Genomic DNA, 275617 nt, shown 5'->3' with positions numbered 1-275617 from the left:
GGGAAGGGGCAGGGGAGAATGGCCCCCACTTCTAGAGGGAGACATTGCAAGTTCCCTAAGCAGTCAGGGGCCCAGTTGTCCCCTGGACCCCACATTAGGAGCCATTACCAGGTTAGTGGGCAGGTGGATTCCTGCCTGCCAATTAGTTGCGGCTTCACTTCCTCCCTAGCAGCACCTGCTGGCTGTGGGGGTGGGGGTATAGGGCAGAGCCAGACTCCCAGGGGGCCAGTTGGAGGCACTCAGCCTGGGGAGGGCTCCTTGGTAATAGAGCCCCATCCCAGGGGGGTCGGGGGGGTGGGTCTGAGAGCTGGAGCCACTCTGCCCAGGTTGAGGGAAGAGCAGACTAACCCAGATGTGCCTGGGGCTGGGAGGGTGCTGGGCTGAGTCCTCCCCCTGCTGCCTCCCCAGGTCCTTGAGTCTCCACTCCTCTGAGCCCCACCTGCACCGCAGTGCCTGCCATGGGGACCCCCACTGGGAGGAAGTCTCACCTGCTGCTGGTGGTCACAGTGGCACTGGTCTCCTCGCCAGGTAAGAGGGCGGTCTGGGCGCAGCGATGCTGGGCAGGGATGCCAGGCAGGGGTGCTGGGCAGGGATGCTGGGCAGGGATGCGCCTGGGTCCTCACACTGCTGTGTCTGTGTGATGCCTGCACAACAAAGGGCCTGGGGGTCTCAGTTTCTGAGACCACCTCCTGATGCATTGTTCCCACTGGGGACCCTCACCTGCCACCTGAGGTGAGCAGGAGCAAGGACGGACTTGCCATCCATAGTATAGATGGAAGAATAATGCTGAGAGGATGAGTAACTTGCCTGGGCCACACAGCAAGATCACAGCACAAGCAGGCCTCCCTAAGCGAGCCTCCCAGGCTACACTGTCCGCCATGTCGCCCACAGCCTCCTATGACTATGGAAACCAAGATGAAATTGAATTGGAAACCTCGTTCTTCCATGGCACTGGTCACGTCTCAGGGGCTGGCATCATTCTGGGTAGCACGGGCTGTGCCGCCCCGTCACCATGGCCAAAGTTCCGCTGGCTTGCACGCTCCAGAGAGAGCCCTGGCAGCAGGAGACAGGGGTCAAATAGCACAGAATTCTGGGAGGGCTCTTCAGGGTGACGCTGTGCCAGGCAGCAAACGGGCTGAGTACAGAACAGGATCTGAGGAGAGAGGAGGCAAGGTGGGCCGAGGTGGGAGGCGTGGAGGTCAGTGCCAGCCAAGAGGCCAGGTAGCCAGACTCTGGAGTGCACCAGGGGGCAGGTTGCAGGTTGCAGCCCCCAGCCTGTCAGGGGGCTGGAGCAAGGTCTCTAGCTCCTGCTACTGCTCGAGTGGCCTGCTGGGACGCCTACATGGCCTCTCTGCCCTGACCCCCAGCCCGGCCAATAGATGTGTCCTTTCTCCCTAAAGATTTCATGGTAGGGACTCCTGCCCTCCGGAGTTCTGGCCACTGGGAGTCAGCTCCCGCCCCACCCCAGCTTGGCCGCAGCCACAGCTCAGGTCTTGTCTCGCCAGGGACAGACTCCACTGGCACACTTTCAGCTGCTCCCATTATGTCCTGGCTGCCTCCCAACCCTGTCCCAAGTCAGCAAGGCTGCTGGGGAGTAGGGCTGACCCAGCTAGCTACCTGTGCCTGGGCCCCAGTTCAGGAGGAGCACTGAGGGGTGGGGGGGCAGGCTGCACGGAGCCAAAGACACCCCCAGAGGGAGCCGTGGAGAGTGCTGGGATCCTCAGCATCCCCCATCCTAAGGGAAGGGGACCGGTCATCCGAGGCCACGGGCATGGCAGCCTATAGCTTCCTGAGACAGGTGCGGGAAGGCCGAGGGAGAGGGGCCACCAGGTTGTCACGTCCCGGAGCAGACAGAGTCTCTCCATGCTTGCGGCCACTGGCCCATCTCGCACCCCAGACAGGAGCGAACCTACCCATCACTGCACCCAGCCCCCAGGGAGAGGCCTCGCACTTGCTTTCTCTGCTGCCATATCCCGGGAGCACAGCAGCGAGGGGGAAGGCAAGCAAGAGCCCATCCACGCCCTCGCCTCTCTAGTCCGCTCCTCCGCAGGCTCCCAGGCCTATGTTCGCCAAGATGGGGAACCAGGAGAGAATCAGAGAAGCTTCAGAACCAGAGAGCAAGGAGGGTATGGCTTTGCCCATGTGTGTGTGTGTATGTGGTGTGTGGTTTGTGTGTGGTGTGTGTAGTGTGTGTGGTATGTGTGGTGTGTGTGGTGGTGAGTGTGTGGTTTGTGCATGGTGTGTGTAGTATGTGTGGTGTGTGTGTGGTGTGTGTGTATGTGTGGTGTGTGTGTGGTATTTGTGGTGTGTGTGTGGTGTATGTGTATGTGTGGTGTATGTGTGGTATTTGTGGGGGTGTGTGGTGGTGAGTGTGTGGTTTGTGCATGGTGTGTATAGTATGTGTGGTGTGTGTATGGTGTGTGTGTATGTGTGGTGTGTGGTGGGTATGTCGTGGGTGTTTGGTGTGTGTGTGGTGGGTGTGTGGTGGGTGTGGTGGGTGTGGTGGGTGTGTGGTGTGTGTGTTATATGTGTGTGGTGTGTGGTATGTATGTGTGATGTGTGTGGTGTGTGGTTTCAGGGGGAGCTGTGGGGTGAGTGAGGGTGTGTCTGTGGGTGTTGGCCAGTGTGCAGAGGTGAGTGGTTGCATGATGGGGCGCTACATTTGGGGGGTTATGAAAGTGCAGGGAAGGCCTATAGCATGGTTTGGCAGCTCTACCTCAACTGCCAGATTTCAGAGCCTCATTCCCAGAAATTAGGGTTCAGTTACACAAGGATGGAACAAGGTGCCTGCTGGTTCTGATGGGAAGCTGAGGTCAAGGATCCTGGACACTGGTTAAAGACACTGGCCTCGGGATGAGGCTGGGGAGGCCCAAACCCCTAGATCCGCTCCTCCTTGCTGTGTAAATCGGGGCAGTTATTTAACCTTCCTAAGGCTCAGTTTCCACAGTAGTCAAATGAGAAAATGGCAATTCTGGTCTTATAAAGAGGTTACTAGAAAAAAACCATGGCGGGCACTGCTGTCTGACACAGGAAGCCCTCGATGGGCAGCGCCTATTTTTATTACTGTGGATGCCCGGATGTGTGTTAAGTTCACCTGTGTATATGTGCCAGGGGACAGATGTGTATATCTGATTCCTGGGGTAGTGTAGCTGGGCATGAGTGTGTGTGTGTAAGTTTGTGTGTGTCGGTTGGAGATGTGGCAATTTACTGAGGAGGGCTGGTGTGGATGTTGCAGGGGGGCATGTGTACAGCCGCAAGCAGCGGCGAAAATATCCTCAGGAAGAAGTCTAGTCCAGTCTTAGAGCGTCAGTGTCCCCAGGCCATTCGCCACCCCCACCCCTCATCCAGACAGATTTACTGGAAGCTGCTGTTTTGCAAGGTACTCCCAGCAGCCTAACTGCTTCCTCAGCCCCTCCTCCCCCACCTCCCGAAGGTCCCAGCTGGGGCAGGGGTCCCTACCCTCCATCACCATCATTAACTTGGGATTAAACTGGGAGCTCCAGCCAAGATGATGACCAGACAGTCTCCAAGGCCTGGGGAGCCAGTGAGGGATCATGGTGGGAGATGGTGGGAGGGGTAGAGGATGCCATTCCTGAGAGCCCTGCTCTTTGCTCATTCTGAGAGCTGCTAAATAGCTGCCCCCACTCCCAGGGGTCCAGGGCCGGGCCTCAGCTGTGATGGGGCCACCTCCTATCCCTGGAATAGGTCTGACAGCTGGTTGTGCTGGGAGAGGAGGCACTAATTGGCTAATGGGTCTACCCCCTACCAGGACCCAACGAGGAGGGCCTGAAATCAGCTGCATTGCAGAGTGGGAGCCAATTAGGGGTGGCCTGGCTCCTGCCTGACACCACAAAGGAGAGTCAAATGGGCAGGAAGAGCCCACCCTGCCCTGTGTCCCCATCCCAGTGACCCTAAACAATGGGCAGGAAAAGGGGCGTCAGCCCACGAGGAGGAGGGCAAGCAGGGAAACTCCTCTTACCTGTATGATACCCACTTGCTCAGCAAATTCAGGAGCGGTCTGGACCTGTGTGCCTTTTCTGGGACTTTCTGTCTTCTCTCACACTGGAATGTTATGAAAATGCCCCCAAAGTTGCCGCCATCCACCCATTGTAAGGCTCTCTTCCCCCAACCCCTGCCCCATCCCACGCCGGGTCTGACACCTCCCTGCTGGGCACACACCCTGCCCAGGCCTCCTCTGTGTCCTCTGGGGGTGAGTCCATAGTCCCTCTGCTTCTGCCAGAGGCTCTTCTGTTGGGGCACACAGCCCTGGAGGGGGCCTGGCTCAGGAACACTCTCTCCACGTTTGGGGCCAGTGATCTCGCACGTCTGTCCAGGCCCACTCACACCCACAGATGACTCTCCCGTGAGGAGAGTCGCCCTCGGCCCCCAGGCAGGGTCCACGGCTTCCGTGCTGAGGCCCAGGTGGAGTGTGAGCTGCTGCTATGGCTCCTACCCTGTGCTGTCCGTTCTGGCTCCTCCCTGGACTGCAAACTCCTCCCTGAAGAGCCACTGGCTCATTCACTGTTACAACACAGACTCGCTCAGGCCCAGGCATACAGCAGGCTCTCAGTATCAGAGTGTGTGGGGGTGACTGACTGAAATAACTGGACTAGTTGGAGCTTAAATACAAATTTTAATTAATAAAATGAAATGAAATTTAAAATGTGATTCCTCAGTCACAGCCCAAGAGCCTGATGGCTTAGTGGCCACCCCTGCACAGGGCAGGAAATTGAGATTTTCCCTCATCACACAGTCCTACTGGACAGCACCAGGCTGCAGCTGGCCCCAGGCCCTGAGGCCTCTGGTGCTGTTCCCCATTGCAGCTCAGAGCTTAGCCCGGGGAGCCCCGGCCACCTTTGGGCCTGTCTTTGAAGACCAGCCCCTCAGCCTGCTATTCCCAGAGGAGTCCACAGAGGAGAAGGTGACTCTGGTGTGCCGTGCGCGGGCCAGCCCTCCGGCCACCTATAGGTGAGACCCCTGGGGTGGGTGCCAGGAGGACAGCCCCGTGCAGTTTTTCCCTCACGTCAGCCCTGCCACCCGGCTGGACTCAGGCGAGGACCCCCCACTCCTCTGCGGCAGGTGGAAGATGAATGGCACCGAGATGAACCTGGAGCCGGGTTCTCGCCACCAGCTGGTCGGGGGTAACCTGGTCATCTTGAACCCCACCAAGGCTCAGGACGCCGGCGTCTACCAGTGCCTGGCCTCAAACCCAGTGGGCACTGTCATCAGCAGGGAAGCTGTCCTCCGCTTTGGCTGTGAGACCCAGGGGGTGCCAAGACTGTCAGGGGAAGAGGTGTGGGGGGAAGTGTCCTGAAGCAAACTGCTGGCCTCATGTGACATGATGTGCCCCAGAAACTTCTTTCCCAAGGAGGCTGAGTGGGGGAGGGCGCCAGGCTCAGAGGTCCAAGTCTGAGGGCCTGGTCTGTACCCCCAGTTCTGCAGGAATTCTCCAAGGAGGAACGAGACCCAGTGAAAACCCACGAAGGTTGGGGGGTGATGTTGCCCTGTAACCCACCCGCCCACTACCCAGGTGAGTGAGGACCAGGGCCTCATTAGACACAGGAGCACCGGAAGGGCATCTAGAAGGGAAGGAATGAGAAGCGGCATATCACGGGGGAAGCCCTGCTGCCGGAGCCCCCAACTCTAGAAGATTCTGTGTTTCCTTTGTTTGTGGGTCCGCCATTTTCTAGCTCTGCACCCTGCCTCCCCTTCAGACTGAAGGTCCCCCCAGGGCAGAGACAGCTTTGCTGGCAAAAGGTGGTCGCCCAGGGCAGGAATAAAGCTGCATCTTCCCTCAGGATCTCCCCTCCGTCCCCATGCAGAGGCAAGGGCCCACAGGACAGGGTCAACACACCCCTCCAAGTGTTGGGGTCCCATGCGGAGTCACCCTGTTAACCCAGCACCCCCTGGTGTCCTAGGCTTGTCCTACCGCTGGCTCCTTAATGAGTTCCCCAACTTCATCCCGACCGACGGCCGCCACTTCGTGTCCCAGACCACGGGCAACCTGTACATCGCCCGCACCAATGCCTCGGACCTGGGCAACTACTCCTGCCTGGCCACCAGCCACATGGACTTCTCCACCAAGAGCGTCTTCAGCAAGTTCGCGCAGCTCAACCTGGCTGCTGAGGGTCAGGGTCAGCGGGTGGGGAGGGGGCGGTGAGAGGATCCCTGGGAAAGGGCCCTTCCCTTCGAGGGTGAAAAGAGTGGCTGGCGGGTACTGGGCCCAGGGTGGACCCTGGTTCCTCTTGCAGCCAGGCCTCAACCCCTTGGCCCAGTATCCCCCCAGGAGAAAGGGGGTCCGTTGTGGGCTCAGAGTGGTGTCGAGATGGTGCGTGCAGGGGCGCCTGCCCGCCACCCTTTGCATCTGATCTGCACACCCCATCTCCCCAGACACCAGGCTCTTCGCGCCCAACATCAAGGCCCGGCTTCCAGCAGAGACCTACGCACTGGTGGGGCAGCAGGTCACCCTGGAGTGCTTCGCCTTCGGGAAGTAGGTGGAAGAGGAGAGGCACTGCCTCTCGGTGCCCCCCTGTGGCATGGGGCACCCCAGGGAGAGGGCAGGCAGGTTGGCCCTGCGTCCCCTGGGAGCTGCCACAGTGGCCCACGGGGCACTCTCGGGTGAAGCATCGCACACGCCAGCCGCCTGGCACGCGCTGGGCCCTCCCAGCAACACATGACAGGCTGGGACAGCTACGAGACACAGGTGGAGGCAGGTCCAGGGAGTCCAGACCCAGGCCCCCGCCCAACACCACTCAGCCTCCTCGCCTCCTCCCTTATCCACTCGCACATGGCTGTGCTGCTGACAGTGGGCGCTTCAGAGGGTTGTTATGAGGTTACCCGGGTTAATGCGTGGAAAGCCCCTGGCACCCTGGCACTAAGGAAGTGTTTTTTGGATACTAGCAATCATCTTTTTAAAAGTCACAATGGAAGTTTTGCTCTCCCAGATGAAGGTCCTGCTGGAATAGGGCTAGCAAACAGCAGGTGCTCAAAAATGTTTGTAGAATGAAGCAATATGATACGTACCTCGGTCCCCTCTTCCATCACTGTCTCCTGGGATTCCTCAGCATACCCTCTGCATTGTGGAGAGTAACTGGGCCTCCAGAAAGTCCATCTTAAAGGCCCACGGAAGTGCCTTAAAGACTTGTTGGCACCTCAGTTCCTTTTTTAAAATTTTTAAAAAAGATTTATTTATTTATGCATATGAGAACTGGGGCACAGAAGTGTGGGGAGTGAGAGGGTTCACAAGAGACAGAGTGGGGAGCAGAACGGGCAGACTGACTGAAATAACACAGCTGAGGGGAGCAGCAGGCGAGACAGGAGAGGTCTGCTGCGCCATGTGGGTAACTCCCTGGCCGGGGATCGAACTTGTGCTGCAGAAGCTGCAGATAGCTTCATAGTGCTGTTCTTAGCCCCTTGTGCCACCAGGGAGGCCACCCTCAGTCCATTTTTGCATACAGATTACTAATAACTGAGGCCCCTTTTAAAGCCTTGCTGGGGAGGGGGAAGGGGAGTCCTGAAGACCTAAGTCACAGGCCACTGCTGAGGAGGCAGCCCTAGAAGAGGTGAGTGGCCATTGCAGGGGCGGGGAGAGCAAGCAGGTACAGGGCACAGAGAACACAAGAAGTCAGTTTCGTTGGCATCTCAGCTGGTGCAGGTACGGGAGGGACGAAGCTGCTTCTGCACTGCACCTGCTGTGCTGAGCCCACCTGGTCTCTCTCCTTCCTGCTTCCCAGGCCCTGACTCCCTGCAGTCTTCCCCCTGCCCACTTGCCTGGCCTCTGGGGGGCACACGAGACTGGGAGTTGCAGGCACAGGGGAGCCTGCCCAGCTCAGTCCGCCCCCTTGGCATGTTCCCTGACAGCCCTGTCCCGAGAATCAAGTGGCGCAAAGTGGACGGCTCCTTGTCCCCCCAGTGGGCCATAGCCGAGCCCACCCTGCAGATCCCCAGCGTCAGCTTCGAGGACGAGGGCACCTACGAGTGTGAAGCCGAGAACTCCAAGGGCCGGGACACAGTCCAGGGACGCATCATCGTGCAGGGTATAGAGCCGGGGCCCCGCGCCCCCTGTTTTGGCCCTTGTCCCTGAGGTCATGGATCCAAAAGCCACAGAAGGGAGTGGGCGGGCCCCTTGTTGAAGCCTTCTTGCCCCAGGATCGTGCTGGGTGGGGTGTGGGGACAGGAGCCATCCCTGTGGCTCCTCAGTCCAAGTTGCAGGGAGTTGGCAGAAGGGCTTGGAATGATTTAAGTTGCTAAAACAGTCACTGGCAATGGTGTCAAGTGCCACCTGCTTCTCTCCCCCTCATGCTCCTCCCCACGCCACAGTGAGGACGCCCTCTGCGGATTTTGTCAGGAACTGCATCCCTACATCTCTCCTTTTAACTGCATCCCTACATCTCAGCTGGCGGCTGCCCCGCCTCATCCACGTTCCTTCTCTCCTTTGCTCTCCACAGCTCAGCCTGAGTGGCTCAAGGTGATCTCAGACACAGAGGCCGACATCGGTTCCAATCTGCGCTGGGGCTGTGCGGCGGCCGGCAAGCCCCGGCCCACAGTGCGCTGGCTGCGAAACGGGGAGCCCCTGGCCTCCCAGGTAGGAGACCTGGGACTTCCGTGCTCACATCACCTGGTTCCCTCACCACCCAGGCTGCCCTGCTCCGGTGATAGCCCCTCGGGGCCAATCAGGGTGCCATGGGGTGGCTCTAGGTCTTCTTTCATCCCAGAATCACATCGGACTGGTCAACCACTCCTGATGGGAGGCGCAGAGACCTGGTCCAGGCACAGATCAGGCCCAAACTCGGTGCAGTCTCTGGTGGTGTGTGGGGAGTCCCAGGCAATCTCAGAACCCTAGGATCCCGGGCTACCCTGTGCCGGGACTGGACAGATCCGGCCTCTCCTCAGGGAGGTCCCACAGTGCCCCCTCTGCCCATCTCCCCCTGCCCCCCGCCCTGCTGTGGTCCTGATGCCCCGGCCCGCCCTGGGCGACTCTTCTCAGACACGGGTGGAGGTGCTGGCTGGGGACCTACGCTTCTCCAAACTGAGCCTGGAGGACTCGGGCATGTACCAATGCGTGGCGGAGAACAAGCACGGCACCATCTATGCCAGCGCCGAGCTGGCCGTGCAAGGTAGAGGCCCCAGGAGGCAGGGGACACTCCCAAGGACACATGGCGGGGGCTACAATTCTGGGGGGCAGCATTTCTAAACACAGAAACATGCCCTGGCGGTTTTCCTTAGACAGTTTCCTCTCTCTTTTTTTTAAAGATTTATTTACTTATGCATACAAGAACTGGGGTACAGGCCAGAGGTGCGGGGGATGAGAGGATTAAGCAGAGAAAGTGGGGATAACAGGCAGATCTACTGAAATACACTGCCGAGGGGAGCAGCAGGCGAGACAGGAGAGATCTGCTGTGCCATGTGGTTTGCTCCCTGGCTGGCCGGGGATCGAACTCACGCTGCTGCAGTGGCTGGCAATAGTTTGATAGCGCTGTCTTTAACCCCTGCACCACCAGGGAGGCCGCATTCCTTAGAAAGCTTCTGAGCAGAACCTGGGTATTTAAGAAAGATGAGGCCCTAGGCTGAGCACTTCTGAGGGTGGGCTCTTGCTTGCTTCCCGCCTGCCATGGACCGAGTGAGTCAATGTTTGTGGGGTGACTTGTAGGGCACCTCGATCAGAAGGGAAAAAAAGGTGCACGTGTCAGTGGAGACCAAAGCAGTTAGCTTTGTCCTTAGCCCAGCCCCTTCGGCTAAGCTACTTGATCTTTTTGTATCTCTATCTTGGTTTGTAAGATGTGAACAATAACTTCTGCTCTCATTCAGCTGTGGTGAGGATGGCCAAGCATAAAGGACTGTCTGCCACATACAAGTGCTGGTCTTAGTTGCGTGACTTGGCTTGTGGAGCTCAGTTTCCCCATCTGTAAAACGGGCATAGTGATATCTACCCCATTAAGTTGTACAGAGGCTTAACTAAGACTCATTCGTCCATTAATACGAACTTTCATTCAACCCACCAAAATTCATTCATTAGATCCTAAAGAAAAACCTGAAAGATTGGGCCTCCCCTGGTGGTGCAGGTGGTTGAGCGTAGCACTGTAAAGCTGTCCACAGCCTCTGCAGCTCAGGTTCGATCCCTGCCGGCCGGCGAGAATCCCACATGGCACGGCAGACCTCTCCTGTCTCGCCCGCTGCTCCCCTCAGCAGTGTACTTCAGTCCTTCTGCCTGTTATGATCCCCGCTCTGTCTCTGGTGAATCCTCTCACCCTCCCGCACATCTGGCCTGTACCCCGGTTCTTGTATACATGAATAAATAAATCATTAAAAAAAAAGAAAAACCTGAAGATAAAAGACTTGCCTTCAAGTATTATATAATCCAGTGGAGAGCGGAGGATAAATAAACACAAAGCTGAATATAGTATTTAAAATTTCCAGCAGAGGGTGGGGCTAAGGCAGGATGATTAGATGGATGGTCAGAATGGAAGAGCAAGGAAGTCACATTCGGGATGTGACCTGAGTTTCGAGCTATTCACATGAAGATCTAGGAACTTCTAAGTAAACCCTGTGGCAAGTGCAAAGATCCTGAGGCAGGAAAAAACTTGGCCTCCTCAAAGGATAAAAATGGCCCGAGAGACTGGAGCACATGAGTGAGGGAAAGCAGAGCAGGAAGTGGTCAGAGAGGTGGGGACTCCTCTGTGAGCCCTTGGAAGGAGGTGGACTTCGTTCTGAGTCCCAGCTTATGGTTTTCAAGATATTCCTGACTGCTGGGTGGAACCAAGACATAGGAAGTCACTGCAGAACCTGGAAGACCGAGGAGGGGGCAAAGGGCTGGATCCTGGTGTGCTGTTAGGGGTCCCTCGTGGACTGACTACAGAGAGCCCCCAGTCGGGTGACATCTTGATCAAGAACAATGAGCACTGCTGTGACTGTGTGGGGCCCCTCTTTCCTTCCAGCACTGGCCCCTGACTTCAGGCTGAGTCCCGTAAGGCGTCTGATCCCCGCAGCCCGTGGAGGCGAGATCGCCATCCCCTGCCAGCCCCGGGCAGCGCCGAAGGCTGTGGTGCTCTGGAGCAAAGGCACTGAGATTCTGGTCAACAGCAGCAGGTACAGCGCCTCCCCCGCCCCGGGCAACTCTGGGTCCTCCTCACTGTCCACCAGGCGCAGCCCTGTCCTCTCCAGGGTTGACCGTCTGTTCTGTCCTTGCTGTAGAGTGACTGTGACTCCAGAGGGCACCTTGATTATAAGAAACATCAGTCGGTCAGATGAAGGCAAATACACCTGCTTTGCAGAGAATTTCATGGGCAAGGCCAACAGCACGGGCATCCTGTCCGTGCGAGGTATGCTTGTGGTTTGGCTGAGGTTGGTAGGCTCAGCCATCAAGGGGTGCCCTCCCTCCTCGCCATTCTGTTCTTGTGTTCCCACATTCCCCCTAGTGTGGCCTTGAGGTTACCCCCAGAGCCACCCCCTCACCCACCTTCCAGAATCTGCTCCTGCCTCCCTCCTGCCCCTGTGGGGCCGCTGAGAGGTCAGGCGCTCCTGGCCATGCTGCCTCTTCTCTTTCTCAGGGCTGGGGAGGTGGGTGGCGTGGCGGGAGGGGACAGACAAAACCCCTCTCCCTGCCCGGCACCCCTGCCCAGGCCTATTTCCTCCCCATCCACTAGGGGCCTTGTTTTTCTTGGCAGATGCAACCAAGATCACGCTGGCCCCCTCGAGCGCCGACATCAATCTGGGGGACAACCTGACCCTGCAGTGCCATGCCTCCCACGACCCCACCATGGACCTCACCTTCATCTGGACCCTGGACGACTTTCCCATAGACTTCGATAAGCCGGGAAGCCACTACCGGAGGGCCAGCATGGTAAGGCCTGGGCCAGAGAGCCCTGGCGCCTCCTTCCCCCTGAGGGAGCTGGGGACCCAAGATGTCCTTAACCCACACCATCCCAGAGCTATCCCCACCCCTCGGGAAGGCCATGCCCGGGAGGCTCATCCTGGAATTCGTAACCACCCTCCCATTGAGGGCCAGATCCCCGAGTCCATGCATGAGGAGAGGGAGCTCAGGCTCCCGGCCAGACTCGCTTCCCACTGCCCTTCTCGCTCTCCTGACCCCCCGGGCTCCCCTGACCCCCGGCACACGTTCCTTTGGCTATCTTTGCCTGGCCTGGGACAGACTTCATGGGGAGCCGCTGATTCCTCCCATTCAACAGCGAGGAACACGGAGGGCCAGAGGGTCCGTGCATGGGACAGAGTGGGGTCAGGCCCTCCTCTGGCCTTGTGGCCCTCTGGCTGCCCTCCAACCTGTCCCTTCCTGCCCTCTGAGTGCAGAAGGAGACTGTGGGGGACCTGACCATCCTGAATGCCCAGCTGCGCCATGGGGGCAAGTATGCGTGCATGGCCCAGACGGTGGTGGACAGCGCGACCAAGGAGGCCACAGTCCTGGTTCGAGGTGATGGGGCCTCCCGCCCACCCACACCCCTGCTCCCTGGTCGACTGTGACCTCCCCGCCCTGACTCTCCTCCCCTTGAAAGCTGTGGGGAGGGCTTCTGACAGAAGTCCCCTGGGTTGAACTTAACGCGCGGCTCCCCAGAGATCCTAGCTGAATCAGTATTCTCCCTCCAAACCCAAATCCCAAAAGTTCACTCCTAACACATCCTAAGAGTGGAGCACTAGAAGGTGTCAAAGTCAACAGCCCAGCACTGGAGAGCTACACAGGCCCCACGAGAACCTCCTCCCACCCTCCCCGGGTCCTGGACACAGTCTGCCTACCTCACAGCCCAGGTCCCATCCGCTGCCCCCACTCCTTGCCTCGCCCCTTCCCCCATGTGTTTTTGGCGCCCTCTGTTGCCCCATAGTGGTACTACACCAACCCAAGCTGGCTCCTGCTTGAAGCTGCCCGCTTGTGCCCAGCTCTGCTCTCACCTCTGGCTGCAGGTCCCCCGGGCCCTCCTGGAGGCGTGGTGGTAAGGGACATCGGAGACACCACTGTCCAGCTCAGCTGGAGCCGTGGCTTCGACAACCACAGCCCCATTGCCAAGTACACCCTGCAAGCTCGCACTCTACCCGCAGGGAAGTGGAAGCAGGTTCGCACCAGTAAGTGTGAGGCCCCACCCTGGTTAGTTCTGATTAGGCCTGGTAGGGGCCAGAGGGCCAAGAATGGGCCTGGAGCTTCAGCGAGGGACGGGCTTAGCTCTACCTGCAGGGGGTTCCCAACCATGGAGGACAGCAGGACAGCAGGAGGATGGGGGAGAGAATTGGAGGAGGCGGCGCTCCCCAGTGCCCTTGGAAGGTTATCAGGATTGACAGTGGAGCAATGAAAACACTCCTGGGGGTGGGGTGTGCACAGTCCATAAAGGCTGCTGACTTTCTGATGGTCTCTGAAAGAAGTCAAGACCACTTAGCATATGGCAGGGCCCACCAGGAGGGCTGGCACAAGAGGCCACCTACCAATCTCAACCACTGGTCTGATGTGAAGTAGAAAGAGGCAATTCAGACCAGTCCCTGCCCTCTCTGTCCAGCCAATAAATGAATACCAGCTGACTCACAGGTGCCTTGCAGATCCCGCCAACATCGAGGGCAACACCGAGACTGCCCAGGTGCTGGGCCTCACGCCCTGGATGGACTACGAGTTCCGGGTCTCGGCCAGCAACATCCTGGGCACTGGGGAGCCCAGTGGGCCCTCCAGCAGAATCCGAACCAAGGAAGCAGGTCAGAGTCCTAGGTGTCCCAAGGAGAAGCACAGAGGGGCACACACGAGCTAGCCTTAGAGGGGTCCCCACTGAGTAGCAGTTAGCCGAGTTCCCACCTGCTCCCCAGGCTCAGCCCCTAAAGAGCAGACGAGGGGGGAGCACATCAGGACCACGGCTGCTGCCCGGAACCACCACCCATTGGGGCTGGAAGGTCCATCCTGTCCGAACCCCTCATGTGAACAATGGGCCAACCCTACAGCAGCATTGAATTGACAAGTATGTCAAAAGGAAAAGTTTAATTAAAAAAGAAAAGAAAAAAATCAAAGTTTGGAGAAGGGAAGGGTCAGACGGGTGGAATCTGGACTGGACCTGGATTGTGAGGTGGTGGGCACATGAGCCGGAAGTTCACAAGCTGCAGAAATCAGCTAATGAGGAAGGGGTGCATGTGCATATGCATGTGTGTGCCTATGCGTGTGTGCACTCATGCACGCTCACATGTGAAGGCACTAGGGAAGCAGCGAGCGTCCTGCTTTATATGGTTTTCCTGGGAACAGGGGCAATGACCACCTGCTCACACCCTCCATGAAGGGTGTGTGGGAAGGAAGGGGCGGTGCCCGGAGACCGGGAAGCACAGGCCCCATGCACAGTTGCTGCCAGGCTCCTGCCCAGCCTTCCGCAGGTGAAAGCTCAGGAGACCCGGGATTGGAGGGGTGGCAGGATCAGGCCCTGCTGGGCCCCACCACCCAGCCTGTCCCACTGTCCGTGTGCCCTGGGCTGAGTCTCCAGGCTTGAGGGAATTAGTCAGCATTTTTAAGTGGTACCTCTCCCGGGTAAGGAATTACAGAAGAAGCACTTTTCCTGTTGAAAGTGGATATCAAATGTCAGGAAGGCCGGGGGTGGGGGAGGGTCTCCTTCATTCTCCTGTCCCTGGAGTGATGAACAGAGACAGCTATGACACAGAGTAGAGATGACGGGTTTTGAAACCAGGAGAGCTGTACGATGCACACGTGGTGTGACCTCAGGCACGTCACTTAACTGCTCTGGGCCCGGTCTTTCCACCCACGTCACAGGAACACATGGGCTCCTTATAATCACAAGGCCTTGACTGTGCCTGCTCAGAATCAAGCCATAAGTCTCTGATAGCTGGACTCTGCTGAAATATTTTGACCCTCAGCCAAGTTACCCCTGCCAAGATTCATGTGCTGATGAAATGCATTCTTGTTTTAATATCAGCCTTGTAAAATACTAGAGACAGTTAGGAAATTTAATCTGCCGTAAAAGTAAAAATAATAATAAAATACCCTGCAACTCCAAAGAAATGCTTTTCGCATTCACTGCAGTTCTGGATTATTTATTCCCCATAATTTAAAGACAAATGTAGCTGGTCTCTGTTGTTTAATTTAAACCATCATTTAAACAATGATCATTTGTGGAGCATCTATTTATTATATACATTTTTATGCCAGCCACTGTCTTATTTAATTTCATTTTCCTTATAGCCCTTTGAGAAACATTATCCTCAGGTTATGAAGAGGTGAGTGAGAGGTTCAGAGAGGTTAAGTGACTTGCTCAGGGAACCACAGCTAGTAAGTGGCAGAGGTGAGGTTTGAACTCAGGTCTGCCTGACTCCAGAGGACAAAACCAGGCCCCACATGAAGGGGTGTCCCCACCCCAGGATGCTCTACAGCTCAGGCTTGGGCTTTTGTTCCTCACTACCCAGTAACAAGCCAGGTGTGTGTCCCTTGGCCCTGACAGCGCCCTCAGTGGCCCCCTCGGGACTGAGCGGAGGTGGTGGCGCTCCCGGAGAGCTCATCGTCAACTGGACGGTAAGCTGTGGGGGCTTGAGCCGTGTGCAGAGGGGATCAGATGGGCTAGTGCCCAGTCCCACGCAAGAGCAGAGGACGTCCTCTCCCACTCCCTGCACCTGCTGCCCCTGGAGATGGGCTGCCCCTCCTGGTGTAGGCGGGTGGGAGAGGATGGGCAGGGAAACGCACGGCGGCCCTGCGCCCATGCCACACTCTCGCCCTCAGCCTGTGTCACGGGAGTACCAGAACGGAGACGGCTTTGGCTACCTGCTGTCCTTCCGCAGGCAGGGCAGCGCCAGCTGGCAGAGTGCGCGGGTGCCCGGTGCCGACACCCACTACTTCGTCTACAGCAACGACAGCATTCGGCCCTACACGCCCTTTGAGGTCAAGATCCGCAGCTACAACCACCGAGGAGATGGGCCCGAGAGCCTCACGGCGCTGGTGTACTCAGCTGAGGAAGGTGGGCCGCCCTGGGCCGACAGCCGGCCCCACCAGCCACCCGTCCTGGGGTGTAGGTGGGGCGAGCGCTGGCTCACCCCGAGCAACTCCATGAAGGGAGGTGGAGGGTCACCTGGGTTCTAAGCCACCAGCCACATTCCATGCCCTTGCCCAGGGAAACACAGCTCAGGCCTGGGGAGACCGAGAGTGGGGAGGAGGTTCTGGGGTGCTCCGGGAACCCTCATGTGGCCTTCACCTGGGCTGGGCAGTCCCAGTTGGCAACTGCTCTTGAGTATACAGGGAGACCCTGAGAACCCAAACCCATTCTGTGTTGGTCCCCAGAACCCAGGGTGGCCCCTGCTAAGGTCTGGGCCAGGGGGGTCTCATCCTCGGAGATGAACGTGAGCTGGGCGCCCGTGCAGCAGGACGCAAATGGCATCCTCCTGGGCTATGAGGTGAGTGTTGCGCCGGGCCTGGCAGAGGAAGGTGTGCTGAGGCCTCGAGGGCAGGGGCGGTACCTCCCAACCCGTCAGCCCAGGTCACGCACTCACGGACTTGGCAGACAGCACAGAGTCAGCACAGCGCTGTGGACGCGGCCTTTGCGGGGCCACATCGCTGCTGCCAGTTGGGGAGCGCAGCCCTGTAGACAGCCTGGAAGTCAGTGCTTAGCTGGAGCCAGCAGTGCGAGCTGTGGGTGCCCAGGGGAGGAGCCGGTGCTGTCGGGGTCCGGCCTGGCACCCCAGGACTGTAGAGGACAGCATGGCCCCTCTGTGCACCAGTTGAGTGTCCATTCCCTGGAGAGCCTGCACACTGGTGCCTGTGGAATAGATGGACAGCAAGAGGGAGCAAGAGGAGGGTGAGACAGAAAAGTAAGAAAGGTCATCACCCAAGAGAGAAGCCCGAGCAGGCCTGCGAGTGACACCCCAGGGAAGTGATACTTCCAAACTCACCCTTGACCTGCAAGGATATTTAGCAGGTCTTAGAATTAAGATGACTATTAAAATGGATTTTGCATTTATTGTTATTACTCTTATTAACTGCCATAGCTTGTGGGGGCAGGAGGCTACCCAGCAAGTCCAAGTACACATTTCATACCCTGTAGTGGAGTCCTTACGGATTCCCTGGGCTAAGTGGAGCTAGGTTCCTGCTGACCCCCCCACTCACCCCCCATCCCCTCAGGGGCCCGGGACACAGAAGGGCAGTGGGAATTTGGTGCTCTCGACACATCTGGAGTCAGGTGTTTGAGACCTGGACTGAGTCACAGGGAGAACCAGCTTGTAGGTGGCCAGGGCCAGGGTCACAGAAGCCCTGAGGCCCTGGGCTTGACCGACAGCCCTTGGGCACCACCACCCCCTTCAGATCCGCTACTGGAAAGCTGGGGACAAGGAAGCAGCCGCTGACAGGGTGAGGACAGCTGGGATGGACACCAGTGCCCGAGTCAGTGGCCTGCACCCCAACACCAAGTACCATGTGACCGTGCGGGCCTATAATCGGGCGGGCACTGGGCCTGCCAGTCCCTCCAGCAACGCCACCACCATGAAGCCCCGTGAGTGTGTCACGCTGGGGGAGCAGTGGGGTGTGTGGAAGGGGGTGCCTCCAGGACCACTTCTCCTCAGCAATAGGCAAATGCTGCAGTCCTCAGGCCCTCAGGGGCTGGACAGAAACAAGGCCGGAGCCTAATGAAAATGAGTGACTGGACTCCTCCGCCCTTCCTGCTCCCTGGGACTTGCTTCCTTTGTGGCCGTGGTGCAATATTCTGGGGTAGCTGCGTGGGCAGACATGTAGAGAAGGGGCTAAGGTGGGACATGAGTGGCGAGGAGGCACCTGGATTCTCCCCAGCCTCTCCCTCCTCTGCAGCTCCGCGGCGACCACCTGGCAACATCTCCTGGACCTTCTCGAGCTCCAGTCTTAGTATTAAGTGGGACCCTGTGGTCCCACTCCGAAATGAGTCTGCAGTCACTGGCTATAAGGTGAGGAATGGGCGACCAGGCATTGGGTGAGGGGCGGTGTCTGTAGCTGCGGTGAACACAAGGTTTCTAGCAAGATGGAGTGGAGTGCGCCTTTGGCAGCGAGCATGGGTGTGAGAGGCGCGAAATACGTGGCAGGCTCTCGGGATGGCTTGTCGTGAAGACTCTGAGAAGAGCAGCAGAAAAACAGGGTTCATGGGGCGGTGATGGGGGGGTCGAAGTCTGGGGGTCCCTCTGGCCTGGGGAGTCTGCACAAGCAGTCCCGCTTTTACAAGCTTCCTCCCAGAACTGAGGGGCTTGCTCAAGAGCCTTGCTCAAGGGAGACAGCAGTGAGGAGACAAAGCCTCGAGGGTTCGGAGCCACCTGGGCTCCTGGAAGTACCTGTAGGAGGGCAAGAAGATGGGCCCTGGCTGAGTAAACCCCAGCTGGCCAATCCCCGGCCCGCAGATGCTGTACCAGAATGACCTGCACCCAGCGCCCACACTGCACCTCACCAGCAAGAACTGGATAGAGATCGCAGTTCCTGAGGACATCGGCCATGCCCTGGTGCAGATTCGGACCACAGGGCCTGGAGGGGATGGGATCCCAGCGGAAGTCCACATCGTGAGGAATGGAGGTGCTGCCTCTTCCCCATCTGATCCGCCAGGAGTATCAGGGCCACCCAGATGCCTGGTGAAGGAGTCCTTGAAGGGGAAGGGGAAGCAGGCAGAAACCATGGGCAAAGTAGCCCTAGGCTGCCCACACTCCACCGCTTTACCCACACCCCCAGACACCCCCAGGGTTAGGGGCTGTGTGTGTCCCTTTCACAGGGAGACTGAGGAGCAGCAGCTGCAAAGGTGCTACAAAATGCTGTGGACGCAGGGCTGGGAATCTCTTTGGGTCTTAAAGCTGGCCTGGGGCCCCAAGGGCTGCATGCTGCTCCAAGGGTGGGACGGGCCTGCTGCTACCCGCCCAGCTAACTCAGCCCTTTTCTACCTGCGGTTCCAGGCACAAGCATGATGGTGGAGAACTCGGCGGTCTGCCCGGTCCTGCACCCTGGCACCATCCTCTCCCACTCGGTGGCCATGCTGCTCCTCATAGGCTACCTGGAGCTCTGATCTCAGCGCCCTCCCTCTCCGTCACAGCCAACACCCACCTCCGATGGACACAGCAGCCGGCCAATCCCTTCCTGACGCCAAGGAGCCCAGCACTGTGCCTGAGAATGGCTGGTTTTTAATCCCCACTGTAGACGGTGCCCTTCCATGGAAGGCGGGTATTTCATACAGGATAGAGCCCGAAAGGGCTGTTTTTCTTTAAATCGAGAGACACCAAGCAGAAACTTTCTGCTGACACTGACCCCCAGGCCTGGGTCCTCACTGCGCCCAGATGGAAGGACCAGGCCTGTGGGAGGAAGGGGTTCTGAACATGTGTCTGCACGTCAGCAGAGATGGCACTTGGGACCACTCGTGGACTCTGCTCCCTGAGAGCTGACATCTCTGCCCAGCAGGAATGCTGGACGTGACCAGCTGAACGGGGACCCCACAGTCTGAGGAGATGGTCAAAGCCTGGGACCGAGCATTCTCCTGCTTTCTCTGACATTGTCCTGATGACTCCCTAGCAAGCCCTGCCTCCTGCCATCTGGGAACCAGGGCCTGACATCTGAGGCAGCAGCCTGAGCCCCTCAGCATCGGGGCATGGTACCCCAGACTGCTGGGGACAGAACAGGAAGGAGCTGCTCTCAGGTGCCAGATGTGGCCTGAGGCACAGTGAGAATGCAGGTGATGTGCCCTCTTAACCAACACTGCCAACCTGACCCATCGCCCTCAGAGTGAGAGCCATGACAGGTGACTGGGTGACTAAAGGGCTTGTCTTGGGGAGGCCCCCACTCCACCAAGACCATCCTGCAGAGCCCTCCTGGCTTGTGCCCTCTCCTCCAGCTCAGCCTGCAGGCCCAGGCCCCACTGGGCTGGCACTGACTCACGCAGGCCTGGCGGCATTAATTCTCTGTGTGGGGGTCTTCTGAGAAGGGCAAAGGGGAAGTGGGGTACCACCCCAGGATCACTCTGCAACACCCTGCGCGGCCCACTCCCCAGGCCGCCTCGGACTGCTCTTGCCTTTCCCCGGAAGAAAAAGGGGTTAATAAATGGGACAGCCTATCTGGTGCTCTGGGTGTATGACCAGTCACAGCACGACAGACCTGGAAGAGGTTCTGGAGCTTGGCCTGTCCAAGGCCTTCACCTGACAGATGAGGAGCAGAGGGAGGGGTCAGGGGCTGCAGCCTGTTAGTGGGATGAGACCACGAGTCTCCTGCCTTCCTGGCCCAGGCTCTGTCTTTCCAGAGGAAGGGGGCGGTGCTGAGTGGCCTACCTGGCTAGGAAGGTGGTTAAAGAGAGTGGGGTATGAAAAGTCTGAGGTTCAGGTGGGTGATCATGGGGTGGCGGGCATAGCTGGGTCCCAGCCCAAGACCCTGGTGGATGCCGGAGACATCTTGTCCTTTCCTTCTGCCATGGCCTCGGCGGGCCTTGCTGGCTTGACTCTCCTGCTCCTCATCCTTACTCTGAGAGGCCGAAGCAAGGACAGAGTGTCCCCAACTCCAGGCAGCAGTGGACGCACAGGCAGGAGCCCCCCCGGAGCCTCACAGGCGGCCTCACGTTGGCAGCAGCAACGCAGGCACCTTCAGGGGACAGGCCTGAGGCCCCGAGCCTGGTTTCTGTAGTTTACAGTTAGATCTCTATTTTGTTATGTTTTTTAGACTTTGAAGTCCTGCTGTTTTCCTGGGCAGGTTTACGTTGATGTTTACCCACCAGAATTTTTAAAAATGTATGTTCACACCCCTTTCCTCCAAGCTACTGTTGTACCCCTCACCCTGTCAGGACTGCTTCTCTGGAGCCCACCGATCAAACCTCCTCACCTACCCTGTCCAGCCCCACCATGCAAGGGTTGGGGACCCCAAACTCGGCCTCACACCCACACTCACCCCCATAGAGGTGGCTATGGTTTGACCTGTGCCCAGCTCGGTCCAAAAAGGGGTGTTGAGCCCCAGAAGCCTCCCGCTGAGGCCCATCCTGTTCTTTTCTCACTGCCTTAAGCTGCCTGTAAGAGGGGACAGGGCCAGAGATGCTGGCCCAAGCAGGATGAGCCAGTTTGGCACTGGGCCTCTGAGTACAGCTGGAGGCCACAGCCCCAAGTTTGCTTGAGGCAAAAGGTACAACTAGGAATCTTAGGCCATTAGAAGTGGGGAGTAAGGCAGGCCTGCCGAGAAACCCAGGGTTTTTAACCAGGAAAACCTAAGCACCAGGCAGGGGAACTTGTTTGGAGATGTAGAACTACAGAAAATGCTGTTTCTGCAGCCTGAGGCTTCAGGCCCAAGCCTGACTGAGGCTTAGTGAGACGGTCGGAGACGCAAGGACGCCCCATAAGGGCATGCAGGTCTGTGAAATGCAATCTCCTTATGGGGCGGCTTGGGCAGGGGCGTTGGTGGAGGCAGAGGATGAGATCAGATGACTTTCCAGCCCTTTCCTGCCCAGGCCTCTGATCTTCATCTTCTCCGCCCAGACAGGCCAGGGGAGATGGGGCTGGGCTCACCCCCGGTGGTCGTGACTGCATCTTGGGTTCCTGTTCACACACCGAGTCCTTGCCACAAGCAAGCTGTCTGCAGCGTGGTGGCCAGGAAGTGCCTCGTGGACTAGGGCCGGCCAGACCTCAGGCACAGCTTCAGCACCCAGGGAGACACTCTCCACCCCACACACATTTGGGTTCAACTTTGGGGCCCTTTGTCCCTGGCCTTGGCTACTTGGCCTTTGTTGCTCTAACAGTCCCAGTGTGCACCTCACCCAGGTGGCATCTGGGCCCCACGAGATCAGGTGATTTACTTTCATTTAGGGTATCAAATGATACAGATGGTGCCAGGGAACAGGAAGCCATGGTTGGGGGAAAGGGGCCTTTTCCTTTTGATGAAATATCAGGAGAAACGGGTTTTAGACATCAGACAACCCGTCTGCAATGAGCTTGGAGGGAATAAGAGGTTTCTTCCTCTTTTAGGGAACTTTGAAGAATTTTGACAGCCATGGGCCTGAGGACTAGGTTAAGTGGAGTGGACAGGTGTGGAGGCGCTGTGTCTCTCCAGGACTGAGGTTCTTAGAATCCAAAGGTGCTCTGCACAGGAAGTCTGGGAGCACCTCTGCCAGCCAGGGATGGGGAGCAAGTCCAGCACCGTCCCTAGGGGTATGGTACCAGTGAGGCCTCTTGGCCATCCCACGAGCCCTAGTCTCTACTCCAGGCCAGAGCCTGCGCTGCTAAGGAGCCTTGCTCCCCAGTTACAGAGCTCTCCTGTCTTGGCTGGAAGCCCGCGGCAGCAAGGACAGCACTGGCTCACAGCGGCCTTGGAGGCACAGGGCCAGGCTATGGCCTGGGCCTCGTCGTGGGGCTGGAGGAGGCTCCGGGAGTGGTGTTAGGGATCCAGTGGGCATTTGGGGAAGAGGTGCCTGGAAGATGAGGGCACCCCATGGACTTGAGTTTATAGGGACAGGCCTTGGGAAGGCAGGCCCGTGGAGGGGAGTTGAAGAGGGGGAAAAAATGGATTTGGTAGCTTTGTCCAGAGTCCCAGGAAGCCTAGTGCCCTTAGAGGGGTGCACCCTGCCATGGCCCCCAAACTCCTCCAAGTTACCCACTCCCTCCAGGCTCTGCAGGGCAAGGCCTCACCAGACCAATGACTCTACTCAGTTTTGTTAAAGGAGAACCACGCCCATGGGCCTGTTGTCTGTCTCCCTTGTATTGTATGGTAGTTATTTATGGACTCCGGTAGCGGGCAGTTCTCAAATAAAGATGGTTTCTTGATCTGCTGAGGCAGCCGGCACCAGTGTGGGCGTTTTTATCCTCAGGCTGCGGCACCCCTCCTCGCCCCACCTCTAACTCAGGCTTTGCTCAGTACTTTCACCCTCACGCAGCTGGGAGTCAGCGGTGCTTGTGCTTCCTTCAGTCCTGGGGTGGAGATTGGCGGAGACTGTACGCAGCCTGAGCTGCGAGAGAACAGGCACTGCCGGAGGGGGTGGCCTCCCCGAAACCAGGCAGTTACAGTACTGGCACGAGGGTGCGGCTTCAAAGCCCCCAAGGGGGCCTCCCCTGAGACAGAATGACCTCCACAGTGGGAACACCCCTCTACTCTCTGCACACAGAGGAATTTGAATTCCTACTCAGATTTCCCAGCCACAACATGCTGGTGCGTTCAACTTCACCAAACTTCTACTACATCTGAGAGGTGCGCAGACACTCACGCGCTCCTGTTAGGTGCAAAGCAGGTAGGGCTCTTAGCTGACTGCCCCACAGCCCGACAGGAAAGAGACAGGCCTGGGGAGGCCATGGCCTGGTGCTTAGCCCTATGCCCAGGGCTGAGCAGCAGAAGCCAGGCTGCCGGCGCATCCCCGCAGGGAGCAGCACCACAGCAGCAGGAGACCACAACCGGCTCAGCCCTGGCCACTTTGCAAAGGGACTGGGAGGGACACTGGCCACTCTAGAACCCAAGTGTTATCCAGCCTGCATCTCCTTGACCCTCCAGAGGCCAGTTACATGCACAGAATTCAATAGATTTAATTGCTAACACACCTGAGGGTCTTTTGTTCTCTTCCCTCAGAGTCAAAATTTGAGAGCCTAATACACAGAGGGCTATGCAAGCTAGAGCTGACCAAACCGCTCCCCCCACTCCCTCCCACCCCACCCTTGCTGGCTTGCACCGGTGGCGCAGCGGTTGAGCGCTGGGCTGCGAAGCTGCCCACAGCCTCTGCAGCGCCACTTCGATCCCCGGCCGCCTGGTGAGGGTCCTACATGGCACACAGACCTCTCCTGCCGCCCGCTGCTCCCCTCAGCAGTGTACTTCATCGGTCTGCCTGTTCCACTCCCCGCTCTGGCTCTGGTGAATTCTCTCACGCTCCCGCGCTTCTGACTGTACCAAGTGCTTGTATAAATAAATAAAATTAATCTTTAAAAAAAACCCAGAATATTGGATAAGCTGCTTAGCAATTCTTGGGTCTCAGTCTCTCCATCTTTAGAATGGAAAACAGTGCCCCTCAACTTTCCCTCCTCAGCGACATACATTGTGTTCACTACATGTAATATACCCGTGATGTACGGTCTTCCAAAGAACCAGGCATACTGCTGACTGCTTCAGCCACTGTCTGGTACTGAACTGACACACTTCGTTATTAACATTCCCTGCGTCCGGTACTTGAGTTTGCAAACAGGGCCACAGGGTCTCATTTGTTCTTCACAATCACCTGTTTCGAAGATGAAGCCCCCAGGGGTCAGCTAGCTTGCTTCAGTATAGACAGCAGAACCAGGGCCCAGGCCTTCTGAAACCCACTCTCTCTGAGGAAGGCAGAACAGAAGGAATGGTGTAGGGGAAATTTAAGAGCTTTTCAAAATAAGCAGTAGTAATAGGGACTCCCTTTGCACAGGTCTAGGTCAACTTAGCTAAAGATCAGAATCACCCATAAGACTTCAGAAAAACAAAGATGCTTTCAGCTCCTGATATATGGATCTGGAATACCCAAAGGTCCTGGGAGCCATGACTCCCCAGCAGCAATGAGCAACTCTAGCACCCAGACCTTGGTTTCGAAACACTATTCCCCACACTAAAAGGAACTAGAGTTCCTTGGACACACAGCAAGGGCAGATTTGGGACAATAAAGTCCAAAGGTAGATCTGACATTTCTTGCCAACTAAAAAGCAAGGACGTACCCACAGCCAATGGGACCACATGAAAAGAAAAGCTGGCTTTAAAGAACCCCTACCAGCCAAAATTGGGGTCAGTTTGAACACCCAAAAAATAACAGTAATAGACTATATATAATTCACCAAACAGAAATTCAAGACCTCAAAAAAAGGGGGGTAAGCTCTTTACAGGAAAATGCAAGCTAATACAATAATGAATTTAAAGTATCGCCATCTTGCAAATCCCCCACATGTAATAAGACAACAATCATAAATGGATGTCAAAGTATTTGTGGTTTTTAGAAAACCAGATGAATGCAAAGTATCACCCTGCAGATTATTACAAAGGGAAAAAATATGCATAGCTTTGGAGAGATCTGGCGGTTACCATGTTCACCAAATGACTAGGGACAACATGTCGAAGGGGTGATAAGGACAGATTATTGTTCATGCAGGGCTTTTGTCAAAACGTTTAAGATCCATTCCTCAGGAATCTATTCATGAGGAAATGATGACAAATGCAGATCATGGGACACTATCCAAGACAACTGACCTAGCCAGACTCTTCAATATAATCAGTGTCGTCAAAAGCTCCAAAAATGCAAGGGAGCTGTTGTAAAACAAGACTCGAAAAATAATCAAAAATTAAATCTAGGGCCTCCCTGGTGGCACAGGGGTTAAGTCTCAGCACTGTGATGCTATCCGCAGCTACTGCAGCATGAGTTCGATCCCCACCAGAGAGCTGACCCACATGGCGCAGCAGACCTCTCCTGTCTCCCAGCTGCTCCCCTCAGCAGTGGATTTCAGTAGATCTGTTCTGTTCCCCACTCTGTCTCTGGCGTATCCTTTCACCACCACCCCCCCACACCTCTGTCCTATACCCCAGCTCTTGTATGCATAAATAAATCTTTTTTAAAAATTAAATCTAAAAGCTCTAAGAGTTTAGAAATTGGGGAAAATGAAATAGAACTATATGTAAAATTAGGGAATTGTTAATCTTAGGTGCATAATATTGTGGTCACACAGGAGAATGAAGATTGTCCTTTTACAAAGATGCATATATGATTTAGGAGCAAACGTATGTAGGAGTTACACATATGTAAATCAAATGTGACAAGTTTTCAAGTAGTTCAGTAAAACCAGTATATATTTAGAAAGAAAAGTCTAGTAAGTGTTCACAACTGGTGCACGCAGGTAGAGGGCTTATGCGTGGCCTTTTAATCTTTCAGTCTATGGGTTTGAATCTTTTTTTACTGGGAAAAAAAAAAGAGGAAGAGGAAATAATAGAGATCCTTAGGCCTCTATTTAAATTGAATTAGCATCCTGAGCCTTAGGGTTCAAGCATCTTTATCTCCTCCAGGTGATTCTGGCAGACTGAATCACTCCCCCAAGTCTTTGGTTTCTGCTTCTTTTTCTGTGACTAGAGAAAAGTGAGGGGGCCCAAATGCGATTGTGTCAAGTGAACTAGCTCAGCTGATGGGCCAAGGGCCCTTTGCTCATGGTTCTTCCAGGCAATCTCAGACACAGTCTGAATGGCCACTGAGGGGCTTACGACTGGATTTCCTAGGAGGCATGAATGGTCCCCTTAGGGAAGCCTTGGCTGCTACCAGAAACCAATACACTTGACCTTTCCTGAAACACAAAATTCAGGGCACTGAGAGAGCTAAAAAATAAGAAGCAGACGCAAGCCAAGGAACTGTCCAGGGGAAATGACCAGGCAGAGTCCAGTGTTTCGGCAGGAATTCAATTTACACTAAACACAGAGGGTTTACCTGAAGAGAGTGTGGGCAGGATTGAGGGGGATACTTTGTGCATTTTTAGTGACTGCCTATTACATGCCTGAGTCAGATGACATTACTAACCACTAGGCTCTGTAACCCTACAGAAAAATTCAATGTCTAGTCTAAGAAATTTTTTTGGGGGGTTGGGGTGCATAGTAGAACTGGGGTGTAGGCCAGAGGAGCAGGGGTTGAGAGGATTCACCAGAAACAGAGTGGGGAGCAGAACAGGTAGGTCTACTGAAATACACTGTTGAGGGGAGCAGCTGGCAAGACAGGAGAGGTCTGCTGCGCCATGTGGGTCACTCCCTGGCCGGGGATCCAACTCAGGCCGTAGCAGTGATAGGGTAAAGACTTAACCCCTAGACCACAAGGGAGGCCCTGAGCCTAAGAAACTTGAAATTTGAAGAAAATAAAAAATCAGATGGATTAGGGGGCAATTTAAACAACTACAAGAAAATTTAAGAAACAGTAAAGGATAGGTCTCTGCATAGCTACTGTGAATTATTTTTATTGATGAGGAAAAAAGTTTTTCACTAGAAAAGTTTACTAATATCTCCTACTACTCAGAAGGGAAATGGAGGTGGGGAGACAAGCTGTAAATGGATGCAAGCCTGGAAGACCAGTCTTCCCAGAGGCAGGACAGGGCAGGTGTCTCGTCAGGCTTCCCGGGCACCTAGTGAGCAGGGATGATCAGGATGAGACCCCCCCAGGTCGCCCTCTCTACTTCCCCCACTCTTTGGCGGTGGACGCCCTCCCTCTTAGCCAATTCAGTCAGGCAGCCAGAAAGCTCTGCTGAAAAGCTAGTGCGGCTTCCTGGGTCACCTGCCCTCCGCAGGCAAAGCTGGTAAGGCCGACTTCAGATGCTTGTAGCTGAGCTGCGCCACCCTCAGGCAACTGCAGAAGACAATGATGACCAGCATACCAGTCACACCAATGGCAATTCCTGTTCCCATGATTCCTGCCACCTTGTTTTTCGACGGCAGGTAGAAGGCCATGGAATGGTTGTCCAGGTTCACTTCCAGGCCCTCATCCATTAACTTCTGTTCCTCAGTAAGTGATTGGTTGAAATGCAGGCTCACCAAGTTGGGAGGAAGCACTCTTAGGCCAAAGTAGAGCCTCTTGACAAGTCTATAATTTTTCAGTATCAGCACATCACACCGGTAGGTCCCAGCGTGATCCTCCCGAACAGATCTAAACCTCAAGGAGTGGGAAGTGACTAAGAAGGGTTTAAAGAGCTCATCATCGATTGAGATGATGCCCCGAGCAAATCTCCAGATGAACCGGAAAGATTTGTGACCAATCCTCACGATGTCTGCACTCAGACAGCTCAGCTCAAATCTCTTCCCTCTGAGAGCGGTGAAATGGAGCATTCCACAGTACCAGCTGGTCATACATTCCAGGAACTGAGAACGGCACTTCCTCTTCACTCCATCAGGCCCCACCTCACAGACAATCTCCTCCTTATAGCCGAGGCCACAGGTGACACTGCAGGCAGTGGTGTTGACAATAACTTTCCCCACAGCTTCTTTCATTTCCTTTGGTAAGGTGAACCCTTCAGTTGAAGCCACTCCCAAAGACAAACAGGAGGCCAACACCAGGTTCCCAAGGATGAAACTGACGGCCAAAGACTTCATGCTTGCCGCCTCAGCTAGCGCCTCACAGTGTTCCCGGTGAATCCTCTGATGTCATGATTCAATTCCTTCAACCTGAGATATCCTTCAAAGTCAGAGGACAGGACACAGCAGTGTCAACAGTGCAACTTGATAAGCGTAAGTCTGGTTCTTTTCAAGAGGTGAGGTACAAGGCAGTCCCGATATTGCTGCTTCACCATCTCCGCTTGTGAATGACCACCTTATCTGCCTTCATTCTGCTCACTTCCTTTCAATGAAAAGACTTCTTAATTGAATTTCCAAGTTACCTCAGATGTAGAGAGTAGCTATGCTTTCCCTCACCCTATCTCCTCCCCTCCAAATCGTGGGATTACATTCAAGAGTTGCAAACCCTCAGTTAAATTTGACTCTAAACTACTAAAAAAAGAGAGGATTAACTTGAATTAGATTATTAACTTTAAAAGCTGCAAATCCTTCTATGAAAAGGATTAACAACTCTGGCCTGAGAAGCAAGTGACTTGTCCTTCCTGAATTCCTATTTGCTCCTCTGTAGACTAAGATCTGCTTGCCTACTTGAAGAAGGTCACTGAGCATCAAATGATAAACTGCACATGAAAACACTTTGAAAAGTGTGAAATACTGTTCATATATGTATAGGGAATATTAAATATGAATTAAAATTCACGAACACAGGGGTCAAGAGTTCCCAGAGAAGCCAAGTTATTATCAAGTTAGGATGATAACAAGTGCATCTCCTCTCCCCTTCCAGGCACTCTTCCTTCCCAAGGGTACCGAGGGTCATTTCTGAGACACAGAAATCCTCCCCATCTCTTGGCTGACTCTCCTCACCCAAGAGAAGTGAGGCGCTCACTGTTCACTTGGGTCAAGGTTGCTATGAGACAGTTGTGATGTCAAAGGCAGATTCTTAGTCACTTAAAAGATTAATAATTAGACACTCAGGTTAGAGTGGCAACAATTAGAATAAAAAACAGACTATGAAATGTTCTTTGGTAGGCAATGAGTATTCAGCGGACTTCAAAGCTTTTTATTCTAGCTATTTATGCTAGCAGGCGCCTCCTCACAAATGTTCTCCTAACTCCTGAGTGCCCCATTATGCTGCGACCCCTACAGAATCGTTCCTCACACTTAGATTCCTAGATAATCCTTCTGATTTAACACCGACTTCTTACTTTAATCTTTTATTCACAATATTGTCTAGACACAGAACTATGGACTACCAGACCACCCCACCTCTGGCTCTGTAACATCAACACAGGAAGAGGCATTTTCTAGACAAAGTAACATGGCTGGTGTTTCAGGAATCATCAGTGTCCAAAGACAAAGATCTACACTTGTTTTTTAATAAACATCCGATTTTATTTACAAAGCATTAAAGCTTCAGCAAGAAGTACCCAAGGCTAAGTCTTATCTTGTACAAAACTACAGAACATTAAAAAACAAAATGGTGGTGGTGGGAGGGCGCTGACAAGGGAGAAGAGAATATGCATATTGTATAAACTGAGAAATTCAAACTGAAATGGACAGGTTTTAGGAGCTGAAAAATGTTCCAAAGCATAAATAATTATCAAGAGCTGCTGCCAAAAGCAATCTCACAGGGCTGGGCTTTATGTTCTCAGTAGCCAGTTTAGGAGATGGCACAGACTCAACATCCAAATGCACAGAGGATACCCAGAGACTTCGCACATGGAGATAAGGCATAAACTGTGTGTCCCAGCTGGTACGCCACTGCTGTGTACAGTACAGAGAGAAATGGAATGAAAATTACACTTTCCAAACAAAAACAAGGCTCGTGGGCCACCTACCAATCTCAACCACTGGTCTGATGTGAAGTAGAAATGAAATTCACAAAATGAACATTTGAGGAAAAAGTAGTGACATCTAGAATAACAGACTTTTTGTAACTGACTCAGCAAAAGCTCTTCCACTACTGAGTATTTTGGTTCTCAGAGATGGAATGGAAGAAAAGGTCTTACTGAGATAACCTTCGATTTCCACCCTAAAATCCGCATGGTAGCCCGTGTGTTGGGCTATGCGTGGCGCACCCCCAGCTGACGCAGCTTCCCCAGAGGCTCAGTCTTGGCGTGCTCCTGGGAGAGCGACAGCCACGAGCATGTCCAGTTAGCCTGCCTCGCCCAGGGAGTCCAGGGCACTCCTCCCACCTGGTGTCTTTATTCTGGATTTTCAGAGAATTTCCAATACCTAATGTACATATCCATCCAATTTGCTACTTTTTATATAAAGAACAGTAAAAGCAAAAAGCAAAAATAATTTTTTAAAAGCTAAGCAACCTTTCACAGAAAGGAAGTGACTGGAAACACAGACTAGGGAAAGAAGCACAGGAACAAGAAGGGACGAGGTGAAGACTCATGTGATCCACAAGCAATGATACAATTTTCTTTCCTTGATCTTTGATTTCAACTGTGTTGTTGCTGCTTTGATTTTAGACAGTTTTACTTCAGTCCTTGCATAGATTTCCCCCATCCCAATAAAAAAAGAAGCTTGTTGAGAGACACCTTGGTTTGTTTCCATCTCTGGAAGTCAGCACAGGTAAAACAATAGAAACTATTGATGATTCTTTGCTGGAGACAGATGAAACTAGCTATTTTCAAAAACCATGATTAACAAGAAGAACCAATACTAGAGGGAAATATGTGATGAAAGGAAACACGGACAAGCCCTGAACCTCATATAGTCCAGCTTCTTGAGCAAAATACAGGATATCAGAAAAAGGGGGGGGGGGGGCCCTTTCGCATCTTTTTATCCTTTCTGAAAATTGGAAATCTTTCAAGCACTTTCTTTTCTGCCCACCATGGTACACAATATGGAAAAATAGGAAATGTCTGGTCAGAGGGTAAGTTGGAAGAATATGCAAGAGAAGTTTTCCTAGGATACAGGTAGCAAGATTTCAGATAAGAACCAGTCACCCAAGGACATGCACTGAAGATGGAAGGGCACACAGGAGACAGTGACAGGCTGAAATGATGCTGGGTACAATCAAGTTTGATGAGAAAAAAGGGATCTTTTCTCCAGCAATATAACTAAGCATTAAAGTTTAAATGAGTCAAAACTCCCATTTGATGTCTTCACAAATCCTCATTCCTGAGAGCCTATTTGGACTTATGCTTGAAAGGGAAGGGCCATAAACTCTTCTTCCATAATTCACTTCTTCATTCAAACATAAAATTCACTCCTTCCACCTCCTGGGTGGGAGGCAGAGGCCTTTGTTTTAAATTAAAGTCAATCTCAAATGACTGACCACAGTGTCCAGAGGCCACATGATGGCAACGCAGGGAAGAATGAAGAGACTTCGAGGGTCTTCATAACAGTTCTGAGATCGCTCCCCCTGCTGAACAGATCAGAAACAAAGAGGTTTCTTTTAGCATCAATTTAGACCAGTCACTCACAAGAACAAAAACGCCGATGGATGCTGATGACAAATCACAGATACACACGGACAATGAGATTCCCCACCTTTACGTTATGATCTCCCAGTTGCTCTTTGCTGAAGAAACAATCCAAATCCCCACCCCAAGACTGTTAAGTCCTGCCCCGAAGGGTGGGAAGGGGAGGTGCAAACTGATCAGAGTTCCCCACATTTTCTAGGCTGCTAACCATTCTCCAAGGCATAATAAATAACACCTTATAATCTGAAAAGCATGTTACGTAAAGGAAATTCTACATCTTCTAAGGGTTCTACATCTTCTAAGCTTTCAACTATTTGGCTAATTCAGTCACCAAATGTTTAGTAGTGAGCAACAAACCCTTTTCCAAGCATCCTGTTCCCTAAGTCATATTCTCATTACCTCAGAGTCCTAGATACAGTGAAATGTTAATGAAAACTACTGCCCACATTTCAATGCACTTAACTAATCTATAAATAAAATCCTAAATAGTAAAATCAAATGAAAACTTCCCTGATTATTCCATAGAAGCTGTTCAACCTCTGAGGGACATCCTTACATGGGCTTCTGTGAAAGATTAACTACAAAGTGTGAAACGGGTACAAGGTGAGGAAGACCCTCTCAGACGCCATGTGGAATAGGAGTATACACCACTTGAAGGCAAAGTGGTTAAAAAAATAATTGCCCAAGTTATGAAAGTAACCATTTATAAACTTTGTTTTGAACCTGATTTTTAAAGAAAAATCATAGCTGAAAACTGGCAATAAAATACACTATCATTTGCCAAAGAGGCTGTATCATTTGCCAAAGAGGCTTAAGTCACGAGACACAAACACTCCTGGATGCCATGTTGTGGAAAACGAATAAACCTCAGAGGGTCCAACAAGATAAAAGAGTATTCAGCACGTTTTTCAGCTCTCTCTCAACATAAACACCATGATGACTCCTGATTTAATTTTTTAAAAAAAATTCTGAGAAAAATCTACTCCAAGGTTCTCAACACCTCGACATCAACACTTTTAACTACTTCCTGATTGTCCCCTGTGGGAACAATTTTTAATCATTTAAAAATGAATACAGCTTGGCATTTTATTATTATTTTTATTTTTTTAAAGATTTATTTTATTTATTTATATAAGCACTGGGTACAGTCAGAAGCGTGGGAGGGTGAGAGAATTCACCAGAGCCAGAGGGGAGAGAAAATCAGGCAGACTGACGAAGTACACTGCTGAGGGGAGCAGCGGGCGGCAGAAGAGGTCTGCGCGCCATGTGGGACCCTCACCCAGTGGTCGGGGATCAAACTGGCGCTGCAGAGGCTGCGGGCAGCTTTGCAACCCAGCACTCAACTGCTGCGCCACCGGCGAGGCCCTAGCTTGGCATTTTAAAGTCAAAATCCTGATTGGAAGATAGTTTCATCACAGATTGGTGGCTTCAATAATGGGCACTCAGGATGACTAGCAAATCACAATATGCTGACTGGCTGCGGTCAGCTGGGATTTTTGTTTCTCACCCTATCCATGTGGACAGGCCAAAAAGAAAAAAAAGAAAAAGGAAAAAAACAGCTGTGAGGCACCAGGCAACAAACCAACACCAGAGCAAGCAATACCATGAGAAGGCTAAGACACACAACCACAGCCCAGGAGGAGCCCTCCAGGCTTATTAAAAACCCGCCCCAAGGACAGGTTGTTATTTTGTTACAACATGAAGAAAATTTCCAGTAATACAACATCAAGAAAACGAGCATCTCCCAATTGCAGCCCAAGCCAGGGTTTCTCAGCCCAGGCCTAAGAAAATGCTGAATGTTGATTTTCCATTATCTTAGTCAGCTAATATCACACAGAATGAAAAACAATCTATAATCAGTCAAGTGATTTTAGCAGGGATTCAGATATTAGTCTTTGAAAGACTGACTGTTAAGAAAAAGAAGACAGGGCCTCCCCAGTGGCGCAGCGGTTGAGCGCTGGGCTGCAAAGCTGCCCGCAGCCTCTGCACCACTGGTTCGATCCCAGCCGCTGGCAAGGGTCCCACATGACGCGGCAGACCTCTCCTGCCATGCCCGCTGCTCCCCTCAGCAGTGTATTTCATCGGTCTGCCTGTTCTGCTCCCCGCTCTGGCTCTGGTGAATTCTCTCACCCTCCTGTGCTTCTGACTGTACCCAGTGCTTATAGAAATAAATCTTAAAAAAAAAAAAAAAATTAAAAAAAGAAAAAGAAGACATGTGCTTACACAACACCAAGCATTCATAACAATCAAATTCAGGAGGCAAGTGAACACGAGCAGCAAGCAGGGCACCACCACAGAGAGGCAGTGTGCATCCGAATGAGGAAAATCTGCACCCCCAGGCCAGGCATCTCTGACTGCTCTGGACTTTGTCATCCCTATAGACCCAGGTGACCAGCAACCCCTTCACGTACATGAGAGGGCCCGGCTTTGTCACGCTGGCTACTGGTGTTTACGGCCAAGGACCCCCACTCCTGGGTAATCCTCAGCAATCACAGGGCAACCAGGACACGGGTGGTTCTGCCCATCTCTCAAGCTTCTGTCCCGCGGACTGCCCTCTGGAGAGGGCCTGATAACCAGGTAACTGAAGGACTCTGCTAGATGGTGCCGACTATGCTGACCTGGCCTTTCTGAAAAGTCTGAAGCTCAGCGTTACCCTCATTAAGCTGCACTGGTGGGTCTTCACTCATCAAAAAAAGGGTGTCTTCATAGATGTGAGCCCACTGCTGCTACCAATATCGATAAACTGTTTGACAGGGAAGAATGTTCTGGAGTCCCAGATCCCAGGTGAACAGATTATTTCTATAAAGGACTATACATGTTCCAATCTCCCCCTGAAATACATAATCTCCTACTGCAACATGCAAACAGACTTTAACAGCTTTGTCGGGACTAATCAGGGAACAGTAAACGGTTTTTATTAGTAAGCAGTCAACTGCAGATATTAACAGCTCTCTCTGACTTACTCAGTAACACAGCCAACACCTATAATCCTACCTTTACAAAATCTGGCTCTAATGCGGAAGTCTGGAGGCAGAGGGGGTAGTTTCACAAAGCCTTGAGTCTAACAAACAATCCTCACACTGAACTGATTTGAGAAGATGGTTCAGCCTCAGGATCAGGATTCATTTCTCAGCATCTGGAGGACATTCTACCATGACGGCATGCTGCTTTTTATCGACACTCTCCAAGGTGTGGAAGAACATAAGATTCAAATTCCACTGTGGCCTTGGACAGGGCATGGGAAAATCAGTGGCAGAAACCCACTAGTCCCTGCGTGCTCTGGGCCTGCCAAGCTGACCATGGTGATGAATGAAGCCCAAACCCCACCCAAGAATTCCACTCAAAAGGCTATAGCTTTTGATAGCCATTATCAGTGATATCTGGCTTCACCACTGCCACAAAGCAGCACACCACACTGTGCTCACTGACAGCTGGACGCAGCCCTTCTGAGAAGTTCTGGAAACAAGCCATCAGGCTTCACTGAAGTTTATCAGTGGTCCTGCTCCTCGACACACTCTGGAGTTTAATGTGGCCAGTTCAGTTTTGGAAGTTTCCATTCAGGAAGAGGCCAAGGAATCAAGGCCAATGAGAAAATGGGAAGGAGAAGTACAGACTGTATGGGAGGACGCAATGCTGGCGACACTGAAGGGCTGGTTGCAGGGATTTCTATGCAGCTTTTTGTCTGTACTTGTCAGAAAATACATCACCCTGGTCCTGTTATGTGAAAGTTTCCTCTAATTCATTTAAAGGGTGGAGCTGTTTTTTAAAATAGTTGCTTCTAAGGTCCACCAATTCAAGTGCCTAATAAAAACAGTATGGAAAGCAAAAACCCTGCTTGAAGCACCCTACTATTTCAAAATACAAATTCTAGCTTTTTTGAAAAAAGATTTATTTATTTATGCATGCAAAAACTGGGGTACAGGCCAGAGGTACAGGGGGGGTGAGAGGATTCCCCAGAGACAGAGCGGGGAGCAGAATAGGCAGATCAAATGAAATACACTGCTGAGGGGAGCAGAGGGCGAGACAGGAGAGGTCTGCTATGCCATATGGGTTAGCTCCCTGGCAGGGGATGGAACTCACTGCGGACAGCTTCACACTGCTGAGACTTAACCCTTTGCACCAGCAGGGGGCCCCCAAATTCTAGCTTTTAGTGAGGCCAGTACCTTATCCCCAAAGGGAGTGGGAATAAACTAATAGCACTTGATAATGGCATCCAGCCACTATTCCTGCAGAATTTCTGAAATGCTGGTATGTACAAATACTAAATAAAATATGTGTTCTACATAGAGTTCAAAATTTCACTGCAACCTGTATTCAGTATTTTGAGAATGTCATGGAGTTAACGTCCCAACATATTGATTTTGACTCTCATTTAGACATTTTTGAAGCTAAACTCAGAAACACCACCCTGTACACTCTGAGGTGTGAAATCTTACAGTGCTTTGTGGTGCCTTGGACAGAAACCCCATTTGGAAAACATCAGATATATTTAGTTACTATTAGTGGCCACATCAACATAATTAAAAGGTGAGATCATTGTATTATTGAAGGGAAAATGAGTTTTCAAAACAGTAAATGGTCTCTTTACTATACATTTACTATGATAGAGCAGATGATTAACTGCAGACAGGTTTTAAAGAAGCTGAGAAGCAGGGGCCTCCCTGGTGGCGCAGCGGTTGAGCGCTGGGTTGCGAAGCTGCCCGCAGCCTCTGCAGCACCAGTTCGATCCTCGGCTGCTCCCCGGCCACCGGAGGAGGGTCCCACATGGCGTGCAGACCTCTCCTGTCGCCCACTGCTCCCCTCAGCAGTGTACTTCGGTCCTTCTGCCTGCTCTGCTCCCTGCTCTGGCTCTGGTGAATTCTCTCACCCTCCCGCGCTTCTGACAGGACCCAGTGCTTGTATGTATGTATGTATGTATGTATGTATGTATGTATTTATGTATGTATAAATAAATAAATAAAATAACTCATTAAAAAAAAAAAAGCTGAGAAGCAATAAATTCAACATGCTTCACCACATTTTAAATGAGCCTGAAACATCGCAACTCTTTGGGCCAGAAAAATCCGTTTAAACTTTAAATCATGTTTCTTCTGTAGAGACATCAGCTTGAGCAAGAAGTGGGCTACAGAAGGATCATTTCTATTTTTAGACAATAGCTGACCTGCGACCTTTGTTGGCAATGTCCATATAACTATTTGAAACTATTTAAAAATAGACAAAGACCTAACCTCAGGGGGACTGCATGTGGAGGTGGTGACTGAGCTTCAGTGGAGCACCATAAATGTCGTCAGTGTGGAAAAATGAGGTAGGATATAAGGCTGTGAAAAACTAAAAGTCTAAATCTAGCAAACTTGAGGTGGAAGACTCAAAATGATGGGTCAGTGAGTCTGTTCAGCTTCTCTGTATAAGAAAACTCATATTCACAATGACTGAATTAAGGGCATGAACTTAAGGATTCTATTTAGCATTCAAGTTCATACCAGCGCATTTGGATTAACCCATTTAAATTAAAATTTTAAAGTGAGTGTAAAAAACCTGAATAGAAACACTGACATTTTATCAGTCCTACCTCTGAGTCTACTGGCCTAGTCACAGAAAACTTACAGCATTGTATTAACTAAAGCAGTGCTTACATCAACACAAAGTCTCCAAAACCCAAGAATAATTTAATAGAAATGAACTAATCTGATGAATATTTTCCAAACAAGAGACTGGTTAGCCTGGGTCACAATTATTTGACAGGAAAGTGAAACTGTTTTCCACCTCCTAATAAGAATCCCTGTATGGGGCCTCCCCGGTGGCGCAGTGGTTGAGCGCTGGGTTGCGAAGCTGCCGGCAGCCTCTGCAGCGCTGGTTTGATCCCCGGCTGCCGGGCGAGGGTCCCACATGGCGTGCAGACCTCTCCTGCCGCCCGCTGCTCCCCTCAGCAGTGTACTTTGTCACTCTGCTTGTTCTACTCTCTGCTCTGGCTCTGGTGAATTCTCTCACCCTCCCGCGCTTCTGACTGTACCCAGTGCTTGTATAAATAAAATAAATAAATCTTAAAAAAATAATAATAATAAAAATAAAAAAACTTAAAAAAATAAGTAAGTGAAAATTAAAAAAAAAAAAAAAGAATCCCTGTACTACGGAGAAGTGAGAAACTTACTTTGAAACAAATTCACTGTTTTTCAAAAGGATTAGATGTTAATAAGCTATCTAGATACAGCTAGTAGTTTTCCCTTTTTGGTAATCTCCTCCTATTTGGAAGAACAAACCCCACATCTCCCCTCACACGATGGTTCTACTCACAGCCTCACTATTGCTCCTAGACTGCGAGGAGGGAGAACCACCACCTCTGGGATTTGAACAACTGGGTAGAAAGAAAAGACACTAAAGCTAAACTGTTTCAGGCTGGATAAAGCAAGCTTACATCCCTGGTTATCAGCCTGGCTTTTCTGTTTGAAGCAAAACAAAACAAGCAACTTAGGAGCAAATACAAGCAAAGAAATGAATTAACTCAGGGGTTCTTACCCTTTCATGGGTCACGGGTTCCTACAGACATCTGATGAAGCCATGGCTATCTTCCCCACAAAAATATTCACCCAATACCCTGCATACAACACCAGGGGAATGCAGATCCCTTGAAATCTATTAACAGGCCCAGTGTGTGGAGCCACTGAATTAAGCCAAATCTGGCAAAGCCTGCCTTTGATGGCAGCTTAAAACACAGAGATTATCTGCCACTGGGGAAAAAAAGGAAGAAAAAAACACTAAATGGAGTCAGGAGCTGTACAAAGCAAGGCCACAAGCAAGCCACAGCGCTCCCAGTGTCCTTACCTGTCAAGGGCTGGCTGAGTTCCGCCTGCACTTTACCCTTCGCTGATCCTTCCAGAGGTAAACCTCTGTCCCCTTTGTAGAGTTTCGGTTTAAATGGAGAATCTTTCTCTTTACCTTTTGATCCTTTAGGCCGGCCTGCTTGCTTCTTCTTGGATTTGCCATCCCCCTTCACACCCAGTAGTGGATGGACTTCTGTAAAAAGACAGATAGGGATGGAAAGGAACCAACACAGCACCAGTCCCAGCGCCCACCCGAGCACACAGCACACCACTGTCCGGGAGCAAGGAATGCTGCTCTCACATCTCAGATCCACTAGCACAAGGGGAAAAGTTTGCTGTGTCATTCATTAAAAGGTATGGAGAAGTGGCTACTGAATGAGAAATAGCTGCTAAGCGAAAGAGCCCACAAGGCCAATAGTTCACACCAAGTCACAGCAGCTGAAAATTGAAAAGGAAGCTGAAAGAAATCCCCGATACCCTCTCACACAAGTCAGAGGAGAATTGCACGCATACACTGTCTGGCAAGAACAGAAAGGGAATGGGCTTTGGAATTAGACAGATCAGGATTAGAATCCTGATTCCATTACTTTCCGATACCCCAGGCAAGCGAAATAACCTCTCAAACCCTCAATTTAAGCAGGTATAGGGTAAGTAAATGATATAAGGCTTTTTTGCCTTCCCGCCATTAGCATTGGATGGATGTGCAGTCCTGAATGCATGCCTGATGGCGGGCACCTGGAGTAGGGTGTGGGCATATGTAAGTGGGTACACCTGGGCTGAGACTGGGCTTATAAGGGTAGCATCACGGGGATGCCAGCGTAAGAGCAGAGCAGCGAAGGCCATGAGAGAATGCCAGAGAGTCCAGAATGAGTTAAGACCTGCTGGGTGCTGGGAGGCCTGCCAGCCTCCCAGCACCCTGGCACCCCTGCCTACCGTGTACCTGGTAAATCCCAATAAAAGCCTGAAAAAGCCACTGAGGGCTCCAGAACTCCTCCTTTACCCCGTCTGCTCAGGTCACAGAGATCCTGCCCTGAGCCCTCCCACCGCTACAGCAGGGATAGTAAAACCACTTGCAGAGTTGATGGAAAAGTTAGCAATGGCCTATAACCCATACAGTGGTGCCTGAAAACAGAGTGGGCACACAACTGAAAGAACAGGGAAATGTGTAGCTGAATAACTGAGCTGTAATTAGCTAAAAGAGAAAGATGTCCAACAGCACGTGCGCATGCATGCACACACGCACATGCCCTCCTGATGCCAAGACATTATAATAAAGGCTTCCAGCACCAGATTGTAAAAGCAGGTAGGAAGAATAAAGATTGCCCATACATGACTAAACTTTATCATCTAATAAAAGTGCTCCACAGGGGAAAAGCAGGAAAAGGACGTTGCTGAAACAAACTCCCAGGCAGACGTTACAAAACTTATGTTATTTAAGTAATGTAAGGCAGGATTTCATTTTAAAAGAGAAGTAAAAGCAGATGCAGTTTTACAAAGGTGCAAAGCACTATAAGAAAAAACAACTTAGGGAAAACGTTTTTTATGGAGCTACAGGCCATGCTGGGGGGAGCCGTGGCGGGTGGCAACGCGAGCGGCGGCGGCGCTCACCGTCGTTGGGCACTCCTTGCAGTTCTATGTTGGTGGTTTTGGGTTTCTTCTTGGGTGGCTGGGCCCCGTCTGCTGAAGACTGCCTCTTCTTCTCTGAGCTAGCCCCTTCATCCAGCAGGGAGGTTTGCACTGCATCCGGTGGGGGGCCGTAGGGGTTTTCTTCGGGGTCCTCTACCTCAGGGGCAATGGGTAAATACAACAGAGCCTTTGAATCTTCCAGCTCTTCATCACTATTTGGAACAGGATCAGACAAGGGATCGGAAAAAAGAGGAGACAGTTGCTTAAACCGTGAACCCTTCCTCTGGGGCAGAACCACCTACAGTAACCATAAGCAGCAGTGTGGAGGGAGACTTTATGCAAGCCAAGAGGGGACACACGATTCATGAAATCAGTAGTAAAATCAATAGCATGAATGATTTCAGCTGCTGAAGACTGTTAGGGGGAGGGGGTGAAGTTCTTGTACACCAAAGGAGGTATCTCTTCACACTCGTAAGCAGAGGGGACTAAAAGAACAGTCGGGGGAATGAGCAGTGTGACAGCAGACACAGGCGGGGCAAGCAGCCAGGGGCCTGAGAGAGCGGGGCACAACAGCAGACAGGCGCAGCAGCCCGAGGCCTGCGCTCTAGGCCTCACCTGCTACAGAAGGCGGCGATAGGGTCCACACTGGTGACATCCACTTCTTCATCCTCTGCAGCATCAGCACCTGCAGGACAAACACAGCAAGGTGTGAGATGACAAGCAAAGCTGCCATTTACTAACAGTTTAAGGATTTCCACAAACTGAAACTCAGGAGAAACGAAGGAGGGAAACGAAACAGTTCGTTTTATCATTCAAAAAACATGTGCTGAATTTCCAACATGTGCCAGGTACTGGGAACAGAGCGCTGACCAAGAAAGTTAGGAGTGCTTCTTCAATAAAAGCTTCATTGACTAATTAAGGAGAGCAATACAAACAGATTATTTCAATCCATAGAGTAATTGCCACAGCAAGAGTGCATGCAATGTGCTAAAAGATGGGGAGGAGGGCCAATTTCTGTGGGAATGTGGGAAGGCATCACAGAACATAACAGTAATACCAACACAACCCAGAATCACCTGCACCCCTGAGGCTCTTGCTAAAACATAAGGAGTATGTAGCTGTATGATATTACACAGTGAGGACCGGCAATTTCAAGCTGGAGAGCGCTGACCTCAATCCAATTCCCTGATTCCTGGCACCATCAAGGGGTCCAGTAGATAATGATGTGGCACTCTTTACTCACTGGCAATGCCAACCAGGCACACTAAGCAATCATACACATGAACCCTTACTAGGTTGAAGACTCTGTGTCAGGTACCAGAGGATAAAAAGTCAGAGCTTTATTCGCAAGGAGCTTCCTATATAGAGTTCAGAAGAAATAAAAATAAAAACAAACATGATCGCAACCATGTGTTTTCATGAATTATCTATCCCCCACGAACCTAAGAGGCAGATACTACTATTTCCCCTATTCTGCAGAAAAGGAAATTCCAGTGTAAAGACTATTTTGCCAAAGGCAGCCTGACTTGAGAGCGCATGCGCTTGACCTTTGTCATGATACCGGCTGAGCACCTGGCATCTGTGGGTGAACTGCCAGGTGCTGCACGTAAACCCTCATTTTATCATCTGCAATTAATCAGCAAATACAGAGTAAAATGTTAAGAGAGCTGCTTGCACCCCTGTAATGCCATGTAAGCCCTCAGTGGATGCTCTACAAAAAAGATTCTCAAAACACTGTCAAAACTGTGTAAGCTTAAAGAAAAAAGTGACCCTTTAGACCAAGTGCAGAAGGAAATTTTCAACACAAATTAAGAAAGATTACTGAGTAAAGCAATCATTTTTCCTTTGGGAATTTCTATCTGCAATTGTGATCTGTTACCTGTCTGCTCAGGCTCACTCTTATCTTCATCTTCAATATCAAATTCTGATTCCCTCTCCTCGTATTCTACATTTTCATCCAACTCTTTGAAGTCTGGGGCAAATGCACTCCAATTTTCCTACACCAAAACAAAACAAAACTACTTACCCACATGAGAAAGCAAGTCTATAATCTAGTCTATAATCTAAACATTAATGATATAAACAAAAAGTTTGAGCATGAAGAGACTCAGAATTCTGGGAGCAAATTTGGCAAGTAATAAAAATCAGCTACACACAGGTCTTACTCTCTTAAGGTTATTTCCTATTTTAAACATTCCAAGTTATCAACTTCAATTCTTCCATAAATAACTGCCTTCTTTAATCTATTTAGGATATAATTATAAGGTAAAATGTCAAGTATTTTAATGATACACTCCAAATATAATTAAAGGTGCTTCAAAATGAAAACGAGATGTAAAACAGAAACTGAGCTGAATGAAAATCTCAGGTAAGAAACAGAAAAATTAACAAAGTACACTAGACTTTCTCCCTCACAACAGTAAATCAGCTTTGCACCAAGACCTTCCCATCAAAGGCAAAACTAAATGTACTGAACCTGTTAAGTTACACAAATGACATTCAAAATAAAAATAAAGTAACAGCTTGCTTACTATCTGTAAGACTCTCTGACAAAAAGAAAGGATATTTAGTTTCTTTTTTTTCTTTTTAAAGATTTATTTATTTATACAAGCACTGGGTACAGTCAGAAGTGCGGGAGGGTGAGAAAATTCACCAGAGACAGAGCAGGGAACAGAACAGGCAGAATGATGAAGTACACCGCTGAGGGAAGCAGCGGGCGGTAGGAGAGGTCTGCGCGCCATGTGGGACCCTCGCCCGGCGGCCGGGGATCGAACCGGCGCTGTAGAGGCTGCGGGCAGCTTCGCAAGCCAGCGCTCAACCGCTGCGCCACCAGGGGAGGCCCGGGTATTTAGTTTCAATGCAATTAAACCAGAAAAATACTTACCACTTGATTTTGTGCCCAGATGGACACCACTCCACTAGAAATGGATGCTATGATGGGCCGGACAGGATGCCACTAAATTTTAATGAAGGAAAGAAAAATCAGTTTTGAGGATGGATCCAAAATTTTCTGTATCACATAAGTAACAACAGCAACTTCTCATTCTTCTACTCACAGCTACATCCAAAAGGAGCTCGCCCCTTGTCCCATGGAGAATCTTCACCAGGTTGCCAATGCTCTTCTCCCAGATGTACAGGGCGTGCTGTCGGGCCGAGCCTGCCACTATGTACTCCCCGTCCCCAGAGAAGCAACACTTCTTCCACGGCGTCCTAAAGGACAAAGAAAGTGCCCGAGGGGAACCTGAACCCGAGCACAGCTCAGGAATTCTCACACATTAGTCGAGGTGCAACACATACCTATTTACCAAATCTTGCAATTTTTGCATAGGCTCCGGCTCTCCATCTCTTCCACAGGTTAAGATTTCTCTGCCGTCGTAAACCCTGATGATTCGATCCGCTGTGTTAATTAAAAAGCAACTACAGAAAAGATAAAAAAACCAACACCAGAGATCAAAATCTGTTCCCGTTAACATTTTCTATTACTATCAGTTACTTAGAACGGTACCTAATAAACGGGAAAGGCTCAGGATAATTCTAAGTAGTACAGTAGAATATTTCTGAATCTACTCGTCACCTCTGACTAAAATATAATCTCAAGTGAGAATATGATTTATACTTCCTGTGGATTCCTGAGCCCTTTACTCAAACTAATCAGTATTTGACTGAGATCCAAGACCTCTAAATTGAAACCAACACGCTCAATTCACTGGTTAGATATATATAAAGACTGCATCTCTCTGGCCTAATTTACATACAATATACCCTTCTTAGTGAGTTCACAATGTCATTTTAAAATGTTCGTTTTATTAATAACATTAGAAATATCTAAAATACATCATTTTACCACCTTCTTACAGACTTCACTGCATTATTACATCTCAGTTCAAGAAAATTTTGAACACGAATGTACATCCTTCAAGTATGTGTGTGAGTTCCTTATACAAAATAGGATAAATGTCATGTCTCTTACTATTTTTATTTCTGTTAACAGTTCTACTTCTAGCTGGGTAACCAAATTTAACAGAAAGACATCTGAAATTAAATGGTAAGTAGATTTTATGTGAGTAAAGTATATTTTTAGCTACTATGTGAATTCTGTAACATCAATTCTGACTGTAACAATAGCTCATCTTCCCACAGAACTGATCATGCCAGGCAGTCTGGTTCTAAGCGCAGGCCACCCAGATGTCTTCAAGGTAAAGGACCTGCCTGACAACTGCCACATTAAGAAGTCACTGCTGGTACAACACATTTCATTCTCAGAGAATGAGAATGTCTAGTAACTTTAAGTAAACTTTTAAAAATATTTAAGTAAAATATACACAAAAACTGAATCTCTTGGGGCCTCCCTGGTGGCGCAGCAGTTGAGTGCTGGGTTGCGAAGCTGCCCGCAGCCTCCGCGGCGCTGGTTTGATCCCCGGCTGCTCCCCGGCCACCAGAGGAGGGTCCCACATGGCTACCTCTCCTGCTGCCCGCTGCTCCCCTCAGCAGTGTACTTCGGTCCTTCTGCCTGCTCTGCTGCCCGCTCTGGCTCTGGTGAATTCTCTCACCCTCCCACGCTTCTGACTGTACCCAGTGCATGTATAAACAAAACAAACAAATAAATAAATAAATAAATGCCTCTATTAAAAAAAAAAAAGAAATAGACCTCTTTGGATCATAACAAGATATTTAAAAAAAAAAAAAAAAACTGAATCTCAATTCTACTGCATCTGCACTTTACTCACTTTTAAAGCTGCCCCTAACAATAGACACATGCTTCACTCACCTTCCTTTACGGGCAAACTCTATTGACTTAATGGCTGTGGTATTGCTTGTTCCAGTTGTTACTCTGAAGGAAGCAACAAGATCCTGAGAATCTGTTTTTAGGACCAAAATCTAAAGTTTAAAGGAGGGGAAAAAAGTAAGTATTGTGATAACTTACAATAATTAGATCTGGCTTTCTCTTTCTCTATTCCCATTTAACCTAATTAACTGGTATTGTCTTTCACCTCTTCAAATAAAGAACTATGCCTTAATGTATTTTTAAAACAATGTTTAGCATCACTCACAATCGTTTAATAGTGAAAGCAATCCAAGTATCCATCAATAGATGAATAATGAAAAAAAATGTAATATATACATACAGTGGAATATTATTCAGCCTTGAAAAGGAGAGAAATTCTGGCACATGCTTCAATATGGATGAATCTTGAGGACATTATGCTAAGTGAAATAAGCCAGTGTGCCCCCCGCATACATACACACACAAACACTGTATGAGTCCACTCATATGAGGTACTAGAATAACCAAACCCACAAAAACAGAAAGTGGAATGAATGAGAGTTGCTGTGAGCTGGAGCGAGCAGGACTAGGAAATTACTGTAGCTACTGTGAGCTGGAGCGAGCAGGACTAGGAAATTACTGTGACATGAGTACAGAGTTATAGCTGTGCGAGATGAAGAGAGCTCTAGAGACAGATGGTGATGGCTGTACAACAATGTGAATGTACTGAATGCCAGTGAACTGTATACATAAGAATGGCTAAGATGGTATATTTCTACATTTTTAAAAATTGCCACTCTAAAATAACCACGAAATTTTACAATCCACGTGCCCCACTCAAAAAAGAAAAAAAAGCAAGACACCTAATATAACTACAAATTCTCTTCAAAAATGACCCCAAAGGTTCATCTAACCTGACTTCTCACCCCACAAAACTATAGACTAAACTAAGCTGGCCTGAATTAAATGTTTACAGATCAAGATATCAGACATTTTCATGAGCAGAATTCTATTTGATGACATGATCTTTAAACTTTATAATTCAGTATTGACTCTTCATTACTAGCATCTAGTAAAGGTTCTTCCATCCTTTTCTAGGTCAAATAATCTCTGACCACTCTAAATCCAAAAATATAAATTATTATTAAGGCATAAGAGAAAAATAGGCTACATGAGCAGGGGCGGGAGGCAGGCTGAATCCAGGAATAGACATTTCCAAAGGAACAGAATGGGCAATATGCAGTGAAGGACTGCAGAGGATGACTCTGTTTCTTCACAGTTTCCAGGCTTACCTTGCCTTTCGCATTTCCTGTATAGATATATTCCCCTCGCCTATCAAAAGATGCAACCACATTCAAATCAGAGTCGTCATCGACCGGGAGAACAACATGTCTGGAATCTGAAAGGGTCAACATGACAGGAGCAGATTTCATGGGACACACGAGAACCTTGTTCCTGCATAAAGATAGGAATAGGACACTGGCTATTGCTTTGGTGTCAGAAGGCTAATTCTCTGTCCCTTCCCTGATTCCAATCCACTTATCCTCATCAACACTCCCGCTCCAGCAAACTTAAAATAGTGAAAAAGCCTAAAATATAATTCCCCCTAAATAATAGGGGAATGACTGAGGAAAGTTATGGGATCTTACCTTGACAAAGTAAAATATAATCATTAAAGATAAACCTGAAGACATAGCAAACTAGTAAATTATGTATGGAATTAAGTAAAAAATTAAAATACTGATTAACACTACAAAAAATACTTATCTATGAACATCTAATATGCATAAATGCTGTATGAGCTGTAAAGCACTATATAAGCTTTTTACTTAAGTAACTTAACCAAAAGAGAACCCAGAGGAATAAAATCAGCTGTGTCTAGGTGATGAAATGGTTGGTCGGTGCCTCTTTTTCTTTTTTTTTTTTTTTAAGATTTATTTGTATTTATTGATTTATACATACAAGACCTCAGGTGTAGGCCAGAGGTACAGGGGTGAGAGGATTCACCAGAGACAGAGTGGGGAGCAGGACAGGTGGATCTACTGAAATATACCACTGAGGGGTGCAGTGGGCAAGACAGGAGAGGTCTGCTGCACCATGTGGGTCAGCTCCCTGGTCGGAGATGGAACTCATACCACAGTGGCTGGTGATGGCTTGACAGCGCTGAGTCTTTAACCCCTGCATCACCAGGGAGGCCCCACCTTTTTTTTTTTTTTAAGATTTATTTATTTATACAAGCACTGGGTACAGTCAGAAGCGTGGGAGGGTGAGAGAATTCACCAGAGTCAGAGCAGGGAGCAGAACAGGCAGGCTGACGAAATACTCTGCTGATGGGAGCAGCGGGCGGCAGGAGAGGTCTGCGCGCCATGAGGGACCCTCAACCGGTGGCCAGGGATCGAACCGGGGCTGCAAAGGCTGTGGTCAGCTTTGCAACTTTGCAACCCAGCGCTCAACCACTGCACCACCAGGGAGGCCCCCCACCTCTTTTTTTAAAATACAGTTTTAAGAGTGAACTGTTTCCCCTGACTGAAGAAATTCAAATAACTGGGGGATGGGAGAGAAAGCACCCAGCCAAACAGCAGCTATTATACTTAATCCTATCTTCGCCATTTCCAAAGTCTCAATATACTTATTATACACAGTATACACTAATCCTATATAATAACACTCTTTAAAATCAATTCATAGGGGCCTCCCCAGTGGCGCAGTGGTTGAGCGCTGGGTTGCGAAGCTGCCCGCAGCCTCTGTGGCGCCGGTTCGATCCCCGGCTGCTCCCCGGCCACTGGAGGAGGGTCCCACGAGGCGCGCAGACCTCTCCTGCCGCCCGCTGCTCCCCTCAGCAGTGTACTTCGGTCCTTCTGCCTGCTCTGCTTCCCGCTCTGGCTCTGGTGAATTCTCTCACCCTCCCGCGCTTCTGACTGTACCCAGTGCATGTATAAACAAACAAACAAACAAGCAAACAAATAAATAAATAAACATGCCTCTATAAAAAAAAAAAAAATTAAAAAAAAAATAAAATAAATAAAATCAATTCATAGAGCTAACTTGGAAACATTATATAGAAGAGCTTTAGTTTTGTAAAACCTTCAGCTGAAATTGTTATGTGTCTGGAGATAATCTCTACAAAGTCAGACCCCACCCTGGGAAAGAACAGCTCAGATTAAACATACTGATCACGTGGGTGATACTGGACTTTTAAGATGGGTGAAGGAAATCGAAACCTCTGGTCACAGTCGCCTGAAAGGACGTCCCACTGAGACACTATATTGTCGGTGGAAGCACTCACGAGCTTATGACCATCTCGACTCCAGCTGAAGAAAGAAAAAGGGTAATGAAGTTCAAGTACATCTAAGTGAAAGTGTATCATACCACTGTTAGATAAAACTGCATGGGTCAACAATGTTTCTGGTTTTTACATGTACTCAAGTTCACAATAAGCTTGCCCAAATAAACAATAAATAAGAACGTTCTCATATTTTCCTATCTAGTAACAAAAGCTCTTGAGAATTCAAGATAACACTGCAAGTGGTTTTGAGAAACATAACAAACTCAAACTTCTTTGTTAAGATTTTTATTTATACAAAAACTGGGGTACAGGCCAGAGGCGTGGGAGCATGAGAGGATTCACCAGAGATAGAGCGGGGAGCAGAACAGGCAGACAACCGAAATACACTGCTGAGGGGAGCAGCGGGCAAGTCAGGAGAGGTCTGCCTCACCATGTGGGTATCTCCCCAGCCTGCCGGGATAGAATCCACACCGCAGAGGCTGCGGACAGCTTCACAGCACTGCGCTCAACCACCTGTGCCACCAGGGAGGCCCACAAAACTCAAACATTTTTGAAGAGTCTAAAATCAGCTAGCGGCTGCTCTCCTACGTGCCTGTAACTACTCAGGTACCTCTCTGTTTATTTTCCTTTTACTAATAAATGTGTCCATTTAAAATGTAAAAAATAAAATCAGCAAGCCCTTAAGTCTTGATAGAACAAAAAAGTTTATGCTCTGAAAGGTGCCTGAGCTTCTGGAAGATGTTCCAGAAGAAGCACCCTGGCTTCAAGATCTACGCGAACTATGAGCAACTGTGTTCCGAGTGGCTGAGTACTTAAAACAATAAGTACTGAAATATTCACAATGAGATTGGCAATTACATAGTCACCATTCAGCAACCCCCAACTTAACTCATGTTTAACATATTAAAATTTCTTACCATAAAGAACAGACTGGATGGATATGTGCACTAATTATTTTAGCAATGCCTCTTGTCAAGAAATCCCAGATCACAATTCGGCCATCATTACAGCCAACCGCAAGCAGCGTGCCCCACCTGTTAAAGGTGCAGGTCAAGGCCATGCTGATACAATCCAAAGTTCCATCAGCTTCCTAAAAATTAAATAAATAAAGAATGTATACAACAATACTCAGATATTCATATTACCTCTTAAAGGTTTGTTATTATTACACTTCTCTTGAATTTAAATTATATGTATACCACAATCTCTGCATGTATTGTTATACTTATTAAACTAGCCAAAATGAGGAAATTTATAAAAGCTAACAGAGCACATGTAATCAATCCCTTACATTAGCAATGTAACTTTGCACAAACACTCTGGAAGGCAATTAGACAAAATATAACAAAAGCCATTAAACAAATCATCCTACTAACCATGTAATCGTAGATTTTGAGACTAATGCCAAGAAAAATAATTTAAAACAAAAGTCCTAGAACAGCCTATGTGTAACATTAGGAGAGTCAAATGCATTTTTTTACATTAATATCAAGCCATTAAAAAAAAAAATCACAACTACAATGAAGCAAATTCCAGGCATTACAAAATACTTTTACATTTAAAAAAGTTAAGCATATTTACAGCATATACATTATTACTATGCAAAAACACTTAACTAAAACTAGAAAACACGTGGGGAAATCTATGTAAAGGTGAAAGTACTATTTGTAAAAAATCCTTCAGTCTTTGAATTTAAAAGGAAATGAACTATAAAACTTAGAACAATATGGTGAGATTTCCAGTCAATGTTCCCCTCCTCCTATCAAAATTAAATATGTAAGTCTTTATTATAGCAAAAGATGATCACCACACTTAATGCTGATTTTTTTTTTTTTTTTTAAAAAAGGGTAAAATGCATCCTTCACTCAAACATACCAGGGAGCAAGTTCCCATGTTTCAAAAATCACAATACTATACTCTTACCTCTGGATAATTCTGCCCAAAGGACTCTGCAACAAACCAAAGAGAGAGAGTTAACATCTGTGTGCAACAGCCCAGGGATCCCCACAAAGTGTGGCTGGAGGACGCCCTTCCGCGGTGCCATGTGGTCACACCGATTTTCAATACCATACCAAAATGGTATCTGTCTTTTTACTCTATCTCATCCAGTTTATAGATGAGTTTCCTGAAGCTACATGACTTGTGATATTCTCATAGAGAATGCAAAAGCAGATATGATAATAAAGTCAACTTTTATATTTAGGAAAATATTAAGAGATTTGTAAAAATGTAAAACAATACTCTCTTGTAAGTTTTTAGAAAACTTTTTAGAAAATAGTTTTTAGAAAATAGTTACTTTTCATAAAAATGTTACTTATGTAAAATACAATGGGTATATTATGTTTTTTGGTTTTTTTTAAGATTTATTTATACAAGCACTGGGTACAGTCAGAAGCGCGGGAGGGTGAGAGAATTCACCAGAGCCAGAGCGGGGAACAGAACAGACAGACTAGACAAAGTACACTGCTGAGGGGAGCAGCGGACGGCAGGAGAGGTCTGAGTGCCATGTGGGACCCTCACCAGGAGGCCGGGGATGGAACCAGCGCTGCAGAGGCTGCAGCAGCTTCGCAACCCAGCGCTCAACCGCTGCACCACCAGGGAGGCCCTATTATGGTTATTTTTAAATAACAACCTTTTAAAAATCAAATTATCTTCTGTCCCAACCACTCTCCAAATACTAGCAGCAGCCAACCATCAGTCATCATGCCCCTTCCTGACTAATAACAGTATTTATGTTGTAGCATAATTTGGTAGCTGGTCAAACACACAATTCTCTACATTAATTTCTTTTTTTTTTAAGATTTATTTATGCATATAAGAACTGGGGTACAGAAGTATGGGGGTGAGAGGATTCACCAGAGACAGAGTTGGGTACAGAACAGGCGGACTGACTGAAATACACTGCTGAGGGGAGCAGCGGGAGAGTCAGGAGAGATCTGCTGCACCATGTGGGTATCTCCCTGGCCGGGGATCGAACTCGCAATGCAGTGGCTGCGGAAAGCTTCATAGGTTGTGTCTTAACCCCTTGCACCAACAGGGAGACCCCTCTCTACATTAATTTCTTAGGGAAACAACTTTTGGTACAGACATCCCTCTATGTTCTTCCTGCAATAAATCTGGTATTCATATATCAGTAATGAACATTTCATGACAGTATGTTGGCAAGATACCACCCGCTTGTCAGAAGTTTAATTTCCATAGCAGCACCACCTTCATCAGTATTTATTTATACAATCACCTAAATGTTTTGTTACAATGGTTTTTAAATTATTCTCTGAGAACTACAAACCCAAAGTAGTTATTTCACATATAGGATATCCAAATAAAATTTTCTTTTAAAAAGGCTGAAAACTGGGTATTTTGGTCTTTGTAAAAAGAATCAAAGTATTAAAACTAATTAAAAAAAACAGACCCAATAGGTAAGAAAACTAAAAAGTTAAAGGTAAATAATTCCCAAAAGAGGTAAATTTGATTTATTTAATGTATACCAGATTTACAGTGGCTGATTACATTCAATTATGAAAGAATGAAATTAAATGCTGAAACCAGATCAAGATAGGATCACTTAAAAGAATCTTTTACAAGTTATTAAATACATGTCAGTAATAGTAACATAGAGATGTATAAAAATGAGTTTCCTCCCTGCAACTCACTAACCAAGGTAAAAGTTTCTGTATATTTCTTTTTTTTTAAGATTATTTATGCATACAAGAACTGGGGTACAGGCCAGAGGTGCAGCACATGAGAGGATTCACCAGAGACAGAGTGGGGAGCAGAACAGGCAGATCTACTGAAATACACAGCTGAGGGGAGCAGCGGGTGAGTCAGGAGAGGTCTGCTGCACCATGTGGGTCAGCTCCCTGGCCCGGGGATCAAACTCATGCTGAAGTGGCTGGGGATAGCTTCATAGTGCTGAAACTTAAGCCCTTGCACCACCAGGGAGGCCCCAAGTTTCTGTATATTTCTATATGCTACAAATATTCAAATAATTAAGGTTTTTTAAAATAAATTATTGGGTCATCGGAAGTCATGATGTAACGCGCCATGACTTTTCTGACAACCCAATACTACATATAAAATGCAACTTGCTTCCGTAACAATATATCCAATACAGCTTTTCAAATCAATTATATAGATCTACATTCACATAGCTGAATAAAAAGGGCACTTATTCAAAAATGTAAAACATGAAAACACAAAAACCAGAACCTAAAAATGTAAAGTTCTCAGGAAGCAGCAGAGTAAGACAGTCTGCGATGGGAGGTGGGAAAGCCTCACTAAGATTCTGAGAGAATCCTGAACCCAGGGGTCATTTTAATTTGTAATCATCCCAACTTTGTATTTTTGTTTTATTTTTTGGGGTAGATTTTTTTTCTTTTATCAAGGGCCACCCTAGTTAACGCTATTGCAATAAGGAGTTTTTAAAATCACAGGAGAAAGTGACACATAAAGAAAAAGCTAGTCTGGTCGAAGAGGCTGAGGAGGAACGCTGTCAAGCAGGGCTCTGGGACACAGTGCCAATTCCTCAGTTTTTTGTTTTTTTTTAATAGAGGCATGTTATTTATTTATTTGTTTGTTTGCTTGTTTGTTTTGTTTATACATGCACTGGGTACAGTCAGAAGCGCGGGAGGGTGAGAGAATTCACCAGAGCCAGAGCGGGAAGCAGAGCAGGCAGAAGGACTGAAGCACACTGCTGAGGGGAGCAGCGGGTGGCAGGGGAGGTCTGCTCGCCATGTGGGACCCTCCTCCGGTGGCCGGGGAGCAGCCGGGGATTGAACCGGCGCTGCAGAGGCCGCGGGCAGCTTCGCAACCCAGCGCTCAACCGCTGCGCCACCGGGGAGGCCCCAATTCCTCAGTTTTTTATATTCTCTACCACCCCCACCAGCTACCATTATATGTTACAGTTAGATTTCTTAAGTTTGGTTTTAAAGACAGTAAGAGGGAAAGAAAAATATGCCCAAAGATGGGATGCCAAAGGGAACTAAACCCTGGAGAGGTTTAGCTTCACATTCCACTTATAATTGAAAAAAACATGAATTTTATAGCAAAATACACAGGTATTACCAAATCCAAGCACTGAGGAAAAATCCTTGACTAGATCACTGAAAGTTTGTTAAAGACCGCCCATTAAAAAAAGGGGGCATGGGAGTGTAGCCGGCTCATATGGTTGTGTGAACAATTTCTCCTAAATCTCAAGGAGCAGATAATTACTGTTATTCAAACTATATTTGAGGAGGAAAAAAGGGATTCATCTTTTATAAGCCAAGAAAACTAATACCAAAACCTGTTATAGTACCATAAGAGTCCCTTTGGCTTTTTTTTTTTTTTATGATTTATTTATTTTATACAAGAACCAGGGTGTAAACCAGATGTACGGGAGGGTGAGAGGATTCACCAGAGACAGAGTGGGGAACAGAACAGGCAGACTGACTGAAATACACTGCTGAGGAGAGCAGCAGGCGAGACAGGAGAGGTCTGACCTGCCATAGAGTCCCTTTGGCTTTTAAGAACATAAATATGAGGTCTTCCTGGTGGTGCAAGGGGTTAAGTCTCAGCACTATGAAGCTATCAGCTGCCACTACAGCACCAGTTCGATCCCCAGCCAGGGAGCTGACCCACATGGCGCAGCAGCCCTCTCCTGTTTCACCCACTGCTCCCCCCAGCAGTGTATTTCAGTAGATCTGCTTGTTCTGCTCCCCACTTTGTCTCTGATGAATCCTCTCACACACACCCCCAGCACCTCTGGCCTACAAGCCAGCTCTTATATGCATAAATACATAAATAAATCTTAAAAAAAAAACATAAATGGTACATGGAACTTCACCACTATATATTCTGCAGATTTGAAAAGTAACTTCAGCAGTACTTAAATGTATAACCAAATTCTAAACACAAGTCTGGAGTCTGTTATCCTACCATGTAAGAAGGCACAGGTATAACTGGGATAAAAGGAATAGGATTATGGTAAGAACATTCCAAAACACCCTTACAGCACAATGCACCCTAACACATATTCTGGTTAAAAAAGTTTAAAAGTCATACAATCCAGTCAGTAGATGCTGAAGAATACATTTGCTAACTCAGCAGCCATTCCACCCCATTCTATGTTGGGGGATGCAATCTCAGCCTCAGAAGTCATTTCTAATAAAAAGAACAGAAGACTACAATAAATGATTAAAAACTAGTAAACAAAAACACAATTATAATTCCAAAAATGAAATATTAAGACCATTTTTAACTAATATTTGCAGCTAGAAAGGCACACATCACCATTATTAGTTAATATCTTGACAGAATAATAAAATTTTATAATTGGCTTAAATATTGACTCAAGAAGATTAAACTATTTCTCTTCTGCTATCACTGAATACCTGGAAAACACAAGAAATCCCAATGAAAAATTACCCAAATTAATAAGAAAAGAAGCTAAGGTGGCTTAAAACAAGAATAATATTAAAACATTAATAGTTTTCACTTACATTTGCAATCTTTACAATAGCAATTACCCAGAAACAGAAGAGGGAAAATCCCATTCACAACAGCTACAAACGTACAAAATGCTTAAGGGGAAGAACAGTAGTAAGACAGGCACCGGACATGCGTGAAGAGAATTGTAAAATCTTAGTTAAGATCATACATCTGAACAAAATGAAAACACGATTTATAATTCTGGGATAGCTGTCTCCAAAAATCAATCAATTCCAGTTGGAGTAAAGATAAAAACTGCTTTTTGCCAAATGCAGGGTGGCAGCTGCCCTGAGCCTCATTCTTGTTCCTAACTTGCCCTGTGGCCTCTCACGGAGGAACGAGTTGGTCAGGATGGCGCCCCGCAGCCATGGCTTCTGAAGATACTGAAAGACACCGGTGGAACCAGAGGCAACGATTCACTGGACTAGAATGACCCAACCAGCTGCAATAAGAAATCTTTGGAGAAAGTGTGTGGACACTTGATGAGAGGCGCAAAGGAAAGAGACCATTTCCAAGGCCTGCCGAGACTAAGAACAATGCTACAAGACAAAACCCACAAGGGAAGGTTCTAAGACTGGGAATCTGTCTCAGATGAGGCTCCTCAGGCCGCTCACTGGCTTGCACGGTCCTGCTTAGGGTGTTAAACAGGGGACTTCCACCAGCACTGGGCCAGGAGTTGAGGCTGCAGTCACCACTGCAGATGCTAAAATCAACCTCTTTAAGAAATTGATAATAACTCGTTATAAAAAAGACAAAAAAAGTATTCCAAATGTACTGTAAGTATAGTGGGGAATTCATTTTACACACAGGATGGACAATTATCCATTGGGAAGAACAAAAAAGTTACAATTCCTCTCTCATATCACATATAAAAATAAATTTCAGGTAAACTGTTGTAAAATATAAAAATCTCAGAAGAAAATCTAAGAGGCCACATGTATAATCTAAAGTGGGAAAGACCGTAACAAAGAAAGGAAAATGAAAAGAAAAGAGAAATATATTTGTTCATATAAAGCTGATAGCATTTTGCCTGGGGAGTTTCCATCGACAGTGAAAAGATTTCAAAAAAATCTGCAATGCAGATGACCAATAAAAGTTGATTATTGTAAAGCAAATTTATAAAAAGAAAAAACAGCCACACGGAAAAGACAAAGAATATGAATAAGCAAATCACAGAAGAACAAGATGGAAAGGAAAACATGATCAAATTCAGTTGTAATCAAAGAAATGTAACCAAATTAAAAATGAGATGCGATTTTCACCCATCAGACTGGAAAATTTAGAGAGAGCCTCTGTTGGTGGTGGTGGAGGGGGGCGTGGGTAAATACATATCCTCATTCACTACTTAAAAAAATAGGTAATTGTTGTAGCCTTTTGGGAAAAAAAGACAGCATCTATGCAGAATAGACAGCATCTACTGAGAGCTGTAGTTTTGATTGCAGTTATTCTTCAATTGGAAATCTAATCTCCATGGATGTAAATACAATGGACATAAGCACAAAGCTATTCAAAGTATTGTTCTTGGTGGCAAATAACAAAAGAAAGCCCCCAAATTGGAAATGATCAATAAAAGTTGATAACAATTATTATAATGCAAGTTTACAGAAAAGAAAAAACAAAAGGAAAAGGCAAAGAATATGAACACACACATCCATCAATAGGGAAATGGCTGAATAAATCATGCTGTATTTAAACTGGATAAATTACACTAATTCTTTTAGAGAAATTTCATTTGTGTTACTAAGTGGAGGAAAAAGCAAGACACAAAGTATTTATACCATAATCTCATTTTTTGTTATTGTGTATATTAATACATAGGCATAGACATGGAGAAAAATATGGAGAGACAGACACGGATTTATCAACAAAAATGGAGGAGGCAAAAGGAAAACAACATTATTTAAAAACAAGCACTTAAAATCCTAGATCATGAATATGCATCTACATGAATGCATTAAAAATCACAAGATCTATTATGTAATGTGTAGCAATAGCATCTTACAGTGCTAAGTGAAGAAAGCAAGTTGCAAATGTTTATAGAAAGGTTTGATTTTTGTAAAATGCAAAGCCCCTAACAAATTTGCTTAAATGTTTATATTCACAAGAAAAAAGTATAAAAGGATAAATTCTAGACAGTTAACTATTTGCAAAGGGGAGAAAGATAATTATTCCAAATGTTTATTTGTATAGTTGCCATTGTTATGATAAATAATGTACTGTACTTACTAATTTGAAAAGCATGAAATTAAAGAACTTCCATGAGTTTTCCACACTTAACTCTCACACCGGCTCTTCAATTCTTTGAAATACTCAAACCTGCATTGATCATGAATAGTCACCATTTATTGAATGCTTATTTATCAGAACATTTAATCCTCTGAATCCACTAGTATTACTACACTCCTATTCATAGATCAAGAAAGTTAGGCTTAAAGGTTAAGTCACTTCTTTTTTTTTTTTTTTTTTTCTGGTGGGACCCTCGCCAGGCGGCCGGGAAATAAACCGGTGCTGCAGAGGCTGCGGGCAGCCTCGCAGCCCAGAGCTCAACCGCTGTGCCACCAGGGGAGGCTCCAAAGGTTAAGTCACTTCTAAGTTCACACAGTGAAAACCTGACAACACTGGACCCAGAACCAGAAACCACACTCTTAATTATTAATGACATTAAATAGCTCCAGAACCTAGCCAGGCTCTCAAGGTTACCAGCTTAACACATCTGCCTTTAACTAAAAGTGAAAATCTGCTTATCTCCTTTCTCTCAGTTTGCCTGCTTTTGTCTCCCCAAATTTCAAAGATCACATACACTTTGTTTACTTGAAAGAATCCTCAGGTTGGGGCCTCCTTGGTGGCGTAAGGGGTTAAGATGCAACCTATGAAGCCATCTGCAGCCACTGCAGCACGAGTTCGATCCCCCACCGGGGAGCTACCCATATGGCGCAGCAGACCTCTCCTGTCTCACCTGCTGCACCCCTCAGCAATGTATTTCAGTCAATCCGCCTGTTCTGCTCCCCACTCTGTCTCTGGTGAATCTTCTCACCCCCCCCACACACACCTCTGGCCTATATCCCAGTCCTTGTATGTATAAATAAATAAATCTTTAAAAAAAAAAAAGAAGAAGAAGAACTCTCAGGCTAATGTTAATTCGACCAAGAGAAATAAGCTAGTGACCTTCCTAAATCTCTACCTTGAGGGTTTCACTTTATTTGTTCCCCCAAATCATCCTTTTTTCTCCTGGAGAAAGCAAAACAAAACATAAAGTTAAGCATTCCACTTTCCCTATAAAGCCTGTAGTAGATACACAAAAGATATGTTAAATGTTGAGTGAATAATTCTAGCATCACACACTCCGGCCCAAACAGGAAACTTCCTTGAGCTTCATACTCCACATAAGGATAAAAACTCTCACTTGTCTCAATTTTACAAGTGTGGCATTCAACCACAGTAGCTAACCTGACAATATTCTCAAAAGCCCAAGCACCTTCTTATGTTCATATGGAGCTGCGTGTTCTTAGTACATGCCTTTTTGGAATCTGAGCGCAGACACTTCAGTGCAATCATACTAGTTCTTCCCAGGTCTCCTTTTATTCCTATTAGAGTCCTTTCTCCAAACTGCCTTTCAGTTTCCAGGCCATTCAAGCCTTCCTCCCAGCCTCATGGCACAGGGAGACAACAGTCCCCTGAATAGTTTTACAAGCACCTCCTTAAAGAACTGATTATCAGGCCTCCCCGGTGGCGCAGCGGTTGAGCGCTGGGTTGCGAAGCTGCCTGCGGCCTCTGCAGCGCCGGTTCGATCCCCGGCTGCTCCCCGGCCACCGGAGGAGGGTCCCACATGGCCCGCAGACCTCTCCTGCGGCCCGTGCTCCCCTCAGCAGTGTACTTCGGTCCTTCTGCCTGCTCTGCTCCCTGCTCTGGCTCTGGTGAATTCTCTCACCCTCCCGCGCTTCTGACTGTACCCAGTGCTTGTATAAACAAACAAATAAATAAAAACATGCCTCTATTAAAAATAAATAAAATTAAAAAAAAAAAGAACTGATTATCATGACTTCTAAAATTTCATGGACCTTTTCTCTAGGTAGTGCCATTATTTTCTACTTGCCAAACCATTCTTCCCTATATTAAGAGTTAGGTCCAGAGTAGCAATTTCCATTCTGCTACTTCAAACAGGTGGTAATAGTGGACGGCATTTCTTTCCGAGAACGAGAACATGCCAATGTTCAGATAAATGATCCTGTCCCACCCAACCCACTGTCATTACTTCTGTAATCACCACACTGCTTTGGCTCCGCACATGCTTCCTTCAATTAGTCCCTCACAAAACTGCCATAGTTAACTTTTTAAACACCAAATTTCATGTCACCTGCTTAAAAATCTACCTTCCTATGGGCCTCTCTTGGTGGTGCAGTGGTTGAGTGCTGGGCTGCAAGGCTGCCCGCAGCCTCTGCAGCGCCGGTTCAATCCCTGGCCACCGGCGAGCAGACCTCTCCTGCCGCGCCCGCTGCTCCCCTCAGCAGTGTATTTCATCGGTCCGCCTGTTCTGTTCCCTGCTCTGGTGAATTCTCTCACTCTCCCATGCTTCTGATTGTACCCAGTGCTTCTATAAATAAATAAATAAATCTTTAAAAAAAAAAAAAAAACTACCTTCCTAAATAACATACTAGACTTTTTTCACATTTTAAAAGGACAAGATTTTTAGGAAAAGGAGGAAGAAAAAAGACACCTGCACAGACACAGGTGGGAGAGCTGCTGCTGCTGTGTAAAGGGAAAAGTTCTGTGAAAAGAAACACCTGCGCATCACAGGCAGGCAGGAGAGCTGCACAACCTCTATTCTCTTCTACCTCTTCATGACTGAATGCATGAAAAGCACCTGAAAATATGCCTACCTCATACTGAGTTCTATACAACTGCTAATTTATTATGGTTGTTAATTCCTCCTCTTATCCCCTCAACAGGGGTAATTGCCCTCTCCTCAGCAGTTTTCACATCTGCACCCCCACTTTCCGCCTTGGTTTTGTCATCTATTCACAAGGTTACAATTAGCCCAACTGTAAAAGATTTCAAATCTCCTAAGTCCAAGCCTATCTCCTAACCACACATCCACACACTCAACATGCTCTTTTCCCAATGTCCTTAAATGTTTATCAGTAACACTATCAGCTTCTATCACTTTCCATTTCACTCTTACCATCAGCACCAGATGCACTCAATTCTCAAATTCTGTCAACGCTACCTCTTCAATGCCTTTTCTTTCCATTTCCTAGATCATGCCTTCTTTATCATGCATCTATTTTCGTCCTTCAAACTTGTTTCACACCCTTCAAGAGCCAAGTACACACTGCTGTCCAATTAATCATTACTCTGCTTGAATTAAATACCAGGTAAAAACCCTTCAATGGGAGCCTCCATGGTGGTGCAAGGGGTTAAGTCTCAGCACCACGAAACTATCAGCAGCCACTGCAGCATGAGTTTGGTGCCCGGCCAGGGAGCTAACCCACTGTAGGGTAAGGTAAAAGTATCAGGCTTTTCTGCCCTCCCGCCATTAGGATATAGATGATGAATTTGCCATCCTGAATGCATGCCTGATGGCAGGCACCTGGAGTAGGGTGTGGGCATAAATAGATGGGATTCATCTGGGCTAAGACTGGGCTTTTAAGGGCGGCGTCACAGGGACGCCAGCAGAAGCCGAGAAAAGAGCAGAGAAGCTGAGAGAGAAGCAGAGCCATGAGAAGAGCAGAGAGAACATGAGAGAAGGCTGGAGAGCCCAGAGTGAAGACTTGCTGGGGTCTGGGAGGCCTGCCAGCCTCTCCGCCCCCCAGCGCCCCTGCCTGCCATGTACCTGTAAATCCCAGTAAAAGCCTGCAAAAGCCACTGAGGGCTCCAGGACTCCTCCATTACCCGGTCTGCTGGATCAGAAAACCTGCACTGTGGCCCATCCTGCCCCCTACACCCACATGGCACAGCAGACCTCTCCTGTGTCGCCCATTGCTCCCCTCAGCAGTGTATTTCAGTCAATCCGCCTGTTCTGCGTCCCACTCTGTCTCTGGTGAATCCTCACTCCCCTGCACCTCTGGCCTACATCCCAGTTCTTGTATGCATAAATAAAATAAATCTAAAAAAAAAAAACAAAAACCCCTTCAATGGATCTGCCCTACCTTTCCTAAAAAGCACAAACTTTTCAGCTGGGTGTTCAAGAAATGCCTTCCTGGTGTATTTCAATTAGGCTGTCCACATACATGCCTAACCAAAAAGAGATCAAACTCTCGCTGAATCATCAATTATGCTATTGTTTAAGAGTCAAGAAGCTCATCTCTTGGCATTATTCACAGTGCCACAAAAAAACTTTTTAAGCCTTCTCTTAGTTTAGTTCTAACAAATTTCTATTAAGACTGATACGATATCTGCATATTTCAGACTGTCAGTATCTTACCAAACTTAAATGTCCATGCAAAACTCCTTTCCAGAGGTGTTTGTTACTTTCTTTTCTTGTACTATAGGCATTCACTCCCTCTTCTAAGTGTTCTTAATGACTCTTAAAGGCTTAAGTTCCCCAGTAAGTTATGTCTATTTATATAATCCCCCTGTTTACTAAAAGCTCCTTAAAGGCAAAGACCATTTCCAAAATGTTTTTGTCGTCCTTAGGACAAACAATACATATTTAACTTTTTTTTTTTTAATTAAGAAAACAGTAACCACTGCAGATGGCGAGTCATTTAGGGAATTTTGAAAACCTGAGTGTGACAAATGGCAAATGCCTCTGTAGTACACACCTCAGTGTTATTACACACTACTCCTGATAGTCAAAGAACTTAAATGACAAGTTAACTGGATGCCAGTGCCAGCTATGCCATTTACTTGCTAAGTGCCTGTAAGTTACTATCTTCTAAGCCTTTTTTCATCTGTTCAATAAGGCACTTCTACAAAATCTCCAAGTCCCCTCTCCTTAGGCATTCCATATTTCTACAAAAAGATTTAACCTGTCCAGGCACCCAACCCCCTGACACGTCTTCAAAACTTCACCTCAAATCTCTGATTCTCCAATAACTCTGGTCCTGTCTGTTCTGAGCTACTTGTAACCAAAGCTAAGTTCACAAACTGTCTTTCCCTACCGCTCTACAGCTGATTTGAAAGCGGCCTCGGGAAAGGCAAATGCATTCTGCTAGGGCTGAAGCTGGACTCCTCCTGCTGCTGCTCTGTATGGGGAGCGCCCAATGATCCACCGCAGAACTACGTCCCCAGCACTGCAGCTGGGTCCCCTCCCGCACGGGTTCCCTCCTTTTCAGGACCAAAGGGTTCTCTAAAACGGCAGCCATAGTCCTCCTTACCCAGCAACTCGAGGTTCATCCCTGAGGAATCTGGTCGCCCGGCCTCAGCTCCAGCAACGACGCCTTCTCCCCAACCCGCTTCCAAGAGCTGCGTCTAAGTCAGGGAAAGCGGTACGCCGCAGATAGCAGGGCGAAAGCTCCGGAGATTTTCTGATTTAGAAGACCCCGGGGCCTGCGCTTTCTTCCCCCGCCTTCCTTGTTCGTTTCCAGTAGGCTGTCCACATTTGTGCCTAACCAAAAAGAAGAACAAACACTCACTAGATAATTTCATTATGATATTTTTTAAGGGATAAAAATGTTTCAGTTATTTATTCCTTTAAAAAGTGCAAAAAAATTAGGGTGTTTTCTCCTGGGCCATGTAAGTAAGCTAAAAGCTTCAGGCGTATCGTTAGACGACTAGGCCCGGCTGTGTTGTGTGTTCAGCGGTGTTTTCCGGGCGGGCTGCTTAGGAGTACGCAGGAAAGGTTCCGGGCTAGCCGACCGACGTAGGAAAGCGGGAAAGGTTGTCCCCCCCAGTGGTCGTGGGTGGAGCCGAGCGGTTGTCGTCGAGGCGCGTACTCACCTGTGTGTCCTTGTCAGTCTCGTGAAAATTATTTCACGTTTGTAAAGATGTGCCATTGATCCCACAGAAACGTACAATGGCATTGGTTAGGACTCTCAGACTGTACCCAGCACTGATGAGGACACTGGAAAACTGGAGTGGGAGGCGGCGTTCCCTAGAGCTCAAGCAGACGGACTGTGACGACCTCCGCAGAGCAATCAGACGGCCAGCTCCGGTAACGAACGAAAGAGCGAAAACTATATAAACAGGTTTCTGGTGGATGCTGTGGACTATCACTAAAAGGAAAGAAGGCGTAGGCTCTGTGCAGAAAAATAGGACGCAAACTAGAGCCCCTTGTGCAGATTTAATGCCTGTCGCCGCAGCCCCCCATCTTACTAATTCCACCCCTTGGGTTATATTTTATTCTCTCTGCCTCCGTTTTCTTATATGTAAAATGGGGATGATAACAGTAGTTACAGGATTGTTGTGAAGATTAAAGTACTTAGAATAGCAGACTCCCGGTAAATGTTAGCTGTTCTTTACAGATCACTTTCCCCTAAATTATCTCACTTCTTTTAAGGCAATAGGGTAAATATACAGAATATAGTTATTGAGACTGAAAGATATGGGGCAGTTTTCCTTCCTCTGCATATCTGAAACATTGCCAAAATGTCACTGCAAATTCTATCAACGGCATAAAGGATTCTTTTTTTTTTTTAAAAGTCTTTAGTTTTTTTGTTTTTTTATAGAGGCATGCTTTATTTGTTTGCTGGTTTGTTTGTTTGTTTTTGTTTATACATGCACTGGGTACAGTCAGAAGCGCGGGAGGGTGAGAGAATTCGCCAGAGCCAGAGCGGGGAGCAGAGCAGGCAGAAGGACCGAAGCACACTGCTGAGGGGAGCAGTGGGCGGCAGGAGAGGTCTGCACGCCATGCGGCAGCCCAGCGCTCAACCGCTGCGCCACCGGGGAGGCCCGGCATAAAGGATTCTTTCTGCACCTTCTTATCAGTTCTGACGACTATGTCAATTGGATAGATGAAAAACCATCTTTACATTTATTTGGTAATTAGGATGAGCAACTTTTCACATGTATAAATGTGCATTTTTCTTGTCTGTGCGGTGGTCTGTTTGTGCTCATTTTTTGGCTGGAGTATTCACCTTGTAGGCTCAGATTGATGTTTACCATAATTATTTAGCAGTGATTTTTTTTCTTAGTGCAAAGGATAAGATAACTGTGTCTTGTAAAAATTATACTATCTTTGATTTGATGAAAAACAGTATAGTTGGTAGTCTTTAAAAATGTTAGTTGGAGGCCCTCCCTCTTGGCGCAAGGAGTTAAGACGCAACCTATGAAGCTCTCCGCAGCCTCTGCAGCATGAGTTCAGTCCCCGGCCAGAGAGCTACCCACATGGTGCAGCAGACCTCTCCTGACTTGCCCACTGCTCCCCTCAGCAGTGTACTTTGGTCAATCTGCCTGTTCTGTTCCCCACTCTGTCTCTGGTGAATCCTCTCACCCCCCACACCTCTGACCTGTACCCTGGTTCTTGTATGCATAAATAAAAAAATCTTTTAAAAAAAATGTTAGTTGGAGCTTATTAATACTACCAAATGATAAAGGAGGATATCCAGATTTGTGTATTGCAGGGGGGAAAGGTGAATTTAATAATCTTCCTTCTTGGTCTGAAGCAACTTATATCTGTCATTCAAACTCCACGTGAGGGCCTCCCCGGTGGCGCAGTGGTTGAGCGCTGGGTTGCGAAGCTGCCGGCAACCTCTGTGGTGCCGGTTCGATCCCCGGCTGCTCCCCGGCCACCTGAGGAGGGTCCCACATGGCGAGCAGACCTCTCCTGCTGCCCGCTGCTCCCCTCAGCAGTGTGCTTCGGTCTTTCTGCTTGTTCTGCTCCCTGCTCTGGCTCTGGTGAATTCTCTCGCCCTCCCGCGCTTCTGACTGTACCCAGTGCATGTATAAACAAAACAAACAAACAAATAAATAAATAAAACATGCCTCTATAAAAAAAAAAAAAAACTCCACGTGAGAAAGAAAAACCTATGTCCAGCTAGACTGCACAATATTCTCATGGTAGAGCTCTAAGTGAACACCTCAGTCAGCCAGGATCTACTTGGCTCAAATCACAGGGAATATGGTGGGGCCAGGAGATTAACATTTCAAGAATTTAGCAGTTCTCAATCTTAGCTGCATGTTGAAATTTCTGGGCCACTTCAAAATAATACAGATGCCTGAGTCCCACACCTGGAATTAATGCAGAATCTCCTTAGAGCATTGTTATACTTGAAAGCTCCTAGGGTGATTTTAATATTTGAAAAGCTTGAGAACTGCTACTATAGTAGCTGAGGATCCCACACATATTATTGGCTGAGAAAGGGGGTGATGGCTCTGTCAGAAAATAGACAATTGTCCTTTAGTATCCTCAGGGGATTCATTTCAAGACCCCCCCATCCCCCAAGAATAGCAAAATCTGTGGGAGCTTAAGTGCCTTACATAAAATGGCAGAGTGGTACCTCCCTGGTGGCCTAGGGGTTAAGTCTCAGCACTACCACTGCAACGGTCCATCGCCACAATGGCCTGAGTTCGATCCCTGGCCAAGGAGCTAAACTCTCCTCTCCTCTCTTACCTGCTGCTCTCCTCAGCAGTGTATTTCAGTAGATCTGCCCATTACGCTCCCCACTCGGTCTCTGGTGAATCCTCTTACCCCACTGCACCTCTCGCCTACACCCCAGGTCTTCTATGCAAAAATAAATAAAAACTTAAAATGGCAGAGTGTTGCATGTCACCTGCAGTTCTCTTAAATCTTCTCTATATTACTTATAATACCTAATACAATGTACATAATAGTTATACTGTGTTATTTAGGGAATAATGACAAGGACAAAGTCTGTACGCGGTCAGTGCGGATGCAACCGTGGTAGGCATAACTAACCTAGTACCATTTTTTTGACCCAAAATGGTTTGACTATGAGGATGTGGAACCCATAGATATGGAGAGCCAACAGATTGACCACAGTCTGTGCTTATTGTCAGAGATTAGACTTCAAAGGTAGAGCTAAGAAAGAAAGCATTACATAGACAGTAATATCAATACTGCTCTTAGCTCCCCGAAAAGAATATTAGAAGGGAAAATAGAGAGAGATGGATGGATGGATGGACAGATAGACGGATGGATGGACAGTACATACATGCATGCATAAATATAGTTATTTATGACATTCACTTAAATGTATACAATCAATGAAAAATATATACACAGAGCTATGTCTTACAGTATTATTTTAACTGCAAAATACTGGAAATGACCTAAGTGTTCATACATTTATGGTACACTACACAATGGTATACTCAGCATCTATTTTAAAAATTGAGGAAGAACCTGTGAACTGATAGTTTCCCAGACACACACTCTAAGTGAAAAATGCACAGAACAGATATGCTGCCCTAAGAAAGAAGAGACTTCAAGCATACTGCACTGCCCATCTGTGAAAAATAAGTACAGGAAGGATATTTAGGAAACTAAGGATATTGGGTATCTCCAGGGGGTAGGTGGGAAAGGGGGGGGGTGAATGAAAATAGGGTAGCAGGGGTGAGAAGATAGTGGTACTCAGTGTATTTTTTTATAGCTCTGACTCCTAGAACCTTGGGAGTGCTTCACATGCCTGGAAAATAAACAACTAAAACCAACTGGGATGTAGAGAACCCACGTGGAATAAAAATACTAACAAATGAACCTGTTATAAATCAGCAACAACGACATCAGAAAGGATGGGAAGAAAAAACACAGGAACCCTGGGAAACATCATCTTGACTGGGTAGCATAAACCTAAAGAAAAGGACTGGAGAAAACACTGCCACTAGGTAAACACTAGTCACCGTTAGAGACATGTTTCTTTGATGAGTCCTAAAACGAGTGGGCAGATATTTGAGGGAAAACAGAATTTGCATAGTTTCAACATATCTCCCCCAGGGTATTTAATAACTACAAAGGGGAACAGTAATTTTATAGTGGGAAATCCAGCAGAAAGGGTCTTAATTCAATTATAGAGTTCAACGTCACCAGTAGTAACAAGACACAGCAGCATTGTGAACATGTGACATAATGCACTGAGGGTCCGTCACATAACATCCTACCTGTAATATCCAGTCTAATCATGAGAAACTATCAGAAAAACCCAAATTGTGTGACACTGGACAAAACAATGGACTAGTCATCCTCAGGAAAGACTACAAATTGCATGAAACTAAAAAGTAATAACTAAATGCAACATGGGGTCCTGGACAGAATCCTAGAACAGACATCTAGAAAAAGATGTTTATGGAAAAACTGGTGAAATTCAAAAGAGGTCCTTAGTCAATAATTTTGCAGCAGTGGTAATTTTTTGGTTCTGATAATTGTACTGTAATTATGTAAGATATTAACAGTAGGGAAGCTGGAGAGGAATCCATGGGAACTCTCAAGAGTTTCTGCAGTTTTTCTGTACATCTCAAATTATTTCAGGATAAAAAGTTTTTTAAAAGGGTATCAACTCCTCCATCAATTCTTCCCATGGCGATGACTCACCCAAATCAAATGCACACTTTGCACAACCTCCCAGAGGATCATTGCCTAATAATAGAAATGAAGAGACAAAAGATTTTTTCAAAGCCAGCTGATTCACATTCAAACAATTCCACATAAAGTTACAGGCTCTGAAGAGGGGACAAAGAAGTGGAAAAAATGGTAGAAACACCAGAATTTTTGAGTTCCAAAAACAAGAACCACTGGTTCCAGTTTCACGTTGGGGAGTCTAGAAACACCTTTTGGATGCTCTTCCTGCAGACCCAGAGCATGGAGCAGTTTCATGGCGTGAGATCTGCGCGGTCAGGGCCCCACACTTAGAAGAACCCCATGCTTGGATTAATGTTGTGTCACTGCCATCTTGAAATTATTAATGTTTTTTGTTTTTTTCTTTTCTTTTTTTACTATTCTTATTTTATATATTTTTTACATCGTTCTTCATTTTTGGACAATGTATGCTTTCTTGTCTCGGTTATAGTCCCCGTGAAATTCCCATTTTTGAACGAGGTGGTCCTGTGTTTTCACTTTGCGCAGGACCCCGTCAGCCTGCCGCCACTGGTCCACCTCAAGTTTTCAGAAGAAAAGCCCCATTCACACAGTGCCCCTGTTCCTGGCTACAGTGGACTGTTCCAGGGGTGAGTCCCTGACACAAGCTAAACCAAATGAGACCCCTTTCCCAAGAATTTGGAATGGGAGTTAAGTGACCCTCATCGTCTACTATGTGTTGATGAAAGTAGATATAAAATAGAGAACTGTTGACTCCTAATATATAGAAAGCAGTTGACCAAAGATTGAGCAATACATCAGAGCTTTTTTTTTTTTAAGTACAAATGCATTTATTTACTAACGAAAGGAATAAGCCTAATGAAACCAACACTTTGAAATGGTTGCATGTAAAGTATTTGTGATAAAGATAATTGGATTACAGTAATGGGGGGAGGGGAAGCTGATGGAGATTTGCTCATTGAATTAAGTTTGTTCAACCTTGCTGCTAATTCCTGCCCAAAGCGATGATGGGAGTTTTTATTCTACTATTTCACAGACCTGAGTATCTATGACCTTGTTCATGTCACAGCCCACCCCTCATTTCTCTCTTCCAGTTTCCCTCTCACTGTGCTTTCCTGCCCATCCCCTTCCTGATGTTGAACCAATGCGCCATTTGTAAAGTGGTCGACAGTTTTTCGGCCATCAGCTGTAGTTTCTTCAAATCTCTTCTAGATTACATGGAAACTGTTGTTTTCAAAGTGCTTTTGAAACAGGGGGATCCCCAGGAAAAGGGGAAGTTTCAGGTTCCCTACCCCACCCAAGTGAGGGTGGAGCTGAGCAGGGAGGAGGAGTAGCTGGAGAGGAGACTGAGGAAGGAAGGAAGCAGGATGGGGAGTCAGAAGGAGACCTGGAGGAGGCACATGTTGCAGAGACATGTGAAGAAACAGTGCTTGCCTTTTAGTCGTAAACTGGGTGAAACAGACGTGGGTGAGAGACCCGTGGGGAGGTGACAATGGCAGGTTTGAACTTGATTTTGATTTTGCTCTTTTCCTCCCAGACTTGTCTGGTTGTTTCTGAACCTTTTCTGTGGGTCCCTGCTGGAAGATGCTTTAGACTTGTGGCAGGTTTTCGGGCCTTTCTCTGAGCCAATCCTGTTTGGCTGGACTTTAACCCACGAGGGGATGGGTAACTTTGGGTGCTTGATTTAGAAACTATGTTCTTTGTCTTTTCTGTATCGTTTACTAATTATATTAAAAGTTCCTTTCCATTAAAGTCTTTCTTTTAAAGATTTATTTATTTATGCATACAAGAACGAGAGTACAGGCCAGAGTTGGGGGGTAAGAGGATTTACCAGAGACAGAGTGGGGAACAGAACAGGCAGATTGAAATACACTACTGAGGGGAGCAGCGGGCAAGTCAGGAGAGGTCTGCTGCGCCATGTGGGTAGCTCCCTGGCCAGGGATTGAACTTGTGCTGCAGTGGCTGTGGATAGCTTCATAGGTTACATCTTAACCCCTTGCGCCACCAGGGAGGCCCTCCATTAAAGTCTTAATGTTTTGTGTTGAAGCAGCGGATGGCAGAACCTATTTAGAGCAGGACAATCAGGTTTGGGAGTTCTAAGGTGCCCCTCTCGCTGCCCTGTAACACTTTCAGCTTTTATGGTGAGGTTATTGCCATCAACGGTGATGACACTGGTTCGTTTTGTTAGGGGGAAAGGATGTTCTAAGCTAATCCCATACAGGCTTTGTGGACCCCACCCCCACTACAGACCAAAGTCATCAAGACATTGGGAAAGACAAATCCCGTCACCACCAAAGGGAAGGTGGCTGGGACCTGAGGGTGGAGTTAAGCAGCCAGGTTGGGTATAAAAACCAAACACGTGGGCCTTGGGGTCTCTCGCTCTGTAGCTCGCCTCCTGGCTTCACGGCTCCTGGCTTGCAGCCAGCTCTCAGAGTGCCGTTTGGGATTCCAGATCCGTGGATCGGGTAGGACGCATTTAAAACTTTGTCTCCCATTTTTCTCCCTGAGATGTACATTTCCTCATTTCCCCTTCCCTTGTAAATAAACCTTTTATTAACCTTTCGCGTGTGCCTGCAGTAGAGCATTGATAAGTCCTTTTAAGCGCGCGGGTGAGGACCCATAGTCAGGCACCCCGTTTTGTATTGGGGCTGCCCTATAACAGTTCAGCCATTGCACCCATTTTTCTTAGAGCTATTTCCATTTCCACACCTGGTTCCTTCATGTATCCATCGAAGCCATTGCTGTCGGTCAGGCGCCATCTTCCGAGGCATCATGGCCCTGGCAGGTATGGGAGGACAGGTGCGGGGTGGGGGGGGGGGAGGTGAGGGGGAAGGAAGGGCACATGTGGGGAGCAGGGGTGGGAGGCATGCTCAAGAGCAGGGCAGAGTCCTTCTTGTATAAAGCAGAGCTTTAGAAATAAGTCAAACACTTTCTGCATCCAATTTCTCCCCAAGCACATACTGCGTCAACATTTCTGTTAACTATCATTGGACTTGTGTAAAAGATGGCCTTTTGCTTGCACTACCCTCCCCCCCATTTTTGTTGATTACAAGAGTCCTAACTAATTCCATTCCTCGACAATGAAAAATGCTCAAATTCCGCTTGTGTTAGAAGGGAGCATCATCACAAACTAAAAAGACTATCAAAACCATTTCTAAAACCAACTCCAACCATTCAAAATCACTTTAAGGAAAACTCACAGTTGCACCCATTCAAAAACAAAGGTGGGTAACCACTGTGATGCTCTTTATTGGACTGGATGCTGATAAACTTGATGAAATTCAAATTAAGCCCTTTCAAAACAGCAGTGTTTTGAAACCCCCCTAGTGAGGTTTTTGATGTAAACTTCCTCCCATTTACCTATTTATTCCTCTCTACCCTGTGTGGGAAAATTTCCTCTACCCCTGTCAGTTCTTCTCAGAGTGGTTGAGTGATTAAAATAATCTCAGACAGCTTCACAGGAGAAAAATGAAAGGTCGATGCAGGGGCCAGGAATGAGGAAGCCCACACAGAAAAGGACAAGATGACCCTGACACCAGGACCACTGATACCACCAAGCCTAAACTGAAGCCATAAACAGGAGAAAACAACTCGGCTCCACCCAAAACAACTTTGTTCCGCCTAAACCTGTTTGCCCCTGCCAACCCAGTTTTCCTGCCTGACCTCTCCTCTCCCTATAAAAGAGACATCTCTCCTCACAATGGGTGCGGCTTCACGGACCCCCACCTTGGGTCCGTGAGGTCTGCCCGGGGCGCAATAAATTTTCCCTGCCTTTGAGAAATTTAGCCTGGCTCTCCTTTTCTTTACCCTGCCAAACCTTTCAAAAAAGAACAAATTTAATTACATACATTTGGAGAATTTACATGACTATAAATTCTAGAGTAAATAGGACAGACTGAGGGTCTTTCTTCTTAAGCTAGTGAACTGGTACAAACGCACAGGAAAGCTGCTTGACACTGTGTGCTGACAATGAAGAGTTGTATATGTTGTGACCAGGAAATCCTACTTTTAGGTGTGTATTGTCAAAAAACTCTTGCACAAGTGCAAGAATGTTCAGAGTAGTATTTTTCATAATAGCAAAAAACTGGAAGCAACCCAAATATCTACGACTAGAATGGACACACTGCTATGTATTGCAATGAAATTGTAAGGGAGGGTGGAGCTGAGCCCCTCTCCCTGTCCTATAACAAAATCAGCGATAAAAAAAAAATACCAGCAATGAAGAGTTTATTTGTGCTGCTCATCTCCCCCTACCTCTCACTTCCTCTCAACTCCTGAAAGGCAGCTGTCTCCTGCCACAGGGGCATCTTCCCGGTGGCTGGTGTGTGTGAGTGAAGGAGAGAACTGGAACCTCACATGATGAGGGGGTCTATGAACATGCTCAGCACTTTTTTGGATCAGGAATTTTGCACTTTTATTCTCTTTGCCTGAATCTCTCTTCCCACCTCCGTGGCTTGTTCCCTTGCTCCCTCCCTCGTCTCTGCTGAAATTACTCTTCAGAGAAATCAAAGGAGCCTCCCCCACCTCCCTCAAGTCCCCTTATCCAGCTTCCTCCTCCTTTAGGGTCCTTGCCCTCCCCCATTACTCTTTAACTTGTTTGTTGCGGGCTACCTCCTTAGAAAAGTATAAGCTCCTTAAAAGCAAGTATTTTTTTTTCCATTTTCTTCACAGCTATACCTTGTGCCTAGCAATGGAAGGACATACAGGCATAGTAAATATCTAAAATACTTGTAAATATTTGCAAAATAAATGACTCAGTCAGTATAATTGATATGATTTTCAGAACATCTTAAAAGACTCAGATTATTTTTAAAATGTTAAAATAGTCCTTTGTGGTCTGCAAAAAACATACTTAGGACAAAATGCCAAAATAACAAGACAAAAATAACAGAATGAGTAAACGGGAAACAAAATAAAAACTGGAGGTGGGGAAACAAGTGTTAAAGTATAACTAATATGTGGAGGTTCCATATGGTCTGAAGTTCTCATTTTTATTCATTCTGCAGAGATAAACGATGAATTGAGATGGCTAACTCAAACCCTGAAAGCTGTTCTAACTTTTTATAGTTATTTGGAAATAAAAGCTAAATTCTTGGCACACCTCCTTGGCCCCTTCTCTCCCCGCCCCCCACATTTTGTTGTAATCTTAGATGATGTCAGAAGCACTCAACGCTAACGCTGTGTGCGCCCTCATTCTCTTTTGCACTCATTACACACTAAGACCTAAGACCTCACATGGTTTTTAAAATTATTTTATGATTCTTGTATGAAAGGCATATAATTTAGATGGAGATTAAAACCATGTGCCAGTAAAAAACCCCTGTACCTTACATTAAAGGCAGGCAAATGGGGCAGAGAAATCTGCTACTTGAAGCAAGCAGAGAGATGAAAACAGTTGGAAAAGATCACTCTGCACAGCTTCATGACAGGAAATGAAAAAATCTAAAGGAAATTGATGATTTCCTGGGAATATTTATATATTTTTAAATCGGACCCCAAAGGAAGCAGAAAAAAGAGACAAGTAACTATGTGCAAAATTGAAAAAAGGTTTTCAGGACACCCCACCTGGGGTATCCGGGCTCTCAGATGTTTCCACAAACTTCAGGGACATGGAAGGTGTCCGAGATTGTGTTACAAACTCTGAGAATCTCTTTGTGGTCGTATTTGTCAGTCTTTTTCCTCGTCAAGGTCACCAACTCAGCTGGCTGGAAGGAGATGATGGCAAAGGAGGAAGAGTAAAGGACTCAGTGTTCTGGGCAGAGACTAGCATGAGCTGGAGGGGAAAAAACAGCCCATGTGATGAAAAGGGGCAGGGGCGGCTCTGAAGCAGCTCTGAACAGCTTCAGCTACTTGTGATGTCAGGGTGGGGCTATTGCTGCAGCTTCCCAATTTTCAAGAGAAGCTGGAAATTCAGACACTTATGTGAAGTCTCTCAATTTTTAAAACTTGGTGATTAATTATTTTTAAAGATTTATTTATTTATGAATATAAGAACTGGAGTACAGGCCAGAGGTGTGGGGGTTGGTGAGAGGATTCACCAGAGACAGAGTGGGGAACAGAACAGGTGAATCTACTGAAATACACTGCTGAGGGGAGCAGCGGGGAGACAGGAGAGGTCTGCTGTGCCGTGTGGGTCAGCTCCTTGGCCGGATCGAACTGTTGGTGCAGTGGCTGCGGATAGTTTCATAGTGCTGCACTTAACCCCTTGTGCCACCAGGAGGCCCAAAACTTGGTGATTAATTTAAAAGGTGTATGTGGCCCAAACAGTAGGCTGTTAGGAATTCTCTGAACTGTGGGCCAACAGGCTGGTCCTTGTATTCTGTCTTTTCAGTTGTCATTGTTTTAAGAAAAGCCTTCCATACTGCAAGATTCCTTCTGTTGAGGGCCTCTTTGGTGGTTTAGGGGTTAAGAAGTCATATGTGCCCATTGGGGGATGAGGGTAAGCTTTTATAGGGCAAGATCTGGCCTTGGCAGGAGATGGAGAATGCAAGTTGAAGTTGCTTTCCAAAGAAGTTTTTTTTCTCTCAGTTTCTTTTCAAAGAAGTTTTTTTTTCTCGGAACTGGTTGTTCTTTCATCGCTGCTTATCAGGCCTGGCTCTAGCCAGTCTCCGGGATGCAGGTGGCAGCAGTTTTAAGTTCTCCTTTTTCGGGCCTCCCCGGTGGCACAGCGGTTGAGCGCTGGGTTGCAAAGCTGCCCGCGGCCTCTGCGGCCTCTGCGGCCCCTGCGGCCCCTGCGGCCCCTGCGGCCCCGGTTCAATCCCCGGCTGTTCCCCGGCCACTGGAGGAGGGTCCCACATGGCGCGGGGACCTTTCCTGCCACCCGCTGCTCCCCTCAGCAGTGTACTTCGGTCCTTCTGCCTGCTCTGCTCCCCGCTCTGGCTCTGGTGAATTCTCTCACCCTCCCAAGTTCCTGACTGTACCCAGTGCTTGTATAAATAAAAATAAATAAATATTAAAAAAAAACTCTTAAAAAATAAGTTCTATCCTTTCTTCCTCACCTTTAGTGTTTTGTTGTTGTCTCATATTATTCTTATACTTCCATTCACATGTTACTATTACCACCTTGCTCAAGGCTTTGTATCCTTTTAATTTTTCTTTTCTTGTAGAACTCCTTTCAACATTTCTAGTAGGCTGGTCTGGTGATGGTAAGTGCCATTTGCTTTTGTTAGTCTTCATGATATTTTAGTGATAATTTTGCACGATAAAGTATTTTTGGCTGGAAGTTTTTGTCTTTTAGGATTGCAAATACATCATTCCACTCTTTTTGTGCGAAAATATAGTGAACATCTGGCTAAGGAGATTTGTATGTTATATTCCTTTTTTCTCTAGCAGCCTTTAATACTTTTTCTTTGACTCTTGCTAATTTAACAGTGATGTGTATTGTGAAGATCATTTTTTTATTTTTAGAAAGCCGGTGTACTTTCTGCCTCCTGGACATCCATGTTTAATTCCAACCTTAGAAATGGGAAGTTCTCACCTACTGTTCCTTTGAATGGGGTCTCTGTTCCCTTCTCTGTCTCTCGACCTTCTGGAACACCCATTGTCTTTGTGTCTGTTTCCTTTTCTAATTGAATCTGATATTTCTTTGGAGTTTCTTGATTTTCCTAACTCTGTTTCTCCCTCTTCTTCCACTTGGGTCACTTGCACATTTGTGCCTTCAATTTCTGAAATGTTCTTCTTAAGCTTAAGTCTATGTAATAAACTTTCCACCTTTGTTCTAATCTCATTCACCATTTCTTTTTGTATTCTTTCAAGCTTTTTAGGAAGAAGACTATCTGTTCCTGGGTATCTTTTCTAAGACCCTGTACCCCTTTCCGTGCTTGATTGTCCTTCCGGTACTTTTTGTTGAGGTTTGTGGTTGTTACTGTTATAAAATCCTTGTCCGTTAGCTCCTTTATTTTTGTGTCTTGTATATGTCTCTAGACTTCGATTTCTTTCCTTTAGCTTTTCCATCCTTTTTTTATATAAAGATTTATTTATTTATGCATACAAGAGCTGGGGTACAAGCCAGAGGTGCGGGGGGTGAGAAGATTCACCAGAGACAGAGTGGGGAGCAGAACAGGCAGATTGACTGAAATACAGTGCAGAGGGGAGCAGCAGGGAGACCTGAGAGGTCTTCTGTTCTTTGTGGGTCACCTCCCTGGCCAGGAATCAAACTCCTGCTGCAGCTGTTGCAGACAACTTCATAGGTTGTGTCTTAACCACTTGCGCCACCAGGGAGGCCCTAGCTTTTCCATCTTAGGTTCAGATGTTCCTTCTTTCCCAAGTTTGCGTCTTGTCTTATTTTCTTTTACTGGTTAAAGCACTATGCATTTAGTTTTGTTTGTTTTTCTTCTTTATTTAAGTTGGAGGCAGGTGTGGAGCCCAAGGACTTGATCTCAGTGAGAGCTGCTCCAGGTGAAAAGATTACTACTCTCCTCTCTGGAGTAAACTCTGGTCACTGCTTTAAAGCCCAAATTCCAGGGCCCCACCTCCTTTTACCTGCTCCTCTCTGCAGTGTGGGGGGCATAGTGCAGGGAGCGGGGGGTTGGGGGGGTGCCAGGCACAAGCCACCAGCAAGGGATGTTGGGCAAGGAGAGTGGGGCCCGCACTGCAGGTCAGTCTTCTTGATTTCCTAGCTGGCAAGGGGGGCGGGGCTCCACCACCCCTACTGCTGGCAGACAGAATCGAAAGTCCACACACATATGTGCACACCTGTCTGCACTACCCCTTGCTGGAAAGCTTCTCTGGAAAGACTTACCACAGTCAGTCCATGTGCCACTGTCCACACATGGACAGGTCCCCAACCTGTTTCACTGACTAGAGTGACCACTGCCCTGGCCTCGATTCCCCTCACCGCTCCCTGCTCTGTCCCCACAGCAACCACAGGCTTCAGCATAAAATCTCCATGAGAAAGTGCCTGCCCCTCCTCTGGCAATGAACTTTTGAAATTTCCTGGGAGCCAGCTTTAGGTTTTTTTAAACAGCTCCACTTTTTGTTCATAACATTATTAATCAAAACAGCAAAAGTAGACTTACAGAGCCACACATCAGTAACAAAACAGGAAGAAAATGAAACATTTCCAAGATATCTTGAAATGTTTCAGAGGACACACACTAGGCTAAAAATCCACAGTGAAACCGGGGTTGCACAATACGTTCCTGCATTTCCTCAGCAAGTTCTTTCTTGTATTTACTTTTCTCTTTTCTAACTTGTTGAGATTTGGCTTTGTGTTCAAGAATTTTCTGATCTTTATCCAGTTTAGCATGGCGACACCACCTTGCTCAGGTGAATGCCACATGGACAGCCATGTTATTATCCTCTCACACTGCACCCTCTGTCATCTGCAGGTAGCATCCTTCTTCCTGCAGAGCTGGACCACCGTGCCAACCTGCTGACTTCTGTATTGTCCCCATACCACCTGGACCGCATCGTCCTTGGGGATGGGCATGGAGTGAATGTTTGTGCCACAGCTCCTTGGGGAATGGAGATGACATGATCTTCCTGCACCTGTATGTAAGACACCATGAAATGTGCTCGTAGCTTTTGTGGTAGTCCAAGGTCACGAAGAGGTTGAACTTCATGATGACCATCTACCTAGTGGTGGACTAGCTCTAGATTTTTTTTTTTTTGGTGTTTGGGGGAAAGGTTCATCCAAGCCTCCCTATTTCACCATGTTGTGGTGGAATCCAGTTTGCTTATTATTGAATTTTAAGAGTTCTTTGTATCTTTTGGATGCCAGTTCTTTATTAGATATGTCTTTTGCAAATAGTTTGCTCCCAGTCTGTGGCTTGTCTTTTGATTCTCAATAGTGTCTTTTATAGAGCAAAAAAATGTTCATTTTAATGGAGTCCAGCTTATCAATTCTTACCTTCATGGATCATCCCTTTAGTGCTGAGTTGAAATGTCATCACCAAACTTGAGATAATCTAGATTTTCTCCTGTTATCTTTTGGGAATTTTATAGTTTTGCATTTTATATTGAATTCTGTGATTCACATTTGAGTCCATTTTTATGAGGGTACAAGGTCTGTGTTAAGATTCATTGTTTTTCATAAGGATGCCCAGATTGTTCTAACACCAATTCTTTTTTTTCTTTTTTAAGATTTATTTATTTATTTACACAAGCACTGGGCACAGTCAGAAGTGCAGGAGGGTGAGAGAATTCACCAGAGCCAGAGCTGGGAGCAGAACATGCAGACTGACGAAGTACACTGCTGAGGAGAGCAGCGGGCGGCAGGAGAGGTCTGCATGCCATGTGGGACCCTCGCCCAGTGGCCGGGGATCAGACCGGTGCTGCAGAGGCTATGGGCAGCTTCGCAGCCCAGCGCTCAACCGCTGTGCCACCAGGGGAGGCCCTAACACCAATTCTTGAAAGACTATCTTTTCTCCACTAATGATGCTCCTTTGTCAGAGATCAGTTGACTATATTTACATGCATCCTTTTTCAGTTCTTTCACCAATATCACATGGTCTTGATTAATAATTTTTTTTAAGATTTATTTATTTATTTATACAAGCACTGGGTACAGTCAGAAGCGCGGGGAGGGTGAGAGAATTCACCAGAGCCAGAGTAGGGAGCAGAGCAGGCAGAAGGACCGAAGTAGACTGCTGAGGGGAGCAGCGGGCGGCAGGAGAGGGCTGCGCGCCATGTGGGACCCTCCTTCCGTGGCCGGGACGCAGCTGGGGTTCGAACCGGCGCTGCAGAGGCTGCGGGCAGCTTCACAACCCAGTGCTCAACTGCTGCGCCACCAGGGAGGCCCTTGATTAGTAACTTTTAAGTAAGTGTTGAAGTTGGGTAGTCAATCCTCTGACTTTGTTGTGTTGGCTATTAAATATTAACTTTAGAATCATTATGTCACTAACCACAAACTAACTTTCTGGCATTTTTGACTGGGAATGCATTGACTCTATAGAGCGAATTGGAAAGAATTGACTTTAAGTTTTATTTTTATTTATGGGGTCTCCCTGGTGGCGCAAGGGGTTAAGCACCGCACTCTGTAGCAATCCGCAGCCTCTGCAGCATGAGTTCAATCCCTAGCCGGCCAGGGACCAAACCACACAGAACAGCAGACCTCTCTTGTCATGCCCGCTGCTCCCCTCAACAGTGTCTTCGGTCCGCCTGCCTGTTCTATTTCCCACTCTGTCTCTAGTGAATTCTCTCACCACCCCCCGCATCGCTGGCCTGTGCCCCAGCTCTTGTATGCATACATAAACCTTTAAAAAAATTATTTTTATTTATGTATGCATACAAGAATTGGGGTACTGGGGCCTCCCCTGATGGCTCAGCGGTTAAGCACTGGGCTGCGAAGCTGCCCGCAGCCTCTGCAGCGCCGGTTCGATCCCCGGCCACCAGGCGAGGGTCCCACATGGCATGCAGACCTCTCCTGCAACGCCCGCTGTTCCCCTCAGCAGTGTACTTCGTCAGTCTGCATGTTCTGCTCCCCGCTCTGGCTCTGGTGAATTCTCTAACCCTCCTGCACTTCTGACTGTGCCCAGTGCTTGTATAAATAAATCTTAAAAAAAAAAAAACTTAAAAAAAAAAATTGGGGTACTGGCCAAAGGAGCTACCCACATGTGGCACCCCAGACCTCTCCTGTCTCCCCTGCTGTTCCCCTTAGAGTGTATTTCAGTAAATCTGCCTGCACTGCTCCCCATTCTGTCTCTTGTGAATCCTTTCACCAGCCCCCCAAACCCCTTTAGAATATACTAAGGAACTGGCCATCCCTAGAAACTGGACTTCAACTAGTGCATGGACACCTGTGTTAGCTGCAGTTGAATGGGGGAGCTATTCAGTCAGTACTTCCTGGACTCCCTGGGATCATGCCCAAAGGTAGAAAATGTGCAGCTGTATTTAATAATATTCAGAAACCTGGCAGCTTATCTTTGGGAGCCCCACCCAAAGAGAACCAGGAAAGCCACCTCAGCTTCCCCTCTCAAGGGACAATCCTGCAAAGCAACATTCTTGAAAAAGCATGCCCAATCTAAAACTGTATACCACAAGGTATTTTTTCCAAATATGGTAAGAAAGGAGGTTAAGAGAATGCAGTCACACTGAAATTCATTCTAGAATGAAGGGCACATTATGTTTCAGTCAGAATATATTTAATTGTGAAGGGTTGGAGTCAGTGGAGAGTTTCACAGGTGTAAGAGGCCTGTCAGTTCTGTGTAGGAGCAGGCTGAGAACCACGGAGATTCAGCTTGAGCTTTTTAAGATGTAAACACAAACATACCAAGTCTTTGTGCACTGCCATCTTATGCCCAAATCTGTGTAGTAGTCACATCACGGCACTTTTTTATAACAAAAAGTGACATCCAGACAGCATGATATGGTAACCTCCTCTCCTCCCAAATAAGACCTGATGGAGAAAAGGTGCAGGTTAAATGCTGGCATCGTGACCACACGGTGCCATTGTGCAGGCAGTGGCTGCGGGGGTGCCTGTGAGGCACTGCTGAGCAAGTGTTCTGAACTGTGGGATGAGCCCAAGTCAACAATGTACATGTTCCACGTGAACAGACTTACCGGTCACAGCCCCAATGCTCTCAAAGGGCAATGGAGAATAGTGAGGCTGGTGCATGAGCTCAGTGGGCTGCAAGCTCACACTGAGGAGCTGGAGAAAGGGTGTGAACCCAGGAAAGGCTCTGAAAATCAAATGGGAATCACCCCACTTGGCCCCACACTTCCCTGCCGTCCTAGCGCCTGTTGCCCTGTCCCACCCTCTGTGGTTCTAACGTCAAGAACCAGAGACCAAGAGCAACTCTGGCTGGGGAAGCCCCACAGGAGGGTTCTACGTTCCATCAACTTTTCCTCAGGCAAACTGAAAGTCATCTGCCCGCAGAGGCCCCAGTGGAAAAGGGTTGGAAGGAGCGTCCTGTTAACACCGGAAGTGAGGTCAGGAAAAAGAAAAGCCAAGCAGATTTAAGCCTAAAACGTCAACGGAATCTTTATTATACAGCATGTCTGGTATTTGTGCATCCCAACAAGTATACAGAATACCCTTACAAAACCAAATCCAAGCATTCAAAATTATGCTAAATGGAGATTTAACCCATAGCTGTATCTATTAAAAATACACACAATTGACAGGGGCCTGCTGTAACAATATTATGGGGAAAGCCAGAAAGCACAAGAAGGAGGAGTGTAAGGACCTAAGTTTGTGCCAACGTAATTTTCTCGTGTTATTGCACTTTTATTCTACACACTTAGTATGTTAACTGTGATTTAACACTGTAATAAACATTAGTTCCTTAAAACAAACAAAAGAACATTACATAAAGACAAAAGACAATGAGTGGATCAAACCAATTTTCCTTTCGATCATCTGAGTAAGTCGCCTCGCCACACAGGGCGCACACGGTCTCTGCAGTCACCTCAGTTGGACTGGACGTTAACAAAGTGGATGAAGTGAGAAATAAAGCCCTTTTAAGAACAGTAGTGCTAGTTAACCCCCAAGGGAGGTTGCCATACAGTAAATCCTCACTCAGCGCCATCACGGCTCCTGGAGACTGTGACTAGTGAGTGAAAGGACTTAAGAGGGCAGGTGGGCCCGTGAATAACACTGGCACGGCTGCAACGAAGTGACTACCCACTATACTAGTTTCTCAAGGTTTCTCTTCTTACCCACTTTAACATCACACTAGCCCTATCCAGGTTTTTAAAACTCTAATTTAAATAACATCTCATATTTAGAAGGATACTCTGGTTTTTTTTCCTTTTAAAGAAAAGGTTGGTTATTTGATCCAGCAAACCCCAAAAATCAAGTTTTGAAAACTCAATGAAAACAGCTACTCTTCTGGCAACAGGCTCTTGCCACTCTGTCCTGCTTACCCTGCTCTGACAGAGTGAGGACAAAGGGTCCCCGATCAGCCAGTCGGGACACCAAGCACACCACCTCGTCCAGGCAAGGGCAGAAGGGGCCTCTATTCCTCAAAGTGCTACTACAATCACCACGTCCCCTCAGCTTCTCAGTGCTAAATCCGAGATATAAAGTGTCACTCAGTGCAGCTCACACTCCGAGGTCCTGCCACCCCATTCCCCAAGCCACTTCTCTCCTCAGGGAACTTGCCCAGCCTCCCTTTGGTAGCTCTAGCAGAGACACAAAAATGCATCTGAGCTGACTGCCAATGGTGGGAGCCCAACCATCCCCCCAATTCTGTAGCAGGAATGTATCCTTTCCTCCTCTCTTTCCTTGAAATGTAGTGTTAAAAATGAGGAGGCTGCAGTCTGGCGTCTGCCCCCTTGAAATAGATGGAGCCGCTGACTCTCTTTGGTCTGGGGAAGACGAGTACAGTCTCCTTCCAGTCAGCCCCTGAACCCCTCTGCAGAGGATGAAGGGAACTAGGGCATCTGTGGAGACCCCACCCACGCTGACCTGCTGCTAGCTGCCTGGCCACAGGGTCAGCCACTGTGCCAGGCCCCCAGCATTTCTCCTCACTGCCCGGCAGAAAGATTCGTCACCATTCAGTTCTGAAGTAAAGTAAGTGACTTGACTTTGAGAACATTAAAAATGGCCAGGTGCTCGTGTTCAGGGTGGGGCTAAGCGGTACTAAGTAAGTAGCTGAGAAGGATAGAGCACAGCAAGGCTAATTCTTTCATTCGTTCCTTCTTCCTCCCCCAGCCACAGTCACCTCACAGGTTGGGAGCTACCACCAAAGCTAGACCTGCAGGCCTTTGGCCATGCCAAGTCCTCTGCAGCCCAAGTGCTACCTGACTTCTCTGAATACCCAGTGTATTCCCAAGTAAGGTACAATACAGTACGTCTCCTGGCATTCCATCTCTTTACTGATAATGGGTGCCGAGGAACAAAGATTCCAAATTAGCTGACGCTATAAAACAAAAGCAGAGTATACGCACACTATACAGACATTCCTGCACTCAGCCCGCTGAGTGTTTAAATAACACCTCCAAATACCAGTTTGTAGACTTTGGCTGGCCCGTAGACCTTCAGGGATATTTTGCACCTTTTCTCAGAATACTTTTTTTAAAACGAACTGGAATATGACTACTTCTCTTTTCTTAGAATGGGTCCCTCTCTTCTACCCTACCGACAGGCAAAAAAATGTAGGTAATCTGCTAGGAAACTGGTGTCTGAGAGCAGAAGCAGCTACAGGGATGAACGGAAAAAGAACTCTGAAAACCTCCCAGTGGAGTGAGTACAGAAGTTAGCACTTTGCAAAATGGTAAGAATATGGTCTCCATGATGAGCACGCAGGCTCCTGTGCATGGTGAGGTTAGAAGACATCTGGAAAAGGACACTACATAAGACCTTTTTCTAAATTTCATACAGAACAGACTTACACTACTCATCTCTCCTTTTTTGTCTTCAAGTTTGGCCTTCTGGAAGCTCCATCAGGGTCCCCAAAAGGACAATGAGCTAATGCTGACAAGAACAGAGTGACTCAAGGTATAGCTAAGTAGGTTTTCAAACTTCTAAGAGATACTGAACATTCCACCAAAATAGGGCTGGAGCCTGTAGAACCCAAACAAACGGGGTCACTTTATCATGTGCAGGAGAAAGGTTGTTGGCACTGTGTGGAGCTGCAAGTGCTGAGGGGGGCAACTGTGTTCAAATGTATCATATCAGACCCCAGGATAGTCAAAGAGTTGAAATGAAACTTGGAAAGTCACATGCAAATGTTCTTATAGACTCCAATTATACCCTGGTAATAGCTAAGAATGGCGATTCTGTCACAAACAGCCCTAGAAAATTTCAGCAGCAAATCTGCCCATCAGCGCATGCCTACTCAGGGACCTGCTTCACACACGAAGGGCCAGGCCACAGGCGGTGGACAGAGGCCGCTCACTTCCACTGTCTGTTCGTTCCCCACTTGTGTCTGTTCCTTCCCCACTTGTTTTTCTAAATCTAATAGACCATTTTGATTGAGGGAAGTTTGAAGCCAAGATCTGAGAAGTACCAATGTTCGTTTCCCTTCTTTTGTCTGCAATCAGTTTTTCTTCTAATAGACATTTCATGACAAACTCTCCTGATGACCACAATCCCCCTTCCTAGGTGCCAGGAAGAGAAACCTCCCCACTCACACACAGTGAGAGTACACACACAACTACAAAGAGTGTTCTCATCTGGTTCTGTTTTTTCCTCCCTAATAAGATACTTTAGATAAGATAAAAAGATGGGACAAATTGCAGGAGAAATCTTGGTTAAAAATCTCATTGATAAGTTTTAAAAATATCAGTGTTGTTAGAACACAGAAAGAAGTTTCTGATACCTTTTAGGTTTAAAAAACAAACTAGTGTCCTCCTAGTGGGTTTTGTCTGGAGGCTCCAAACAAATACTTCACACTGGGTCAGTTTTATCTGACACTCCTAAGTACCATGTTATTTGGTGCTTACCCATCTTGAGATTAAAAAATTTTTTTTTCAAAACCCCAGGGGAGAAGAACACCCTAGTCCAAGGGTTAGTAGTAACTCAAAATCCACTAGTGTGCTCACACACTTGCAGAGTTCATTTTTTTCCTTGTGGCATCTAGGAAATTTAACTGTGAAATCCTCCCCCCAAAATCGGGTTTTGTGGTTCTATATATGTAAACTCACTGGCACGTACAGAGCACATGCTTTGTTTCTGGCTCCCTCATGGGGACCTCTGACCTTTGCAACCTGAGATCTGGGTGTAGGTGGCTGGAACAAGGCATCCGCAAGTTTTTTTTTTGTTCCTATGTCCCAACAATCCCAGAACCAAGCTCAAATTTTCTAAGGGTGCTGACGATTCGGTAGAACCAAACTATACCTAACTAGAGTCAAAATTATGAAAATGATAGCTTTTAATACTATTGCATTGCGGTGTCCCACTCGGCCGTGAGCAGAGTGGACCATGGTAGCGTGGACCCTCTTTTCAGTTCCGAAGCCAGAGCACTGCGTTCTCCAGCTGTTACATGTGCCCTCGACAATGTGCTGCAGGGACAGCTGGGGAGGTGGGGGTAGTGAACTGCTGAATATGCTCAAACAGCCATCCCAAGACAGCTCTGCCTGGGAAAGTCTCACGCTGCCCAGCCAACAGCTCCCTTGAGAGCTCACTGTAATGAATAATGTCAAGTTCTCCTCACAGCCAAAAGGTGAGGGAAAGGAAAGAAATAAGAGTATGAAATTAAAAGGTATTGGCTTTCAAGTAGAGTCATCTAGTCCTCTGTTTGGCTGCTCAAATTTTGACTTGCATAGCCGGTCCATGATGCCTTGGAGCATGGGCTGGACAATGCCCAAAAGAGGTCTCTGAGAAGGGTCACCATCCCAACAGGCTTCCATCAACTGCCAGCATTCCTCATCAAACACAGGAAGACGTTCTGGACGGGCCCCTTAGAAGAAAGGAGCATGGAAATCAGACCAGAGTCAGTGAGAGGGGAACTAACACAACAAAGAGGCGTGGTCAGCTCAAAGCTGCTATCCAGCTGGGGCTTGGGCTGCTAGGGAATGCAATTAAGTTTTGGCTTCCACTGCAACAATTAGCTAGGTGAGAACCTAATCATGATGAAAACCTGAAACATGCTAGCAAGTTGAAGGAAGCTGAAGAATTGGAAAATTTAAAGGGAAAAACTTCTTTAAGGCAGTTCAGAAAAATGCTACCTAAGCAAAGGTTTGACTTAAATGTCTTCTTTGGATTCCTTAACAGTTTATAAATGTGCATGCAGTCAGGCTGTGGAGTGGCTGGAGAGGGTGGCAGGAGGTACCTACGGGGTGTCTGTTCTCACCAGGGGAGTTAGGACAAAGAGAGACTTGAAGCTCTTACCTCTCCGCACATTGTTCCAGAGATGGTCTTTGCTGGCACACCTCTCAAATGCCTCAGGGAGCTTGACGGAGCCTGAGCAGATATACCAGAAAAGAATGCCGAAAGCGTAGACATCCACGGAGTTATCATACTTCCCTATAACAGCAAAGGAGGACAAAGTCGGGAGCCAGGAAGAGAAAACAGCAGCATCATCACTGTCTCGCAGTCTTGACACGTTTTTTGGTAAAGCCTTTAAAGTTCATCATCTTTCATAACAACTCTGTCAGGCGACCCCATTTATAACATGCATTTTAAAGTATGAAAAATGATGACGCTGGAAGGTATTAGATATTAAGAGAGCCAAGACTAGAAATTGACCAAAGGAAAGGAAAAGAGGCCTTTCATTTTAATGGGAAGGCAAAATGATTAATCCTGAAAGGTCGTATTTGGAATATACAAGTAGGTAGGTAAGTCGGAACCAGAATGTAAGGATTTTTAAAGTCAGAAGAATCTGGACTCTGGGCAGAAGTCAATCATGCTTTAGAGTAGGCGGCAATATGAAGAAAACATGTTAACTGAGCTAGGCTCACTAAGAAGAGAGAACTCAAATGAAAACAATCACAAATAAGAGGCAAAATTATGACACCAGAGAAATAAAAAGGATCATGTAGGAACCTGTAACATCATCTCTATGCAAACAAACTGGATAATCTAGAAGAAATGGACATATTTTCAGACTCCTACAACTTTCTAAGACTGAACCAGGATGAGGTAAACAGCTTAAACAGGTCAATCACAAGCAAAGATCAAAAAGAGCAGTCAAGTCTTCCTAAAAGCAAAAAACCCAGGACCAGGTAGTTTCTCTAGTGAATTCTATCAAATCTTCAAAAAAATGAGATGGTGGGAAAGCTCCTTAAATACTCTATGAAGCCAAAATTACCCTTATTCCCAAACCAAACAAGAACAGCACACAAGGAGAAAACTACTAGCCAGTATCTCTGATAAACCTAGATGCAAAAATCCTCAATAAAATTTTAGCAAATCAAACTCAGTAATATATTAAGAAAATCATCCATCATGATCAAGTAGGTTTCATTCCAGGGATGCAAGATTGGCTCAACATACACTAATCTATCAATGTCATTCACCAATCAACAAAAAGATAAAACTCACGATCATTTCAATAAGTACTGAAAAAAACGTGACAAAATTCAACATCCATTTATGATAAAAACTCAATAAAATGGGAATAAATGGAATTTATCTCAATAATCTTAAAAAAGGCCATATATGACAAATCCACAGTCAACATTACACTCAATGGTGAAAAACTGAAAGCATTTCCCCAAGGACGTCCACTTTTACCACTGGTGTTTACCATAATGTTTGAAGTCCTAACCAGAGTGATTAGGAAAGAAAAAGACAAAAAAATGAATCCAAATTGGAAAAGAATAGCACTATTCACAGATGACATAAAGTACACACAGACAATCAAAAAGACTACTAAAAGATAAAATTCACACGATTATTTCAATAGGTACTGAAAAGCATTTGGGCAAAAGACTTAAATAGACACTGCTTCAAAGATGACATTCAGATGTCCCACCAGCACAAGAAGAAATTTCAACATCACTTAATATAGGAAATAAAAGTCAAAGTCACAATGATTTTAATCATGTTAATTTTATAATATAAATAAATGAATACAGGTAAGTGGCAGGATACAAAAATCAGCTGTATTGTCTATACATACATATATGTGTGTGTGTATATATGTATTTACACACACACACACACACTGAAGTAGAAGAAAGAAATTAAATGCCATACCTGGGAGTAAACTTAATGAAGGAAGTGAAAGACATATACACTGGAAACTATAAGATATTGTTAAAGAAAATAAAATAAGACACAAAGAAGTGGAAAGTTATCCTATATTCATGGATTAGAAGAATAAACATTGTTAAAGTAACCATATTACTTTTAGAATTTACAGGTTTAACACAATACCTATCAAAATTCCAATGACTTTTTTCAAGGAAGTTGTAAAACAATTATAAAATCTCTATGAAACCATAAAAAGCCCCAAATACTCAAAGCAATCCTGAGAGAAATGAAGAAAAATGGAGGATCCCACACCCTGACTTCAAACTAGACTACACAGCATTGTGATCAAAACAGTATGGTGTCAGCACAAAAATAAAACACAAACAGAAACCAATGGAACAAAATAGTCCAGACAACCACAGTTGGTCTGTGACAAAGGAGCCATGATGCACAGTGGAGAGAGGAAGCCTCTTTAATAGTGGTGTTGGGGAGCATGGGCGGCCACATGCAAAAAAAGGCAACTAGATCATTTAACTCCATATGCAAAAATCAACTCCAAAGGGATTAAAGGCTTAGCTCTAAGACCTGAAATCACAAAATATTTGAAAGAAAACATAGGTAATACACTATGAACATCAACCACAGAGATGTATTTGGTGCCACAATTCCAACAGCAAGGGAAATGAAAGCAAAAATAAATACATAGGACTACATCAAACTAAAAAGTTTTTGTACCTTGCAAGAGACCACCACCAAAACAAAAAGGCAACCTAGGGACTGGGAGAAGATATTTGCATTTCACACATTTGACAAGGAGCTAATTTCCAAAATACATAAAAAACTAATACATAACTCAACAACAACAAAAACAACCCAATAAAAAATGGACAAAAGACCTAAACAGAGAGTTCTTCAAAGAAGGCATTTCAGAAGACCTACAGGAATGTGAAGAAATGGTCAATATCTCTTAATATAAGGAAATGCAAATCAAAATGACATTAAGATACCACTGTACCCCTGTAAGAATGGCCCATATGTATTTTTTTAAAAAGGAAAAAGATTAAACGCTGGCAAGGGTGTGGAGAAAAGGGAACACTCATCCACTATTGATGGGAATGTGACTTGGGGCAGCCTCTATGGAGAGCAGCAGGGTAATACCTTAAAAAAATAAAAATGGAGAGACCCTATGATCTAGCAATACCACTGCCAGGTACTTACTCTAAGCACATGAACACTCTAATATGAAAAGACTTACACACTCCACATTCACATCAGCGTTATTCTTTTCTGTTCGTCACTCATATCAAGAACATCGTGCACCCTTCAACCTCTGAATTGATCTCAAATCTGTTACTTTTTTTGGTTTCAGCACCACCACCAATGTAATCTTGGAGACAACCACCACTGATACCCTTACCTTGGTTCTTGCCATTCATAACCCCTTTACGTACTGTTGCTGTTAATTTTCCATAAATATTTTCTTTTTTTAAAAAAAGATTTATATATTTATGCATACAAGAACTGGGGTATAAGCCAGAGATGTGGTGGTGAGAGGATTCACCAGAGACAGAGTGGGGAACAAAACAGGCAGAATGACTGAAATATGCTGCTGAGGGGAGCAGCGTGTGAGGCAGGAGGTCTGCTGCCCCATGTGGGTCAGCTCCCTGGCTGGCAATAGCTTGATAGCGCTGTTTTTAACCCCTGCACCACCAGGGAGGCCCCCATAAATATTTTCTTTCCTCCCTCACCTCCAAAAGCTCAATAGCCCCTTACTTTTTCCATATCAAGCCCCATGAATTTCAAGTTCAATGCAGTTTATCTCCAACTTTGTCTGCTACTACTCCCCAAATAGATTTCACCTTGTCATGCTTATTTCTACTCTGATTTTCTTCATGTTTCTCCTTCATGATCCATGATTGACTTCTAAAGACAGAGGACCTAGATTCCAATCCCACCGCTTTCTAGTTCAATGTTCTGGGGTAGCTTTTTAAATCAATCTTGGCTAGACTTAACTTTATCCATGATATCGACATAAAAATGCATTAACATCACCACAGAATTATTGTGAGGATCAAATGGATTAAATATATGAAGGGAAAAAACCACTAACTCAAAGGATTTATTTAATATGTTCTCTCCCTGCCTACCGGTTTTTCCAGATTTGACTCAAATTCTAGCTGAAATCATACCTCTACCACAAAACCAAACATTTCAACCTTCATTGATCACTTCTTGGACACCAATGTTACATTAAGTAGCACTTAATTTAGCACTTAATCATATGCTGTCTGATACTGCTACCTAATTATTTTGCCTCTGTACAATATATCTGACAACTATAAGGTGTTTAATGATAGGCGACAACTATTATATATAAAGTTAATCAATCAATACTTTAATTGGTTGATTATGGCAATAATGGCATTAATAACCCAGAGACATCTAAAAGAATAGCTAGTGACTCCCATTTGCACTTATCCTTGTCCTTTATGTCTTCATTTTCCCCCTCACCTGTCTTAGGTTTCCCTTCCTCTGGTTTCTCCCTTGCTTGTACCACAAAGGGTAGCACTCAGGATTAAAGTACAGAGCATTGCCCAAACCCCCTCCCTGCCCTTCAGCTCACCTGTGAAAAGTTCAGGGGCCATGTGGATTGGCGTCCCCACGATGCTGCCTGATATCATGGCCTCCGGCTTGCAGAATCCCAAGTCAGTGATCTTGGCCCGGTTCTGCTTGTCCAGCTGTCAGCAAGCAGAGCGAGAGTCACCCTGGGGCTGACCCTGCACCCACACTCAGTTGCCTACCCATTCTCTCTAAGATTTATTTATTTATGCACACAAGAACTGGGGTGTAGCCAGAGGTGGGAGGAGGGGGTGAGAGGATTCACCAGAGACAGAGTACGGAGCAGAATAGGTGGATCTACTGAAATACACTGCTGAAGGAAGCAGAGGGTGAGACAGGATAGGTCTGCTGCATCATGTGGGTCAGTTTCCTGGCTGGGGATGCCACTGTGGCTGTTGACAGCTTGATAGCACTGAGACTTTAACCCCTGCACCACTAGGGAGGCCCTGTACACCCAATCTCAAAAGTAGGTAAATACTACTTCAAAGTAGTATTTATTTAATCAGGCCTTTTCTAATCTCCCCGTCACCAGATTCAGTCTTGTTACTGTCTTCTCCCCAGATCGTAAGCAACCTGATGGCAGGGACTATCTCTTCCATCCTTGTAGTCCCAGCACATAGCACATGGAGCTGACCAGGAGCTTAACAAACTTGGAAGAATGAATAAACAAGGACACTGAGGAAAGTAGTTTTTTTTTTTTTTTTTTAAATAGAGGCATGTTTTATTTATTTATTTGTTTGTTTGTTTGTTTTGTTTATACATGCACTGGGTACAGTCAGAAGCGCGGGAGGGTGAGAGAATTCACCAGAGCCAGAGCAGAGAGCAGAGCAGGCAGAAGGACTGAAGTACACTGCTGAGGGGAGCAGCGGGGGGCAGGAGAGGTCTGCGCGCCATGTGGGACCCTCCTCCGGTGGCAGGGGAGCAGCCAGGGATCGAACCGGTGCCGCAGAGGCCACGGGCAGCTTCGCAACCCAACGCTCAACCACTGCGCCACCGGGGAGGCCCAGGAAAGTAATTCTTATCTGACTGCCACACTCTAAGGCAGAATGTAGATGAGTCAGAAGGTTGACAGCCTCTGCTCAGCTGAGAAGAACTTCTTGAATTCCCTGTCATTTTCTCTCCTAAAGTTCCAAGAAAATAAACCCTACGTATCATTTAGCTATTGATAAGCCTCCTACATTTCAGGTTATAATTTTAGTAAGATCTTTCCCTAAACTGCTGTCATCTTCATACATTATTTAAATATTGTCAGAAAACACTTCAATGATAATCCAATACACTTTCCGGAGAAGTATTTCAAAAAATACTTTATAATTTAGATAAGAGGACTAGTGGGTTCATGACTGTCTTACCTTTTAAGGTGCATTTACCCATCTCAGCCCTCATCTAGCATGATCATACTCAAGATCTGGAATCCTCAAAAATATCGGTCATAAAAGTGAAAAAAAAAAAATGGCAGAAAGACTAGTCTAGATTACAGGAGGCTAAAGAAACTGACAACAAAATACACTCTAAGATCCCTGGAGAAGAACCCGGATCAAACAAACCAATCATATTTGGGATAACTGGGTATATCTGGAACAAATGCAAAATATTAACTAATAGTATTATATGAACATTAAATTTCTTGGGTGCGATAATGGCATTTTCATTATATAGAAGAACGTCCTTTTTTTCATTACATAGAAGAATGTCAGGTGATACAACCTGAAGTATTCAGGAACAAAGTGTTATCTGAAACTACTTCTATATGGTTCAAAAAAAAAAAGTGAGAGTAGAGGGCGAAGAAAGAGAGACACAAAGAGACTAAGGCCACTGGAGAAAGAGGCGAGAATACAAACCAAGTTAAGGGCATGATGATCTTCACTGTACTACTCTTTTACCTTTTCTGTTAGTTTATGTTGCTGGGGTTTAAAAAAAAAAATCCCTGAGCAATGCACGTTATTATACTTATGGAGCAGCTCCTCCTAAGGTCTGAGTCCAAGGTCCCACCCACCACCTGCTGTCAAGCTCCTACGCTCCTCCAGCCCTCTGGGGACCATTTAAATGACACCAACCCTCCAAAGGGGCTGCTTCCTGAACAGTGGCAGGGTGTTATTCTGGGCAAGCAGCTCTTACTTACCAGCACATTCTTCAGTTTGATATCACGATGGACAAGCCCCTGGCTGTGCAGGAAACGGACTCCTTCCACCACATCTAGGGCTATTTGTAAACGTTTCTCCAGGGTCAGGCCAGCCTTGGGGATACAAAAGAGCTTACATGTCACTAACTTGCTTGAATCAACTGAGTTCCCTCTGTGGGGTACACAAGGATAGTAAAGTGGATTGAAAAAAAAAGGAAGAGGAAAGCAGTTAAGAGGGACAAGGAGGAAAAGCAAGGCAGGGTAAAACCTCTTAGAGACAACCCCCAAATGTGACCAGGAGAGGCACTAATGACTGAAGGCACGAGCTCATTTCTAAGCCCCCCACACACTAGGGGGCTGAGAAGTACTTCCAGGACCCTCAGACATTTATGTCCATTGCTTTGTAGGCCTGGTTAGCCTAGGTTTCATTTTATGGATTCAAATACCAAAGTCACTCATTCTGCTTCTTGATCTTGAAATCAAGCCTCTGATTTAGGGTCTCTTGAATTCTGGAGAGCACTACATCACTCAGCAAAAAGCTCAAATATGGTTCTCTAGAAAAGCTGTGGCCCATGCTGAGCCTCAATCCTCTGAAACGAAGAGGGCAAGCTACTTGTAGAGTCCTCCTCCTGACACTGATTTCTCATGGTTCCTGAAGACAGTTCCCAGGTTCCTTCTGCTTTACTTCTGAAAGTTTCCACATGACCAGAAACCTACCCAGGTTGTCTGGGGTTACATTTGCCAATGCAGGGAACAGACAAAAGAAACCCCTCTAAACCCCTCTACTTCCCTGTTGATGGCTGTTTCAGGTGAGGGAAATTCATCAGCAACTGAGATACTTCATTTCAATCAACTAAAATCTTTCTTCTTCTTCTTTTTTTTTTTTTTTAAAGATTTATCGATCTATGCATACAAGAGCTGGGGTACAGGCCAGAGATGGGGGTGGTGAGAGGATTCACCAGAGACAGTGGGAAACAGAACAGGCAGATTGACCAAAGTACACTGCTGAGGGGAGCAGCGGGCGAGCCAGGAGAGGTCTGCTGTGCCATGTGGGTTGCTCCCTGGCAGGCCGGGAATTGAACTCGTGCTACAGAGCCTGTGGATTGCTCCACAGTGCAGTGCTCAACCCCCTGTGCCACCAGGAAGGCCAACTAAAATCTTTCAATAGCTTCTCAGAATATGAAATCTTTGGGAATTCTAAGCATGTCTAGTTTCTGTCTAATTTGTTTCTGATGTTGCTTTGCACATTACCTCCCTGTGCTTCTAAAAGGAACCAGCTGCTCCACATGGCCCAGTCTTCATGGGCCTTCAGCTGCCCGGTGGCATGCGAGGCCTCCCCTGACATGGCCACTCCTTTCTAATGCCCCCATCTATACATCAAGCTGTGCTTATCAGACACAGATGCCACACCTCTATGAAGTCTTTATTGACTATGATTATCCGAAAAGGTCCTGGCAATGGACACTTTTTGCTATTCCCTGATGCTGAACACAGAGGCTTGCACAAAACAGTCATTAATAAATTTGCTATATAACCAAAATTGGCTTTATCTGCTGAGAACGAAAAAAGGACAGAATGCAGAAGTACAAGAAGCAAAATTTTCTGCTCTTCTAAGTAGTCTAGACTTTTACCACCACAGGACGTAAATTGGTGAATTATAGTATTCTGGTATAGACTGGGTCTAAAATAGATTCTGAGTTTTTTTTTAAACACACATTTCACTTTTACTCTATTGATTTAATTCTGCCTTAAGATTCTGAGAAATTTTTAAAGTTTTTTAGAAAAGAGGGTAGTGAAGCTTGATTATGCCCACAGTGTTTTATGAGCGTGAAGGCACTGAATAAACAGGGAAGATGACAGTCCCCGGGAGCCTGGCTCTGCCTGCGGCTGGCCCTGCGGGCCCCTCACCTTCAGCCCCGTGTAGAGGTCCCGGTGCAGCCGCTCCATGATGAGCAGCACGGCCACACTGGAGCCCCCACCATAGCTGTAGTCGATGACGGATCCATGCAAGTCCACCAGGCGCTCATGCTTCGGCAGAGACCTGCGGAAGGAGACAGGGCTGGGCTCCAGGCCGACTGTGGCCTGCATAGTGCACCACCTGGGGAAGGAACAAGCTGGAGGCCACTCTGGGCCCAGGTCTTCAGTGCAGAGGGCCGAGAGGATGACCTCTCTAACAAGGACAAAGAATTATGGAATCTGAAAGTCGATAGGCCTTCACAACTAAGGAAGAAAAGGAAAGGAAGGAGTAACCTGAGAAAGCAGGGTGGTGAAGGAAGGAACAGCAGAGATAGCAGAAACAAAAACTAGCCTCTAACATTCTGAGACCTGGCCTGGGGGAGACATGGCATGCTAGAACTCTTGGTACAAAACTTATACCAGGTTTCTGGCTTCTTCTTTCGGGAATTTTTCCCATAAAGAATAGACCACAATCTACCTCATATAGTGAAACTCCAATGCCAGGTCATTCCAGTGCTTCTCATCTGAAGGGACAACAGATTTAAGGGCACAAGGGAAGTGTCCTGCCCAGTTGTCACATAGATACACCACACCGTACTGGCCTCGGCCCAGTTCCTGTCCCAGCTTGGGTTTACCTATAAGAAACAGAAACAGAGGTAAAGCAGGAGGGCAGGAGGATTGCTGGGCAACGCCCAAGACTCTTAGATGTGGAACTGCCTAAAAGCAGGAAGCTGTAATCATGCCAGTGGAAGAAATTCTGGTGTCATCCCAAAGCCAGTAGAAAGTAACAGAACTGGTTTGATTTAAATAAACTTTGGTCATGTTTTTGAACTATATAAATGGGAGGGTCAAACAGGCTTCAGGAATTAAAAAACATCAGTGGCTGCTTATGCAGCTTCACAAGAAAGCAGCTTTAGACAATGGGATTCTCCCAGTCTGACATGAGAATGTGAGGTATGCAGAACCCTCCAGTTTACTTAGGAATAAAAAAGGACTAACGATGCAGCAAGACGTCCTGTAAAGAACGACTTTCCAGAGACAGGCGGGCCAGGCGCGGGGCGTGATCTTTCCGAACCTTCAGCCACAGATCTTCAGTTTTCTCCAGCCGGCCCGAGTGACCAGCTTCCAACTGGAAGGAAATCATAAAAGAAAAAAATGACTTACCAAGTCCCTAGTGTTGGTTCCCTTACCTGTTATATAGGAGGAAAAATACTTACCTCATAAGGATAGTCATGAGGGTTAAATAAGGTATACTTAACATTTAGCTCTGAGAATGACATGCACCAGGTTCTCAGCAGGTAATAATTTTTCCGTCTGGATGCATAATCACATTTACCTACCATCCCTGCCCCCAACACATATACACACCCCCAAAGTGACAAGCAGATATTACTTGCTTGTGAACTAGCATAAAACTGGAAAGTCATCTCTTTCTGTCATTCATTGCTAAAATGCTATATAAACTTATATAAAATCTCTACCCCTCAATATTTATTCCTTATTCAGTGAAATGGGAAATTAACTGAGCTCCCTCCCTTTGCTCCAGTTAGAAAAAGATCCATGTGAAAAATTTATTGATGAAACTTCTTGTAACATATTATCATTCAACAGAATAGAAATTACTGATGATTTAAAAACAATTATACAGCAAGCAGACGCAACCTATTCCCTGGTTGCTGAGTTTCATCTCTGCTGGGTCCAACCCACCTCCTTTCCTACAAACTCACCTGCCTCAAGGAGGCTGCAAAAGCCTCATGGGAACTATTGAGCCGAGTCCGGAACTGGCTGCAAATGCTCTTCGCCAGCTTGGAGGCACTGAGGCTCTCAATGGCTTCCTGGGCCACCCTCCTCTTCCACTCTGTAGTAATGGCGGGTGGGCTCACCCATGTGATGCGCTGGATGATCTGTCAGGATGAGGACAGTTGAGAGCACTGAGGGATGGGCAACGTCCTTCTCTTTCTGGGTAACCCAATCATGAGGAGCAGGCTCTTAAGGCAGGAGCTCCATCAAGACAAGACCCCTTTCTTCTATTACGTCAAAATCAGGGCTTGGCTCAAAGGAAAGCATCAAAAAATACCAGCCCCAGTCTATGTGCTCACAAACACTCAGAACATTAAATTCAGTATCAAGGAGTGCTTGAGAAATTCTTTTCTGAAGTCAGTAAATAACTCTACATAAGAGCCACATCACATTCACATCCTCCAGCAACAAAGTCTGGTTCTAACGTAACATTTAGGTTGGGAGGGGTGAAAATGAAAAAGCTGGTGAAGTGGAGTCTTATGGCTCTGTAAAGTCATTTAAACCCACCACTTTAAGAACCAATGGGAGCAATGTCAATATATACATATTTAAAGATTTTATTTATTTATGCACACAAGAGCTGGGGTGTAGGGCCAGAGGTGCGGAGGGTGAGAAGATTCACCAGAGACAGAGTGGGGAGCAGAACAGGTGGATCCACTGAAATATACTGTTGACCCCTCAGCAGTGTACCTCGGTCCTTCTGCCTGCTCTGCTCCCCGCTCTGGCTCTGGTGAATTCTCTCACCCTCCCGCGCTTCTGACTGTACCCAGTGCTTGTATAAATAAATAAATAAATAAATCTTTAAAAAAAAAATATATATATATACTGTTGAGGGGAGTAGCAGGTGAGATAGGAGAGGTCTGCTGCGCCATGTGGGTCAACTCCCTGGATGGGAACTGAACTCGTGCTGCAGTGGTTGTGGATAGCTTCACAGTGCTGAAACTCAATCCCTTGTACCACCAGGGAGGCAGTTATAAACCAGAATCATTTCAGGTAGGCAAACAGCCTCCCTGAACTAACAGAATACCGTTGGTGTCAGTTCTCTGTGAGCGACTAAGATTCATTTGCGCCAGCTAGGAGCTGAAACTTTTTCTCTAAGCAATCTCTACCTGTTTGATTTGCTCCCACAGCATCCTAGTGACCGAGGACCCTGAGTGAAATGTCACTTCAACATGGTAAGCAGCATTTAAGATCTGAAAGAAAAGAAACACACAAAAGACGATCAATAAGCCCTGAATGACTTATTTTAAAAATGCAGTAAATGATATTTATTTCAAGAACCCAATCCAAAGGGGAGAAGTGGGTAAACTAGGACAATGAAGACAACTGCATGGTAAAGGACAGAACTGGACTTCTCGTGGTGACCTTAATGTAGGGTAGGCAGAGGCACACCTGAAACTTATATAATGTTTCCTCAACTAAAAGTGAATGGAAAAGGACTAAAGTCCAATCTGAAGGTTCCCAAGTATCTAGGTGCAGAGTCAGCACAGGCTGATTATCTAGTTTGTGACTGTTTGGCTCCTTCATCTTCATCATCTTCCTCACAACTTAACTGCAACTTCATAAGCAGCTCCCACCCACAATGGTCATGATGCAGGGGGAAACAAAATTTCAAACTCATATCAGTCAAAAGCCTACAGGGAAACTCTTGGCTAGCCTGGCGTCAGGCTTGTGTGTGGGCTGTGCTTCATGTGTGATTTGTGACACGGTATTTGAATACCTGTTTGAGATAATTACTGGTAATGTGAACCGAGACATCCTGAGATTTTTCCAGGCTCTGCAGACACCGTTCCAGGGTACCAACGAAGCTCTCACGCAGGTAATCCACTGAGCTGATCAGCTTGTTGGCCACAGCCTGATTAAGCTGAGAGATGATGAGTTCCTGGATCTGTCTGATGCAGCATTTGATCTCTCTGGTGCATACTGGTTCTCCATTCTCAGGCACGATGACATCTACAGAGGCACAGAAATTAGCTAAGTAGTGCCCAAGTCAGAGGCAAGGAGCTGATGGTGATAAAAGACACATTTGCTTGATGGATTCCGAGTATGAGCAGGGCCATGTGGCCTCAGGGAGCTAAAGCAGCTACCCTGAGAGGATGCTTAGAAGGGCCCTGTTGATTTACAGCTTTCAGGTCACTCGTACAGAAGAGGAGGAAAAACAATGTAAAAGGCACTGTAACATGTAATTTACATACGTAATCTAACTTAATCCCCACAGTAACTTCATCAGGTGGTGCTAATGTTCATAATTTATATGTCAGGAAATGATCTCAAAGAGAAGACAAAATGGGCATCGGGAAGGGGATGATAGCACAGTAGGAAGACAACTAACATTTGAGCCACAGCTCACCTACCCTAAAACCTCTCATCTTTGTAATATTTCACACTTTTCTAATGAGAAAAATCCAAGAGTTAGGGATTCAATTCTAATCCATTACTAGACAAATAAAAAGTAAAACTTATCATTGTCCCACATGCAATTACCTGCGAGGATTAGAAAGTCTGTTTTTGCAACACAGGAGGACAAATCACCTGTAAAAAGCTCTGCTCTCTAACAGGCACTCTCCTGTCTACTGGTGGAAGTATTAATCGGTGGTATGTCTTTCGAGGAAATTTGGCAATATCAAAATTTTTAACTGACCAGCAGAACAAACAAAATCAGCCATACATACCCTTTAACCTATCTATTCTGCTGCTAGGGATTATTTTCCTAGAAATACACCCTTACAAGTCCTGGAGACGTATCTGCACAAAAGTGGCCAATGTATAGTCTGTAATAGCTGGCGGTGGGGGGATGGGATGGGGAGGGTGTTGGGGGTAGAAGAACAAATTTAATGCCCATGAGTAGGGGAATGTCCAGAAGACAAATGTATATGCACATTTATGGAACGATCCTAAGATATGAAGTTAAGTGAAAAAGCAAGGGGCAGAGGAACACATGGAGGGGGACTAGATAACAGTGGGACAGTCCCTTTAACCCCGGGTAAGTATTATATGTAGATGTTATCTTTTCAAACAATAAATAATTATGGATGTCATGATACCTAGCATGAATATATTACCTTTATTTAAAAACAAACAAAAACCAGCCATAGAAATTTGGCTCCATAGCACATGTGGGAGCTTTCTTCTAAATCTTATCACTGCCTTAAGGACACCCAGTAAGGCCTTAGAACAAGACAAGCAGCAGACATTAAGTCACGTTTAATATAAAGCCAACTAGGTAAGCAGATCCATAAATCTACTATGTAATTAACAGCCAGACATCTGACCCACTTGCTCCCAGTTACTCCCACGTCTGTTGAACTAACCACTCTATCCCAGGCATCAACGTGGTACACCTGGCACATAACAATCAAATATTTTGTCACCTGCCAACCTGCCTGCGGCTCACCCTTTATCATGGGTATCAGGACACTGCACTCATGATCCCGTGCTTCTAATGTTCTGAGGATGCCCACTGCCAGAAAGTATTTTTCAGCAACTCCTTTCTATAGTGGGAATGTACCAAAACGGTATCTTTGCTCATCTTTAGAAATACCTGTAAGAAATCAGGCATCCTTATGCTTGCTAAAGTCAACTATATTTCCTTTGTATTTGTAAGTGTGACATATATACCACTCATCATTCTCCAAAGATGTATTGTACATAAGACTCAGTGTTGTTTGCTACAAAGGATATGATGAAGAGTGAGACCCAGATCCTATTCTCCTTTAACACTAGGATTTTAGAAAATAATCAGAACATAAATAAGATAGACAGTGAAATATACCAGAAATTTCAGTTACAGATTAAATCACTGGAAATTTTAGAAGAATTGAATTGTTAGTTAAGAAAATAAAAAACAGGGCCTCCCCTGTGGTGCAGCAGTTGAGCGCTGGGCTGCAAAGTTGCCCGCAGCCTCTGCAGTGCTGGTTCGATCCCCGGCCGCCAGCGAGGGTCCCACATGGCGCACAGACCTCTCCTGCTGCGCCCACTGCTCCCCTCAGCAGTGTATTTCGTCTGCCTGTTCTGTTCCCTACTCTGGCTCTGGTGAATTCTCTCACCCTCCCGTGCTTCTGACTGTACCCAGTGCTTGCATAAATAAATAAAATAAATCTTAAAAAAAGAAAAGAAAAAACAATTTCATGAACAATATCATTTGGAAGAGAAAGATTTGGAAATTTGCAGACAAGTAAAAGATATTTCAGATTTAAGGCAGGACATGAGCAATGGAAAAGTACAGGAAATTTGCAGAGGACAGTGAATGCTGAGACCAACCCAAACAGAAATTAGAGGAAGGTGCACATAAGTAGGAAACATGGTAAAGGCTGGGCTTTGGGAGATCTTTACTACTAGGCCATGGAGTTTAAACTTAATAGGTAATAACAGAGCCAATAAAGAAGAAATGGAGAAAGAACAGAAATATGTCAGGGAGCTCAAAGAAGAGGGGCTAGAAAAGCAGAGGTGGACATGTGATATGGCAGGATATGGGACAAGAGGACGAAAACAGTTAAAGACCATGGTGAGGTTTGAAGCTGGTTTCAGGAAGATGGTGGCAGCAGTAATTAAGCAGCAGCAAAGCAAGGAGATTAGGAGTATGGCCTCAGGAATCAGACTGTCTAGATTCAAGTTCTGCCTCCACGTTTACTAGCTGTGTGTGACCTTGAGCAAATATTTCACCTGCTGAAGTCTTAGTTTTCTCATCTAGCAAATAGCAGTAAACAGAATCTACCTAAGAAATCTGGGGGTGGGAGCACTAGTGGCGACTGATGCTAGGTCCCACTGACACAGTGAGTAGGTTATCATGGTCTTTAGCATCCATATTTCAAAAGGTGACTTGGATGTATAGTCATGATTGAGAACCTAAATCGTAACCTGTAAACCATGTCACTTTAATTACTAGATAGTAGAGTAACGCTCAAGCACAGGGGCTTACACAGTAATCAGTATGCAAAGTCAGCAGCATGTACACCTCAGGTACCAAAAAGTCCGAATGATCACTTTGGTCCAACTTTGTTAAGAGCCCTTTGTGAAGGACAGCCCATAAAATAAGCTAAAAACACTGTGGAAATCCTCCTGATTCGGGTTTCAGAAGCAGACTTAAAAGAAAATGAGATTATAACACAAAAAAAGAGTAAATAAAGCAGGTGAAGAGTCAAGGTTAAAGCATGACCTAAAGCAGCTCTTCTCCCGTGCCACTAGCGTCAAGGACACAGATTTAACCTGGAGAGTAAAGAAGGCTATTTGGATGATTTACCAGAGTTGGGCTAAGTCCTAGGAAGGAATGGCAGTGGGATCATTCAGGAAGCTCTCTGAAAATGAGAGTGGCCATCTTGGCTAAATGATTTCAGGTAGTTCCTGGTGGGACAGTAAGGTTCCTCTAGGCCCTGCAGTCCTGGCACCCCACTAGCTCACAGGGACCTACCTTTATTTATTTATTTCAAAAAAAAAAAAAATTATTTATTTATTTATTTATTTATACAAGCACTGGGTACAGTCAGAAGCGCGGGAGGGTGAGAGAATTCACCAGAGTCAGAGCAGAGAGCAGAGCAGGCAGACTGATGAAGTACACTGCTGAGGGGAGCAGCGGGCAGCAGGAGAGGTCTGCACGCCATGTGGGACCTTCACCCAGTGGCCGGGGATTGAACCGGTGCTGCAGAGGCTGTGGGCAGCTTCCACAGCCCAGCACTCAACTGCTGCGCCACTGGGGAGGCCCCCCAGGCACCTACCTTTAAACTCCATGTTGGCAGCTTCATCCAGAAGTTCCTCCTTCATAGTGTTAAGTGTCTCAACGATCATGTCTTTCATTTCCTCTTGCTTTCGGTTGGCAATATTCATCAGGGATTCATACAACTCATTCTCCTTTTTTCGTGTATATTCCAAACGTTTGGGGGTAATTTGCAGGTCCCGCTGCATGTCAAAGGCCTGGTTGATAAAGATGTCCAGGCAGCAGCAGTGCACCAGGTTCAAGGCCTCAGCTGCCTCCACCAGGCGAGTCTGTAGCACCTGGTGAGAAAATGTGCTCAGGTGTCTCAGCTTCTCAGTCTGCTCCACCAGCATGCTCTGAGCTTTTGCGTCCTGGCTGGGGGTCCCACAGTTACAGTGACCACTGCTCAGATAGCCCAGGTCAATGAGTTGGTGATGAAGTGGTGACCGTTCATTCTCCGTTCTTCTGGGGGAGGAGTCAATTATCTCTGAGCCCAGCTTTGGCACTTTGAAAAAGAACACGGGAAAGGAGAAATACTTTCGAATTTCCTGAAGCTCCTGCTCATCCCTCTCAGAGAGTTCATCTTTGTGGAGTGCATAGGTTATCACAGGCAAGAAATCATTCACCAAGTCACTCAGAACATCCACTGTGGGCCGGAGGCCTTGGCACGGCGCCACCACAATGTCCACTTCCTGGAGGGGAGAGGGTTGATATCAGCAGTTCAAAGTCAGAACCAATCCCTACCTCCCCAAAACCCCACAATGAGACCAAAATCCAGGTCTATGATGGGTAGCTGGACTCAGAGAGCCCACTCATCTGTCCACTTCCTTTTTCAGTTACCCACACTCCCGGGGGCAGCCCTTGAGGGCAGGCACTCATCTAGAGAGTGAAAAAACAAGTAAGCAGAAGGGATGGCAGTCCCTTTAACCATTTCAGATAAAATAATATTTAGTCCCTGCCATCCTCTGTTGTTCAGAAACTCCCACTGATCCCCACTGATAAGACAAATAATACAAGAAGAAAGAACCATTACAGAAGAAAACAATTGGGTGAGTGTGCCTCGGATAGACAGTCCCCCCTGCACTCCTCTCACACCCACCCCCACCTTTCTAATTCAGCTAACTCCCCTGCACCCTTAAATCTCAAGTGTATGTGGTGTCACACATACCCTTATGGAGTATGTGTTTCTTTCTTATTATGTTCCATACATCTCCTTTTTCTTAATGTTCAGTACATTAATTATTTATTTATATCCTATTTTGTCTTACTAGTCTGCAAACTCTTTGAAGGTAGAAACCTGTATCTGGTTTACTACTGTAAGCAGTGCCCATGCATAGTCCTGAATACTGCTGAACCCATCAAGTAGGACAGTATTACTGTCCAACTCTAAGAGTTTGCAGGTATCCCAAAGTGTCGGCAAGAAAGTCCTGGTAACACCTCTAGTCTCATGATCATCTGGTCTGGCACTCTTGGGAAGGTCATTTCCTGTCCAGACAGGTGTGGCCAATAAATAGGGAGGTTTTCTAGGAACACTCTTTGAGGGGGCTGTATTCTATGCCCTTTGGCCTTGTGCTTCTTGTTTGGAGCACAGTCACAACTGCTTGATCTGAAGCGGACACCCGGCGGCCACAAGGCGAAGCTGAGGGTAGAAACCACCACGAAGGGCGATGGCGGGAGCCTGATCCCTGACTATCATGAAACTACCACACCAGGCCTCAGCTGCCTGGCTTCAGACTTCTTCTATGTAAGGGGGGAAAAATTAATCTCTGTCTTGTTTAATTAAGCAAGCCCCATTACTCTGATTGCTGCTTATGCCTGAAACCAATGCTAACTAATATACCCAAATTCCTAAAGTGAGATTCAAGAATGATGGTTGGGGCCCTTCTCCCAGGTAGCCTCTGCTGTGTGTGCTCTTTTCCCGAAGACATCAAGGCTGAATAGGCTGACCCTGCGCACATGGCCTGGCATTCCCAGCCCAAGGCTGACTGACTGGGGGGACTCCTGCCCGTCAGCAGCCCTGGGTGTCGTCGGGTGTCTGCAAGCTCAAACTCAGTCCTCCACAGAATTCTGGCATATTTTATAGGATTATAAAAGAACGCCATACAAATTTGTTCAAGTTTGTGTCCTTAAGAGTTGTCAGAGGTTGAAACATTTTTGTAAATCGAAAAGCTATACCATTTATTTATTTTCTTTCAGACTAATTCTGGAAACTAATTGTTTTGACCCCTTATCTTATTTGAGTAACAGGTATTTCTATGGAGAGGTTTTTAAAAACCAAAACCTGGGATCTTTTTCCCTTTTGAGCTTCTCTAGACAAGAAAAGCCTTGGAAGTGTTAGTCCATCACTCTATTGTTTATTGTATGCTCTGTGTGTGTGTTTGTGAGTGTGTGCACGCGGGTGCGCAACCGCTAGCATTAACACTCCCATTCCCAGCAAAGCACAAAGGTCTCATTTTCCCCCACAAAGAACTAAAGCGTTCTTCCCAGGTAGATCAGATAACTGCACTTGGCTGGCCACTCTGAGACCCCTAAAGCAAAAAGTGCGTTTAGCATCTCACCATTTGAGCAAACACTGCATAAATCTACCTACTCCCTAGACCAAGAAAAAATATGCTGTTTTATCCAGGTCTCAAATTGCAAGGAATGTTTTCTGGTTGGAAGACTAATCTGACACTCCCATTGCTGTTCACAACAACCCCCCTTTCACTACCCTGAGTCACACTGCTGAGTAAGAATCATTTCAATGAGGCACATTCAAAAAGCGGGTAAGGACTTTTAAGGCTTAAAGTAGTAAATACAATTGCATAAAAGCCAACATTATAACTATATATAATGATTAGAAGAGAATCCCAGGAAAAGAAAAGTTATAACAAAGTGGAGAATTAAAGGTGAGAATGGTTTTTCAAAACATTCATTTTAAAACTGCAAAGATGCCCTAGATTTTGTCCAAATATAAATTTTTATAGATACAAATAACTTTTAAGGATATAAAGTTTTAGAATATGTAAATCAACCAAAATTACTTTCATGGGGAAAAAAGCCTAAGTACTCAAAACCAAAGTAAGTTGTTTAGAACGCAGACTTACTATAGGACTTTAATGAGAAGAAAGCCTAAAAACTCAAAATCAAACTTGTTTAAACTTTTTTCAGGAAGAATTCTGTTTGCTATTTGATGAATTTTCTTAAATTCTAATATAAATTCCAGGGTTTCCATTTTGTGTCTACAACAGCACCACCAGCTAAGCTGCCAAGACCATCTGTGGGACCAATATTCTTTTTTTTTTGGTTTTAATTATATTATTTTTTATTGAGGTGAGGGTGTTTTACACTATCCTTCCTAAGAGATAGTTGACTTGTATGTATAAATTCACGGTTTTTTAAAAAAGGGATTTGGGGCTTTCTAGTGGTAGGTATGCCAGTCCTGGCATCGAGAACATGCTGCTCCTAAAAGCATCTTGTACTCCACAAAAACAGACTGGAAGCAAGTGCCATGGTCACCAGTAAGTCCTTCTGCACCACTGGCCAGTGTTCTGGCCACTCCGCTGCTAGGGATGTGGCTGAGACCTGGCTGGAGCACAGCCAGACCGGAACATGATGTGTGATTCTGCAACGCTTGCTGTGAAGGGATGACTCAGGCCTGACAGTTACAAACAAAAGGGAAGCCAGCACTGTCTCCTGGAGACAGGGAGTGAGAAAATAATTATACAGAGAAAATGAACCAGGGCTGTTCTGGACCCTGTTATGGCCACCGCAGAGGGAAGTCTCACTTTAGACTGTCTCATGGAGGGCTGTGCTCCTTCCTAGTGCTTCAAGAGGGCCTGGTACTTGGTGAGCATCTAATGAATAAAGGATGCCTCTACACTTTCAACCACCATGTATAAGATTTTCTACCTTTTAATCCATATCCTACATGTCTGGAATTGCTATTCACCTCTACTCCAAGAATGAAGCCGTCATTCTGCTCCTAATTCAATCAAAGAAAAAGACTCTCAAGGATTCCTGAGAGTACCCCATAATTCCCATTTTGAAACTGAATTCCAATTGAGATTTCTCTTCCAGAGTGCATTTTGCACACATCTATGGACTCCACTGTTACCATCAATTTTCTTGGCAAGATTAAGAGAATAGGAAGGAGACTCTGAAACATCAGAATTCACCTCTTTGGGTTTGTCTTTGATGTGAATGACACTAATTCAAATGCCAAGAAGCAATCACTCAATCAGTGAAGAACCTTGACCTAAGAACACCAGTGTGGACAGGTGAGATCACCTTACTCTATAGTTCCTGGCACATTCCCAGCACTCAGTTAATGCTAAGTATTATTATACTAACTGCTGGGTCACCAGAGGACAGTCACGTACTCACACTCAAAGATGGCAGGTAGCAGCGTCTTTGGTTTCTCTACAATTCTGAAGTCTCACATGTATATCACACAGAAAAGTACCCGATTATATAATAATCCTGCCCTTGCTCAGCAGGTGGCACAGCCTGGACCTTGATCCCAGTTCCATATTCCACTCATCTTTACTGCCAATTCTCCTCCCAGGCCAGCCTCACAGGACAGTTGAGAGGTTTTATCTGTTTGCTTTTATATAGGTTTGGTTCTTCTTAGTTTGAGTCTTCTAGTTTCCTGAACTCATTACCATTCTTAAATGCTAATTAAGAAATAGATTTAAGGAAAAATACCTCTATTCTTGTTACATCGTAGACAACACCTGGACTCTTGTTCTGACAAACACTCTTGAAGGGGGGGGAGTTGCAACTTAGGTTTCTAAGTTATTAACAGCCTCATAAGGAACCAGGGCTGACACACAGCTTGCTCAGAGCTTTTCTCTGAGCAGTCAACACACAATAGACACAAGCTCTCATCATGTGTCAGTATAGTAGCGCAGAGACCAGAAACAAGACTTGAGATAAAAACCATAATCCAGGGGCTTCCCTGGTGGTGCAAGTGGTTAAGTTGCAGCACTATGTAGCTATCTGCAGCAACCACGGGTCAGGAAGCTGACCACATGGTGTGGCAGACCTCTCCTGACGCGCCCGCTGCTCCCCTCGGCAGTGTATTTCAGTCAATCGACCTGTTCTGCTTCCCACTCTGTCTCTGGTGAATCCTCTCACCCCCCTCCCCCCTCCCCCACCTCTGGCCTGTACCTGAGTTCCTGTATGCATAAATAAATAAATGTTTAAAATAAAAACCATAATTCCTACAAAAGTCCTAAAATAGCCACAGAAACCATGAGATCATGTTAAAAGTCTTTGTACAACTCCAAACACCCCAAACCAAAAACTTTAGCTGTGTCTCATTCCGTAAGCAAGAAACCTTAAAAGTCAGAATTATCTTTCCTGTACTTCATACTGCAATCAACCAGGTAACAGAAAGGTTGACAAAAATGTACTCAGTAGCCTCTATCAATCTACCTTGTGGACAAACACCCAGGTACCCATAGATGTAGACAAAATTGGGTAACTGAAACTCTCCTCATACCTTAGATTCAACAAAAGATAAAAGTAGAGTGGAGAAGAGGGAGGAAAGAAGGGAAGATTCTATCTGCTGACCTTACACAGTTTTACCTTCTGTGTTATTCATAACATCTTTCATTTCATTACAAAGTAAGTCATAATGAACATGAAGAACTTAGTCTCTACTAAAAGCAAAATAATAACTGTAAGGAAGTTAAAACCAGAAGATTTAAATTTGACAAAAGAAAGAAGCCCCAACATGGATGGCTGTCTGGGATGGGAATACTGATTTATTCCTTCAGAGGGAAGAAGAAATTAACTGACTTACTATGTGCCAGACACTGTGCTAAGTGTCTTATTTCAGCTCCACACCGTTCCTAAAAAAACATAATTACTATCTGCATCATACAGATATGGGGATCTAGCACCTGAGTCACAGAGTTAAGTAACAGGATGTAATTCCATGACTATGCAGACCATGGTTTTGTTTTTTTTGTTTGTTTGTCTGTTTTTGCGTAGAAGAACTGGGGTGTAGGCCAGAGGTACAGAGGGGTGAAAGGATTCACCAGAGATAGAGTGGGAAGCAGAACAGGCAGATTTACTGGAGTACACTGCTAAGGCTTAATCCCCCCCCAGGCCATCAGGGAGGCCCCTATATAAGACCATGTTTAAACAGTAACCAAAAACCCACCATATGTCAGGAAATATCTGGGCTGGTGTCAGGGAAGCTCTGAAAGGAGAATAAAGGATGGACAAGATTATTCAGGGGTCCCCACAATCTATGTCAAAAGGTTTGTGCTAGTTATAAAGTAAACACCCTCCTGTGAAACAATCCCGCAAGGACTGGCTGAGATGCCACATAAGAAATCCTAAGGAAAATATTTTTAATAGCCCCAGCAACAGAATTTCTGCCTTCTGATAGTGCTTGCAACCACTGAGTCTCTGAATCAGGGGATATTCCTTACTCCCCTACCATCCTCCACTTTAAAGGATCTTTGAGATAGTAAGAAGAGGCCAGTCACTTTCTGCAGAAAGAGGAAGATCCTATAAAAGGGAAAAGACAAAAGAGGAAGATTATGAAGATTATGGTCATAATCCCTGCCAGATTTTCTCCCCAAAAGCTAACCTTGGAAGGCCAAAAATGAATCACTGGTGGTGATTTGAGAAAAAAGACTCAGGTAAACTGTTCTTTTTAAGAGAGATCAAGACTACTATAGTGAGCTGTGGGGATTTTAAAAAAATCTTTCCCCTAAAGCACACATATTCTTAATAGGTAAATTAATCTATAACAGGAATTTCCAGGTTTCTTGGCAAACAGCAATATATGTAGGACAGTGACGTTTCCCAATGTATTGCAGTGTGTGTTAGGGAGAAAGAGTATCAAAATCAAATACAGGATTACTGCTTAGAGAAGAATTTATGATTTATCAATTGCCTGAATTTCCCATATCTTTTAACACAGCTTAGGTGTGTTCTAGTTCCCTTTCCTTTTTGCTCCATAAAAATCAAGCTTTCTATATTTTAATTAAATCTCCAGAATAATTCTTTAGTTTTCTGTTTTAAACATTTTTACATATTGCCCTCAACTTTGTTTCTTATCCCCTGGAATGGCCATTTTTTGCCTAGAGCCTTATACTTTTTCCTCCCAAAGTTATTCCTTGTCCTGAGGACCCTCACTCCCTATTCTTTCCTACTTTTAATTTTTTTTTTAAGGATTTATTAAGATACACAAGAACTGGGGTGCAGGCCAGAGGTGTGGAGGAGGGGGATGAGAGGATTCACCAGAGACAGAGCGGGGAGCAGAACAGGTAGATTGATTGAAATACACTGCTGAGGGGAGCAGCGGGTGAGTCAGGAGAGGTCTGCTGCGCCATGTGGGTAGCTCCCTGGCCGGGGATCAAACTCATGCTACAGTGGCGCGGACAGCTTCACAGGTTGCGCCTTAACCCCTTGGGCCACCAGGGAGGCCCTCCTTCCTACTTTTTAGCAATCTTTCAACCTAGATGCTTCCAAAAGAAGACAGAATATCTAACTAAGGCAAAACATAGAAAATTTAATTTTACATGGCATAATAAATGCCAATAACTAAGCAAAAATTGAGAGAAGCTAGTTTCTAAAAACAAATATTGTTAAGTCAATTTTGGGGTTACAACTTTACATAAGTTTTTGTCATTTGAAGTAAGATCCTTTATAATGATTATGGTTTGAGAAAGTATCTCTCTACTGAGAAGTTAAAAATATCACTGTCCAGGGCCTCCCCTGGTGGTGCAGCGGTTGAGTGCTGGGCTGCGAAGCTGCCCGCAGCCTCTGCAGCACCGGTTCAATAGCCAGCCACTAGCGATGGTCCCACATGGTGTGCAGACCTCTCCTGCTGCGCCCGCTGCTCCCCTCAGCAGTGTATTTCGTCAATCTGCCTGTTCTGTTCCCTGCTCTGGCTCTGGTGAATTCTCTCACCCTCCCGCGCTTCTGACTGTACCCAGTGCTTGTATAAATAAATAAATAAATCTTTAAAAAAAAATCACTGTCCATAGATCATTAAAAATATATTATTTTCATTGATAGCTACTGAATTATAAAGGAAAAAAAATATTACTCTAACTGCTTAGGGATAAAAATAGTAAAAAAAAAAAAAAAAGTGTTTATTTTAGTTTTCTGAAATATACCGCCCAGACCATGAGCCAATGCCCGTGTCACTGCAAGGCCGTCTACTGCCAGGGGAGGTGTACATTTGTCCAAGGAGCCAGAAAACCTCCAGGGGGATAAACATGCTATTGATAAGGTTAGAACAGGTAAGGGGGCGTGACTGCTGGTCAGTGGACACTGGTGCTGGGCTGCAGGAACCCCATTTCAGGCTAAGGAGTTTAATTATCTCTGCACACACACACCGGGCTGAGGCCACTCTGAGGAGACAGCTATATTCCATTGGACTTGTGAAAGAGGGAGAGGGTAACACGTGCCAGAGAGCAGGGGCAGGGGCGGGAAGACAGAACCAGTGAGTATGGGGGACAGCGAAACATGTGGCCAACTGGAAAATGACTCTTTTAACACTACACCGGGTTTCAGAAACTGACAGCTTAACAGTTTTCCTCTATTGTTGAATTATGAACTGAGAATCTGAGAGGGCCCAGAGCTAAAAAGGCTGGGAATACCAAGCACTGAGCGCCCATGTGAGTAGGCTGTTTTGGAACAAACCGAAAATGGCAAATTTATGAGGACTTTAAAGCAACATATTCAAAGAAAGACCATTGTATAAGGGAGGAGGGGAAATTCTGCTTTGATAATTTGACAGTTGAAAAGGAACATCTCATTTCCCCTAATTCAATCTTGGTTTCCTTTAGCTAAATGTTTCCTTTCTTTACTACTCCCTTCACAACAAATGGAGGGACTGTTTAGGGTTAAATCACTGGCCCTAAATATAACTGGAGCTAGAAAAAAGAGCATTTTCACAGGCATGAAAAGTCTTCAAGGTAGCTGTGAAGCGCTTCCAGCAGAGAGCTGAGCATCAATGATGCATTTAACTGAGGCGGGAGCCTGACTATGTGGGAGCGGAGCCCGGGCTCCAGGAGGGCAGCTAAGGCCCCTGGGAGCTCGGCATCAAGGGCTCCAGGCTTAGAGCCGTTGGGGTCTGTTACTATTTCTACATCAAAACCATCGGAGAATAAAGCAGATCCGGAGAAATACTGGCAAAGGAAGTCTTACAAACCACATGAAACAACACAAGAGACTAGAGAACTCCTCAAGAGACGAGAATATTCTTCCAGAAAGAACAGATAGATTTCAACTGTGCTGAGAAAGCTGATCTGGCATCTCAACTCCCCGCCAAGAACCTCCACAGCTGTTACCTCAGAGTCTGAGTGCGCAGCTCGCGCCCTGGAAGACCGGGGCTCAGATATGCACCTGGGGGTGGCTCTCATCCCCCAACTTTCTTTTATCACCTCAACTCATGGAACAAAAGTAAATATGCATTAGAAATTAAAACTAATAAAATGAAGGGTCACAGGGAAATCAATCCAATAATCTGCGTCTCCAAGATGGCTTTGTTCACATTCCAAGAGTGTTTCTAAAAGGCAAGAACAGGAAAAAGCGCCACCCAGCAGCAGTCATTTCAGCTGCTTCAATGTTTTTTAAGCTGCAACTCACAAAGTGTTAGGTCATGGGATCAATTTAGTGGGTTGCCACCATTATTTTTAAAAAGATGAAGTCAAACACAATAGAGAATATCACTGTGTTTTACAAGATGTAAAATTACTATTTCATGAAACTTTTATTTTAAATGTCCGCGTGTCCCTATGGGGAGGGTCCTGATGTAAAGCTGTGAAAATCATGAGCAACTGGGGCACGCAGGGACGAGCCCAGGGCGCTGTACTGCAGAGACTACATGGGGCGAAGCCGTGTATCGACTAAGCAGCCGCAGTCAATAACCACGAACGCCTGGGAGAGCTGTGTCAGAATATCCAAGAACTCCCCCATCATCTCGGAGGGAAAAGCACAAGCTCTCAGTAGGAACAGAGGACAGCTGAAACTCAGCTGAGACAAATACTGGCTTGCACAACTCGCACCCTCCAGCATTTATCAAGATGAAAGAAATCTGGATTTTGGAAGGAAATGATAGTTTCTACTTTGAGAGTGGCACAGGCCATGGCCACAACCAAAGGACTCAATCACTGACTGACCGGGAGACGAAGGCTTTTAAAAGAACTGGGGCATGTGGAGAGGTTACAAGAATGAAACCCCCGCCCCCATTCCTGCCAAACTCCTTCCTGGCACAGCTAGTGAAGGTGATGTGTTCTCTGTTCTGAGCAATTCTGTGTCCTTTTATTCCTACCCATTCCTGACCCTTGACACAGTCACATCCTTGGTCTAACCAAACAGCCCAGTCCTAGCTCCACAGCAGGAAAGGAAGTCTATGACAAGAGCCGAGGGCCTAAGTGGAGACACGAACACCATAGACAGTATCATCTCTTAGGACCCCCACAAGTCCTACACTTTCTTCAGAAATGTACCTCGAGAGAGAAACAAAGACATTCTTCAGATGACAGGATCTCCATGTCTCTTTACATCAAACCAGATCTTTCCTCACATTCCAAGTTCCTTTAAAAGTGGAGACATGATCTGTCCCACTTAGTAAATAATGGTGAGGTCTTAGAAAAACCCCACAAAATCCTTCACTTGTTCTCAATTCTAATGAGGAAATTAAATACCCATCATCTTAGCGTTCCTTGTAGAAAGGGATGGCTAGAGACATTTCCAGTAACACCTTCCTGCTGAGAAATGAAAAAGGATTTCTAACTCTGACCACAATTATTCTGTGAAAGCATGTCGATATGCAAACATCACGTCTCTTTCAGAGAGAGACAAAAGGCAGGGAAACACATGCTGCCCGGGGCTCTGCGGCACTGCTACGGTCTCATCTGTTTTTTCAACATTCTCTAGTATATTCCTGACTCCATCACAGCTGATGATGCTCACAGCCCAGAGCATATACTGCCAAATTACTTTCTGAGAAAGCACAAATACAAGGAAAACTGACATGGACGTGCAATTGTTATATGAGCATGAGCCGGTACCTGTAAGAGGGCGTGGTGCATCGTCACCTCCAGTTCGGCTAAGACATGGGCCGCATCCTCACTGTCCTCCTGGACCTCCAGGTCCTCCTCAGGTATGGTCTCCCAGTTGCCCTGGTGAGCAACCAACGTGTGCACTAGTTCATACTGGCCAGGGAGTGCCAGGCTGACACGAGTCTGAGTCCCATAGGTGAAGCGGAGGCGGCGGAGCTTACAGCTCTCCTCAATGGCCAACTTGTTGGTAGGAAGCACCTGCACCCCCAAGAGCAGGTTCAACATCTGGCACTTGACATTACAGTCCTGGCCGAGGATTAAGATGCAGGGGAGGCAGTCCACCATCTGCTGGAGGTACTTCTCTTCCTTAGGTGGGAAGGAAATGCAGCTCAGCAGGCCTGGTTGGGAGAGGGGAGGGTGGAGAAGGCGAGAGGAGTACAGAGAGACAAGTGAGGAGGGTAGAGAGACTCACACAGAGACCTCATTAGGCTATCAGATCCCAGAAAAAAACTTTCTAGAAATTTCTAGAGCTCTTGGTTGACAGAATTATTAGGAAAATATTCCAGTCAGAAAAAGTTCCTCAACAATCAAACAGAATTCCCCTCCCCAGCTCATCCCAGCAGTATTTTCTGCCCTTCCTGGGTGGCAGTGACCTGACCTATTCTCCCCACCCTTTCTCACCCAGTGGAGGGTGAGCCTAAGGAGTTTACAAGGATGCTATCACAAACACGAGATCATCACACTGACAAAGCCAGAAGAGTCTATACTAACTGATGTTACTCCAAGGAGAAGCTATGCCTGAATATATAAAGGCACAGAACACACCTTGCTGTAGAAGACATAATAACTTGGACATATAGAGCCCTTTTATTTTTTTTAAAACTTTTTTATTATTTATTTATTTTTAAAGAGGCATGTATTTTTATTTATTTGTTTGTTTGTTTGTTTGTTTGTACATGCACTGGGTACAGTCAGAAGTGCAAGAGGGTGAGAGAATTCACCAGACCCGGGGAGCAGAGCAGGCAGAGCGGGGAGCAGAGCAGGCAGAAGGACCGAAGTACACTGCTGAGGGGAGCAGCGGGCGGCAGGAGAGGTCTGCGCGCCATGTGGGACCCTCCTCCGGTGGCTGGGGAGCAGCCGGGGATCGAACCGGTGCCGCAGAGGCTGCGGGCAGCTTCGCAACCCAGCGCTCAACCGCTGCGCACCACTGCGCCACCGGGGAGGCCCTATAGAGCCCTTTTAAATGTCCCTACCATATGCATTTTCACCTTGACATTTTTCTCATCTATAACATTTCATAACTAAATGATGAGCTAATCTTTAAGTACACATATATTGAAGTAAATTGCACAAGCTCTAGAATCTATTCCAGTTGATCTCTCTGATAAGTGCATTCCAGCAGGCAAGTCACCTGTTTTCTTAAAACACTGGCTGTTCAATTATAATGACATTCCTTCAGCTTATAGATGACAAGACCCTGAGTAAGATGTGGGAAAAGAACTGCTTTTAGGGGCCTCCCCGGTGGCGCAGTGGTTGAGCGCTGGTTGTGAGGCTGCCTGCAGCCTCTGCGGCGCTGGTTCGATCCCCGGCCGCTGGGCAAGGGTCCCACATGGCGTGCAGACCTCTCCTGCCACCTGCTGCTCCCCTCAGCAGTGTACCTCAATCTCAGTCAATCTGCCTGCTCTACTCTCCCCTCTGGCTCTGGTGAATTCTCTCACCCTCCCACGCTTCTGACTGTACCCAGTGCTTGTATGAATAAATAAATAAATCTTTAATAAAAAAAATAAAAAAGAACTGCTTTTAGGATAAAATCCAGGCAAATCCAGGCAGAGATGTGATCTATCTCACAAAGATCTATCTCATTCTCTCAGGACAACCACCACTCATTTAAATGGCTAACTGCCATGAACAGATCAAAATGTATTTATGAGAGAATAAAAACCTTCTGAAATTATGAGACCCTCTGGGAGAACAAACCAGAAATTAGTTGACGGTTCAGATTCAGAACCTGATCACCCCCACTGTTTGGCACCAGTGCCTGCCATGTCTGTGATTCAGACCATTATGTGTGTTCAGAAAGGCACAGGCACGGGTACATGTACTCCTTAGACTATAAGAAGGCTAATTTCTGGGTCAAATACATACACCCTAATTGAATGGATGGTACCAACTGAAACAGTATTGGCTTTAGTCACTAACCATGAGCTTCATAAATTGCTTATTTTTGTTAGTGTAACTGAAGCAAGAGAGGCCTGATTATATTAAAGAGATTGTTCTACTTCAGACAGTACCTATCCTGCTACAAAACCTATTTCAAATCCTCAAGCCTCCTTTTCTTCTACAAATAGCAACAGCAAAGGATGTTCACAAGACCCCTCTGCATTTTGACAGCCCTTCCTTTCCTGTTGGCCTGTAAGTACACCACCTGATCTACACACACATACCTCACAACATCTCACAGCGGTACAGAGCGCAGTCTCCTGGGAAAGCGATGAATTCCATTGGAAAAGCAAAGTGTTCACTGAGTGTCTGATTCTGTGCAAGGTATTAACTAATAAGCACAATAACAGACCACTGGGCCAGAGCCAGGGCTTGTGCGACCACTTTACAGTGACAGGCTAGTCCTGAGACCCTTCGTATCTGGTTCAAGACATAAATACTACTACAGTCTATTCTAATCATCTGTTTATAGTTATCAAAAGCAAGAAGATCCAAAACATCTTTCTCTGCACCCTCAACTCACAATGACTGAACACAGTTACACACCTGTTCTATTTAAAAATGCATTTATTGTGGAGAATTGTCTATCGAAAGTTGTAAGTGGTTCCACTAAGTACAAAAGTCTAGAACTAAATAGTTCAGGAGCAACTTGTCATCCCTAAAAACTCCTTTACCTCAACCTGGAGCGTGACTCCAGGGGACGAGAACAAGGACCTCCTTACTCATGGCAGCATCACCCACCCTGGTCTCAGCCTGAGTGGGGACATCCAGCTGGGGGGCTTCACGCTCCACTTTGATCTTTTCCCAGATAGGTGCCTAGTGTAAGTTCACACTGCCTCTTCACAATATTTATTGCAAAAGTTATTACATAACAACAACAACAACAACAACAAAACCCTAAAGGTCACTGCTGCTGCTAGGAGAGTTGATAATAGAGCCAAGACCAACTAACTGTTTGGAGGGAAAGCCCTCAACACTTCTGAGCTGAAGTACTGACTACAGGAAAGCCAGGGAACATGCTGCCATCAGTCAAAACCAGAGCAGACACATCCCAACGCTTATCACCACCACCCCCATCTCTCGCAAAACAGTCATTACAAATAAAACTGACGAGTGTCCCAACAACCACAGGCCAGTGCACTGGGGAAGCAGCCTAGGTGACAGACACTGCGGCCAGCGGGGTGAGCTGTCCCAAGCTCTGTTTGCACAGGTGGACGACCTCACAGATGGGCATGCCCTGTCCAAACACTGTGGCCAGGTGCCACGACGGACAAAGGGCGGTAGATCCTGACGAACCCTCAGGTTCCCAGAGGGCGAAGACCGAGAGCTGCATGCATAGCTGCAAGTAGCCAAGCAGGACAAGCCAAGATGTGGCACTTCTCCTTGTGCCTCGCAGACCTACCTTTCAGACCTCCTCCCAACTCCTTCTGCAGAGCAGGCTCAGTTCTCCTTTCCAGGCCTGGTTTCCTCATGCAACAGTCTTCCTACTGAGGCCTTGTGTGGTTCAACTACACCTAGTGCTCATCAGTGAATTCTTCCCTAGAGGGCAAAGCACCCTCTCCTTTGGGTAGGGGCGGGAGGCTTGTAACAATGGGAATGGGAGATAGAGCCCTGCTCTAAACTGTCTTTCCACACACTCCATCAGGTTCTATCTGCCACCTATTGGACTTGTTAAAAAAGAAAAACAGGCCCCAGATGGAGCCCTTTATACCAGGCCCCATCAAGACCTAGAACCTGACCTGACTGCAGCTTCCCTCTCTCCCCAAGTGGACTTTTAAGACGATCCACCTGGAATTCCTGGTCAGCGACAGTGAACTAGTGTGCACAGGGTTTTGTCTAAGATAATATTTTCCTTTGTCAATAACCTCTTCCCCTGCTCTAACTATAAAAACCTTCATTTTGTACAACTCCTGTGTCTTCCAACTTGGTACACGGGATGTTGCTTAACTCTAACTCCTTAAATAAGGTCAACTACATCTTCTAATTGTTCAGATGAGTTCTGTTGTTGTTTTTTTTTTTAAAGATTTATTTATTTATACAAGCATTGGGTACAGTCAGAAGCGCAGGAGGGTGAGAGAATTCACCAGAGCCAGAGCGGGGAGCAGAGAAGGCAGAAGGACCGAAGTACACTGCTGAGGGGAGCAGCGGGCAGCAGGAGAAGTCTGCGCGCCATGTGGGACCCTCCTCCGGTGGCCAGGGAGCAGCTGGGGATCGAACAGGTGCTGCAGAAGCTGCTGGCAGCTTTGCAACCCAGCGCTCAACCGCTGCGCCACCGGGGAGGCCTGAGTTCTGTTTTTTTTAAGATTGAAGAAAGGTCTTCGCTATGGATAGCACCGCCCATTTTATACATCTTTATCCAAGTCCTTTATTCTCCACTACTCTTTAGTTTTTTCATTGATCAACAAAAGATAAGATCAACAATAAGATTTGAACAAAGGCCAGGAAGAAATGAAGTAGAAACTAGACAGCTTCATTCCTTGCATCTCTCAGCGCACTTGAGAGAGGGAGGAATGGCTTGTGAAAGTGGTTAAGGGCACTGGAGCCAAAGGCCTACATTCTGACCTGAGACCTCGCCAGTGACCTGCTCTGTGACTTTGACAATTTCACGCGACTTTTTTCAGCCATGGATTTCACATCTGATCTTTAACATCCTTTCCAGTTCTAAAATTCCAGGCTTTAACTACTGAAAGAAAAATAATGGGGGGAGGAGTAGTAGCCAGTCGGTCTGGTTTTTAAATTATGTGAGAATTTAATTATGCAAGTTTCCCTGAATACTGTAACTGCAGATGAAAAGGCTGACTGAACTAGCCAGGGGTTCTGGAGGACCCACAGTGCAGTTTGGGCAGTTCTCTAAGGAAGAGATTAAAAATTGCAGACTGACAGTAGGAGGGAGGAAGAAAACCTGTTCCAGTGCTGGAGCAGCTGCCTCAGTGACAGTTAAAGGACTTTCTAGTTAATCAGGTTTTCTTTTGTAATTAATATAACAGCATCTGCACATGGGCCTGCCAGAAGGTAACAGCAAGGCTCCACAGTTGGCACACATTAACCCCAACAGCGCTGGCTGCAGGAAAATTCCTATCAAATTGTCTGAGATGTAACCAAGACGTTTTTCCTTTTATGGTTGTTCTTAAAATCAATTCATCCTGATTGGGGTTACTTCTAAACAAAGGTTTCAAAGTATAAGGAGGAGAAGAGTAAAGTAGCAAACACTGTTGTAGATTTGTGGTAGTTAACATTTACTGAACCCTTTCTAAGTTGATCACTTTATTTGCTTCATTTCATTTAATGCTCACAATTTTATTAGACAGACTGCTACTAAGCCTACTAACAGATTAGCTTAAATAAAACAAAAACAAAAATGAGCCCAAGTTTCTCTGATTAGGGAGGAGGTAAAAGGTGAAACAGGGACTATGCAGGAGCTGTATCTAAGGTCTCAGGACTGTGCTGTTAACACGAGGCAATGCTGAAAGGCAACAAAACATGCCACCCCCAAGTATGCCAACTTTGGCAGAAGAATTATTTTGCGCAAAATGAGGTGAAAAACAACAGATACAAGAAGGGTACTCTGACTCCCCCCTCTTCTCCTAAAAGCAGAAGATAAACTCCCTACCTGGAAATGTCCTCCCTACACCATTATGAAAGCAGCATTCTTATCAAGAGACTAGTTGAGGCCAAGAAAAATCTCTGCAAACAAACCTTTTTAAATTAACTCTCGTACTTACTTTTTTCACCACTAACTCCCCTAGCTCAAGCTCCTTTATCTTAACGTGTTATAATTTACTACTCTGTTCTATTCAGTAAATAAATGTTCAACTCTTTCTCTGGCTCTTTATTCTGTAGAAACAGAGAAAGGGAGTCACTAAAGTCAAGAACAAAATGGAGATGGTCAACACAGGTGCACAAAGAAACCTACCTAACCTTGCAGGAGTTTACAACTCTTCTCAGAAATCAGCCCAAGACAACATTTAGTCTCCAAAAGCCAAGTCTGTTCATATCATTTCTGGACTTCTTTTTCACTTAACTCAGCTAACCTGATCCAAAGCCAAGTCTGTTCATTTCATTTCTGGACTTCTTTTTCACTTAACTCAGCTAACCTGATCCAAAGAAATAAAGAAGGCCACTAGGTAACCAATCAGCTGAAAAAGACAAATAACTTCATATTGATCCCATTAAAAACCCTTTAGTCTGTGAGCAACCAGAACTCAACTACTCCTGTAGCCTTGAGTTGCTACATTTGCAGGTAGAAAGCCTTGCAATAAACTTTTCTTTCTCCTGTTTTATTCAGTGTATGTTGGAGACCCCTAAGGCATGCAGTGCTGAGACAAGGAAGACCTCAAGGTCATGGCTAAAAAACTGATCAGCCCGGGTCCGAGGACTGGCCCGTGTACAGATCGGATGTTCTTTCTTGTGTCTGCGAAGCTATGTCTAGGGGACAAACTAGATTAGAAAAAGAAACAGAATGACCTGATGGCACAGAACCTTGGGGGTGAGTGTGTGCCTGGACAAGGCCAAATGCTAAGAGAATACTTCATTGTCTAGAAACTAACCTGAGGTGGGGGAGGAGGGTGCTACTTGTTGCAATAAAAATGAGTTCATTGCACTGGGCACTAGGGAAGCTTGAGCACGCATGAGAGGCCTTGCGTCCCTGGCTCCCGCTTAAACTCTATTTTGTGTCTATCATTTCTTAGTAATTTCTACGGCTCAACTGGATTCCTCTCTCAATCCTGTTCACCAGAGCTGGACTCCGGCAAGTATGCCTAGTTTGTTTTCTATTCTTTGGTGTTGGAAGTGGGGTCCGGCGGCGCATCCAATGTGACCTCCCTCTGGACATGGACACATATACATACTAAGCCTTGTGGGATCCCAGTCTCCAAAGCAGCCCCGGAGTCACCAGAGGGAAGATGCTGCGCTGAGATTCCAGGCGCCCCTTCCCTGCACTCACAGCCCTCCTGAGTCTTACTGCGAGCTTACTAATGTCCAGTACCATCTGCTGCCATGGGTCTAACAAATTTAAAGAGCATGAAGTGCCCTCCATAAATCTCCTTCATTTCTCCTTTTTGTCTAGTGGCATGATCTAACAAAAGTTTGTTAAAACAATAGTAATTTTGAGGGAGTTTTAACTGTGGTATATTAGTTTTTCTGTACAGTAAATTAGAATCAAAAGGATGAATGTTAACTTTAGAAACTGCGTACCTAATGCCTTCTTTTGGCCAGTCTGCAATTTCATGGCTTTGGTTACTGCTGGTATCCCCAGTTTCATTTCCTCAGTTATTGCTAGTTTCTATTAATATGCACTAAAGTAAATGTAATTGAAATGGGAATCTATTAAGCCAAAGCCCCAAAATTGGTGGGCATGAATTAAGTAGTTAAAAACTGCTTGAGCACTAAACCCAAGACTTCCATGTTAGAACTTGGTCAGAAAAACAGGTCACCCACAAATCACAAGAAAATTTCTGTGCAGTAAGGTACACTATAAAACACCACACGATTATTTCCAATCCGGTGGCACATCCTTTTTAAGTGTATCTTGGCCTAGAGAGACTCCCGGTTTAGCAAAGAAATGAGATCCTCAAAGAATTGAGTGCACCAACTTTCTGCACAACTCATTATTTTATGTCAAAACAGATATCCCAGAAGATGTTATCAATAGATATCTACCATTGCCATTATGAGGAACCTTTCAATGAGATGAGATCATTTAAGACATGCACTTGAAGCAAAAGCTTCCAAATCAAACAGAATGGAATTCCTAATTAATTGGCACACCCAATTAATTGGCACACAGAAGCCTCCAAGTTTTCAAATTTACATAGCTTCATTAAAATATTTACTACAAAAAGCAAATGAAAAATTAGACATACATGGTACCTAAAACAAGAGACTATAGCAGTGATGCAAACCCTCTAGCCTCCCTTGAGTATTCATTCTACTAATCCCCTGAATGGCCTTTACATTCTGAAGACAGGACCATAAGCAAAGTCATAGTGACACCTCCATATTTACTCTCAGAAGAGAGGCCCCTGTGGGTTCATGGAACTGAGGATTTTGTCATAAACTACTCCCAGTTATTTCCTCAAATAGCCATGAAAAACTAAAACTAAAATCAATGCAATATATTAATTGCCTTGCCAGACTCTAATGATGTCAGAACTACCCTCTACTTAAAATCCACTCTGGAAACTGCAGATGGGATCCTGGTGTAATGGGCTAGGGGTGAGAACTGTTAGCAGAGACAGCTGAGCTGTCACAGGAACCTTCTGGTCATTGAGCCCCCAGACTAACAGGAATTCCACAAAAACCCCACCAAGCCAAACACCAGTGAGAAACAGACTTTCCACCCTACCGAGACTTTCAGCTTTCAGCAATAGCTCCAGAAACAGCTGGACCCTGATGGCCACACAGACAAGTGGCAGAGAACCTGACCTAAAAATGACCTAGGTATAATTAGCAGACTAAAATGGACACTCCTGCGTGAGATTTAAGATGCTAATGAGTCATGTGCTCTATGAAGAAGCATGGACCCCCAGTGCAGCCCAGACTAAAATACTCAATGACACTGTGCTACACTTCTCCCTCAACTCCCAACCAACCCCATAAAACCAGAATATCGCCCCCACCCCTGAGAGTGGCTTAGGGCAGTTGCTGCCCCTCTCCCATTGTGTGATCCAAAACAAAAGTTCCTCCCTTGAAAGCTAATTTGTGAGGGATTAATTAATAAAAGACAATGACCCTTTGGAATCTGTAGCAGAGTAAGTCAAGAGAGGAAAATAAAAATTCACGTTTTCCTTTCACTTCCAAATCCAGACCTGTTAGTTACAGCTCCATTTCCCACCACATAGCAGCAATTGCCCTTGTTTGTCTTGTTTTGGGGCCTGAGAAGTTGGCTTGACAACTGTAAGTTTGGATGCCCCAAAATATAGCTGGACAGAAAAGTGGGTTAAACCCCACTTACAACTCGATATATGTACATAGAAATGTGGGGTACATTGATGGTTAGGGTCCTGCCAACTACTGCCAGATCTCAGGGTAATTCTCTGTCTTTAGGAATAGCTCTGGACCTTGGAAGAATCTGGGTCTTTTGTGCCCTCTTTGGAGTAATACTTGCAAGAGGGGAGTTGTTCAATGGTGCCAGGAAGACGTCTTGTTTGTCCTACCTCAAACATGAAAAGGATTTTTTAAGTAATTATACTCAAAGCCTGACAAACCTTTTCGGCCTTTCCCCCAAAGCAACTGTCCTTTTTTTAAAAAATTAAATATTTATTTATGCATACAAGAACTGGGGTACAGGCCAGAGGGTGGGGGGGAGGGTTTGAGAGGATTCACCAGAGACAGAGTGGGGAACAGAAAAGGCAGATTGACCCAAGTACACTGCTGAGGGGAGCAGCGGGCGAGACAGGAGAGGTCTGCCGTGCCATGTGGGTAGCTTCCTGGCTGGGAATCGAACTTGTGCTGCAGAGGCTGCGGATTGCTTCATAGGTTGCATCTTAACCACCTGTGCCACCAAGGAGGCCCAGCAACTGTCCTTATTTTACAACTTTTGCAAAACCACAAATGCAACTCTAGAAACAATTCAAAGTCCACCTACCCTTTTGACAAACCCCAAACCTCACCTTTCCATTTCAGAAGGCTTGTAGGAAGCTTAAGTCTTTCTGAGAGGACAGGGAGTCCACTTTGAGGCATTCCCCTCCAACTCTTCGCTAGGTCATCTCTTAGAAATGTAAATCTCAAGTGGGTAATTCATATTCAAAGGGAAAAAGGGGAGGAGAGGGCTGGTATTTGGAAACCAGGCCTGAAAAATCTTAGGTGTCATCTCCATTACTTAAGATGTTTAGCCATATGAGCTGGTAACCTTAACATCTGTGAGAAATTCAATCTGGGTCCAACTCTGCATTATCATACTGGTATCATGGTTATGAAATTTTAAATAAAAGCTGTAAGATCTTTACTTGCATCTGTCTGTATGTTTACGTATGTATGTTATACATGTGATTTTTCTTTCTATTGAACTTTTGGTTCCTTAATTTTTTGGGTGGTATTACTAAAAATATTTTGTAAAAAGCTCTACCTGTTAGAGGTAAAGCTCTATATAAATTAAGCATACTCTCAAAAACATGGAAATTAGCTTAAATATTTTCTAATTTCTGTAGTGTAGGATAATCCTTGGCTTAAAAAAAAAAGCTAAGTTTGTTGGTTTAATTAAAACAGACATGTCTTTAGAGCTAGCAACTCTATTCTACATACAACTTTTATTCTACCCAAGTTTACTAAGTCCAATAAGATCATTTTATCTGTTATAGAACTTGACAGAAAGATAACTCAAGATGATAGCTGTTTAATGGCTCATGAAATTTTCATGAGTAATCTGATGGAGGTTTAAAAGTAGAAAATTTGGGAGAGAGGCTTCACAAGGCCAGGAACCAGAAGTGTGGGAGTAGAAATGCTTACCATAGTCATTAAACTGTCTATAGAAATGAAAAATTCCTAGGTCCCCTGACTACCATAGAAAATATCCCTAGGAAGGGACCAGAGGTGATGATGTGGAGATGGAGGGCCATTAGAGAATCACCAGTCCTTACAAATTAACCCAATCACACCCTAGAAGTAATTACTCTAACAATAGATAATAATTCCATAAAGGAATGAACCCCTCCCCAAAAGACCACCACCAGATCAGAGCAATTTCTCTGAAAGAAGCACAATGCAGTGCTGGTCTTCCCAGACTGCCCGCCTGGGGCCATGTGGGTCCAGGTGTCTGTCTCTCCCAGCAAACCTGTCCCTTTCAGAGGCGGCTCTTTCTGCCCACTCGCGTCTGATCAAGAGTTCTAGTTTCTTTTCCTAATAAATCTATCCTTTCAAAATGTAGCCTTCCCCTGCCTATGTCTGTGTAAGAGTCTTCATCTCCTGGATAAACTTGCCGCATGCTGCCAAAAGGGGAACTCTGCCAAAACTTTTCTCACAGGCAACCCAAGGAGCCCATTGCTGACTGATCCCCAACATCTCATCAAAACAACATCTCAGGGCCTCCCCGGTGGCGCAGCGGTTGAGCGCTGGGTTGCGAAGCTGCCCGCAGCCTCTGCAGCGCCGGTTCTATCCCCGGCCACCAGCGAGGGTCCCACATGGGACGCAGACTTCTGCAGCCTGCTGCTCCCCTCAGCAGTGTATGTACTTTGGTCCTTCTGCCTGTTCTGCTCCCCGCTATGGCTCTGTACCCAGTGCTTGTATAAATAAATAAATATATCTTTAAAAAAAAAAAAAAAAAAAAAACAACATCTCATCAAAACAACATCATAATCTAAACATAACCGGTAAGAACAAATGAATCAAGTAGATATAAAACAAAAGTTTATAAATGAACTTTTCAATAAAAAGTAAGCTCTATGGTATGTCTACATTAAATAATTTCCAAAATCTTTCTGGTAACCTGAAACCTTAAAAGTTATCCTGAGGTAAGTTAAATGAATGATATTCACTTAATAAAACTTAGTTACTGAACTTAGGCTTATCTACTTTTGGTTTCTTATAGATATTTGAGTCTATTAATAAACAAGTTTTGTGCCACAATGAAAACTTTACTATAAGAAATTATGATGTGCATTATAAATTTGTTATCCATAGAGTGCAAATCCATAATTGCTTACTTTTTAGTTTTTACTAGGAGTTAAGGATTCTAAAGTTAAGATTAAAACTACTAGAAATGATAAGGGTTAAAAAAAAAAAAAAAACACTGTGCATTAAGAGTGGATAAGGAAAGTAAAATGACTGCTTGTTCCAAAATGAGAAAGAGGGGCCTCCCAGGTGGCGCAGCGGTTGAGCACTGGGCTGTGAAGCTGCCCGCAGCCTCTGCAGCACCGGTTTGATCCCCAGCTACTGGTGAGGGTCCCACATGGTGCGCAGACCTCTCCTGCTGCACCTGCTGCTCCCCTCAGCAATGTACTTCATCAGTCTGCCTGTTCTGCTCCACTCTTTGGCTCTGGTGAATTCTCTCACCCTCCCACGCTTCTGACTGTACCCAGTGCTTGTATAAATAAATAAATCTTTAAAAAAAAAATGAGAAAGAGGAAAAAACATAGGACAATACTATAGAAGGTTTGTGGAAAAAGGAACCTTAAGAAAGGTAAGTAGTCAGACTGGCTAAGATTGGTATTGAGTCTGTAACAGAGTGGTCCCCTGGGAAAGGGGAGTTCCAGGTTCCCTGCCCCACCCAAGGGAAGGTGGAGCTGAGCAGGGAGGAGGAGAAGCTGGAGAGGACACTGGGGAAGGAAGGAAAGAGGATGCGAAGCCAGATGGAAACCTGGAGGAAGTACATGGAGCTGAGACATGTGAAGAAGCTGCTCTTGCTTCTTGGTCCTGGACTGGGTGAAACAGACTTGCGTCAGAGACCCGCGGGGAGGTGACAATGGCAGCTTTGATCTTGGTTTTGATCCTTCTGTACCACACATGCTAGGCTCCTTCTGCCCCTTTTCTCTGGGGTCCCCACCAGGAGGTGCCTTAGACTGGGGCAGGCTTTCGGGCCTCAGTGGCCCTGCTTCAGGCCAAGCCTGTTTGGCTGGACATTTACCCATGAGGGGACGGGTGATTTCGGGTGCTTGATTTGGAAACTATTCTGTCTACTCTTTCCCTTCTCTTTATTGCATACTAATTATATTAAAACTCCTTTCCATTAAAGGTCTTATGCACTAGAGTATGTTTTGTCTTGATGTGGCAGCTATCAGAACCTATTTAGAGAAGAGGGCAGATTTGGAGTTCTGGGGTGCCTAACCTTACCCTGCCCTGTAGCAAGTTTAAATTTTAAAAAATGAAATTTCAATATCAAAAGGACATGGGTATGAAATTAGAACTTGGTTTTCTGATAAAGGGACAAAATTTTCTTAGACTTTTGATCTGATTTTGATAACAGGTTAAAGTTTCTTTTAAGATTACTTTTAAGTAATCTGCTTAGAGAACAAGTTTTGTGTTTTACCAAAATAATGTACTATATGCCTCACATCTTTTTCAGGCCTGATTATTTAAGAAAACCCAGTCTATTCAATATTAAAAACCATAAATTTGTTTACAAAAGATAAAACCTTCTGTATTTCCCTTTAACCTAATGCTGTGTCAGACTCCCAAACAAGGATCTATTTCCTTGTCTCTGATTAGTCCCTAACCTGAGAACCTTGTGTCCAGAGTACAAAGAAAGAGACATAAAGTAAGGGGAAACAAATAAAACCACTTGTGCAGCTCACAGACCCTTGGATTTTACTAGCCTTTATGACTGTTATCTTTCCAATCTTGAGTCACAGACTCAAACTGGATTGTCCAGGAGGTGTCCATGATTCAAAATTTGCTTTCTTTCATAGATCACTGCTGCATTAGCAGTGGAGGAATAAGAATCAGAATCATTCCTAGCAGTTATTATTGCGAGAAATAAGTGCAAATGAGGCTATGATCAAAAATCTGTTCTCAACTCTGGAAAAACTGCAAAAACCTGCCACTAAAGGAACTGCTGCCTAACAAATATCCCTAAACTCCTGATAACTGAACAGCCCTGATCCAGGGCTTTTAATTGAGCAAAGAGGTGTGTGTACCGTTTGCTTCATTTGAACAAACATTTATGGGGATGTTGAAATTCAGTTACATAAATGGAACAAGTCCATTAATTACAACAAATTCAATCTAACTCGTTTTGTATTCTGACTTACTCAGCTGGTTACCAATAGAGCTGGACTCACGGGTTCACGCTTTCTAGTCTATTTGTCATTTTATTTCGTGATTATGATTTTTATTTTTTTTTTTAAAGGCATGTTTTATTTATTTATTTGTTTGTTTATACATGCACTGGGTACAGTCAGAAGTGCGGGAGGGTGAGAGAATTCACCAGAGCCAGAGCGGGGAGCAGAGCAGGCAGAAGGACCGAAGCACATTGCTGAGGGGAGCAGCGGGCGGCAGGAGAGGTCTGCGCTCCATGTGGGACCCTCCTCCGGTGGCCGGGGAGCAGCCGGGGATCGAACCGGCGCGGCAGAGGCTGCGGGCAGCTTCGCAACCCAGCGCTCAACCGCTGCGCCACCGGGGAAGCCCTCGTGATTATGATTTTTAAAACTCAGTTGTTGTCTACCCAGTGTTTGTAAAAATAACAAACCTGACAGACTGATGCTTGCCAGTCCTTCACAATATCAGACACCTGATGCCACTCCATACCACGCCAGACTCTGCCCTGCTCCTGCACCTGCCCTCCTGCCCTCCTGCCCGACCAGGGCCACGATGCCAAGCTTGGTAGGAAGATGGCGCCTGATCAGCAGCGATGGCTTTGATTGATACATGATGGAACCAGGTAAGGAAGTGGAAATGGCTCTAAGAAAAATGGGCGCAATGGTCAAAGGAGCCTGTGTCATCACCGTTGATGGCAATGACCTCACCATAAAAACGGAAAGCACTTTGAAAACAACAGTTTCCATGTAATCCGGGAGAGAAGTGTAAATAAACCACAGGTGATGGCAGAAAAACTCAAACTGTCTACAACTTGACAAATGGCACATTGGTTCAACATCACAAAGGGGATGGGCAGGAAAGCGCAGCAATAGGAAACTGGAAGAGAGAACTGAGTAGTGGGCTGCAGCATGAACAAGGTCCTTGTACTCGGATATGTGAAACAGAATAAAAACTCCAACATTTTGGACAGGAATTAGTCGCAAGGATGAACAAACAGTCCAATGTGCAAATCTCCATACTGCCTTTAAAAAAAAAAAAAAAATTACGGGCCTCCCCGGTGGCGCAGCGGTTGAGCGCTGGGTTGCGAAACTGCGCGCGGCCTCTGCGGCGCCGGTTCGATCCCCGGCTGCTCCCCGGCCACCAGAGGAGGGTCCCACATGGCGCGCAGACCTCTCCTGCCGCCCTCTGCTCCCCTCAGCAGTGTACCTCGGTCCTTCTGCCTGCTCTGCTCCCCGCTCTGGCTCTGGTGAATTCTCTCACCCTCCCTCCCGCACTTCTGACTGTACCCAGTGCATGTATAAACAAAAAACAAACAAACAAACCAGCAAACAAATAAATAAAAAAAGCATGCCTCTATAAAAAAAAAAAAAATAAAATAAAAAAAAATAAATAAAAAAAAAATAAATAAAAAATAAATAAAAAAAAAATTACTATAATCCAATTATCTTTATCACAAATATTTTATATGAAACTATGTCAAAATGTTAGTGACATTAGGCTCACAGTGTTGATTAGCTTTTAAAAAATACCTCTAGGGCCTCACTGGTGGCGCAGGGGTTGAGCGCTGGGTTGCGAAGCTGCCCGCGGCCTCTGAGGCGCCGGTTTGATCCCCAGCTGCTCCCCGGCCACCGGAGGAGGGTCCTACATGGCGCGCAGACCTCTCCTGCCGCCCGCTGCTCCCCTCAGCAATGTACTTTGGTCCTTCTGACTGCTCTGCTCCCTGCTCTGGCTCTGGTGAATTCTCTCACCCTCCCGTGCTTCTGACTGTACCCAGTACATGTATAAACAAAAACAAACAAACAAACAAACAAACAAATAAATAAATAAATAAAACATGCCTCTATTAAAAAAAAAAGTATAAACATCATTCAAAAAAATAATAATAAAAAAATAAAAAATACCTCTAACACACCCTTTAGAGTCTCCCTGCTTGACCTGATCCAAGGAGATATTCAAATGTGGCCTTTGGTTGTTGCTACCTCTGAAAGCTTTTCTCATCCTGACAAAGATGTATAATCATAGCATAGTAATGACAACTAAAATGAATAATCAGAGAAAAGGCAAAGTTCATGAAGAAGAAACATCTGCCAAAATATTAAATAAGCAACACCCTCAATGTGGACTTGGACAAAAGGGGGAAAGCAAGAACCAAACTAAAGTGGAGTCATTTAAGCCAAGGACAAATGGTGATAGTCAACACAGGTGTGTAAGGAAAAAACCTCACCTAACCTTGCAGGAACCAGCAACTCTTCTCAGAAATCAGGAGAAACCGCAGCTGATCCCTAAAAGTTAAGTCTATTCATATAATACCTGGACTTCCTTGTTGACCTGATTCAACTAACCTGATCCAAAGAAATAAAGAAGCCCACTGGACAATCAGTGGAAAAAGCCAAATAACTTCTATATCTATCCCATAAAAATTCCTTTGGGGGGTGAGTGAGAAAAAAACAATCCTTTAGTCTGTGAGCAACTGGGAACTCATTGTTCCCATAGTCTTGAGTTTCCTGGCTTGCAAGTAGAAAGCTATGCAATAAACTCCTTTCTGCTTTGTCCTATTTAGTAAGCAGGGTTTGCTTTTCTTTTACAATTCTTCTACGGGTACGCTCATGTACATGTTGAATTTAATAAAATGCAGTGCTTTTCTCCGGTTAATCTGCCTCATGCCAATTTAATTCTTAGACCCAGCAAGAAACCCTAAAAGGAATTTTTCTTCGCCTTCAATCTCTAGCACACTTTCCAATTTGGAGTCAAACCCAACTTTAGTCCCACAATTGCATGCAGGGCCCCAATTTAAAGCAGACTGATAGAGCTCCTATTACCTAAAAACATGAGTAATGAAGGCTGGAGGAAACAGTATTACCACTGGTTGCTGCAGGCTTTTAAAAATATATATGATTGGGCCTCCCCGGTGGCGCAACGGTTGAGCGCTGGGTTGCAAAGCTGCCTGCAGCCTCTGCAGCGCTGGTTCGATCCCCGGCTGCTCCCGGCCACCTGAGGAGGGTCCCACAGGGCGCGCAGACCTCTCCTGCCGCCCACTGCTCCCCTCAACAGTGTACTTCGGTCCTTCTGCCTGCTCTGCTCCCCGCTCTGGCTCTGGTGAATTCTCTCACCCTCCCACGCTTCTGACTGTACCCAGTGCTTGCATAAATAAATAAAAATAAATAAATCTTTTTAAAAAATTAAAAAATATATATGATTATTCTATTTATGGTCTAGAGAGAGTCCCTTTTCTAAAAGAAATGGGAGGTGCTTTTCAGAGAAATTCTTATGCTCTTAATGCTTAGTGTGTATTATCCTTTGGGTTTAAGATTACTAAGCTATTCCAGGAGGGGAGAACTAAAAGGAAGGAAGGCTAATGGCTTTTTGTCTCTAGTGATGCGCTAGGAAAGATATTTTATTTAAACTGTATTTGGAGTAATGACAACAGGTTTGTATCAATACCGTGTCATTCTTACCTGTTCCCCACACCAAGCAATAATCCATACTGGAGAGGTGAGTGAAAGGAAGGGTAAAGTACAACCGATGGCTAAGGCAGGAAGCGAAAGCGAACTGGAGGTGAAGCAGAACCCTGTGTCTCTCCTGATCTTCTCACTGTAACTCCACACGGTTGGCAGGGGCTTCAGAGTAACTTGGGTATCAACAGAATTTCTACTGCAATTTTTCCTGGTTCCTGGTACCTCCTCGGGTAGTGTCTCACCTTATTTTTAACACTGAACTTGTAGCCTTCTTGAAAAGTAAATAAAATACCAAGAATTTTCTAAATCACTAAAGTAATCGGTAACACAAACATATTATTTCCACAAATAAGTAGTGATATTTTATGTGCCAAGAGTAGGAAAAATCCTAAATTGAGAAATGAATGTTAATAGTCTACTGCAATCAATTCTACTCCAAACTTCAAAGTACTAAACTAAAACATCCCATGAATTGAGAAACATGTATCATTCCCAAATAAGCTCTCTGACCTGCAGTACATTCAACAGATTCTGATTACAGACCTAGCACTTCCGTTTAAGGAAAACAAAGGCTCAGGTAGTCTGAGTCTCAGAATCCTCAGGACCTAGTGGTACGGGTATTTTGGTTGAAGGGGATGATTTACTTATTTATTTTGAGATTAGAGATTAAAATGTATTGAAGTATCCAAAGAGCTTTAAGAAGTCAAGCTAGCAGAAATGTCACTAGTACCATGTTAAGATCTCTATCAGTTTTTAAGAAGTGGATTGCTCAGGCACCTGGAAAGAGGTAGATAACCTCCTTCAAGGTTTCTACTCCAAAGGAGTCATGTGAAATGAGATTCACTCAGAAGCTCTGACAAGTTCCTTTTCCAGGAAACCTTTCCTGAGGATGCTCACGCTACAGAGAACAGACGGGCAGCTGGCAGCTGAGGCTGTAATTTATGGGATGCAGGGATGGAGGCAGTTCCTCCCTCGAAGGAAGCCAACCCCATGCTTCACAGGGGATGTAATTTCAACAAAGGGCAACATTTCACAGCTATATAGTAACCATTAAGAAGATTCCATTAATATGTCAAAAAGACACAGGACTGGCTCAATGACTAAATCAGAAATACTTTAAGATTTTTTTAAATGATAGAGATTATAAGCCATTGAAAAGATTCACAAATCCATACTGATATAGATAAATGAAAGAAAAGTAAAGCTTTTCCTTGCAGAACACCAGCAAAGAAATGCAAAAGGGATCAAGGACATGGGGCATATATACACCACGACCACCACTGGAGTAAGCAAAGGTTGCCTCAGAATGCTGGGTCTTACAAAGTGAGATATTTGCAGGAACTGGCTTATCAGTGAAATCTTAAAACACCTCCCCACAAATGACTAATCAATTGCAAAGAAAAAAAATGGTGACTTTAGGCTAGGAAAACCTAGAGAACACCAACATGATCAGTGATCAAGCTTAGCCTCTCCAGAGGGGATGGGTGGGGGAGGAGGGAGGAGGGGGTGGGGGTGTGCACTCTGGAGCCCCAATGAGGTGCATGTCACTTCTCTGTGCCTCATCCTGCTAAGAGAACTTGACCTGAAGGCCAGTGCTGGGAAGACAGCAGAGATGCAGGTTGAGGGATATTCTACAGAACACAAGGACTATTCTCTAAACCTATAATGCCAGTGAAAGGCCAAGGAGCTGTGCCGGATTAAGGGGCTCTGGGGAGACTTGATTACCAAACGCAATGCATGTTCCTAAAAAGGACCCTGAATCAAAAGAGACATTTGGGACACTCGGCAAAACTTAATGAGGTGGACAGACTGGATGGTAATACTTAGTGTTAATTTCCTGATCTGGGGAGCTGCATACCGCTATGAAGAAGCACGTCCTGGTTTGTAAGAAATGTGCACTGGAGATTAGAAGAGGGGAGGTGGGCCTCCCTGGTGGTACAAGGGGTTAAGTGTCAGCACTATGAAGCTATCACCAGCCACTGCAGCAATGGTTTGATCCCAGGGCAGGGAGCTACCCACATGGCACAGCAGACCTCTCCTGTCTTGCCCGCTGCTCCCCTCAGCAATGGATTTCAATACATCTGTCTGTTCTGCTCCCCACTCTGTCTCTGGTGAATCCTCTCACCCCCACCCCAGCTCCTGTATGCATAAGTAAAATAAACCTTAAAAAAAAAAAAAAAAAAAAGCAGAGACCACCTTTACAGAACTTGCTCTCAAAATGTTCAGAAAGAATAGACATAACAGAGAGAGAAAAAGAGAGAGGAAGAGATTGGGTGATGGAACAAATGGAGGAAAATGCCAACAACTGAGTACCAATGCAGTGCACAAGTGGGCCTGAGAGCTCTTTGTGTGGAGATGGCAAAATTTATGTAAATTTGAAATTGCAAAATAATTTTTAAAAATTGAGTCAAAAGGATACTAGCAAAATGTATCCAATTCTACATTTTGCAGCAGCGACCTTTCTTGCTGGAGACTGTGTGAACCCAGCAGAAGGCTCACCAAGGAGACAGAGGTTAAGCTGGGAGGCTTGCCCATGCCGGGCGCCTTCTAGCCTGCAGTTCCAGCCCAGAGGGGAGCAGCACCGACCGCTAGGGCAGACCTGGCGTGCAGGGGAGCGCGTTCCTGCATCGCCATTTTGCAGCAGCGACCTTTCTTGCTGGAGACTGTGTGAACCCAGCAGAAGGCCCACCGAGGAGACAGAGGTAAGCTGGGAGGCTTGCCCATGCCGGGCGCCTTCTAGCCTGCAGTTCCAGCCCAGAGGGGAGCAGCACCCACCGCTGGGGCAGACCGGGCGTGCAGGGGAACGCGTCCCCTGCACCGGCATTTTGCAACCGCGACCTTTCTTGCTGGAGACTGTGTGAACCCAGCAGAAGGCTCACCAAGGAGACAGAGGTTAAGCTGGGAGGCTTGCCCATGCCGGGCGCCTTCTAGCCTGCAGTTCCAGCCCAGAGGGGAGCAGCACCCACCGCTAGGGCAGACCGGGCGTGCAGGGGAGCGCGTTCCTGCATCGCCATTTTGCAGCAGCGACCTTTCTTGCTGGAGACTGTGTGAACCCAGCAGAAGGCTCACCGAGGAGACAGAGGTAAGCTGGGAGGCTTGCCCATGCCGGGCGCCTTCTAGCCTGCAGTTCCAGCCCAGAGGGGAGCAGCACCCACCGCTGGGGCAGACCGGGCGTGCAGCGGAACGCGTCCCCTGCACCGGCATTTTGCAACCGCGACCTTTCTTGCTGGAGACTGTGTGAACCCAGCAGAAGGCTCACCAAGGAGACAGAGGTTAAGCTGGGAGGCTTGCCCATGCCGGGCGCCTTCTAGCCTGCAGTTCCAGCCCAGAGGGGAGCAGCACCCACCGCTAGGGCAGACCGGGCGTGCAGGGGAGCGCGTTCCTGCATCGCCATTTTGCAGCAGCGACCTTTCTTGCTGGAGACTGTGTGAACCCATCAGAAGGCTCACCGAGGAGACAGAGGTAAGCTGGGAGGCTTGCCCATGCCGGGCGCCTTCTAGCCTGCAGTTCCAGCCCAGAGGAGAGCAGCACCCACCGCTGGGGCAGACCGGGTGTGCAGGGGAGCGCGTCCCCTGCACCGGCATTTTGCAGCAGCGACCTTTCTTGCTGGAGACTGTGTGAACCCAGCAGAAGGCTCACCGAGGAGACAGAGGTAAGCTGGGAGGCTTGCCCATGCCGGGCGCCTTCTAGCCTGCAGTTCCAGCCCAGAGGGGAGCAGCACCCACCGCTGGGCAGACCGGGCGTTTGCAGCAGCGACCTTTCTTTGCTGGAGACTGTGTGAACCCAGCAGAAGTTCCCCAGAGGAGCCAGTGGTGAGCTGGGAAAGTCACCCAAGATGCCGGCCAGTACCAGCAACACAGTGTCACAAGGAATACGGCAAATTAGAAAACAGGCAGTAGGGAGTAGAAAAGCCACATGCAACCCAGCAACTCCTCAGCAAAATAGCACACCGCAAAAAGAAAACCATCTACCAGATTGCAACGACAGTAACTTGGAAGAACTTCTGAACCTTACAGATAGAGAATTTAAAATTGCTGTGATTAAAAAATTGACTGAAGTCATAAAGGAAAACAATGATAAGGGGAAAATAATTAATGACCAAAAGAATGAAATTGAGTCCCTAAAGAGGGAAGTAAAAGAAATGCAGGAGATCAAAGAATTAATGGAGACGCTAAAGAACTCTGGGAAAAGCAATGAAAGCAGAATAGATGAAATGGAAGAACGAATAAGTACTCTTGAAGACACAGAAATAAAAAGAACTAAAACAGAAAAGGAAGGAGAAGTACGAAGGAAAAAGACCGAAGAAAGACTTCGGGAACTATCTGACTCCATGAGGAAAGGAAATATAAGAGTTATAGGAATCCCAGAAGGAGAGGAGAGAGATGTAGGAACAGAGAAAATATTCAAGGATATAATTGAAGAGAACTTCCCAAACGCGAAGAAGGAGCTGAAAATTGATATACAAGAAGCAAGAAGAACACCAAACTTCCATGACGAAAGGAAAAATACAGCAAGACACATAATAGTAAAGCTCCCAAGAATCCAAGACAAGGAAAAAATAATGAAGCTGGCAAGAGAGAAGAAACAGATAACATTCAAAGGGAAACCAATCAGACTGACATCAGACTTCTCTGAAGAAACACTACGGGCAAGGAGAGAGTGGAGGGACATAGTCAACAGACTCCAAGAAAACAGATGCCAACCAAGAATACTCTACCCTGCAAAGCTCTCCTTCCTCTTTGAAGAAAGAATATGGACCTTCCCAGACAAACAGAAACTCCGGAATTTCATTAAAACTAAACCCCCACTCCAAAAAATACTACAAGGAGTCCTAAAGCCAGAACCTCAGAGGGACGAATAACAACAAAAGAAGGCCAAAGAAAGTTATTAAAAGAATAAATAAATAAAATCAAAGGAAAGACAAACACAATGGCAAATACAGATGCTAACATATCAATACTAACTCTAAATGTAAATGGACTAAACTCTCCAATAAAAAGACACAGAGTTGCAGGCTGGATTAAGAAACAAAACCCAACCTTCTGCTGTCTCCAGGAAACACATTTAGCTGCAAAAGATAAAAATAGACTCAAAGTTAAAGGATGGAAAACAATTCTACAAGCAAATGGACCAAAAAAGAAGGCAGGAACAGCTATACTCATATCAGATAAAACAGATTTCAAACTTAAAAAGATAAAAAGAGATCCCAGTGGTCATTACATTATGATCAAGGGAACAATACTTCAAGAAGAAATAACACTCATTAACATATATTCACCAAACGAAGGAGCACCAAAATATATCAGACAACTATTGGCATCTCTGAAAACAGACATCAGAGAAAACACATACGTAGTGGGAGATTTCAACACACCACTATCAACAATGGATAGATCAACAAGACAAAAAATAAGTAAAGACACTAAAGCTCTAAATAAGGATCTAGAGTGCTTGGGCTTAACAGACATATATAGAACAATAAACCCAAAAAAATCTGAGTATACATTTTTCTCAAGCGCACACGGATCTTTCTCTAGGATCGATCATATACTGGGGCACAAGACAAACATCAACAGATACACCAAGATTGAAATCATACCAACCTTCTTTTCTGACCATGAAGGCATCAAACTAGAAATAAACCATAAAAAGAAGGCAACGTACTCTCCTACCTCATGGAGATTGAAACCCACACTACTGGAAGTCCACTGGACTAACGAGGAGATAAAAGAAGAAATTAAAAAATTCTTCGAATTGAATGACAAGGAGGACACCAATTTCCTAAATGTATGGGATGCAGCAAAAGCAGTAATAAGAGGAAAATATATAGCAATAGATGCTCACATCAACAAACAAGAAAGAACTCAAAGAAACAACCTAATCTCGAAGCTCAAAGATCTAGAAAAAGAACAACAAAAAAACCCCAAAACCAGTAGAAGAAAAGAAATAATAAAAACCAAAGCAGAAATAAATGAAATCGAAACTAAAAAAACAATCCAAAAGATCAATGAAACCAAGAGCTGGTTCTTTGAAAAAATAAATAAAATAGATAAACCCCTAGCCAGGCTCACAAGGGCAAAAAGGGAGAAAGCACAAATAAATAGGATAATAAATGAAAGAGGAAAAATCACAACGGACACAGCAGAAATCAAAAGAATAATTAATAACTACTATGAAAAGTTATATGGAAACAAGTACAACAATCTAGAGGAGATGGACAAATTCCTACAACTCTACAATCACCCAAAGCTAGATAAAGAAGAAATAGAACACCTAAACAGACCAATTACAATTAGCGAAATTGAAATGGTAATCAAAAACCTCCCCAAAAACAAAAGCCCAGGACCTGATGGATTTACAAATGAATTCTACCAAACATTCAGAGACGAATTAGTGCCTATCCTTCACAAACTCTTCCAAAAAATTGAGAAGGAAGGGACAATACCAAACACGTTCTATGAAGCCAACATTACACTAATACCAAAACCGAACAAGGACAACACAAAAAAGGAAAACTACAGGCCAATCTCCCTAATGAACACTGATGCAAAAATCCTCAATAAAATTTTAGCCATCAGAATCCAACAATGTATCCATAAGATAATTCACCACGACCAAGTAGGATTCATTCCAGGGGCACAAGGATGGTTTAACATCCGAAAATCAATCAACGTTATCCAACACATCAACAAAAAGAAATATAAAAACCATATGATAATATCAATAGATGCTGAGAAAGCTTTCGACAAAGTGCAACACCCATTCATGATAAAAGCCCTTGAAATTCTTGGGATACAAGGAACATACCTCAACATCATAAAGGCCATCTATGACAAGCCAACAGCCATTATTATTCTCAATGGTGAAAAGCTGAAAGCAATTCCATTAAGATCTGGAACAAGACAAGGATGTCCACTCTCACCACTGCTTTTCAATATAATACTGGAAGTCCTAGCCAGGGCAATAAGACAAGAGAAAGACATCCAAGGAATCCAAATAGGAAAAGAAGAAGTCAAACTATCACTATTTGCAGACGATATGATATTATACATAGAGAACCCCAAAAACTCCACAGAAAAGCTAATTCAACTTATCAATCAGTTCAGTAAAGTGGCAGGATACAAAATCAACATGCAAAAGTCAGTAGCCTTCCTATACACAAACAATAAATCTGAAGAAGAAGAAATCAAAAAAACCATCCCTTTTGTTATTGAAACAAAAAAAATCAAATATTTGGGAATAAATCTAACAAAAGAGGTAAAGGACCTATACAAAGAAAACTATAAAACACTGTTAAAAGAAATAGAAAAAGACACAAAGAAATGGAGAGACATCCCCTGCTCATGGATTGGAAGAATAAACATTATTAAAATGGCCATCCTTCCAAAAGCAATATACAGATTCAATGCTATTCCAATCAAAATTTCAATGTCATTCTTCAAAGAAATAGAACAATTATTGATGAAATTCATATGGAATCACAAAAAACCCCGAATAGCCAAAGCTCTTCTGAAAAAAAAAGAAGGGAATGGAGGCATCACACTCCCAGACTTCAAACTATACTACAAAGCCATAATCATCAAAACTGCATGGTATTGGAACAAGAACAGACATACAGACCAATGGAATCGAATAGAAAATCCAGAAATAAACCCACAGATTTATGGTCAACTAATCTTTGACAAAGGAGCAAAGACTATGCATTGGAGCAAAGAAAGTTTGTTCAATAAATGGTGCTGGGAAAACTGGGTCGCTACATGCAAAAGAATGAAGCTTGACCACTACCTCACACCATACACAAAAATCAACTCAAAATGGATTAAAGAACTAGACATAAGACCTGAAACCATAAAATATATAGAAGGAAATATAGGAAAAACACTACGTGATCTGCACATCAAAGACATCTTTACAGACACATCACCCAAAGCAGTGATAGTGAAGGCAAAGATAAACAGCTGGGACTACATCAAATTAAAGAGCTTCTGCACAGCAAAAGAGACAATAACAAAAACAAAGAGAAACCCCACCAACTGGGAGAACATTTTTGCACCCAACACTAATGATAAAGGACTGATCACAAAAATCTGCAAAGAGCTGATGAGACTCAACAACAACAAAGAAAATAATCCAGTCAAAAAATGGGCAGAAGAGCTAAAAAGAAACTTCTCTGAAGAGGAAATGCAAATGGCCAACAGGCATATGAAAAAATGTTCAACATCACTTGCCATCAGGGAAATGCAAATCAAAACTACCATGAGATACCATCTTACACCAGTGAGAATGGCACATATTAAAAAAACTAGCAACAACAAATGTTGGCGAGGGTGTGGAGAAAAAGGAACTCTTCTGCACTGTTGGTGGGAGTGCAAACTGGTCCAACCACTGTGGAGAGCTGTGTGGAGATTTCTGGACCTACTAAACATAGAGCTTCCATATGATCCAGCAATTCCACTCCTAGCTATTTACCCAAAGGACACAGAAACATCAATTCCAAAGAACACCTGCACCCCTATGTTTATAGCAGCACTGTTTACAATAGCTAAGCTTTGGAAACAACCCAAATGCCCAAAAATAGATGACTGGATCAAGAAGATGTGGTACATATATACCATGGAATATTACTCAGCATTCAAAAAAGATAAACACATGCAATTTGCAGCAACATGGATGGCGCTGGAAGGGATCATGCTCAGCGAAATAAGCCAAAAAGAAAAAGAAAAATACCGGATGGTCTCACTCATAGCAGGAATCTAGAAAACTTAAATAAGGGACCAGGAAAATGAATAACTATAAGAAAGTGAAAATCAAAATCAACAGAAAACTATGAACCAGAGACACTTTTAGGGGGGCGGGGGCGGGAGGGGAGGGATTGGGGTCAGAATGGGGGGGCTGCAACTGTATGGGGAATATAACAATAAAATTTATTAAAAAAAAAAAAAAAAAAAGAAAAGAGAATAAACTTTAAAGATGTAATAGAAAAAAAAAAAAATAAAAAAAAATAAACCCCTTACAAAAAAAAAAAAAAAAAAAAAAAAAAAAAATGTATCCAATTCTAGATTGCAGAGAAGAGATTTCTGGAGACAAAATTTGACTTAACCAAAACAACAACAACATAACAAACCAGCAGGGGGAAAAAACACAACAAATATAGCAATAATAGGATTTTAAAAATAACAGCTTCTTCACTGTCCCCACTGTCCCCACTTCAGCCCTGCACATTACCTCTGTCTCCTCGATCTTCTTGTGATAGTTTACTTTTGCCAATTCAGAGACTGGGAGTTCAAAGCACTGATTTGGTAAGTAACCGAGGGTCAAATTCAAAACCCAAACCCTCAAGGCTAAGCCATAGAGACCAGCATGACTGGACACTGACAAAAGTTACCTCAAACTATCCCATTTATCAAACAAGGACCCACCAGAAGCCTGACCTGGCACTTCCTGCAATGGCCCCTCCGAGGACATGGAACAGGGAACACATTCTCTCTCTGCTGGGGCTCATGTACTGATAACCAGTTTTACCCTTTATTAACAAACCACTTTTCCAAGTTGAACACCATACCTTCCACTTTGTTCCATGGAACAAGAGCTGGCAAAGCAGGTCACCTGTTCAACCAGGAAAAACTAAAACCCTGGCGGGGTTCTTGTGTGCCAAAAGAATGATTTCTCACGGGATGGTTTCACTTATAAGTGAGAAAGAGAGAAACCAGAGGGTCAGAAAAAGGACAAAACTTGCAAGCTGCTCATAGATCTGAGAGGGGCAGGGAGAGGCCAAAATAGTGGAGGGAAGAGCACAAGGGACTGAGGTGATGGGTCATGGGTGCTATGGTGGTGGGAGAACTACAGAGACTACACCTGAGGGGAGAAATCAAATAATGTCCAAAAATTATCAATGATATAAGAAAATAAACCAAAATTAAAAAAAAGTTATATATATAAAAAAAAAATATTTCCCTCCTACTGGACATTTTCCCCACATTGCTCCTTGCTTGCACTTACGTATGAAGAGGTAAGACCGGAGCATAGTTTAAAGAAGATTCCTAAACAATAATCGCCATAATGGTTGGGTCACTGCCGCTCTGGTTTTTAGTCCTTTCTCTGGAAAGTTTAATTTGATTAAGAAAATCCTGGGGGGCCTCTCCGGTGGCGCAGCGGTTGAGCGCTGGGTTGCGAGGCTGCCCGCAGCCTCTGCAGCACTGGTTCAATCCCCGGCTGCTCCCTGATCACCGGAGGAGGGTCCCACGTGGCGCGCAGACCTCTCCTGCCGCCTGCTGCTCCCCTCAGCGGTGTACTTCGGTCCTTCTGACTGCTCTGCTCCCCTCTCTGGCTCTGGTGAATTCTCTCACCCTCCCGCGCTTCTGACTGTACCCAGTGCTTGTATAAATAAATAAATCTTTAAAAAAAAAAAAAAAAGAAAATCCTGAGGAGGGCCTCCCTGGAGGTGCAAGGGGTTAAGCACCGCACTATGAAGCAATCCACAGCCTCTGCAGCACGAGTTCGATCCCTGGCTGGCCAGGGAGAAATCCACTTGGCGAGGCAGACCTCTCCTGTCCTGCCCACTGCTCCCCTCAGCAGTGTATTTCAATCAGTCTGCCTGTTCTGTTCCCCGATCTGTCTCTGGTGGATCCTCTCACCCCCGGCATCTCTGGCCTGTACCCCAGCTCTTGTATGCATAAATAAATAAATGTTTATTCTTTCTTTTTTTTTCTTTGTTTTAAAAGATTTATTTATACACACAAGAACTGGGGTACAAGCCAGAGCTGTGGGTGGGGGGGGGTGAGAGGACTCACCAGAAACAAAGTGAGGGACAGAACAGGCTGATCAACTGAAATACGCTGCTGAGGGGAGCAGCGGGTGAGTCAGAAGAGGTCTGCTGCGCCATGTGGCTAACTCCCTGGCGGGGGATCGAACTCATGCTGCAGCGCCTGCAGACAGCTCCACAGGTTACATACTAACCCCTTGTGCCACCAGGGAGGCCAAATAAATAAATCTTTAAAAAGAAAAAAAGAAAGAAAGAAAATCCCGGGGAAAGTAATTCTCTCCCCATTATAAAAACTGGAAGGAGTAAAATCCCACAAGCTAAAATATGTCTGGCATACAGTTCTTAATCTGGTGACAAAAAATTAGATCTTTTTCACATCGGAGGAAAAGAAAAGGTATGAAAGTATTTTTAAAAGGAAGTACAAGGGTTTTTTTAATCAAGGCCCTTATGACTACATCACCTATCATTCTTTGGGGCAGTTCTGATGATTAGTAAGACAAGTGAAAAGAAAAACAATCCTCAAGTCCTACTTACCACCTTCCTGCCCAGAAAACACAACCCCTGAGGATGGAAGCATATTATAAAGCCCAACTCCAAAGAGAGTTGTGGTCAAAGGTTCCCACAGCCACATGCACAAGGCCAGGGAGTCGTCCAAGCATTCACAGCACCTGCTAAGACAGGACAGGCCCAGCTTTCAACCAGCACGTCACCCAGTGCCCTCCCTACGCCCTGACCAACCTCCCTGCAGAGTCTGGTTTGGATTTCAGAGAAATTTATATACGGGGACTTCCTCAAGGCGGCCGATTTGCCTCTAAGCAAAGGGGCACCTATCTCAACTACTGCTATGTCCATTCTCCTCTGTGGAGGTGTCAAGTTCTAAGATCCCCATGACTGCCAAACTGCCAGTTTAGCAAAGAAAAAAAAAATCAACCCTCAAGCAAGGGGATGGCCTGCACTTAGACTGGAAATTTACAGGGGACTCCAGTCAGACTTGAGAAGGAAGGAAGAAAAATGGCACCATCCATATGGATTCACTCTCTGCTCTTGTTATGAAGGACGCCCTCAGATTCCCTGGACCACAGGAGGAAGCAAGTCCATCATCCCTAGAAGAGAACTAGTTTCCCACAAGAAGTAAGAAGCAATTGACCTTGGGCCTTATATTCATTAGGGGGAAACCACGAGCAGTCACACACCTTAGACTCTTCTCACTGGCTTCTCAGTGAGTAACCTCTGAGAAAGACTCGCGGATGAGACACGCTCTAACAATATCTTCACGGGGAACCCTGTGCTTTTGAACCAGACAAACAAAACAATTATAATTACTTCATCAAAGACAGATTGGGACTAGTTTGCCTGTCCTGTCAGAGGCTAGTAAAGCATCTCCACTCTATTTTTATCAATGCCACTTAATCCTACAACTTCCCTCAAGGAACCTAATGGCTACGTGGGGAACCAATTTGTAGAAAATCCTCTCCAGGGAACATGATGATACACAAATCCTTCTTTCTTTTGTTATATCAACTTGGACTTGGCATCAGCCAGATGTACAGTGGTCTGTCACTGTGTGTCCTGTGTCCAGCACAGAATCGAGCACTGATAAAGATGTGCTGAATGAAAGGATAGGAGGGGCTTATCCCAAGTCACTGACAACGAGGCTCTGGGAGCTGGTGTGGCAGGGAGCAGCCTTTGCACATAATGACCATGCCTTGGAATACTGGCGCAGAATGCAACTCCAGTCCAACCCATCATGTATCCAAGCATATCACTGTTATTTATTTTTTTTAATAAGGTTTTTTTTTAATAGAGGCATGTTTTATTTTATTTTATTTATTTGTTTGTTTGTTTGTTTATACATGCACTGGGTACAGTCAGAAGCGCGGGAGGGCGAGAGAATTCACCAGAGCCAGAGCGGGGAGCAGAGCAGGCAGAAGGACCGAAGTACACCGCTGAGGGGAGCAGCGGGCAGCAGGAGAGGTCTGCGTGCCATGTGGGACCCTCCTCTGGTGGCCGGGGAGCAGCCGGGGATCGAACCGGCGCCGCAGAGGCTGCGGGCAGCTTCGCAACCCAGCGCTCAACCGCTGTGCCACCGGGGAGGCCCATCACTGTTATTTTTTAGGGGTTCAGACAATAAAATGTGAGTAAATTTACAAAAATCTGCAGAAGCACAAGAATATGCTTCTGAAGTAGAAATTAAATGCACTTCATTTCAAGACATCATCCCAATGTTTACCAGGCTTGGAAATAATTTAACAGACATTTGCCTAGTACATACAAAGCACTATGAGAGGCACTGCAGGGGATACAAAGATGAGTAAAACAGTCTTTACCCTCAGGGACTGACTCTACGAAAGGAAGAAGACAAATACATCAATGGCGATCATACACAAACATGAATGCACTTACCATGCACACACACTAAGCACGACCTACAGAGCCAGAACTTGCAGAAATTGAGCAATAGCATAAGGTGAAATTCATATTCCCTTTTACTTCAATAGCGTATTTTTGAGGTTTTATTTTCAAAACTTTTTTTCTGAAAAGTTTATTACAGAAAGATTGTTTCCTTAATGTAGTGAGACAAGAGAACAGAAGCACAAAGGAAAAAAAAAAGTGACGCTGGGAAAGTGGAGCAAAACAAAATTTCAAGGCCAGGCTGGATTTTCATTTAAATCCTTGCTTTCTTCAAAAACTACTTCAAGGCTGAAGAATTAACCATGTTGCAGTCAGTAAGGACTTTTAAAACTAAACATATTGCAAATGATACTAAGTTAAAGGTGATGTTTTTCTTTTTTAAAAACAGGCAGAATTGGGCCTCCCTATTGGCACAAGGGGTTAAACATAGCACTAGAAGCTATACGCAGAGTGTGCAGCAAGAATCTCTGGCTGGCCAGGGAGCTACCCACATGGTGCAGCAGACCTCTCCTGACTCACCCGCTGCTCCCCTCAGCAGTGTATTTCAGTCAGTCTGCCTGTTCTGTTCCCCACTCTGTTTCTGGTGAATCCTCTCACCTGCCCTCCCCCACTGCCCCGCACCTCTGGCCTACATCTCAGTTCTTGTATGCATAAATAAATAAATCTTTAAAAAAAAAAAAAAGGCAGAATTATCTAAGCCTTTTAAATAGCGGCTGCCTGAGCGCCATGGGAAATAGATTATCCTAAGAAGGAAGATCAGGAAAGGGAAAAACTGCGACAGGAGCCAGGGCCAAGTCAGTGTTTGGAGAAGCCATTCACTCCCTGAGTTCTCGCCAAGGAGTGGGAGGTAGCAAGATCTGCAAAGAGAGGTCCGTCTGATGCCCTAAATGTCAGGAACTGGGAAGGGAGAGAGGCTGGAGAAGGTAGGCATACATTCTCCTCCTATAGGACAGTCTCCCGCTAAAGTAAATTATGGTGCCCCGGTAAGCTATGGAGCCCAGTCATGACTCATTTGTAACAAAATCTCTCACATCCAGGGTACATTTCACATTCCTATCTCAGGTCAGAAAAGAAAGAGGGAGGAGTCACAGAAGCAGAATTGCTGAGCCTAGAGACCTGAGCCGAAATCTGGCTCCAGCTCAAAAGTGCTGTCCCACATTCTATCTTTCTGCTCCTCTTATACTTCCCCTAGCCCACATCATTCCCAGTTCCTAATCTAATGTGCCCCAGAACTAACTATGTAGCAGGGTGGTCACCAGGGAAAGCTGAGGTTCCCGCTTCCCTGTCCCATCCAGGGAAGGGTAGGGCTGAGCAGGCAGGGGAAGCTGGAGAGGAGACTAAGGAAGGAGACGAGCAAGGAGACCATGAGGAGGCACATGGAGCTTTGGCTTTGTACTGGGGCTTGGGGGACATGGAAGGAGAAACTTGAAGCAGACATGGATGACAGACCCATGGGGAGGATGACAAGGATAGCCTTCATCTTGATTTTGCTCCTTTTGTCCCAGATCACCTGGTCCTTTCTGCCCCTTTTCTATGGGTCCCCACCAGAAGGTACCTTAGACTTGTGGCAGGCTTTTGAGATTCAGCAGTCCTGCTTTGGGTCCACCCTGTTTGTCTGGGCATTTACCCATGAGGGGATGGGTAACTTTGGGTACTTAATTTGGAACCTAAATTCTTTCCCTTCTTTTCTCTTTATTGCACACTAATTGTAGTAAAGTTCCTTTCCAGGGGCCTTCCTGGTGGCACAAGGGGTTAAGTCTCAGCACTATGAAGCTATCCACAGCCACTGCAGCACTACTGCACGAGTTCAATCTGCAGTCAGGGAGCTGACCCACATGGCTCAGCAGACCTCTCCTGTCTCGCCCACTGCTCCCCTCAGCAGTGTATTCCAGTGGATCTGCCTGTTCTGCTCCCCACTCTGTCTCTGGTGAATCCTCTCACCTCTCCATACCTCTCGCCTACACCCCAGTTCTTGTATGCATAAATAAATAAATCTTTAAAAAAACAAGTTCGTTTCCATTAAAAGTCTTATGCACTAGAGTATGTTTTGTCTTGATGCTGTGTATGGCAGAAATTATTTAGAGCAGGCAGGTTTGGGGGTTCCTGGGATGCCCCTCACCCTGCCCTGTAACAACTACATGCCTGCTGAGTGCTTTAATGTATGGTATCTCTATACGTCACAACTTTGCGGGGTAGATATTATCACTCCCATTTTATTATTTATAGATAGAATCCACATATCATAAAATTCACTTGTTGTATACTTTTTTTTTTTAATTTTTTTTTTTTTATAGAGGCATGCTTTATTTGTTTGCTGGTTTGTTTGTTTGTTTTGTTTATACATGCACTGGGTACAGTCAGAAGCGTGGGAGGGTGAGAGAACTCACCAGAGCCAGAGCGGGGAGCAGAGCAGACAGAAGGACCGAAGTACACTGCTGAGGGGAGCAGCGGGCGGCAGGAGAGGTCTGCGCACCATGTGGGACCCTCCTCCAGTGGCCTGGGAGCAGCCGGGGATCGAACCGGCGCCGCAGAGGCCGCGGGCAGCTTCGCAACCCAGCGCTCAACCGCTGCGCCACCGGGGAGGCCCTTGTTGTATACTTTTAAAGTACATAACTTAGTAGTTTTTAGTATACTCACAAAGTTGAAGAGTCACTACTAACCTACTATCTAATTCCAGAACATTTTCATTCCCCAGAAAAAGAAAGCCCATACCCATTAGCACATCATTTTCCTCTTTCCGGTCCCTGGTAACCACTAATCTACTTCTATTTATTATCTATTCTTGACATTTTATACAGATGGAATCATACAACATATAGCATTTTGCATCATTCCTATTTTAGATATGAAGAAATCAAGACTCAAATAGGGTAAGTAAGTTGCCCCAAGTCACAGCTTAAACAAGAGTCTGAACAAGAACAGGCGCCCCCATGTAATTCAAATGCTTCTGCTTTTGACCACTATAGGCTTCCATGCAGGAAGAAAATAAAGAAAAATTAAAAGTTTTACACATATTTTGAAAAAAAATGGGGTTTTGTTCATCTAAAGTAATTAAATAAGAACCATGATTAGAGCACCATCTCTGCTGGGCTTATGCTGAAATGCAGATGATGGCAAACTGCTAGATGCAAACAGGGCCAGTCTCAGCTCCGCTGTCTGTCTCACCCTGCAACTTCACATCCTCCCCACCCCTCAGTGTCACGAAGATGACTGTGTGTGAAACCAGGCTGTAAAGAACCACCTCTCCTCCACGCGAATGTCATTCTGACACTTAACTTTATATCCATACCAATTTCCATTGGAAAAGTCCAAGAAAAATGTCTGTTTTAAATAAATGTACTAGTGCTTTTCCTCTTCTTTTTAATTCTGGCCACCAGTTTATACCTACTAGAGGTGACAAAAAAAGAGGATGAATACTGGAGGAACTAATTTGTCAGCCAACAACAGCCAAGGAGCTATAAAAACCAAAGAAATATAGCTCACATAAAATGCCTATAATCTAACCACATCTTTGCTTTCTGCATTTTTCTATTTTATACATTGCATATGTAGATGCTGGAAATTATACTTTTTGAGAGGACCAAATTCAGAACTTCCTAGTGCTTCTCATGCCTTGTCTAACAAACAGGTGCACTGCAATGATGAAAATTATAATATTCTTCTTTCTCAAGAGAAAAGTGTGGATAAGATGATCTCAACTGATCCAAGGCCAATATCTTTATTCACTCTTTATCCCTCAGACATGCAAATGACTGATGAACAGTAACAACTAACAACTGATGAACAGTAACAACTAACACACAGCACCTAACCGCTATTCTAAACACATACATATATTAACTCCCACAACCGTAAAAGAAAGGACTACTATTATAACCCTCATTTCCAGATGAGGACACTGAGGCACCCACAGCTGTGGGTGGTTCCCCTAGTCTCTGCTAGCAAGGGCTGGACCAGGACTGAAGGACTGAAGGAAGGCAGTAGACCAGGAGCATTCCACGTAGACACATCTGAGTCTGCCCAATTTCTTAAATTTGAGAGGTTTATGATACACAGCTAGAAACTCAAATGGATCATAAAACGAGAAAAATACTTTTCCTCTGTGTTGTAATAGCCTATTTTTCAGAAATGCTGAGAGTCTTTTAGCTCATTACTTCTGATCCCTCTGATGAGGAAAATCCACAGAGAGGAGGATTCTCATCCCCAACAGTTAAATGAAAAGAAAGCCACTGATCTGGATAGCTGAGAAATTGAATCCAAAAAGTTTCACTTTATAATTCACTTTTTCTTTTTTTTTAAAGATTTTATTTATTTATACATATAAGAACTGAAATGAAGTCCAGAAATGGGGGGGGGGAGAGGATTCACCAGAGACAGAGTGAGAAACAAAACAGGTGGATTGCTGAAATACACTGCTGAGGGGAGCAGTGGGAGAAACAGGAGAGGTCTGCTATGCCATGTGGGTCAGCTCCCTGGTCGGGATAGAACCCGTGCTGCAGTGGCTGCTGACAGCTTCATAGTGCTGAGTCTCAACCCTCTGCCCCTCCAGGGAGGCCCAATAATTCACTTTTCTTTGTACAGGCCAAGCTACTCTCATTTAAGCCTTCTAGTCCACCTACTTTCTAACTTCTGAAACATCATATACAGCATGTAGCCTGTACACTGGCCCCAGGGAATAGTTAGCTATCAACAATAAGAAGGAAACATTATTTGTGGGTCCCTCCCATCTTCTCTGCAGTTAAAAGTGAAATAATATAAAAATTTAGAGTTGATGCCTGATCTTCAATTGCTCAAATACCGCACTACATCCAACCTAGAAGTACACTTCTGACCTGAAATGGTAATTAAACCCTTCTAGACATTTGTCAGGAAGAACTGAGTGTTCATTCTCTTCACATTCCAAGTTCCTATTAATCAGAAACCAGCATTCATTAAAAAAAAAAAAAAAAAGCTGAAACACTCACGAAAGATCTTGACCTTGTAAAGATATCCTGTAAAGGAGAAAACAAGAGCTAGCTGTCTTTGAAGGAGTGGTTTAACTTTCCAGAACGAAGACCTAAATGGCTGGGAAAAAAACAGTATCCCCCAAAATACACATAGTAAATGTCACCTCATTTTCCTTGTTATTTTCCCCTCCAAAGATAAAACTTCCTACACTGAGAAGAATGGCAGCATTTTACCCAACAAAATCAAGCTGCTCGAAAACTATCATCTGGGCTCTCTCCCTGGTTTTCACTTAGGCGAGCAGACCTGGAGGGTGAAGAGAGTTAACTCTGAAAAGATGAGTTCCTGCTGCAGAGAGCTCAGCAGGCACAGCACAAAGGTGCAATTGTATTTAAGTTGGCTTCCAGAGAATACAAACAAAAGCCAAGCAAGGTTTCATCTCTCAGAGGTGAATCCACCTCCCCCCCCCCCCCAGTAACCTAACTAGTTGTTTTAAAATAAGAGCAACAAAAGGCTTTTCTAGATAAGCTATGAGGAAAAACTCCTGAGCAGGGAAGCCACTGGAAAGCACCGCTGAAGAAAAGGGGGAGAGGTACACTGCCAACCGTCTCGCCACTTGTTCTCTGAGAACCTCAGAGAAGTGAATTCCCATATAGGTCCATTTTCAGAACAGCAATCTCTGGACAGAAGATTTCAAAACCACAACTTCAGAAAAGCTAGTCATGGCAGCCCTCCTGCCCGCCTGTGACCCGAAAGGCCTCTCTTCGCACACCTGTCCCCTTCAGGGGCAGCTCTTTCAGCTGCTTTCGTCTGTCAGGGGGTTTTCCCTTCGCTCATATAATAAACATGCCCTTTAGAATATTAAAAAAAAAAAAAAAGGCTAGTCATCCCCTCCTCCCAGCTACTTTATGAAATAAAATATAACTTTTTTATTTACATGCAGGACAACTAAATAGTATCACTTAAGACTATGTCAGAATCTTACTACCTTATTTCTACCACAATTTGTGGAGTCGGAGACATTTAGGTGATTAGAAAAGCAACTTTGGAAATACTGGGCCCAACACAAAGTCAGAGTTGAACAATTCATTCCATTCCCAGTCCTCTCAGCAGCTCTCCGCGTCTAAATTTGTAATTCTGGAAATATGTTTGCAGCAGAATCCCCTGGGGCCCTTTATGTTTAGATTCTTCGGACCCACCCATTAGACCGACTCAATCAATGTGTGGGCTAGATCCTGAGATATTCTAAGTTTAAATTGGATTTTACGACGCACTGAAGTTTGAGGAGCACTAAAATAAACCCACTGAAGTTTCTGCTCTGTCGTTCCCAGAAGAATCGTGGGATACCCGCCCTTCTTCCCTCCAACCTAAGTAACTTCCCAATGTGATTGGCCAGTTAAACGCTCCAGTTCCCCACCAAGAGCAGTTTAAGAAGAAAGACCATGCTCGACCTGAAGTGCTCTAGGGCCTCCAGCACATCCCGGAGACAATCCCATCAGGACGTCAAGACCCCTCAGGACCAGAACCCATTCCCTCCCGATCTTCACGTAACCGAGCCCCTGGCTCCCACCGGGGCTGGCCCCCTGGCGCCCCGGAGCCTCGGAAGAGGACACCCCTCTCCACGGAGCTGCCCGAGTGTGCAAGCATTTCACACACAACATCAAACACGCACACAGGCGCGCGCCCCACGACAGCTCCCGGGCCTGCTCCGGCTCCCGGGGCAGCCAGCGCACGGCCTCTCCTCCATCCCTAAAGCTAGGGGTCTGCCCCACCGCCGCTCCCAGCCTCCCTGCGGCCCCTCGCCCCGGTCCTCGGCCCGCGCCGCCCTCTGCAGGCCCGCGTCCCCCTCCCGTCCTCCCCCAGGTCCAGTCCGCGACCCACTCCGGCCGCGGGGCGCCCCTTGCCCGCCCCCCGCTCCTCGCCCCGGGGCGCCCTCCCCCACCCTCCGCGAGAGATGCCCGCCCCCGGCATTCCGGGTCCCGCCGGGGCGGCCCCGGCCCGGCCCGCACTTCCCGCCCTCCTGCGGCGGGCGCGGTCCGCCTGCACCGAGCCGGCCCGGCCCGGCCCGCGCTGCTCACCCGCCTCCGCGACGTCGCCGGCAGGGCCCGGCTCGGCCCCGCTGCCGCCCGCGGGGGCGGGGGGGCTGCCGCGGCCGTGGGAGCACTTGATGTCGCGGAAGAACTTCTGGGTCTCACGCAGGTTCTGCCGCAGCCGGGCCAGGTAGCGGCGGTAGCGGCCGAAGCCCCGGCACAGCTCCCGGATCATTCCGCCGCCTCCCGGGCCGGGGCCCGACACGGGCTCGCTGGCCCACGGCACCCCCTCGCCCTCCATCTCCTCCTCCTGCTCGGTCTCCACCGCTCGGTTCCCGACCCGCGGGCCGGGCTTCCCTACTCCCCGCCCCCCGGTGCTTGAAGGGAGGAGGAATCCGCCTCCCGACGCCCCCGCCAGTTGTCGCGGGCTTCCAACCTGCCTGACCGCGTTTAACAACAAACTAAGCCGCAGCGCTCCGCGGGCGGAACCTTTATCTCCACTACCTATAAAAGTGAGGGAAGGATTACTGGAGTGCTCCTTCACTGCGGTGTCTTCTGGGACTTGTAGTCTGGGTTAGGGCTAGGAGCCAAAGCCCGAGTTCTGGTTGGAACTGATGAAGTGCTTTTGGTAAAAATCGCATTCATCCCTTCCTGTGCTTAAATGCTCTCATTTTAAAACGTGTTCCTCCTGGAACACTGAAGGTGGAAATAGAAACTGGTGCGGCATCCATGAAAACAGTGTGAAGATTCCTTAAGCAGTTAAGAATAGAAATACCATATGAACTGGTTCCACTTCTGGGTGTTTATCCAAGAATACAAAAACACAAATTCAAAAAGACATATGCACCTCTAATTCCATTGCAGTATTATTTTCAACAGCCACGATTTGGAAACGGCCCAAGCGCCTTTCAAATGGATAAACGAATGAAAATAATACAGGGTATGGACTTGTGGAATACTACTCAGTTATAGAAAAAAAATATGAAATCTTGACACTTGGGACAACATGGATAGACCTACAGGGTAATATGCTAAACGAAATAAGTCAGAGAACGACAAATAAGGTATGAGTTCATTTGTATGTGGAAGACAACAAATGAATTAACAAAATCAAACTCAAGATTATTTTTTAAAAGATTTATTTATTTATGCATACAAGAACTGGTGTACAGGCCAGAGGTGTGGATAGTGAGAGGATTGAGAGACAGAGTGGGGAACAGAACAGGTGGATCTACTGAAATACACTGCTGAGGGGAGCAGCAGGTGAGACAGGAGGGGTCTGCTGCACCATTTAGGTAGCTCCCTGGCTGGCTGGGGGATCAAACTTGTGCTGCAGTGGCTGCGGATAGCTTCATAGGTTGCGTTTTAACCCCTTGCGCCACCAGGGAAGCCCCCAAACTCAAGATTATTAATAATAAAATGGTAGTTACCAGAGGGGAGGGGGAAGGAGGTGGGCAAAATAGGTAAAGGGGGTCTGTTGTATAATGAGGGATGGAAGCTAGACTTTTGGTTGTGATCACAATGGAGTACATAAAGGTGTCAAAATATAATGTTGTGCTCCTAAAACTTACATAATGTTATAAATCAATGTTACTTCAATAAAAAAAAGTTATTTCTTAAAAATTAGGGGGAAAATTCCCACTCCCTATGCAAGTGTCCCTGAGGGGAGAGAGGAGCTTCAGAATCTTGATACCAGCAGAAGTGGGGTGCCTTATAGAAATCTGAGCAGAATATTTTAATAGCAAAGAAAAGGAAGGAAACAAGAAGACCAGTAATATCTCCATGGTTACCCCAAATGGCTCACACTTTCCGGATACAGTAGATACTGCAGAACCGAGCGAAAATACCCTAGAAAAGAGAAACCCCTCGGGTTTGTAGCGTGTCTTCCTCTTCTGTGAGTGTGTATAGTTGGCGGGGGGGAAAGGAGGAGAGGGAGGACAAATGGGTTGTTAAGAACTTTAAACTGAAGTTCAAATGGTTTCTCAATGTAGAGAGACCCAACCAGGGATGGGGAAGTTGAGGTTTGCAGTGTTCTGAACTATTTCTGATTATCTTAACTTGGTTTCTGCCAGTATAGAAGACTTTCATTGACAGGGACTGAAGAGCAGACTTGGACACAATTATGGAGGAGAAAAAACTTGACAACCATCTCTTTCCTCCCCTTTCTCCCACCCTTTTCCTCTTCTTTTCTTCTGGTACAGTCTTTCTTTCTTGCTATGGAAAGATCTTATCTTTTACCCAGGCCAGACCATTTCACAGGCTGGATGGTATAGTTCCTCAAGTGAAGTTAAAAGGAAACTTGAGTTTGAACTCCCCCAATACCTTGCATTGTTACACAATAATTTCTTTTTAAAAAAGATTTATTTATTTATGCACAGGCTGGATGGTGTAGTTCCTCAAGTGAACTCCATGCGTATGCCCGTGGAGTTCTTACTTATCTTCTATAAATCTTAGTTCCTCATCTGAAAAATGGAGAAAATAGTACTTTCTTCACAGAGCTATTCTCAGCATTAAAAGGTCAATGTCAATTGTAAATCTCAAATTATGTCCAAATAAAAGTTTTGTTTTAGATTATTTTATTTAATTATGCATACAAGAGCTGGGGTGTAGGCAAGAGGTATGGGGGGATGAGAGGATTCACCAGAGACAGAGTGGGGAGCAGAACAGGCAGACTGACTGAAATACACTGCAGAGGGGAGCAGTAGGCGAGACAGGAAAGGTCTGCTGTGCCATGTAGGTAGCTCTCTGGCCTGAACTCATGCTGCAGTAATACCTTCATAGTGCTGAGACTTAACCCCTTGCACCACCAGGGAGGCCCTTGTTTTATTTGTGCTTGTTTGTTTGTTTTAAAATCAGTATCTAGGACACCAGACAATATCAATAAGGAAACATTGGTTTTAAATGACACATTAGATCACATGGACTTAACATATACGTTCCTTTGAAAAGCAACAGAATATACACTCTTCTCAAGAACACATGGGCATTACTCAGAATAAATCATGTTAGACCACAAAATGAGACTTAATAAATTTAAGAGGTTTGAAATCAGATCAAGCATCTTTTCTGACCACAGTGGTATGAAACTAAAAGAAAAACTGGAAAATTCACAAGCATGTGGAAATTAAACACTCAGTGGATTAAAGAAGAAATGAAAAGAGAAATAAATATGTGACTTGAGACAAGTAGAAATGGAAATGTGAATTACCAAATGTTATAGAATGCAGCAAAAGTAGTTCTAAGAGGGAAGTTCATAGCAATAAATACCAAGCTCAAATAGAAATCTGGCTTTATACCTCAAGGAACTAGAAAAAGGTAACAATATAAACAGAAATAACAAATGAAGCCCAACTTAGCAGAATAAAGGAAATAACAAAGATCAGAGCAGAAATAAATGAAATGGAGATTTTTTTATAAAGATAAACAAGATTGACAAACCAACATTTACTTAACTAGACTTATCACGAAAAAAAGAGGCCGTGGGGGGGGGGGGGCTGGTGGCACAAGGGTTAAAGTCTCAGTGCTTTCAAGCTATCACCAGCTACTGCTGCATGAGTTTGATCTGCTGTTCCCCTCAGCAGTGGATTTCAGTAGAACCACCTGTTCTGCTCCCCACTCTGTCTCTGGTGAATCCTCTCACCCGCTGCACTTCTGGCCTAAACCCCAGTTCTTGTATGCATAAATAAATAAAAATAAATCTTTAAAAAATTAAAAGAAAAAACAGAAAAAGAAAAGGGACAGGCAGGCAGGGCGGTGGCGGGGTGGGGTGGGGGAATACAAGAAAACAAAAGGGAATTAATACTAATCCTTCTCAAACTCTTTCAAAAAAATAGAAGAGGTGATGCGTTTTTGGATTTGACACCAAAAACAAAGGTACCAATAGAAAAAACAAACAGCTGGTACTGCATTAAACCCAGAACTTCTGCACAGGAAAGGAAGCCGCGCACAAAATGAAAAGGCAATTACCTAATCGGAGAAAACATTTGCAAATCACATTATCTAGTAAGGGTTTAGTATCCAAAATATATAAAGAACTCAGCAATTGCAATTCTGGGTATTTATCCAAAGAAAATTAAAACACTAACTTGAAAAGATATACACAGCCCCATTTTCATTGCAGGATTACTTACAATAGCAAGTACATGGAAGCAAACTAAGTGATCAGCGATGAACAAGTCTATATTTAGATTCTTGTCCATGAGTGGATAAGTATATATATATTTGTAAAGTTTGGATGAGACTGTACATGGAAAGGGAGGAAATCTTGCCATTACAACAACGTGAATGGATCTTGAAGGCATACACTAAGTGAATTAAGTCAGGCAGCAAAAGACAAATACCGTAAGATTGCATTCACATGTGAAATCTGAAGGAAAAAATCATACACAAAAAAATAAGCTCATGAATACAGACATCGGCTTGGTGATTAACAGAGGAGCCGGGGTTGTGGGGGTGGGGAGAAAGAGGAATTGAAAAAAGGGGTTAAAATGTACAAACTTGGGCCTCTCCGGTGGTACAGGGGTTAAAATCTCAGTGCTATCAAGCTATCACAAGCCTCTGTTGGTTGAGTTCTATCCCAGGCCAGGGAGCTGAACCACATGGCACCACAGACCTTTCCTGTTTCCCCTGCTGCTCCCCTTAGCTGGGTATTTCAGTAGATCCACTTGTTCTGCTCCCCACTCTGTCTCTGGTGAATCCTCTCACCACCCCCAACCGGCACCTCAGTTGGGGGCCTACACCCCAGTCCTTGTATACATAAATAAAAATTTTTTTAAATCTTTTTTTTTAAAAAAAAAAGATAACTGAGATGAGGCTGACTACTATTAGCCTGGATTCTAATCCCAGATCTGTGTGCCCCCTTAAAAAAGAGAGTCCTGGGCCTCCCCTGGTGGCACAGCGGTTGAACCCTGGGCTGAGAAGTTGCCAGCAGCCTCTGCAGTGCGGGTTTTGGATCCCCGGCCTCCAGCAAGGGTCCCACAAGGACGCAGACCTCTCCTGCCACACTCACTGCTCCCCTCAGCTGTGTATTTCGTCAGTCTGCCTGTTCTGTTCCCCCGCTCTGGCTCTGGTGTATTCTCTCACCCTCCTGAGCTTTTCACTGTACCCAGTGCTTGTATAAATAAATAAATAAATAAATAAATAAATAAATAAATAAATAAATAAATAAATAAATCTTTTTAAAAAAAAAAAAGAGACAGAGAGAGTCCTGAGCCTCCCTTGTGGCGCAAAGGGTTAAGACAGCACTGTGAAGCTATCCACAGTGACTGCAGCATGAAATCTATCCTCGGCCAAGGAGTTACCCACATGGGGCAGCAGTCCTCTCCTGTCTTGCCCGCTGCTCCCCTCAGCAGTGTATTTCAGTCAGTCTGCCTGTACCGTTTCCCATTCTGTCTCTGGTGAATCCTCTCACCCTCCATACCTCTGGCCGGTACCCCAGTTCTTGTATGCATAAATAAATCTTTAAAAAGAGAGAGAGAGAGAGAGAGAGAGAGAGAGAGAGAGAGAATCCTGTGACTGTTCTTGTTCTCACAGTCATGGAGGATGGAATGAGCCACACTAAGTGAAAGTGTTTTGGAGATAAAATCCTGTAAAATTTTAGGGGAAAGCATGGGAGTCAGAAATAATGAGATGGGAGTTCTGTGCTGGCCTACCTACGATGTGATTTTAAGCAAGTGACTTAACTTCTTAGGGCCTCAGTTACTATGTCTGTGTAGTGGAGCTAGTAATATATACCTACTGCACACTGTGATTTACAGGCAAGGTAAATGACAGTACCTTGCCTAACACATAGAAGTGCTTAATGTTTTCATTGCTATCTATAGTAATTACATTCAGGATTATGTATTTTTCCAATAAGGGTAGTATTTCAAAGAATATTTGTTTTTTGAGATGTTCTACATGAAGGTTTATTAATTTGAAAATAAAAAGGTCTATAAAACTCTACTGCTAAATGGATTCTATTTAATTATACATCAAGTATCATTCCAAAGTCGAATATTTCATCAATGGCTTCCCCAGCTGTAAGGATGCAGATCCTCAGTGGGAAAAAAAAAAAAAAAAATCAATTCAAAGGAATTTGCTATAATCCCAAACAGAGATAATCTTTGTAGCAAAATAAAATTTCCAGAAATTTTTTAGAGTAATGGACTAAAAAATTTCCTGAAGAACAGCTTTGTCACAATTAATTTTTTATCATAAGATTAGAAGATTGGTGATATTTTTCCAGGTCTACGTGGTTTTGAACATTTCTCCTCTTCATTGATGACAGTGGAACTCATTTTTAGCTAATTTGTTGTCTCAACAAAAAACATTGCAATAGGTTATGCTGCTATCTTTATGGGATGGAGGAAATGGATAGAAAAAAAAACTACCAATGCCCTTTTCTATGTCAACATCAGTTTGATAGAGGTTTTCTGGAAGATTCGGAAGTCTGAATTCTAAAACATAGTCCAGCTGGTTTTGTCTGTGAGTCTGTGTCTATTTAACTTTCTTGTGACTCTTTTTCTGTAAGAAGGTGATTTAATGGAGGTGAGGATTCCAAAACAAAGGTGCATTGAAGGCATCCTGGTCAGAGGATACTCTCTACCCCTAACAGTGGAGGAGAGTCAAATCTCCCTCACAGGTTTCACAGAAAATGTCTAAGTGGTTGGAACCTCTCACCTCCCCCACACCTCTGACCTGTACCCCAGGTCTTATATGCATAAATAAATAAATCTTTAAAAAAAAATAGGGCTTAGTGATCCATTTAGGGAAGTTTCCAGATGAAACATGCACACATCTCCTGCATAGGGAAAATGACATGTTTTCAGGGTATGGAGGAATGAAGGGAAAAATGGCATTAAGTTTAAAACCTCATAAATTCATTTCAAATAAAATGTTCAATAGCTACACATCCTAGTATAAAACCAGTGAGTATTTATCAGCATTCCCTTCTCATTCTCATCCATGGCTTATCCAAATTTTTCCATAGAGTTGATATCATCTTTATTTTTTTTAAGATTTATTTATTTATGCATAAAAGACCTGGGGTACAGGCCAGAGGTGTGGGGGGTGAGAGGATTTACCAGCGACAGAGGGGGGAGCAGAACAGACAGATCTACTGAAAATACACTGCTGAGAGGAGCAGCATGCCAGTCAGGAGAGGTCTGCTGCACCACGTGGGTATCTCCCTGGCTGAGGATCAAACTCGTGCTGCAGTGGCTGTGGATATCTTCATAGGTTGCATCTTAACCCCTTGCACCCACAGCGAGGCATTGATAGCATCTTTAATTCTTTTTTTTAAAAGATCTATTTATTTATTTATACAAGCACTGGGTACAGTAAGAAGCGCGGGAGGGTGAGAGAATTCACCAGAGCCAGAGCGGAGAACAGAACAGACAGACTGACAAGACACACTGCTGAGGGGAGCAGCGGGCGTGGCAGGAGAGGTCTGCGTGCCATGTGGGACCCTTGCCGGCAGCCAGGGATTGAACTGGCGCTGCAGAGGCTGCAGGCAGCTTCGCAGCACAGCGCTCAACCACTGTGCCACAGGGGAGGCTCAGCATCTTTAATTCTTACAACAGCCCTGGAGAGATGGTTGTTTCCACACTTATTTTATACATGAAGAAATGGAGGCTCAGATTAAGGAAGTTGTCTACATCCATTCGGTTAATTACAGAGGTCTGACTGTAAATCTCTTATTCTAGCATAACACAATTTTACATTCATACTTTCATTTTAATTTAATTAAAGGCTTCCCATGCTCCTCTACACTTATTATACATGTCTCCTTTAACAGTAACACCACATTTCACTATATTGTTGTGACTTTGTTACTCATCCACTCTCTATTCTTGGACATTCGGGTTGTTTTAGGTTTTTCATTGTCATAAACAATGCTGATATAAATACTTTTTGCAGTGTTTTCACTGATATTTTTTCTTTTGAGTTATTTCTTTAGAATACCAGGAAGGCATTACTGGGTGAAAGGGTGCAAACGTTTACATGGCTCTCAGTTATATATTACTAAATTGAATGCCATGTCATTGCTTCTTGAAATAGAATAGTATCCTCTTTCACCAGCACCCTGGGAGAGGTATTAGCCAAGCCTGGGTGGACTGGCTAATGAAAACAACCCTTTGTCCTTATATCTGCTTGGGTATGCCCCAAGGCCACATGCTATCCCTGAAAATGATTTATGACATAGTATGCACAATCCAGAAAAAGATTTTACATGGGAGAGTGTGAGTCCTCCTTCCAGGAGAGGTTTCCTTGATTAAGTTGTCTTTTTCTCTTGCAGTCACAAGATCAGCAGAAGGTTTTTCTTTTTTCTTTTTTTTTTAAAGATTTATTTATGTATGCATACAAGAACTGGGGTATAGGCCAGAGGTTCAGGGGGCGAGAGGATTCACCAGAGACAGAATAGGGAGCAAAACAGGCAGATTGACTGAAATACACTGCTGAGGGGAGCAGTGGGCAAGTCTGGAGAGGTCAGTTGCACCCTGTGGATCACCTCCCCAGCCGGGGATTGAACTCATGCTGCAGTGGCTGGTGATAGCTTGATAGCATTCTGTCTTTAACGCCTGCACCACCAGGGAGGCCCAGCAGAAGGTTTTTCAAGCAACTGACACTTCCCCTTTGATTCAGACTGCAGCTTTCAATTCTTGTGTTAGAAAAGAAGAGGTGTGGTAGCCATTAGAAACAAAGCTTAAACTTGAACTCATAGTTTGCCATTCCAAACTAGGTGCAAAGGTCAGGGTAAATTACATCATGAAGGGAAGTCCGCAAAGTTAGAGCTAAAAAAGGTTTAGGAACTCAGGAGGAAAGAAAATTTGTCAACAAATAAGAAAGCTCTGTTCAAACTGATGGAAGGTCATTTTGAGATATATATTAATATCTCTGCATCTCAGCGATCTTACATAGCAAGAGTGCCATTTGCAGTTATTAAAAGGTTTAGACTGAAATTATATGGCACATAAAACAGGCACTCAAATTATAGCTGGTGTGAATGTGTGGTAGCCATAAGATAGCCCAGGCTACAGTGCAGTAGGCAAACTGTAGACACCGAGGGCAAGCGGAACTAGTTTGACTAACTCTTTCTAGCCAAGTGACCTCACTGTTTTAATCCTCGTTGAGCTTCAGTTTCCTCATCTGTAAAATGGAGGTTATAACACTTATCTGCAGAGCTCCTTTTAGCTAGCAGATGGGGTGTGTGCACCATTAGCAGGGGTGTGACTAAGCTAGACAAGACTAAAGCAGGTACTCAAGGCCTCGGTGCTGGTCCTATAAGTCATGTGCCTCACAACAATGTGGTCTCCAGGTCCCCCTAAATCAGAGGTTCTCACACTTTGTTGATCCTGACTCACCTAGCAAACTTGTTTACAGTGCGGATCCCCAGAAATTGTTTCCATCGGTTTGGGAATGTGTGTGTATGGCCAAATTCAAAGGGGACTTATGTTGCTCGTAGTCCATAAACCATACTTAGAGAGGCATAGCTGGTCTTAGAAGAAAAATAAATGTCTTCCCCATCACTGATCTGCCATTAAAAGCTATAATATGCAGATGTAATAGCAGATCCAGTATTGGGTGATTCTATTTTCAAGATGATTTATAGAGTTCTTAGCTACTTATGTGCTTCAGAGTCATCCTCAAGCAACATTTTATCCTTTTAACACTCATGATATGGATAAATGTGTGTAAGCGCTCCTTGGAGTCATCTTAATCCCTTACAGACCTCGCTCTCTTTCTTGTGGACGATGGTACTTAATTACTTGGAGCACTGACAGACATCATTTCATTCTTGTGGTGCTGCTTTAGATTTCAGTTATGACTCATTTTCTCAACAGGCCTTTTAGTCCAAAGGCAAGGACCAAAGTCGTTCATTCTTCTTTGTCTTCCATAAGTGCCTTGTACCTGATGGGTTTCATAAACATATATTTGAATTACTGTAGCTATATTTAAGGTAGCTAACGCTCACTGGTACATTCTTTACCACAAGAGTACTTCAGAATTACACTAGTGAAAGCAAGCTTGGGCTATTAGGCTTTTAAGTTTGGAGTCAGAACACAGTGAAGCTTTCAGGTTTTTTGAAAATGCTACAATCTCTCCGAACCCATTTTCTTTTTCGCTGAGTGGGAATAGTACCTTGAAGAGTTGTGGGGATTAAGAGAGTCAAGGTACTTAGCAAAATGCCTAACACCTGCGGTTCTCTCTCTTTTTATTTAAGATTTATTTATTTATGCATACAAGAACTGGGGTGTAAGCCAGAGGTGGGGGGAGAATGAGGGGATTCACCAGAGACAGAGTGGGGAACAGAACAGGCAGAGTTTCTGAAATGCACTGCTAGGGGAACAGTGGGTAAGACAGGAGAGGTCTGCTGTGCCATGTGGGTCAGCTCCCTGGCCAGGGATTGAACTCAGGCAGCGGAAGTGATAGCACTGAGACTTAATCCCTAGGCCACCAGCAAGGCCCACCTGTGGGGCCTTGACCTTATAATTACATCTAAAGCTACCCCAAAGAATAATGGACCAGCCACAGACATTTATTTCAGATGTAAATACTAAATAACTGATTGTCTCTGAGCAAAATTGATATTCTCTCTCTCTCTTTCTTTTTCTTTATTTTTTTAAAGATTTATTTTATTTATTTATGCAAACAAGAGCTAAGGTGTAGGCTAGAGGTGTGGGGAGGATGGTGAGAGGATTCACCGGAGACAGAATGGGGAGCAGAACAAGTGGATCTACTGAAATACACTGCTGAGGGGAGCAGCGGGAGAGTCAGGAGAGTCAGGAGAGGTCTTCTGCGCCATGTCTTCTGCTCCAGGTCTTTAGCTCCCTGGCTGGGGATGGAACTCATGCTGCAAAGGCTGAGGATAGCTTCATAGTGCTGAGACTTAACCCTTTGCCCCACCAGGGAGGCCCTCCCCTCTTTTCTTTCTTTCTTTCTTTTTTTTTTTTTTTTTAGGGCTTCGCATTTTCTGCTTTAGTAACAGCTTGTCAGGAGGTTTGCACAGGTTCTCTGTGGAGACGGGCAAGGACACAAAGCAGTCACTTTACCAGTCCCAGGCTCTGCAGCCCAGAAGGGATACACAACACTCAGAGCAGCACAATCAGGGTTTAAGTTTAAGCTTCACAAACCTCTTCTGTTCAAGCCATGAGTACTGCAACTTTTCTGCCAGGACTAAAGAGCAGCAAGCCCCAGAATGAAGGCTACACATCCTTCTGAAATGAGAAGTGGGAATCACAGCTTTTTGTACTACGATAGGAGTCGCCAGCCCCAAGTAGGAGACCAATACCAGAATCTACAATGCAGGTTTTAGGGCTGCAGTGAGAGTCTCAAAATGAAGATGAGGTTTGTTTATGCCCTTAAAACCTTGTCAGTTGGGTATCAGAGATTCCATGGAGAAATACCATGGAGAAAATAATATATGCACTTTCTAAATATAGTAATTATTTCTGAGGGCAAAAAGGGGAAACAATTAAGTATCTAAAAATAAAGTGATTAAATAAGCCATGATAGAGTTGCTTCATAGAATGGCAAGCACTTACAATGCTTACTGAGACATAAAGAAAAATGTCTAAGTAATAGCATATGGTGTTATTATGACATGGAAAAATGTCATAATATATGGAAAATGTTTCTGGTAAATAACAGGACAAAATTTAGTTTAGACAGAGCTTTCTCCAACCCAGGAGTGATGCAGTCTTCCCAGCCCTGCCTGCCTCTTTCAATAGCCAATAAAAAGCCTGCATTTAGGTGGTGGGATTGTGACATCATCAACACTCCAGCCAATCTGTTTGCTGCTTATTTACATAGTTTACTCCTTCTAATTCAATGGAACCCGATTTCTTTTCAGGAGAACATTGAAGCTGTAAAAGAAAGGGGAAGAAGAGAAAATTCCATTAACACAAGAATATTTGTAATGATGCTGATTTAAAAAATACAGAGATTGAAATTATTATATTCAGTGGCTCTAGAAATTCCTTTGCCTCCTAGGCAAAGCACTGTACATAGTATGTTAGATTTTAAAACAGCTCTGACAATTATCTACCATTTGATGTTTAAGGTATTTATTTGCTTTGAGAAATCACATAGCATAGGAAATAGAACATTCTTGGCTAATCTACAAGCCTCTTCATTGTGGCAAAGAGAAGTCTTTTATTTCTTAGATTTCATTGCTTTCCCAAAAGGAAAAAACCCTCTTTGCTTACCTGTTGATTGTGGTGCCTTTTCTCTATGATCAAAACTTCGTCAGTTTATCGAGTTAAATGAACTGGCTGTTGACAAGGGAACAGGACTCATAAGCCTGGTCTTTCTCCTTCTTGTTTATACACGTACTGATAAAGTAAATGTGATTGTACCAGAAAATGCCCCTTTTCATTAGTGTAACTGGGATTTACTTCCTTTTACAAAGAGCATGAGGCTTAGTGGGATGTTTGCCTTTGTCAGTGGCAGACAGAACTTTGACAAGTTTGTTAATTAATTTGCTTCATTCAGGTTTACTAAGCACATACTATATAATGAGTATTTTCATATGCATTACCTAGTTTAACCTTTTCACTAACCATGTGGAACCCCTGTTTAGTGATGAGAAAACCAAGAATGAAAAGGGGTAAGTGATTTAGTTGCCCAAGAACACACAAGGATAAACGAATCCAAATTCTTTTTTTTTTTTAAAGATTTATTTATCCTGGGCCTCCCCGGTGGCGCAGCGGTTGAGCGCTGGGCTGCGAAGCTGCCCGCAGCCTCTGCGGCGCTGGTTCGATCCCCGGCTGCTCCCCGGCCACCGGAGCAGGGTCCCACATGGCGCGCAGACCTCTCCTGCCGCCCGCTGCTCCCCTCAGCAGTGTACTTCGGTCCTTCTGCCTGCTCTGCTCCCTGCTCTGGCTCTGGTGAATTCTCTCACCCTCCCGCGCTTCTGACTGTGCCCAGTGCATGTATAAACAAACAAACAAATAAATAAAACATGCCTCTATTAAAAAAGAAAAAAGAAAAAAAAATTAAAAAAAAAAAGATTTATTTATCCTTATGCATATAAGAACTGGTGTACGGGCCAGAGGTATGGGGGGTAATAGGATTCACCAGAGACAGAGTGGGGAACAGAACAGGCAGATCGATAGAAACACACTGCTGAGGGGAGCAGCGAGCAAGACAAGAGTCAGAGAGGTCTGCTGCACCATGTGGGTCAGCTCCGTGGCCAGGGATCGAACTTGTGCTGCTCCCCTGGCTTCGGGTAGCTTCATCATGCTGTGCACAACCCCTGTGCCACCAGTGAGACCCCAAGAATCCAAATTCTTACATGGATTTTCTAACACCAAGAAAGTCTAGTGTTGTTCCCACTATATGTGTTATTTGCAGTTAACTAGGTGTGCCAACACAGAAAGGAAAATGCTAATGCTATATACCACCTATCACCTCTTGTGTTGTCAATCTGCAACTTTCTATCCTAAACATCAAAACATAGACCTAGGACAACAGAATGATCCAATCCTTCAAATAAATTTCAGTTAAAATACTTTCAAGTCCAACTTGAGTATTGAAGAATTTACTATCGCTAATGAAAATGCCAGCAGCTTTACACTGGCAACTGTGGCTCACACAGGTCACAAATAAGAAATTCTGACCCTCATGCCATCTTTAAATGAAAATATAAAAATGGCAAACTTAAGGTCAACATCAGAACAGACACAAGTCATTTTTCGAAGTAATAATGGTCTCTGCTTCCTTATAGTGTCACACGGACTTCCTCCACTTCAGCTTAGAGTCAGATCATGAAAATGTGTCCACGGGGTCACACTGTTTGCAGGTCATCTCTTGCTGCTTCTTGCCCAGGTTTCTATGGGGACCCTGCACTTCTCTGGGGACAGGTTAGGTAGGAGACATCTCTGCCTTTCCTTTCCCATTAGAAATGCTAAAGACTGGGGCCTCCCTGGTAGCGGAAGGGGTTAAGTGTCAGGACCATGAAGCTATCAGCAGCCACTGCATCACTAGTTCTATCCCTGGCCAGGGAGCTACCCACATGGTGCAGCAGACCTCTCCTGACTCGTGTCTTGCCTGTTGCTCCCCTCAGCAGTGTATTTCAGTTGATCCACCTGTTCTGCTCCCCACTCTGTCTCTGGTGAATCCTCTCACCCCCCACACCGCTGCCTATACCCAGCTCTTGTATGCATAAATAAATAAATCTTTAAAAAAAAAAACAAAAACGCTAAAGGCTTGTAGCTTTGTGTTTTCACTTTGTGCCTGATCCTGCGTAGTAGATGTGGGGGTGGTTCTACATTCTCAGCCCATCCAAAATTTCCATCTTCTAAAAATGGAGCTGCCTGCTTTACAAAGTAGCTGCTTGACTGAAGTAAATTCTTAGCAACTTAGGTTGTTCTAGGATACACATTAAAATGAGTGGTTGGAATGCTGTCGGGAACTCACAGACTACGAGGACTGATGAGGCTAACACACAGGACGGTGTGAAAGAGAAGGGTAAACTGTAAAAGCCTAGAGATCATCGAGTGACTTGAAGACTGAGCGGTCCCTTCATGCAAGCGTTGCCAATGGCTCTTAAGTAGTAGGTTGTATCAGAATTGCCTGGAGGGCTTATTAAAACAGATTTCTGGGCCTACTAGTTTTGATTCAGTAGGTCTGATTGGTGTCTAAGAACTTGCATTTCTATCAAGCTTCAGGGTGCTGTTGCTGGTCCCCAAGCCACCAATTTGAGGCTGCTGGGTGGGCCGACACCACTGTGCTTTTAGAAAACCAAGTTCAACTGTGTAAATGTCAACTTTTTATTGGCTTTATTCAACCATGCATGAGTTGGGCAGCATCCCATTTATAGGCAGAAAGGACCTCCAAGCAAAATGAACATTTGAGGGACGGAATTTGACAAAAGGAAGGTGAAACCCCCACCCTGCAGAGCGGGCTGCAGGACGTGACCAGCTCCTTCTGGTTGCTGCCTCAGCCAGAAGCGGTGGCGAGTTCTCCCCAGCTGCCTGGTGCATGCCGCCTGTGGGCAGCTCCTCCCTGGCACCCGCCCCAGAAACTGTGGGCAGTGCAAGCGGCAGTGGGTGGTGGGCATTTTACTCAGGCTGCAGGCAGAGGCCAGCAGTGATGGTGGTTTCCCTACCACGCTGCCCCAAGGCAGGCAGCCCCTGGTCAGAGCCGCAGGAGGAGCAGGAGAATTGGCCCCATGGGGCCAGGCCCAGCGCTGCGGCTCTTCCAGTGGTAGGCAGTAGGGAGGCCCGTGGATTTGGTTCCTGGATTGTAGAATGGACCACCAGGGTCAGGTTCAAGGCATGAGCTGGTTGATGCTATGGTCCAATCAGACTTGTGGGTGGGGAGCCCTGAAAGAGGCCCAGGGCAGGAGCCAGCTTGGAACTCTCAGACTCTTGCAGAGACCTCCAAAGAAGGCCCAGCAGCTGAACTCCGACGGGAGAAGAGAAGCCGAGAAGCTTCACAGATAAGCCAAAGAGCTTCACAAAGGCCAGGCTGGCCACAACTGTCTCTGTCCTGCCAAAGGCTAAGGACCTGGTATCTCAAAGAGCTGTTTACTGCTGGTGCAGGCACCTGATTGACCGACACCACCTCCCACTGCAGCTACCTCCGTTGTTGCTGTCCAGCATACGTTACTGTCCATCCCGACCTTCAGACTGTGGCCCTGGGCTGCTGAGGTATGATCGCAGTGGCCCTACCTGTTAGCACCTCCAGCTGTGATGAGTTGGATCCTGGCTCCTGAACCCAAGTGGTCTGACAGTTGTGTGTGCAGGTGAGAACCCACGGACAAGGATCTTTCCTCTAACTGGCCACTGTCCTTGACCTACTATAGCACTCTTTCAAAGGGAGCAAGGACAAAGAAGTTATACTGGCAAAGAGTGATGTGTGCCAAGACCACTTTCATCGAGGGGATGGCAGAGGCTATCAGGCAGATGACCTCGTTACTGCTGACCAGGTGATTCTTCCTTGAGTGGTTTCAGATTCCATTTCCGGGAAAGCTGAGACTGCAATTAAGTCTACATTTGTTGACCTGGGTTAGCCTAAGTGACTCCATTTTGGGTCTGTTGTCTAGTTTTAACAGTATGCACAGTGAGTAGGCACTCACCTGGGTTGTTATACTCTGAGACATATTTTGGTGACCCCGACCATTTGTACGCCCTGCCTCTGCGTTATGCAGCAGTTTGGCTGAGATTTATGAGAAAAACACCGTGTTCCTTCCCTCCATGTGTATCAACCTCCCGCCACTAGTACCCAGTCTCACGTAGAGGTGGCTCCACAGATTGCAAGAACTCACACACATTATTGTATTCAGACATGAAATACTTTCAAATTTCTGCATAACGCCAAGCCTCATGAGATAGTTACTTAAAGTAGGAGCGGGGGCGAGGGGTCAAGAGCCATCCCACTCGGGAATGTAGGTACAGGTTTGTGTTTGGGTCAAGCATCCTGGAGGCTCGGTGTCTTATATAAGAAAACCTGCAAAGTTAAAGTAAAAAAAATCAGTGAGGACAAACATCCCTACTGCGGCCCCTCCCAGCTAAATAAAACGAGTGGGTGGGGTGCTCCGAGAGAGCCTTCCTGGGGCAGGCGTCTCACGCGTCCGCTAACCCGCGCCTCGGCTCCGCAGCCCGCTCTCCGCAATGCTAAGACGCAGCAGCAGAGCCCTCCGGACCGCTCCTGGGGGAGCGCACGGTGCAACCAACCCTAAAAACGTGGCCGCGCGACGCCCCCTCAGCCCTCCGGGCTTCCCATTGGCCCGCTGCCGTTGTCACTCCCTCCTTGCCTCGCCTTCCCCTCCCGGGCGGAGGCGCCGGGCGGGGTAGGTTGCGCGCTCGCTGCTGGCTCGGGCCGCGGCCGCGGCTTTGCAGCAGGCTGGGCGGCGGGCCGGGAGCTGGGCGCGCGGGCCGGGAGGGGGCCGGGCGCGCTGCGGGCTCCGCGGCCAGCCCATGCGGGCCTGGGCCGGCGGCAGGGCCCGGGGCCGCAGCTGGCGACTCGGGCGGCCGACGAGGACCTGCCCCGCCGGCTGCCCGGTGCCCAGCCGCGCCCAGCAGCCCGGCTAGCCGGGAGGGATGCGCGGTGCCGCCCAGCTCCCCTCCGCCCTGCCCATGCCCTGAAGCAGAAAGTTTGGGGTGCGGGGGCGAGCTTCCTCCTCCCGCTGCAATGACTGCCCAAGGATTCCCGCTGCCCAGCGTCGACTGTGACCCGTCTTCGCGCCCCAGGTCGTAACGAACTATTCCAAGCTGTAACCAAGGCTCTCTCCTCGCCCCTCCCTTTCCCACCTTTAAAAGGCTTATTTTTTAATTCAAGCGATCGTGGTCCGCCGACTCCCCTCCAAGTTAATAATTTAGACCCCGGGCCTCGATTCTCAGTGTAAGAGGGTGTGCGGTCGCCCCCAAGACGGCGCGCTGGAAGGACAGATTCCCCTTGTCGACCCACATACACCATGAAGAGGTGCAAATCCGACGAGCTGCAGCAGCAGCAGGGCGAGGAGGATGGAGCTGGGCTGGAAGATGCCGTTTGCCACCTGCCGGGCGCGGACCTCCGGCCTGGGGAGGCCGCGGGTGCTAACTCTGCTGGCGGGCCAACTTCAGACGCGGGCGCCACGGCGGCGCCCAACCCGGGGCCCCGAAGCAAGCCTCCTGATTTAAAGGTGAGCGCAGACCCTCCCCTGGCAAGCCAGCCAGCGACTTAGCTTTCCCCGCCCCGCGCAAAAGTGCTTTCCCCGGATAAAAGCGATGAGGAAGCCAGGCAAAGGTCAGAGAGGATGAGCGAATGTTCCGCCAGCACCCTGGGCAGGACGTCAGGTACCATTTGTACCTCTGTCTTTCAGCTCCATTTCAGGCCTCTTGTTTGTTCCTCATTATTCAGCAGACGTTCTAGTGACTCACCCATCCGAGATTGTTTGAATAATGTGTGTGAAGTGCTATTCGCAGACAAAGGGCTGAGAAAAATCCAAGATGCTAACTAAAAAGTTGACATCACTCTCCCTCCTGTAGGATGGTAGGGGAAGAAAATTACAGCGTGGGAGGCCAAGCAGAGGACCATGCGTTGCCTTTGCTGAATTTGTTTGCTCCTTTTGGGACCCTTCTGGATGAAGCTCAGTTTGTCCATCTGTGAAAAGGGAGTGCGGATTTCTTGCCATTAGGTGGAGCCAGAGGTTCAGCAAGTGCTTGGAGATCGCTGCCTGCCTGCTGAACCAGCCCCCAGGGTGGAGGACTGACAGGTGGCCGAGTGTGCTTGGGCTGGTTGGGGCGGCGGTTCAAGTTGCACACACGCTGAGCCGGCAGTTAGAACCAGAATCTGAAAGAGCCGAGCACATGCAGCTGGGAGCCGTTTATTTTCCAGCCCGAGATTGCCGAGACAGTGGTCGAGCATGTTGAATGTGTCTCTCTATTAATTAAAACAGCAGCTGGGATAAATAATGCACCTTTGCTGGAGCTGCCACAGGGACTGCAGGCTCAGACCTCTAAAGCCAGCTAACCACGGGGCTGAGCGAGATGTCAGCCCACGGAAGGAACGTAGATACCTTGGAGATTGATGCCTTGGGGAGAAATCTCTGGAAGGGGTGCATGGTCTGGGCTAGGGAAGTGAAAGGACTCGTTATGTTAAATAAAGCCTGTATCCTATGGCAGCGGCCACCAAGGAGCTCACCAGAATGAGCCAATGACATTCCTCATTTGGCCTGAGAGGCGCAGAGTCAGGAAGTCAGAGTGCAGGTGAGTGTGCTCTTACCTGTGTGTGTGTGTGCGCGTGTGTGTGTGTGTGTGTGTGTGTGTGTGTGTGTTACCTGCCTGTGTCCTTGGGGATGGGTGAGGAGGGCGACTGCCATCCCCTGTGCGTACTTTAAAAAAATTCTGATAGTTATTCCAGGGTGACCTCTGGTTCTGCCGCTGCCCTTTTCTGGGGTTCGGGGCCAGCCTGGTGTCTAAGGTCGAGCCCCACTGGACAGGCCCCCCCAGGCAGCTGGTGTTTTCATTGGGTCAGGCCCAGGGAGCCCTTGCTGCCTGCCCCAGCTGCAGCCCTGAACCCACCCTGTGTAGTCAGGAGGTGTGGTTCCTGGTCTAACGGAGAGGGGGAAGGTTCAGGGACACCCTTAATCTGGAGGAGAGGGCCAGCCTCCTTTCAGACTTCAGCTTCATTTGGGGCTGATTCAGACGAGTCTGTCCAGTGAACCCTGACCAGGTGGGACCCTCACTCTGAATCTGAGAAGTGCCTTGGGGACTCCTCAATCTCCAGCCCAGCAGCCTGGGCTCTCCATTCACTTGCTTCACGAGGGAAGGTGGGCTGGTCGTGGTGTGGGGGCTGCCGTGTCTTTGTCTCTGTAGATAAAGCTGCCTTCAGAAGCTCGCTTATCTACGCCTTCCTGTATCATCTCTCTCTTTTTTTGGTGACACCCTCATTCTGGCCAGGGCCGATAGGGGAACAACTCTACACATAATGAAAAATGTTGAACTGAATCAGAATTGAGGTCAGGTAGGAGAAAAGAAACCCCTCATGTCCCCAGCCCCCAAACATACCACCGAGGTCGATCACAGTTGGCAGGAGAAACAGCGAGGAGGAGCAGACATAGCTGCTGCTTCTCAGCGGAGCAGGGGGAGACGAGCAGGGCCTTTCCTGTTTATCTCTTGTCTGTTTGCTATCACAACATGTTTACAGGATGGGGCCTTCAGAACCAGACATGAACTTGGGGGCCACTGCGATTTGATGTGCTGTGTGATCTCAGGCAGAGCACTCATCTTTTCTCACCTTTTCTTGGGGGAAAGGGATTGTAAATGTCGGAGTGTATCCAAACTTGTTTTCCAATGCTGGAAAAGTGGTGTTCTGCTGCTGGCACAGTTTTCTAATCATGGAAAAATTCCGCAATTGGCCCTGGAAGTGGATAGAAGTAGACTTGTTTTGGAATTGGTGGTGGCACCAAAGAGGGAAAATTTCAACTTTTAACACCTCCTACCACACACCTGTGTGTGATTTCGGGAGACAGCAGTTCTGGTCTACGTTTGTTTTCATGTTAAACTTTGGAGAAGAGGAACCTTTAGTCTCTTAGTCCCCACTCCTATTTTTCAAGACGCTCTAGGCTTTGTGATAGATGAAGTGCATTGGAGGAAATCATCGTCATTTAAAAAAAAAAAAAAAAGAGGCACTGTCTGAGGCATCTTTTGGAGATGGGGGTGAGATGGGGAGAGAACTTCAGTCTCCACCAAAGACGCCCTAATTAGTGGCAGAGGTCTTAGGGAGGCCTGTGGTCTCACTCTGTGGTCCTGCAGCGTTGAGCTTACTTTGGTCTGGGATTTGTGGTTTGGGATGGGGAGGGCCAGGGGAAAGAAAAAAAAAAATAGTTAAGCAACAATCTTAAAGGAGCAACTGAAAGTAGAATTGCCCCTCACCCCAAGGGGACTCATGAAGGTACTTTGGGGACCCTCTCAGCTGCTCCGTACACGGGTGTCACTTTTGGGGGAGGTCACGGCAGACTCTCCTGCGACAGGAGCCCAACAATCCAATCACATTCCCAGCCGCTGTGGCATGGATTCCTGTGATAGTCTCTTGAGTTCATGTCTTGATTCATTTGTCATCATTATAAGTCCTTTGCTGCTTTGCTTCTAGATCCCCTGCTGGCTGGAGGGGAGATGCCAGGATTACTGGCTGTGGAGAGTTTGGTCAACCAAAAGTACGTTGGAATTCTAGCAAGAAGGCTCAGATCCGGTGTGCATGGAAACTGGGGGAAGGGAGCTGGGGAGGGGGAAATGCAAAGAGGGACAGGAGCACATGTCCCTGTGAGAAAGGCAGCATGTGGTGGATGTTGCTGAGGCCTGTGGTGAGTGGTTGAGCATAAGAGTCAGCTGGGTCTGCCTGTTGCCTTTTAGAAGCCAGAGGGCAGGGGAGGGACCCGGCTCCCACCCCTGTGTGACTAGAGGAATGGAGCCTTTCCTGAAAGGAAGGGCCTGGATGTACTGGCCAGGGGCCTCCCCTGAGGTTTTCTTTCTCCTCACAAAAGCCCCTGTGAATAATTCCCCAGGGATTTCTGAGCAGTATTAATATTTTTCCCAGAAGAAAAAGGGGGAGAGCTCCAAAATCCATTATTTCAGTCCAGTTTGAAAAGCTTTTGACTCATTTGCCTTCCAGCTTATGTTCTTCCATTCACACCATGTGTCGACCTGCCTGCTCAGAGCTGAGATCAGGAAAAGCAATTAGAAGGCAGATACCGAGAGAAAGTCGCAGCTGAATCCTCTATGATTCTGGCTGCTGGTGGGGCAGGACCTCCTCCCCACTTGCAGAAAGCCCACCAGAGAAGGAATCATGGGGGAGTACATTCCAGACAGCTTCATCCAGAAAGGCAATTTTCGGTCGTGAATCCTGGCATGTGTATAAGTGTCTGAAAACAGTATGTATAGTTTACATGACAGCAGCAAAGCAGACCCCACCTCCATCCCTAAGTCAAGAAGGACAATGCTGACATTCCCAAGAAGCTCCAACTTGTTTTCTGTCCTTGTGTTGGTTTTGCTTTAAGGGACAGGTTTTGAGAAAATGAATAGGTCTCAGTTTCTGCACTTTGCGCGCGCGCGTGTGCGTGTGCGTGTGCGTGTGCGTGTGTGTGTGTGTGTGTGTATAGAACTGGCGTGTAGGCCAGAGGTGGTGGTGGGGCAGCGGTGGTGGTGAGAGGATACAGCAGAGACAGAGTGGGGAGCAGAACAGGCAGTTCTACTAAAATACACTGCTGAGGGGAGCAACGGGTGAGACAGGAGAGGTCTGCTGCGGCATATGTGGGTCAGCTCCCTGGATAGCGATCGAACTCAGGCCATAGCAGCGACAGTGCTGAGTCTTAACCCCTGGTCCACCAGAGTAGCCCCAGTTTCTCCACTTTTGTGATGGAGAAATAAGTCACCTGGTAGGAGCTCTGGTGGGGTGGTGGAGAGCCTGGCCTCTAGCGGAGGGCCCTGCCAGTGGTGTGTGGCTCTGTGGGGGGCCTGGCTGCAGTGTCGGGGCCCCTGGTTCTGCTTTGGAAGGGATATGTTCAGGCTTGAAGATTCCTGCAGTCTCCAGCGGGGGCTGGGATAGGCCCGGGGCGGGGGGGGGGGGGGGGGGGGAGCATTGAGGATGACCCAAGAATGGAAACGCCAGGTCAACCATGCCCCAAGGCCGCAGGTGCTGGCTGAGCCTTCAGGTGAGCTCCCAGTCAAACTGGATGAAATACTTGTAAACAAATCTTGTAAGGATGCTGGCATGAGAGCTTCCAATGCTGAGTGCTGCAATCAGAAACTGCTGTCTAGGGGGAGGTGGACCAAAGAATGGGTCGGAAGTTAATTACCAAACAAGAGGAGAAGGCTTTGGGTCAGGTGGGAGAGATACAGGCAATTCTTGGAATTAGGAATGATAATGGAAATCAGTACATGTGAATTCTGTTTTTCTGTATTTTTTAAAAAGATTTATTTATTTATGCATATAAGAGCTGGGGTACAGGCCAGAGATGGGGGGGTGAGAGGATTCACCAGAGACAGAGTGGGGAACAGAACAGGCAGACTGACTCAAATACTGCTGAGGGGAGCAGCGGGCGAGACAGGAGAGGTCTGCTGTGCCATGTGGGTTTCTCTCTGGCTGGCTGGGGATTGAACTCGTGCTGCAGAGGCTGCTGCGGATTGCTTCATAGTACAGTGCTTAACCCCTTGAGCCACCAGGGAGACCCCACTTTCTGTATTCTTAAATACTTATTAATGATTAATTTAAAATGGCTGTTAACTTTTTTACTTTATAACTTATAGAGAACTCTCCCATATTTTTCATTTCTTCACTATGGGAGGTAGGTAGGGTAAGCATTAGCAGAACATCCTTATTTCTTTTTTCTTTTTTCTTTTTTTTAAGATTTATTTATTTATTTATACAAGCACTGGGTACATCAGAAGCATGGGAGGGAGAGAGAATTCACCAGAGCCAAAGCAGGGAACAGAACAGGCAGACTGACGAAATACACTGCTGAGGGGAGCAGTGGGTGCGGCAGGAGAGGTCTGTGTGCCATGTGGGGACCCTCGCAGGTGGCTGGGGATCGAACCAGTGCTACAGAGGCTGTGGGCAGCTTTGCAGCCCAGTGCTCAACCGCTGCGCCACCAGGGGAGGCCCATTTCTTTTTTCTTTTTGAGGTAACATTGACTAAAGGGGATAGGTTCACCTCTCAGATGGTCATCACCATACCACATGCCCCCCACCAAAGCACCCATAGTTATTTACCATAAACCATTGGGCCCCTTCCCCTCTTTGTCCCACCTTTACCTTCTCGCCTATTCTAGAAGCCTCAATTCTGCAGTCATATTTCTAGAGTTTGTTTTGGTTTCATTTTATCACTTTGTCTTGTTTCTCTGTAGTCCACACATGAGTGAAGTCATCTGGGATTTGTCTTTCTCCTTCTGACTTATTTCTCTTAGCTCCATCCCCTCCAGTCCCATCCATGTTGATGCAAGCAGCAAAAGTTTTTTTTTTACAACTGAGAAGTATTCCATTGTGTATATACCACATCTTCTTGAGCCACTGGTCTACCGCTGGTATTTAGGTTTCTATAACTTAGCTACTGTAATTAGTGCTGTAGTGAAATAGGAGTGCATTTATCCCTTCAAATTAGTGATTTTGTATTCTTTCAGTAGATAGATAGGAGTGGAATTGCTAGATCGCGTGGTAGATGGAATTGCTGGATCATGTGGTAGATCCACTTTTAATATTTTTTTAAATTTATTTATTTATGCATACAAGAACTGGGGTACAGGCCAGAAGTGTGGAGGGTGAAAGGATTCACCAGAGACAGAGTAGGGAACAGAACAGGCAGACTGACTGAAATACACTGTTGAGAGGAGCAGCGGGTGAGACAGGAGAGGTCTGCTGTGCCATGTGGATAGCTCCCTGGCTGGGGATCGTGCTTGTGCTGCAGTGGCTGCGGATAGCTTCATAAGTTGTGTCGTAACCCTTTGCGCCACCGGGAGGCCCCTACTTTTAATATTTTTGAAGACCCACCATATGCTGCTTTCCAAAGGGGCCAGTCTACATCCCCACCAACAGGTCTCCTTTTTCTCCACATCCTCGCCAGCATTTGTTTCTGGTCTTTTTGAGCTGGGCCACTCCTACAGGTGTGAGTGGTAGCTCATCATGGCGCTGGTTTGCATTCCCTAGTGTAAGAGATGGTGAGACTTTCTCCTGTGCCCGTTGGCCATCTGTATGGGAGAAGGACTTTACAGATGGGGTGTGAGATGACAAATGCCACCCCCTTATCAGGCCTGTGCATTGTGGATGGGGATTTGGTGTCTTGCCAGCCCCGTGCATAGTCCTAATGGAAGCAGTGGGGGCAGTGGAGCAAGCACGGGTTGCCTCCTCTGTCTTCCCTGCCCAGTGTGAGGAGGGCAGAGGGTCCAAGGCCAGCATGGCCTGCTCCCACCTCCTCTCTAAACTTTAGGACTGTGCCGAGCAACCCTGTTGTGGGTTTGTGAAGAACTGGTTACCAAGGGCCTCCCTGGTGGCACAGGGGTTAAAGTCTCAGCACTGTCAAGCTATCGCCAGCTACTGCAGCCTGAGTTGGATCCCCCAGCCAGGGAGCTGACCCACATGGCACAGCAGGCCTATCTTGCCCACTGCTCCCCTCAGCAGTGTATTTCAGCAGATCCGCCTGTTCTGCTCCCCACTCTCTCTGGTGAGTCTTTTCACCCCCTGCACCCCTGGCCTGCACCCCAGCTCTTGTATGCATAATTAATAAAAATAAATCTTAAAAAAGAGAATTGGTGACTGATGATGGGAAAGCATGTGGCAAACGAAGCTCTCAGTTCTCTTAACACATATTGGGTTCTAGATGGAGTCCCAGCTGTTGTGGGAGAGGTCTCTCAGGCTTAGTGCTTAGAGTGCTTTTGTGTGTATCTCAACTGCTAGTCCCATTAACAAGAATCTCTCCCCCAACAAGGAATTGAAACATCCCATAGCACCTGCATTATTTGTGGCTGAAGTTTAAAAGAAGTGTGGATGTCAGGGGCTGGGGAAAAAGACTCAGGTTACTTAGTGGTGGGTGTAGAGGCCAACTCAAAACTCATCTTTCCTCCAAGAAATGGCCTCTCCCTTTGAAATCCTCATAGACTAGGTTGTTCTTGGCTGAGAGCCAGACTGCACTGGGACTACCCGCATCAACCAGACACAAGCTTCTCTCCCTGTTAGGAAGTTAGAACAAAGCTGTTGAGGGTCAGCGGATATTTGTGATTGTGTTCGAAAAACATTGACTTTTTAAACTAAATGGCTAAGGCCTTTCTCACTGCAGCCAACTTAACTGTGTGATATCTACTCTGGAAAACAAAGCTGCCGTAAGGGCACGAGCCCCCACTTAAGCCATTCATAAAGACAGGAAGTCCATTTGGGCTTCTGGGTCTGTGCTTCTCTCCTTCCAAGTCAGCGGAGTCTTGGCATCACAAAGATGATAGACTGAGAGGAGGGTTTAAACTGCAGCAGGAGGGAGCTGAGTTAGACACAAGAAAAAGCTGCCTGACTGAGCATTTGAAATCTTTGCAAAACATTAAGGCTTTGGAAAGGGGAATTGTCTGTGGATTAAGCCATCGGTTTGGAGGTGGTTCTGTAGACTCGTACCGTTTCCACGTAGCACAGTGTTGGTGGTCGTGGGGTCGCTGCCAGGTGATGTAGGAGATGCAAAGAAAGAAGCCACGCAGCTCCCGCCCTCCACTTCCTCGTGTTCCCTGCAGGGCTTGTCCATAAGCAGGTGAAAAGTTGGATAAGTTTGAGCGTGTTCTGAAGCTATGGCACCTGGAGGTGCATGCGAGGTGGGGGTATAGAGGACAAGGTCTGGAGCTCAGAGGGAGGGGCACATGCTGCCGTGATTGGAGGTGGTGAGAGTAGCAGAAGGAGAGCAGGCCAGAGGGCAGCCTGCAGGGGACTTTAATAAAGATCGTCTCTGCTGGTGTGTTGAGTTGGTTCTGTCTAAAGATTGGATGCACTGGGTCACCTTTCCTGACTTGCATTGGCTCCAGACAGAATTCTCGAAGCAATAAAGGAACAAGGAGTTAAAATTGGGAATAGGAAAATCTTTTGGCCCTGAGTTGAGTTTTGAGATCTGTTTCAATGTCAACTGTGATACTGAGGAAGCAGAAGATGATTCCGAAGACCTTTCATCACTGTTTGCAATAGAAACCCCAACAGGCCTGCAAGTTGCAGCTGGTCCCCCTTCTCCATCACTGTGGTTTCAGGGTCAAACCTGGGGTGATGGTTCCTTTCCTGCTCCTCCCCCAGGTCCTCCACCCAAGGCTTCTGAAGGGCAACTGGAGACTTCCACATCCATTTTGTGTCCCAGAGTAGGACTCTGTGGGTTTCGACAGTGATTAGCGCTCTGATGCTGGCCCTGTTTCCATAGAGACCCTATAAATAGAGGAACGTTGGCGACCTAGGCTTGCTAAGGCTCACTGTGACCCAGTCACCCCCCTGAACCCTCCCAGCCGAACTGTTGGTGGGGCAAAGGGAGTTCCAGACCCTGGTGGGAGGAAGGGGTCTGCGGTCAGCTGCCAAGTGGGATAATTAGCCATAGGTTAGTGTGACTTTTTAAAATCCTTTCAGCTTTTCTGGGAGTTGTTAAGAACATAGGGACCTGGAGGAATTAGCTGCTTTTGGCTATTTTTAACCAGATGGTGCCAAAGACGCTGTACCCTGAAGCATTTTACTTTTGACCTCATGAAGCTGTGTCTGCAAATTTGGGAGCAAACTTCCCCTTTGGGGGGCCCACACCCAGGGAAGAAAATGGATGAAGCCTGCTCTTTGGAGACCGCAGCTTTCTCAGGAAGCCTTTCGGAGCCATATAGTCCACCCTTTCTTCCTGAGAGGATGATGGCACCCACTCAGCTGCCCTTAAAGATAGTTGTGGGGGAGGAAGTGGCCACCTTCCCCTGTTTAACTGGCCAGGTAGTGGCACCTGAGCCCAGAAGCCCAGACCGTTACTCTCCCAGCTCTTGCTCATTCTCATGCATCAATGAGAGCTGTTGGTGTCCCAGCTCTAACTCTGAACATCTCAGCTCTCTTTTCCTAATATGTGGCTTCATTTGGCCACCAAAATGGTTTCTAGCAGCTGGGGGAAAGCAAAAGTCACATTTAGTGAGAGGCAAGTGACATTTAGTAGCTGGAACCTGTTAGTCAGAGCAGGTGGTGCTTTCTGCTGCGTTGGTGGCTAAGTTCCCTCCAGCTAGTCACCATGGTTTTCCTCATTTCCAAAACTTGTGGCTGGTTATGTGTGTGTGTGCTGGGGTTCTTTTTTTTTTTTTTTTTTTTTTACACTTACCATGTTATGTTAAAACTCCCTAGTCAGCTCCTCCTGGACACCCACTCGGGCCCTGCAGCTCCTGTGCCCCCCTGCTGTCTTGCCTTGTGTCTTGTTAAGTGAGGAAAACCCTTCTTCAGAGCACCCCCCACTCCATTATTCTTTGACTTTATTCTTTTCCCTTGTGACTCCTCGATCTGCTGGAGCAAAGGTCCTGTAGTCACCCTTTGCTTTCTTTCAACTGCAGAAGAGAAAGGGAGGTAGGAAATGAAGGCGACAGTGGTGAAAGTCCTGTCATGTGACATGGGCAGACCCATCACGCCTCAGAGACCTAATTCCCCGGGCTCTGGCTTCTTTGTTTTGATCCCGTCCTTGACACTCCTCAGACACATGGGAATACTGTTATCTGCGTTAGTTTTGGAGCACCACTCAGCTGTGCTCAGCCTCAGTTTGTTCATCTGCAAAGTGACCCTGTGTCCGTCATGCCCTCCCTCCTGAGGCTAGGCTGATGTCAGGCTAGAATGAAGGCATGGAAAGCACCTTGGAAAACGCTCTTGTGCAATATCAGACATGAACTGATCAGGGATTTTAGGGTCCATAACTATACAGCAAAGTGGGGTCACTGATGTCTCCAGCACCTCCCAGCCCTGCAGGTTTCCTGGGGGCTGAGGGGCACGAAATGCCTCAGGGCTGCAGGACCTCAGGGGTAGTCTTTTGAAGGGTGCCTCTACCTGAGTTGATAGAGAAAAGGACCACCTGTGTTGGAGAAGCCAGGTAAGGAGTGCTGGGGGGGAGGAAAAAGAAACCTGGAATCAAATGCTAGAAAGACAATTTATAATCTATAATGTGACCATTTGGCAGACGCAGCTGGGTAAGTTCTGGAGCCAGCTGGCCCCATCCAAAGTGCCTGGAGGGAGGTCTGGATTAGCTTGGGCCTCAAGAGGAGGAAGGCGTCCCGGCTGGTCCCCAGACTGGAGGGGACATCTTGGTTCTGGCCTGAGCAGATTTGATGGGCCTCCTGGCCACCTCAGGCCAGCCTCCAGGGACAGGTAACTCCCAGGGGGATACCCAACCCTATGTGACCTTGCATCTCCAGGGATGCCCCAGAATTTAGTTCTTGAGAAGGCATGCTGGTAGGCCTAACTTCCTCATCTAAAGATGGAGATGTTGCTGTGAGAGCTGGGAAAATCAAGTGAGGTAACACGGAAGAAACAAGCACCTTGAGGCCTCTAGTTCATGGTGAGTGGTGGTGATGTACCTTCTCTGATGTCAGGGCCCCGCTTCTTTTGAGGACTGTGGGGAGGTGCAAATAGGGTGACAAATGAAAATCCTAAGTTTTTACACAATACACAGTAGCGTGGTTATTGACAAACAGACATTAATGCAGCTGACAGATCACGGAGGGGAGGAGCAGGGCGAGAGCGGGGTTGGCTAATTCAGAAGAGCTGAAGATGGTTTTTTCCTGGTTTCTGCACTAAATTTTCTGCTCTCTAGGTTTGTTTCTAGAAAAAAGGAAAATCCAATATGTGCAATTCTTTGGAAAGTCTTAAAAAAATGACTGAGCTGCTGTATGAAATTACCAGTTGTTTCTCACAGGTGAGGATCAACAGTGGCTCCTAGAGCCCCAAATGGCTGATTCTGAATTTCCCTCTTTTTAAAGTGTGGGTTCTCACCTGGTCTCCACGCCCCATTGGCTCCTGCTGGCTCTGCCCTCTGCCAGGGTTCAGCCTGGCCTGATAAGCCTGACAGGCAGCTGCTGGGATCACCACCAGCATCCCTCTGCCAGGCAGCCCGGCCACCTCTGTGAGTGCTCCTGACTGGGGAGCAGGGGACAATCTCAGCAGAGAGCCAAGAGGGAATCCTGGGGCCAGGGTAGCACTGGGCTCCGGGGCCTCTTTGATTCATTTCCACCTGAGGGGAAGCTCTCATTTGGATAGCGATCATGACATGCCAAACAAGTGGTCACATTACTGACTGGATTGTAAGATCTGCCCATAGAAGCATGTTTATTTGTTTTGCATCTATCAGTTTATTGTAAAGGCTCTTGGAAGGAACACCGATGAACAGCCGATGAAGAGGTTTATGGGACAAGGTCCAGAAGGGTCTCCAGTGCAGGAGCTTCTGTCCCCATGAAACTGGGCTGGGCCAGCCTCTGGCCTGTGGATGTGTTTACCAACCCAGAAATGCCAGTTCAGTTTATTTTATTATGAGCTGTATCAGGAAGAGATTAGTACAAATAACGGAAAATGTACTAGCATTGTATAGACAAAGAGGTTTACTTATCTCATGCAGCAAGAATTCCAGGGTTGGCATTTACAGTTCGGTGGCTCCATGGGACCATCAGGTCCCCAGCTTGTCCCTTGAGGGTCCACCAGCTGTGTGTCATCCTCGCCGCTGCAACGTGGCTGCTGCAGCTCCAGGCGTTACCTTCACATTCCAGAAGAGAAGAAGTAGGCAGGGCCTGTACCTTTATCAGGAAAGCAAAAATGTTCTTAAAAGCTCTCACCTGCATTTTCACTGGCCAAAGTGTGTCACGTGTCTACTACTAGCTGCACAGGAGTCTGAAGAAGCAGAAATTTTTAGCAAGCAAGTTAAGACCTGGCGGTTTGGTTGGTAAGAAAGGGGAGTCGACCTCAGATAGGCAGTTAACAGTGTGGGCTACAACAGGATAAGCTGACGGTACGGGGAGTATGGCAGGGAGGCAGCTTTGAACGTGGATGCTGGGTCATCGACAGGAGCCCATGAGGCCTGCAGGAGGGCCTAACAGAGACAGAGGAATGACTAGGCTAAATCAGTCCAGGAGGCACAGCCCTGTGGCTGGTTCTACCTGTGTAAGATGATGAGCCCCAGGCCAGAGCTACAGGGATGTCATGATGGGTGACCCCGAACCCACATGCTGTAGGGAACCATGTGGCTGCATTTCTTTGGGGATGAAAGTGGGTCTGAGTGGCCCCCTTTCTGCAGGGTGACCTTTCAGTGTGAGTGGCCATTGCTGGGGTCTTCCAAATTCTGAGGACTGGACTCCTTGCACTGGTCTCAGGCACAGACTGCTCACCTCTGCCCCCAACCAACTCATCCTTCCAGAACCGTCCGCTGACCAGGGCTCTTTTTCTTTCCCCTTTAAGAAAATTCAGCAGCTGTCAGAGGGCTCCATGTTTGGCCACGGCCTGAAGCACCTGTTCCACAGCCGCCGCCGGTCTCGGGAGCGGGAGCACCAGGCGACTCAGGATTCCCAGCAGCCCCATCAGCAGGGCATGTCAGACCATGACTCTGCGGACGAGAAGGAGCGCTCCCCGGAGATGCACCGCGTCTCCTACGCCGTGTCCCTGCACGACCTGCCGGCAAGGCCCACTGCCTTCAACCGTGTGCTGCAGCAGATCCGCTCCCGGCCCTCCATCAAGCGGGGTGCCAGCCTGCACAGCAGCGGGGGCGGCAGCAGCGGGGGCAGCAGCCGGCGCACCAAGAGCAGCTCCCTGGAGCCCCAGCGTGGCAGCCCCCACCTACTCCGCAAGGCCCCCCAGGACAGCAGCCTGGCCGCCATTCTGCACCAGCACCAGTGCCGCCCGCGGTCCTCTTCCACCACCGACACAGCCCTGCTGCTGGCTGACGGCGGCAACGTGTACCTGTTGGCAGAGGAAGCCGAGGGCATTGGTGACAAGGTAAGGGGGCCAGGAGGACAGCTCTGGGGTTGGGGCTTGTCGAGTCAAGGGCCATCTGTTGAGGGGCCTCTTCGCCTGGGGACCTAGGCTGGGGCCCTGCCTAGTGGGTTTCAATGCCCTGGCACCCGCCTGGTTGAGGGAGTCAGAGGTAGACCCAATCAAGAGGTGGTGCCCATGAGCCTGGCTTCTATTTGTCTAGGGATCTGCTTTTTAAAATCGTGTTTTGCTCAGGTTGGTGTTAATCTTGGCTTGTTTTCCTGAAATGTGCTATCAGGGCAGTGAGTACACTGGTTAAAGGCACAGACTGGTCAGACCCTGGTTCTGCCTCTGTCTGGCCTTATCTGTCATTATCCTCTTTGTCCTCACTTTCCCCACTTGATAATGGGGACTGCAGTACTAGAGTCATTTAGGAGTAAATGAGTTCATGGAATGGAGTCGGGCAGTGTCCTCTGGCATCATCACCCACCAAAGGCAACCGGGAGGTACCTGATGGGTGTTTGGTGAAGGGGAACATCTGGTTTGGTGCTTTCTGGCTTTCTGCACTCAGCCCTTAGTCATGGCACAGGCACAGTCCATCTTGAATTCTCAGGTGCCATCAGGATGAGCAAGTGGAGGGGCTGTCCTCACAGAGGGAGACAGACAGTGAATAGGGCTGCAAGGCCATGGCAGAGCTTCCAGGGAGACAGGAGCTGAGTCTTGAGGATGGAGTGTAGTTTAGCCAGGGGAGGGGTGAGGAGGGGCAGGCGGAGGGAGGGTGTAGGGGCTACAAGGGGCTCATTGCAGATGAAGTGTCCAGCACTTTTGGGGACTGACAGGTCGGCCCAGGACAGCCACAGGGTAGTGTGAAGCCATTAAACAGTGTTAGGAAACTGGCGAGAGGTCTCTTTGGGCCTCCGTGTAGACAATAGATTGGGAAGGGGCTAGGAAGCCATTTCTGGAGATAATACAGGAGTTAAGTGGCAGCAGTGAGGATGGTTAGGGAGAGACGGGTGCAGAGGACACTGGGAAGTTGCTGGGTGAGAGTGTGGATGAGGAGCAGGGACAACAGGTTCCTGGCTTAGCAACAGTAGGGTAGGGTGCTCTCTACTCGAGAGGGAGTAGAGAGGTGAACGGAGGTGGACAGAGCATGTTTGAGGAGAAAAGTGAAGTGTCCAGTCTGGGACATGAGAACCGCAAGTGCCTCTGGGAGCTGTCCAGCTTGAGGGGCTCATCCTGGGGAGAGGTCTGGGCAGGGGCCAGCGCTCAGGGAGTCACATTGAGTTTGAAGCCACATGTGCCAGTGAGACCCTCAAAGGACATGTGTGGAGTGAGGAGGCCAAGGACAGATGGACATGCGATGGACAGAGCAGCCCGCTATGCAGGAGTAAGAACCTGCAGAGAGAGGTGGTCTCAACAGTGGGGGCACAGACTGCACCTGGATTGGGGTGTGCATGCCAGCAAGAAACCAGTCCCAGTGGAGTGAGAACAGGGGCGACCGGGGCAGTGGTGGTATGAGTTTGTGTGAGGAAGGGGACCATGAATTTTGGGTTTGGGGACCATGAATTTTGGGTTTGGGGTTGAGGTATTCTGGTTTTTGTTGTTCTTTTAAACATGGGTCTAGGGCCTCTCTGGTGGTTAAGTCTCAGTACTATGAAACTCTCGCCAGCCACTGTGGCATGAGTTCAATGTCCGGCCAACGAGCTGACCCACGTGGCACAGCAAACCTCTCCTGTCTCACCCGCTGCTCCCCTCAGCAGTGGATTTCAATGGATCTGGCTATTCTGCTCCCCACTCTGTCTCTGGTGAATCCTCTCCCCGCACTGCACCTCTGGTCTACACACCAGCTCTTGTATGTATAAATAAATCTCTTTTAAAAAAAAAAACGGGGGCCTCCCCGGTGATGCAGCGGTTGAGCGCTGGGTTGCGAAGATGCCTGCGGCCTCTGCAGCGCCGGTTCGATCCCCGACTGCTCCCCGGCTACCGGAGGCGGGTCCCACATGGCGCGCAGACCTCTCCTGCCGCCCGCTGCTCCCCTCAGCGGTGTACTTTGGTCCTTCTGCCTGCTCTGCTCCCCGCTCTGGCTCTGGTGAATTCTCTCACCCTCCTGCGCTTCTGACTGTACCCAGTGCTTGTATAAACAAACAAAAAACAAACAAACAAATAAATAAATAAAATAAAACAAAACATGCCTCTATTTAAAAAAAAAAGGGTCTAATAGGTCCGGAGAAGGGCTCTTGATTTTCTTTTCAAGTGAGGTGAAAAGTCATTGGCAGATTTGTACAGATGAGTGAAGCTTTTTATATAGATCCCCCTGGCTTCTGGGTGGGGAAGAGGCTGTGAGCCGAGTGTGAGCAGGGCCAGGAGGGAGCTGTTGGGAGAGCCAGGGTGGGGGCTGGTGACCTGCAGCCCCATGGAGGTGGGGAGTGTTGAGAAGAGACCAGATTCTGGATTTGCCTCAGCTATCAAGCTACAAAGGTTTCTGTTGGATGTGGGAGCAGGCAGAATGGCCCCAGATTTTTGACCTGGCAGCTGGAAAACAGAAATTGGCATTAACTGGGCTAGGGAAGACGGCCAATGGAACAGACATCGGGAGGGGGGGGGCTGTGAACTAGGCTAGGACTGTGGCCTGGACACTCATATCTGAGATGGCCATTTAACACCCACGTGGAGATGCCACAGCAGCACTCAGATGCTGAGTCTGGAGTCCCATGGGAGAGCCACACATTTATTCGGGAGTTGTCAGCGTGTGGATAGTACTTGGGACGCTGGCGATGGGCTGCTTGCCAGCATAGCCCCAGCTGGGGAGAGGACAGTTCTGAGAGGAAGTTCTGGATGTATTGGCTAAAAAGGCAGCGTGGACTCTGAATCTCAACCCAGAGGTCCTTTGGAATGAACATCTTAAATGAGCAAGCACCCAGGCCCAGCTCTATGCAAAATTCAAATCAGAACAGTCCTGTCAAGGAAGGGGCTCTGACACGACAGCTATTTTAGGAAGAGGGAGACGTGAGCCTTCTCTCCTGCTGCCTGAGAGAAGGTCAGTTGACCCCCAGAAACAGGGAAAGCATTGCTGATGTTTGCTAAGTGGGACAAGGGGCCTGGGGGACAGGGGCAGGCACAACGGGTGGAGCCTGTCAGGGCTTCTCCATGTGGCTTGTGTCTGGCCTTCACAGTGCCTCCACGATGTCCAGGGGGCAGGGAGGTTCTCTCCTTGCTGCTGGTAGAAGACTAGACCTGAGACCCTTGGGTGAACTGACTGTGGGGCTGGTTCCCCAGGTTCAGGACCTAATAGAAGAAATGATTGTTCTACGACTGCTTTAGAGCTTGCAGCTTCCCCAAGCCTGTCATACATGTTACCTGTCCACCTTCATAACATCTCTGTGAAGTTGCCAAAGCAGATGTTACCTACAGTTCACAGATGAATAGACTGAGGTCTGGAGCAATCTAGAGGCGACTTGCCCAAGAGCACCCAGCAAGTTGGTGGTAGAGAGAAGACTAGATCCTGTTTCCACCATGTCTGCAAGGCCTAGCTGAGATCTGGAGGCACGGAGCCTGCTAGGGCCCTTTATATGCTGGGCCCATAGGGAGCAGGCTTGCCTCGGCCATTATGGCCGGATACTGGCTTTATCTTTTACCATTTCTCCTTCAGCTAAACAGTTTTCTGAACTTGGAGCTGTCCCTCTGGGGATGGGTGTGGCTTCAGGGATCCTGAGGAGAGGGAGTCCTTCAGTGTCCTATGGAAGGGGGCCTTGTAGCCATCTGGAGCCCTGGGTCAGCTGACTGCCGGCAGGCCCAGACGCCATTGGTTGGTGGAGAAGCTGCCATGGTTCCACCCAAGTCTCAGGGCATGAATAGAAGGTATTCTTCTCTCTCTAGTAAACACAGCCCCACATGCTCTCAGCAAACTCCCTGGCGATTACTAGCATCTATTTTTAATTCATAAGCCTCCCCCTCTACCCACACCCCTTGCCATTGTTTAAAATTCTCCAGCTGGCTTTCAGACCAGAGTGGTCCTACTGGGGGCTGAGTTGCTGAAACACCCTAACGGTCCTCAGCTGTCATGGAGGTGCCCACCCAGCCTCTGTCCTAGGAAAGGGGGTGACTGGAGGACAGTAGGGGTGCAACAGAGGGCCAGGTGGGCTCACAGCTCTGCCTTGGTGACCACTTGGCCACATCTGTCCCTTCCAGATCCAGTCATCCATCTTTGAGGCTCTGCTTAAGTGATTTCCCTTTAAAAACAAAAACAGTTGTCACTTCAGTCCCACCATCCTGCTTTCTATTGTTTGTGTGACACTGAACGAGACTCAGATCTCTGTCTCACACCTATATGTGGGAAATAGCAGCGCTCTGAGGCGTCGGCAGTGAATAGAGATGGGTCTGGTCTGTGCATGGCCTTCACCCCTGGAGACCGGCCCTGAGGCTGGTCAGGAGCTGCTGGCAGCACACACCCGTGTCAGCAGGGATGTGGCCCTGGCTCCTCAGCAGAGCCCCCATCCCCTGGTTCACAGAGCAGCCATTTTTCTCCATAGCTCTTCCCTCTGGCCCTCGCTGCTGCCAGGACTTCAGGGAGTGGATCGGCCCCTGGAGGGGTCAGAGGCTTGTCCTCCCTTTCTCTCATCCCTGCCGTGTCCAGCTTGGTCATTGCTTCCTCATGGCCTTGTTCATGACCCCTCCCTAGGTGTCTACATTCCTCTGGCCCTTTAGGGCTTGTGTGGGTGACCCAGTTGGAGGGTTCCTGGGAAGGGGATAGGGCTGGAGAGCTGACTTTGTGGCCAGCTCTGGCAGGCTGGCCCCTGGCCTAGCCTGGCCGCCCCTTCCCTTCCGTGTCATGTGACTGGTCTTCTTCCAGGACGGGAAGTGGCAGGGAGCCCTGGCTTGGAGGCCAGGCAGGTCCAGAGAGAGGGCCCAGGTGTCCCGGCTGTGTGGGAAGGTGAGGTGAGGGGTGGGGGGAAGGGTGGGGTCACGACTGACATTCCCCGGTGACCTGCGGTGGCATTATCTGCAGCCCCAGATGGTGGCCGCCAGTTCATCACCTAAACCAGAGCTGACTGCACTCCTCCACCAGATTTATCCAACAACAAGATTTCTTCTTCTCTGCCTGGCATAAACAAACACTCCTGTTTACTTGAGGGATGGCAATGAGGGGCCACCCTCAGTCCTAGGTTTTTGCCAAGAAGACGATCTTGGCAGGCGCCAAGGGGCTCTGGTTTATTTATGTCTGGAGCCTGCTGGTTCAGAGGTGGGTGGGGCTGACTCTGCTGAGAGAGGTTTTCAAACATGTCCCCCTCGGTTGCTGGCAGAGACCAGGCAATTCATCGGTGGGGCCTCTGGGTGTGCCTCAACATCTATGCCAGCTTACACGGGAAGCTGAAGGGCCCTGGTTCTAGGAGTCCAGCTGGGTCCCTGGGCCCGTCCTCACAAATGCATCCACTTCAGGGCCACATGATGCTCCACATGTCCACAGTCCCTCTGTACATGCTTGGCTCTGTGCCAACCTGAGCTCACTCCCAGCTGCTGGGAAAGACAGCTGGCTTTTCTGCTCCCTTCCCCCACCCTGCTACATCCCCTCCTCTGTCTCTGCCTCTGGGTGGAAAGCTTCCTTAGCCTGGAGGAGAGCCAGAGGCAGCCAGCCTGGGCCTCAGAGAGCTTCCCCAGTCTGTGTTGCTGCCAGCCACTTGGCAGGCTGGGCAGACTGCTCTGTGATTGCTGTCACCCCTGCTTCCTATCCTGTGGTAAGAAGCCCTATCTTCCAGGGGCCTTTGGGTGCCACCCAGCAGTCCCTCTTGTGGTACCTGGTGAGTCAAGAAGTTCTTCCTTTAGTCTGGTTTGAGTTCCTCATGTCCAGGCAAAGTCCCTGGCTTTTAGGGGTCCTGTCCACTGGAGAGGGACCAAAACCCAAGGACACTGCCCCTTCCCAAAAACTGTTTTACTTCCTGAGACCCTGAGCAGCAGTGATCCCAGAGACCCTGAGCGGCAGCTTCTTCTTGACTTTCATGGGGTATAGGCTGTTAGTTGTCACAGTAGCATGCCACCTCTGGGATTAGCCTTTATTCATCTTTCCCCCACTGACATCCATGACTTTATTCCCAGATAGAAAGTACCCAGGGCCTCCCTGGTGGTGCAGGGGTTAAAGTCTCAGCGCTATCAAGCTATGGCTGCTGCACTAGCTACTGCAGGGAGCTGACCCACAAAGGGCAGTAGACCTCTCCTATCTCGCCCACTAGTCCCCTCAGCAGGATATTTCAGTAAATCTGCCCATTCTGCCCTCACTCTGTCGCTGGTGAGCTTCTCACCCCCCACACCTCTGGCCTAGACCCCAGTTCTTCTATGTATAAATAAATAAAAATTAATCCTTTTTTCCTTTTTTTTAGATTTATTTATTTTGCATAAAAGAGCTGGTGTATAGGTCAGAGGTGTAGGAGGGTGAGAGGATTCACCAGAGACAGAGTGGGGAGCAGAACAGGCAGATCTGTGCCATGTGGGTCAGCTCCCTGGCCAGGGATCAAACCTGTGCTACAGTGGCTGGCAATAGCCTGACAGTGCTGAGACTTTAACCCCTGCGCCACCAGGGTGGCCCCTAAAAATAAATCTTTAAAAAAAATACCCAGTGCTCCCTAGATTAACTCTGGTTTCTGGGAGCACAGAATCCCTCAGGTGCTGGGGGTAAAGTTAGGTCACTTTCAGGTTACCTAACCAAGTTCAGGCCAGGCCCTTGTGGGAGACCCTGTGACTCTACAGCGCCCCCCGGGGCCGAGATGATGCTGGTCCAGACACTGATGGGAGACACCAGCCGGGCCCCCGTCCTCCCTCTGGACCAGCAGGCTCAGCCTGGACCTCAACATGCCCCCGAGCTGCCAAGAGGAAGCAGGGCTCGCACTTCGGGGTCAGCCCCCATGCCAGAGCCCATAACAGTCAGCAGCAGGTGCTATCGGGCTCCAGGGGTGAGAAGTGGTGCTGGTGATATGGGCTGGGAACATGGACCCAGCAGGTCTCCACAGACACTGGGCACATTCCTCCCTGGATCCACCACATCCCTGAGATGTGAAACGTGACCCTGCCCTGCCAGTGTCAGATGAGGCAATGGAAACACGGTGCCATTAACCTGATCCCAGCCCCTGGCTCTTCTTGCTTTTCATAGGCCAAGCTTAGGCTTCAGTTATACCCCATGGGGCAGAGGGCTTGAAACAGAAGCTGTGAGGAAAGCACATACCCTGTTGCATTCCTTCTAGACTCCAGGGAACCAAGGGCTCCCCTGAGCTGCAGCGGGGCTGAAGGCACTGAGCAAAATTTCTGGGAACTGTGGCCTTCTCTGCCCTCCTTCTATCTCCAGTGGCAGGCACTGGGGCATAGCAAGCAGCTGGTCTGACTGTTTTGGGCCGCCTGGCCCTGCTCCTCATACCCTCCAGGGCTGCAATCACCTCTGCTGCTTTTTTTTTTTTTTAAGATTTATTTATTTATGCATATGAGAGCTGGGGTACAGGCCAGAGATGCGGGGGGGTTGGGGGGTGAGAGGATTCACCAGAGACAGAGGGGGGGAATAGAACAGGCAGACTGACTTAAATACACTGCTGAGGGGAGAGGCGGGCGAGACAGGAGAGGTCTGCTTCGCCATGTGGGTTTCTCTCTGGCCAGCCAGGGATCGAACTCATGCTACAGAGGCTGCGGACTGCTGCATAGTGCGGTACTTAACCCCTTGCGCCACCACAGAGGCCCAACTCTGCTTCTTTTTGTCCTCTTTAACCTTCCTCAAGTCTGGATTTAGGGAGATCTCATTGCATTCTTTTCTACCGCTCCAGATACCCCACCACTGAGACCCCGTAGCTAGGCTGGAATCCACAGCTCCTGAATAATTCAGCAGGCTCAGCAAAAGCTCAGTCAGATCCAAGGTGATACTCTCACCAGGAGGCCTCCCTTGGGTGCTGGAAAGGCGAGCCTGCCCTGGAGAGACAGCGCCTGTAACATTAACTTCCTTATATAAGGTTTCTTCACTGCCAAGGAGACAGCATCAGGTGTACCCCCTACCCCTCAGGGCCTGGGCATTCGGTCTTGTCTCTGGTCCTGGCATCAGGGCCAGTGGAATCGCACACCGTAGTTTGCACTTGCACTTGAAGTTCTCGTTTAATCGCATCAGGTCAGCAGGGTGCCCAGAGCCTGTTTCCATCCTCTGCTCTTAGAAAGAGATCATTCTGAATTATTCTTGGCAAATAGGGTGGAGCAAAGGACTCTGGTTCCTAAAAATTGCCCAAAAGGAGATGCTTCTTCCTTGCTGGGTCACCTTCTCCCCAGTCCGCTCCAGTGTTCCTTTCCCCAGGGCCGCGGTGAGAGCCATGAAACTAAGAGTGACCTAAGGGAGGGGTTCGCACCACTGCCCAGCATCTGCCTGGTGCCGGAGCCCCAGCAGGTCTCCCTAAAGAGGACTATCTGGGGGAGATCCCCAGGCTGGCGGGTGGAAGCAATGGCCTCCCCCCTCCCGGAAGCCCCAGGGAGGTGGCGCGCTGATGTATGTCCAGCAGCTTCCGCTGTCTTCTTCCCTGCCCATGGCCTTGACTCTCCATGAGCCCCTGGGAAACGTGCCCGTCTTGGCTGTGCTGGTTCACCCTAATGAATAAGCATCTTCCTTCTGCTTTTCCTGGGGAAAGCAGGGCTCTTTGGCAGGGTCTTAAAGTGAGAGAGGAGGATCTCTGAATGCTGACCGCTTCCCAATACCCCCTTTCTGAGAGGTGAGCTGCAGCCTTTCATAGACAAACCTGAACTGGGAGATTTTCACAGCACATTCAGAGCCTGAGAATTTTAAGGCCTCACCTTGTATCTAAGCACTAAATTTAGCTGCTTCTCAGCATCAGTCTTTGCTGCTAAAGCCTTTGACTTCTCAGGTTTCCCACTGTTCAGAGTGTGTGTGTGGTTTGTGCTTTTTTTTTCCCTCCAAGAGAAAGAAAATTAAGTGGGAAGATTAAAAGAAGGTGGTGAGTGGGTGGGACTTAAGAGTAATAGCAAGGGCCAGGAAGCAGGAAAAATATTTAATATTTGAAGAATATTAAAGAAGGGACCTGACGTGAAAATTAAGCTTAGAGAAAGACAAATCTAAATTTGAAGAAGAAGCCAGTGAGGGCCGAGGCCAGCCGGATGAGCAGAGGGGAGGGCCTGGGCGTCCTGCCAGCGCCCCCTTCCAGGGTGATGGGAGTCCATCTGTCACCCCTGAACCTGGGCACTTGCAGCTCCACCGCCTGAGCCTGCAAGTGACGGGGGCCCTGCCTTGCTGAGGTGGCCACAGAGGAGCAGAGACCACCAGGGCTTTTCAGGAAGAACTCGCAGTATTGTTTTCTTTTTTTTTTTTTTTTAAGATTGATTTATTTATTTACACAAGAACCGGGGTACAGGCCAGATGTGCAGGAGGGTGAGAGGATTCACCAGAGACAGAGTGGGGAACAGAACAGGCAGACTGACAAAATACACTGTGGAGGGGAGAAGCGGGCACAACAGGAGAGGTCTGCTGTGCCATGTGGGACCCTCACTGGTCAGCTGGGATCGAACCAGCGCTGCAGAGGCTGCGGACAGCTTCACAGCGCTGTGCTCAACTGCCTGTGCCACCAGGGGAGGCCCAGTGGTGCTTTCTTGCTGCAAAACCATAGATGCTTGTGAGCATGTCTGTTCAGAGCCCACAGTTTTGGTGCCCAGGCAGTTCTCCCCACCATGGTGCCCAGGCAGGTCCGCCCACCATGCTCCCAAAGTTGCTTCATCTGGCAGCTCCTTGTTGTCTTTTTCTGTCTAAGGCCTGACCGCCCAGGTACTAGTGTGACCTGGGGTTAGGATGTGTGAGTGTATGTACTCACGTAATGAGGGAGCCTGAGGACCAGTCATCTATTGATGTGTAACAAAACTTCCATGTCAGGCATTTCCACTCATGTTCCAGTTTTATCATTACAACAGCCCCAGGAGATAAAGATCGTTTGTTCATTTTGCAGCTAGGAAACCGACATATGGCCAAGGGAGAGTCCCCAGGGCTCAGCTCGCACATCCTCTGCATCCCCTGCATCCCCTGATGCCTCTGGCCTCACCCCGAGTCTTCCTTCTCCAGCTGCTGCTTCCCCCCATGCAGTTGTAAAGAAGTGTGTCTAGGACCTGTCCAAGCCACAGAGCTGGCAGGTGATCCCTGAGTCCAGGTGTCTCCTGCGCCCCGGAAAGGGTCAGCCAGGGCCCAGGGCCCAGTCCTCGCACCCACTCCCCAGGGCAGGGTGGACACTGGACTGAGACTCCCACCTCAGATCCTGCTCCCCACACCCCAAGCAGGAGCTCTGTGTCCTTGCAAGTTTAGGAACATTCTCACATGTAGAGATGAGAACAGACCCAGAGGAAACAGCATCGCTCCTGCTGGCTTGCCTGGCAGACATCCGCGGCCTGTTTGTTCCTTTTCTCTTAGCAGACTTTTAGCCCACCCCTGAGCTCCCTCCCCACCCCCTATCCCTGCTGTCCAGTCATTGCACTGATGGGTCCTTGTGCCTGGAGTGGGATGGAGCTGCCCTGGGGGGTTGTAAAGGCCTGTGTCAGGGTGACTTGGCAGAGGCCACTTGGCAGGAGCCCCCTCCTGCTGCTGCTGCTTCTGCTGCTTTTAATCCAGTGCTTTCTGAGCCTTTGGGACCCCAGGCAGCTTGCAGAGTGAGACCCCTGCAGAAAGCCCCAGACCTCAGTTTACTCAGCCCCTTCCTGCTGCCACTGCCCTCTTGCATGAATCTTAGCTTCATTCATGGGACCTGGAGAGGCGGGCAGGGGTGAGGTGTCTGGAGCGTGAGAAGACCACGCATCCTCCATCTGTTGCTTCCCAAGATGAACCTGCAGTGGCTGAATTGTCTTCCTTTGCAGCTAAATGAGAGCGATCATCCAATCATTCTGAGATGTAAATACTGAGGGAGGGTTGGCTACACTTGGGATGGGCTCAGATGTGCTTCAGATCCGACCTGCCTTCCGAGGGCCAGGAAAGCCTGGAACCTCTTGACACATAGCCGTTGTGCAGAAAAATGGATGCCACATTGCTGACAGACTGGGGGCTGCTGGAAGGGTACCCTGACCCCATGTGTCCTTGACCACATCCATCAAAGCTGGCCCCAGATATTGGGACCTGTGTAACATGCTTTTCTAGGCTCCCATCCTCAAACCCCAAGTCATCAGCCTCCACAAATGTTTGTGAAGTCCCACAGCTGGGGATTGGGGACTCCTGCTCTTGGTGTTTTTGATTGCAGGCCCTGGCATGGGCACCAAAGATAGTGCTGTGCCTTTCTTATCTCTCCGTAGCGTCTTGAACTTGGGACCGCCCCCCTCAGCGTGAGTCATGATGACCCTCAGTATTTAAACCCTGTGGGGTCCAGAATCACCTTCACTTTGCCTTCCAAGGCTGGGGATTCTACCCTGGGAGATTGCCCTTACAGAGACCCCACTGGCCCTGCCACTGCTTGCCACCCTGCCACTGCTCAGTGTACCCCTCAACGTAGACCTCGGGCCCCCTCTGCTGGCCACGCGCAGGATTCCCGCTGAGGCTGTCATGATGAAGTCCAAGGGAGAGGAGACTGCTGTGAGTTTGCCATCCACGTTTTGTCTGGGGTGATTTTGCCTGGACAGTGCAGGGGGATGAGGGGAGAGGAGCTGGGGGTGTCCTGAGTGGAGAGTGGACTTCTAGGGAGGGGCTCAGAGCAAAGGGAGTCCCTAGCGAGGCTGACTGCTCTCCGAGCCCTCTGGTGGTTACTGGAGTAGGAGGGATGCCTTGGGTGTGATGGCACCTTAAGCCAGCGGGCAGTGTAGCAGGGAGAGAGGCAGAGGTCTCCAGGCTGGGCTGCCTGTGTTATGCTCTGCCATGGAGCCCCCTGCAGCTTTGGGGAGCTTTGGAGATTGCCTTTGCCTGGAAGTATGAAGAGAAGGCCCACTTTCATTCTGAGGCTGAAGACTAGGCTCCACGGATGGGCTTCTGATGGGAGAGATGGCTCTGGGCATGCACTGTGGAGGGGAGGAGTCAAGTGTCTCTCTGGTGGGGGGGGGGCAGTTTAGCCATGCACAGCTCTGAGAGCTCCCCAGCGCCCCATCTCCTATGCTGGAGCTGCTGCCTGCCGTGTCTGGGTGTCCCCATGCACACTGAACTCACAGTGGCAATAGCTGCATTTGGGGATGGCCAGGAAGGGGGCTTCATCAGAGCTTGTTGATCCCCGTGGAGATGGGAAGGAGCAGCCCATGGCCCGGGGGAGGGGAAATCTCCAGAGCAATCCAAGCCTAATCCCCAGCTGGGCTTCAAACTGGAGATGGCAGCTGCAGAGCCTGGGGCTTGGGCACACCTGCACGCAGGCCCCAGCTCTCATTGGCAAGCCCAGGGCTCCCCCAGGACTGTGACCTCGGGGCCCTGGCACAGCCTGCAGATAGCTGGGGCCCCTGAAGCCCTGGAACCCCGTTGCCAGCATGGCTTGGGGAAATGGTACCCACACAGGTGAGGTCTCTGTTGGGGGCAAAGAGATTTCTGGGGAAATCTTGGTGGATGGGAGAAGGGAAGAGGAGTGAACACCAGGCCCCAGGCAGATGAGCACTGAAAGGGCCCTGAGGGTGGGTAAAGAGCCTTGGCCGGGATGGGGGAGGGCCCAGGGTGGGGGTATAGGGGGCATGCTTAATCCCCGGCATAGATGCCTCTGGAAGCCTGTAGCCCAGTGTCACTCCACTTGGGACCAGAGGAGTGAAACTCTGTGGAGGAGTGTTCCAGGCTATGTCTCCTCTGATGAGGGAGAAATGAATGGTGCTAGGGAGAGGGGAGTCTGAAGGTGCAGTGAGCACTGACTCCAGGAGCACTGTGGGAAGTCCCAGAAAGAGCCCCATGGTAGATGCTTGTAGCTGTTGGACAAAATGGAGGATGGACAATGGAGGAGACCGTAGGGTGAGAGGGAAGCTTGGGGGCCTCTAGGGGCCTGAGAGTGTGAGGAGAGTACAGGACAAAGGACATTGTTCTCAGCACGGCAAGGAATGAGATGACAGGAAAGGTGTGGATTTGGCCAGAACCAAGGGGTAGACCTAATGGGAAGGGAAGGCTGTGGACTAGAGGAGAGGAGTGCTGGGCCTTGGGAGGTGCGGGGCCTCGGGGTGCCAGGGCAGGAGGAGGCAGGGGGGAGGGGTGCTGCAGCAGGGGCTGGCAGAGGCCCCAACTGGTGTCTGCTCCCTGCAGTCTGAAATATCTTTTCTTTTTTTTTAAAGATTCATTTATTTATGCATACAAGAGCAGGGGTACAGGCCAGAGGTGTGGGGGGGTGAGAGACTCCACCAGAGACAGAGTGGAGAGCAGAAAAGGCAGATGTACCAAAACACACTGCTGAGGGGAGCAGCGGGCAAGATAGGAGAGGTCTGCTGCGCCATCTGGGTAGCTCCCTGGCCTGGGGATTGAACCCGTGCTGCAGTGGCTATGGACGGCTTCATATTGCTGAGACTTAACTCCTTGCACCACCAGGGAGGCCCTCTGAAATATCTTTAAGCCCCAAGGGCATGGCAGGCCACAGGGGAAGGGACATTGCAGGGAGAGCCAGCTCCCAAGGGCAGCTGCCCCTTGAATCCCCTAGGTGTTGACTGGGGCCTCCCTGCAGCACTTGAGCCCCCCTCCCGACCCTGGTAAACAGACCCGGGGTACCCCATTACATATTAATCATTGCTTCCCTACCTGCTGGAGAAAAGCAGCTTAGGCTCCCAGGCACAAAGAGGGGGGTGCCCCACCTTGGAGCACTTGGCTCCAGAGGGTTCATTTGGAGGCAGGGAGCCCCTGCAGGCAGCTGTGAGAGTTGGAATGACTTTTCCAGTCTGCTCTGGCAGGGACTCCAGGTTGGTGTGGCTGATGTCAGATTCCCCACTCCCAGCTTCACCCACAGGTCAAACGCATCTGTGGGTGGGATTTGGAAGGACTTTAGCCAGCCATGGATTTCCTTTCCCATCCTGGTCAGCCTCACCTCCCTTTCCCTCTAGGAACTTGTGCAAAAGGGCACCTGTGAGCAAGCAATTGGCCCCAGGAAAGGCCCTCACTTGGTCAAGAGGCCAGAGGGAGCAGCTTCTCTACTGAGTCATCCGGTCCCCAATGGCGGGCACCTGCCGGGACATGGCTGCCTGCACCCAAAGGGACAGGCACAGTTGCCTGGAAATCCCTTTTCTCTCCTGCTTTTGTTCTGAGCGACCTCAGTGTTGGCTCTCAACACCTGAACACTTGTGGGGCAGGAGCCCCGTCCGAGCCACCTGCTCTGCGACGGGCACAGGTGCACTCTGTAGCTCTGTGGAGGAGCCTCTGGAGGAGGGAGCACAGGTGGGGAGGCCCAAGTCTCCTGGGAGCCGCTGTGGCACGCACAGACCTTGCCAGTGGCGGCTGCTGACGGCCCACCTTGAGGTGGCATGTGGGCCCACCTTGAGGTGGCATGTGGACCCACAACACTCGCATCACAGCTTACTCGGCCACTGCCCTTCTCTTCCCGGAAGCCTGGCCCCCCATCCCGGTGCCCGCTGTATGCCCCCGCCTGGCGCCCAGGCCCAGGCTGGTGCTGCAAAGGGGCAGCGGGCCTAGCCAGGAGGAGAGCTCAGCCCTGAGAAGGTGGGTGCTGGGGAGGGCTTCAGGAGCCAGGGCTGGGGAGCCTGAACCAGGCCCAGTGCCTAATTCAGCTCAGTCTGAGTGGTTGTGAGGGCCAGGGAGGAGTCTGTAGTGCTGAGAGGACAAATGGTGGGGGCCTCCACCCCAATGTGGGCCTCCTGGAGCAGGAGCACATACAGGAGTGTGAGCACCGCTGAGACCTCAGTCTCGGTTAGCCCTGGCCACTGGGTACTGCTTTGCTCCAGACTACCTGGAGCAGGGAATCTCCTGTACCCCCCAGTTTCCCTGGGCTGGATGAGGGTGATGAGAGAAGCGAGGCTCCCCCCACAGCTCTCCCTTTCGAGCTTGCCTCGCCTGGGCTCAGTGTCTGAAGTTTTCAGCCTGTGTGGACAGGAGAGTGGGGTGGCCAGACAGTCTCAGCTGTGTGGCTGGCAGCTGGCTGTGGACACAGGGTTTGGGGGCACGGCCCTGTGAGGCTCTGTGGCAGCTTTGTGAGAACAGAGGGGCATGTGTAGCGGCCCTCACCATGCTGGGGGCTGGGGGGCTAGCCTGCTAGTGACAGGGAAGGTGTGGATTTGGCCAGAACCAAGGGGTAGACCTAATGGGAAGGGAAGGCTGTGGACTAGAGGAGAGGAGTGCTGGTCCTTGGGGGGTGCAGGGCCTTGGGGGCCAGGGCAGGAGGAGGCAGGGGGGAGGGGGATCTGTGTGGCTCATCTTTTTAGTCCCCAGCCGCAGGACAGTGGGTGGGTGTGAGGGAGGAAGAGCTTCTGCTCTGTTGAAAATGAGACTGTGAGGGCCTCCCCTGGTGGTGCAGCAGTTGAGCGCTGGGCTGCAAAGCTACCCGCTGCCTCTGCAGCACCGGTTCGATCCCCAGCCACTGGCAAGGGTCCCACATGGCGCGCAGACCTCTCCTGCCTCGCCCACTGCTCCCCTCAGCAGTGTATTTCATCGATCTGCCTGTTCTGTTCCCCACTCTGGCTCTGGTGAATTTTTTTTTTAAAGATTTATTAATTTATTTATATAAGCACTGGGTACAGTCAGAAGCGCGGGAGGGTGAGAGAATTCACCAGAGCCAGAGCGGGGAGCAGAGCAGGCAGAAGGACCGAAGTACACTGCTGAGGGGAGCAGCGGGCGGCAGGAGAGGTCTGCGCGCCATGTGGGACCCTCACCCGGTGGCCGGGGATCGAACTGGTGCTGTAGAGGCTGCGGGCAACTTCACAACCGCTGCACCACCAGGGAGGCCCAAGGCTAGGCCCAAGGCTCTGGTGAATTCTCTCATCCTCCCGTGCTTCTGACTATAGCCATTTATTTATAAATAAATAAATAAATCTTTAAAGAAAAGAAAATGAGACTGTGAGGTGCAGGGCCCAGATGCCCTCCCACGGGCCACTGGAACAGGATGCTGGCTGGAGCTGCAGCCCAGGCCAGCGGGTTAGAGGACCTGGCCTTGCACAGCTGACTTTGCCACCATCACCTCTGTCTAGTTCCGGAACGTTTTCATTGCCCCCAAAGGAAACCCATGCCATTAAGCCACTCCTCCTTCTCTTCTCCCAGTCCCCAACAACCACTAATCATTCTCTCTATGTGGTGTAACTATTCTGGATGTTTCTTGTGAGTGAGGCCCTTCACCGGTGGCCCTTTGTGTCGACTTCAAGGTTCATCCATGGAGCATGTATCAGTGTCCGGTTCCTGTACGGCCAAGTGGTCCTCCCCTGGGTGGACACAACCATTTTCCTGGTGCACGGCGGGCATCTGCCTCATGCCAGTCCCTTGCTGTTGTGGACAGCGCTGTCTGTGTTTCCAGGCATTTGTCTGAACACCCATTGTCACGGCTTTTGGGTTTGTACCTTGGAGTGGAATTGACAGATCACGTGGTAAATCTGCTTTTTTGGAGGAACCCCTAAACTGCTCTCCAGATGGCTCTATTTTTCTTTCTCACTAGCAAGGTACCAGGGTCAATCCCTTCCCATCCTTGGTGACCCCAATGTCTTCCTTTTTTCAACTGCAGCCTCCCTAGTGGCTTTGGACCAGCTGCTGTCTGCCCTGAGACTGGGTCTCCTTTCAGAATTACTCCCCTTCTCCAGATAAGGAAACTGAGTCAGGGGAAGTTTAAAAACAACAGCAGCAAAGAGCAAAGTGAGAATTTGGAGGCAAGTGCTGCTTTCAAGCCGGCTATGTCTCACCAGCTGTGTGCCCGTGGAAATGCCACTGGGTCCCCAACGCCGCGCCCTGCCCTTTGCCCCTCGGACCCTCTGGCCTGTCTCTATCTTGTTGCTACTCTTTTTCTTTTGGCAAATCTCTTTCTTGTCTCTCACACCTTCTCTCCCTCTTACCAGCTTTCTCATCTTTCTCTTCTCATGCTTTCACTTTCCTTCTTCATATCTCAGCCTGTTTGCCTGCCACCTCCTGGGCTCTGTCCTTTTGTCACCCCATGTCTCTCCACTCTTGAAAGGGCTCTGCAGCTGTGCATGTGGGGGTGTCCCTGGGGCGCGCTGCCTCCTCCTGACAGGAAGAACACGGTGGGGTGTTCTGTGAAAGAGAGGCAGAAGCAGACATTGAACCTTGGTGGAGGCAAGAAGGAGCTGTGGCTGCCATGAGACCCCTGGGCCTGGGAAGAGGGGCTCCCAGCCCCCACGGTGGGCCTACTCATGGGGATTTCACAGCCAGCGCCAACTGCTTTTCCATTTGCAAGCTACGCAGGTGTCAGGTCGAGGGAGGAAAGACAGCAAACAGGTTGCCAGAGCGGAGCCCGGACAGCGGAGAACTGGCTGTTTCATGCATGTCCTGGTCCATCAGTCCTTCATTCACTCCTCCCACACACCTCCAGGTGTGAGGCGGGCGCTGTCCTCTGCATGGAGATGCACAATTGGAGATGCACAGTGGCATCTAAGTCCAGACAGCACTTAGTAAGTGCCTTCTGTGTGCATTGAGCCAGGACATCATCTTGTACGACCCTCACAAAAGAACTGTGGGGACATATGATGACCCACATTTGCAGGTGGGGACACCAAAGATCTGGGAATTTGAGTGATGGCCCATTTGCCGTCCCTGCAGGGAATGGTGTGGGAGGAGGGGTTCCTTGCAGGATGGGGTTTTGAGGGAGATTTCAGAATTGGCTCCTCTGGTATATGAGGTCAGACATTTAGAGGAGCAGGGTGCTGAAGGTCTGAGCACTAGGTGGGAGGGTGAGGGGGCCCCTAAGGAAACCCAAAGCAAATGTAAAGTGAAAGTCAACTTTGGGAGAGATCAGGAAGGGGCTGGCACTGTCCCCAGCACCCTCGGTGAAGCTGTGACCTGAAAAGTCCCCAGAGGAAGCCCATGGAGGAGCCACCCTCCCTGGCTCCGGAGCTGGCAGGGCTATTGTTTTCAATAGTGTTTTCCAATCACTTTGTACAGAAACAGAGCCCAGTGACTTCTGCCTGTTATTGGCACGTGCCGCTTCCCGTTCTGGTGTTTGTGACTCGGCCACTTTCTTTGTGTTTAACCTCTTCCCCTACACATACCTCACCCGCCCTTCTCCCTCCCCCCCCCCCCCCCACATAGAAAGAGCAAAGACCTGACCCGGGCTGACTCGGGGTGTGCTGTGTGTAAAAATACATGGGGTTGAGCCATTTCCTGCTACTTCCGTTGTTGCATGATGATAAGACACTGGGGACTCGCTGTGGACAGAGCTGTCTTCCCAGGCCCAGGGGCACGGCCCACCGTGCTCTAGACCTGCCACTGCCATCTGACCCCACAGCTCCCTTCTTGCCTGTTGCCCGTGACCTTTCCTTCCCTGCTCACCCTCCCCTCCCCCTTCCTAGTCCCTGGGCTCCTTTCTTTGTGTCACCCTGATGCGCTCGGAAGCCACCCTGCCTGCCAGCAAGGAAAAGGGACTGTCACCGCCTTCCTGCGCATTCACCCCCTTTCAAGCTGGGTGGCTGGGGCCCCAGATTGGTCCCTGCCTCTCTTGGCTGGTTGCTGCTGGGACCTGAGGCTTTGGGGACCTGGCCAGAGGGGTGGGTGCTCATGTGTGTGACCTCCTCTGTTCTGGGAGACAGGAGGGGCCGGAGCTCCCACTCTGATGAAGCGGAAGAGGCTGCTGACAACTCCAGGGAAGGTAATGCGGAGGCTGGGGTGGGGGTGCATCAGCAGAGGCGGAGTGACCCACAGAACTGTGTAAGGAAAGTGGGGCTAGGAGGATGGAGAGGCTCCTGGTGGGGGGTACAGGCTCCATCAGCTCTGAGGGGAGGCTGCCCAAGTGGCTGAGCTCAGAGGCCTCTCCCTGGGGAAGTCTCTGGGAAGCCTCAGACCTGCTTGGTCTGTGTGATGGAGCAATGAGCGTGCTGGGCTGGAGGTTCTGTCTGTTTGTAGTTGTGTCCCTAAGCCCCTCCTGTAGCTCTCGGTCCTGCCCAGGCTGCGTTTGGGGTGTTACAGGGGCTGGGAAGCCAGGAGGAGTGAGGGCCCTTCCTAAATGGCAGTGGCCAGGGAACTCTCTTGTGGTTACTCTTTTCTGCTCTTTCCATGAAGTTTCTTACTCATCCCATTCTTACTGGCACCCATTTTCCAGGCCAGTAAACCAAGTCCAGAGATGCCCAGAGGCACACAAGAGGGTCCCTCCAAGCCCCCTCCCTCAGTTTCATGGGGTACTCACACGTCTTCCCCTTGCCTCTACCCCAGGTTGACAAGGGAGACCTCGTGGCCCTGAATCTCTCCGGCAGCTCTGGCCATGGTGACTCCGATGGCCCGGTCAGCCTGGATGTGCCGGAGGGTGCCCCAGACCCCCAGCGGACCAAGGCTGCCATCGACCACCTGCACCAGAAGATCCTGAAGATCACGGAGCAGATCAAGATCGAGCAGGAGGCGCGGGACGACAACGTGGCGGAGTACCTGAAGCTGGCCAACAATGCGGACAAGCAGCAGGTGTCACGCATCAAGCAGGTGTTCGAGAAGAAGAACCAGAAGTCGGCCCAGACCATTGCCCAGCTGCACAAGAAGCTGGAGCACTACCGCCGGCGGCTGAAGGAGATAGAGCAGAATGGGCCCTCGCGGCAGCCCAAGGACGTGCTGCGGGACATGCAGCAGGGACTGAAGGACGTGGGCGCCAACGTCCGGGCTGGCATCAGTGGCTTCGGGGGCGGCGTGGTGGAGGGCGTCAAGGGCAGCCTCTCGGGCCTCTCGCAGGCCACCCACACCGCCGTGGTATCCAAGCCTCGTGAGTTCGCCAGCCTCATCCGCAACAAGTTTGGCAGCGCCGACAACATTGCCCACCTGAAGGACCCGCTGGAGGATGGGCCCCCTGAGGAGGCAGCCCGGGCGCTGAGCGGCAGCGCCACACTCGTGTCCAGCCCCAAGTACGGCAGTGACGATGAGTGCTCCAGTGCCAGCGCCAGCTCAGCTGGGGCTGGCAGCAACTCCGGGGCAGGGCCTGCTGGGGCACTGGGGAGCCCCAAGTCGAACACACTGTATGGGGCCCCTGGAAACCTGGACACTCTGCTGGAGGAGCTGCGGGAGATCAAGGAGGGCCAGTCCCACCTGGAGGACTCCATGGAGGACCTGAAGGCGCAGCTGCAGCGGGACTACACCTACATGACCCAGTGCCTGCAAGAAGAGCGCTACAGGTGCGTGCCCCCGCCCGCCCTGAGGCTGGACAGCCACTGGTGTTGGCCCAGGTGCCCTGTTTCGGGCTCCGGCTTGTAGAGGCAGAAAAAAGAATGTCTGGAAGGGCCCTGAGCTGGCGGAGGCTGGGAAGGGGTCCGGGCTGCTGGCGGAGGCCGGGAAGGGGTCTGGGCTACTTCGTGCAACTCCCAGGGCAGCCAGGAGCGATGATTATAGGACCCATGGAAAGAAAGTCCTGCTCCTCTCAGGGGCTTTGAGTTTTCTTGTTTGATGACTGTGTGATCAGTCTGAAGGGGAAACTGAGGCAGGGACCAGCTGTTGTCCTCATCCAGAGAGGCACTGGTTGAGAGCACTGACCTTGCATCTGGATTACCTGGGTTCAGATCCCAGCTACCTGAGCAAAATGCTAGGACCCCACACCTATCTCCTCGCCTGGGGAGCGGGCACAGTGAGAAGGCCTGCCTCCTCAGCTGGAGGAGATGCCGAGTCCAGGCCTGTGAGGTCAGGATGCAAACACTGGCACCCAGGCCCTGGAACACCCCCACGGCACCCAAGACTGCTGGGTCTGGGGCCTCTGGTCCCGCATGCCCTCCCCACCGCCCCACTGCTCAGTGCCCCTCAAGTAGCCTTTGCCACCTGCTCCTCAGGATTCTTGGGGATCTTGCCTTAGCACGTTTTCTTCATATATATGAAGGTTTGGGAAGTTGAGGGGTAACTGGGTCTGAGGCTGAACCACCCCACCCAGTTGTCACCTTGGCACCTTTCATGCCCTCAGAGCTGGGCCAGCTCCGGGGATGGCACTGGGCTGGGGCCTTGGCGCCAGGCAGCAGCCAATCTGCTCTGGCTCCTCCCTCATGAATGTGTGTTCTTAGGCACATTCCTCAGTCCCCCCATGCCTGTCATCTGTAAGATGGAGTGACGCTGGTGATCCCCTCCGGGTTGAGAGACTCCCTGAGGGAGCATGGCACGGTGCCTGCCCATAGAACGCTCTGTAAATAGTAGCTTTCGCTGTTGTCGCTGTTAAAATTGGAACAGGGCTGAAGGCGTGGGGAGGGTTGACTCACTGTGGAACATGAATGAAATGGATTCCGGGAGAAGGGAGACTGGGGATCTGGCTCAGTAACACCTCCTTACTCTGCCAGGTACGAGCGGCTGGAGGAGCAGCTCAACGACCTGACCGAGCTCCACCAGAACGAGATGACCAACCTGAAGCAGGAACTGGCCAGCATGGAGGAGAAGGTGGCCTACCAGTCCTATGAGAGGGCCCGGGACATCCAGGTAGAGTGGGGCCCGACCCCGGGGAGGCAGAAAGAGGGGGTCTTGGTCTTGCAAGGTGGGGGCTTTGGGCCCAGGCTGTTCACTGGCCAAGGCTGCTGGGAAATGGGTGAAGATGCAGGTGGGGTGGGGTAGAGAAGAGGCTAGGCTGAGGCAGGCATGCTGGCGGGAGTCACCTGGCCCCACCTCATTGATGGCAGCCTTGCCGATGAATTGGCATTTTGAACTTGGCATTTCGAGACTCTCAGCTGCCTCCAGCAGAAGCCAGGATGAGGCTGGCTCCTCCCTTCCCATGTGAACCAGCCTCCTCCCCAACAACCATAGACAAAAGGCCCTGCCCCCTGCCTCAGCCCATCCGCCCTCCCCTGCTCCCCTGCCTGGCATCTGGAGGGCACACTGCGTGGTCACCTCTTCAATGGGGAGGTGGGGCTCCACCCGGGCTCCTGCCCACCTAAGCCTCCCTTCCCCACCCTTGTAGGAGGCCGTGGAGTCCTGCCTGACTCGGGTCACCAAGTTGGAGCTGCAGCAGCAGCAGCAACAGGTGGTGCAGCTGGAGGGCGTGGAGAATGCCAACGCTAGGGCACTGCTGGGCAAGTTCATCAACGTGATCCTGGCACTCATGGCCGTGCTGCTGGTGTTCGTGTCCACCATTGCCAACTTCATCACGCCCCTCATGAAGACCCGCCTGCGCATCACCAGCACCGCCCTCCTGGTCCTTGTCCTCTTCCTCCTCTGGAAGCACTGGGACTCCCTCACCTACCTCCTGGAGCATGTGCTGCTGCCCAGCTGAGTGGCCAGCTCCCCCCTTCCCCGTGCTCACCAGGCCCCCGGCTGGCCAGGCTTCTCCCAAGCCCCTCAGACTTCTTCATGTGTCCAGTTTGGCCTCCTGCCCAGTGTCTGTCCAGCAGCACCTGCCCCTTCTCTGTTCTTCCTTCTGTCAGATGCCGTCTTCCTGTTGGCCTGCAGGGAGCCTTGGAGGTGGCCCCGCTGGAGACTGTAGGGACACCTGTGAGCACATGGAGCAGAGGAGGACCCGGAGACGGACTGTTCTGATAATTTGCTGTTGCACGAGGACTTCTTCCCGCTGACTCTAGCTGCGAGGGTCAGCATGGCCAGTGGGCGTGGGAGCAGGAGAGAGCCATGCCTCAGACCACCAGGGAAGAGCCGCCCTGGAGGCGACTCTGGTTCCCTCCTGGACATGGTCAGGGTGAAGGCAAGAGTGAAGGCAGAGACTGAGGGCCCCAGACAGTGCAGGGAAAAGAGGGGAATGGTCCCCCAGTCCCTAGGTATCTTCCAGGCCAAAGCTAGCCTCTTCCCACCAGAGCTGTCCGAAGCTGGGTTCTGGGCCAGGACCTCCTGAGATCTGAAGGATGCAGGCCCGGGGGTCAGGAGGCTGTGGCTTTGGACTTGCATTTCCCCCTTTTATTTTTTCCGCCTGTCACTGAATCTGCTACTTTCAGGGAAACAGGCCCCAGGGGCCCTGAGCCTCAACCTAAGTCCTTAGGTCTCTGGGAGCACGTTGGGTTCTATTTATTTATTTATTTATTTGTTTGTTCTTTCGTACCTGACCCCATATCTTCCCTGCCCAGCTCTGGAGAGCTGTAGCCCTTCCTCTTTCTGAAGCCAGGGCTTCTTGGCTGTGGGGCACTTCCGTACCAGTTAGCCTCTGCATAATCCAGACTGGGAGGGTGGGGCCCAGCTGCCCAACCCATCCCGCAGAGCAGCCCAGCCAGAGTGGGAGGAGCAAAGCCTCTCTTTTCTACGTCTCTTGATTTTGTACATGTGCGTTTGTGTGAGGAGGCTGTTTGTTGCTTTATTCTTTAAGGCTCTGGGGTGTTGTGTATGGTTTCTCTTAACATCCCAGCCTTCCCACCGGCACTACCCGAAGAGAGGGGATTTCTCCAGAAAGGAGAGAGAGGTCCGCTCCTTAGAGCAGGGGAGGGCAGTGCCTGCCAGCTGTTGTGGAACTTCCCGAGAAATAAATATTCTCTAAATTTTCAAATCATCCTTTCTAGTGTTTGGTTGATTAATTTGTCCCATGGAAACTGAGTTTCTCCCCACACTCCACATTCTGGGAAACACAGACTGGGCCTTACTTGGCCCAGGCATCATCCCCACTTCCCATCCTGCTCTGGGCATCTACAGCAGTTATGGCTCTAGGCCAGAGGGCGGTGAAGTGATGCCCGCTCCATCCAGCCCTTTAAGAGCACTTTCCAGGAAAAGGGTATTTGGGAGAGTTCATAGCTTCTAGAGAGAAGCTACCAGAGGCTCAGATGACAGCGGTCATGTCTAGATTTGGCCACAAGAGGGCAGCAGCCTCCTTACCAACCCTTTCAGGATTCAATCACAAAGGGTGACTTAGAAATTCTCTTTCCATCAGAGCACAGGTCACCTGCTGGCCAGGGGCTGGGTGGCCTTGGGCACAAAGGCAAGGAGCCACCCCAGAGCCCTGGCACAAAATCAGTGCATCTATGGCCTCTCTGGGCCTCAGTTCTCACACCTGTAATACAGAACAGATGCGGTAACTGCTCATTTCCAAGGTCTCAGACGTTCCGGTTCCGTGGTTCTGTGGGTCTGAGATGTCAAGGGTGAGAGGTCCGCTGGGCTGCCTCAGTCTGGAGGAGGTGGCGGAGTCAGGTATCTGCCCTGTGGGATCAGACCAGGCGAGGCTGGTGTCTGGAGGAGGCAGCCATGAGAGCTCAGCTTCACCGCCTGTAAGCGTGTGGGCATTTCACTGGGTGACCTTCTGGGGCCTTGGGGGGGGGGGGTCTCTCTCTCTCTCTCTCTCTCTCTCTCTCTCTCTCTCTCTCTCTCACACACACACACACACACACACACACCCCTCCCTTGGGGGCCAGAGCCTACATTCCTGCACACCAGGTGGGGGGTGACTGCTTCAGGCTGCAGACATTTCCCGCATTCCTCCCCAAGGTCAGGTGCCTTCCCTGCCTGGCTCTTAAATGTCACAGCTAACCACAGTCCACACGGAAGGGGGGAGGGCAGGGTGGGAGGACCTGGGCCTTCTCAGCTGATCCTGAGGTTGCAAGCAAACAACCTGGAAAGGGGAAAGATGAGCCCTGCCAAATCCAAGAAAGGACAGCACTGGCCCTGCCTGTGAGGGCAGACGTCCAGCAAAACCCTGTCCCCTTCCAGCAAGGCCTGCCCCACTGTGCTGGGTCCTGGGACCAGTTGGGTTCAATTCTTCTGATGGTCAATGGCACTTCCTTGTTTGTGTCTGAGCCTCTTCCCTCTGTAAAAAGGGGGTGAATTGCCACACTTTGGACCTGCCTCCCTCTCCCACCAAGATTCATGAAGTGAGACACAGCCAGGGTAGTCTCCTCTGCGGGGGCCATCTTGAGGCTGCAGGGCTGACAGGCAGGTCCCCCCAGAGCCTCTGTCCTGAGGACTCAGCTGATGATTCTTCTGCCTGGACTCAGGGTTTGACGGCTGCGGCAGCACTTGGCGGGCAGGCAGCTGGCCTGAGAGAAGTAGGCACGTGCCCAAGCATGCTGGCACATCCAGCCCTGTAGCGGGGGGGCCCCCAGGCTGCAGCAGGTACAGCTGGACAAATGTGGAGGACTCAGGCTGCACTCCCCAGCCCCCACTCCAGGTTCCATGGGGGAGGGAAGGGGATGGGGAGAGGCCTAGGCAGGAGGGGAGAGCTGCGGCAGGGCACCTGTAGGGACTTTGGGTAGGGGTGGGGGGTCACTTCCCTTTAGTGGTGGCTCCTTAAGTGAAGTCTAGACCCCAATATTAAGAGCCTGGGTTTTGGATTGCCAGCCCTGGGCTCAAACCTTTTTCCCTCAGACAAGGTTCTGGTTGCCCTCAGACCAGTCTCCTCACTGTCCAGTAGGAGGGGAAACAATGCAGGTTGGAGTGCAGAACATCCTGCACCCCAAAATCTCAATGCAGGGTCTAGAGTGTAAGAAGGGTTCACCCAAGGCGGGTACACCTGCTCCTCATTCCTCAGCCCAGGGGGAGGTCAAGGGCAGGAGGCCTGCTCTTGGCACAACTGGGAGAAAGTTGCCAGGCTGTGGTGACTGCAGCAGTCTAGGCCCAGTCGAGGCCTCCAGGCCTCCTCTTTCCCCGGTTCAGTCCAGAGGCCTCACCCTTAAGCCTCTGGGACAGGACACAGACAAAGTGGTCCTGTCCCAAAGTGCTGTGGCTCCAGAGAGGCCTGGGTGAGCCTGGCTAAGCTGAGTCCCAGCCACTTGCTGGCTCTGAGGTCCTGGGCCCTGTCCCCTTATTGGAAACGTGATAATGATGCCTGTGCTCCCCTAGTGCTAGGGTGCCCCTGAGGCCCAGAGGACACATGGGGTGTGGGTGCCTGCCCCATGACACCCCCAGGGCTTCCCCTGGGGGACATGCCATGCAGGCCCCAGGGAGGCCCTGGCCTGCTTAAGGGCAGAGCTGAAGACAGGGCCGGCATAACCTCCAGAGGGAAGAGGGAGGAAGCATGGCCTCCACCAGGCATGCTGGGAAGGCTGGGACTTGCCCCGGCACATCCGAGGTGCTGGCAGGACCTGAATCACCCAACCAGTCAGAGGACACCCAGGCGGGTGCTGCATCATTGCCTCCCACCCCCTGGCCAGCCCAGTGGAGCTCCCTCTGCTCCTGGGTGCCAGGCCCTCCCGAGGCAGTACAGATGAGGGAGTAAGGCCCATCGGTAATGGACAGGCCACCTCTGCTGGGGCCCTGTCTCCAGGCAGCCACCCACCAAGCTGGCTCTGGTTCCTAAAGCACCCAGGGGAGACTCCGGGGACTCTAGTTTCCTGCACCTTGCTGCTGTCAGCGCCCCCAGCCCAAAGATTTTCTTGGGTTGACTTACTCTGGTTGCTCTTGCTGCTGTGTCAGCTCATTGGAGACTAACCACTTTAGAAAGATCTAGGTCTCTGGTTGATTTGGGGGCTCTGTTCCCTGTCTCCTATCAGAGGGCTGGGTTCTCAGCTCTATCCTCCTGGGCCCTCAGTTCTAGGTAAGAAACGACCCACTGTTCCCTGGAGTTTGGTGCCCTGGATCTTTCTCTAGTCAAGGTCTAGCTTGGAGTAGCCAGACCCAGGCTCAAACCTCAAACATCATTCCCAAGCACCCAGAATTGAGGAAGAGATGATTTTCCATGAAATTAGGCATTAAATTAACTTATGTAAGAGGCGAGTCGCCCATACTGACCCTTGCGTCTCAGATTGGCTGCCTCTGCTCACCCAGACGGGCCGACCCCCAATGGCAGGAACTCCAGAGATGGCAATGTGGCTGCCGACTGCCCTCAGCAGAGGGGGACTTCCTGGGAGCTGGCAGCGTTGCTGGGTGGGTGTCCCCCAAACCATCAGGTACAATTAAATTCAAGAAACGTGGTTTTGAGTACCTGCTCTGTGCCAGGCATTGGGGCTGCAAAAGCAAGACATGGTCCTTGCTTTCTGGGCATGCAAACTGCAGCCCCAGGCACGTGCGGGCACATGACTCCAAGCAGGCACAGAGATGAGACTGGGAGCTTTGGGAATTTTCTCGAATGTGGAGGATGGGCATGAGGTGAGTAGGGAGAGTGGCCTGAAGTGGGAAGTCTTGGGTGGGTCCCTGGCTGGCAGGTGGAAAGGGGGCAGCGTTCTGAGGCCCCCAATGTGCTGTCCTGCTGGCATCAGTGCTGTGCCCCTGCACCCTGGCAGTCAGGGAGTCTGGAGAAGGCCTGTCAGAGAGGGAAGGAACCGGGCCCCAGAAGTTGTAGAATTGGGGGCTTGAAGAGAGAGTGAGGGGAGCTTTGGGTGAAAAGGGCAAGGAAAAACAGTCCCCTCTGGAGAGGCCAGGATGACCTGGAATTCTCAGATGTGCGAGGCAGTTCAGTGTCCCCAGCTCCACGGGAATGGAGAATTGAGGATGGAGACATGGCTGGGCTAGCGAGAATTTGGGTTGCTCCTAGATATTTCGGCAGAAGCTACCTGGAGAACATGCTCCCAATAAGGAGGGAAGCCTGGCCAGGGTGCGTTCTGAGAGCGGGATGTGTGTGCTCTGACCTCTGAAGGGGTCCTTGCCACCATGGCAGGGGGCCTTATCAAAGACTGTCTGAGGTGAGTGAGACTAGGAAGGTTGGCTGGGGCTCTCCCTCCTCCAGGAGGTGGGGTGAAAGATGAAAGAAATAGCAGGGTGCCCTTCTCTGCTTGGCAGCTCTAAGATGAAAGAGGAGGTTGCTTCCATGCGGGGCCACCAGCCACTCAGGTCTGACTTGGAGAGTGAGGAGGCCCCACTCTGCCCCAAAGTCCCGGCAGTATCAATCCCTTTTTCCCTCTAGGACATTTCAATGAGCAAACGCGCTTTGTGTTCACGGATTCATTTTATCTTCACACAAGCCTGGATCGTGACTAGGGAGGTGTCATTCAGGCTTCAGCAAAAGGAGTCGCAGCAAGATGAGTGAACTTACTCATGGGCACAGCTGGTGAAAGTAGACCGGGGGCAAACCCAGCCTTGCTGAGGATGCCACTGCCACGACACCAACAACCAGCTAGGATAAGGGGTGGCTGCTTCCTGTGCAAATGCATGTGCCCCTAGAGCCATTCACATGTTAGTACGAATTAGTTTATTCCACTGACCACTTTCTTTACTTTGCTAAAGAAAGAAGTTTAGGGTTTGGGGAACTGTGGGGGGAAAAAAGCCTCTACAAATTCCACTTACTTTCTCTCTTTTCTTTTCTTTTTTTTTTTTTAAAGATTTATTTATTTATGCATACAAGAACTGGGGTACAGGCCAGAGATGCGGGGGGTGAGAGAATTCATCAGAGAACATGGGTAGCAGAATTGGCAGATCTATTGAAATACACTGCTGAGGGGAGCAGCGAGTGAGACAGGAGAGGTCTGCTGCGCCACGTGGGTAGCTCCCTGGCCCAGGATTGAACTCATACTATGGTGGCTGGTGATACCTTAATAGTGCTGTCTTTAACCCCTGTGCCACCAGGGAGGCCCCTCTCTCTTTTCTTAAGGCATCTTTAAGCCAGAGCCTAGTGCCAACTCCAGAGCAGACAGCCTGGGGCCCTAAGGAACCTCTTCTTCATCTGTTCATCAAATCTACCTGAACATTTGCTTTGGGCAAGAGATGGAGGATACTAAGTTGAGACAAATTCCCTTTCTTTGAATATCTTGAAATCTACCCTGAAAGACAGACATAGATAAAAATAGGTAAATGCAGCAGAGCTTGGAGACCACTAAAATGGAGGCAGGCTCTGAGGAAGCACAGAGCACAGGTGCCGAGGGTGACCGGGTGGGTGGCGTCTCATCTCGTGACAACACAGCCTTTGACACACATTTCTCACCCATCCCACTGCCTTGTGAGTTTTCCAGCCAGACGGTCCTTTCTGTTACCTCATCTTGTCCCTCTTGCACAGCAGGGCCCAGTGCCCTGACCACACCCAGTGATCACAGCAGCTGGATGATGGGCTGTGGGGCCTTTGACATCAGGGGTCAATACTCCCATGACACAGGTGAGGAAACTGAGGCCCAGGAAGGGAGGCACTTGGCCAAGACCACCCTGCGGTGGGCTGTGCTTGGGTCTCCCCTGCAGGAGGTGTTCCCACTACAACCCCCCCCCCAAAGGCTTTGATTGGGGAGCCCTGTTCTCTGCACACGTGAGAGAAGGGAAATGTGGTGTGGTGCAGGGTGCTGGAGGGGGCCCTAATAAGTGAAGGAATAGATGAAGCTCTGAAGCCTGTGACAACTGATGGGGGAGAAACCAGCCCGAAGGGCTCCGATGGTGACAGGGCAGGAGACCTATTTCTGAGAACTGGTGTCGCCTCCACCGTTGCCTTATTGGACTTTCTCAAGCAAGGGTCATTTAGAACTAAATTAGTAGAAATTAAGTAACATTAAACATTCATTTCCTCAGTGCACTAGCCCCTTTTCAATTGCTCTAAGCCACATGGGGCTGGTGTGACGACACAGGACAGAGAACATTCCCACCAGGGAAGAAGGTTCTGTGTGGATGGTGCTGCCGCAGGCATGTTGCAGATTGAATCTCACTAAAAAAAACATTTTCCTGAGTGTCATTAATGCTTTTTTGCTGTAGAAAATTCAACAAGGAAACAAGCACAGGTGGTCCCTCTGAGTTAGTCTTTGACATGTGCTTTAAGTCTTTATTATTTTTGTTGTTGTTTTTAAAGATTTATTTTATTTATGCATACAGGAGCTGGGTGTAGGCCAGAGATGTGGGGTGGGGGTGGGGGGTTGAGAGGATTCATCAGAGACAGAGTGGGGAACAGAACAGGCACACTGAGGGGAGCAGTGGGCGAGACAGGAGAGGTCTGCTGCGCCATGTCGGTCAGCTCCCTGGACAGGGATTGAACTGCTGGACAGTGCTGTAGATAGCTTGATAGCACTGAGACTTAACCCCTTGTGCCACCAGGGAGGCCACTTCTGTGACTTCTAATCCCAGGAGACACCAGGGATGCAGACTTAGGCCTGACTGGGGGCAGGAGGCCCATCTTGCCCCTCAGCTCAGACCCGGGTGACAGCCAGGGCTGGCATCTTTGGGTAGCGACCTGGAGTTACCCTGGCTGTCCTCGGGCTGCTGGGGCCCTGAGGTAGGTGGGGTGCTGGACAGGCCTGCTAGGTGAGAGCAGGTTTGGAAGGAGGTTTAGGAAGGGTGGGGAGGGAGGGTGTGCCTCTTAGGTTGAGGTGTGAGCCCCAGAACGGGGCACGCCTCCAGTTTCCTCTGCCCTGCCAGACAGGGCAGGGCAGCTTCTCTCACAAGCTAGACCTCAGCAGGGCTCCGCTGTGTGACCACCTCAAGCCCTAAGCAGGGAGTGAGAGGAGCCAGACACTCTCCCTCTCAATATCCATCCAGTGCCAACTCACTAGCCCTGCTCTGCTGGGTGGTGGGCGAGAAGGGACAGGGAGCCAAATCCCAATTGCCCTAAGAGCTGAGAGGACAGGGGTGGGGAACATGTCTTCACATGTCCAGCTGGCCAGAGGCCTGATCTCCCCTAGTCGCCTTCCCCAGAGGGAGCAGGAGCAGACAATGCCCATGAGTGACTCACCAGTGAGCCATCTTCCCATCCCCACCCCTCTGGACCAACCCAGGACAGCCCAGCTTGTCCTCAAAGTGGGCTGGAGACCAGCCTTCCTCAGCCACCAGCTTCCGCTCTCCTCACCAGCTCTGCTCCTTGCTCCCGCAGCGCCACATCAGGGTCCCTGGAGGAAGGGGCTTGAGGACAGAGTGTCTTGGGTACAGAGGCCACTGGGGCCCCAGTCTGGCTCACTCTCACCTGTTCTGCCCCTGCTCCCCTCCACAAAGCACCACCCCCACTTCCAGAGTCCCGGGGGAGATGTGCTCATTGTCATTTCTTCATCTCCTTCTGGAACAGAACTTGGACTGTGTAATTTATTTCCTTCTGCAAGACCAAATATTCGCTCCATATGGGACAGAACTCACTACTAGAAAGTATCTCCTTTGACTGAATTACTTCCTACTTCCCTGCAAATCTACTAGGCTACACTTCAAGAATTTAAGGCTCACTCCCAATCCCCATCGACTCTATAATTCTTTGCTCTGAGCCAAACACCCTCAGTTCTTCTAGTTGTTCTTCCTAAGATAAGGTTTCAAGACTTTTTGACAGTTTGGCTTGTATCCTCTGAAAACATTTCCACTTGTCCAAGTTCTTTTCAGAACATGGTGTCTCGGGAGGGCCTTGTGCTTCCGCCAAGGTTGAGCGTGCATAGAGTGACAGTAACTGCACTCCTGCACTGGGCACCCCAGCTGTGCTGTTTTGCTCACTGCTCAGTACTTGGGGTCAGCAAGTCCCTCCTGAAGGTATGCGGCTTAGGCACAGGTGCCAGACTTGGCTATTCGAGGTCAGTATTTAAGTTTCTAAGAACTTCTTGCTCCCTAAAAACCCAGAATTGGGCCTCCCCTGGTGGCAAGGGTTAAGACGCAATCTATGAAGCTGTCCACAGCCTCTGCTGTGCCGGTTCCATCCTGGCCGGCCGGCGAGGGTCCCACATGGCACGGCAGACCTCTCCTGTCTCGCCCGCTGCTCCCCTCAGCAGTGTACTTCGATCAGTCTGCCTGTTCTGCACCCCACTCTGCCTCTGGTGAATCCTCTTATCCCTGAATCTCTGGCTTGTACCTCAGCTCTTGAATGCATAAATAAATAAATCTTTTTTAAAAAAAAAAAAAAAGACTGATTTCAGACCCTGCTCATATACCATGAGTCACTCTCTGAACCCTCTAAGGCTGGCCCCAGAGGCTGGAGCTCTGGGCTCAACTTCATATCTCACCAGGCCCAGGCAATTGGGGCCCATCCGCGTTTGCGTGATAAATTCTAGATACCAGGAAGGATGAACTGTCTCCTCCACTTGTTCTGTGACTTCCAGCAAGCCCCCAAACCAGCTCCCACCCCTAAAACCCCAGTCCCTTCCCCCACTCATTAACTAGAGCCAAAAATGGCCTTAGGGAACCCTCTGGAGAAGCATCTGACAGCTTCCCAGTTTGCCATGGTTGAGCAAGGTAACTCAGGAAAGCAAACACTTGTTTTTATGTCTTTGTCTTTCCCTAAGCCAGTTACTTCCCTTTGCGCCTAACAGTTGACAAAGAGTTCTGTGCAGAGAAAGGGTCCCAAGCGTGAGTCTGGCTCTGTCTGCAGCAGTGGGCTGAGTCTGTCCTCCCGGTCGGCAGCCCCATCGGGGTTGGGGCCAGCCGGACAGGAGGCTCAGGCTGATAGTGAGTTGCCGCTCAGGTCTTCAATTAGGAAATCTCATGACAATGGATTCATGCATTCTTTTTTTTTTAATTTTAAATTTTATTTATGCATACAAGAACTGGAGTGTAGGCCAGAGGTGGGGGGTTGGGGGGTGAGAGGATTCACCAGAGACAGAGTGGGGAGCAGAACAGGTGGATCTACTGAAACACACTGCTGAGAGGAGCAGCAGGTGAGACAGGAGAGGTCTGCTGTGCCATGTGGGTCAGCTCCCTGGCCGGGCGGGGATCAAACTCATGCCCTAGTGGCTGGTGACAGCTTGATAGTGCTGAGACCTAGCCCCTGAGTCGCCAGGGAGGCCCAATTCATGACTTCTTATTGGTTTTATGCTTCTGTCTCCTCCATTGGACTCCCAGCCTCTGGAGGGCAGAACCACATTTTATTCAACTTAGGATTCACAGGCTTGGTACAAGGCAAGTTCATAATACATGTTCCATCCGTTCTAAAGAAAAATAAAGGCAGCCTCCCGCTAGTCTTATTTCTGAGGCACCGCTAACTTTCTTGATGGAAAGAGCTTCTTGGGGTCCCCCGGATGGCTGGGAGGAGGCCCTGTTGTGAGCCCTTTCTCCTTCAACGCTCTTAGCTGGTGGGAAGGGCTTCTCCTTGGGCTGGTCCAAAGGCCTGTTCTTTGTTTCTGTTTATTCCAGCCCCAAATAGAATCTTAGGTTTTCCTGCCACCTGGCCTGAAGGCCCACCCAGACTCGAGACTTACCTCGAGGCTCTGACAGCCCAGGCCCTGGTGCAACCACAGCTATTATTAGCAGTGTTGCTATTAAAAAGGGGGAAGTGCTTGCAGGGGAGCCAGTGACTTCACTGCCATGTGGTTTTGACATCCTGCAGAGACGTCAGTCCTCCCGGACCCCCATCTACCCGTCACCCTCCAGTGTCACTTCCCCCTTTTTAATAGCAACACTGCTACAACACACTATATTTTGCTTTCTGCTTCTTCCTCTGGCCCGCTGGGTTTCTTAGGGGTGGGGTGAGTCTTGGGCCCAGCTGGGAGGGATGGGAGTTGTTTGTCCCCACCTGTGACTCCAGCCCTGAGTTCAGGGTCTCAAACTCATCCCCCTTCCTGCACAGGGGTCCTCTCTCCTTTCCTGGGTCAGACTCCCCCATCTGATATGAGCTCTTCCAACTTAGGTCTCCCCTGCTGTCAGAGTTGCCAACTTTAGGGAAAAAAATTTAAATTGGAATTTCAGGGGCCTCCATGGTGGTTCAAGGGGTTAAGTGTCTGTACTATGAAGCTATCTGCAGCCACTGCAGCACAAGTTTGATCCCTGACCAGGGAGCTGACCCACATGGCGCAGCAGCCCTCTCCTGACTCACCGGCTGCTCCCCTCAGCAGTGTATTTCAGTAGATCTGCCTGTTGTGTTCCCCACTCTGTCTCTGGTGAATCCTCCCCCCCACCCCACCTCTGGCCTGCACCCCAGTTCTTATATGCATAAATAAATAAATCTTAAAAAAAAAGATGGACTTTCAGCTGAACAACAATACTTTTTCTTAGTTCAGCATGTCCCCAGCAATATTATACTACAAAACAATTTGTTGTTTATCTGAAATTCAAATTTATCTGGGCAGGCTGTATTTTTTCTGGCTATCCTACCTGATGTACCTTTCTCACTGGAACAGTAGCTTTCCAATGTTTGGACTCAGATCCCCTTATGCTCTTAAAAATTACTAATGACATTCAAAGAGCTTTTATGTGATGAGCGGCTAGCTACCATATTAGAAATTAAGACAACTCAAGGTATATTTAGTAATTTATTTTAAAATAACAGTTTAAAAAATAGCAGTAACAAGTCACTACTTATTTATATAAACAAAACTTTTTTTTATCGATATAGCTATATTTTCTAAAATAAAAATAGTTACTGATAAGAGTGGCATTTACTGGACATTTTTTGAAAATATCTTTAAGATTTGGTTTAAGAAGGGGCCTCCCTGGTGGCCTAGGGGTTAAGCCCCAGTGCTACCACCTCAGAGGGCTGAGTTAGATCCCCGGCCAGGCGTAGCAGACTTCTCAGGTCTCGCCCTTTGCTCCCCTCAGCAGTGTGTTTCAGTCAATATGCCTGTTCTGCTCCCCATTCTGTCTCTGGTGAATCCTCTCACATCCCACACCTCTGGCCTACACCCCAGTTCTACGTAAAATAAATAAAAATCATACAATAAAGGACTAATTCTTTTAAAAAAAAAAGATTAGACTTAAGGAAAGAGAGATAGATTCTTTGAAAGATTCAAAAAAATTTTAAATGGTGGTAAAAAAGACATCATATAAAATCAACCATCCTAGCCACATGCGGTGCTCGGGTAGGGTGGCAAGCACACTCATGTCGGGCTTGCACAGGCTCTGTCACCCCAAAGTGCAGTTGGTTATAATATCACGCACCCTGGAAAATTCCACAGTACATGCATGAGAGAATGCAAGTGAAAAGGCAAGTGATGTTTTCATATTATTAGTAAAAGAGTTGGACCTCATTGTACTCTCTGAAAGCATTTGAGGACGTTCCCAGGGGTCCCAAGGGTCCCAGAGCAATACCAGAGCCCTGGGTGGGAATCAGCTCCAGCTCCTGTGCCTCTTCGATTAATTTGGGGTGGAGCTGGTATGACCCTGCACATATAATATGATTCCAAGCTGGTTCTTATATCTTGTCTTTTTTTTTTTTTTTGAGATTTATTTTATTTATTTATGCATACAAGAGCAGGGTTGCAGGCCAGAGGTGGGTGTGTGTGTGTAAGCAGATTCAACAGAGACAGAGTGGGGAGTGGAACAGGTACATCTACTGAAATACACTGCTGAGAGGAGCAGCAGGCAAGACAGGAGAGGTCTGCTGTGCCATGTGGGTCAGCTCCCTGGCCGGGGATCGAACTCATGCCCCAGTGGCTGGTGACAGCTCAAGGTCCTGGGCAGGGGATACAGCTTGTAAACTAGGCCAAGCTGACTGAGCTGAAAAAGAGGAGTTGCAACTCTCTTCATCTTGAAGCTTTAAAGAAGGTAAGCCCCTCCAAGAAGGGAGAACAGGATGGGCGAGACAAGGGAGAGCTCAGTCCCTTGGGGACAGAGTCTGGAGACCAGCCATTTGCTGCCCGCCTGCCCCCACCACGGCTATCCCTTATCCCTGCCTGTCTCTGCTCTTTCCTGCCCTGGCTGTTGTTTGCTGCACTGGCCGTGAAGCAGGACTGCTGGACTCTCACATTTCAGCTGAGTGGCCTGGAGTGAGACCCTGCCTCGGGGCCCACGTTCCTACGGTGAGCACCAACCCTGTGAGCAAACAGTGGAGACCCGAACAGACATTGGCCCACCCTTCTCCACCAGCTGTCCCCTCACAGCTAAGTCCAAGGGGCCTGGAGCAAATTAATACATTTTCTGAACCAGACACACACACACACACTTAGCACACTTTGCACTGTGCTGTTCATGATCATCCTGTAGGTGCCGATTAATAGTCTCAATTTTATTATATATAAATTCCTTGAGGGAGGAGACCATACCTTTATTGCTTTGGTATTTTCTATGGCACCTAGAACAATGGTAAGGTCTCAAAACATGTTGATGGGTTTATTAGGGGATGGGTTTGCACTGATTTAACGATCAGATTTCCCCTTTATAAGGTGCTGGGGCCAGGAAAGCAGGTGGAGGCCCTTTAGTAAACATTTATTGAATACCTGCTCTCATCCCTTGGGTTTTCCTTGGTGAGGTAAGCTGTACAAAGCGCATCACGTGTTGTATCATTAATCCTTGCAGCTACATGACTGGTGAGTGTGGACTGTGAAAGTCACTCTCTAAGCAACTGCATTGTGTTCTGCCTAAAGAAAGGATGGGCATACCCCGAAGTTCATCTCCAGGCATCAAATATGTGTGTGTGGGTGCTTTCCAGAACTGTGCTGGGGAAAGGCATCCTGATGGCATCCAGCAGAGGAGAGGCTGGCACCTTCAGGAAGACCACAAGGCTTACCTCTGCTCTCCCAGCTTGCTCTGAAAAGACTTCCCGCTGAACTTGAGCTTTCCCTTGTGTGAAACTGCCAGCAGTCAGTGAACATGCTCATTAGCCAACCCAAAAATCGGTTGGTTTGACAGTAGTTACATTTTCATCAATGAATCGGCATCTGATTGTGCCTGTTCATCTTCTGGAGCTGTGTGTTGGCCCCTAAACCTCCTAAGACTATTGACAAGAAGGCTCTGGAAAAGCAAATGGAGGCCCTCAACTGTGAAGGCCTCAAGGGAGACTCTTGTGGGGCTAGTGGGCTCTCCCCAGGCACCACCTGGTCTCTCCAGTGAGTGGCTTTTCCATCCATGGAGGACTGGGTGGTGGGCAGGGAGGCAGAGCAAGGCCGGGGCCCCTTCTTGGAGAGGGTCTCCGCCTGAGCTGCTGACTTGCTGCAGGCATGAAGAGGTGCGCCACCAGCTGGCACCGCCAGACAGAGCAGGGTTCACAGGCAGGGTCAGAGACGCTGCGCCAGGGCCAGCCAGGCTGGAGGGTGATTCAGAATCCAGTGGGGGAGCTTCGAAAGGTTACTGCAGGCTCTCCCTGGATGGTCAGGTGGTCAGGTGGTCAGTCTGTCTGCCGTGGCTGATGTCCAGAGCCCCAGGCCACGCTGCCTGGAGGGGCTTGAGGTGACAGCAGTGAGACAAGGGAGGAGGCGGTGTTGGCTGGGCCCTGGGCACCAAAGCCGAGTCAATCATTTCCACCCGGAAACTGGGCTTTGGTCTCCTAGAATGGGAAACTCCTGACCGGCAGTGTCTGTTTATCAGGGAAGCTGAGTCAGACTCCAGCCTCTGTCCTAAGAAGCTCTGCCATATCTAGAATTCCATAGGTCAGAGCTAACCCTCCACAGGTCTTCCTTTTCTCGGGGGAATTCCTTTGGGGGGTGGGGGGGGAGGAGAGAATGGCCCTTTCTGGGAAACTGAAACCTGAAATCAGGGTCTGCCCATTTATGGACTTGAAGCCCCCTCCCCCACCCCATGACTCACAGCTCAGCGTGACCTAAATGCCCCAGAGGGGAGAGGGTGACGAAGGACAGACAGGTGGGATTAGATCTGGAAGAAGGCTGGAGGCCAGGTAGGGAAGAAAAGACTGAAAAACATGAGGAATTCCTTTGCAAAGCAGCCAATGAAGGCTGCTTCTTTTAGAGCTCTAAGGAGCCAGAGAAAGAGAAATGCTTTGTACCCCGGAGGGAAGCTGTGGGCCCCAAGGTGTCAAGCCCCTTAGAGGTCAGTTAAAGCCCTCACTTGGAGTAAATTCTCAAGTGTCTGTGAGCAGAGGCCCAGCCCATGCCAGGTTCATCAAAGGCAGGTTCCTAGACCCTCAGTGGGTTGTGCGTAGGCTCCCCCCCTTGTTCTGAAACACAGGGAGAGAACTTGGAATTAGAAGCCTGCTCACTCTCTGGGTGCCTGGGTTGTCCAGGTCTTTCTTGTCCCCTCTGCCTATTGAGAGGTAGAGTCCGGCCCATGAGTGACACTTCAATATCCTTATAAAGTCCGTGAAAGCTTCTGAAGATGGGGAGCCATGGAGTGCCAAGCTGCAGGGCCTTGAGGTCTTCTAGCAGAGCCCCCCACAGTGCAGAGGGGGAAACTAAGTCTCAGCAAAGCTCAACTGTACCAAAGACCATTTCCTCATCCAACCCCAACTCTCCCTTACTTAACAGAGAGCCCTGGTCTTTCTCAGTTGATCAACCAGTCAAAGCTGCCCACCTTGGGCATCCCAAGTGGTGTAGGGTTTAGGTCTCAGCGCTATCACTTCTATGGCCTGATATGGCCAACAGACCTCTCCTGTCTCCCCGCTGCTCCCCTCAGCAGTGTATTTCAGGAAATCCTCCTGTTCTACTCCCCACTCTGTCTCTGGTGAATCCTCTCACTCCCCCCCCCAACACACCTCTGACCTATACCCCAGTTCTACCCAAAAACCAAAAAACAAAACCACCCCTCTCCCAGCTCAATAGCCTCCTTTTAAACTCTTAAGTTTCCACAAGTAGCTGATCAGCTCTGAAATAACTGCTTTCCTGTCCAATAAAACCTGAAAAACTCAGGGACTTTGGGGACCATCTAGTCTGATTTTCCACCCAGAGCAGCTATTCCTTCTAGTACCAGCTCCTAGGTGTCTGTCTCCAGTTCACATCTCTCCCAAATTCCTCCCTCATCTCTTCTCTTCCTGGAGATGTAAGTGCTGCCCAGCCGCCCCCACCCCTGCACCTGCAGCCTCCCAGGCCCAGCTCCTGGACCTTCAAGTCCTTCAGGCCAAACATCATATGTTCAACCTCCCCAGGGGCTATTTTTATTTTTATTTTTTTTTAAGATTTTATTTATTTTATTTATACAAGCAGTGGGTACAGTCAGAAGCGCGGGAGGGTGAGAGAATTCACCAGAGCCAGAGCAGGGAGCAGAGCAGGCAGAAGGACCGAAATACACTGCTGAGGGGAGCAGCGGGCGGCAGGAGAGGTCTGCGCGCCATGTGGGACCCTCCTCCGGTGGCCGGGGAGCAGCGGGGGATCGAACTGGTGCCGCAGAGGCCGCGGGCAGCTTGGCAACCCGTTGCTCAACAGCTGCGCCACCCGGGAGGCCCCAGGGGCTATTTTTAACAAGCAGTTAGAGGAATTAAAAAAAAACCCTTAGTCAGATGTGCTTACTTCCTTTCTCCAAAACATGCCTCTAGTTCACTCAGAATAAGAGCCATGGTCCTGTGATAGGCGCCCCAGCCCCCCAGGCCATCCTCAACTTGGTCCCTTCCCTCTCTTGCCCCTATCTATGCTCTCTCTCCTCTCACTGCTCCTGCTGCCATTGTTTTAGAACTTGCCTTACCTGCTCCCACCTTAAAGGTCTTGGGATTGGCTGTTCCTGCCTTCTGGAAGTGACTCCAATTGTCCCCATAGTTAGCACCTTTCCTTATTTAGTTTTAAGATTTATTTATTTATGCATACAAGAAGTGGGGTGTAGTCCAGAGGTACAATGCGGGGGAGATGAGAGGATTCACCAGAGACAGAGTGGGGAGCAGAACAGGCAGATCTACTGAAATACACTGCTGAGGAGAGCAGCTGGTGAGACTGGAGAGGTCTGCTGGGCCATGTGGGTCAGCTCCCTGGCCCCAACTTGTGCTGCAGTGGCTGGCAATAGCGCTGTCTTTAACCCCTGTGCCACCAGGGAGGCTCCTCCTTATTTAGATTTTTATAGACATGCATCCTGGTGGGTGAGATTTTTTTTTTTAAGATTTATTTATTTATTTATGCATATAAGAGCTGGGGTACAGGCCAGAGATGCAGGATATGAGAGGATCCACCAGAGACAGAGTGGGGTACAGAACAGGCAGATTGACTGAGGGGAGCTGCAGGCGTGACGAGAGGTCTGCTGTGCCATGTGGGTTTCTCCCTTTCTGGCCGGGGATTGAACTCGTGTTGCAGGGGCTGCGGATAGCTTCGTTGTGCGAATAGCTTCCTTGTGTGATACCTTAACCCCTTGCGCCACCAGGGAGGCCCTGATGGGTGAGATTTTCTCTGATCACCCTATTTAGGTAGCTCCCCTGTCCCCTTCATCCCTGCACCCATGCCCCTTTCCCTAATAGTATGCTACATAAATTAGGTACTTATTATACTCACTGCTTCATCTATTCCCCACCCCCCACCCCATGCCCTGAGAACAACCCAGAGCCTAGCACAGAGTACACTGTGGGCACTTAGGAAATAAATACTTATTGAAGGAGTGAATGAAACATCACACAGGTGATGGCTGGTCAAGCAGAATTCAGCATTTCAGTGGCCCTCACCACTGGCTGCGGTCCTGCTCTGAGTCATGAGCCTAGGAGACCACTGCCTTTTCAGAAGACCGCCCTGTTTTCTGGCGCTCCCCCCTGCCCCCCACATATCCTTTTCTGCTTAAAAATGTCCAGGTCCTTTAGCTAATCCTTTGTCCTGAATCCATGTTGGTCTTCAGTCTTTAAGATCTGACTGGGGGCTATGGGTCACTCTTTAGACCATGCCTCGTGGGACAGCAGGGTGCTTACCTAGCAGTGCAAGCTGCAGGGGTGACTGCTCCCCACATATCTGACTCTCCATTTCCCTTCACTGGATCCTACCAGGGGGAGGCCCATGCAGCCAGCTGGTTGGGGTACAGGGAGCCGTGAAGGAGTGCTCTTGAGGGTGGCATAAGCTAACAGGCTAGGGGCTCCCGTTCTAACACAGGACGACCCTGTGAGGTTGACCCCATCAGGGACAACCTGGGTGGACTTGCCCCTGGAAAGGGCTGAGGACGGAGGAATCTGACCAAGTCATTTTTAATCTTGGTCTCAGAAGGTTCTTTCCAGACTCCTAAAGTTGCCCCTGGTCGTGTTGTCTGGGGTTATTCACATTCCAAAGGCCCGCTGATGCGGCACTAAACGTTCCTGCAGCTCCAGCCTTCTCCCCTGGGGCCCAGCGTCATCCCTCTGAGCCTGCTTTCAGGAATGTTTTTGGAATGAAGCATCTTGGCAGGTGAGGGGAAAGGCCATGAGCCTGGGCTCCAAAGCAGCCTAGGTCTCTATCCTTACCTAAGATGCTCCCTTCCCAGCCAGTTTCTCCTTCTCCATCAGGCTCCCCACATCCACTCCCTCTCCTGCTTCCCCATCCAGCCCCCCACTGGGAAGAGGTTAAACAAACAGATCACAAAGAGGACAAAGATTGCAAACACCTGTGTTCTTCCCAGAACTCAGCCCCTCCCTGCTGGGATCTACCGATGGGCCACCGACCTCCCTCCAGCCCTCCCAGTTCCAGATCTGGTCATCCTTCTGTAACAGGGTGGTCCTCAGGAAAGGGGGGGCTGTCCCTCTCCCTACCCTGTAACACTTCTGCTGTGACCTCCCTAACCCACACCAGCCCCCTACTTCAGCTTCTCCCTGCTCCCTATCACCCTCTTTGGGGGTGTGGAGATGAGGGGAGGACGTTTTGGGCAGCGGGATATTCCTTGTGCCTGGAAGAGTGTCTCAGAAAGGACCTGTAGTTCCTTTCACTGATGGCGCTTTCTCCTAATTCTCCAGTCTAATCCAGTTCAAAGGAGTCCCTCCCCCACCCCTGCTAAGACTTGACAGGGTGCAGATCTGAAATTGAGGTCTGGTTCTCCCGCTTGGTAGCTGGGCAAGTTACTAAATGTTTTGGAGTTTCCATTTCTTCTGCTGTAACTTGAGAATAATAAAAATTGTACAGAACTGAGCATTAAATGAGATGACACATTCACACATAAGCGCTTAATAAAGGTAGGACCTGGCCTTGTCTCCTAAGTTGCAATTCTTTCAAACACCTTCAAAATTCCCCTCAAAAGCATCTAAGCTGTCAAATATTTCTCTACTGGATTGGATTGTTTCTTCACACGTGCCAGCTGGCCCTCCAGTCTGCTGCCTCCTTGAGACTGAGACCTCACTGGGCACCAGGGATGTGCCACCACCTCTGTGTTCCGCTGAGCGCAGCCCACAACAGGGCCTGACTCCTGGGTTCAGCGACTACATGAGCACAGCCCACTACACAGCTGAACACCTCAGAGCCTGCATGCATTTTAACCCCATAATTGCCGTGGGTTACCCATCTCTTTCCCAGACTCAGTGACTGCCATTTCCCCGGATGCAGGGAGAAAAGGTCTGGAAGCTCCACCTGGGCAGGTACCTATGGCTGGCCGGCTGGTGGAAGACCTGGCTGACGGAGGGACCAGTGGGGAGCTAGAAGCGGCCAGAACTGGAATCCTTAGGGGGCCTCAGACACAGAAGCCGGTAAGGGCGTGGGGGAGGGAGACTGCTTGGAGCGGAGCCAGCCGGTTGCCTGCCTGCCCTTTGTCCTTATTCTCCTTTTCATCCTTGGCCTCAGAGTCCGGGAGTTTCTCAATGGAGCAGGCGCTGGAGAATGCTCTGCAGGGGGTGAGAGGGACGGCCCGCGAGGGGGGAGGGCATTCCAGGCATTCCTTCCTTCTTTCAGGACTCCGGCTGTGGGAGCAGAGGGGGAGCAGCGACCCAGCGCTAGAGGAAAGGGGTTTTCTTTGGAGGGAGAGAATAAAGGCCTTGGGGGTGTCTTCAGAGCAGGAGGGGACAGAGTTGGCTGGGGGAGGGGTAGGAGAAGAGGGGGAGAAGGGTGGAGGCCCGGCTCGTCGTCGCCAAAGCCTGTGCTCCCTTTGGGAAAGGCTGAAGCGCGAGCTGGGACTCCAGTCCAGGGCTCGTGCACCTGTGTGCGCTTAACAGGGCCAGGGCAGAACTGCAGATGGGTGCCACGGGGGCCTCTGGGAGCTGAGACGGGTTTGGGGTCGTTGTGTTCTGTTTTTATGAGGCGCATTCTCTATTTCCCACCCTTGGCAGCCCGGGAGCCGTGTTTCAAGACCTGAGCCCCAGACACCGAGGAGACTGTTTCTCAGTCACTGTTCTGGTTTTTAATGGAGTGGTTCTGTCTGGTCGCAGAGGCAGGGTAGGGGAGCATCAGGCAGAAGGACCAGGGCAAGGAGTGGGGGAGCCAGAGACCCCTGCCGACCATGCAGCAGGGCCTGTGGATCCACAGAAGACCCCCTTCTCCCTGGTCAGTAGGGGATCATTGCAAAAATACTTCTCTGTTCACAGAACTTAGAAATCACGGTGAATTCACCCAGAACGTTACTGGAAACAGCAATTTTTTTTTTTTTTTTTTTACAAAAAAAACCCCACGCAGTTGAAAACATAAAAATAAATAAGGACATTCTAGGGCCCTGGAAGCCCAGAGAAATAGATACATCCATTCTCAGTAGCAGGAGCAGCTTGGAGGCCAGAGTTCAGTGTCTTTGAGGTTCAAGGTGGGATCTCGGGAAATCTGGGCCCCTGGAGATGTAGTTCAATAGCAGCCTGAGCCTTTTCAAGTCTTCTAGATTCAAAGCAGCAGCTGGAGGAGGCTTGTGCCCAGTTTGGAGCATGGGAAAGGGGGAAGAACCTTTGAGGAAACAGAGGTGTGTTCTCTTACTGCTAGGATAAATAAGGCAGGGGCACACCCTAGGAGACCACTCTCAGGGTGCCCAGGCACAGAAGGGGTGCCCTATTCCAGTGTTAGTGGTCAGTGGGGGTGGGGGTGTATATGTGAAAAGCTTCTAGCCTCTCCCTGGCAGGAAGCCACTTGGCATCTCCCACAAGACTTACTCATCAACACCAGCAGGGCCCTGGACAGGATCTGTGGAGCTTAACCTGGCCTCGGTGGGGGCCTTCATTCAGCAGCCTCTCTCCTCCTTTCCCCTCTGTCTTCTTGGCTCCGTAGGGAACCAGCCACTGAAGACACTGAACCCTCAATGCACTTCACTCGCCACTTCCCACATCCAGCCCTCCTCAGGACTCAACCGCAAACCATCCCAGCTTTCTGCAGCTTTCTGCACTGGGATGCTGGCCCTAGGAGGAGGGAAGCAGACATCTCCCCTGAGGGTGCAGCCAGGTGCATCTTAGAGCCTGCCCCAGGGTGGGGGCCACCCTCCCCAGCTCAGCTGAGCTTCGAGTAGACCCCCAGGGCTTGTCGGTAGGCCTCTGTCACCTCCTGGCAGTCCACTAGGGAAAAGCAGCTAACCCCTCCCGGGTCCTGTCGCCAGCGTCTCAGGCCTCTGCTTCCAGGACCCTCTGAGGGGGGCTCCTCAAAGCCCATTAGGTTGTCCACAGACACACAGCCCCGCAGCAGGGGGTCGGGGAACCGTTCGGGCAAGTCCAGCTGGTCAAAGGACTCAGAGGACAGGATGCTGTCCTCACTCACAGCCCCTGAGGGGCGGCTGGCCCGGGCTGGAGGGCGGGGTGAGGCTAGTCCATCCAAGGAGCCGAAGACGGTGGGGGCGTTCAGCTCCAGGGCTGTGCGGGAGAACTTGCCATTGTGTTTCAGGATGCCCTTGCGATGGAGCAGCCCTGGAGCTGGGGGGGGTTTCTGTTCCACGGAGTCCCCAGTCACAAACACGTCACCTGCGTCCAAGAGCTCCCCAGACTCACTGGGTTCAGGAGAAGAGTAGTAGCCAGACTCCCGTTGCCGAGACTTCTTGAGGATGCCCTTCTTGGGGAGCAGGGGGGCGGCCTGTCCCGGGCCTGCAGGGTCTGAGCCTTGCTCAGGGTCCTCCCCGGCCTTCTCCGAAGAGGCCGATGCCTTCTTCTTGAGAATGCCCTTTGGCAGCTTGAGGTTGCCCTTGCCTGGACGAGGGGCAGTGTCCTCAGTCATGTCTGCCTGGAGAGACTGGGCCATGTCATTTTCTTTGCGGGACTTCTTGAGGGAATGCTCGCGTTCCAGGCTGGGCACTGCGCTCCCCCCTCCCGGTGCATGCTGCCTGAAGAAGCTGCAGACCTTGGCCCCGTTCTCCAGGAGGGGGCGGGAGGACCGCCGGAGCCAGTCAGCCATGGAGATCCGGCTGGAGTCGCCGCTCTGGTGGCCTCCCTCCTGCAGTGCCTCTTGCTCCCCCACACGCGTGGCGTAGCCCCAGTTGACCCACCAGTGGCTCACCACATCCTCTAGGGTGGCCCGGCGGGTGGGGTTCACCATTAACAGCCACCGGATCAGGCCACAGGCATCTGGAAGACAGAAGACAGGGTCTCAGTTTGCGGCTGAGAGACTGGGCAGCCCCTGCCACTCGCTCACCCTGTGTGGCTGCAGCTGTTCCCACCAGGGCTGCGCGTACCGCTGCCCAGGACAGCGCCCCTCTCCCCATTCCTGGACTCGGCCGCCATTTCCTCGTCGCCCCACAGCCCTTCAGGACCCGTGGGGACTAGAGCCCTTTCATTGTCCTTGAATGTGAGCTGTTTTCTCCTCCCTTCAATTAAAATGCAACCCTCTGAAGGCAGAGGCTGTTTGGGGGAAGCTATCTGCACACCCCGCCTCCGCCTGCCCTCACAGATGTGATGGGACAACAGCAGAGGGACAGGAGGAGGCTGTAGCAAAGGGGATCTAAGTTAGACCTCAGGAAGCACTTCCCAAATATAATAAGCTCTTCCTTTCCCTTCCCAGAGAGGCCCCCTCCCTCCTCAGAGGTCACAAGGGAAACTGGGGGTTTCCCAGGAGGGGGTGATCAGATCTACTATGGCTTTGTGGTGGGGGGTGCCCTCTGACTTCAGTGCCACCATTTCATTCCTGCCTCAGGACCTGCATGAGACGCCCATGCCTCGCACTCACCAGAGGGTTTAGGCGGCTCCCGGTAGGCCCCATTGCTGATCTGTCTCACCAGCGTCTTGTGGTCCTGCCCATCAAAGGGCATGGTGCCATGCACCAGGATGTACAGGAGGACACCCAGGGACCAGCTGTCCACCTGAGCAGGAGAGGAGGGTCAGTGGGGACGCCTCAGGTTGGTAGGCATCCAGCCTCACCTGAACCCCCAAAGAAAGGGGTACATGCTGGATAGCCCAGAGACCAGAGAGAGCATCGAGGCCCACCTCCAGGTTAGTACACAGGGGCATAGGGGTGACACTGCAGGAGGGGAGGGTGTTGTCCATCACTCCTGCGGGAGGGGAGCCACAAGCACTAGAGCAGTGTTGGGGTCTTGTGGGCCAGGATGGGGTGGTTGTGAGGACATCACCTCTCCAGGGAGGCTGAGTGGGTGCTGGGAAAGGACATGGGAAGTAGGAAGATGGGGGGGAGAGAGAACTAGTCTGGGGGTTGGAAATGCAAATTCCAGTTCCAGCTTTGCCACTCTTGGCTAGAGACCAAGGAAATCACTACTTTAGAGGGGAGGGTGAAGGCGGGGCGGGGGGGAGGTGAGGCTGAGTTCTGGGCTCTGAAAAAAGGGAAAAACTAGGAAACCAGCCCTGTCTCCCGGGGCTTGAGTCACAGCAGACGGCAGTCGGCAGGCGCACCCACCTCTGGGCCTGTGTAGGGCTTCCCGTTGATGATCTCGGGCGAGGCATAGAGGGGGCTCCCACAGAATGTCTGCAGGAACTTCCCTTGGTGGTAGAGATTGGAGAGGCCAAAGTCAGCGATCTGCAGGATTGGGTCAGACAGAGGCAGGGGTCACGCCAAGGCCCATGAGCTTCTGCGGTTCTTGGCCTACCCCCGCCCAGGACCCAGCGGGAAGGCAGGCGTCTCATGACCCTGACCCCTTGCTGGCACTGCAATAGAGCTCACACCCGCCTGAGAAGAAAGCGCTCGGAGGCTGCGTCCAGGAGGAGCACCTAGGCGGAGGCAGGGGAGCTCTGGCCCCTCCCTACTCCCAACCCCTTGCAGATGCTGTCCTCTCCAGGACGCTCTCTCCTGACCACACACACCCTCCCGATGCAGCAGGCCCACCTCCCTGGGGTGGGGTGTCATTTGCCTCCCACGCTGCTCCCTGAGCTGACCTCTTCGCCCCTGTCTCCTGCAGCCCAGGTGTGACCTATAGGTGGGACTCAGGGGACACTGACTGAAGGAAGGGTCTGTGAGCCAGTCCCAGTAGCCACACGAGGCTCAAGCTGCCCTTCCCAGCAAAGGGCCCATGTCTGTGCCCATACCCGGCAGCACCCGGTGGCAAGAGCATGGGTTCCCACTGTAGCTGAGGAGCAGTAATGAAGCCAGAACCAAGACTGGGGCCATGGGGTTGCCCAGGAGGAGAACCTTCTTACAGGAATCCCTGAGACATCTCATGCTGAGGGCTTAGGGGTCCCAACCCCAACTTCTTGCTTCCTGGAGAGACCCTTTCCCTGACCATGCGTGGCTCAAGGCTGAGGTCAATGCCCTGGGGTTCCCAACCTCTGACCCCAGAAGGGGTCATGTGTGCCCAGGGTGGTGCTCGTGAAACTGGCTCCATAGTTTATGGCTTTATTGGCCTCTTATCAAGCGGTTACTGGGCAAAGCCCATAACAAAGCAGAGGGCTGGGGCAGGTAGGGAAGTCCGTGCCTGTCCAAGTTCTATGGGTTTATAGAGGCCAGCACCCCTCCCCCTTGCAAGCATCAAAGCCAGCCCCACCTGCTCCGGGAAATGGCTGGATGAGGGGAATAAACTCGGTCAGGGGCACCTCAGGGCACAGGTCAGAGGCCTCCGGAGAAGGGACTGTGTTGTGGGCTTAGGAGATTCTGAGGGCCTGAGTACAGAGTCAGTCTTCCCAGGTACTGCAGGGGGCCAGAGCCTCCCCAGGTACTGCAGGGGTCAGCCCTGGCCATTTGTCCTTCCAGCCCTGAGAGCTGAGTTCATGAACTTCTCAGACCTAAAGGAACCATGCGGGCATGGGAACTCAGCAATGGGCATGGGAACTCAGCAGCTGCAGAAGCTGAAGCGTGTGGTTTGGGGAACTCCCTAGTCAGAGCCGATTAAAGTGCCAGCATGTGTACTTGTGAGGAGGCCTCGGGCGATGGCCTCTCCTGGCCAGTCTTGAGGTTGTGAGCACAAGCTGACACAAGGCCAAGACTGCTGTCCACCTTGTGACGTCAGAGCTCTGGTCTGGGAGTCAGCTGACCTTACCTAGCCCAGGCTCAGCTTCTTGCTAGCCACGGCAGCTTGTGCAGGCCCCCCTACTGAGGCCTCAGTGTTCCATCTATAAAAGAAGGCACCGGAATGGCTACAAGTTTAAACTTTGCTTAACTCTTCTGCAACCCCCAAGGGCTTACTTGACAAGGGACAGGGCAGAAAGACCGGCCAGGGGTGGGGAGCACCTGGAAACAAGAAGTGGGGCTCACCTTGATATTTCCATTGGCATCCAAGAGGATGTTCTCCAGCTTGAGATCCCGGTGCACCACCCCATTCTGAAAGAGGGAGGGGTGAGGGTCAGGGAAAGGTCACCAAGGAGGGAAGGGGATGGGGACCTAGTCTGGAAAGTGGGGTAAACACAAGAGGGGCAAGAGGGGTGGGCACAGGTATGCTAGGAACACCTGTCCTTATTGTCTCCCAGTGTGACAGATCATAGAACCCTCTAGCCCTGGCAAAGCCAGAGTGGCCGTTTCCTGGGTGGAGAGCCCAAGTTGCACCTGGCCTCTGCTTCTGTCTCCCTGAGTGAGCCTGCACAAGTCACGGGCTGTCTCTGGAGTCCCAGGAACCCCCCAGCCAGCGGCGCCCTGTGGGTGGGGGCTCACCTGGTGGCAATAGTGCACGGCCGAGACGATCTGCCGGAAGAAGTGGCGGGCGTCACGCTCGCTGAGCCGCGGCCGCTCGCTGATGTAGTCATACAGGTCACCCCGGCTGGCGTACTCCATGACGATCACCATCTTGCTGCTGTTCTCAAACACTGGAGCAGGACAAAGTAGAGCGTCAGGGCCTAGAAGACACTGCTCCCCCAGGCTGGGAGGCACGCACTCCTCCCAGCCCCCAACCTGGCAGGATGCCCCTCCAGGATGTGGGGATCAGGGTGGGAGGCCTTTGAAGTGCCTTTGAAGTGTCAGCAGCCACCAGGCAAAGCCAAAGCACCGGGCTCCCCTTTCCTCTCTTGAAGGTCAGGCTTTCGAGGATTCTTTTTTTTTTTTTTTTTTAAAGTACTTTTTTTTTTTTTAAAGATTTATTTATTTATTTATACAAGCACTGGGTACAGTCAGAAGCGCAGGAGGGTGAGAGAATTCACCAGAGCCAGAGCGGGGAGCAGAGCAGGCAGAAGGACCGAAGCACACTGCTGAGGGGAGCAGCGGGTGGCAGGAGAGGTCTGCGCGCCATGCGGGACCCTCCTCCAGTGGCCGGGGAGCAGCCGGGAATAGAACCGGCGCTGCAGAGGCTGCGGGCAGCTTCGCAACCCAGCGCTCAACCACTGCGCCACCAGGGAGGCCCCATTTCGAGGATTCTTAAAGTGATCCTGCACATGCCCAGGAAGGCAGCCCCAGCTCAGGGGGCATGAAAATTCAGACTCTACAGCAGCCCCCACTACCCTTGGCCTGCAACCAGGGGCAAATTCCATACATCCATGAGGATGCGGGTTTGGGGACTGAATCACTGCCTCATCACTCACTAGTTGGGTGACCTTGGCAAGTTATTCCACCATGGTGCCTCAGTTTCCTCACATGAAGAATGTAATAAATAATCACATAAATAAAGAAGGTAATAAATATAGGAAACTCACAAGGCTGGAGTAAGAAACAGACAGAAGTCAGTGAGAGCTGCGGGGCAGGCTGAGCAAACTGGCACCAGGTCTGACATCTAAGCAAGCACTCAGTGATTGGCGCCTACTGTTTAGACTTACTATAAGGCTCATGCACACACTTGAAAAATAAGACTTGGGGCCTCACTGGTGGTATAGGGATTCAAGTCTCAGCACTATCAAGCTATCGCCAGCCACTGCAGCACGAGTTTGATCCCCGGCCAGGGAACTGACCCACATGGTGCAGCAGACCTTTCTGTCTCGCCAGCTGCTCCCCTCAGCAGTGTATTTCAGTAGATCTGCCTGTTCTGCTCCCCACTCTGTCTCTGGTGAATCCTCTCACCCCCACTTCTCTGGCCTACACCCCAGTTTTTGTATGCATAAATAAATAAAATAAATCTTTTAAAAAATAATAAAATATCTGGTGATTAATTGACTGACTGGGCTCTTGGCAGTCAGCCTGCCCCAGCTGGCTCATCTCCACGCGTAGGAGGGCCCCATCTTGTGTCTCAGATCTTGTCTGGCCCCAAACCTCTGGAAAGGTAGGGAAGGGCCAGCTCACCAAACTGGCCCCTCAGCTGGGTGTGTCAGAGCACGTATGTCCATGACACTGCATCTTTGTGTCAAACGGGTCCTATGAGTCCAGCTCACCCAGCCAGCCCCAGAGCTATTGCTGTGTAAAATCTGTGAGAAGGCGCTCAGGGAGGAGGTTTCTTCCAAGAGGAGTTCCAGCTGCCAGACTGTTGGAGACATGGCCAGGAGGACTGTGCTTTTTCCCAGGGGCACACAAGCAAGTGGCCTTGATCCATACTGGCCCAGGCCCTTGGGGCTACCTCATTGAGACTAACCCAGTATCTTTGTGCCATGGAATTAGGGAGCAAGAGCCAGCTGGGGCACATTCTAGGAAACCCCTAGCTTAGAGGTCAGTGCCCAGGACTGGAGCCTCCTTTTCCCCCTCTTCCTGCATCTCCTGATGCCTGCTGCGGAGAGGGGGGTGTCCCTGGGGGCGCTCTGCTGGACACTCAGTGACCATGACCTCCCTGTTGCTGAATCTGAAGATTTAGGACAAACCACATCCTGGACTTCAAAGCTCAGTTTCTGGCCTTACTGGAGATATGGATGTGGGGGAAATCGCAGAGGCACACATGCACACACACATATACCCTGTCCAATCACCGATCTCAGCTCTGCCAGTGGCCCACTCTTCCCTGGGGGAAATACACACAGATCAATTAGCCTTCTCAGCTTCTTGCCTGGGCTCCTCATGGACCAGGCTCAGACCATAGGGCCTGGTCAGTGGCTTTGCTCTTGATCTAGGAAGAGAATCTGAAAGCTAAAACCTTTCTTACTTGCACCCTGCAACTTCAGACAGAGGCAAAGCCACAGGCGCTCTACCTTCCCTCCTGCTGCCTCTGCTACCCCTCATTTCCTGTCTAATTGCTATTATGTAAAGACCTGAAGCAGACAGGTGTGTGTGGGAGGAGGCTCCCCCTCTTTCCCTCCTCACCCTCTCTTGCTTGCTTTGTTGTCTGGGTCACAGGGACCAGGGCAGCTGGAGTGGAGAGCTAGCACTGATGTCAGAGGAGAGAAGGCTGAGATAGATGAGGAAGAGGCAGGAGCCAGCCCCTGGCAGAATGATTCAGAACGCAGGTCAGACTCTGGGAGGCCTGCTTCTTGGGATGTATGAAGGAGAACAGCACCCACACACCTGAGACAGGTGCAGGCCTATGTATATTTCGCCTCCCCCGGATTGCTAAGAATCCAGCGGGTTGGGGAGGTAGCATTCAAATATGGAAACCCTAACAATAACAACACAAAGCCCACACTCTGTTAGGTTCCTCCTCTGAGCCAAGCCATCCATGGCATTTAACTTGAACTTTGTGACTACCTGTGATGTGGGTGGGGTTATCAGGAACTGGGAACCTAAGCAGAAATGAAATTATTTGCCCAAACCCATACAGCTGGTTTCACTTCCAACTTTTGCCTGACTCTAGTGTCTATGTCCTTTTAGACTTCTTTGTGCCATCTGATCTGACTGCTCCTACACACACACACACACACACACACACACACACACACACACTCTTGTATACACTAATCCCACATGTGCACACCCATGCTCACAAGTGCACACTCACTCCCAGCTTCAACCACCCCCCCTCTGTACCTTCATGGATGGCAATGATGTGGGGGTGGTTAAGTGATGACATGATCTCAATCTCCCGCCGAATATTAATCAGATCTTGCTCATCCTTGATTTTGTCTTTCCGAATCAACTTGATGGCCACCTGGGAACAGAGAATGCAGGAAAATGAGAAAGCTCTAGCATGAAAAGTGCCCCGAGGACACTCAAGAGAGCCTTGAGTTCGCTGGGCTGCCTGAAGCGGCTGCATCTAGAGATGCAGGGTGGCGGAGAGGCTGGAGAGCGCCCTTTCTAGACAAGGCTTTCTCCTCTGTTGGGTGCAGTCTATAGCACAGAAAGGAAACGGGCTTCTTAACAAGGAAGCTGACAGACTGCATTCGCTAGGCCAGTGCTTTCTGGCTTACAAAGCAATGCAACTACACTTTGAGGACAAGGATGGGCCCATGTTGCTCCCCACTAGAGACCGAGCACAGTGCCTGGTACACCATTGACACTGAGTGACCATGTTGCCCTGGTAAATAAACTGACCTTCACAACAACCCTGGGAGGTAGGCACAGAAAGTATCATCATCCCCACTTACAGGCGAGGAAATTGAAGCCGAGAGAGGCTAATGACTGCTCAAAGTCACAAGGTCTCTAATGGGCAGGCGCACATGAGCCTTGAACACATGCTGATGAAATAAACTGGACACAAACACGAGTATTGTACAGTTTCCCTTAGATGAGGCAACTAGAACTGGCAAAGCCCTAGGAGGGAAAGCAGAAGATTGGTTATCAGAGCTAGGGAGTGGTGGAGATGGGGGTGGTGGAGTGGGAGAGTACTGTTTATCGGGTACAGAGTATTTCTTTGAGGTGATGAGAAGGTTCTACAAACGGGAAGCGGTGATGGTTGCACAATGTTCTGAATGTTCTGAATATGTCACTGAATACTTAAGATGATTAAAATCGCAAGTTTTAATTTTACATTGGTTTAATTGCCCCAAAAATCACCTACAAAACCAACAGTCTCTTCAGTCTAGGTGAGAAATATCCCTTCCCTGGCAACTAACAACAGAGAGATAAACAGAGTCCTCTGGGTTTTGCTGTCTTGTCTGTAGGGTGAAAACAGTATATAAGGACTGCCCCTTGGTGGCATGTGGTAGGGTCAGGAAAGGTGGGGTGTGGCAAGAGGAAATGGAGAAATACTTGCCAAGAAGAAGCTTTAGCAAAGCTCTCAGAGACCGTGGAGTTTTGCTTCCTTTCAGCAGCAGCGCTGACAAGGGGCCAGGGCATGTGCTGTGTGTGTGAGGCACTGCCAGGGGACTGGGCATCCAGGTTCTCCTCCTGGCTGTCCCTGTGGGAAGACTAGGTTTGCTTCTCTGTGAAATAAACTAAGGCATCTGAGGAGCTTTCCTGTGTGTGCTGAGTCTGTGGGACACACCTACAAATGCCACGGGCCCTCAGAGACTGACATGACATCCGGTGCTGGCCATGGGGTGGGTGTCACGGGCTGCTCCTGATAAGCCTCTCCAGGACACAAACCATAAATACAAGACTTCCTCTTCATGGAAGATGGCAAGTTATGAGAAATGAAAACACAGACTGAGGCAGACTGTGCTTACTCAATTTCCCAGGAGAGTTTGCCTCTACTCAAGGTTCAAAGAATACAGAAAAAAGGGACCCTCTGCTCCAGGGGAGGGGCCTCTAATCCAGCCTTTCACAGGACTCTGGAGGCAGACAATGGCCTCTGGCTAGAAGGGACAGCAGCCAGGCAGGCCTGTGTTCCCTCCCCATTTGATAAGAATGCGGAACAGCCCTAATCCTGTAAGAGGAGCTGCTCACAATGCCCATGGCCAGGTCTCCCCGGCAACAGGCTGAGCCAGGGATGGCGTGCCCTCCGACCACTCCTCCCCCTGCTGCCTCAGTGAAAGCAGGGAGGCTGGGCTCTCCAGCCTTCCCAGAGCAGGGCCTGAGGACAATGGCAGGGGGAGGGAAGGTCACTTTGGAGCCTCTTTCCCCAAGATGCTGGAGAGGCCCAGGTTGCAGCTGGTGGGAACACAGGGGCCACAGAAATGGGGCTGCACCTCAGGCACCCCCTTCACACCCCCACCCATTCTGCTCCAAATCACCCCAGGAAATTAAGCAAAAAAAAAATCTCTGGCTTAGAACTGGACAGAGGGGATAGGAAGGAAGGTTCTTGAATCCTCCTCCAACTACAAAGCACTCTCTTTTGGACTGAGCCTGGAGCATCCTTCCGGCTGTCCTTTCTCTCCAAGACACTCAACTCTCTCTCCCTGAAGGACTAATTTAATGGACGAGTTCTTTTCTTTCTAAAATCCTTTGCTTTTAAAATCAGACAACAGATAAAAAGTGTTCTGAGGGCCTCCCCGGTGGCGCAGAGGTTGAGCGCTGGGTTGCGAAGCTGCCCGCAGCCTCTGCAGCGCCGGTTCGATCCCCGGCTGCTCCCCGGTCACCGGAGGAGGGTCCCACATGGCGCGCAGACCTCTCCTGCCGCCCGCTGCTCCCCTCAGCAGTGTACTTCGGTCCTTCTGCCTGCTCGGCTCCCCGCTCTGGCCCTGGTGAATTCTCTCACCCTCCCACCCTTCTGACTGTACCCACTGCTTGTATAAAAAACAAAAAAACAAACAAACAAAAAAAAACTTTATAAAAAAAAAAGTGTTCTGAGCTCTTCAGAGACAAAGGGCCATAAAATTGTAATAATAGTGAAAACAGGCACATATAAATCATATATCTAGATAATAAAGCAGAAATACACCTGTGTGCTTACAATGTACACAGATACAAACACCAGGCACATTCTGGCTATACAACTGTATACACACAAATGTATACAACAGGAAGATAAATCAGCACAGACTTGGGGGGCAGGGGAGAACTCTAAAAAAGCAAGACCTAGAAGAAATGAGATTTAAAAAAGGATCTCGGGCCTCCCTGGTGGCTCAAGGGGTTAAGCACAGCACTATGAAGCTATTTGCAGCCACTCCCCCCCGCCCCCACCACCACCCACCGCCATGCGGCCAGGGAGATATTCACATGTCTCAGAGACCTTTCCTCTCCTGACTTGCCCTCTGCTCCCCTCAGCAGCGTATTTCAGCAAATCTGCTGGTTCTGTTCCCAACTCTGTCTCTGGTGAATTCTCTCACCCCTCCCTTCACTTCTGGCTTGTATGCATAAATAAATAAATCTTTAAAAAAATAAATTAAAAAAAATCTCAATGATGCTAGGAGTCGGGCAGTGCACACACAAGTGGAACCCCGAGATCCATTTGATTCTAAATCAGAATTGTTGATGCTCAATGAACAGTCCTAGCCTCCTGGGAGCTCATGCTCTGGCCTCACAAGTGGGTCAAGGACCCCCGGTTATCTACATCAGGCCCTTGGACAGCACTGCTTGGCTGGCACTTTTCAGGAAGGAAATCAGTGATGTTATTAGGCCTTCACTAGCTCCAAGCAGGTGCAGACAAGAAGAGCAAGACAGCATGACTTGTGTGGGGGGGAAAGGGTACAGGCACTGTTCCCCACCTATCTCTGTTCCATGGAACAAAGCCCCAGATCTCTAGGGCTAGCCTGTCAAGCAAATTAGAACTAGCTCAATCCTAGACCGAGCTCTGCATACAGAAAGCAACAAAGAAATGTTAACTGGTGAAATCAAAACTATTTCTTGATTAAGTCACTGGGCTGAACCCTGACCGATGCTACTGATGCCCAGATAGGAGTTTCTACCTTACTTTCCAGGCATGGGTGGAGAGGCAACCTTGATGACAGGAATTGATTCAGAGGACCTTTGTCCTCATCTGCAAGATGACTGAGCAACCATTTTCTGGAATAAAAATTTACTGGCTAGAGCCCAGAAGGAGCATAACACCCAGATGGATCACCCAGAGGTAGGAAGGCCTGGAGACAATCCTACTCATCTCAGCACAATCACTAATTACCACCCTTTTTACTCTGCAAAGTTTAGATGATCTATTTTTGACCACCTACTCACAGGGGGCACAAAGTGACTGTGGGAATGAGAATACCAGGAGTCAGCAGCCCCACTATCCAATCCTTACCTAGCTAAGCATCCCAAGGTGCTCCACTTCAATGATCTGGCTGATTGGCACACCAGTTTTAATGGCTTCGTCTAACAAATGAAAGGGCATTTATTCTCCAAACATGTGCTGAATGCCTGTGGTGTGTCTGATGCTAGGTTAGGTATTGGCAATTCAGCACAGACTGGACAGTCCCTGTGCAAGGCCCTCATCCATGGAAGGATGGCAATTACGTCACCTGCAGTCTAGTGTGATGAATGCAACAGTTGTGATCCCTGCCTGCCCAGGGGCTCCAGGAGTATAGGAGAGAGGTTTCTTTGCCTGGAGGAGCAGGAGAAACAATCTCTGGGAAAAAACTTTGCTTTAGACTGAAGGATGGGGGCCTCTCTGGGGTGCAAGGGGTTAAGCACTGCACTATGAGGCGATCCCCAGCTGAGTTCAATTCCCTGCTGGCCAGGGAGCAACCCACATGGGCAGCAGACCTCTCCTGACTCGCCCCCCTCCCCTCAGCAGTGTACTTCAGTCAGTCTGCCTGTTCTGTTCCCCACTCTGTCTCTGGTGAATCTTCTCACCCCCCACATCTCTAGCCCGTACCACAGCTCTTGTATCCATAAATAAATAAATCTTAAAAAAAATAAATTATTAGACTGAAGGATGCCTGGGGTTTGCTGAGCCAAGGGGGCCTAGTGTCAGGGGAGTGGGCTAGGGAAGGGCAATAAAGGCATTCAAGACAGAAACAAAGGTTTGAGCAAAAGACCAGAAAAAAAGACCGCATACAAATGTGCACATTAGGACCACTAAGCTACCTTCCAGACTCTAGCTTCAAAACAGGGAACCAGCTGTTAGTCAGGGAGGCACGAGCTTATGCAGAGGCCCCAGCTACATTTCTGTTAACCTGCCTGAGCAAGAGTCCTACGGATTCTGTCCCAGTGACTCTCGGCCACAGAGCCCTGCATGTTGGAAAGGCAGCAGGGCTGATTTTCTGTGGAGTCCAGAAAGGGTGCTGATGGCTGCAAGGTTCCTGGAAAACAAGCAGGTACTACTAGGGTCCAGGGTGGAAGGAGAAGCTGACATTGCAGAAGATGCCCTGCCTCTGGCCCCTGGAGAAAGAAATGTGCCACCCACCTCTGCCTACTGGGGCCAGGGCACCCCCAATCCCACTTACAGACACACATACACGTGGGAGAGACAGTACCAGGGCTCAAGGGGCTCCACGCTGCCTCCCTGTTAGGAACTCGGATCAGGAGTGAAGTTTTAGAATAAGATCTAGAGATGCTGGCTCCAGGTGTGGGCGAGAGGATTACAAACCAGGCAGCTAACGTCAGGAGCAGAAATCCTTGACTCCTCTCTGGCCTTTGACAGAGCAGCTTAAGTCTGGGAGGTAGGGCAGGGAGCTGGAGGATGACCCACTTAGATAATGGACAGGGTAGAGCTGGGTCTGGGGGTAACTCACCATCCCAGGAAGCCTCCCTGAGAACCAGGCAGAGAGCGGGAATGGGCTCTAAAAGGAGTCTGAGCTGCCTCCCCTACCTCCCTGACGTTCAGGCTGTGTCCACCCATAGCCCACTCTGCCAGCTCTCAGGCAAGGAGCTTTCTGCCCTGCCAGCTTGTGTGGTTTGGCCAGAGCCCAAGGGCGAGTCTCCTGCAGCCAGGGCCTCCCTCCCTGCTGCTGAGCAGGCAGGTGCAGGAGGAGCTGGGAGGAGGTGTGTCCCCAGAAGAGGCCTTTGGCAGTGGCTCTGGCGGGAACAGGGGAGGAAGGAGAGAGCAGCACAGTGAACAAAGCAGAGACCAAAGTGTTTTGACTTAAAGAAGCTGAACACAACCTGTTCTCTTGCTCAGGGAAGGACAGGCCCAGAATGGGTGGCCCCCAGGAGAGGGAGGGGAGGAGCTAGTCAAAGCCAGTCCTGCCGGGGTAATGACACTATCTCATCTATTGCTGTGCTGAGCCCTTTACAGAGATTATCATATTTGATCTTATGAGAACCCCCACACGGTAGGACTTATTTTAGTCCCCACTTTACAGATGAGAAAGCAGAGAGAGGGAGATACTAGTCACACGGCTGGTAAGCAGCAAAGAAGAATCTGAACCCTCTGAGCTAAGCAGCCTTATTCTTTTAAGAGGTGGCAACATGACAACTTTTATTCCCAATGAGTTTAGACCAAGCAACCAGAAACACTATTTTTTCCTCTCTCAATTTTCCTCCTCCTCTGGCACAACAATTTTGATCTGCTGCTGAGAGAGCAGGGTAAAGTTCTCTTTGGACGGAGGATGCGCCGTCCTGACCAGAAAACTCATCTTTTGTTACAGAATGAGCATAAGAAATTATTGCAGAATGCTTATACCTGAGCTGGTAAAGTGAACATCATGTGGAGGAAGTTTTTTGTTTTTTTTTTAAATTCAAAGTAATATATATGGAGGAAGTTTCCAGAAAGTTCTCATGAAATTCCAGCGGGGCTTATGAAATGCTGAGGCTGTTGGGGTGGCCACTCCAGTGCCTCCAAGGCACCCGAGGGTGACATCTGTAGCTCATGACACAATCAGGCACACGTGTTTGCTGTGGTCTGCTGAGGGCCACCAAGGGCCGTGATCTGAGTGTCAGTTGGGCAAGGGGCCACAAGTGACAGTGATGTGGAGGTTATATGCTCAATTTGTGCTAAACTTGAAAACACTGCATGGAGGTACTAAAGAGTAGGGAAGATTTAACATTTTTAAAAAAGATTTATTTATTTACACATAGAAGAATAAGGGTATCGGCAGAGGTGTGTGTGGGGGGTGAGAGGATTCACCAGAGACACAGTAGGGAACAGAATAGGCAGACTGACTGAAGTACACTGCTGAGGGGAGCAGCGGGCGAGACAGGAGAGGTCTGCTGCGCCATGTGGGTCAGCTCCCTGGCTGGATAGAACTCAGTAGTGGTGATAGCGCTGAGACTTAACCCCTTGGCCACCAGGGAGGCCCAAGATTTAACATTTTGAAGGCCACCTTGGATTATTTTGCTTCTTTCTAGATATGAATTGCACTTGTATTTAAATATCTAATAAAGGCTAATACAGGAATGAGGTCAGAATCAAACAAATTGCAATGATGGGATCTTTTTTTTTTTTAATTTTTTTTTTATAGAGGCATGTTTTTTATTTATTTATTTATTTGTTGGTTTGTTTTGTTTATACAAGCACTGGGTACAGTCAGAAGCGTGGGAGGGTGAGAGAATTCACCAGAGCCAGAGCGGGGATCAGAGCAGGCAGAAGGACCGAAGTACACTGCTGAGGGGAGCAGCGGGCGGCAGGAGAGGTCTGCGCGCCATGTGGGACCCTCTTCGGGAGGCCGGGGAGCAACCGGGGATTGAACCGGCGCCGCAGAGGCCGCGGGAGCTTCGCAACCCAGCGCTCAACCGCTGCGCCACCGGGGAGGCCCGCAATGATGGGATCTTAAGTGGTAAAAAATTCTTTTTTTTTTTTTTTTTTTTTTTTTTAATAGAGGCATGCTTTATTTATTTGTTTGCTGGCTTGTTTGTTTGTTTTGTTTATACATGCACTGGGTACAGTCAGAAGCGCGGGAGGGTGAGAGAATTCACCAGAGCCAGAGCGGGGAGCAGAGCAGGCAGAAGGACCGAAGTACACTGCTGAGGGGAGCAGCGGGCGGCAGGAGAGTTCTGCACGCCATGTGGGACCCTCCTCTGGTGGCCGGGGAGCAGCCAGGGATCGAACCGGCGCTGCAGAGGCCGCGGGCAGCTTCGCAACCCAGCGCTCAACCGCTGCGCCACCGGGGAGGCCCGCAATGATGGGATCTTAAGTGGTAAAAAATTCTTAAGGCTAGATTTTAAAGACAACTGCTCTCTGAAGCCTTGCCAGCTGGAGGTCCTGAATCTCTGGCTGACTGTGAGCATCCACCTCCCTCAGGTGCACAGCTTAAGCAGCCTTCTTGCCCGGGTGGAAACGGGAATGTGGTGCCATCCACCCACTCAGGATCCCTCATCGTGGTCCTTGTGTGTGGGGGTGGGGCTGGTTCCCCAGGATGCCTCCCACTCTCAGCACTGCCTGGAGCTCTGGGAAAGGCAGCAGAGCCAGGGTTGGGGCTGGGGTGGAATGACAAAGCACACTGAGACAAGCCCTGGCTCAGCTCACAGCCAACTCCCAGCCCAAGACTATTTGTCATCCAGGGCCTGGGGCAGTCAAGTCAGGAGCCTACCCTGCAGGAGTCCCACTAAACCAGCCCAGAAGTCACACCCCTTCTCTGGGCCTCAGTTTACCCATCTGTCAATGAAGAAATGGGACCATCTCATTTTCAAGCTTTTAAAAAGTCCTTCCAATCCAATCTACTAATCCAATATATAAAATACACAGATACACCATTGCCAATATCACTGTCCACTTGGACACCCCCTCAAGCATCATGGTACCCCTGGAGTAAGGTTTCCATGCAGATCATCCACAAAGATTTGGTGGGCTCCACCATCCAGGGGCCCCCAGCAGGTGCTTTTCTCTTTAGGGGGAGGGGTGATTAGGAGAGCTGGGAGAGTCAGGAGGAAATGTCATTTGGATACCAGGAATGTACTCAGAGACTAGAAGATCCAGAGCAAATATTTGTCTTTCCTTTGATGCTCTCCTGGAGTAGCTATTAGTTCTGCCCACCCCACCTCCTACCCCTCCCTCTGGACAGTCCCATCTGGCCCCTGAGATCTCATCTAGGCTGGCTGGGAATGAGAGTGTGCTAGAAAGCTGTAGGGAAAATTGGGGTGGGAGTCAGCCTGCAGGCTTTCCTCTAAATTGAGCCCCCACCAACATTCTCAGTTCATTTTAGGGAGGTCTTGGGCAGCTCCATGCTGCTGTCCCCACTGAAGTATCCTGAAGCCCAGGACCCTGTTCTTCCAGGGAGACAGTCAGCCACGGAAGTGGGGGTGGGGTAGGGAAGAAGACTCTTCCAGAATGGAGAAACCATTAGCACAGCAGGTGACTGCTCCTGGACGAGGAGGGGATGCTGAGCAAGTTCCCCGCAGAAGAAGCTGGATCTGTGGATCAGGGAGGCTCAGAGCTGGTCTCCTTGCTCTTTATCTTGGATCCCTGCCTACAATCAGAGGCTTGAGACTGGGAGGATCTTCTGAATTCTCTCTATTCTGATGTAATAAGAGCTGGAATTCCTGCCTACAGCCATTGAGGTTTGAAAATTGAAAGCTGGCTTACCTCATTCCAGAATCAATGAGATCTCTCTCTCTCATACCTGCGCACACACGCACACACACACGCACACACACACACATACACACACCTGCATGCAGTGACCAGTCAGGAAACTGATGGGATTGCTGAGCTTCAACCAATTTCCCTGTTTCTGGGTTACCCCAGTCCCCTCACCCCAGTCCCCACAACCCAGTCTCATGCTTTTGCTCCCCCTCCCTTCCCCACAAGCCACAAGCTTCTATTTTCCATCTAAGCCCCTGACGAAGCATGGGCCCAGCAGTCTCAGGCCTTGGCCCTTACCTGGCCCTCATACTGTATAGAAAGAGAAAGAAAAGGAAAGCCAGGAAGTCCATGATTGCCCAATAGCTGTAACCTGGCAGCGGGTAACTGGGGACAGTGCCAGGCGTTAGCAAGAAAAACACACTCAGTCCCATTGATGGAGCCACTGTTCACCCCCTTGCTCCAGCATCCACTCTTTTTCACCAATGAAATGACTTCTTGAATTTCAAACCAGCTACTGGCTGCAAAAGCAAACAATCTGGGGAGGCAACTGCTGCTTTAGCTGATAAGGTAAACCGTGGCCACACACATGTGTGCGTGCACACACGCTTCTCAGCGCCCAACACAGACCACTAGACCACAAGCCCTGAAAGACTTGTTAAAATGCCATTATTTAGCCCCACCCTAGACCTTCAGAATAAACCCCCCTACGTGGAAAAACCGTCAGCATTTAAAAGAGGCCCATCAGGTGGTTCTTAAACACATTAAACTAACATTAAACTAACTTTTGTCAAGTTTGCCCTCCATTCAGAGCTGCCTTTCCAGACAGAAACATCAGTTCTATGGGTTCTGTGTGTCAGAAAATATGAATCTGCATTCGTAGTTCATTCAGCCCTCACAGCAGCTGGGGAGGGAGGCGGTATTTTCTCTGTTTTTTGCAGGCAGAGAGACCAGTAAGCTGCTCAAGGTCACACAGATTACTACCCCCACTACTACCACTCACCAAATTAACAGGGCACATTTCTGAAAAGGCCCCAAATCCAAAGGTATTTGGGCCCAGTGGTCTCGTCCAAATGGATCAGAGTCTGGTTTGACATTTTCCAGAACAACCACCAAAAAACCCTAAATCACTTTGATTCCATTTTCGGTCTGAAAAGGACCTAAGTGTCAAACCCATCCCCCACTCACCCGCAGCTCTCCCTAGTAGGCAGGGGGCTAGACTATTAGAAATGAGTCAGGCACTGGACAGGTCGTTCATTCACTGAACCACAAACTCATTTATTCACTAACCCCCTACTAAGATCAGGTGCCTGGACTTCCTCTTCCCCATTCCACTCTATTGGGGAGTCTGTTCCAAGCAAATTCAACTTAAGTCCCATCTGCTTTCCGGGGCCTTCATCCCAAGAGGGGACCCTATTGTGTTCGATGTGGGCCCCACGCCGACTCTCCGCCTCACACATCTGCTGCCACCACCTGCTGTTGGGGTGTTCCAGGCCCGGGAGCACCCTGTCTACAACCAGGGACCTGCCCTGGGGCCCGCGGCCCCCACACGTGTGCAGTCTCGGCGTGGAAGGACTGGCCGGTGGCGACTCCACGGAGCAAGACGCGAGCGCCCCGTCCACCCTCAGTCCGTCCCTCGGGCTCCGAGGCGGGGGCGCACTCACCAAGCGCCCGGACTTCTCCCTCGCCTTCTTCACTTTCCCGTAAGTGCCCTTGCCCAGGGTCTCCAGGAACTCGTAGCGATGCCGCAGGTTGTGCTTGTGGTGGTGCCGCTTCACCGCCTGCTTCTTCATCAGGGGCTTGGGCGACTTGATGAGCCCGTCGCCCAGGGGCGCGGGCAGCTCCGCGGCGGGGGCAGCGGCGGCCGCGGGGGCCGGGCCGGCGCGCCGGGGGGGAGCCAACGACTCCATGGCGAGCAGGCGCGAGCGCGGCGAGGGGGACCGGCCGCGCGGGGAGAGCGGGAGCCGGGAGCACGTCCGCCGCCCGGCCTGGAGCAGCGGCCGCCCCGAGCGCACGCCGAGGCGCGGGGTTCCGACCGGCTATAAAGCGGCGAGGCGGCGGCCGGCCACGCCCCCCGCGCCCATTGGCCCGCCCGCCGGCTGCGTGACCGCGGCCGCTCTCATTGGCTCGCCGCCCTCCCCGCTCCGGCGAAAGGTGTCAGCGCGGCCCGGGCCGGAGAGATCTGGAGGGACGGGACAGGAGAGCAGGGGACGCCGTGGGGGCTGCCTGGTGGGCTGGTACTACTGAGGTCTGGGCTTTTCGAGCCTCCCTGGAATTGCTCTTGCCTCGGAGTAGCGCTGGGCTCCGCTTCTGGGTCCCGGTTCCCGGTTCCAGTCCCCCGTGGTGCTTCTATTGGTTGCGTTCTCAGCAGCAGGGGACCCCCCCTCTCCCCGCTAGCTACAGACAGCCGAGTACGTCTCCATTCTGTCATTTGCTTCTCTCAGTCAGAATCTATAAAGTCCCTTTAAGATTATAAGTGGGGAAGACGATGGAATGGGGCGCTGGCAAACTCGCGCCAAGGGGGGCGGGGGTGGCTAATGGAGATTAATGGAGAGCTGAGCAATTTTGAGTTCTGGGTTCTGAGTACACCTGTCTTTTGTTAGATCATCCTTCACTAGGTTCCCAAAATACATTTCTGGAAAGTCTTGCTTCGTCATCAAAGAAGGTTTGAGTGGTTCTCTCAAGATGTGGAATTTATGAACTATTGGAAGAGAATGGTAGGCGGTGGGACAGCCAAAGGAAAACATTCGGGTGATATAAAGATACATTACACTCCTATTATTTAACTTGGGTCCCAAATATGTACATAGGGGTCCATCCAAGGCTTTCCTCTTTGCAATCTTGGAGCTGGATGATTTGGCAGGTCACTAGTTTGGGCCGGATTTTTAAGGTCTGGAGCACTGGAACCCTCATTCTGAATCCCTATTTAGACAGAAGTGAGAATATCCATAGGTTCTCCTCCTGCCTCTAAATGTGAAGCATGATGGGGAGAAAAGAGCATTTCTCCTGATTCTTCATGATAACTCAGTCCTGTGGAGGGGCCATGCTACCCACCCAAAGCTCCCACACACCTGTGAGATGCCCCAGTGCTGGAATCCGGGCTCCTGGAGGGTGATATCTCCAGCTGCGTGTTCTGGGAGCTCTGAGCATCAAGGGCTAGGTCCCCAGTGACTGAATTTTGCGCTTAGTGTCTGCCCAGTTTTCTACTTTCACTGGTTCTTTGATCCTTTCTATTGTAAGTTAGGGCTGGGGGATGGGATCCTTGCCTCCCTTAAGGCTGGAAATCTACCTCCCTCCCTAAATCTGGAGGGCCACAGGAGATAGCCAGCTTGGCATTCTTCCTTCTTTTGGCCTCCCCTCTTGCTCTGGGTATCTGTGAAACAGAATGAGGCCCAGCTGACCTGTTGCCCCCCTTCTTCCTCAGATCTGCATCCATTTCTGGGGACCCAGCTAGCTGGGCTATCCAGACAGATTAAGGTTCTCAAGTGGCATCATGGGTAACAAGATTGGGGCAGGGGTGAGTGCTGGGAGAGCAGAGTTCTTGTCTTGATCAACACCAACCAGTACTGTGCTTTCCAACAACCGTTTCATTCATTCTCCATCCATTCTTCATACGAGGTGCTGGAATCTTGGGGACAAAACAGACACAATCTCCACCCTCAGAGAATTCTCAGTTTAGTGAGAAATAAGCAAATCCTACATGGGGGAAGATGTGATCAGAATTGGGAGTGAACAGAATGTCCTTGGGATGTCCAAGAGCGAGGAGCCCCTAGCCCAGAAGGAGGAAGTCGCTCAGGGGCAGCTTCCTGAGGACACAGCCTTTTAAGCTGAGGCTTGAAGGACGGATGTGTGACAATTAGCCAGAAGAATCAGCTTTTCCTTATAAGCACACAGATGAGCCTGAGATCCCCTTTCGGGCTTACTCTCAATTCCTGTGGATTCCTTCAGGTTTCCCCAACACTTAGTGCGCTGCTAAGCACAAAAAAGGTGCCAGGTAGATGCTTATGAATGAAAAAACACACATGAGGAGATTAAAAGACTAGCAGGAGCATCTGTGGGTATGTCCCTCCATTACCAGCTGAATGCGTGATGGCCACGGAGCAGACAGAGTTCTGCACCTCTTCAGCTTCTACAATCCCCCCCAGCTTCCTTTGACCGGTGAGAGAACCCCCACATAGGAAGCAAGCCAAGGATGTCCAAAGGCCCCAGGGAAAAGAGATCTCCCCTGTTGCAGCTGAGGTGCAGCCTGGTGGCCCCCGAGGGGACGTAGGACACAGCCTTAGCGGCCTTAGCGATACATGTACCTCTGTACCTCGCTGCTGTCTGTCCACAGCAGACAGGCAACGGAGGCAGACAGACAGACAGAGCCGGAAGAGTTTGCGACTGGGAAATGATCTTAAGTGCTGAAACTCAACTCTTGAATTCCTAAAAGGGAGGTCTGGTGTGTCAGAGCCAGGATGCCCAGCAGGGAGTCTGCTGACATCAGAGACGGATGGGTCTCCGGGAATTCCTAGATCACGTGGTGATGGATCCCTGGCCAAGCTGAGCCTTCTAGATCTGCCTGCCCTTTCTGGGAGGGGAACTTGCCCTCACCCTCACACCCAATTGTGGATGACGGTCTGCAGGGCTCTGGATAAACCCTTCAGTGAGCCTGCTAGGCACCCACTGGGAAAAGGATCAGCAACGACTTCAGCCTCAGTCCTCAGCCGCTTCATAGTTTCCGTGTGTCTATGTGGATCCAGACTAGTAAAAGAGGGTGTTACTGCAGCTCAGACTAGAACTGCTGAGTGTGAGAAGTGTGGGGTGCTGGCAGGAGGGCAGGTGAGGGAAGCCAAGGCCTTGAAATGAAGTGGGTGGGTAAGGCAGTTCTCCCGAAAAAGAAATACATCTGAGTCTTGAGGGGTGGCTAAGAATTAGCTCCCTGTTCTCAAGAAGTTTACAGTTTAAGGAGAAATCAGATTGTTACAGGGCAGGGAGAGGGGCAGCCCAAACCCTGCAAACCTGCCTATTCTATGTAGGGTTCTGCCATCTGCCGCATCAACACAAAACATATGAGACTTTAATGGGAAGGAACTTTAATACAATTTGGAAACAATACAGGAAAGGCAAAGAATCTAGTTTCTAAATCAAACACCCAAAGTTACCCGTCCCCTCGTGGGTAAAAGTCCATGGAAATGGGATTGGCCCAGAGCAAGGCCCCAAAGCCTGCTACAAGTCTAAAGCATCTTCCAGTGGGGACCCACAGAAAAGGGTCAGAAACAACCAGACAAGCCCAGAAGGAAAAGAGCAAAATCAACATCAAGATAAAAGCTGCCATTGTCACCTCCCCATGGGTCTCACCCACATCTGTGTCACCCAGTCCACGACCAAAAGACAAATGCAATTTCTTCAAGTGTCTCTAGGCTCCATGCGCCTCCTCCAGGTCTTCTGGCTCCATCCTGCTCCGTCCTTCCTTCCTCAGTCTCCTCTGCAGCTTCTTCTTTCCCTGCTCAGCTCCACCCTCCATTTGGGTGGAGCAGGGAACCTGGAACCTCCCCCTTTCCTGGGGACCACCCTGTTACAAGATAAACACACAAATTGATAGATTTAAAGCAGGAGTGGGAAGGACTTCAAGAGAGGTATAAAGTGTCAGGGGGGCCTGACTGGGATGGGTCTTCCTCTCCATGGCTCCATAGAGAACCTCCAGGAGGCCAGCTGAGGAGGGGGAGGTGTTTGGTAAACTGTGAGGGATGGAGTGGGGCTCAAGGAGGGAGCCTTGGGGGTAGCTGCTGAGCATGTGGTAGGGCAGCAAAATAGAGAATTCAGCTGAATGCCTGGATCTGAGGAGGTAAGGGGCCCTCTCAGGCCCTGGCGTATTTCCTCCTTGAAATTTGCCTCAGGGCATGAGTCCCTCTTCTCCTTTCTCTGAGCTCAGCTCACACCCACTTGCAGCAGGAGACTTCAACTATTTTATTCCCTTACCCCAGAGCTCTGAGAATAAGTTACAACCGTCAGTCACCCACAGATGGTGTACAATGCAGCCTTGAAGGGGCTGACCTTTCCCTCTCAGGGAACAGTAGAAGGGCCTATTTCGGAACTTGCAGATAGAAGGGGCCTTCCAAGACTGGGAGGTGTGCGGGAAAGCCAGTGTTGGAAATCCTAGAAGCATTTTGGCAAATGGGGATGCCTGACTCAATGCTGCCCTCTTCTGATCAAACCGAGCCTACCATGGTTTATGGGCTGATCAGTGGAAACCAACCGTGGGGGTCTATTTTAAGTTATTTTTTTCCTTCAATGAACAAATCATTTGTCCACCTATCCATCTATCCATCCATCTACCCACCCATTCACCTGTTCAGCAAGTATGAACCAATCAGCTATAATAATAGGTGTAATAATAAGTAACATTTCTCGAGCTAGGTTTGGTTCTAAACATCTTAGATACGGTGTCATTTACTACATAGCTTAGAGCAACAGAGCTACTGACAGTTTGAGCCCTAAGGATAGCATTGCTTTATGGAGCCCTACGGGGCTCTGGAATTACAGATGGAAACTGTGAGCGCCTCCAATCTAAGTTCCAGTAAGCCTTATCAGGAGTGTGGGGATATTTTGTACTGAAAACAGCCCTCAAGCTCTTGATTACAATGAAAAGTTGAATGTTATTCACAGCCCAGGCCCGGGAGGATCACGGCCCAAGGAGAAGCTGGCCCTTCTTCCCAGCTGGGGAGCTTCTCGCAGAGGGAGGCAGAAGTCAGGCGTCGTGGGCTCCAGCCCCACTTGAACCACAGCCCACTGCAGTCACTGCTGAGGACTTTCTCTCTTGGGAGTTTTCTCATCTATGAAGAGGGATTTGGATAAATCAATTTTGAGTTTCATTTCAATGGTGCTATCTCTGCAATATTGAAGTAGGGGCAGATTTGGAATCTCAGCCACTCTTCTGCTGCTCACCACAGAACATTAGTACCCCATACCCTCTCCCACCTCCAGTCTGGCAGGATGCTTACAGCTCAGGAGTTTGGCAGCCAGGAACCCAGGCCCTGTTCTGTCACTAACTGATTGCGACTATCTCTTATCTCTGGGCACCAAAGAGCTTAGGAAGGCTTCTCTTTCATACAGCTAACACTTAGCGTGTGCTACCCATAGTCCCTGATTGCTGCTCACCACACCACACCTCTGCAGTAAGTGCTAACATGACTGTCCCCATCACACAGATCAGGAGGCAGACGTAGAGATGTGAAGGAACCGACCATGAGCGCTGGCAAGCAATGGGGCTGTAGTGGGGCCTGCAGCCCCGCTCCAGAAACAGCCTTGGACCTCCATACATTGGCTTTGGGAGGACCCTTGATTTGCCCGCGTCTCAGTAGACTAAGCTCCTCCACGTCACAGCTCACACCAGCTCACTGCGGGAGGAGATGTGAAGCTGCCAGAAGGATGTTCCTGGCTGTCTGCTGGGGTTTTGGTGGGATCTGGTCCTCCCAAGTGCCCTGAGCTCTGTTGGTGTGTGTGTGTATGTGTGTGTGTGTGTGGTGTGTAGGTGGGAGGGTCCTCTGGGACAGCCTGGGGCTTAGACTTCCTGAGCCTGAGCCAGGCTGATCCGATCTGGAACAGAGGACACTTAAGGGAAGTGCAGATCTGGGAAGTGTCGTTGGAATTGCCGGATGCTGGAGCCCTGTGCTGAGGGAGGGGGGAGCCTGACTTGGGGGGGTTGGGGGGCAGCGGAGGCTGCCTGCAGCAGGGGGAGGGCACGGGGGTGCGGGGTGGGGGGGTAGGGGGTGGCGGTGGTAGGGGGTGGAGAGGAAGGGCCATTGACCTCATCTTGGTGCTGGTTTTTAGCGCTATTAGAAACATGTCCTGAGAGTTGGGAGGTGGGGTGGGTGGTATCTGAGTACTTAGTCTAGGCTTCTAGTCAGTGTTTTGAGAAGGGTCTCCTAATCCCATTGTTAATGGCAAAACAGAAATATCTTACCCTTTTCTGTCCCTCACTCCTATCCTGTTCTCATTCTCCAAGGTTGTGTGACTCCCACTGATGTAGGCTTGAGAAGTAGAGGGATACCTATACTTACAATTGGGGTAAAGGGTTTCATGGGGTCGCACTGGGTGCCCACATGCTCTCTACCAACTAAAGCCCCCCAAGTTGTGCTTAAGTCATCTGAGGTCCCCCTTGATTGGGATGGGGTATAATAAAAATATCCTCCCAGGGGTCAATACTTTCACATCGGCCATTTATTGATGCTTCACTGATCCTGTGAAGTTGGGGGCTTGGGTTAGATCCCAGGATACAGAGGCTGTTGATGTAGATGAGGAAGAGGTACAGGAGCCTCAGAGTGGGAGTCAGAGGATGGGGCTCCATGCTCATCTCAGCCTCTTGCTGGCCACATGGCAGGGGATTCAGTATCCCTGGATCTCGGCTCCTAATTGGCCAAAGGAGCCCCTGGATGCGGAGGTTCTTCGTTAACTACTAAAGGCTCCCCAGCAGCTGGGGATTGGCCATGAAGAGTTGACTCAGGGTTCAGTGCTTCATACTCCATTTAAATGCTGCTCCCTTGAAGGCACTCAGTTCTTCCTCTTGGTTCTGATTTCACAGCTGCCACCCTGCTCTTAGGAAGACCAGGGAGGCCCTGTGCCCAGCTGGGAGGTGGGAGGAAGGTCAGACAGAGCCGCCTCCCTGCCCTGTGCCTGGCTCCTACTGGCAATCTGAGCCCTTGGCCTCCCAAGCTGACCCTGGAATGTAAACCCCAAGCAAAGCACATTTTTTAGCCAGGTCACCGCCCTGGGGCCCCTGTAGAAGGCGGGAGCCAGCATTTCTCCAGGCCCCGAATGACACCAGCACGACCTGTGCAGGGACTGTCATCCCCAGCCTGGACCCACAGCCTGGCATGCCTGCAGCTCACCAAAAGCCTGGTGCTGGCCCACCACACCCGTCAGAGCCTGTGCAGGGGATTCGGAATAACACGGTTTCCTGGATCTGGTTCCTCGTGCCAACACTGACCGTGGCTGGGCTCTGAGGGAACGTCACTGCTAAGGGCACTGTCAATGCTGGGGCATCTCTGGGCTCTTTGGCTGTAACTCTCATTCAGTTCAGTTATCGTTCCACGCTTATCCCACCGCGTTATTTGTTATACAGACACTGCATGTCCAGTACTGTGATGCCCTGGGCCTACAAGGGGTAATGCCATCGTCGTGGCCCTGAGGAATACCCAGAAAGCTCTGTGTGTATGGGGGTGAGATGGGGGACACCGACTAGCATTGCCCAGGAACCTGAGGGAGGAGTCATCAGACAGAGGGACAGAGCAGACAGGGAGGCAAGCACATTCCATTGGGAACTGCTGGCTCCAAAGGAACTGACAGCTGGGCAGAGGTGAGGAGGGGAGGCTGGGGCCTTGGTGAAAGGCCCCAGGAGGGGCTGGGAGTCAGCTGATGGGCCAGAGAGGGAGGGTGTTGAGCTGTGTGCCAACATCATCAGATTTGTAGATGAGAAACATTTCTGAAAGGGCAGGGGGACCTTAACAGGGGTGTGGAGAGCGGGTTGGAGTCAGCAGGGAGGGTGGGACCTGCAGGCAGAGGCTACTAACCAGGAGACCATGACAGATGAGGTCGGCACTAAGAAAGTGGCCTTGGGAGTAGAGACCACCCAAGTGGTGTGGGGTGAGAAGAGCGGAGATGTGGAGGTCATCTGTGACCCAGGGTAGAGCAGCTTCCTGAAGGTGCTGGAAAGAAAGTCTGAAGTGGAGTGAAACCAAGTTGAAAGGCAACTCCAATCAAGCCCATTCTCCCACAAACCCGCAGCTGAATCTGAAATGAGGAGCCTGGAAAGGGACTTGTAAATTACAGTTCCTTTATGAATGTTTTTTTTTTAAAGATTTATTTATTTATGCATACAAGAACTGGGGTACAAGCCAGAGATTTGGGGAGTGAGAGGATTCACCAGAGACAAATTGGGAACAGAACAGGCAGATTGACTGAAGTACACTGCTGAGGGGAATAGCAGGCAAGACAGGAGAGGTCTGCCGCGCCATATGGGTTTCTCCCTGGCCGGCCAGGAATCAGACTTGTGCTGCAAAGGCTGTGGACTGCTTCACAGTGCAGTGTTTAACCCATTGCGCTACCAGGGAGGCCCTAAAGTTTTTTTTTTAAAGATTTATTTATTTATACATACAAGAGCTGGAGTGCAGGTAAGAGATGTGGTGGGTGAGAGGATTCACCAGAGACAGAGTGGGGAGCAAAACAACTGGATCCACTGAAGTATACTGCTGAGGGGAGCAGCGGGTGAGACAGGAGAGGTGCGCTGCACAATGTGAGTTAGCGCCCTACCCGGGGATCGAACTCGTAGTGCTGTGATTCATAGTGCTGCATCTACGGTTGAGCACTGGGTTGCGAAGCTGCCTGCAGCCTCTGCAGCGCTGGTTCACTACCCGGCTGCTCCCCGGCCACCAGAGGAGGGTCCCACATGGCGCGCAGACCTCTCCTGCCGCCCGCTGCTCCCCTCAGCAGTGTACTTCGGTCCTTCTGCCTGCTCTGCTCCCCGCTCTGGCTCTGGTGAATTCTCTCACCCTCCCACGCTTCTGACTGTACCCAGTGCTTGTATAAACAAACAAACAAACAAAACAAACAAGTAAATAAATAAATAAAAACATGCCTCTATAAAAATAAATAAATAAATGAATGAATAAACAAACAAACAAACAAATAAATAAATAAATAAAAATAAATCATAGTGCTGCATCTTAACCCCTTGTGCCACCAGGGAGGCCCCATGGATGTTTGTTTTTAAGAATATGAACTGCTAAAGTGAGATTAGGTCCAAGGCCCACTTTCTGTTCTGTGAAGGCAGAGACCCCAGAGTCTGCCTTGCCCAGCATGTAAGGCAGGGAGGTGGGCCACCTTCCAGAGACAGTGCCTTGGCCCCCAGCTCTGCTGGGACAGCCACCCCATCCCTGCCAAGACAGAGAAAGGAGTCTGGACGGTCCAGTTAGAGACCAAGAGACCAGTCCTCAACTGCAAGTCCGTAGTTCCTCACGGCCCTTGTTCTCGGCAGCAACGTGGAGGATGAGGGGAATGGGACAGGTGAGGGTGACCCCCAACGGAGACAGATTTCTCCCTGAGTCACCCAGAAAACCTAAACTCAGATACCAGGTCTTCAGACATTTTGCAGACCCCCCCCCGCCCCTCCCACCCCTCACCCTCTGACTCAGCTGCCAATTCTTTCCCCTTTGGAGGAGGTAGGTGGTAGGGTCACCAGGACCTGGTCCTCGTCCTCCCCTGAGGAGTCCTCCACTCACTCAGCACATGGTTCTTAGGTGCTGGCTCTGTGCCCCACACGAACAAAGTGCTAAGAATGTGAAGCTACACAAGAGTGGCCTGGTCCCCATTTACAGGGCTTAGGTGCTCAGGACGCCTTGTGGGAGTCAGGGGTTCCTTGGGTCTCAGTTTCCCCATCTGTAAAACAGACCCATCCCAGTCTTCCCCAAGCTTGTGGGATTCAAGTACACAAGAGTTCCCGCTAGCGTTTCCGCTAACTGTGGTGGAGCATCTGGAGGACGGAGCAGCGTAGTCAACAACCCAAAGCAGCAAATGAGCTGGTGTGGCAGGGACATTGGGACTGGGTGACCACTTGGTTTCCAGCTAATCTGTCCTTGGGTGGGGAGTGGGAGGTATAAGAGGCGTGGCTAGAACAATTGCGGCACACTTCTGTCCATCTTCCCCTGAACCAGTCTTCTGGCAGCTTCCACACTCTCTTCAAAGTCTGCTACTGGCCTCCTCACCTCTCTTCACACCACTCCCCACTCCTGTGTGGGGACTCTGGCACTCAAGTCTTCCTTCCCTCGAGACCCACTTATAATAACAGCCTCTTCCAGGAAGGCTTCCAGGATCAGCTCAGTCCTCAGGGGACTCTTATTCTTCTGGCCCCACTCATCCATGCACTTCATGGAGTTGTGATTGAGTTGTATCTCCCCAAAGATAGGTTGCCATCCTAAGCCCTGGAACCTGTGAATGGGACTCCTTTGGAAATATGTCTTGCAGATGTAATCATGTTAAGATAAGGCCACACTGGATTAGGATGGCCCTGAGGCAACGGATGGGGTGGTTCCAGGTGAGCAGAGCGGATGCTGACACTTAGGAGGGGAAGCTGCCTGCAGAGTTACAAGCTGCCACAGACTGAAGATTGCTGGAGCTAGGAAGAGGGGAGGAGGGCCCCCATCCCCACTCCTCGATTTCAGACTTTCAGAATTGTGAGACAACACGTTTCTGCATATTAAGTCACCGGTTTGTGATATTTTGTTACAGCAGCTGTGGGAAACAAACACGGACACTTTCATCTCCAAGCTGCCTGGGTCCTTTTTTGTGCCCGCCCTGAGCTATCACTGCCGACATGGAGCTCCACGCTATGCAACTGTTTGATCTCACCCAGCAGGTAAGGCCAGTTCTCTGGAGCTGGGGGCCTCTGGCTTCAGGCCTTGGTCCTGTTCTGTCGTCACCTTGGGCGTGGATGGACCCTCACCGCCACTCCCCTTACCGCAGTGGGGTGCACCTCCAAGCCAGGTTAAAATTTCCTTCCATCTCTTACCAGCTGCCTCCTAGCTTAGGGACAGGGTTCCCAGTTCTCAGTTTCTTCTGTAAGATGGGGGTGGGAAAAGGCCAACCACACCCCACCTCCTGGACAGGATCTGAGAGTGGGAAAACCACCAATGCAATGCAAGAGGCTCTTAGAACTCCTCGGGGAAAGGAAATAAAGAAGAGAGATTTCCACTCTCTGAGGATCCCGAAGCCTCGGGCATTCTGCTGCCCAGCTGATGACCCTTCTCCAGAGGGTCTTGACTGTGTGTTGTTTGGAGGACTCCAACCCCAGCTGGGGTTCTTTCTGATGGTGTGCTGGTGATTCCTCTTTATTTCCTCAAAAGACAACCCCCACATCTCGCTGGCACATATCTAACCACAGTGCTCCTCCACCTCAAACTCAGTAAGCTTCAAATTTCCCAAAGGGAGAAAGTTCCGAATCCTGAGCAAGGCAAGGCGGGCCTCTCTTCATCTGCACCACGGGCATTTCCTGCCCATCTTCCTAGTTCTTCCTATGGGCTTCTATTCCCCAAATAAGCCAAGCCCTCCCTCGGTAGGCTGGAGAGCGCCTCTACCTCACCAACAACCTCAACAACAGAAACCACAATGCGGCTACCCTCCTACAGTACAGTATGTGAGACAGCTCACCGAGAGTAGGTAATTCTTAGCCTTATTTTTCCTGTTTTATAAATAAGAAAACAAACTCAGAGGTTAACAACAAACCCAACAGCAGCCAGTACACGACAGTTTGAACCCAGGCTATCTGCCTCTCCTGGGCCATCTCCCTCATCTTTCATGGTACAGTTTGAGATTCAGCTTCTGGAAATCTCCCTGCTGCCCTCAGTTCCTTTCCACCTTGCAGTCACTGTGGGGTACCTGTGGGTGGAACTAGCCAAGGCCACCACCGATCTCATCAAATAGTAACTGCAGATCTAGTGCCCTGACCCCCTCCCAGGACGGCAGCTGCTAAGAGCAGCACTGTGCCAAGCACAGGCCATGTGTTCAGGGTCAGACAAGCCTTTGGGGCAGACAGCAGAATGAAAGCTCAAGGTCAATTCAGGAACACTCTATGCTCATCTCGTATTAGGAAGCCCTTCCCAGCCCTCACACACGTTCCTTGGGCAGCGGCCTCCATCCTTCTGGACTGGCCTGGGAAACCCTTCCATCCTGCGGAGCAGCAGCTTGCCCTTGCCTTGCCCGTGTGCCATCTCACTTGAGGCAGCGCAGTGTTGCGGACACGGAATGGAAGTCAGGCCTGGTTCCCTCACTTACTAACCTATAACCTTGGGCAGGTTATAGAACCTCTTCCAGCCTCAGTTTTCTCATCTGTAAAATGGGCAGGAACTGCCCATATCAGAGTTGATCTGAGGATGAAGCCGGATACTTCACCACCTTGTGAGACAGCATCAAGGCCCTTGACTAGAGATTGGGAAATATGAAGGCGGGGGTGGGGGCTTTCCAGAGATGGACAGTGACTCTCCTGGAGGGGGAGGGAGTTAGGGCCTAGAACCAGGTCTTCCCACCCCAGGTCCCAGGCTGCCTCCATGGCATAAGGTACAACCCCATATTCCCTACTTCCCTGGCCCTTCAGTGGGGACCCCAAAGTCTCCCCAGAATGGGCTTCCAAGAGGTGCTTTCTCAGCAGCTACCAGCTCCAGCCCTGAGCTGCCAGAGCAGGTTCTTGTCGTTAATGGCTTGTTCCCATCAGGGAAGAGCCTCGAAGGGCTGGTTGTTCCCCTAAGGTTCTGACCTCTTAAAACGCCTCGGTCCAATGACTTGCTTTCCTCTTTGGAAAGGCTGGAGGTACCCCTTTTATAAACACTTCTCTTGGGGAGGGTGGGAGGCAGCAGTGCAGAAACGGAAGCAAAAGAGGAGGAGCAGGGCTGGACCATGCAATGGTGCCCCTAAGGTGCTGTTCCACCCCTGTCTCCAGTTCCCTCGGCCCCTTTTTCTAAGTCCCTTCAGGGAGCTGAACAGAAATAGGGGGTCCAGAAGCACTAGAGAAGGCTCCTCTGCAGTCTGCTCGCCAGGTGGCGCCTATGGCCACAGGCTGCTCCCCGCGGGGAGGCAGGACTGCCAGCAGGTGGCGGTGCCCTGGGGGGCCGCTAAGAAAAGCTCAGGCATCCAGAGAGGGAGAAACCCCTAGGCTGCAAACACCCAGATCTAGCTTGTCCCTGAAGGATCCTTGGAGGTGGCACCGCCTCTGGGAGGCTCCCTGACCCTCAGATCTGGACCGGTGGTCTTGCTCCTCCACAACTCCTCCACAACTCCTCCGGTCATCATCTCTGAGGCCTCAGTGCCAGCAAGGCTTTAAAAAACTAACTGGACATCAGAAAGAGGTGCCGTGTGAGCTAACGGGAGGCATGCTTTTCAAGCTCTTTAGCCAGGGAGCCATGGCTCTCTCCACATGACTCTCTCCACTTCAGCTGAATGGCCTGAGGTGACACCCAAGTAACCTGAAGTCAGTTGCCAGCACAGCCTTTCCTTACACCATGCTGGGAGCCGCAGAGCTGAGAGAAGGGAAACTGGCTGCTGACTGGGAGGGAGGCGACTGGTGTGAGCGTGGGGTGATGGTTTAGAGGTGGAACCTCCTCAGAGGGAACAGCTGAGAGCCGATGGGGCCCGGGGGCCCACGTTAGCCCCAGAACATCAGAGATGTTGCACAGGGTGCCCTCTACCCATCCACCCATCCACCCCGCACCAGCATGCCAGAGGAGATAGGAATATAGATTTTAATCGTTGTGCTGCTGCTGTGAACCGGAGTGCAATGAATCCAGCCTTTGAGGATTTGGATGCCACAGTGTAGATGAGAAGGTTTCACACAGAAACTCTGGGGCTGTCGGTGACAGGAGGGCCAGGCCTCAGGTGGGGAGCAGTGGCGGAGGGAGAACTGGAGTGAAGAGAGGAAGGAGCAGACCCGGGCTGGGAGTAGGCGCCATCCTTCTTGCCACATTCCCTTCAAGGACCCTGACAGGAGGTTCCGTCCTGGCCGAGGCTGCTGACCCGGCCCGTGCAGGCAAGCCTGCCTTCCTCCCTGTGGCCGCCTCTAGCTCCAGGCGGGCGCTTGCGCAGTACATGCGGTCCAGGGCCGGCCACAGCTGACCACCAGACAAGAGGATGCAGACCGAGGGAGAGGGGAGAGGTTTGGGACCCCCCCCCCCACCAACCTGTCCCCATTGTCCATCCTAAGAGACCCTCAACTGGTTCTGAGCTGGGAGAGGACAGCAACGGCTGCTCATCTTCTGCTTCCGAACTGCCTGCCTGCCTCCTACCCCGGGACAGGCAGGCGGTGCCCACAGAGGGGAGGTAGCTGCCCTGCGTCTCCGCTGCTCGGGCAGCAGTGAGGACTCTGCCAGAGATCTCTTGACTCCAACAGGGGCTGGTGGGATCATCGGGGCTCCTTACAGCTTCCCGGGGCTGGTCGGGTTCGGAGGCAGAGAGAGATCACCTAAAACGCTGGGGCGGGGCTCCACCCTCTGCTGACAGCGCTAGCACCTGGGAAGGAGCCCAGGCCACTTCCTCACGTCAAGAGGGGGGTGGCCGCGTTCCGGGCGAAGGCGAGGGGCAGCTAGGAGTCAGAGACACACAGGGCTTCCACTGCGTTGCTCAGGCCCTGGTTGACGCCCCCCACGGCCAGGAGGCAGTTCTTGACGACAATGCTGGAGCAGGCACAGCGGGGCGTGGGCATGGCGGGCAGGACCTCCCATTTGTTCTTCCCTGGGTGGAACGCCTCTGCCGTCTCCAGCACAGTGGGTTGGTTCCCTGAAAGAACCACAGAAACCCAACCTTACAAAGGAGTCCAGCCACCCACCCAGCCAGCGGGCACCCCACTCCCACACTCCCCGGGCACCCACAACTTCCTGGACTGCAGGCTGCTCCCTCTCCTGCCTTCTCCCTGTCTTTTCACCTCCTCAAGAGAAAGCTTTCTTTCTCTACTCCTTACTTTTACCAGAAATTTCGAGATGCTCCCAGTTCTCTCTTGCCTTTTACTAAAAAGGTGGCCCATGTGACCTAGTCACATCCAGCTCTTTTCATGCATGACTAAAGTGGAGTTTGTTCCCACTGAGTAAACTCTGGGCGCCCGGAAGCCCATATGCCTCTCGCTGTTTGGGTCCTTCCTGCCTTCAAAATACTAATAACCCCTGGGAGGGGTAATAAGTGAAGGCTGACTTCATAGATTGCTTTGCCTATTCCAAGACAGAGCATCCAGGACTAAAAGGTGGGGCAGAGAAAGAGGACCACGCTGTGTTCCCTACACTCTGATCTCCACCCACTCATCATAGGGCCCGGGGACCTGTGCTCAGGACGCCGTGTTACGTGGGTGTCAGCATGTCCCTAGGCTCTCTCAGTTTTCCATGTGTGTGAGCAGGAAGGCCACACTGAGGCCCATACATGGATATGTGAAGCCTGTGCCAGGAGGAAGGGGTATTTTGATTTTGGAAGGATGAAGCAGTGTGCAAGAACTCTCCTGCTCTTGCAGAGTGCCAAGGGCCCAGCAGACACTAGAACCACAGCACCAACCTGGAAGCTCCACCCTTACCAAGTCCTCCGGCCACCACAACCCGTCCACTCAGGGACCCGGCCACAAAGTCTGCACGCCGCTTCTTGAGGAAGAATGAGCGCTCCATTTTCAGCCACCCTCCTGCAGGCCACGGCAATGGCAGGACACAGAATTAGGAGCTCCACTCCCACCAAACACACCCAGCATTCCAAAGAGCTCCTGTTCTCGAAGATTCTCCACTCTGTCCACCCTTTGTGCTCAGGGCTCACACAACACCTTCCACTGCTGGACATAGGGGCTCTCTGGGCTCCCCTCTCCTGAGCTTGATGCAGATCAGGGAGCCCCAAACCCCTCTGCGACCCTCTGATCCCCCTCAGGTCCATGGATTGACTCTGCAGAGCGCCTAACTGGAGGCAGAGTAGGAGTCATGAGTTCTACTTCTCCACCAGTAAAAACCAAGAAAATCCCTCCCTTACCTGGCGCCATCTAGATATTTTAAGACGAGACAATAGATGGAAAAGTCTTCAATAACAACAACAACAACCAGTCAAAGCCCTGTACAGAATTTATCCCAAGAGAAGTCCCCAAAGGAGAGGGACTTCTGAAGGGCTCACCCAGTGGGGTAAGTGGCTGGGGCAGGGCGGGAGTGGGCAGTCCAGAGGCCGGCGCCTGGCTCACCCTGCTCCATGTCGAACACGTCCATCGTGCGCAGGAACTTGGGTTGCCGGTAGAGCCGACCCTGCCGCAGGCCTCCCAGGCTGTACAAGCGGTCGTCCAGGGTCACGAAGCTGGAGAAGGCCCGCTTACAGGGGATGCTGGGGAACTTGGTCCAGGAGCGAGTCTCGATGTCAAAGACCTCGAAGGCATTGACCGCATACTTGGACTGTCGTCCCCCTGGAGGCCAGAGCGGGTGGGTGTTGGGCAGAAGAGCAAGTCCCTGGGGACAGGGGCTGGGTGTTCCTTTCTGACTGTTGCCCATTCAGACAGAGAGCTCCCTGAAGGTGGTGAGGCATGATCCCCCTCCCCCATGCCAAGATGATGCTCAGCACAGGTGCTGCTTCCCATGGGTCTGACCCGAGGGGGAGCGGGACATGTGTGGGACAGATGACCCACCCTTACCCAGCACGTAGATCTTGGAGCCTCGGAGGAAGGAGGTGGCAGCGTATCTCGGGGTGGGCATTGGTGCCAGAGATACCCACATGTCCTTGAGCATGTCGTAATGCTGGAGGTGGTTGTGTGGACGGAGGTCCAGTCCCATCCCACCTGCCGCATACACTCGGTAATCTAAGGAGAAAGGCCACACAGCACCACACTCAGCTGGCGGGCACCGGAGACAGGCCCATCGGGACTCAGCCCTGACAACGCCAACCTCTGATGACCCCTTGGACACCAGCACTGAAGCCAGGCTGGTTCCCAGGATGCTCCACAGTGAGCTCTGCATATGGCAGTGGGGGTGATGGTGCCATTAAGTCTGCCATGTTCAACCTGGATCTTCTTGAAGCCGTGTCAAGCCTTCTTTGGCGTCCGGACTTGGTTAAGCCCCAAACACCCTATAGGAAAAGACTGTGGTAAAGCTGGGGCCTGGACCAGTCAGTCTTGTCCCTTTCATTCCCCTCCCTCCTGGGAAGCCAGAGGGGATGCGGAAAGAGGGGGGATTCCTCTGGCGCCCTCCAGTAGTGGCCTGTTCCCTACACACTCCCAGATCAGAACTCCAGACCTAGCAGGTCCATTGGAAATGAGGTCAGCTCTGCTGTCACTGGCCTTGTTGGACATGACTGCTGTTGGTTCCCTCTGCCGCCCAGCGGGGTGGGGGAGAGTGCCGTCCTCTTCCACACGTGTGGGGGCTCCAGGAGAGTCCTGCACTAAATGGGCGAGGACTCGCGGAGAAGAGAGTGAAGTTCTGCAGGCAAGGAAACTGTGCTGGCCTTGAGAAGTGAATCCCCTCCCCACTCTCAGCTGTGAGGGGCCTCTCAAGGCCTGTCCCTGACACACACAGAGGATGGCCAAGGCATCAGCCCAGGCCCTCCTATGGCCTGTCCAGTACACAGCCCCTCCTTTTCCCCAGGAACCCATTCCTGCATGTCTCCAGGAACCAGTCCTCACTGTGCCCGGCTTTAAGGGGGTCTTTACTCCCCAAGGGTATGCAGGGATGAGTATTATTTACTACTTTCCAATCCGACTTAAAAAAAAAAAAAATCCCAACTGTAGCCTGGGTAGGAGATGGGGACTCTTTGGGAGATATTTACTTTACCGAGCTCCAGCTCTCTCCCGCCTCTATGCTACCTGAAACACAACTCTGGGCTGTGAATCCTCCTGTGCCCCACGACCCACTCCTGCGCTCAGTTCTCTCTCACCCTTTAAGATTCACTGTGTCCCCAAGCAGCAGGGCGGAGCTGAGCACAGGGCGGGCTTCTGTTTCTTTCAGGAGACTGTTAGGTCCCTTAGAATTTGTTAATCTGTGGCCCCAGCATCTGCTCCCAGGCATGTAAATGCTTATTAAATTAGCTGTTGAACCCATTCAATGTCATAGTTAAGAGCCTAGACTCCATTATCACCTACTAGCTGTGTAACCTTGGGCAAGTTAATTAACCTTTCTGAGCCTCACATCACTTTCAATGAGGACATTAACCTGCACTTACCTCATCAGACGGGTCTGATGATCAAAGAGGTTAAATGTTAGTTCTTAATCTTTTGGCACCATTGACTGATGCTTAGGATGAAGAGTTCTCTTCCCTTCCGTTTCCTTTGTCCCTCCTTTCTCTCTCCCCACAGGCCTCCATCCTTCTTTTCTTTATTTTTTTTGTGTAGAAGAAATGGGGTATAGGCCAGAGGTGCAGGGGGTGAGAGGATTCACCAGAGACAGAGGGAGGAGTAGAACAGGTGGATCTACTGAAATACACTGCTGAGGGGAGCAGCAGGCTAGTCAGAAGAGGTCTGCTGCGCCATGTGGGTCACCTCCCTGGCCGGGGATTGAATTCAGACTGTAGCTGTGATAGCAAGAGACTTAGCCCCTAGGCCACCAGGGAGACCCTGTCCATCCCTCTTACTGGGAGTTTGTGGTGGCTGTACTGGCAATTATGCCCCAAAGGATTCTGGGCTCGAGTTTCTGTCTGGTCACCTTTATTGATCAGACCCAGGCTCCTAGAGGCAGGAACCAGATGGCTGCTTCTTTCCTTCCTCCTTGGGACCTAGAACTTTGTCAGGGACAGAGTAGGGACTCAAGAAATGCTGGTTCCTGTCTGCCATAGACCCAACACACAGCTAGGTAGTTTTGCAAGAGAGGGACAGAGGATGTATCCCACTAAACTTGTCAAAACTTGGAGACTCCTAATTCTTATTGGGCTGTTTCCCATAGGCCATCATTCCCTTTGTACTCTGTTTAGCAAAGGGCTTTCAGAACCCTCCCTGCTCCAGGCTGTGCCAGGTTGAAAAAGAAGGAATTAAGGGTCTTGGACAAAGCAAAACAAGCATATAAAACCTGGAGGTCAGCACATGCATGCTCTGAGGACTTCATGAATCTGGGAAAGATGCCGCAGGAGCATACCCCTGGGGACACGCCGGGATCCACCCATAAGAGATCAGATAGAGGGTGGGGATAAGGCCCTGGAATCTGGTTCCTAAGCCCTCCCAGTGTCGCCTGGTGATGCTGTGGATGGAGTGACCCTTCCCAGGACCCAAATGAGTGTCTAGAGGTGGTGGTACCTGCAAAGCAGCCTTCAGAGGGGTGGGGAGTTGTGGGTGGGAGGATCCACTCTGCTGAATGAAGGGGTCTGCAGAGATCATGCACTAGAGCTGGGCCTGCCCAGCCTGGAGAAGCCTGGTGGAGTGGAGCTCTGACATCACAGGGAATTACCAGGCACGTCACTGCTGAGTCTGTTTTCTCATTTGTAAAACAAGGCCAGCGGGTCTCTAGTTTTAGTGCCTATTGTAAAGATCAGATGAGAGCCACACTGCAACAGTCACATTGCACTGTGATTGTCCTGACTCCCCTGATGGCCTGGTAGTGTTGGCTTTTATCCCAGCCAGCACGGCCCCCCACTTGCTCAGCTTCACCCGCCCACAGCCCAGACCCCACTCGCCTTTGGCCGTGACAGAAATGCCCATGGCGGCCTCTCGCAGCATGCTCCTCTTCTTCCACTTGCCCTCATCGATGTTGTACATCTCCACGACCTTCAGGGGCAGCTGGTTGGAGCCCACGCCCCCGATCACCATGATCCGCTTCCCCAGGGCGATAATGGCCACCCCGGCCCTGGCCGTAGGCAGGGGGGGCAGGGCTGTCCACTGGTCGGCCTCGGGGGCGTAGACCTCAAAGCAGTCCATGGGGACGCCATTGTCGTCACATCCCCCGATGGCATAGACCTGCCCCCCGGTCTCCAGCAGGGAGCAGTACACCCGGCGGCTGGGCAGTGGCGCCAGGCGCTTCCACTGGAAGTCCTTGACGTTGGGCACCTCCATGGCTGCCCCGGGGGCCCGGCCCGCCGCGCCCCCGCGCGGGCCGAGCACTAGGGCACCGGGGAAGGTGCGAGCCCGGGGGTCCGCGGGCTACTCCGCACCCCCTCTCGCCGCCTCCATCTCGCTCTGGTGCGCCGGCCAGGGCCCCGACGCCGGCCAGCGCGTCACCGTCCCTCAAGGCTCGGCGGCCCGGCGGCGTCCACGCCCGGCCCTGCGGGAGGAACCGGGCGAATCAAGGGCAGTCGGGGCCACGCGCTCTCGCCTCCGGGCGCGGGCGGGCGGGCGGGCGGGCGGGCGGGCGGGCTCCCACCCCTCGCCAACTTTACAGGGAAGACGCGCCGAGGGCGCCACCCCGCGGCCGCCTCGCGCCCGCCGCCGCTTTGTCCCGGCCCCTCCCCGCCCGCCGGTCGCAAACCAGCTGAGCATGCGGGGGGCGGGGGCTCCTGGGGTGCGGGGCGCTCGACTGCCCGCGGGCGGAGCGGGGACTTAACACCTTTGGGCGCCAACGCCGCCCCCACGCCCGCAGTCTCCCGCCCACGCCCCGTGCCACTTACACGGCCCGGCCGGAGGAGCGCGGCGGCCGGCGCAGACCGCGCGTTACCCGCGAGCCGGGAGCCCCCGCCCGGCGGCGCGGGGAGCGGGGCCGCCGGCGCTCTGGCCTCCCCCGGCGGAACGCCGCGGCCGGGCTTGCGGAGGAGAGAGTGAGCGGCCGCGGCCGGGAGAGAGCCGGGAGCCGCTGCACGCGCGCCCCCCGCAGCCGCCACACCTGTGCAGGATCCGCGCGCACCCCGGCGGAGCGAGCCGCGACCTCTTTACATAAGCGCCGGCGGCGTCCGGCGGCGGGGGAGGGGAGACCCCAGCGGGACCTGCTCGCCTCGTCCACCGGGTCGGGGAAAGCAGGGCGCTAGAGCCAAGAACCCAGACGACAGGGCCGGGCTCCCTCCAGCGCGGGGTGGGCGGTGTGGGAGTGTTTGTTTTGCATGAGGAGGCGGAGAGTCCAATTACCCAGTTTATCTACAGTACACAGACCCAGTTCGTGACGGGCTGCTCCAACAGTCAGCTTTGCTTTGGGGGAGGGATTGTGGTTTAACCTGGTCGAAACACTGTGGGTGTGACACACGCAGAGCGGGCACAGGTGCATGCGGACAAGGCGGGGACACGGGGCGCTCTGCCCCGCCCCGCCCCGCCCCCACCCGCCCGGAAATACACTTCCACGCTGAGTGGCAGCTGTGCGGACGCTGAACCAGACTCTGAAGCTGGTAGACAGGCAGGCAGGCCTCACCCTCCCGTCCTCCATCCCGTCACATACCTTGGGAAGGGGAAACCTTATCCAGGCTTGGCTCTGGTGCCCGCTCGCAGGGCCTGCCAAATAATTCTTTCAAGCCTCTCTAATAAATAGTCTTTTCAGGACAGCAGTCCCCAGTAACAAAGTCGTCTGTGAGACCACTGGGCCACCTGGTTTGAGGAATGCACAGTCTTTGGGGTCTCCTGCCTGGTTTCCTGGAGTGTCCTCAAATCTTGAAATAGTCAGGCATGGGGGTGTTTGACACTCTGGGGCTTGAATTCTGGGTCTGAGATTATCTAACTACTCTGAGCTTCAATTTCTTCATACTATTTTAATTTAATTTTTTCGTTTTGAGATAAATCATATATTCATATGCAATTGTGAGAAATAAAACTTGCATTTTCTCTCAATGGTGGCATCTGACACTATCAAAGCCAGGCAGGGGAAATTGAAGCTTATGATGCAGACCTTTTCCATCACCACAGGGATTCTTCATGCTGCCCTTTTATGCCCTGCCCCTTTTTCCCCAACCCCTGGCAACAGGAATCTGTTCTCCATTTCCACAATTTATCATTTCAAGAATGTTCTAGAAATAAAATCGCATAGTATGTAACCTGTTGAGGCTGACTTTCCCCAGCACAAATGTTTCCACCAAGGGGTTGTGTGCATCAATAGGGGTTGTGTGGATGGCTCTTCATTTCTTAGTACCATTCCATGGTATGGATATATCCTTGGAGATTTTTGTGAAGATTAAAGAGGTAATATTTATCAAGTTCAGTTCTGACACATGGCAACATTACAGCATAACATTATATAAGTTTCAGGTGTGCATCATTATAAGTCAATGCCTATGTATATTGTAGTTAAGTTCACCACTCAAAGTCTGATTTTATCCTTATTTATTTTTTAAAGATTTATTGTATTTATTTATGCATACAAGAGCTGGGGTGCAGGCCAGAGGTGGGGGATGAGAGGATTCACCAGAGACAGAGTGGGGAGCAGAACAGGTGGATCTACTGAAATGCACTGCTGAGGGGAACAGCAGGTGAGACAGGAGACGTCTGCTGCACCATATGGGTCACTTCCCTGGCTGGGGATTGAACTAGTGCTGCAGTGGCTGCTGATAGCTTCATAGTCCTGAGACTTAACCCTTTGCACCACCAGGGAAGCCCCGATTGACATCTTTTGCCAAATTTACCCACCTTCTTTCCAGAAACCACTAATTTGATCTTGATGTAAATCACTATTAATACCATTGCTACTGCAGCCACTATCAACAAAAGCAAGGAAAGGAAAAACTGAGAACAATCCTAAACCTTTGAGCCCATGTGAAAAACACAAGTCACAGCTCACAACTGCCTTAGTATCTTGAGCTCTTGGCTCAAAAATTCCAGTTCTTTTAGTGTGAATTTTCTTTACTTACAAAGCAAACATCTCTTGGACCTTCACCGAGAAAGGTTGTGTTCTATTTTCTCTCTTCAGTAAGAACTCATAAATTTCAAAAGATTGTGGTTTGAATTAATGAAATTTCACAGGAAACCCCAGTTCTCTTTCTTCCTAAGGATCACAACCTGCCCAGAGGAACCAAAGACAACCCTCACCCCTCAATCTGAACTATCCTCACAAAATCAGCTTAGGGGGACTGGCAGATTGAAAGCCACAGACCTCCCTCAAAGGGGCCTGTTTGGGGCTATCCTCAGCCTCTTTTGCCCACAGGGCAGCTTGTGCCCTTTGCCCCATCAAGCTGGGCAGCCTCACCAACAGGAACACAGGGTCCATTTTACTTTGTCTGCATGACTGTAGGGCCAAGGGTAAACAGCGTTTTCTCAGAGTTTCTCAGTTTTTTCGCTGTGACCTTCCAGTACAACCTAGTAGATAACATGTGGCCTTGAGATGTCGTGCACATGTGCAGAGTTCAGTAAATAATATGAAACCTTGATGCATGGTTCACATGCACAGAACACACTTCTGTAAACTAGGCCTAATCTGGGCCCTGTGAGGGCTTGTTTATAAATCATATAAAAGCTAATAGGGCTTCTCCTGGTTGGGGGGGGTTATCTGAGGGCCACTGGCTGGCCTCTTATGGTCTCTTCCTGGCCACTCACCGCTGCTATTGGAGCCCAGGGGGCCTGCTACTGCTGGACACCTCTACCATTGCTTCCTGTGTATCTCCCACTGCCTCATAATAAAGACTTGTTTCTGGCCCCATATATGGGCTTCATGACCTGTTTTCTCATTTTCACCATCAAGAACTGGGCAAGCTTGTAGGGACAAGGCGACGAGGATGGGATGGCATGCAGACGAGCAGGAGGCAATGGCTCACTCAGCCCAACTAAACTCACACATCCATTTTCTCCTAGTCTTCAAACAGCTGGAGGAAAAGTATCCACTTTAGCACTGAGGAAACTGAGACTGAGTGAAATGAAGTAACTGACCTAGGACAATTTGAGCCCTTCAGAGTGGGTTTAGCTTGTGAGTTCCAGGTCCAGCGCTCTTTTTCTTTGTCACAACTCAACCACAAATGAGAGATTGTGCACTCTGAAAGAATCAGGCTTTTCTCCTCTCACCTGGCCTCTGGCTTTTTGTTCAGCTACAGTAGAGGAAGGAGCCCTGATGCCCATGGGATCCGGTGACTGCCCTCTCCCTGTTGCCATGCTGTCTGCCAGGCAACATCGCTGGGAAAGCACTGGAAGCTAGTCATAGAATAGGCCCCATTCCAACCTGATGCTCATATCCAGAAAGCACTTCTGTGAGGACTGTGGATCTTGGACTCAGACCTGTGGAAAAGTACAGGGCCACAATGCCTTCCTGGCCAAGCCTAAGGGCTTGTTCTGGAAGTCCTGGCTTCACTCCGTCGCCCCTTCTTCCTCCTTGACTCTTTCTCCCAGCCAGGTGACACCCTTGAGTCCTCACATTGAGCGTACATGGAGGAAGCTTGTAACCTAGCAACCGCCACTTAAGATTCTCTGAGTCACCTGCAGTTTCCATGCCTGGGCTGAGTGCACCAAGCAAAGGGGGGTGGGGGGGTGGGTGAAGGAGGGCTGAGCAGAGGCGGGGTGTCCAGTGACCCCTTTGTTTCCTCACCACCCCACACAAGTGTGTAACCATTTTCCTTGGCAGGGAAGTTCTTCCTCATGTCAAACTTAATTCCTTGCTCTGAGACATCACATTGCATGGTGCTGGGATTCCTTTTTTCTTAAAAGATGTTTGACTTTTTGCTTGGTTACAGGTGGTACCAGGAATGCAGGGGAAGGAACATTCATGAAGCCTCTAAAGATAAAGCCTTCAGTGCACCAGCAAATTTTTGAACGAGTGCTCGGCCCCAGAAAGTCACTGAGTACTTTTTTTTAATGACATCTCCCTAGTGGCACAGAGGTTAAAGACAATGCTATCAGGCTACTGCCAGCCAGCCACTGCAGCACGAGTTTGATCCCCCGTCGGCCAGGGAGCTGACCCACATGGCACAGCAGACCTCTCCTGTCTTACCGGCTACTCCCCTCAACAGTGTATTTCAGTACATCTGCCTGTTCTGCTCCCCACTCTCTCTGGTGAATTCTCTCCCCCAACCCCGCACCACTGGTTTACACCCCAGTTCTTGCATGCATAAATAAATAATTTTTTAAAAAATCACACCTCCAGTTTATTAAGGTCTAATTTACATACAATAAAATGCATGGTTTTACTCAGTGGTGATTGAGTATATGAGGTATTCAGCGGGCACCCTCTGTGTGAGGTGATGGGGAAGCTGACGTTGTGGGTGAGAAGGATGGTTTCTTCCTGGTGGGCGAGGTGGACTTCTAGCCTGGCAGGCCATGGAAGGAATGTGTGTGTAGGGCTTCCAGGCACTGGTGGAATTCCAAGGGGAAGGCACATTTTGAGGACTGGGGTGGGGGAGTTGTTCAGTTATGACATTTAGTGCCAGTGCTGGAAGAGAGCTCCCCCACGGTAGCAGCTGGGCCCCAAGGCCCCTGCAGTGCCACGATGGCTGGAGGGACACTCTAGAGCTCCCCAAGACCAACCTTTTATGCCATTCCCTTTCTGCAGCTCCCTGTGATCGTGGGATAGTGGGAAAGTGGGTGGATCCTGGAGGCAGGGCAGTGTGACCAGGATCCTGGGCCCCCTTGCAGTGTGACCAGGAATAAGTCACCGATGCCCCTGAATGTCAGTTTCCTTATCTGTGAAAAAAAGTGACTAAGAGCATCTACTGACTAGAGGTGTGGGATGGCCTCCAGGCATAGCCCTGGACACGGGCAGGGGCTCCAGAGAGGGCATGTTCTTTCATCCCTCCATGATGCACATTTCTGCGCCTCTGACTTGCTGCATATTCAGACCAGTGGGCCCAAGTAACTGGTGCCAGTTTCACAAGTGGCACCTGACCAGCGCCCACACCTCCTGCAGCTGACCCAGGTCTCGGGCAGGGTGTCTGGTCTCCTGGCTGACGGATCTGCTCAGCAGTGGCCCAGCGGCTTCTATCTGGAGCACAGCTGTGCCCGTCCCTTAGCTAATCACCTTCTTATTCCTCCCCACACGCTGGTGCTGTGAGTGGGGGCTGGGGAAAGGATGACTCATCCAATTAGGACAGAGACTGCCAGCAGATCCAGGGAGGAGAAGCTTCCTCCCCAACATGGAAAGGCCTCATTAGGGCCGCCGCCTGCCCAGTCCCCACATCAGCCCAGAGGAAAGAATTAGGTCTCAAGTGGACTCGATGGGAGATGGTGTGATGCAGGTGCCAGCCATCAGAACCATGCTCTGCAGCTGTTCAAGTGGCACTGTCACCCCAGGGGAAATCTAGGGTCCCGTGGAATGGCCTCAAGCATCAGGACTCCCCATCCAGGCCAGGCAGCCTTGCACGCCAGACGCTGAGTTAGTCACGTTTGTTCAACGATGTGTTAGCCACATTTGTTCAACCACTGCTCCCTCCTCTGCAGAGCAACATGGGGTGCCTGGAATCCAGAGGGACTGAGTAGGGATCAAGGAACGAGTGCCACTCTCCCACAGAGCGCCTTCTTGCCTACTTAGGCAGCATGGGGTCACTGGACAGTGGATCCAGGACGAGGACGGTGGGAGCAGGAAAGGGGTCCATTTGGTGTTCAGACTCATCACTTGCACAACTTGGGGAAGGGAGAGTCCGGAAGCTGCAGGCTCCTCTGTGTTCTGGCCAAAGGCTGGCGATGACAGCAAGAAGGGAAACCTCTGCAAGACAGGGGCTATGTCCCTGTGAGTATTGAAAGAATTATTGGAGGAAATGGGACTTATCGCAAAGCCTGAGGATCTGGATTATAAGCAAGGAAGAATTTCCTTCCCAGGAACAGCAGAAACATAAGTAAAACACCTCAGGTGAGGCAAGAGCCAGGGTGCCAGCGCCCTGGGAGTTACTAGGACCAGGAATGGTGCAGGCTGGAGCATCAGGGATCTCTGTGCCAGCCACGCCTCATCAAGCTGGGCTGTTCATCTCTGGCAAATCTGGTCTATTCCTTTGTCTGTAAAACTAGGGTGAAGATGAAGAAAGACTGGTCTCTTCACTCTTGGGGTAAAAAGGTGGGAGGCCCTAGAGGAAGAATGGTTAGGCCATAGTGACAAGGCGGCAGCTTCCAGAACAGACGACCTCCCCTCCTCCGGTGCACAGACACACGGAGGTCCTGCCCACCAGCTCTCATGGGCTTGGCCAGCCTCCTGGGGTCCAGTCACCAGAGGGACTTTCTGGCCTTGCTGCTGCCGCGACTCTCATTCCCCAGCCAGCCCTGGGGACCTTGACAGCTGCAGCTGAGGCTGGTGGGCTGCCCCTCACAGAGCCTAGCAAACAGCTTCCTGGGGGGGGGGTCCCATCCTTTCTGGGGTGCCTGTTGTCTTCCACAGGCTACCAGGATAGAGGGCAAAGGACTCAATGGTTCAAATCATCTTCATCTTGGTCCTTTCTCTAAAAGCAAAAACGTGCCCGTTTTTCCCAGGTCACCAGCCAGGACCTTGGTGGGCCCTAGAGGACCCTCCTCCCTTCTAATGTAGAAGACAGTGGTGCTTCCGTGGGGGCACAGCAGCAGAGGTAAAAGGCTGCAGCAGACCACTCAAAAATGGTTCTTTAAATGCCCATTAGTAAGTTAATATTGCCATTTCCAGAGCCAGCAGCATCCTCCATTCTTCTTAATTAAAAAGAGCTCCGCGTCCTGGCAGAGCTGAGCGAGGACTCGGAGTGATTTACACACCAGCCCAGCCGCTCCCGCAGAGGAGCCTGCAAGCAAGATTGATTGGCAGATGGAACGGTTCCCGCTGGTCCTGTGATGGGGGGGATGGCTTGCGCATGCGCTGCTGGCAGGAGGGGGCTCGCTCTCCTGCGGGCCAGGTTGACTGAGCAGGGCTAGGGACCCAAGGTCTGGTCCCACGGAGCCCTTCTGGCCAGAGGTAAGGCCTCCTGCGGACCAAAGGCTAAACAGAGTCCTGCTGCTCACCTCCTGCTGGGGGCCCTCCTCCTAGCTCGACTGTCTCATCTGGAGGACGGAGGATGGAGGCAGTCGGCTCATCCCCACCCAGGAGAGGAGAGGGCCGCGCCCTGAGAGTCCCCTGTTTCCTGAGATACTGCTCTCCTGCTCAGTGGCATTTCCGGGCTTCTGTTTGATCATGGCTGCCCACTTTAGGGGGAGGTGGGTTTCTCACACCCCCACTTCCTTTCCTTGCACCCTAGATTTTGTCAGAACCCTATGTCCAGCAGGATCCAAGGCTCTGCACCCTCCTATGGGGCAAGGAGCAGGATGAGGGGGGCCCATAAGTTGAGCTAGCATGAAATGACACTCAGCTTGGGCTTCTAGAGCCAGGAAGAAAGGACCGTCACTCACCCCTTTCTGCCTCTGCTGTCCACTCTGCCTCTGCTCACCTCAGCTATGCGTGCTGGAGAGGCAGACCCACCTACCCTCCAGCTGAAGGGGTGCCTGTCCACTGTGGCTGGAACCTCTGTGGAGATGTGGGGTGCTTTTCACTCTGTCACTGTCTCGTTCCTCCCCTTCTCTGGTACTTCACCTCATTTGCACACGTGTACACACTCACAGCTTACACAATGCACACACACAGGCCATCTTCTCAGGAGGTTCTGCAGGGGGGTAGGGAGAAGCACCTGAGCAAGGGGGGGGGGGCTGGCACCGCAGAGCACGCATCATCCGGGCCCTCTGTCCACCCTCCTCCCACGGGAGCTGGACAATCTGCTGCCACAGCGAGGTGGCCATCTGGTGTAGTGACCATGTTCTCTGTGCTGCAGACAAAGAAGAGGGGTGGTGTGACAGGCCGTCAGCAAGTGGGCTGGTGTGTGTGTTTAAGAATAGATGTAAGAGAGCCTGGGCGAGGGGAGAGATAGACCACACCTCAGGTGAATCAGCAGCAGGCATACCAGGGTGCGGGTATGCACTGTGGGGTCCAAGGGGCCCCAGGGAACCTGCTCTGCTTTCCCAGTTGAGGAGAGAGCTGGGGGCCTGAGGTCTTGAGCGTGGCTCCCTCGCCTGCCACCAGGACACTGTGACTGCCTGCTTTGGGCCCAGGAGCTGTCAGCTCTTCTGCTACAGGGTAGGGAGAAGGGCACCCCATAACCCCCAAACCTGCCCCTTCTAATAGGTTCTGCCATCCACTGCATCAAAACACACTCTAGTGCACAAGACCATTCATGGGAAGGAACTTCAATACAATTTGGAAAAAAAAATACAATTTGGGTGCAATACAGAAAAGACAAATAATATAATTTCCAAATCAAGTGCCCGAAGTTACCCATCCCCTCATGGGTAAATGTCCAGCCACACAGGCTTGGCCCAGAGCAAGGCCCGAAAGCCACCACACGTCTAAATTATCTTTCAGCGGGGACCCATAGAAAAGGATCAGAAACAGCCAGAGAAGTCTGGGGGGAAAAAAGCAACATCAAAACTAAGATAAAAGCTGCCATTGTGAACCTCCCCATGGCCTCTCACCCACATCTATTTCAACCAGCCCAGGACCAAGAAGCAAGAGCAGCTTCTTCACATGTCTCTGCTCCATGTGCCTCCTCCAGGTCTCCTTCTGGCTCCCCATCCTGCTGCCTTCCTTCCCTAGTGTCCTCTCCAGCTTCTCCTCCTCCCTGCTCAGCTCTTCCCTCCCTTGGGTGGGGCAGGGAACCTGGACCCAACCCTTTCCCAGGGGACCACCCTGTTACACTTCCCAGACATCACCAGGTAAGAAATGGAACGACACCTTAATTTGTGCCCTAACACCAGGGTAACGTCCCAGCAGGCACCACCATAGGGCATCCTGTGTGTTCTTTCATTCTCTGAGGTCCTGGCCCAGAAAGGACTATTTTCTGCCTTGGGTGACATCCCTCCCCGGTGGTCCCAGCCTCAGGAGTTATGTTTTGAGAGGTTCCTTGTCCAGACTCCTCCCAGAGCTTATAACATGACGGGGCAGGGGTTAGCAAACAAGTGACCACCCTGTGGCCTGGTTAGGGCCAGCCTGTGATCTAAAACCATTTTTAAATGGTTGGGGACAAAATCAAAAGAAAACTATTTCATGACACATAAAAATGACATGAAATTCACATTTCTGTGCCTATACATAAAATTATATTGGAACACAGCCACACCATTCGCTCACGTGCAGTCCTTGGCTGGTTTCCTTCTACAATAGCAGAGCAGAGTAGAGGCCATCAAGAGTGTGTGACCTGCAAAGTGTGAAAAACTTACTGTCTGGCCCTTAAAATGTTTGCATGTCCCCCTGCCAGGGGTAGGGGGCACGGCAAGAGAGAGAGGGATGACGCCTTTTTCTTGATCCTGCTTCTCACTTGCTTTGACATGTGAAATCAGCACAGCAACATCTAGTAGCAATGGAAAGAAACTAACATTTGCTGGGCACCTGTTGTATACAGTCACATTTTCTCTTTCTCATCTCATCTTGACAATGACCTTTGGAGAAATAAGCACGAACAGTCACTTACATTATGATGGTGCAGGCTCAGAGAGACTAAGAAACTCACCCAAGCTCTTATGGTCAGTCAGAAGTGGCCCCTGGATTCCACTCCAAAGCCGATATCCTCTGAAGGCCACTGGGATTCTACTGGCCTCCAGCAGCCAATGGCTGCTGACTGGGGCATCCCCATGAATACAAAGGGGAACTAGACTCAGCCTGCAGGAACTCAGGCCTCACCTCAAAATCCCTGTCTCAGACCCTGGCTTTGGAGGGGAGGGAGTGTGGGCTGCAGGTAGCAAGTCAACAACACAACAGTGTCAGCTGCACCTCAGAGCCCCTCCCTCCTCCTGCCTGCTTCCTCACTTTTGCTATCTATTTCCATCACTTATTAACTTCCCTTCGGGAAGATTCAATTTGCATTTAAATAGAAAACCTCTGGCTTGGTTCTGATATAATGTTAAGGTGCTAATTACACAAATTCGTTCCTCTTTAAATATTAAGGCATTTCAGTTCATCTCAGGGTGATGGAAGGCAAGGGGGAATGCTTGATTATTTATGAATAAAGAATATTGAACTATTTACTGCACAGCCCTTATAGCTCCCGACCAGCAGAGGGCAGAGAGGAGGTGTTCTCAAGACCCATGGGGGTGGAGGTATCTTGCGGACCTAAAATCAACAACAAATAAATGCGCAGCAGCAATAATCTTTGAAAGAAGAGGGCCAGCAGGATGGAAGAAGCAGGCGTGGTGCACAGGGACACCCCAGGTTGCTGGTTCCCTGAGTTGTTTGTTAGTGTCTGGGGCCTGTCTTACGCAACACGCTGTCCTATCATCAAGTCTAATGTCTGACATGTCATAGGAATGCCAGGAATATCTGTTGAATGAATGAATGAGTCAAGCCATCCATCAGTTATGGGGGAGGTCATTCATTCAATGAGGCAGGTGTTCACTAGAAGGTTTTCATAGTCTCCTTGTTAAATGATTTATTCCTCTGTATTCCCCTCAGAGTCCTGCAGCTGATACTAATTCTCCTTTATCTTGGAGCAGCACTTTGCATTTGACATACTGATATATAACTGTACATTCATATGCTGTGGTTAACAATTACAGTAACATCGAGAGAGGAATCCAACTTTATTCTGCCCATTTTATAGGTGAGACAACCCCCAGGATAAGACAGCCTCAGAGCGCCCAGCTCAATTGGAAGCGCAGCCAGGGCCCGAGCCCAGATCCCAACCTGGGTCTCTTCATGTGTCATCCTTTTGGGGCAATTTGGATCTCATTTCTGGGGTAGCAGGCACACAAGTTTTTTTAGATGGAGAGTCTGATGTTTCAAAAGGTAGCAAGATAAGGCTGCTTTGTAAGTCTGGCCTTTTCTGCCCATGACCTTAGGGCGGGTCTCCAGAGATCCAGGGAGGGGATGGGGAAGGGTCAGGCAGGTGTTGGCTGGGAAGGTCCTCCTAGGAGCAAGTCCAGCTTGCCTGACCCCAAAGTCTGCACGGCCATTGGTGTGGATCTCCCTCACTGTGGTGAGTGTTGGAAAGGCAGAAGCGTGTCGAGTGTCATCCCGCACACACTTGGAGCCACACCCAGCATCCTGGATGTAGCTGATAGTTAATAAGTTGAAATGAATTGAGACCAGAGCCAGAGTGTTGGCTCTGCATTGATTTTACTCTGTGCCCTACACAGTGCTCTTTGTCATTCACAATCGGGGTTGAAACCGGATGGGAGAAACTGCAAAGCCAGCTGAGGAAGCTAGGGGCTTAGCAACCCTTGGCACCCCAATCCCAAGCCACCTATCTGGGCTGAGTAGCACTCCCCTCCCCAGCACCTGCCCGTCTCTCCAGCAACAGTCACTGGCAATGTGGAGTCATCATATGCATAGATGGCTCAATTAAAAATTACCTGAGGGGGTGGGGGAAGACATCAGGTGATCATCCACCAAAGGCACAGGAGGGGAGGGGATGGGGAAGGTCAGGCAGGTGTTGGCTGGGAAGGTCCTCCTAGGAGCCGGCAGGGGCCAGTGTCAGTAGTGTCCCCAGGGTCTCCGGGGCTTCCCCCACCATTGATGGAGACCACAGCTGCTGCCTCTGGCCCATGAATCAGCTGCAGCCGGGCCTAAAGCAGAGGCCCCACCCACACGCACAAGCTGAGGGTCTCTGAGTCCCAGGAGGCGAGGCTTCCACCCAGAGGCCCCCAGCCCACTCCCAGAGTCCCCTGCTTTACCACCTCTCCCTCCACCTCAGCTGCTGCTGCTGTTCTGTAGGGAGAGATGAGGGGGTGGATGCGCACACACAAACAGACAGTAACTGCCATGGAAACAAACCAACAAAAAGAAGATTTAGGGAGGCTGACTCTTCTACCAGGTGGGAGAGAAGGGCGAGAGAGAGAAAGGCGGCCGACCCGTGTGTTATGCAGTGTTTATGCAGGGGCAAATGTCCAAACCAGCCCTTGCAGTCATCGTGGGTTCCCGCCTTAGGGGGGCCAGGTGAGAGGGGTGGGTAAAAGGCAGAGGGGTGGTGGGCTGACCTTTTTGTTTCAGGGTCCCAAATAGTCACCCAGGCCTTTGCCTTTCCATGCACAAATGGGGCACCAGCATTCAGAGAGGGTGAGCAGGCCCCTTGGAGATGCTCAGCACTGCTGGCGAAAATAGACGCCCTTCTACCAGGACGTGCTGACCCTTTCGGGGCAATTTGGATCTCGTTTCTGGGGTAGCAGGCACACAAGTTTTTTAGATGGAGAGTCTGATGTTTCAAAGGGTAGCAAGACAAGGCTGCATTTTAAGTCTGGCCTCTTCTGCCCATGACCTTAGGGCAGGTCTCCAGAGATCCAGGGAAGCAGCTGGGGCTCACCTCCCTGTGGCCTCTCCTTTCTGTGACCTTGAGTTCTATTGGGGTAGGGGTGTCTTTCTGAGTAAAGGAAGTCTAAGTAAGGAAAAAATCCCCATTCTCTGGGGAGAAGGTACTCTTGGGGTATAAGCATAAACTGAGCCCAAGAAATCCCACTACAGCTACTTAGCTGTGTGACTGTGGGCAGCATCTTCACCCATCTGCTGGGCTGCAGGGTTGTGGTGTGGATGCAACGAAGTGATAAACATGACTCAGGAAGTGCTGGCCTGTGGCATTTGCCATTACTATTGCTACTCTTATCAGTCTTTCTGGCCCTGTTTCCTCAGCTATAAAACTGAGTGAATAATACCAATCCATCTCATAGGATTAAATGTGAGGATTAATTAGATTATTCTTGGTGGGATGGTGGCTATAAGGGCACAAACATTTGTCAAAATGCGTTTTATTGTACATCGATTATACCTAGTTTTTATGAGTTTATAAGCCAGGTAAACAAGTCATGAATGTCTAGATCACAGAAAATAGCTACTCCTCTTTTATTCTCTGGCCCTCTCCCCAACAAGAGAGGAATGTGAAAGCAATGCTAGAAGTAACCAAGGGGGGCTGCCTGGGGGAGGTGTTCCTACACAGTCCACATTGACTTTGTATGAGACTCAGCTGGCCTGCTGCTTTCTGAGGCTTGAACAGCAGCCTCTCAGCTGCGGAGGCAATACCTGTGCAGCAGAGAGGTCTTTGTCAACCTGGCTT

At 48.9% G+C, this 275617-nt stretch overlaps 8 protein-coding genes across 13 annotated transcripts in view; 2 read left to right on the top strand and 6 right to left on the bottom strand.

Moving 5' to 3' along the window:
• Window positions 1–458: 458 nt before the first annotated feature.
• Window positions 459–18971, top strand: CNTN2 (contactin 2; the record flags this gene model as incomplete). Its single annotated transcript, XM_084244860.1, has 22 exons — window positions 459–528; window positions 4824–4968; window positions 5080–5255; window positions 5435–5530; window positions 5919–6128; window positions 6391–6490; window positions 7861–8036; window positions 8448–8584; window positions 8987–9116; window positions 10935–11085; window positions 11191–11318; window positions 11664–11839; window positions 12304–12424; window positions 12910–13068; window positions 13534–13683; window positions 15420–15490; window positions 15695–15929; window positions 16250–16362; window positions 17267–17453; window positions 17765–17877; window positions 18322–18490; window positions 18862–18971. 22 exons carry the CDS (start codon window positions 459–461, stop codon window positions 18969–18971), a joined length of 3123 nt encoding a protein of 1040 aa, XP_084100986.1.
• Window positions 18972–27028: 8057 nt separating this feature from the next.
• On the bottom strand, window positions 27029–27973 carry TMEM81 (transmembrane protein 81; the record flags this gene model as incomplete). The annotated part of the gene is made up of 1 exon (XM_084245031.1): window positions 27029–27973. One exon carries the CDS (start codon window positions 27971–27973, stop codon window positions 27158–27160), a length of 816 nt encoding a protein of 271 aa, XP_084101157.1. The 3' UTR covers window positions 27029–27157.
• Window positions 27974–31287: 3314 nt separating this feature from the next.
• On the bottom strand, window positions 31288–46016 carry RBBP5 (RB binding protein 5, histone lysine methyltransferase complex subunit; the record flags this gene model as incomplete). Of its 2 annotated transcripts, none has more annotated exons than XM_084244858.1 (10): window positions 31288–31313; window positions 38194–38385; window positions 39801–40030; window positions 40434–40503; window positions 41698–41815; window positions 42703–42774; window positions 42875–43028; window positions 43116–43235; window positions 44587–44696; window positions 45876–46016. In XM_084244858.1, the coding sequence occupies 10 exons, from the start codon at window positions 46014–46016 to the stop codon at window positions 31288–31290; spliced, it is 1233 nt and encodes a 410-aa protein (XP_084100984.1). The 2 variants fall into 2 exon arrangements, with proteins under 2 accessions (XP_084100984.1, XP_084100985.1); XM_084244859.1 differs by having other exon boundaries at window positions 31288–31316; window positions 38308–38385.
• Window positions 46017–83864: 37848 nt separating this feature from the next.
• On the bottom strand, window positions 83865–149305 carry DSTYK (dual serine/threonine and tyrosine protein kinase; the record flags this gene model as incomplete). Of its 2 annotated transcripts, XM_084244778.1 has the most annotated exons (13): window positions 83865–84052; window positions 84484–84618; window positions 88913–89027; window positions 91031–91144; window positions 92939–93071; window positions 93465–93621; window positions 93986–94115; window positions 94714–94890; window positions 95896–95979; window positions 96507–96739; window positions 100498–101167; window positions 111503–111891; window positions 149053–149305. In XM_084244778.1, 13 exons carry the CDS (start codon window positions 149303–149305, stop codon window positions 83865–83867), a joined length of 2778 nt encoding a protein of 925 aa, XP_084100904.1. The 2 variants fall into 2 exon arrangements, with proteins under 2 accessions (XP_084100904.1, XP_084100905.1); XM_084244779.1 differs by lacking the exon at window positions 84484–84618.
• A 17100-nt stretch (window positions 149306–166405) lies between these two features.
• TMCC2 (transmembrane and coiled-coil domain family 2) lies at window positions 166406–202109 on the top strand (the record flags this gene model as incomplete). 2 transcript variants are annotated; one of them, XM_084244732.1, is made up of 5 exons in its annotated part: window positions 166406–166612; window positions 179356–179889; window positions 199106–200046; window positions 201187–201322; window positions 201798–202109. In XM_084244732.1, the coding sequence occupies 5 exons, from the start codon at window positions 166406–166408 to the stop codon at window positions 202107–202109; spliced, it is 2130 nt and encodes a 709-aa protein (XP_084100858.1). The 2 variants fall into 2 exon arrangements, with proteins under 2 accessions (XP_084100858.1, XP_084100859.1); XM_084244733.1 differs by lacking the exons at window positions 166406–166612; window positions 179356–179889 and adding an exon at window positions 191402–191428.
• A 21370-nt stretch (window positions 202110–223479) lies between these two features.
• NUAK2 (NUAK family kinase 2) lies at window positions 223480–231214 on the bottom strand (the record flags this gene model as incomplete). Of its 2 annotated transcripts, none has more annotated exons than XM_084246144.1 (6): window positions 231157–231214; window positions 228001–228182; window positions 227608–227673; window positions 225820–225939; window positions 225139–225271; window positions 223480–224540 (listed from the first exon to the last, which is right to left on the bottom strand). In XM_084246144.1, the coding sequence occupies exons 1-6, from the start codon at window positions 231197–231199 to the stop codon at window positions 223480–223482; spliced, it is 1605 nt and encodes a 534-aa protein (XP_084102270.1). In that variant the 5' UTR covers window positions 231200–231214. The 2 variants fall into 2 exon arrangements, with proteins under 2 accessions (XP_084102270.1, XP_084102269.1); XM_084246143.1 differs by having other exon boundaries at window positions 228001–228152.
• Window positions 231215–256445: 25231 nt separating this feature from the next.
• On the bottom strand, window positions 256446–261833 carry KLHDC8A (kelch domain containing 8A; the record flags this gene model as incomplete). 2 transcript variants are annotated; one of them, XM_084244776.1, is made up of 5 exons in its annotated part: window positions 256446–256639; window positions 257418–257519; window positions 258057–258272; window positions 258498–258662; window positions 261458–261833. In XM_084244776.1, 5 exons carry the CDS (start codon window positions 261831–261833, stop codon window positions 256446–256448), a joined length of 1053 nt encoding a protein of 350 aa, XP_084100902.1. The 2 variants fall into 2 exon arrangements, with proteins under 2 accessions (XP_084100902.1, XP_084100903.1); XM_084244777.1 differs by lacking the exon at window positions 258057–258272.
• Window positions 261834–269797: 7964 nt separating this feature from the next.
• Window positions 269798–275617, bottom strand: part of LEMD1 (LEM domain containing 1) — a gene marked incomplete at both ends in the record, with an annotated part of 34890 nt that continues 29070 nt past the window's right edge. Inside the window, one exon of the mRNA XM_084245525.1 lies at window positions 269798–269839. Coding sequence (XP_084101651.1) covers window positions 269798–269839 — 42 coding nt within the window. The remainder of the gene's footprint in view (window positions 269840–275617) is intronic.

Source organism: Talpa europaea (assembly GCF_964194135.1).
Source record: "Talpa europaea genome assembly, chromosome: 10".
Taxonomy (NCBI): domain Eukaryota; kingdom Metazoa; phylum Chordata; class Mammalia; order Eulipotyphla; family Talpidae; genus Talpa; species Talpa europaea.
Note: the sequence above shows the minus strand (reverse complement) of the source record. Positions and strands in the feature narration are given on the sequence as shown.